The following is a 288,358-nucleotide window of genomic DNA, read 5'->3' on the forward strand; positions in this document are numbered from 1 at the left end:
TAAAGGGCTACAGTCATTCAAATAGTCAACACATGTTTATTAAATGCCTACCATATGCAGATTGTCCCAGGAGATAGAGAGGCAATGAGAGTAGACACGATCACAGTCTACCAGGGTAGACAGATTTGAATCGAATAATCAAATAAATAACTGTGAACCTGCAACAGTGACCATCGCTAAGAAGCAGAGGGGTTGATGCTCACAGTCCTGGACCAGCAGGCAGGGAGCTGTCAACAAGCAGCAGTGAGGGCCAAGACCCAGAGCTGCTGGCAGACCAAAGCGCTGCCTGGCGGGGAAAAGGCAGCGGTGGCAGCACTGGTGGAAGGCAGCCCCGAGGCCGGGGGGTGGGGCTGGAAGAGGACAGTCCAGGTCAACGGCTGATGCCCAGGGAGCTGGGTGTGGGCGACTGTTCAGGTGTCTGGATTTTCACATGTTGCACTTTGTCATCTGTGTGACATCCCTGACGCTGGTCCCCCTGATTATCTTCCCCTCCTCAATCTACCAAAGCCCTTCCCACTGTATACTCATAGGTCTATGTGCCTCACTCTCAGGACTTGTATAAGGCGACAACATGGCAAGAGGTCAGAGTGTCGGCTCTGGATGTTGCCTGCGTGACCTTGGGCAAGATGTTTCATCTCCCTCAGCCTCAGTTTCCTCTTCTGTGAAATGAGGAAAGACTGCTACTTATCTCACAGGACCAGTATAATTAACTAATACATGCCAAAGTTCTAGAACAGTACCTGGCACATAGTGAGTGGGGAATAAATATTAGCTATTAATATTACTGGCATTCTAAACACTTGGAGCATAAAAGCTCATTTACTTTGTGCAAAACCCTATGACAGTTACTATTGTTACTGACAGTTTATAGATGAGAGTTCTATCGTTCATTTAAAACTATATTAAGTACTGTGCTAGGATCTAGGGTTGACGATGAGCAAAACAAACACAGGCCCTGCTCTTAGAAGCAGGAAGAATAATTAAAATGCTACTGGGCTCCTGCTGACCAAGTCTGGGACAATTTGAGCCTCCATATAAATAATGAGAGTAACAATCACAAGGTGTTGAATGAGACAGGAATTCATGGTTCCATACTGATCTAAATAAATGAATGCACAAATGAGTAAACAGGGGGATTCTTTGTTTTGTTAGAATGGCAACTAAGGAATGTCGAGAAAATGGTGGAGTTTTAAAAACATCACCAATTGGCGAATATCATGGTAGTGACTGATTCATACAAGAATTGTCAAGGGATGCTAAAACCACAGGGTAAAACCACAGGCGAGCAGATGACGACCGGTGGGGGTCGGGTAGGGGCAGAGGGATAGAACAAAAAGGAAGAAGGGCTCACGGACATGGGCCACAGTGGGGTGACTGCTGGGGGTGGGAGTGGTGTCAGGGGACTAACGGGTAATGAAAAAAAATACAATAAAGATTAAATTTTAAAAAATAAAATTAAAAAGGCGCCTCCAAAAAAAAGTTTGATGAGGAAAGGGATATTTACATACTCTCAAAATACTTATTAATTCCAATGAGGAAAATCACATCTTTATAGTAGAAAAACCTGGCCGACACCACCTTAATCAAGCGATTAAAATGAATACCACCAGCGATGGGACAAACTGAGTCGCATGCTCCTGATATGACGACTGGGCAGGACCCAGCAGTGCTTCTGTGGTGTTCCTGCCAAAGAGGCAAAACCCGAATGTAATCGTGGAGAAAGAGCAGACAAACGCAAATTTAGCTTCTACTCTTCAAAGATACTAAGATCTGCAAGACAAAGGCAGACCGAGGGTCTGTTCTAGATTAGAAACCTGGCAACTAAGTGCAACATGTGATGCTGGATAGGATCCTGGATCAGAAAAACAAAAGGAATATATACACATTTTTCCAGTTGTCCCAGTAATGTCAATATGACGTTATTGGGACAACTGAAAAAATATAAATGTCTACAGGCTATATCATCATATTATGTTTATATTAATTTCCTGAATTTGATAACTGCACTGTGGATATGAATGGCAATGTCTTTTCTTTTTAGGAATATGCTCTGAAGGGTACTGAGGGGTAAAGGAGTTTCATATTTGCGAGTATGTCTCAGACGGTCCAGACAATAATAATAATGAGTCATGTACGTGTGTATATGGACAGATAGATAAATCAACAGAGAAAAACGGTAAAGCAAATGATGTAAATGTAAACAGGGAATCTGGGTTAAGGACATACAGACGCTCTTTGTACTATTTTTGCACCTTTTTTCCCTAAATCTGAAGTTGTTTAAAAATTATAAACGATCCAAAAAATCAAGAGAAACTCAAGCCCTCCCCCCATGCCTGTTTGGAGGGGGAAGGGAGGGAGAGAGAGAGCTCTGATATCTGATCTGTACTGATCCGTACACCCGCCCCCACGGCTGAGTCTCTCTGCAGACCAAGCTGCTTCCGGCTGCCGGGAAAGGGTGCTGACAGCGAGAAACATTATTTCTGGCCCTTTCCCAGAGCAGGAGGAAACAGTGAAAGCTCTGTAAGGCTGCGGAGCTGGCCCCCAAGGACGGGCGTCAGGAAGCAGAGGTGTGGGAGGCAGGTGGGGTCCTGGCAGGATCTGTGGGTCCGCAGAGCTTGCTGGGGACCAGGGATTCACAGCCTCGGGGCTCTCCCCCACTGCAGGGAAAGGGGAAGGAGGGGCTGGGAGGGACTGGAGAGGAGGGAAAGGGAAAAGGAACATTTGCTAGCACTTATGATCTGCCAAGCACTGTTCTGGGTTTTGAGACAACTTCTATTATTATTCCCATTTTAGAGGTGAGAATATAGAGGTTTAATGTGGCAAGGGCAGAGATTCTGTTTGGGGCAGTGCAGTGGAGTAGATACGCTAACTGACTTTCATGCTTAAAGCAACGTTAAAAAGCCAGTTAAAATAAGCATTTTTTTTAGAAATTAGTCAATGACCTGGCAAAAAAGTATGGAACACCCAGAAGCCCCAAAATAAGAGAAATCAGGGACCCAGAGAAGTGGTCAGGGCAGGGGGCTGCCTTTCACCCTGAGGGCATTGCAAAATCATGTGAACCTTGACTTTGGTCCTCATGGGCTGATAGAGATGAGAAACATAGGGGTCAACCCCCAGAGCCCGTCCCACATGGGCGATTAATGGCAAACCCAGCCCTGCACAAAGCTGGGTCTCCGGTGCGCCCCCTCCCCCACCCCATCAGGTTACGAGGAAACTAGGAGCAAAATCCACCTCTCACCACCCCGACTAAAACCTACGAAGAAATCTCAGCACTGAGTTGAGGGGGAAAGCATTTTCCCTGAGGATCCATAATCCCAAATGGGTTGTCAGTGGTTTCTGAAGCCTGAATTCACATTCCTGGTTAAACTAAAACATCTCAGACTGAAGTTTTAAAGCATTCCCTCAGAGATTTTGTTAGGAATGCAAAAACAGGAAGCAGCAAATTCCCTCTTTTTCTCCTGGATGTTCAAATAATACAGACTCCATTATACAAGCCACAGGCTCAAAAATACAGAAAGATGGGCCAAAGCAAAAATTTCACACAAAAGCCATGAGTTTTGTGAAGTACAAGAAGAACTGCTTGATGGGGTTGGGGAAGAACTGAAGAGCAAGCCAGCCCAGGAATGGCCATTTTCAAAACTCTCCAGCAAAAATACTCCTCCTTTAGCTGAGGGCTCACGCTAAAAATAGAGTTTCCATGTCCCGGCATTACTGACATTTTGGGCACCTAATTCTTTGTTGTAGGGGCTGAGGCACTATGGGGTGTTTAGCAGCATCCCTGGGTTCTACCCACGGGACACCAGGAGCATGAAACCCCATCCCAAACCGTAGCAACCAAAAATGTCTCCAACCATTGCTAAATATCCTCTGAGGATAAAACTGCCTCAGCTGAGAACTGCCGCCAATAGAGAGTAAACTTAGATGGGCTACAGGTCTGAGAAGCACAGGGTGGAGACGGAGAAGCCTCAGCGGGGTGGTGGGCCGTGGGGTGAGGTGATGCAGGTGCAGAGAAAGTAGCACAACAGGCCAGTGGTAGCAAATCTCAGAGAGAGCCAACTAAACTCTACTATGGTATAATAATAGATACTGCCTATTAAGCAGGGAGCTAAGGGTTCAATATAATGTTATGAAGGTAAACACTAGAGAAAAGAAAAAGAAGGCTTCATATATGAGAATCTTAATTGCTTTGGTGAGCCCTTCCAGTGCAATGTTGAATGATGGCGACAGAAGTAGGCATCCTGGCCTTGCGTCTGCCCCCAGGCAAAGCCTTCAGCCTTTGCCATGGGGATGAGGTTTGCTATGGGTTTTCCATCAATGTCCTTTCTCATGCTGAAGGAGTTCCCTTTTATTCCTAGTTGTTGAGTGTTGTCATGAAAAATGTGTTGGTTTTGTTGAACTACCCTTTGCTTTTCTGGAATACATCTCAGTTGGTCCTGGTATATAATGCTTTTACTACGCAGCAGGAATCAGCTTGCTAGTATTTTGAGGATTTTTGCATCTATTCACCTCAGGGATATCAGTTCTCTTTTCTTGTGCTGTCTTTGGCTGACTTTGGTATCAGGGTAATACCAGCCTTTATTGAATGAGTTGGGAAGTGTTCCCTCCTCTTTTAATTTTTTTGGAAGATTTTGAGAAGTATTGGCATTAGTTCTTTAAATGCTTAGTAAAATTCATCAGGGAAACCATCCTGTCCTAGACGTCTCCTCGTCGGGAGGTTTTTGATTACTGATTCAATCTTTTTACTTGCTATAGGTCTGTATTTAATTAATTTAAAAAAAATATTTTCAGATTCAGCCTCAAAATAAAACCCAGCCCTTCACTGTATGAAAGCGACATATCTTATACAAACTCAAGACCAAAACAAAAGCAAAGACTTACAAAGCAAAATTTTTTTAAAAAACTAATGCTGATTAGCAGGAGTCTTGATTTAAGTATAAAACTAAGTACCACTTAGGCTAAAGAGCATTACACAAAATGAAGAGGAGCCACGTCACTTCAGGGTGACACGCAGATGCAGCGGTAATGATTATGAACATCTGTGTAGCAGCTAAGCCGGCCGCTACACTCACCCGGTAAATAAGAGCACGCAAGCAGGACAATCTCTCATGGTGGCTCTCAGGGACAGAAAAGCAAGGACAGTGTGTAAGGTGAGGTTCCCCTGCTATACAGCACAACAGACCTACACCGCAGTACCTGAAAGAGGAAACGACTTTCTTTTTCTTTCCTGTAATAGTCCAGGATGGTAAACAGCTCTGCTCACTTCATAGTTCAGGGTCCCAAGTTCCCTCCAAGTTCAGCCTTTATCATCTGCTAAGATCACACCATCTACCTGGTAGAAGCCAACTTACCACCATTTCCAGGGTGCTCCTGGTCGGAGGAAGGAGACATTGTGGAGCTGGCCTACCCTATTCTCAGGTCCAGCTCCGGCAGACGCACATGGTACTTGTGCTCACATTTTGTGGGAGAAAACTCGGCACTGGACAAACCCTAATCCAAAGAGTGAGGTAGGCTGGGACTAGCATGGCTTCATGCCTAGGAAAATAGATAGGACAGATCTTAAAGACTCACTACCAACCTGTGCCGCAACCCACCTCTCTGGCCACTAAATACGTGTGTGTGTACATGAGTAGGACACGCTCACCTCTTCTCCACGGGGGACACACCAAAGTCCATCCAGTTATAGCACCATGATCTCTGAGTGCTGACCAGACCTCGCCACCTGGTTCAGATGCAGGTCCTTGTGGCCAGATGACTGGTAAGCTAGAAGACAATTTGTCCCACCCACTGACCAGTAGACAATGGTGAAACAGAGAAAGTGAGACCACAACAAACGTGCCCATTCAGAAGAGGGAGAATGGCCACCCCACGGAAGCCCCGGGACAGGGACTGTGCGGACCCCTGCCCTGGCTGCGGAGGTTCTGGCTGCTCCGGTCTTGCCCTCTGGAAGATTCTCCTTTGTCTACTGTCCTCATCTGAAGTGGGCATCACAAAATGTCTTGCTTGGGGGCTATTTAGGGACTGTTACGAATTTCTTTGGAAAAACAATTCCTTGGAAGATTCATTAGGGATCAAAATCTATTTGTTTACGGTCATCTCATGAACCAGTAATCACACTTCCTGCCATTTCCTCAGAATTCTCAAGTCTGCTTCTTGTCTTCCTTCCTCAATCTGGCCACACCTCTCCCCTGACATTAATGGCAGCAATCTGAGACTTACTGAAACAACAGGCTTAAAAGAGAAGCAACACCCTTAGTCTGATCCTTGCCGTGAGGCTGGCTTCTTTTAAAGAATGTTTTGCTTGATGGATAGTCTTTGAGAAAGGCTCTGAGTCACAACCGTCTGACAACCTGGGTTTGGGTGACAGAAGCAGATGGTTGGTTCAAACTTGTAAAGCCTCTGCCTTTCTGCATACTCACGATTGCCTTTCATCTCTGCTTGAGACCTGGCTAATGCTTGCAGAGGCCCGCTCTTGTCTTTGCATATCACTAAAACTAACAAGGAGCAGCCACTGCTCGCCAACCTTCCAGCTCTTCCCAACTTCTCTTTGAGTGTTAGCCTTAGAGGGCACATGATGTGCCTTTCAGTCTAGGGCAGGAGACAAGTTCACCTGTTCCTTGGCCCAGAGTCCCCACATGTCCAGCCTACAGGGAAGGAGCTCCTGCCCACCAGGTTTCATCTATGGCAGTGCCCACTCTTGGTGGGGTAAAGATGGTTGACCGTGTGTGTGTGTGTATCCGTCAGGCTTCCTTAGGGCCTGCAAACCCTGTCCCCCACAGGGCCCAGAGAAGGGCTCAGCAGGTCCTGGGCCTTCACACCAGCTACTCATCCATGGTCCCAAGCAGAGTTCATGCACTCTGTAGCTTTTTAGGGGTTGCACTCTACAGCAGACCACAGCACAGCTAATTGAAAAACCTCAGAACATATGTAACAGCCAGTAAGATGGGTCTCATGAGGCACAGATCAGAGGGTAGCAGCTTATAGGATCTGGGCCCGCTTGGAATATCTCACATGTTCTGGAAAATGAGGGATGAGGGAAGCTCTTTCAGAGTCCTCCCCAGAAGATCAGAGGCAGGGTCAGAGGCTACCTAAAGGCCAGCCGGCTGGTCCAGAAGGGGCGAGAGCCAGACTGTGGGCCATGACACATTGGCAGGGGTCCCAAGCCTGCAGGAGGGTGGCACTCAGGCGGTTATTTTGGGTTTGGAAGGAATTGTTCAGTCAGAACAGCCCAGCCCAGAGTTTCTGGGACTCTCCCCAAGGCTGGGAAAGAGGGGTGGGGTGAAGATGCTGCTGTCGCGGAGAAGGCTCTGCCTGTTTCTGTGCCCCCATCCCTCTGTCTGTACAGGAAGGGGCTGGATGCCTGCTCTCTATGAACGCTGCCTCTCTGCAAGCCCCAAAGGCCAGGATCCTAAGGCTCTAAGGTCTCTAAAGTATCCCAGGTCTTTTATAAACTTCGGAACAAAAAGGTAGGCAAAGCCATCAGGGAAAGAGAGGGGAAGTGATTTGCTCAAGTCTCCACACAAGGGAGGCGCAGAGCCGGGGCTAGAGTCTCGCATGTCCTGGTTCCTGCTAAGATCTCTCACAACACCCCTTCTGTCCTTCCCCTGTCCCCACCGCTGGAGCACATCTGGGACCTGGGATGGGAGTCCTATGCCCCTATCCCAGTCAGGAGAATGGGATACTCTCCTGTCATGAGAAAACCTGCTCTGGGTCAGACTGGTAGAAAACGTGCTCCCGCTCTGCTGCAGGTGGAGAGAAAGCAGGTAAGCTATACAAAGAGACCCAGCAGGAGTGCAGTGGGTTAGGGAAGACAGGCGTCCACATTCCACAGCTGTCCACAGGCAGCTCCATGTCATCAGATCCCCAGGTATGGCCACCATGCTGGGTCAATGGCAGTCCACAGGTGCGCCCCTGGTCTGTCTTTGGGAAGAACAAGAGCAACCTGCCACGGTGTTAAAGGCCTCGGCCCAGCATGGCATGCACGCTTTCTTGCTCATTCCTTTGCAGAGAGCTTCGGATTGTCGCCATGCTCGCCACAGAGGAGCCTGAGAAATAGGCCTGACCCTGTGCCCAGGAAGATGTGGAAAACAGGTATGAGTCTTCTCTGTGGGCTGCCTGGTGGGCTACCAGATACCTGAGTCATCCCCCTTCCCACAACAGAACACACTCTGCCCCTCTCCGACGAAGCTGGTCCTAAACCCCGTCTAGTTACACTTCCAGATCTAAGTGCAGGGTGTCTGGAGAAAAGGACGCCCCCTTCAGAGCCACAGATGGTTACTCACGGCCCAGTGCCACATAAACTGCGAGACCAGTCACCTCCCCCCGCCAGCACCACCACACCAACTGCATCCCTGCACAATGCTGGAGGGGGGTGGGAAAACCACAATTCTGCCGTGTGCAAAGGGAAGAAGGGACACACTCGGAAGTCCCTGGTGCACAGCAACAGGCCAATCGCGCTGGCCTCGAGGGTACAGACTTGCTCTGGCAGAGGAGCATGTGTGTTCCGCGGCTGGCTAACCCAGACAGCCTGGTTCTGGAAGATTCTCCTTCCACCATCATCTCTGTGGCTACATCTGAAGCAGATGTTGAAGGCCTGGGCTCCCTGGGGGCTGCCTTGGGGCTCAAACAATCTAATCACCGGCCAATTCCTACTTTCCTTGGCAATTTCTGGTCTAGGTGCTTCTAGCTAGTTCCAGATGCCAATAACCATACCCAAAATGTTTCCCCGCGGAGTTCTGAAGCTGTTTTGTTTTTGTTTCCTGTTCTGGTCCAGCCCTCTCTTGGTCATTTCGGCTTCCTTGGGGCGAACCCTAAAGCTGTAACCTGAGCGGGAGGTCAACACCCTTACTAACCTTGCTCGGGAGCCGGGTCCTGTGCTGGGCTTCCTGGGTGGCCTTCCACAGAGGCTCTGACCCACAACAGCTGATCTCCTTCTGTGTGGCTTACAAAGCGGGGCCCCACATTTCTAGATATTCTCTATTCCTTTCCATCTCTCCTGTCTTTCCTGTAATAATTTGCTAAAAGCTACAAAGAGCGGCAGCCACGTACACTAATATTCTGGCCACTTCTCCTAGAGCTATGGGCTCCGTCAATATGTGACCAGCCTTCCCAAGTGTCATAAACATGGTTTTACTAAATGCTTTTCCCAGGTGTAACGAGGACCTCCAACTTCCCAGCATGCAATCTCTGTACCCTCCCAACATGAAGCAAAATCACTAAGTCGGTGACTCGTACTGAAGGGGTTTTTTAGGACAGCGCCCCACCACCAGTGCTAATTTTTGTTTATTTACAGTAACGAAAGACTGCTGTAGTAAAGACATCCAATAACAAGTCAGTGGCCTGAAGAAGACAGAAGTGTGTTTCTTTCACGTGTAAAAATCCCTGGGGCTTATTTCCGATTGTCAGGCTGTTCAGTTCCTCAAGGTCATTCAGGAGCCTGGGGTCCTTCCATCTGGTTTCTCTGCCATCGCTGAAGCCAGTGGCCTTGTCAGCTTGATCGCCCTGGGCTGCAGGCACATCCATGCTCCCACTTGTGGGAAGAAGAACTAGAGCGTGGGGTAGGGGGCGGCTATACCTTAAGGCCAAGGCCTGGGAGAAACATGCTCTTCTTCACAATATATGCTACTGGCAGAAATTTAATCACATCCACAGACCTACATACAAGAGCGTCTGGGGAAAATCAATGTCAGTGAACAATTAGTCCCTACCTTGGGCCTTGAAGCTGAACGGGCAGGTGGTCGCTATGAGTCATATGGCCTTGAGCATAGGCCTAGAGGATAGCTGTCCACAAGGGGGACCCTCGCCCTCACCCCACATGGGCCATGACATGCTAATTCCCCATCCAGAACACGGGACCAGCAGACCAACATGACACATATTTGTTCGGAAGCTTTGCCATGCCCCCACCCGTCCTCTCTAAAATGATGCCCACCGCCCTCCTACTGTGCCAGCGGGGGCCTGAGAGAGCCTGCCGGGAGGGAGGAGTGTGCCAGCCCTTGTTCTCCAAGAGGCAGGTGCCATGATGGGATTAAGCACGCAAGGATTATATTAGGAGACACGCCTGTGTGAAATGAAACAGAGAGCGAGCCAGCAGGCTGCAGCGCACAAGACGCTGACAGGAGAGAGGGGGAGGTGTCCACAGACTGCCCTATAGTCCAAGGAAGCTTCAGCAGAGCCATCGCGACATCCGTGAGCCAAAGTCCTCAAACAAAGAAATCTTACGTCACCCAGGAAGAGTTCGACCTTAGTTACCCAGCCACGCACACACGGCCACGACGGGGGGCAGCCCATGGCGGGGCACGGGATGGATTTCAAAGCCAGAGCTGCTCTGCGCTGGTCAGCTGCACCCCCTGCCACAGGAGGTCTTCCAAGGCCCATTCTCACAGCTGTCACAGGGGGTTACAGTGAAAAGTTGGAGTTCGTATCCTAGAAAGAACACAGGCTTTGGAAAAAAACAAACAACAACAAAAAAAACACTAGCTGCAACCCAGCTCACCACTGACTAGCTGTGTGGCGTTGAGCAAGAAACTAAACCCCTCTGATCCTCAGTTTTCTCATCTGTAAAACACCTGAAAAGGGTCATCAGGATGAAAGTAGAAAACCTGCAGGAGGTACTCAGTGGTGGTCTTTTTCCCCTCCCCATTTTGTCAGAGGCCAGTGGACCTAGGGTCCCCCAAAATGCACCCCTGAGGGAGGATGCTCAAGTACACCGCCGACCCCGTTTCCTTGGAGCACCCTTCCCTCTCCACCCCACACCAAGCAGGCCCAGAACTGGCACACAGTGGGCCACAGAGGTCAAGCTGACTCAAAACAGTCCCAGAAACACCCTGATAAATATCTCCGCCTGGGCCAAAGAGAAACATTTAGAAGAGGCTGCCAGCCAGAGCTGGGACGGCCACTTGTTACCTCCTCTGGGATCCAGCTTATTTGAAAACCGGTCACCCAGGCTAGGACTATGGGCTGAAGCCCAGGTGGAAAAGGGAAGGAAGGAGGCCGTCTCCTGAGCCAAGCATGTAAATCCCAGGGGCTGTAAATCCAGACAGCTGGGCAGGCTCCCGCCCACCCCCAGCACATGCCAGCCCTGCCGCTGCTGGAGAGGTGCCCTCGCTCTGAGATTCTCTCTCCTCCAATGCCCACTCTCCAGAGCACTTTCCATCTTGCCTCCCCTCCCTCCTACTCTCTATGGGCCCCCTTCTCTCTCTCTCCAAAGGTAGCCCCTATTTATTTATGCCTGTCTCTTGACATTTTCTGGCTCCTGACTCTGTCTTTCCCCATCTCTCCATGTCTCCATGTTTCCCTCTTCCCCACCCCGACTGAGGGCCTCAGTCCTCCCCGATCTTTCTGGTTCTCATGCTCTCTTGCTCCCTCAGCTCATGCCTCTCCCTCTCTTCCCTCCTCTCCCACCATTTGGCCTCCAAGGCCCAGCCGAGCCGCCTCCTTGGAGCTGTGTTCTGCCTTGGAATGTCTTCAGGCCACAGGGAGGCATTGAGCCCTAGCAGTTCCATAGGGACCTCAGAGGAGGCCCTGCCTGTCTCCCCTCATCTTCTGTGCAGGGCAGAGATGCTCAGAAGCAGAGGGCACCCCAGACCTGCCTGCCGCCTCTAACACTGAGGCACCCCAACGTTTTTGCCTCCCTCGCCCAGCCCGTCTGTCCATGTCGCTGCCTCTTCCAAACTTCTTTCTATATCCAACCCTGAGAGGTAACTGTCGGTTAGAGGCAAAACTAAGAAACTGGGACAAATCAGATGCTGCTTTTATACCAAAGAGTGGGGAATTAGCTTGATTAAATGTGGAACATCTATTCAACAGAATAATTTAAAGAAAAACCAGGAAGTAAGCAAGATGAGTATCGATCTTCCTCACTGGCCCCTTTGCTCATTTTAACCCAAAAAAACACTTGAGAAGCACTGGCTCCGTGGTGGGCGCTTCCAGCAGCTGAGCAGGGACTAGAGTGGTAGGGTGTGCGCCCCACAGCAACCCCCGGATATTGGCCAGGGCAACCCCAGGGGGCCTGCAGCTCAGGAAGGGGCCGAAGGTGGACGGGAGGAGGGTCTCCCGCAGGACGAAGGGCACTGTGGTGCCCAGAGGGGAGACGCCCATGCCAGGGTCTCAGGCCTGTGGGGTGTGGCATCCACCAGGACGGTCTGGGGCACCCTCTCCTGAAGAGGAGAAACAGGAGCTACTGCCAAAGATATAAGATAAGATGGGGTGGGGAGCAGGTGGAGGGAAGAGAACGGGCGCACAAATTCAGAGCTTCAGCCACCCTCCTTCCACCTCCAGGTGCTCAAAGCAGCCGAGCCATGGCAGCTGCAGACCCTGGGATCAACACAGCACCCACAGCTGCCTCGCCAGGCCAGGCCGAGGCTTTTGCAAGTAAGGGCCTTCTGTCATGAAGCGGCACCACAATGGAACTAACTGTCGCTGGGGACAGCAGTTACCAGTGTGCTCCCTGGAGCTAGGACTATGCCAAAGGCCCCAGTATCCGACACCCTGTGCCTGTCCTCCCCTCTCTGCGCCAGTGAGGACACTCTTTCAGGCCCTGTGTTTTTTTCTCTTTTTCTTTTTTCTTTTTGTTTTGTTTTTTTGTTTTTTAAAGATCTAATGGCTTTATTCAACAATTTATGGCTCGGAAAGCATCCCATGTAATAGAAAGGTGCTCCTATTTTTGTTTCTTTGTTTCATTTCCTCTGCTCTCTAGTTTCCTGAAAGCGCGGAAGAGTACGGCTCGGCTCCGAGAGGTGCTAACCGAAGATAGAAGTCCGTTCGGATTCCCTGCCAGGACTGAGCTGAGCACCAGCCCCACCACCAGAGGGCAGCCAAACACGGAAACAAGGCAACCTGGGGAGAGGAGCAGGAAAAGCCCCCCCAGCTCTCTACGTCTCTCTTATCTACTCAGCCTGACACGGTGGGTCAACTCTGAAGCAATCCTGGAGGGGTGGGTTGATAGGGGCTCCAACCGGGGGTCCTGCCCATCAGCCCGGGCTGCCAAGTGGCGCCCTTACACTGCTAACCCTGAGGGTTTAGGGCGGAGACTGGGATGCCAGGCAGCGGCTCTAAAGCACTGGAAAAACAGGCTCCTTGTGATGTTAGAGCCAGGAGAGCTGTCCGCGAGTCCTACACTACTCTCCGCGTGACCTTTGCTTCCCTGATTGCTAAATTCGTTTTCTCATCTGTAAACAAAAGGGGTGGGGAAATTGGTGGTACCCAAACGCCCTTCAGGCACTGACATGCCCCACGCTTCTCGCGGAACCCTGACAGACGGCGAAGTGCAGGGCTGCTGCACAGAGGGGCCAAAGACCTGAAAACCACCGCTGTGTGCTCCCGCGGCGCAGGGTCTCCAGCACTCCCCCCGAGTCGGCGCACCGCACGGAGGCCCACAACCTCCTCTCTCGCCTAGCTCAGGCGGGCTTCCAGCCCCCCGCGGGTCCCACTACCCAAATACCCCGGCCTGAGTCTCCCACTGCTGGCTCGGGCATCTCCCCACCCCGGAAAGGGCGAGGAGTGAATAGGGTCTTCTGCGGTGGGTAGGGGGCAATGACTTGACCCCAGGCTCCCAGAGAGGTCGATGGCACCGAGCTGGGCTCTCTCCACCCTCACAGTGCCCTCCTTCGGCTCGCCAGCGGCTTCAACTCCAACCTGGACGCTCGCGATGGGGAACAGACCAGGGAGGCAGGCGCGCTCTGGGCCAGGTGTGGATCCACTTGGGGAGGCGGACAAAGGACCGGGCACCGGGGGCGCGACCTCGGTCCAGTGACTGAAGCGTGCGAAGTATCTCCACTCGGGATCCCTGTACTCCTATTGCAGCTACATCTTTTCCCCCACCTCCCGCAGCCTTGGAAGCCTGGGCCCCGAAGGTTCAAGAAGTCAAGAGCCAGGAGAAATGCACTGTGCAAATATACCGACTTTATTTGTCTCCGTTCAGGAGCCTTACAGACATATCCAGGTAAAAAGATCGTTAAATAAACGTCAGCCATCTCAATGGAAAAATAAATATCAATCCTCTGGCCGCAGCAGCAGCAGCAGCATCCGCTGCGCTGCGCCCCAAGTCCCGTCCGCCGCGCCTAACAATTATAAAAGTGTTCAGCGAGAGTGTGTCAGCGTGAGTGTGAACGAGCGCGCGCTGTGGGGCACGGCAGTGGGGCGGTGCGCAGTATCGGAGTTGCAAACCCCGGGACAAGGGCATGGAGCGGCTCTCCGGGAAGCCCCAGCGACACGGGCGATTCTGCGCGGGCGCGAGTCCCCGCACACACTCACAGCAGAGTTCGCACTGGGCAGAGTTAAAAAATAAACATTTACAAGGGCAAAGAAAGCGGCCCCCTTCTAGGCGTCCCCTGTCTCAGGGCGAGCGCAGCGCGGGGCGCATCGACCAGTTCGCAGCCTGGCAGGAGTCCAGGCGCGCGAGGGGCGATCGTCCAGGTCCGCAGGGGTCCCCGCGGCGTGGGCCCTGCTGAGGTTCACACGCGGAGGAGTGCGAGTCCCCACTGCTGGCGGCGCCCCTCACAGGGCTGAGTCGGAGTCGCTCGAGTCCAGGCTGTTCCTCAGTTTGCAGCTGCTGAGCTGCTCCCTCTGCAGCGACAGGCTCTGCGTGCTGCGGCGCAGGCACTCCAGGCTCTGCAGGAAGGACTTCTTGGCCTTCTCCTCCTCCATGGGAGACACCCCCTCCTCCTCCACCTCCTGGATCTCGTCGAAGGTCACCGGCTGCGTCTTGAAGCGGGACTGGCGCGGCCGCCGGAGCCGGCCCTTGCCCTTGGTCAGCTTGGCGGGCCGAACAGGCTGCGGGAACTCGTCGGCCAGGCACACGAAGTGCGGCATTACCGCTTGGTAGCTGGAGCAGATGCCCATCAGCTCGCTGGGCTTGGCGGCCGCCATGGCGCTGCCGGCGTCTTCGGGGCCGGGCGGCGGGGCGGCGGGGCTGTCCGGGGACGGCCGCTGCGCCGGGGCTCCCCGGGGGGCAGCAGCCTGGGGCTCGCTGGGTGGGGGATCCAAATCTGCTGCGGGGTGGCGGCGGCCCTCGCGGGCCAGGTCGGCGCTCCTCAGGACGGCGGACCGAGGCGGATGGAGGGCCCGTCTGGGGGCGCGGGGCTCCGGGGTCGCTGCTCCGCCGCGATCCGAGGCGCTCGCCGCCGCCGCTGCCGCCGTCTGCCCCGCGGCGCCCGGCCCGCCGCTTATATAGCCTGCTCCTACCCACACGGCTGAGAGCTCGGATGACAGCGAATGCCTTTTAAAGCGTGCGCGCCCCGCGCCCTTCCGCCTGACGTCGCCCTGCCACTCTGGGAAAGTAACGGCCCTTTTCCCGGCGCCGCCCGCCCCCCACCAACCCCGTTCCGGAAGGCCGGCCCCGCCCGCCCGGGGTTCGAGAGCACCCGAAGCCCCAGGGGCGCGCGGCTCAGTCAGGGAGGCTGGGGAGCAGGGGTCCTGGGATGTTACTGTCCATTCTGGGTTCCCCAAGTCTGTAGGAGCCGTGGTGGCCACGGGACGCAGGTCCCCCTTCCCCCGTCCCTAATCTCAGATGCATACACTCAAGGCGCCGGGCATTGTGCCTCGGGTTCTGCGCTGGGCGCGAGAGGCGGTGGCGGCTCCTGGCTGTCCTTACAGCGGGACGAGCCAGGGCGCTCGGCTCCCCAGAACTGAGTTCAGGGGGCTCGTTGGGTTTCTTTTCTTCATCCTTGTTGTCAACCCCCACCCCATCCCCCCTACCCCATAAATACACACACAGAGACAAGCTTGAGTACAAACACAACCGATTATTCCATTCTGGTTCTTCTCTTCCCTGTGTGCCTGCTTTATGTTGGTCTCCTCACTACCTCAGCCCCTCATGTACCTTGGGCACCCCGTTCACTCTCAGAACGACACTTGGATATGCCACTTGCAACAACAACAACAACAGCAATAATAACAACTACCATCTGGCGAGTTGTACTCCAAGCCAGTCAGTGAGCTCTGTTACATATATTATCCTACTTAATCTTCACAACAGCCCTGTGAGGTCACTGGTATTCTCCACATTTTACATCCAAGAAAATGGAGGCGCAGAGAGAACGCAGAACTGATGGGCAAGGAGGGGCCCGCCCCCTAGCCCATGCTCAGCAGTCCCCTGCTGAGGGCTGGTACCCGCGAGTGCCGCTGGGTCTCCCAACTCCCAGGCGGAAACTGCAAGCACTGCCCTGAGGGGCTGAGGGCCTCAGGGGCTACGCAGAGCGAAAGCCCTGCCGGCTCCCAGCAGGGCCCCCTGGGGAAGGAGAGAATCAATGGGATTTGGCCTCTATTCCTTCCATAGCCATTCAGCAAAGATTTATTGAGTCTACTGTGTTCCAGCTCAGGAATGTCCCTGCCCTTGTGGAAGATACATTCTTGGGGAGGCTGGGAGACACAGCCAATAAACAAGAAACAAGGACATGCGCAGCAGGTGATGTGATGGGGATGCAGATCAAGCAATGGATGTGCGAAGGGGTAGCCAGGGACGGTTTCTTAGAGTGGGTAACACTTAGGGTGACACACGGAGGACAACAATAACACTACAAATTGCTTAATACATGCCATGAACTGAATTACTTTTCATGCGTTAACTTGTAACTACGCTATTTAATCTTCTCAGCAACTCTGGGTAACAACTACTTTTATCATCACCATTTACAGATAGGAAAACCAGGGCACAGAGAAGCTATTGTAAGCACCTTGCCCCAAGGTCACACAGCTAGTAACCAGAGCTGAGTCACACCCAGGCATCTTGGCTCCGAAGCCCTCTTATCAACCACACTGAATCCCCCGGGGGAGGACAAAGAGGGATCCAGTTGTGCCCAAGCCAGGAGAGAGTGTTTTGGGCGGAGGGAACCAACCCTAATGCAAAGGCCCTAAGGCAGGAACGGGCTCGGCTTCTTCGGGAAAAGCAAGCAAGCCTGTGCGGCCAGAGCAGAGGGCGAGAGGCCTTGCCGGCCCTGTCAAGGAGACAGCATTGTATTCTAAGGGCAATGGTAAGGCAGTGGAGTTTTGGGCAGGGGCACTGCACACTCCAGCTTATGGTTTTAAAAGCTCCCTCTGGCCGCCTGCTGGGGAGTAGACTGGGGAGGGGCAGGAGGAAAGCAGGAGTCCGCTGAGAAGGTCGTTCCCTGACTTCAGATCCAGGACACTGAAAACCTGGATTAGGGCAAGGACAATGGAGGCACCGGGAAAGGGTGAAATCTGGGATTCGTCTGAAGATGGAATTGAAAGGATTTGCTGATGGGCTGATTAGGTTGGAAGTGTGTAGAATCAAGGCTGACTTTTATGTGTTCTGCTTTTGCACGTGTTAGATGGTGGTGCCACTGACTGAAGGGGGAACGCTGTGGGGAAGAAAAGGTTGGGAAAGGGAGAGCCATTGTGGAGTCTGCAGGCGATCCCTCAAAACCCACTACCCACCGGGGTGAGGCCTGAACCGCTTGTATCAGAACTAGATTATGTGAGGGGAAAAATGTATTGCTATGATCTTAAGGCCACTGTATTTTGGGGGTTCTTTTTAACAGCAGCTTAGAAATACAGTCACGCACAATGTTTCTTCACTGTACAAACACTGTAGAAGGCACTTACACAAACCCAGATGGTGCAGCCCACTGCATACTCAGGCTACTGTCCCTAGGCTACACGTCTGCACAGCATGTTACTGACGAAACAACATGCGATCAAATCAAGCACAAGAGAAGATGATGCAATCAAGGGACGTGGTAAACACAAGATGGACGTGGCTGCTGACCGCATAACACGGCACACTGTTGCACAGCAAACCTTTTTTGTAAGTGAAAGAGTATACTAAAATAATGACAAAAAGTATAGTATAAATACTATACAGTATAGTATAAATACAGTACAGTATTTATACAGTACAGTATAGTATAAATAGTAAATACATAAAGCAGTAATGTAGTCATTTATTATCAAGTATCATGTACTGTACGTGGGTGTCGATGCTGTACTTTTACACCACTGGCAGCGCAGTAGGTCTACACCAGCAGCGCCACAAACACAGGAGGGGTGTGTTGTGCTATGTTGTTCCTGTGGCTACACCATCACTATGCAATTGGAATTTTCCAGGTCTGTTACAATGTCATGGGACCACTGTTGTATATGTGGTACCCTGTTGACAGAAATGTTGTTATGTGGTACAGGACTGCCCTCTAACACAGAAATTGGTTCCAGGAATGGGAGGCTGCCGTGTATAAACACCCTAATTTACGTGGCATTGGCTTAGGTGGTAAGCAATACGGAAACAAATGTTGCAGGATGGAAAGCTGGTGATACTCGCTACACTGTGAGCAGGCATTCCTAAACACATTGACCTGTGGCAATTTGGAAGACAGACCACATGCTTACTGAGCCTATAATTCTAGAAAAAATGGTTGGAAGAGCCAAAACATTTGCATGTGTTGGCTGCTCAATGATGCTTTTAGTAAGATATTATAAGAAAGAGGTTGGCTAGTTTGCAAAAAGAGATGGGCAGAAAAAGAGAGTCCAGAAAACTGATGTCCACAAGGTTGGAAAAACCAACTGGTCTTGTCCAAAGAGCAGGGGATCAGACTGCCAAGGCTCAGAGCCTTTCTCAAAGCCTGTCTATTAGGCCAACACAAAGCCAAATAAAGGGGTCATATTAAGTGTGTTGTCTTGTCACTCAACTGAATATTTTTAAACTACTCTAATTTCAGGCCTTTATTACATTGACTTAGCATTGTCTGAACCAAGAGAAGTGTGTGCATCCAAGCAGAGAGGTCAAGCGAGACACTGGAACTCGCGGGAGAGGTGCGGGATGGAGGTGGCGGTCTGGGGGTTACGGGGGTGTGTCCCACCTTCCAGGCAGAGAAGAACTGGGACCAGCCAACACTGGGAGAAAGTGGGCCGGCCAAGGACTCAGAGAATCCATGTCCAACGGGGAGCATGACATAACCCAAGAGAAGGGTGTTTGCAGAAGGAGGGAGATGACGAGAATGGGGGTCCGGAGATGGGCCCTAGCGTGGCTCTACCTGATGTGCCGTGTGGCTTGGGGCAGGCCACTTGTCTCTCTGCACCACCGAGGTTTCCGCTCAGATGCTACCTCCTTGGGGCAGCCTCCCCTGGCCATGCTATTTTAGGTTGCCCTCAGTCACCCTTTCCCCCTTTCCTTCCTAGCATACTCGCCACAATCTAAAAGGCCTTCTTTCTAGTTTGTTCCCATCAGTGATGTCTGACTTCCCCACAGCCTTCCCCTCTTCCCGAGTGTCAGGCTCTGCCTTTCCCCAGCAGCCAGGCCGGCGTGGCAGCCAGCAGGAGCTCATGGTTCCTGTGGAGTGTTCTACCACCGCCCTGCTCCCCGAGTTCCCAGCTCCAGCAGAGCTTCCTTTCCAACACATATAGCTCCTCTGGACCCCAAACTCCCAGTATGGGGGCTGTGGTACCCTAAGCCACTCCTGTGGTCCCCTAAGCCTTCCCTGCCTAAATACGTGGGCCCACTGCTGACCCTTCCCGCCCACGGCTTCCTCCCACTCACGATGTCTCACGGGCAGCCCCAACACAAGGTAGACTATTCACACTGCCATGCGCCCTCTGGAAGGAGTCAGCCAAGGGCTTCCATAGGGAAGGATGACACCTAGATTCTAGCACTTCTCTGCTGCAGGCTCATTCTGTGACTTGGGGCAGGTCATACCTTCTGAGACTCAAGTTTCTGCCCCTCAGAGCATACGTCATGCCCCTGGGAGCCATTGACCGCTGCGTGGGAAGCACCTAGCACAGTGCCCAGCATGTCTTTAGCCTGAAATGTGCATCACTTTTGTCATCGGTGTCTCATACCCAAACCTATCCAGTGTCCAGCGTGGTGGAGAGGATGTCAGGGAAAGGTGCCAAGAAGCTCCTGCCGCAGTGCACGAGAGGGAGCCAGGCCAAGCCACCTCTCCAGGCATAGTTTCAGGGGAACCACTGTGGGGTGTTACACCAGTGCCCAAAGTTGATGCCAGGGGGCTTTAGAGAATATCAGCCTCTTTCAGTAGGCCCTCCCCCCACAATACACACACTTACTTTGCCCCAAACGCTGAAGGATCAAGGCCTTCCCCTCTGCAGGGTTCATGGGGCAAGGGAGCCGGTGAGAACCACACCTGCAAGCAGGGCTGGGTAGGTTTGGGGGGTGGGCCCTGTGGCCCGCCCAGGCATCAGGGACTGGTTCCTGTTGGCCTGTGGCCTTGGTGAGTTCGCAGGGTAAATGCTGGGTTTCCCAGGACAGGCTAGATGGCCTCTGTTGGCCATCCCGGCACAGGGGGTGGCTATGAAAGCAGATGTAGGACAGTCCCTCTTCTCAGCAGGCCTGTATCCCTGGGATGAGAGAGGAGGGATATAGAAATGGCACCTGTTAAACACCTACTATATGCCTGGCACTGTGCTAATGGTGCATGGCACATGTCTCACCTAACTCGTCCTCATGGCATCCTCTGAGGGGGACCCTAGTATCACCCCTATTTTAGAAATGCGGACTCAGGGTGCTTTGTGACTTCCTAGGGTCACCTCAGTGCCAGGCACTGAAGCTGGCGCTCGTGGGCTGGTCTGCCTGACTCAGAAATCAGAGCTCAGCTGGCACCGCCCAGCTCGCTGTCCCTCCGAAGTGGCGGGAACAGCCTTGGAGCAGATAGAAGTCAGACCCAGGCTCCATCGCCCACAGACTCTGTAGCCTTGAACAGGTGCTTCCCATCTCTGAGCCTCAGTTTCTGTATCTGTGAAGGAGGTTAGGCTCTAATTTACTAGGGGCCTCTTCAGCTCTAACATTCTAGAATCCTCAGGAGGATGTGGGGATGAGCAGACCCATTCACAGGAAGCAGACGCTTCCTCTTGGACCCGAGAGTGGCAAGCAGCCTGGGCTGAGGCTGCGGGGGAGGCTCAACTCCACGGAGGGGCTGCTGGGGGAGCAGATGGGGCAGGAAGATGGCAGCAGACCAGGGAGGGGCTTGTGCCTCCACCTCCTCCACCATTCCCACCCACACTTTGGCTTTTGGGCAGAGCCATGTTTTAAAAAAAGCAACTCCAGTTCTTCAGCTATTAGCAGGGCTTTGTTTCCAAGGGAGCCGCTGGTACCCGGGCGGGGTCAGGCCAGAGCAGGGATGCCCAGTCCGTTCTGGGATGCAGACGGGCAGTGAGCCACCAAAGCCGCAGAGCCAGGTGGGAAGAACCAGCCAGGCAGTTCTGTTCACAGGTGCTCCCCTGCTTCCTGGAGGCGGTGGAGGGTGAGGAAACAAGAGGGTGAGGCTCCTTCCTGTGGCTGCTCTGCCACCCTGGCACAGACCCACTGTCGGCTAGACGCCCTGGTCAGCTGGCTGTCCCTCACACGCACCCAGGAGTCTCTCCAGAGGGCATCTCAGGCCTCCAAGTGCTGATGAGGTGGCGGTTATTCTACATGTTGCTGTTCGAGTTTACATGCGCTTTGGGTGTACGTCGCCCAGCCACCGTGTGTGCGCACATTCAGGTGTGTGAAGAGTGGAATAAGAATGAGAATGGGGTGTAAGGGGTAGGGAATGGTCAGCAGCACACCATGTCCATGGCAGGCAAATGACAGGGCCTTTCTGGGCAGTCCTGCCTCCTGGCCGCAGCCTCACCTCCTGCTGGAGCCCACTCTACCCCTCAGCGGGCCCTCCACACAAAGCCAGTGATTTCAGCATCCTACCAACTGCTTCTGCCTCACTCAGAATTAGCACTTCGTCTGGTACGACTGTGAGCAAAAGTGTTTTGATAATTTTGCTGGAGGGTTGCCATGACAATCTCCAGCAAGCTCCAAGAGGGGGTGTCAGTGTGTGCACAGGAGGGAGAGAGACAGAGGAAGAGAGTCCAAGAGCCTCAGAGTGGGGGAGACAGAGGAAGGGAGAGGATCCAGGGAGAACCCCAGTGATATTCTCAAATCAGACCTTCAGCCTTCGTTGGCCCTACCCCAGTGGCGCCATTCATGCCGCGATGAGCTCACTGTCTAATCTGGGCCTCACTGTAGCCATGTAATGGGACACCAGCTGCTGGCTGGCAGGGCTGGTCCCACTGGGGGAGGGACCCTGGTGCCCCCTACTCCCAGGATGAGCCCCCAGGACACCAGGCTGGAGTGGGGGCAGGGAGATTCTTGGGGACTCAGAGGGAGTCAGAGCCCAGGGAAACCACCTAGAATCACGTCCCGCCTGAGGGCCTGGCTGTGCTGGGGGAATGATGGCAACACGCTCCCCAGCCACGACCTGCGTCCTGGCACAGCTCCAGCAGCCTGGGGTCTGTGGCTCGGTCCTTCCTGTGGGCTTTCTCACAGGCCTGGGGGTCCCTCTCCTGGGACTGCTGGTCTGAGAATCACTACGGATAAGGACAAAATCTGGCACAATCTGTGGCCCAGAGCTTGGCAATGGAGTTTCCCCTCCGTGGCTTCAGCAAAGCTGGAATATCTCTGCTGTCTGTTGAGATGAGGACAGAAAGGCCCAGGGAAGGGAGGGAACTAGATCAAGGTCACAGAGCAAGCAGCCAGGCAGGGGCAGGGCAGGGATGGAACCCAGTCCTGGACTCTACCCCGGTCACAGCCGCAGGGAGGACATGCTCTGTGGAAGGGGTCCATCTGGCATGCCTGCATATATGGCCAGGGAGACTGTGGCCTAGAGCCATGCCCCGGCTGCTAAACATAAAGCCAGAACTTGCAGCCTCAGATCCTGAGATGTTTGACTGCCTCTGCGGAACCACGGGCCAGCTCTACGTGTTCCATAAACAAGCCCCAGGGACTTATTTATGTCCTGATGTAAAGCGTCAGCCTCTGCCTTGGAAGGAGAGCCTCCTGGTTATTGGCAGAACAGAACAGAGGGCGGCTGGAGCTGGCCAGGAACACAAGGGCAAGGTCAGGGGCTTGCCAACGTCCAGCTGCAGAAAGCAGCCTGGCAGCGGCCCGCCCAGCCTCTGCTGCTGGACCTGTGTGGCCTTGGGCAAGTCGCTGTGGCTGTCAAAGCCCCAGTTTCTGTAGTGATGGAGGGCCAATGTGCGCAGGAGCCCTTGGAGAAACTGCGTTCCAAGTTCTGGGAAGCAGCTGCCCCAGAACAGCAGTCCCTGATGACAGAGGAGCCCTCAAGCCTGTCTCCAGCTTGGCTCAGATCCGCCTTTCGGTTACATACCACCGTGGCAGGGGAGGGAGAACCAAAGAGAAAGTGCTGTGGGCTCTGAAGACAGATGCAAAGACGACTTTCATGCAGCCTTGGTAATGGGCAACAGTACGAGAATAAACAAATGGCATCCCTGCTCGACTGCCCTGGTTCTGGTGTTTGCTAGAAAGTTCTTCTCACTAGCCTGTGATCGTGGAAACTTTGTGTCAGTCTCAGGGGGGTGGTTATAAGGATCAGCCAGATGATTTATAAGAACATTATGAAGGAAAACCCTGTGGGAGGATGGATTTTTAAATGGATTCCAAAAAATTAGGGTTAAAAGATGCCGTGTCACTGTGTTCTGAGCCCCACCTCAGGAGAGGACATACCGTCAGCTTTGGACACGGCTACCGGCCCATTTTGGGGGTCCAGAGAGTCTCTTCTCCCTAAGACCTGCCTGTCTTCCTCCTCAGACATGGCCTCAGCCTGCCCCATAGACACGAGGGCCTGCTGTGCCCCAGTGTCTTTGCCCATTTTGGACATGTTGGGGTGGGTTGGGGGTTACTTAAGGCAGCCTCTCTCTGATGTTGCCCTACCAGTCACCAGCTGCCATTCCTTCAGCCGTTCCCTCACAGGGACAATAGCAAGATGGGATTTAACAGAGAATGAGTTTATCCGGAGCACCTATGTCATGCCAGTCGCCAACACACGGCACTTTGTACCTATTGTCGCACCCTAAGTTTATGCTCTGAGACAGGTGTTATTATCGTCAAGCTTCAGTTGAGGCAGTTGGCTCAGAGATGTTAGGGAATGTCCCCAAGACGACGCAGCTGGGCAGAGATGGAGCTGGGATTGGATCCCAGGCCCATCAGTTGCCAAAGCTCCTCTCACCCATCAGCAGCTCCCACAATGGTGACTCCTGGAGCTGCCCAGGGAGGGGTTCCGTGGCAGGAAGTTACAGGGCACAGAGTCTGGACGTCCAACTGGGAGCCAGGCTCCACTTCCGACAACTTTTGCAGACAGAAGACTGGTGTCTGCAGCCCACACAGCAGCCAGGGTATGGCGGGGAGGGGAGTGTGGGTGACATCCAAACCCACGCCTTTTTCCAAGGTGGTGGCAGGAGGTGCCCCAGCCTTTGAGACGCAGCAGCCAGCCCCCAGACAGTGGCTGAGCCTGGGCCTCACACCTGGAGCTGAACGGGGCGGGAGCAGCTCACGCCAGCAACCGGACCCCACCTTCAGCCGAGAGTCCCCAGCTTTGGAGACTGGAGACCACTGCTTGCAGATACAAAGAACAAAACCACAGAGGCTCGGCAGGTGGGATGAAAAACCACAGGCAGGATGAGAACCCAGACGGTCCTGGGACATGACGTGCCTCAGCACCCAATTCTCTTCCAGAGACCCAATTTCTCACGCATCTTTTCATCTTAGACGCCATCAGCCTTGCCATCTTATCTGCTGTGCCCAGGCGAGGGCAGGAAAAACCCAGTGCTTCGTACGGGGTGGGGGGTGATGGGGGTGTGGTGACAGAACACTCTCAGGTCCTACTTCTTCTTGGCTCTTGCTCTTCTGGCTCTCTCCTGCCCCTCCCCTCTGTGGGAACACCCCATAACTGCTCCCTTACACACTCCCGTCTGCCTCAACAGCCCTGTGCAGCCGCCGCCTCCCAGTCTCTCTTGGCCACGCTGGGCCCTCTCTCCCCCAAGGCCTTGTCCTAGACCCGCCTACACACAAGCCACTCCACCTCCATCACAGGGAGATCTGCCCTTGTGAGCCTTGCCCCACCCTGACCCCAGGTGGGAGGACTTCCTGTCACAACTGCACACTATTTGATAATAACAACTACAGTACTAAGACAGATAGACACGGTCACATTCAGTTCTTAAAACTCTGGTTTTTTTCTCAGCCTAAGAAATTTGCCAAAGCCCTCGCAACAGCAAATGGAGGAGCCGGCTCTAGACCCAGGTCTGTAGGGCACCAAAATTCACACCTCGGCACTACCCTGCCTGGCTGATTCCTGGCAGCCTTTCCTCCAAAGCCTCCTGGTTTCAGGGGTGGCGGACGACAGTATGGGGAGGGGGCAAGTATCTCCTCCTTGAAGTTTCGATAAGGACAGGAACGCTCCAACCCCAGGAGGGAAGAATATAGGAATGACAACACCCACCCTTCTCCCAACCTTCCCTACTCTTTCCCAGGAGGGGAGGGCTAACTTCTCGGATAAAGAGGCCGAGGAGAAGGAACTGGGCTGCGGGATGGGGGATCCCTCTCCTGCCCCCTTCAGCTCTGCTGGCCCGGCCTGCACAGAGTGTGCTTGCTGCTCAGCTCCCGAGTCCCCCGCCTGGGAGGGGGCCACCTGGGAAGGGCTGCTGTCCACCCGCTGAGCAGGCCTAGGCACCCGCCTCCTCCGCTCCCCGCTGGCAGGCTCAGTGGGCTCACAGTGATGCTCCTGGCAGCTGGCAGGACAGGGCCTACCGACTTGTTCCCTTGAACACGGTGTCCCACAGCCTGCACGTGGTGAGCAAGGATCAAGGAGTCTGGCTGTGGTCGTGGACATAAGCCAAGGTCTCTTGTCCAGCATTGTCAGTAATAACACCGATATTTTGACCTCATAGCTGAGTCTGGTGTTTGTTTTCCTTTTGCTTCAGTGCTTGTGGGAAGAAGGGGAGTTATCAGCACCAGGAAACCCAGGCCACACGCACAGGTATCTCTGCTTGGGTCCCTGTCATGGTCTCCACAGGTCTTCTCACCTCCACTCCCATCCCCTCACCCCCTCCTAATAAATAAATTTTCCTAAAAGTCGCCCTCTCAGCCCTCGGGGGCCCCCCGCAACCACAGCCCTCTGCCTGAGAGGTCTCCAGGAACTGATCTGGGCCCGGCTTCCCCTCTCACTGTCTCTCTTCCAGCTCAACACCCCTACCCAAGCCCTGGACACAAGCCACCTGAGTGCCCTCCTGTTCATAAGCCTTCGTGATGCCACTGTGCAAGATCCTCCTCCCCATTCTCCAGGTGCTTCCTCCACCATGCAGCCTTCCCTGGCTACCACCCTAAATTACAGCTCATGTTCCTCCAACTCCCGTAGCACTCATTGCCAGGACCCCTCATTTCACATTCCCTTTATCGAGGTTTTTCAAATGTGTGTCTTGTTTTCTCAACAAATGACTCAAAATAGAACAACAGTGCTAATGCTGGCTAAGATGTACTGAGCGCTTGCTTACTCTATGCAGGGCACGGGACAGCTTCTCCTTCAAGGAGAGGAGCTTTGCAGAATACTGAGCGCAGGGCCTGCCACATTATTGGTGCTCACAGCACGGCATGAGTTTTTCAGATGTGCTCAAACACTGTTGGTAGGAGAATAGGTTGGCGCAACCTTTGTGGAAAGCCATTTACATTACAAATTCAAGGCCTGAAATAATACGCATAGCCTTCTGAAGCTGGGCCAGGACCCCACTTTTAGAAATGTGCTCTAAGAAACAATAATAGATGTGCACAAAGGTTTAGGGATAGGACGGCTGCAGAGGTAGAGAGGCTGTGCTTCCGTTTCTTCAATTGTAAAACAGGGAGAGAGATTGTACCTGGTCCATGGACTGCTTGGGTTAATAAACCATGAGTTAAGACATGTAAAGTATTTAGCACAGTGCCTGGCACCATATTCAGACTCCATAAATATGTTACTTCTTTTAAAAAAAAACTTATTTATCTATTTATTCTAGAGAGAGGGGAAGGGAGGGAGAAAGAGAGGAGGGAAACATTATTGCTGAGAAACATCCATCAGTTGCCCCCTGCATGCACCCCAGCTGGGGACGGAACCTGAAAACCAGGCATGTGCCTTGAACCCAGCCAGCAACCTCTTGCTTTATGGGATGACACCCAACCAACTGAGCCATGCTGGCAGGGCTGTTGCAGCTTTTCACTATTTAAATTGAGGTCTGAATGAGGCCAAATCCTTGGCTTTTAGCTGTAACACCACCCTGCCTCCCACCATCCACTCTCATGATTTCCAAAATCAACAGAACCATTGCTAATAACAAAAACACCGACATCAACAATGGTCAAAAGATCCAACACAAGGGAACTGGTTACGTAACAACATATACAACACGATGCTGCCACTCAAAACCACGTTATGGTACAATAATTACTGTCACGCACCAATGTACAAAGTACGTAGAGAAAGGCTACAAGAGGATGAATGCAGTATGAAGTTACTTTCAAGTATACAAATGTTTAGAAAAAAAATATATACCTCAAAAGCTAAAGACTTGTCATCTCTGGGTTGTAAAGTTACAAATGACTTTCTGTTTTCTTTTTATCTTTCTTTTTAACTTCTTGCGAAGGACACACAACTCCTTTTGTGGCCAGGAATAAAAATGAATTTCAAGAAAGAAAAATAAAAGCCATGCTAGTTTACTTCCATCTGTAAACGCAGGGATCGTGCCTTCCTTTCAAATATCCTCCAGTGCACCTAACACACAATCTGTGGACACAAAGGCCCTGGTCTGCAACAGAATTCCAGCCTGGCAATCTTGTTTCATCTTCCATGCCAAGGCGTTCTGTTCAGAATTTAGAAATGGCCTGCAAGGACAAGAAAACAATGTGACCTGAAGGGATGCCTCTCAGCCTGACTGGTGATCCGCTTGCTGGGAGCCATCAAGATCTGACCCGAGGGGGAAGAGGGGGTGGCATCAGGCCAGGGCGGTGCATTTGGGAGACCAATTACCTGGGGAGCATGTGGTGGGGCTGCTGAGAGGGAGCTGAGCCTTGACTCGAGGCCACTTTGGCATCTGGGAGCTCTCTTCGGATTGTTTTAAAGAACTTCCCAGGAGACGCTTAAGTGCAACTGGATCTTAATATGATCAGCCTCACTTGTGAACAGTTTTCATTTTGACCAAAGCCTCTGGGCCTATGCTTGCTAAATGCCACAGAGGTATGGGCACCAGGGGAGCCTGCCAAGGGGAAGGGCAGGGTCACAAGGCCATCGGTCAGCCACAGAGGGATCACCCACCCAGCATGAGCATTAGAGTTGGGGGTAACAGGGCAGGTGGAATGTTCTACTTAAAACAATTACATCACTAAGGGCATTACTGTCAGGCATGTTATAGTCATGCTCTTGACCCTTCTAAGATCTTGGAGAGATGGCTGCTTCTGTGTCCATTTCACAGCTAAGGAGACTGAGACTTGGGGGCTGACGGATCGGTCCCGGGGGGCTCAGCGAGGAAGGGTAGAGTGGGAGTGGAGCCCAGGTCTGCCTGACTCAAGCTGAGGCTCTTTCCACGAGGGTCCAGGCAGTAATTCTGACAGGCGTGGAGGCTGAGGCGGGGATGGGGGTGTCATGGCTGCTCCCTGATTTCACCCTTGCAGGCAGCATTGTGACCGTAAGAGAGGCCTGCCGCCCCCGCCCCTGCCTCTGGGACAAAGGCAAATCTGGGCCAGGCCTGCCTGAAGTTGTCCAAGTTGTCCAGCTAAGTCCCCTCATCAGCCGGTGCGAGCTCGGCTGGCACTATTTCTGGTGGGGACTGCAACCTAAGGCTGCTACCCCAGGCTGCAGCAGAGATCTCTGCCACATATCGAACTGGCAGGAAGACCGTCCCTGCCACTCCTTGGGAGGGCTGCCCCGGTAGGCAGTGACCTTCTGGGGCTGTCTGTGCCCATTTCTCCTTGTGTTACCAGGTTCTGCTTTTAGCCGGGGACCTCAGAGGAGGTCACAGAACCCCAGAAGGGTGGGAAGCACACTGGGCTGGCACCTGGCTTGGCTCTTCATGCCTTTGGTGGCCCCCAGGTGAGCCCTTAACTCTCCCAGGCCTCAGCCTTCTCATCTGTCCAATGGGGAGGGTAGTCCCTAACCTACACCCAGACATGACTTTGGGGCAACAAAAGGCAAGGTGTGCACAAGAATTCACCATGTCCTCTCTGGCCCACCCTTCCCAGCACAGGGAAACTTGGGGGAGGGCAGAGGACCCTGGGAGGAGAGCTGCACACTCAGGCTCCCCCCAGGATTTTCACCCCCGGACTAGCTGTCTTCTTTTCCCCTTCACTCCAGGGGAATAGAGGCTAAAGGCTAATGCCAGATGGGGGAGGGGTGGGGCTGTAGGGAAGAAATGGGTGGCTAATCCCTTGATATATTTTCAGAAGAAATATTCCAGAAAAGATTTCTCTAACTAATGAGAGATGAGGGAGATACTTCGGTGGGGCTCCCCTCCTCTCCCGCCTGGGTGGTCCCTACGACCTGAACACCCCTGGGCTAGAGCTTGGGAAGCATCCCGCCCTCACCCCCACCCCGCCAAACCCCCCTCCCCCACCCCTGGCATCCTTCATCCACCCATCCCACCAAGATTCTTCAGAAAGGGAGGATACAGCCCCCAAGCAGAGTTGCTTTGGTGGGCGGGTAGAGTCCCTTCTTAGATGGTCTTACCCACGCCCATTCTCCAATCACCAATCAGGAGGGCAGGGGTTCAGACTCCGCCTTTGGAAGGCCCACAGAGAGGCCTGGGCTGCCTTCCTGTTTTAGCCTCTTGGAAGGACGGGGCAGGCAGCCCTTCTGTCTCCACCACTAGCTGCAGCAGGAAAGGTTTTGGCCAGATCCAGTGGTGAGGCATCTGGATTGTCACAGGCTCTGCACGGCAGGTGCTTTTCACCACACGCTCGCCCAAGCCCTTTCTGCAGTGGGAGGAAAACTGCGACCTGCTCACGTGGCCCTCGGCCCTCTAGAGCCCTGGCTGGCCCACGCTTTCCTCCAGGCTTTCTCCCCATGAAGAGAGGCTTCCAGGCTCCCATGCAAGGACCGGAGTCTCTCCCACTGCTTCCCAGCAAATGAGCTAAGAAGACAGAGCCCTTCCAGCCCCAGGAGACTCCAGCTGCTGCTGCTGCTGGGGGAGGAGGCCGGACATCACAGAATGCCTGCCGGCCTGCAGCCAGGCAGGGCCTGCCCGATCCGGCCAATCCTCTAGGGACCTCAGTGTCATCATCTGCTAAAAAATACACCACAACCAACAACCTCATCGGGCCACCTTTAGGAATAAATCAGACTATAGATGTAACAGGTCTAACAGAGTAAACTCTACACCCCCTCCTGGCTTTCACCCTTCCTTCCCTTTCCGAAACGTGGAATTTGCGTCCAGAGATAAAAGCTAGCTGAGTCAGAGGCCAGGACGCTGCCTGAGTAGGCCCATGCTCCTGGAGGCCACATGAGAAAGGGACTTTCCCTGGAGTCCAGGGAATGTGATGTCACATTACCATGGGGGGGGGGGGCGGCGGGGGTGACAGCACAGAAATAAGTAAAATGACAATGCTGTCACACATACCTTGGTCAGCTTCAAGTTTGCTCATTTGACAAAATAATCTTTTAGGTAATGCTGGCTACAATGGCACTGCCTAACTTACCCTGTTTTTCTACACTGCGCTTAGATACCGGCCCCCATGCCCAGCTTTAACACTGAAAAACAGCCCAGCCCAGCCCAGCTTTTGTAATTCAGCACAGCGGTAAAAAGCACCAGCTGGAAAAAGCACCATTAGTCTGTTCCACTCTAATAAATAAACACGTCCCTGTTGACCCCCAGACACAGAAATCATATCTAAGAATGGATTCCAGCAGCACAAAACTGACAGGCGCCTCCTGTGGTGTTCCTTCCAAAAAGAAAATGAGGAGGGGGCAAGGGGACCGCTGTCGACTAGGCCCCTCTGAGCAGAGCATGTGGGTGGAAGCATGTATAAGTAAGGATTTAAACAAACAGAAGGCATTACTATGGAAACATTTGGCTTTTTCAAAGGCATTGTTAAGAAAAATTATCAAGAATTCAGATTCAACACAACAAGTGTTTATGACCAGAAAAGGCAAAGTGGGTCTCAGATATTCTGCCGCCAAGTAAAAGCTGCCAGAACTCAAGGAAGAAATACTTCCGGCAGGGTAGGGACCCATCGCGGTCAGAGCCTTCTCGAAGCCCTCTGACGGGGGCATTCTGCCCATCGCGGCACCCGCCTAACTCTTGACACAAGTCAAAAGAAGGTGCCACGCGCTGATCAGATCCAGGGAGACCAGCCATTCACTAGGGCAGGGTTGCTTCAGCCATGGATGGAGCAAGGAGTGGTTGCCACTGGGAAATGGCAGGTTTCTGAGCTGTGACCCTAACTTACTAGGAATCGCCAGTGCCACCTGTGTCAGTAGTCCAGCAGACAATGTGGATCCTCATTTCCATACGGGGATGCAGTCTGATGCCAGGTGCAGTTGCTCCAAAGACCTGCACTCTGAGGCACATTGCCCGTATGCGACCTGAGCCACTCTCTTGGGCTGTCTGCCGATTGGTGGTGTGAAGTGTTGTGAAGAAGCCTGATGCTGAGTGTGGACATCATTCACAGTCCCCAAATATACTCACAGGTAAGAGTGAAGGGAGGAGGGGACCACTCATCCACCTCTGGAAGCTTCTTAGATGTGGTCAAGAAGCACTGTTATTTGCCAGGAAGGTTGGATAAGAACTTGTCTAACTCACCAGAGACTGGATTCTGCCCCTGTCGCCCCCACCCTCCCCAACCCCTGCCATGAACTTCCCAGGTAAAATGACTAATTTGGCAGCACGGTTTCCGACTAGGAGATGCTAAGTTGAATACGAGAGAGGAGGTATGGATGTCTGCCCTGATGCAAAGGAAAGCCGGGGAACAAACAAGGTGGCTGGGTCCTCAGTTCTGCCAGCAGGTACCAGGTGGGTGGGAGGCTCACCAGCTTTGCAAGAGCAAACACTGAGGCTCAGGGTCCCAGAGATGCTGAGTAGGCTACTCTGCCTAAAATCATTACGGCAGAGGCAAAAACCACAGTTTAGGGATTAGCCTGTCATTTGAAGCCTGGTCCTGCCATTTGTAAGTCCTACTAGATTTCTTAAGCTCTTGAAGACTCAGTTGCCTGGGCTCTACAATGGAAACAGTATCCTTCTTGCAGAGCTGTGGAGAAGGTTAGGGACTATGCATAAAAAGGTCCTAGGACAGTGTGCGGCAGGTTATTAAAGCTCAAAAAAAGGGCAGCTGAAAAACTAAGCCTGTTTTGGTTTTTTTCCCCTCGTGTTACAGCCATCGTATTTGTTTCCTCTGCTCTACAAGTCATGGTGGTGAACACAGCTCCCCCCTAGTTCCTAGTGAAGACCTACCACCAATGAGCTCCAGCAGCAGGGCGCTGCAGTCACCGAGCATGGCCACCCTTCGCCAGCACCTGCAATTCCTGTCTGGTCCTAAACCCAGTACTATTACTCTGTGGCAACCATCTACTTCACATTTCAGAAGGGACATTATTTTAGTGGTGGGAAAATGGCAGTTCTGGCATGTGACAGCAAGGAAAAAAACCTAAGACTGCCCTCTCGGAGGAAGGAACCCGAGTGGCAGCCCCAGGCGTCTGCTGTCGAGTCGGAATTTGTCTCCCTGACAGACGTGGCCGTGATGAGTGAAGAGATCCAATCTGCAGCTGACGCAGCGGGGTCAGGACCCTACACTAGGAAGGCTGCTGTAAGACTTGGCACCATCTGCCAGCTCTTGCATGTCTGGGAATGGAAGAGGAATTTCCCAGTGTCATGTATCCAACTCAGAACCAAAACTGGCTGTACCACCCTCACCAGGTTTTGTTTGTTTTAATAGAAGAGCAAGGAAGTAAATGGAGGTTTTATTTTTATGGCGATTTGTACCTCCCTCACAGGACGACTTAGGAGTGTGATGCTCGGATTTTATAAAGCATTGAGGATTTCTTAGAGAAAGGAGCTGTACCCATGCAACAACATTTAAAAAAAAAAAAAAAAAAGGTGGAGGGACTCCAATACAAGAAGCCAGCAAGCCTGCTGGAGAGCCTGTCAGAGAACAGAGCCTGGCCAGCCATGGCGTTACATCTCCGTTCTGGGGCAGTGCCTGCCTTGCCTCTGGCGCTCTGCCATGGTCACGGGATCATCGATCTTACAGCATAGATCGGAAACAAGATCAAAAGCAAGGCGGCTCTGTAAATTTTCCCCACAGGCAGCTAGGGAAACTCTAACTTCTTGCCCTATTTTCACCCATTTTCTTTTTCTCAGGTTTTCCTTATCTTGGTTTGGAATTAATCTGGCACAGTGCCCTGAAGTCAGAGGTCAAGACAACACGCGCTTTTATGATGCAATTAGGGGCAGCCACTTTGTTCTGTTTTGGGAGCTTCAGTGACATCAGGGACTCAACCTTGAATCTTGGGAACTTGTGTCTAGGAGGAAACTGAGTCAGAAGAAAGCCTTAGTCACAGGGCTGCTGAAATCTAAAGCAAGGAGAACTATTAGGTCACTGAGTCTATCCCCTGCAGAACTGCTCTGGCTTCTATCCGGTTTGGGTTTAAATGACTCCAGTCATTCTCTAGGGGAAACGAATTTATGTGGAACAGCTGTCACTAGCAGGGCATTTGCTGCTCTGAGCCTAAATTTCTCATGACATCAGTCAAGTATTCCTCCCTTTAAGGGGACAGTTTTCTCTTGGATTACAAGTAGGTTCAGGTGGTGGCTTGAAGATGGCCGGCCTAGAGAACATGGCCTTCGCTCTTTATCCCCAGGCCTGTAGCCTGCCTGAGTGTCCTGAGGGAAGACTGTCAGGCAAGGACACAGTTAAATACAGTGCTTCCAGAACATGAAGCTTTCCATTACAATAGTGCACTAGCTGAAACGTTAAGGAGTCAGGGTGAGGCTGACTCCAACAAAGCTCTGTGAAACCACCTCTGTTTGGGTTTCAGCAGCTGTCTGTCTACCAAAGGCTCCAGCGTCACTGACGCATATTTACATCTCCACTTCACTGAAGTCACAAGGAACAAACACGTGTGGATTTATACCAGGGGCAGAGGCCATTCATTTTTCTTCAAACAAAGCAGGGGACAGCAGGAGAAAAACTGCTTATGGACAGAATCATCTGTGAGCACAGCCACAGTAATTTGCCTAAACAAAATATGTGATTTCAAGATGTGATTAGGGACTACTGTTTCTGCAGTAAACATATTATGAAGATGAACTGCGGGCTGGCACTTAATAGGACTCTAAGCTGGGTAGTCAATTCCACCCTCATCTTCCAAACAGCCGAGCCAGAAGATCGGCTGGACCAGCCTTTTGAAGTCTTTTCACGGTGGACGGTTTGCTCAGTCTCAGCACAGCTTCTCTCTCAAAGGCTTCCTTCCCATCACCAGTGCGCCCCTCCAGGGTCTGGGTAGACTGTCCGAAAGGTCAGGTTTATTCTTGGCTCTCTAGAGTGGTACTCTTTGGGCACCCGATGCTAAATGGAAATAGAAATAACTTTCACGTAAACGCACACACATTTTTATTGCAAAGCCATTTGAAACTTATATTCATGAGTACATGTGTTTTGATTTTATCCTCCCTTAAATGAGCAGCGATAAGATCTTTACCGTCTTGTGGAGAAAGGCCTTCCTCTCTTCTTCTCTGAAACAAATCCCACCCCCACTCTCACTAGGAGACACCAGCAAAAGACACGGGATCTGCTCTCATACTAAGTGTTTTTGCATTAATTTGCATACCTTAAAAAGGACCTGCCTTGCCCTGGCCGGTGGGTGGGCCTCCGTTGGCTGGAGCTTTGTCCCATAACCAAAGGCTGTGGGTTTGATTCCTGGTCAGAGCACCTACCCAGGCTGCACGTTTAATCCCCGATTCCCAGTCTGGGTGTAAGTGGGAGGCAACCAGTTGGTGCTTCCCTCTTACATCGATGTTTCTCGCTCTCTCTTCCTATCTCTCTAAAAGCAATGAAAAATTGTCCTCAGGTGAGGATAAAGAAAAAGAAATTGACCTGCCTTTAAAACGACCTGGCCTAAGCTGTGGAGCTATGCAGCTCAATATGCCAGTCGCTAGCTCTCTGAAGCTAGTGTGTTTAAATTCCACTCCCCAGCTTGCCAGCCGCATTTCAAGAGACCCACAGTCGAATGTGCCTAGTGGCCCCCTGCGCTGGGCTGCACAGGCACTGGACATTTCCATAACTTGCAGCAAGTTCTCTGGGACACACCGCTGCTGTAGAGGTCCAGTCTGACTGTCAGTGGTATCGAAACTCCTTGACAATAATGTCACTTTATTGCCTCTTGCTCATTATAAAAGCCACTTGCTTTGTGCCATGTTTACTATAGAAATTAACTGTCAGTCAGGAAGCTGCCTCCACATAGAGCAAATCCACATTACTTGCATGTTCTCACCTGCCAGTCAGCTTGCGTAGCTCCTTCCATGATTAACAAGGTCCCATGATCCAAAGGTATCTTCACTTGTTCCACATATGTGTAGTCTCCATTCTCTTCCTAGAAAACAGCATTCGCTGCACTGAATTGTGTGATCAAGATGCAAAAGAACATGGTTCTGGTCAAAGAGATGGCCGCCTCTCTTCTGCAGGGGTCACTGACTGGCTCTGTCGCTTGGCAGGTGTTTGGCCTTAGGCCAGTTATTTCTCCTCTCTGTACCTTAATTTGGTCCTTTGTAAAGTGGGGGTGATGACAGCACCTGCCACGCAGGGCTGTTGTAAGCCTCGAGCGATATAGTGCGTGGCAATCACCTGGAGACTGGCACACAGTACGTTGCCGTAAGTGCCAGCTATTATTATTATCAGGATCCAAAATGCCCAAAAAAAAAGCCCATTCTGGTCTACGAAAGAATTAAAATTCACTTATAGAAGAACGCTTTACATCTGCTTTATGCTGCACTGTGTTCTGACACAGTGTGGGAAAACGGGCTTTCAAACCAGACATGGGATGACAATTTCTGATCACCTTTCACAATTTATGTTAATTCACTAATCAGTACCTAGGTTAAAACTAGTCACAACTATTCCTATTGTCCTTTGGTGATTTGGAGATCTGTTCCTGTTCTAGAACAGTCACCAGAAAGGTCTTCTGAGAGAAGTGAGCTCTGGCTCGACCAGAACAGTGTTGCCGTTTAAGCCTTGGAAAATGGATCACAATTCCTGAACACCTAGGATACAAATGCCTGGTGTTTTACACTGCCCCTTTCTTCCAGGGAGCTCAAGGTCAAGTCACGTCCAATACTGTACAAAGCTCTATAGCACAGCCTGCAAAACAGCCAACAGGTGGTGTTATTCCTCCTTCACAGCTGACGGGTGCATTACACAACTTCCGTGCTTACAGCAACAAAGAGCATGTCGCGAGCTGAGACTGGGACAGAGCCGAGCCTCCTGATTTCTTCACCTCAATTCTGGGCAGTCTATCCATTCATCTGCTTCACTTCCAATGCACGGGATTACATCTGGGTGAGCACAGAATTTATTTCATTGCAATACTATGTTTATGTTTATTATTGTAGGGTGCTTCTGAGAACATAACTGTTTATAATAACTTCCCCCAGGAAAATGAAAATCAAAACAATAATGAACTTGCATAAACAGTCTAAGGTCCAGGCCCTAACCTTTGGCAGTGACTTTGTAAGCAAACTCATAATTTTTACAGGCAAATGATAAGAGACAATGTTTGAAATAACTTCGTTTCAGTGATTGATTTTAATTGTGTCTGCCACCTTTCTCTTCCAGTCGTGGGAGTAAATCAAAAGCATTTACCCCTGACCCCTCCACCAACCAGACAGCAGTGGGAAGGTGACCCTGTCCTTCTCAGAAAAGCTCCATCTAAGAAAAGCAAAAGATCGCTTTCTGAAATAAGTACTTCAGACAGAGGAGATGTATGTTCCACTGGAGAGAAGACGCGGAAAGGAGTACACTATCCGTGACAGCAGACGGCCCAAGGCTGCAGGGCTTAGGCTGTGAAGTCATTTGCCAGATCAAGGTTTGCACAGCTGGATGCAGACCTGCTGCCCTCTACCTAATCAGGGAGTACAACGGGGTCTTAATCTATCAAGCACAGACACTAGGACAGGAAAGGGAAATGCAGTAGAGAGGGAAGACACTTAACCACAACATGAAGACAATCCTGAGATGAAGATCTCATAGAACATTAAAAACAATATTGCGGGGGTGGGGGGAGTTGCTAAGGCCAGTGGAAGAGAAAAGGCAAGCACTGTAATTCTACCTGGAAACATGATGCAGGGAACAGACCCAGCAAGTGAAAGAGAATTCCAAATACAAGAGGGAAATATCAGCACTGATGGAAAGTGATGTTCAATAAGTCTATATTTCACTTAATGCTCCCAAGATCTGAGTTTTTCAAATGAGAGAAAGCCTCAGGCTGGGTTAAATAAATTCCATTCCATATAACCATGAGTTGGACCAAAAAGTAGAAGAGTGTGAGCCTTCACTTGGGCGAGAGCTACTCTAATCCAGTCCCCAAAGGAAAGAGCAACACTCTGTGGAACCACTGTGAAAGGCGATTCCATTGCTTTGAGGCTTGTTATTTGTTCCTTCCAACACCCTGGGCTTAGAAAATGCTTTCCTGATTTGCAGGAGATAAAAAAAGAGGGCAAGGGAACACCAAGCTCACAAAGGTTTCCTTCTCCTGAGGCTAGAGAGGCAACAGACTGCAGTGCCACCAGCTGAACCTAACCGAGAGGCACAGAGACTTTTTCCACTCAAGAAGCAGAAAAAATGCCAGAGGAGCTCACAAGGCTGCGCATAAAGCCTCCAGCTGATAACGGAGATAAGCAGCAGTGGCGGCACAAGTGTGACTGTTTGGAGGAGTGCTCGCAGCCATCTGCATGGCTAAGGTACCAAACGGCGTCTTCGTAATCCTTTGGATTTACTCGGGTCTTTCTTCAAAACAAAACAAAACAAAAAATAAAACACGTCCATGTAAAACCCATGGCTTAGGATAAAATTTTCCATCCCTGATCCCAGTTAAAAGAAGCTTTTAGGATCACAGTCAGTCTACAGGGGAGGCTTTATTTGTTGCTGTACTTGTTTTTCCACACATTGGAAATCTCACACGTGAAAAAAGGAAAAAATATGTATTTTTATATTTGTGCTGATCATTCTCACTTCCTCCCAGCCAAACCCAGTTCATTTGAGGACTTAATCACCATTTCCAAGGAATGACAGGGCTTCCCCAAAGTTCCACAACTCTCATGTCCGCTTCACCAAGATATGAGCAGTTCCCTTTAGAAAAATGTTATTTACGAAGAAACGTCTGGGTCTATATATTTTATTTTAAAATTTTTACTTATTGAGTTTGGGGGGCCGGAGAGAAAGAGAGAGAGGAAGGAAGAGAGGAAAACAATGATTTGTTGTTCCACTTATTTATGCATTCATTGATTCTTGTATGCGCCCTGACAGGGGATTGAACCCACAGCCTTGGCATATTAGGACGATGCTCTAACCAACTCCTAGCCATTTGCCTAGCCATGGCCTCTAAGTCTATTTATTATGTCATTATTAACCACCCAACAGAGAGGAAATTTAAACATTCTTTTCATTGAAAAGATAATGCCACACTTTATGTACATAGATTTTTCACGTAATTACTCCTTCCTTGTCCTAAAAAAGTGTCTTAGAAATTAAGAATAACCATCAGTGCTTGAAAATCTTCATTGGCATAGTGTTTCTTTCTGTTATAACATTAACATAATTTTATTAAAATATGTAATGCTCTTATAATTACTTGTTCAATGTCTACCTTCCTATTTCCTGACGAAACACACAAGGGGAGGACTATGCGGTATTGCCCTTTCAAAATATGCTCCGTGCCAGTTATCACATATCAAGAAATATGTGCCAAATGGCTGAGGGAGAGCACGAAGAAAATATAAGAATCACCTTTAATCCTACCACCTAGAATTCATACAGCACACATACAGGAATAGTCTATTGATATAACCATGTACTCTACATTTTAACACTATATTGTGAGCATTTTTCTATGTCTTAAATATACAGTATTTCAAAAATATGGCTATATGATGCTCCTGGGTCTGAACACATCCTTCTTTCTTTAATCTCAAAAATATTTTTTGACCACCTGTTTACATTAGGCACTGTGCTAGCAGTAAGGGTACAGCAGGGGCACATGTTCGGAGAGTGAAATTTTCCTATGCAGGTACTACTTAAAAAAAAAAAAAAGAAAGAAAGAAAATGCTATTGCACACAGATCTTGGACAAAATATTTCTGAGTCTCTTTCTAGGATGTATTCTTAAAAATGGAATTACAGGATCTAAGGGCACGAACTTTAAGGCACTTTGAGTTATACCACCAGACTGCCTTCTTTACAAGGTTGTGGCAATTAATGATTCCATCATGAAAAATGATAGTGTCTATCTTGCCGCATCACCCATACTGAACATATTCAACTCACAATGACAAAAAAATTTAGGGAGAAATGGCAACTTATTCTTCAAACAGAGTTCTTTAATTAACCCAGTCAACAAATTTTCACATGCCTATTTGCTGTTTGTATTTCTTCTGCTGTGAACTCTCTGTTCATACTTTTGTCCACTGTTTTATGAAATGTTAACATTTTTTTATTATTCTGTAACCACAGAAAGATGTTTTGCCTTTGTCTGCCATACTTTCTCATTTTCTATTTGCCTTCTGTTTATAATAGCAAATATTTTTTTTATTTGCTATTTGCCTTCTATCTGTGTTTTTGACGGAGAGTAGCCCCAATTTTTTAGAGTCTACTCTACTGACCTTTCTTTGGCTTTCTGCCACAGTATTTTGTTATTTTTAATCCTCACCTGAGGACATACTTATTGATTTTAGAGGGATGGGTGGGTGGGGGGAGAAAGAGAGATACATTGATTTTTGCCTCCTGTACTCACTCTGACCAGGGATTGGACCTGCAACACTTTGGCGTGTGGGGCCGATGCCCCAACTAACTGAGCCACCTGGCCAGAGCTTTCCTCCCCAGTTTTTAGGCTTAGAAAGTCTTTTCCCACCCTGAGGAAAGTTAAATATACAACTGCATTTCTTTTTAGTTAAAAAAAATTAAAAGTTTACATTTTTTTAGATTTAATTCTTTAATCCACCTAGAGTTGTTTCTTTTTTCTTTTTTTCCCAGTCTTCTTTTATATAACAATTTCCAAGTACTTAAACCAAGGAACTTGCTGGACTTTTTGAACAGGATCAACCAACGGTGTGTTGCTCAGGTGCCAGGCTTATTAGGTACTATTAATAACATTACTGCTAATCTTCATTACAATCCTGTAAGGGAGGTTATATTATTCATTTTTCTTAAACCAGGGAGCTGGAAGGAAAGTACATTTCCAAGGCAAAAGCTGGCTGGTGCAGGTTGGGCTAGAACTTGACCTTGGCTCTAAAGTCTATATAATTTCCACTATGCTGTGCCCTCTAAAATGATCTCTATTCCTTCTGAAATCCCGTAATGTTTCCTGTCCTAATTATAAGACATCCTGACTACACTGTAAGGGTCATAAACCCCAGTAAGGAGCATAAACAAGGGGTGTGGGCAAGTGCCACACAGCGGGGAATGGGGGCCACGGAGGGTCTGAGAGCCCGGGCCTGGGTACGCGGGCAGCTGCTCTGCAGCCCCAACTCCCGGTGCCTGCCGGTGTTGCTCGATCTGCGTTTTCCAGGGAAGCTGATAAGTGGATTTCTCATGTTAAATCTCCTGAGTTATAAATTTTGGCAAATAACTCAGTTTCTTTAAAAATACTGGATAGTATAAACAAAACTCTGAAGACCAGATTCAGCTCAAGAGCTGCTCAGCTGTGCTGCCAATGGACCTATCAGATGACTCCTCCTTTTATGCCCATGTCTTGTCATCCTTTGTCTTGACATCCTGCCTGGCCTCTAAGCCCCTAAGCAAGGCCTGTCATCTGCTGGGCTTCTTTGATGCTCCCTTGGCCATTCCATATGGTACTGCCTGATAGAGAGGTCAGGACACACATGCTACTTCATCTTCAATAATCACAGTCTTAATCTCAGTGACCCCCAACTCAACCAGAGGACCGTTGAAAGAAAAATATGTTCCTGAATGAGTAATCTCAGTCACCAAGGAAACATCTGGTTTTCCACGTCATCTCTGATCCCACAGATAAGCTACTTACCTAAAAAATTTTCCATCTTTTTACTACAAAGACGCTTATAAAAACAAAACACACATGAGCAAAGTAGAAGCCTGCTACTCATTTCCCAAGCTCACAGGAAGCTGTTGACATATGGTTGCTATTATTAGTTTCTGCATTGGAGGCACCAAGAAAGGCTTCAAGGCTACTGTGGGCCCTTGAAGCCTGGAAGGGCTTAAGTTAATGAGAAGGTGGAGAGCATGCTGAGGAGCACAGAGACACTTCAGCAGAATGGTGCAATCATACAGGGAACAATGAGAGACCAAAGCGAGTTGAGCAAAGATTATGTGACAATTTGACAGTCTGGATAAGGAGCTTACATTTTACCCTTTTGTCCAGGAGGAGCAAATAAAGATGTCTGAGTTGGAAAACAAGGTGATGAAAGCAGGGAGCTCAATCTTGGCTCTCTGTTCCTCTTTCTCTATTCCCTTGCACTGAATAATAATGCTTTACATATTATCTGTATTATTAGTTTCAGTTCATTTCAACAAATAGTTTCTGAGCCATGTTGGGCAGGCAAGCCAGTTAACATCGCCTCAGCCTCCTCTTCTGTACAATGGGGGTAAATAATAGCAGCATCAACTTCATATGATTATTGGAGGATTACGTGTAAAGAACTTAGAACAGAGCCGGACACGGGGTCAGCACTCTACACCTGTAATTGATCATTATCATTTTTCTATTGTTGTTACTCTGACAATTCCCAAGTGATGTTTCTAGTACAAGCCTGTAACCTGACCTCCACACTCACCCAGCGGCCTACTTTACATCTGAAAGTCTCAAGGATCTCAAACCTAGCACAGAGAAGAAGGAACTCTTGATTCACTCTACAAATTCTCCTTAAGGTGGAGATCAAATGCAAAAATACCTACTCTTCCTTCATCTGGCAAAATAGCACCTACATCCACCAACTGTTCAAGCCAGAAACCCGGGAGTCTTTCCTGATTCTTGCCCTCACCTCTCAATTACCATTGGCAAGTTCTGTTGGTTCTCCCTCAAAAACATACATCAAATTCATTCATTTCTCTTCAACTCCACTGCCACCGTAAGCCAAACCAGCAGTCTCTCACTGAGAATACTGGAGCCACATTTTACTTAAGTCTCCTGCTCTTGTCTCTCCCCCAACTCCTCTTCACACTGCAGCCAGAATGACCGTTTACAATGGAAACCAGGCCATGTCACCACCTCATTTATTCCCATTGCACTTAGAATAAAATCCAAACTCAGAGCTCAGGATCATCATTTCTCTCGGTTCATTTGACAACTGTCTAGCTCCTGTGACCCCCATGAGGGCAGGGTCCTTATTTGTCACGTTCACTGCTGTTGCTCCAGAGTTGAGCACAATCCCTCACACATGGTAGGCACTCAATTTATGTCTGTGGGGGGAAGGAGAGGAGAAAGAGAGAGAAAATGGACTATTCTGAAAGTATCTGGCATCTGGGTACCAGATAAAACTGAGGGAAAAAAGACTGGAATTATGGACACCGGGGTGGAAAAGGGTCATTGTTAGAACTCTGGACACATGGTAGGAAGAGCCTGGGATGAAGATGGCCACTCTGAGAGGGATGAGTTCTTCCAGCACTCCAAGGATTAAGACAATTTGGGAATTGAAATACTTAAAATAAGAGAGCAATAAAGAACTGAAAATAACTCATGTTTTTAACCTGACCAAGAGAACAGTGAGATCATGAACATAAGTGGACTTATCAGCAGGTAGAATTATGGTTTTTCTGAAAGAACAATAACGTGATTTTATAATTGCAAGTTAGAAGTTACAAGTGCTGCCATAACAGAACATGTCTTATGAACATGCACAAAGTGATGACTGGAACTTGAGATAAAAGTCAAAGCTGGACATCAGAGATTCAGAACTCATCCCACCAAAGAAGGACTGGTTGAAGCCATAAGAACAAATGAGATCTTACTTATTTACTCATTCATTCCAAATACACTTACCAACATTCTCATTCTCTCTCTCTCTCTCACACACACACACACACACACACACACACACACACACACACACGAGTGTGCACACGCGCGCACACACATTGTTAAATGCTAGGGACATAATATTGGACATAATATTAAGACAGAAATGGACGTTGGCCAATTGCCATTATAATCCATTGCCGGTTTATCATTTCCTGAAAAACAATATACTCAAAGATAACAAAATCAAAGATCACCTTGAACATCCATATTTAAGGGGCTGACGGCAAAAGAAAAAAAACCTCAGAGGAGGCAGAGAAGTGGCAATAAGAAAAGTATGAGAATAATAAAGATAATACAGTATTTCAGAAGCCAAAAGGAGAAAGAAAAAGCAGCTAATAGGAGGCTGAGTTTCAAGCAGTGAGGTGGTGGGTATTGGCATCTAATGGTTCATCCAAGAAAGAAGAGAATAAGGAGTGAGAAAAGGCCAATGTATTTGCTCTTCATGTCTATGCTACAACGCGTTAGCCGAGTGGTGGCAAAGCATCTAGACAGCAGGTGCTTCAAGAGTGCATTAAGCCGCGAGGAAAGGGAAACTGCAGATGTGGAAAACGTATTCCAGAATCTGCTTCAAAAGCAGGAAATAAAGCACGATGTTACTCAGACTGTCTGCAGGGTCAAGCAATGGGTTTCCTCAAGGCGGTGAGAGGCACAACAGAGGCTGCCCGAGCCCTGTGGTCCAGGAGTCAGATACATGCGGAGTCCCTGGAGAATTATGGTCAAGGCTTTTATGGCAGACTGGAATTCTTCAAAATCTAAATGTTAGCCTGTGCTCCATCTACTTGACCCGCTGAGGGCCAACTAACTGTCCCTTTATCTGCCCTAGCTGCCAGCAATGCCAACAATGTCCTCCCTTTTTAAAGTCATTTTTCAGTTTTTTCCTCCCAAATTGCGGTGTTGCCTTGCCTTTGAGAACCTGGTTCATCTCAGCTTGTAGCTATATTTGGACTGCAAAGGTGTTTCTATAGCACAAACACAAGAGCAAAGCTGGACTTCTTGTCCACAGTAATAACATATTTTGAAAATCTGACCTAAACAAATATATTAGTTATAGAAATTACGGAAAGACAACAGAGCTAAGACCCCACAAAATCATCTCCACAGTTGTTCTGCTGACTCAACCACACTTTAAATGATATCATCAGCATCGATCTGAAATACATTACTTTAAAAACAGAAGCAGCTGTTTCTGAAATAAGATCTGCTACAGTACACAGGCTGGCTGAAAAAACAGATTTGAAATCATGGAGGTTATCTGTTCAAAATCGTTTTAAACTCACTTGCCAAAATAAATCTTTGGGTTTTTATTTAACCCTTTCCTGGTTTTTGGCACCGATGAGCACGGAAGGCTCTGGTAGGTGAGTGGGAATACTAAGCACACGGGACTAGCACGTGCAGTCAGGCACCCCACACGGGCGCAGCCAGTGCCTCCCTCACTTACAGAAGAGGCCTTGGGAGGCCGGGGCGCTGGTTCTCTGCAGCAGAGGCTCTCTCCGCAGGCGTCTGAAACTCGGTGCTGCAGACAAGGCTAGTACGGGGCTCCCACCTTTCCTTCTGGACTGGCCACATTAAAGGCAAATGCAGTTTCGTGTGACATACCTGGTGAGTGTTTGCTGGGGGCAGGACAGGAACGAGGAATTACTAAACTTAGGCAAAACCAAACTTGGCTTTACACTCACTGTCATGGTCATTTCAGCTCCACTCAACGTGCATTTGAAATCAGAAGAGTTTGTGTGATGCAGACTCCATTTTTGGTCATACAATATTTCTAATAAGTACAACTTAAAGGAGCTGTCATCTCAAAAGATAACCTTTTGTTCACCTAAGACTGTAGCGCCGAAAACAAACACTCTCCTTCCTCTAAGAGTTTATGAGAACATATTCCACCATTCTGACATCTAGCTGATTCCAGGCACCGGCAAAGGGGCAAACTTCTGCAGTCATCTGTTAACAGCAGACCGCTCACTCCCCAATCCTCCCGGGACATAGCCTGACCAAACATCGCTCCTCCCCACTCCTTCCTTCCTGCACGTCTACTGAGTCTTTTGAAATCCTTACTCGGTGACAAGCAGATACACCTACATCCTCTCAGCCTCACGTGCTCTGAAGGCTCCTTCTACACTTCCTATCCTAAAACGTCGCTATCCCCAGAAGATTCCAAATTCCTGAGACTTTCTCAAGCGATGCCCCGCTGTAACTCTTTCAGACCATTATCCCCATACCGCTCTTAAAAACCCTGCTCCTTTAAGCTCCATCCACCTCTCTCCTCCTCTGCCCTGATCCCAGGTATATACAAGGTATAACAACCTCCTAACTGGTCTACTGACTGCAACTCTTGCTCCTCTTTAGTCCAGGCTCCACAGGGTAGCGTGTGCTACCTTGTAAAGGACCTTGTAAAATCATCAATCAGAGCATGTGACTCTTCTGCTTAATACACTTCCGTGGCTTTTTGATGTGCTTAAAATAAAACCCACTCCTTCCCGAGGTTTGCAGGTGTCTGCATGGCCTGGGCCTGGCCTACTCCCACGTCCCACCGCCCGGTACCCCCCTCACTTGCTAGCTTGCCCCCAGCACGGGGCATCCTTCTTTTTCTCCAGACTCACTAAGCTCTTTCTGGCATCAGCTAAGCGGTCATCCACCAGGAAAATGCGACTTGTGAAGAAAGCTAAGAAAATCACCAGAAAGCTTAGGGTTAGTTCTTGTGAGTACAGCAAAGTGGAAGGAAAAAACCCTGCCATTTGGGACAAGGTCTAAAAAAGTCAAGCTTGTAGGCAGGCCCTGAACCCAGTCACAAACAAACATAACAAATCACTTTGGAAAAGGTTGTTCTCCTAAGACTAAAAGTGCTGTTACGGACCGTACAAAACTGGAGGGCTCTTTGCAAAAATTAGTTATACCCAGTGGCAGTCAGAGCATGGATTCTAGCCTGACTAAGGCCCCCAGGAGGCAAAGGATGATCCCAGCCCACAAAGGATGTCAAGTTTGAAGATAATTCAAGTCCTACCAGGACTATCTGCTTAAACACGCACACATTCATTTCCGCATTCACTCACTCCACTCCTGACCCGTAGGCCACTTTACGCTCCCCAAGTCTCCCTCTCCTCCCCAAACGGATGCCGTTCCACAGGCCAAGGGAATCCTGGAGTTGAACTTCACTGCTTCTCATTTCCTTTTTCAATGTCCACATCTAAAAAGTCACCACGGCAGCTACCATTTATAACAGCTTACAAATTCGGGGATTATTGCAACAACTTGCACAGTGCCTTTCCTGGGAAAAGTTTTCTATTACTCTCACCAAGTGTCTACCAATTATCATCCCCATTTACAAAAGGGAGTAAGTATAACTGAGGCAGATAAGTGCTTTTTACCAATATCAGTGAAAGAAACAGGAAACAAAACTTGATTTTCTCAATTTCATTAAGGTATGTATTAAAAAGAGGATGGTTATCAATGATTTCTTTCAAACATTTCTTGTAATTTCTCAGGACAGACGCTGTAATCGGGACAGAGCAGTCAGTATGGGTGACAGGACCGGCAGCAGGGGTTGGGGGGCTGAGGTGGAGGTTGTCACTATGCCACGAAATTCTGCACATGGTTTGTCCAGTCTTCGAAGTTAAGCTAGCCAGTTATCTATTATTTTGGATTCCAGTATCCTCATTTCTTCTAATGTTCTGGAAAAATATCAGTATTTATGATCGAGCTGACCTTTTCATACTCCACTCTTCCCAGTAGCGTATATAAAAGCAATTAGCAAGGGAGGCACTAGGAACTCCAATTCTCTGGGCGCTCTGGAGCCTCTACTGTTACACATGGTTTTACAACCAGGTCTCCTGGTGACGCGAACAGGGTTCATATCCTTCAGGAGGTGCTGGAGGGAGGGGTGGTGAGAGAAATGCCTGCCTTACCTCAACTCTATCACCCCGAGGAAGACAGAAGCCCCCCATCTTTTCAGAATCCAGCTGGTAAAAGCAGAACTTATCCATGAGCAATATGCTAGAAAAACAAGGCCTCTGGCATCTAAATCTCCAGTGCATCACAAACTTCCTGCTATTATCTAATAACCCCCCCCCCCAACTCAGCCATCCCTGTTTCCAGGGAAACCGACAGAGAAATAGCAGCCTGCCAAATGGCTTTTGTAGTTCCCCTTCCAGCTTGTTTTTCAGAATAGAATTAAAGCTAGCTGGAAAAAGAACCAGACTAATCTTTACAATAGGGACACAATGTAGTCTGAAAAGTACAACTGTGTTTGGGACAAGGAGTATAGAAAAGCTTGAACAAACTCACGTTGGTTGAATAAAAAAGATTCTTAATTTCTAGGATATGCCTACTGAAATCGGCATATGCGGTAAGCTTTACTTCTGCCTTAAGATAGTGTATCCTGACATTGGCTAGAAGATGGACACGGTGCTCTTCACTCAGTCTTTTAACTGAATTAACAAAAGCAGGGGTGGTGTCAGCGGAAGAGCAAGATCAGGCCAGTTTACTATGCCCCTGAGCACCTTATTATCATTAAAGGAAAAAATAACTTACTCTAAGATCAAAATAAATGAGCAGGAGTTGACAGCCTTGGACTACAGGGCACGGAAGAAGGCCCAGCATCTGGAGGAGTGAAATGTTTAATCCGAGGGATGATGCATGCATGCGGCTGACTGAGCCAAGTGCATGAATCAGAGGGGCACTGACGCCGCGGGAACAAAGATCGCCTCAGCATCTCAGCACAGGGAGAAATTGTTAGGAATGCGATGTGTGGAACTGGGGCGGCTTTCAGCTCAGCAGCTACAGGGATCTGCTCAAGGTGCCAGACCAAAACAAACAGCTGCGGCAGGGGCTGGCAGGGGCGGAGGAGTCTGAATGTAAAAAAGAAAGAAAGAAAGACTATTTCTCTTTGAAAGGGCCCCCAAACAGGTGCTTTTCTGTCTCAATAGTGCCTGTTTGAATGAAGCGCAGGAAATCTCCTGAGTCTTCTATGTCAGTTTCAGACGAAAAACGGACTCAAGTCAACAGATATTAGCTCCTCTTCTGTCAGGTTAGAACTAACTGGATTTTGAAAGAGACTCCCTCTGATAACCTCTAGCACACTCTAAATGTCTTCAAAACAGAAAAATTACAGTCCATAGTGGCACTGAGATAGGTGCCTGGGAATCACAGAAAGTCAGACTCCCACAAAGTCCGCACAGAAGACGAGCCAAATTTATGCTTTTTAATTTATGTTTTACCTTGGGTTGTATGGATCATGAGTCATGTTCTCAGAGCCATCACCAGAGTTCAGAAATAAAAGTCGACAAAGACTTGCAATGACCGTTTCCTCTCAATCCCTGAGAAAGGGATCACCGCAGCGAGGTGAATCGGTGCACTCCAGGCCCGCTTCCGCGGCTGTCAGCTCAAAGGAGGGCTTTTGCACTGCTCACTTAGCTAGCCTGGCAGAGTCCCAGATTTTTACCTGTTAAAGCAACTTGAAGGAGTCTTTCCAAAAGTCTACACTTGGGTCCTTTTTACCCAAGAATGGGACTTACAGGTTCTGGGGGAAAAAATCAGTTTTCAACTGTATTCACTTACGCATGATTATAATTCAAATATACTAACATTCAATTTCCCCATCTTAAACAAAAGCCATAATTGAAGGAATATACAATTGCATCAAATTCAGTCACAGCTAAGACTATGTAAGAAGCCAAAGCTTACTAGAGCCAAATAACCCGAGGTACTGACACATTTATATTCCTTCCCCAATCCCTTTCCTCAGCCAACACTGCTTCAAGATCTCAGACAAATTTTCTTACTCATTAGATCTGTATTTATCTAATCAGCTACTGTAGTTGTAGTGAAGATTCTCTTGCTGCTGGGAGACAATTAAGGGGCCTTTATCACATTTTGTGTTTCATGGCCTGTGCTTTCACTTAAGTTCATCAAAATAGACTCCAAGAAGCCCTGAGAAGATAAAGCTGCAGTATGAGCAGTCGCCCTCATAAACAGAGATTCTGTTCCAAGTGCTTGCCCTGAGAAACAACACTATGTGGCGGTGGCATTCTCTGTCCATGCAGTAACCTACAACATAACTGAAGCGTATTACCAAGAAACATCTCTTGATCACCATAAATGTTTTATTTCAGTAAATGAAGACCTTCAACTTCCTGGAGGTGACAAGGAAAGGAGGTGTTCTGGGCACCACAACATTGTTCATGCTTAACACTAGTTAGAAACTACTTATACTGTAAAACTAATTATCCAGAAAGTAGGCTTTGAAAATTCTTAAACTTCAATCTATAAGTAGGCCAAAAAAACTTTTTTAAAAAGGGGATGGTGGTAAATGTACGTGTGTAAAGAAACAGTAAATGATATAAGTGGAACCTAACGAACAAAACAAACAAGTAAGGAAAATAAAAAAAAAAAAGAAACAGTAAATGAATACTTAAACACTTGGCAACAGAGAAAATAACTGTGAAGAACTAGAGATGACGGCTATAGGAAAGATCACACTGGATATACTCTCGGAAAACCGAGAGTATACCCAGTTGGATGGGAGAAAGGATGACTCCAGGAGGAAGGCCCAGCACACAGGTGCGCTGGAGCAGGAGCCCCGGGAGGGAAAGGAGGGCTCCACCTTACCGCTGCGACGGCAGCTTGCAGGCCCACGCCTAGAAAACGGCTGGTGGTCAATATGTCTGGCATGAGAAGAGGTTTGAACTTAAAAGTGAGACATGGTGTTTCTCTGCTGTTCATATACCAGGAATCTTGCTAAAAGCAGGATGAATTCTTTGAGAGGAAGCCTATGCATAAAAGCATAACCAGATCTAAAAGGAATATGGCAGAAGTCGCGCAGTCTGCTCCTTGAGTGGTATTCCCTGGTACACGAGAAGGCTGTCTGCTAATGGAACCTGAGGGCTACTCAAAGTGCTCAAGGAGCAGAGTCACTCAGTAACTAACTCACTGGCCACCGACAATCCCTGCTAACACAGATCGACGTTACTGTGTAAACAAAGCAAAGAAAACCCCAATCACTGGAAATTATACCAGCAAAATGCACTTAATGGCATAAATGCAAAATAACACATGATGCTTCAAAATACTATGTGTGGAAACCCAAACACATGTCAGAAAAACAGCTCAGTCCATTAACTGTAGTCTCAGAGATGGCTATTTGATGAAGGACAGACATGAGCATGGCCCAATAATAATGATGAGGTCTGGATCAAGTCATATTCAAGACACAGCCTGGCAAGCCTTCCACACTGACTGGGTCTGGTAAAACGTTACAAAATGAATGACTGGGAACCTTGGTTAGAAAAAGACACAAACTCTAGAGAGAAGATAATTTGCTAGAGATTTGCTCTTTTTCTTAAGAGTTTCTACTATCTTTCTATCCATCTTAGTCCTAAGGTTCTATGCTTTTTGATTTAAAAAATTAACAGCTTTGTATTTCTCAAATGCCACATAATATAAAGTTGGGATGGAAAAGTGAAGTTATTATACAGTCAGATTAGTCGCTGCTTCTCCACCTGCACTTGGACAGACCACAACCTCTGATGATCTGGCTTGACTTTCCTCTCTGAAAGCATTACAGGTTCACCAGTATTTCAGGAGAAGGCTAAGAAGGCATGAGAATGCATGGTATGCTCCCTCACAGGGACGGGGCAACAGAACACTTACTTAAAAGTCAGGATTCTTCAGGAACATCTTCCTTGAGGCTCCTTCCTTTCATTTCTTGCCCTGCCTAGCTAGGGCCATTCCTTTATAAGTCCTCCTTTAGAGCATTCATCATAGTTATAGTTATTTGAGTAATTAATAGTATCTGTCTACCCCCATCTCCATGAGAACAGGGACTGTGTCTGTCCTGCCCATCAATGACAGTGAGCCCCTGGTTCTTGCCGCATGGCAGGCGACATCTGTTATATAAGTAAATGAACTAATGGTCACTTTGGGGCAAGCAATTGGTTCAAAGTGTTTCATCAACAAACCACATACTCCTATCCTCTTAACCTGAAAACAGAAGCTCTACTTTCTTCACAGAATAACAGGAGGGAGAAAGAACATTAAAGGAAAAAGAAAAAGAGCACTCACTGGCAGGGGCTTCTTTCTCATCTCAAAAGTGCGTGTGGCACCAAAACTGAGCGAAGCAATGACAGGGCAGCTCCCCAGCGAGGGCTCGTCATCGCTGTGCCAGTCCACACTGTCCTTCTCGTTTCGGTAAAGGTTGCAGAGCAAGGAGTTGAAGGTGTGGCCCGTGTTCTCTTCAATTCGGCTCTTCAGTGTGCGCAGCACAGGATGCCACTGCAACCGACAGGCCAGGAAAAGGGGCAGAGACACAGGGGGCAGCCGCGTGGAAAAACAGAAACAAAGTGCAAAATCAGTCACATTACAAACAGGAGCAAGGAATAAGCAAACCACTTGGACTGCAACAAACAGCAGGCAAGAAGTGTAGTTTACCCACCCATTATTTCTATTTTGAATCAAACTGACCTCTGCAATTTTATTAAAGAACTAAATTTAGTATAACAACATCGTGAGGACCAGGCCTATCTGCCCACCTCATCTTTTCCATGTTAAATATATGACCCTCAAAAAGAAGCAACTGTCAACATACTCAGGGCAGGCGCCGTGGAAGGACCATAAGGAGGTGTAAGTGCAGCAGTGAGCCTGGTTTGCCACCACAGCTGATGGGTTGCCAGGTCGTTCGCAAACACAGACGAAAGTCTGAGGAGGCAAACAACTTTCTTGCTGGATGGCCTTCTGTTCATTTGATCCCTATTTTCTTGTGAGTGGCAGCACTGCTTTTTGAAAAAAGACATTTAATATTTCCACGGTGGCTGGCTTCCTAAAAGCAACCCAATATGGGAAAAATACTCCTTTCTAGAGAATGGAATCATGACACGGCCTTGAAGAGTGAAGTCCAGGAGATTTAAACAGACCCGCGGCCCTGCCTCCTGAGCACCAAGTTCACTTACGTAGTTTACCCTTTAGAAATCACTGTCTTTACTATGACCCCTGACCTTAGGTTGTACTTTGGCGCTACAAGCAGCATAGCTTGTACCGACCCTTGTTAGAATTCTATGTTTTTCCCCCAACAAGTCTAAAGTGCTTTATAGAGCTTCCTTTAGGGCAGTGGTCCTCAAACTTCACACTATCAAAACCTATAAGGACCCCACAGAACTCGGTTTATATGGGTTACAGCTACGATATTTACCATATTAAAAATTAAAGCTGAAAAAATGTAAGCCATTCGTTAATTCATTTAAAAAATAACAAGCCCATTACATGTTAACAAAATATTATTTTATAAAAAATAACTATATTTTCTGATACAAAAAACTGGTGAGAAGAACGGCACTGCTTTGCAAATCTCTTTAATGTCTGGCTTAACTGAACACAGTTGACTAGCATATCTTCTTTTGCATTCTATCTGTTACAGTACGTTCTTCTGCGGAAGTATATGGAGAAAAGTGGCTTCACACAGATATGCAGTTAGAAAAGAGAGGAGTCTTTTATAGCCTTTTCAAATAATTACAGACATTATTTGATATCACGCCAAAACTCAACAAGCACTGATTTCTTTTTTTTAGATTTCAGTTATTTATTTTTAGAGAGAGGGGATGGGAGAGAGAGAAAGAGGGAGAGAAACATCGATGTGCGAGAGATACATAGATCGGTTGCCTCTCATACACCCCCAGCTGGGGACCTGGCCCGCAACCCAGGCATGTGCCTTCACTGGGAATCAAACTGGAGACCTTTTGGTTCGCAGGCCCTCACTCATTCCACTGAGCCACAGCAGCCAGGGCAACAACAAGTACTGATTTCTTAAAAGTCAGTTGCAATGTGGAATCTGAAACTCTATGAACAAACTTTTCATATTGTTATATTTAAATCCACTGGTCCATCTTACACTTTGAATGGTTCTTTTAATCCTGTATGACTCTGTAACATCAAGCATTGGTCCTCTGGAAAATATTGGTTCACTGAGTTATGCAGATCTTCTAACTATTGACACATTTCATTATACAATATCAAAAAAATCATATCCATTAACATTGCCATGGATCTCATCAGAAAAGGCAGAGTAATGGGAAGAGGTCAGGCTCAAGGTGGTGCTTATGAGTTTTTCCAAAATTCTAATTTTTGCTTGAAAACTCAATCTTTATTATTAGTAATAAATCTTGCTCATTGTTTTCTTTGAAGTGACACTCACTTCACTCATTTATGAGAATATGCCTGCCAAATGCTCAAGTATGAATGTGTTTGCCAGTTGTTCTTCCAAAAAAAAAAAGGCCCATGAAAAAGTAGCCAGTTCAGCTTACAGCTTACAAGCTTACACAATCACAGAAGTGTTTTCTCTTGTTAATCGTCGTACTTGACTTATAACAGGAATGCTTTGCACATACTTCCCATTTCCTCAAACTGTGAAAAAGACATGTACTAAAAGGTTGAGATTTAATAAAACTAATGTTACTGCTTCATCGAGGGACGCTCTTGAAGGAAACCAGCATTTTTAAAAATTGCAAGGGCACAAATGCGAAGAATACAATGGTTTCTAGTAGAGTTTGATGACAACGCCTGATTCAAACTAAGTTTCATCCACCATTACTTTTTTATTCACCATCAGCGCAAATTCAACACAGAAAAAAATATCATCCAGTCTTAATATTATTTTAAAAATAGTTTAACCTTGTGGCCTTCCAAAAAAGATTGTACTTTAAGAGCTGATGCATTAGAGAATCCTTCCAAAGTCCATGCATTAAGTCTGGCAGTAAAGGAACGACTGCTCAGCTGCGGAAGGCGCAACATAATTAGTAAGTATATCCCATGGCCACCGGCGGGGAGAACGGCCAGGGAGGGATATGCCGGAACCCTCCACTTTGCTGTGACAGGGCAACCATGATAAAAGCTGGGATTCCTTGTCACGGGGTATTAGCGTTACATTCTAACCAGAGGATTTAAAACAATAAAGAGCAATGAGAACAAACATGAACTTAGGTTAGTAAAACAGAAACATTAGTAATCTAACCAATGTTCAAGAGAATAAATTTCAAAGTGAAATTCCTTAATGTTAGCGAGCTGTATTTCCTATTTATTTTATGGCTTCAAGCTTAACTTCATGGAGATAAAGATCAGACACTAGAATTTATACTCAACAAGAAATACAAGAATGTAAAGGAGGAAGACAGCTTTTCTGCAATGTGACTGAGAAACTAATTAGCGCTTCCCTGACTTGCTTAAGGACTGAGCATTGTGATAACACGAAGTTTGCATTATGTTTCTAAATGGCTACATATTTTTTCTTGGTTATTTTTGGTGGTGAAGTAAGGAGAAAAGGGAGAAAAAAGAGGATAATGAACTAGAGAATTAATTTAGACTTCCAACCAATACTCTACATGCAGATACCTCAAAACTGAATGTCTAAATTAAAATTCAGCATCATCTCACTGCTCAGCAAAGACATTCTATCCTTAAAAGACATTTGAGGAAAAGACTCTTGAGAAAATATGAATCACAGAAATAAAAGGACCCATCCAGTGGATTTCAAAGAGTGTTTTGTAGAGTCCGGGGTACCGCAGAGGTGCCTCTAGAATTACCACAGGAGAAGGGAGAGATCAAGCTGGGGGGACTTGCAGCTGGCCATGACACTCTTCCATTCTTATATGTTGGGTTCAGGTAAGACTTAGCCTGAACAAAGACAAAAGGAAGTTTAATAACCTATGAATGAATCTGCTCCTGTGCTATGGAATATTGAGTTCTAGGTAATAATTTTAAAATCAAACAAGCATCCCCAACACACACATATATTCAAATTAGTGAATTCCCCTTAAAAAATCTGAGAAAGGGGCATGTCTTTTGCTTTTGTTCAAAGTGGTATATAAATAAACAAAATCTATTAGCAATAAAGACAAAATTATGAGCAGACCAAAATAAATCAAAGAATTCTAATTTGACAACCTTCATATCCAACCTTAGAAGTTTTCTTGAGTATACATTGATTATAGAATACTATGTAGCTATTAAATATGATGCTTTAAAGCAATATTTAATGATACTAAAACATGTTAGTGATATAGTTAAAAGAAATGTAGTATACATTGGGGTAAAGACAGTGTATTCAATAAATGAGGCTGGTGACTCCACTCCATGTAGACAAACAATCCACTTAATAAATGGGCAAGGGGCCTAAACAGACAATTCTCCAAGGAGGACATACAGATGGTCCAGAGACATATGAAAGGATGCTCAGCATCACTAGCCATCAGAGAAATGCAAATTAAACCCACCATGAGATACCACTTTACATCGGGTCAGAATGGCCATCATAAACAAATCAACAAACAAGTACTAGCGAGATTGTGGAGAAAAGTTGTGTACGCTGTTGGTGGGAATGCAGACTGATGCAGCCACTGTGGAAAACAGCTGGGAATTCCCTCAAAAAGCTAAAAATGGAGCTGCCTTTTGACCCAGCAATTCCACTGCCAGCATTATACCCTAAGAATCCCGAAACGCCAATTCAGGATGATGCTCTAACCAACTGAGCAACCTGGCCAAGGGCTTTGGAAACACCAAGTCAAAGGAACTTACGCACCCTAATGCTCATAGCGGCACAATTTACAATAGCCAAGTGCTGGAAGCAACCTAAGTGCCCATCAAGTAAATGAGTGGATCAAAAAACTATGATACATTTACACAATGGAATACTATGCAGCAGAAAGAAAAAAAGAGCTACTACTTTTATGACAGCATGGATGGAACTGGAGAGCATTATGCTCAGCGAAATAAGCCAGGCGGTAAAAGACAAATACCATATGATCTCACCTATAAGTTGAACCTAATCAACAAAACAAACAAGCAAGAAAAATATAACCAGCAACATTGAAAGAAAAAAACAAACCAACAGTAACCAGAGGGAAGGAGGGAGTGGAGTAATGGGGAAGAGAAGGGGAAGGGTCAAGTCAAGGCACGTGTATAAAGGACCCATGGACAAAGCCAAAGTGGGGAAGGATTGAGGGTAGGAGGTGGGGGTGGGTGGGGCAGGGGAAAGTGATGGCGGGAAAATGGAGACAAATGTATTTGAAAAATAAAAAAAATTTTTTAAAAAGCAACAAAAAAAATGGTGTTGGGAAAGTTGTCCAGATACGTTCAAAAAATGAAACTAGACCATCTTTTTACACTAATACAAGAATAAACTCAAAATGGATTAAAGACTTAAATGTGAAACCTGAAACCATAAAATTCCTGAAAGAAAACAAAGGCAGTAAAATCTCTGACATTTCTCTTAGCAATATTTTTTTCTGATATATCTCCAAGGGCAAGAGAAACAAAAAAAAAAGTAAACAAATGAGAGTACATCAAACTAAAAAGCTTCTGCACAAAAAAAGAAACCATTAACAAAATGAAAAGACAATCTATTGAATGAAGGAAGATATTAACCAATGATACATCTGATGAGGGGTTAATATCCAAAATTTATAAAGAACTCCTATAACTCAACACCAAAAAAATAAACAATCCAATTAAAAAATGGGCAGAAGACCTGAACAGACACTTTCCCAAAGACATACAGAGGGTCAACAGACACAAGAAAATATGCTCAATGTCACTAATCATCAGAGAAATGCAAATGAAGACCACAGTGAGTTACTAAGTATTACCTCACACCTGTCAGAATGGCTCCAATAAATCAGCAAACAACAAACACTGGCAAGGATGTGGAGGAAGGGGAGCTCTCATGCACTGTTAGTTGAATTGCAGATTAATGCAGCCATTAGGAAAATGGTATGGAGGTTCCTAAAAATAAAACTGGCTTATGAGCCAGTGATTCCACTTCAGGGTACATATCCAAACAAAGCCCAAACACTAACTCAAAAGAATATATACACCTCTATGTCCATTTCAGCATTATTTATAATAGCCAAGATATGGAAGTAACCCAAGTGCCCATCAGTAGGCAAATGGATAAAAAGTGGTGATACATATATATAATGAAATATTACTCAGCCATAAAGAAGAACAAAATCTTACCATTAGCAAGAGTTTGGATGGACCTAGAGACTATTATGCTCAGTGAAGTAAGTCGGTCAGAGAAAAATACCATATGATTTCACTTATATGTGGAATCTAAAGAATAAAATAAACAACAAACAAAATAAAAACAGACTTACAGATACAGAGAACAGATACATGGTTTCCAGAGGGAAGAGGGGTTGGGAGATTGGGTAAAAAAAGTGAAGGGATTAAGACGTCGAAATTGGTAGTCAAAAAATAGTCACCAGGATGTAAAGTACAACACAGGGTCCATAATCATTAACTTTGTAATAACTATGTATGGTGCCAGCAGGTACTTGAAATATGAGGGCAAACCTTTGTAAAATACAAGACTGTTTAACCACTATGCTGTATACCTGAAACTAATAAAAAATAAATAAGGTTAAATGTAAATTGTAACTGAAAAATGAAATTTAAATTTTCAAAATGTAGTATACATATTTTATTTTATTCTCTACACATATTTACCTAAAAAAAAAACCACCCTAGAACCAAAATATCAGGTGGAATAATAATCTAATGTTTTAGTACTTTTGATGCTTACCTGCAGTTTCTAAATTTTCAGTAATAAATATTATTTACATTATAATAAAAGATTGTCATTAAAAGGAATCCCTTTAAGAGTTGTCAAAATGTTCTCTAAGCATAAAAGGCCACTCTACTTAGCAGATCTTATGTGCCCTATGTTTACTATAAAGCAGTGGTTCTAACCAGGGGCAGTTTTCTGCTCACTCAGCAGATGTTTGGCAATGTCTGGAGTTATTTTCGGTTGTCACGACTCGGTGAGAGGTGTTTTGGGTATCGAGTAGGTAAAATTCAGATTAACTGCCAAACATCCTACAATGCACACAACAGCTCTAACAACAAAGAATTATCCAGCCCAAAATCAGAAATACTAAGGTTGAAAAATCCTATTCTGAAAGATTAACTAGAACGATGAGAAAAAACTTCTTCCCCACAGCCTGTTTAATCCTCAACTCCTCTGCTATGACTGTTGACAAAAGGGTATATTAATTCTGACAGAAACACATCCAGCAGTCTGCCTTGGATTGACCTAATTCAATTCTCTTCATGTTTCCAAATCAACCTCCGACATAAAGGTCTCAACACTTCTCTGGATCACACTCTAAATGCCGCCCTAGAAACCAAAGCAGAGAGCTATCTTCTTATATAAAAAAGCCACGTACCACTAGCCAATATTTTACCCATGAACATTTTAGTAAAGTGGTAGTTTATGATTATAAATTATTAGAAGCTCTGAAATGTGTCATGTCATATTTCTGTTTATCCCATTGCTGTAAGCAAAACTCCATTTTCTTGCAAGTCTTTTTCCATAAAGCATATTATTTGCCAAAGGCAAGGTTCCAGGGACTAAACAGGGAGATATTTCTTGGATCTTAACTCTATCCTCTGGACAAGTTCAATTTATATACTAGAATCTCTTTGTTTACTGTCATGGAAATTTTTAAAAATAAAAGAAGCAGGAGAAACAAGCCAAAGCACGTTAAGTTGGAAGTCTAAGAAGTAAAGCCATAGAAGAAATAAAAAGTCAACAAGAAAAACACCATTTTTCCCCCACAAATGGCAAAAGGGCCTGAAAAATGAAAAGAGACGTCCTGACCTCACTGGCCAGTCTTTAGGACATTAGCCCCACAGCCAGTGTGCACCAGGGTAGACACAGAAGGGCTAGAGCCAGAAATGCTGGGAGGAGCGGAGGCTAGGAGAAGAAATGGTTCGTTTTCCTGAAGTCCTGGAGTCTGACTCCAGTTGACTCTCGTTCCAGTTTTCTCTCATCTACAGATCAAAAGCACACTGATGGTGGTGAGCACAAAGGATCAGGGTTTGAGCCCCGAGGGCTTTCTGAGCTAGGAACCATCACGCAGCTCTGTACAGTGTTTTATTATTACTTTATAGAACTTTACATTTATAGTTAAAAGTCTATAAACCCATATAATACAAGAACAACGTTCCAACATACGTGCGGATTTGGTTCCATAGTGATTCTGGAGTAAGTGTAAGGAAGTTCGCCATACCATGCTGTAAGTCTTGGTTGCTGGTAAGTCACATCTAAGAAAGAAAATATAGCGCCTTTGAAATGGTTTAATGCTATTTACAGTGTACCTAGTGAGTGCCAACTACTATGCCTCACATTCTGCAAAAAGCTTTGAGAAATACAAAGGCAGAGCAAGGATGGGCTTTGACCCGAGGCTCCGTCTTCACGGGGGACATGGGATTTCAAGAGGAGAATAGGTAAGAGCTTAAAAGGAAGAAGACAAGAAGATACGTTGGCACGAACAGAATGAGCGAAGGCTCTGCGGTGAGAATGTGCGACTTGAGTCGGTTATGACATAAACCAGAGTGAGGGAGCCAACAAGAGACGAGGAGGGTCTGAAGAGCAGGGTACAGAATCTTGCAGGTAAGACCCTGCGGCACTCACACGCATACAAGGAACACGCATACAAGGAACACGACAAACAGTTTACCCGGGGGCCCCTACTGTATAGGCTGCTTTGATGCTGAATGAAGGGAAGGTGCTGACCAACCACAGGAGGTGGCTCATTTTAGTCAGAAGTCTTTTATGTCCAGCTTTGTTAGAGAAGGAGCTATCCACAGAACTGCTACTTTCCCCTACAACTGGTATCAACCACTACAACAATCAGTACAATAATAAACGCAGCTAACATTCGTTGAAGGCTTCCTAGGTATAAGGCATTCTGGTAAGTACTTACCATGCATTGCTTCACTTAATTATCAGAACAACCTTATAAGGTAGGTATTATTATTAACTCCATTTTACAGATCAGAAAACCAAAGACTAGAAAATTACTGTAATTTCCTTAAAATTAACAACTAATTTGAATAAGATAGCAATTAAAGCCAAGTCTGTCACCAAAAGCCCTGCTACAGAAACTGCTGGGAGTGCGGAGAAAAAGCTGATTCTTATTCTGATGTCTGATTCACAAATGAAGCCAGTATACTTTGCCTCTCCTCACAGAAAATTTAAATTCACTTAATAGGCCGGAAACGAATTGAATGCTAGAGCACGGACTCCCTCCAGTGGCCACCTCTGGTATAACAGGTGCCGTTGTCTGCGGATAATCAAGAGCAGCAGGTTCAAAATGAGGTTGTCTTTACAAGCTCAGGAGAGTACGAACACTGAAGCTACAGGAGACTGGACTCCTCCACTGAAACTAAAAAGAGACTAAAAAGCCAGTAGGAAGGCTTTTGCAAAACAACGTGTGCCAAGTAGAATCAGAAAAGAAAAAGAAAAAGAGAAAGCTCTGGAAGTTTCTTGAAGAAAGAGGAAAGCTGGCACCATTCGAAGTGATAAAGGTAGTGAACAAACACAAAGGCACATAAGTATGTCGATCACAGCTCAGCCAACCCGATCTCTCTTTGGTTCCTTGGATCCCCACCCCATTCTCCTGCCATGCTCTCTCCAAGTACTGCTGTGATTTCTTGTGCCCCCTTTGACTGGCTGATTGCTACTCATCCTTGGGGCCTCCGCCAGGTTTTGAACCTCTGTGTAACCTGGCTGCGGTGAAAGAGGCAACGGTATTAGAAAACACTGCAGACACTGGGAGACCAGGGAGCAACTACTGCAGTCTCCGTGATCGACTTACCCTCTCTGATGCCGGTCCTCTGCTTCCAGGGAACATCTTGACAAAGCTGTTCCAATATCTGGTCGGCTTCTTCTGAGTCAACAAAGCCACGATACAAACGTACCCTTGAAGCAGAAAGAACTGTTATTAACTAAAGAACACAGAAAAGATCGGCTATAGACTCTGTTAGAAGAGTAAATTAGTCTGGACGCTTCCTCCTTTCGTGGGTCCCACCCCTCCCATAGTAAGCAGAGCCTAGCATCACCCAGGTCATGATGCTCTGGACGGAAAATAAAATCCTTCAGTGTTGATACAAATAGAACAAGCATGAGGGAGAAGGGGATTCATGAGAGCTCTTACAGACATAGTTCAAGTATTGCTCCAGCATTGCTTCGCTGTGAAACTTTGCGCAAATTACTTAACCTCCGAACCTTCGTTTTTGTCATCTCAGCATGAAGTTGAGATCCGCCTCATAGGGTCACTGTGCAAAGTAAAATAAATAATGCCTGGCCCTGTGATATTTTAACAATCGACAGCCTTCTGAGACTTTGCCAATTGTGGGGAAAACAATCATTTATAATTGTATTACAATTAAAATATCCAAGTAAGGGTTCTTTCTCTCATTGAATATATACATTTTAACAGTGCCAAGTCAGTTCAAAATCATTTTGGAGATCCTTCTTACTAAATGTTCTGAAAGCCCTTGGAACATTCTCTTCAATGTTACTCTTTGAAGATGCATTTGGTGTTTGAAAGAGCCAAAGCTCACCTTAAGCCACGCCTGGTTCACAATAACATGTGACCAAAATAATGCGACTGGTTTCCTTGTGTGACTGTTAAACTTGTTCTAAAAGGGAGGTTCCAAAAGGGTTGTAACAATAGCAACACCTCTGGGCTAAGTACTGAGACATCTTCTAAGCAATTCATCTAAATATGTAAGTTCTGATAGATTCGTTTTAAATGCCTCATTATTTTATAGTGACAATTAGTATACTCATGCATAAGGCAATGTTTTCAAAATTTGTTTTAAACAATGATTAATGTCACTTACCTAGATACACCTGTGGGTAACAGGCTGAGTTCATGTACACCCTCTCTGCTAAAGGAACAAAGAATACAGGCTTGTTAATGTCAAACAAAGGAACACAGTCCACGGAGCGGAAGCGCTATCCTTTGGGATACCCAAAGCCCTGGCTCACCAAAGTCATTTAACAGTGAGGGTGCAGTGAGGGTGAGGCAAGCATAGCGCCACCTCTTCTACCACTGAGGCAAGCGGCAAGATGGCAGCACATCATTAATGGCACCGGTCGTAGAATCCTGGCAGGATCAGACCACAGGGATGAAGACTACAATAAAATAAATTCTGATCCTACCCCTTTCTATTTCATCCACAACTTAGGCTCATAGAGTCCAGCAATCTATCACACGAAGGGGTGCCAAACAGAGCACCCCTTTGGAGACCCTGGAATAGGGATACAATGAACAGGGAGCAGGGGCTCTGAGTGTCTGTTGCTTTCAGATACATGTCTAATGAGGCTCCACCTCTGATTAAAGTCCTTCAAAGGCTCCCCACCAACTTCTCAGCGTTGCATTAAGGTTCGCGTAATCTAGCCCCACCCCCCGACAGCTCCCACCTCCAGCAACAGTGACTGCTTGGAATCTCCTGAGTACACCGCCATGTTCTAATCTGGTGTTTTTCTACATGCGGGGATGTCTCCCCTCCACCCAGCACCCCCAGATCAGCCCAAGCCAGCTGTGGTTCTGTGGAAAATTCTAATTCATCCATCAAAATCTCAGCTCAGCATCCACTTCCTGACCTTTAGTTCACCCCAAGGTTGACGTCTCCTCCTCTGTGCTACGTCTCATCCTCTGTGCTACGATAAGACCTTACGTACAAATCTGCTATTCCATGATACACAGGATTCCAATTTACCTGATTACATGTCCATTTCATTTACTAGACCGTGGGCTACTGAGGGGCAAGAAATGGGTTGTTATTGCGCTTCCCATACCTGGCACATAGTAGTTGGGCAATAAAAGCTAAGCGAATCTAATTAAGCGTGCAAAAGTACAAAACTCTTGCAGATGTGCGGGGTGGCGAGGTCCATGAAAGGGAAGTGACCCTGCCTGGACAGGTGCCTCTGAGAAGAGAACTCTGTCAGACCCTTCTCAGAAAGAGAGAAGTTACAGAAGATGCTGTAAAGGAATGGTTTTCATTATCACCCTCTGCTATGTGAGGCAGTAGTTTACGATCTCTGAGCTGGCTCTTAAGTAGATGTGCCAGCCCCTCTGTAGGCAGAACTAGGGTCATATGTATCGTATGTATCACATTTCCAAAGTGCTGCCTTCGAAGTTTCCGGGAGCATGAATACAATGTTTCAATGTGATAAATGTTGTGCTACATTGTGAAGCTGGCTCATTTCAACTGTGAGCCACTTTTCTAGCTATTCAAAAACAAATCTGGCATAGCTAACTTTAGATAACCAAAATTAACAAACCCTAGGGTCAAGCAAGGAATGAGTTCTGCCATTTAGCTTCTGACTTACAAACTCACAATTGCCCATTTGTTCAGCCTGAATGTCCCATCTGTGCCTTATAATGGGTCTCATGGTTTTGTTTATTCTCTTTATCGCCAATGGAGGCAATATCACGTTGGTATTTCTGGGCCTTAAGTGATTAAGTAGTACAAACCCTTAATATTAGGGACAAGGTAACTAAAGATGGTACTGAGAGATGGCAATAAATTACCTAAAGACTAGTTACATGGCTAACTAGTGGCAAGGCCACAACATACTGTTTCTGAAAGTATGATGACACCTCTGTTAGTTTCAAATATTCCTAAGATATACAAGTCAACCATTAAAAGCCAACAGCTTAACAGGCTGCTCATATGCAATAACATAAGCCTAATGCTAAACTGCTAAAATAAAGAGATGCTTTCTACTAACAATTTATGTACATCAGATGGAAATTGAAAAGCAGAGGAATTAAAGCATCTTTCAATAATTAAAAACAAATTTCAGACACAGATTAATGTAAGAGGAATGGAATATTTACTATCATTTACTTGCTCTGGAAAAATTAGGTGGTTTTAAGAAATAGACTGTAAGGTTATCTAGATTTCTAGCAGCTTTCATAAGCACTGGTAGTAACACTGTACCTAAAGTCTTCTCAAAGAGCCACGTTTCAATGACTCAGGAAAAATACCACTCAGTCTTAACCTAGGAGATAATTTAGCTTATAGTCTGCAGGTACCTTAGTGAAATAGGGTCAGGAAATCTACACCAGAGTCGTAGTGTAATGTACAGATATCTTCTTGCATTTTCCACATCATTAGTAAATTCAGAAATTGGCTTCTCAAAAGACTAAGGTTAAATACATCTGAGATAAGAATATCTCAGTCTACAATTAAGAAACTAATTGAGCTGTTATCTCTTCCAGACTTTGGAAAAACCAGGCTGAGGGAAAGATTCTGGGCTCTCCATTTCAGTGTGGGCAACAGTTTCAGAAAGGCAGCACATTACTTACTCGATCACTCGTGGCTCGGGGGCATTGCGTACGACCTGCAAGGAAACAGGCAGACCTTACTCTGGAATGGCTCCTCATCCTCGGGGAGGCCGACTTGCAGGACTACCAGATCCTCTCATTTCTCGTCAAAATAAATGAGGTTTAACACTATCCTTTTCTTACTTCCAAGCTCTTACTATCCCACCAGAAACCCTTGTTCCTGCTCTTCTTAGGACTACTTTATAGTTACTCACGAGTGTTAAAAGATGATGCAATTGGAATTAATCCATTTTCTGAGAGTCAGCAGCTCTGGAAAAACTTTTCCAGGAGCTTTTTAAAAATAGAAGATATTCTACGAAGGGGTTTGAATCATTGTTTATGAAATCATTATTATAGCATAGCAATTTTCAACCAGTGTGTTGCAATTTTTTTAAACATGCAAACATTGACCTCCTTTCCCTTAGACTGTCAAATTAAAAAAGTGACAACAGCCAGCACAGTAATACCTGTCAGAGTGAATGTTGTCTTGAACCATAAACATACATCTTATTGGTCACGTCGCATAAGGTTGCATCTGATTGGCTAATTCTTGGTACCAGAAATCCTTATATACAAATATAGGCACCTGATTCTTTAAAAAGTCACTTTGGAGCAAAAAGGGTACGTAATTACTATTACTATTTTTTGTAACTCAATCAAAATTATACCCTTTTTTGTCACATTGACAAAAAATATGTTTTTTGCTGTATTGCAGAATTTTAGTAGTTTATATGTGCCATGAGATGAAAAAGGTTCAAAAATAGCTGCTACAGCATGACGGCTGATTTTTAACTCTTTTTTACACTTTATTAAAAACAGTGAATCTTCACTGCTTCTTACATTTTTCCCCATGGAAGAAAAGCCCTCTAATCATGGTATAGCTTCTGTGCCAAAAAAAAAAAAAAAAGGGGGAATAATATATGCCTATAATTTGGGGGCAGACTACAAAGAATCCTCAGACATACTAAGAAATTGATACTCTGCATTTCATTATTATAGGCCTTTAACTTACCTTTTATTAGTGAATTCATTCAGTCACTATGTGTCTACTATGTGAATATAACTTTTATAAATAAATCTTTGTTACTGTTGAAGGATAAACCAGAATTTACCTGCTCGGGTTCTTTGAATACAAACTGTTTGTCTGACAGATGATGCTCCTTGTTTATCCAGGTCTGACCAGGCCTCTGGTGGAGATGGCTCTTAGCAGTGGTAGCTGAAGCAAGAGAGAGAAAACAGCTCAAACCAGAGGAAAATCTGCTCTCATCGCCTTCTACTGAGCAAGGACCAATGAAATCCACTCAGAGATGACCTCCACAACATCTACAAATTAATTAGTAAGGTTACCAAACAACCAAACACAAGTGTGTTTGATACCACAAACACATCTACCAAACACGCTCAACACACATACTGAAAGGTCTGAGTGTAGTGAGTAACTATGAGGAACACTAAAGGTCAACCCTTAGCTCACAGTCAACAAATTCACAAAAAAAATATGAGCCACATTTTAAATAATTCCTAAACATTGAAATAGGAGTCCATTATAAACCAAAGGGATATAAGTAAAAGAGGGTGATAGCTGTCCACATCCACAAGCACGGGATCCCCATGGGTTCTTGCCTGGCTGAGCAACAGCATGGCTCTTAGCAGAGCCAGCCCAAGCTCCCTGCACGCGGGCTCGCCGTCTCTTGTCCTCCATGTTGACCAGAAGGGCTTCTGCTCTTAGCTTTCAGATTTCATTCCTGATATGAACCCACAGTGGTTATCTGTTTAAAGAAAAAAAAATATGCTTTTAGTTGGAGTTGTGAGAACTTGCACTACTAAGGGGCAATTAAATCCTTTCAGACAGAGACTGCTCAATAGCAATCAGAGCTTCTATATAGAACCACCATCTGTCATCACATCTCAATGGAGAGGCCTACTAAGACTTAGGGCTGCTGGCTTTAAGGTTAACCTTTTGCAATCTTCTTACAGTGCTTTCAGTTCATTCACAAAAAAGTGCACGTTAAGAAATTCTAAAACCAGGATTATAAACCACAGTACTCTTATTAGTCCCCAAGAGCAGAACATAAGGAAACTAATACTCCACCTACGTGGAAAATGAGAAATAGGCTAAGACTCAGTTTCCAAGAAGATTTCCATAGCCCATTATCACTGGCTGAATCAAACTTCCCTGGAAACTTGTTAACAACATCCAAGGGCTGTCTCAGAATATCTGATGCAGGATCAATACAGGTCTAACAAGCATTGTAGGAGATGGTGATAAGCAGATATGTATGAGGACCACAAGGTTAAGTGCCTCACCCAAAGTCACTCGTGAAATCAACAGCAGATGTATTACCATTCAAATTTAAGTTACAGTCTTCAGCTAATTGAAAAATCCATTTCATAATGGTCAGTAATGTAATACTAATTTGACATTTTTATCAATAAAATTTTAGTTCACAGCAAATACAGGAGCACGCAGAGCTACAAAAACAGACAGACAAAAAACAAATCAGGGAGGTTTAGGCCATGTTTTGAAACTCTGATCCATTCTTTATAGGTCTCCCTAAGAAAGTTTCCCATCTCAGGTTTTCAAAGACAACGAGCTTATTTTATGGCTTGTTTAGCGTACCAATTACCAGGGCCCACCCCCCGACACCTTCTGACTCAGTAGAGCTGGGCTGGGCCCAGAAATCTGTGGTTTAACAAATTCCCCAGGTAGTAAGTATGTAATTCTTCTCATTTAATAAGTGGGGAGATGATAGAGGCTGCCCCCTGTCCCGAAGAGTTAATGGCTACCGTGGCCCACGTGGTTCAGTTGGTTGCGCATGCCCGGCAAAGGGTTGCGGGTTCCATACCTAATAAGGGCACATGCTTGGGTTGGGGATTCTGTCCCGTCAGGGCGCATGTGAGAAGCAATCAACTGATGTTTCTCTCTCACACATGTATCTCTCCCTTTCTCCCTCCCCGCTTCAATCATTCAACCAACCAACCAACCAACCAACCAATCAATCCACCAAGAGTTAATGGCAGAATCAAATGTCAACTCTCCAATCCCACAAGACGTATAAAGCAGCCCTTCTTTGACTTTCTCTCTCGATTGAGGCCTTAAAAGCTTAACACGACAATTAGCTATACTTCTTGCTCTGTTCACGGGTCAGCGATATGTTATGTCCAGGGACAGTTGTTGAAAATACAGATTGCAGAGCCCCACCCCAGACCTACCGAATTCGTGGGGCCCCAGGAACTAACTCCAGCCTCTACTCCCGGATTTTTTACCCAGATAAAGCTTGACAACCCCGCAGCAGGGCAAAGAACAAGGGCTCTGGCGTCAGCCAAGCCTCGCTTTGAATCCAGATCTGTCACTTCCCAGCTGTATGATCTGTGGCAAATGACTTCACCTTTTGGGGCCTCAGTTTCCTTCTCTGTAAACAGGAAACCAATCTCTCTCTCACGGTTAAATGGCAGATTAAACGAGCCTGACAGGTGAAAGAGGCTGGTCCTCAACAAGGGTTAACAACTTTCCCTATTTTAGACCCTTCTCTTCCAGGAGGCTCAAACGAGGTCTCGGAGGCCACGTGGGGAAGGACCTCAGGGCGGTCCCCACACCGCCGACCCCAAGCACCCACCGGTAAACCGGCGAGCCGCACCTGCCCGCGGAGCTGGGCGCGCAGATCCACAAAGCGCCCGCTCCGGTGGGCGAACTCTAGCCGCGGACCTGTTCCGCCGCCAGCGGTCCGGGGAACCTTAAGAGGGCAGCACAGACTCCAGCAGCTCCCAGTCATAGACCGCGGCAGCGGGCACTTCCTCTTACATCACGCACAGCCACCTCAGACGCTTCCGGCTCCATCTTCTGGAGTCCGGGCAGCCCCGCGTTCCCGGCTCTCGGAGGGCCGCTTCGCTGAAGGTGTCAGGGTGGGAGGGGAGCGCAGGGTTTGAGGGTTACGTGGGGCACCGCGAGGAGCCAGCATACAGCGAACGTGGGAATGGAGACGTGTTCCCTAGGCCAAGGTCCCTCCGGATTTCACCCCCCTACCCCTGCCAACTGAAGACTTCCCAGCATCTTTTCCCTCCCAGCTAGTGGAAGGGGGAGGGAGTTGGGGAACCAGGCGCCAAGCGAAAGGATTTGAATTTTATCCTGAAAGCCGTGGAGAGAATAAGATGTACCTCCTGTGTGTTCCCAATGCAGGCTGTGCATACCTCAGTCAGTAGCACTTACAAAAGGACGGGGAACCACGCCTTACTCTTCATTGCTCTCCAGGGCTAAGCAAATTACGCTTGAGTGAACCGACCTAAGTTTCAGTCCAGACGCCAGCATTCACTATGTGTATAATCTAGGGCAAGTATTCCCCTTCTATATAAAATTGGCATAGCCCCTGTTGCGAGTATTAAGTGAGATAGTGTATTTAAATAATTTAGCACGATATCTGGTACACAGAAACTCAGATGTTAAGAGTGCCTTCCCCTCATCTGAGTTCTTGAGAAACATCTTTGAAGTGGCCATGTTAAACCATGTATCTTACAGTGTGAAAATAGCAAAAGGAGCACCGAATTAACTATTTTGTGCAAGTTATTCTTTAAGATTTACTAAAGCATAGTCACTGTAAAAGTCTTTAAAATTAGACTCATTATTTATACTGCGTACCTGCAGGAAGCTCAGTGTACTCCATCAATGTACCTGTATTGTTGCTACTATCAAATCTCATTTTCACAGCATCCATTATTCTTTGTTATGTCTTGTGACATTGAAGGAAAAATTATTTATCCTGCAACTGAGAGAAAAGTGCTAAAGCCGGACTACAATTTTTATCCCCCATCCCCATCAACTAGTATATAATTTGCCAGTGTCTGCTTTTGGCTCAGGAACCTTGGCTGTATCTTCCAAAGGATATTTCTTTCTTTCTCAGTGGTTATAGTTTTGGAACAGGAACAAAGAAGTCTGGATTGAGGAATCCCTAGTAGCATTTGCCAAGTAAAAATTTCAAAAATCAATACATAGCCCGCTTGCATCCAAAATTGCTGCATCTTTAACAGAATCACTTGTATTTTTACCAAGTGCCTAAGGTGATTCTCATACATAGAACATTTGAAAACCTTCTGGACACATGTAGGATGACAAATTGTTCTCATTTGTCTGGGGTGGAGGGGTTTCCCAGGACGCAGGACTTTGTAAGTGCTAAAGCCAAGACAATCCTGGGCAAACTGTTGAACATCCTAGATATGTGTGAGTAGGTAATATTAGAAAGATAACCTTGATGCATCTTGGCATCCTGGGTTTCCTTGTTTCTATTTGCAGGACTTGTTTTTATTAGGGGGTGGTGTCAGAGACCATGGAGAGAGAATGAAGGTGCGGTGTGTTGCCAAATATTACTCACTGATTCTCGGCTCCAAACCCATCCTTCACCACCCTGCTCGAAGTACTGGAGCATTTCTGCTTTTCTATTTGGCCTGGTGTTGAGTTTTCATCAGTAGAGGGTGTTGGAGGAAAAGAAGAGGAAAGGGCTCTCTTCTCCCTGATTCCAGGGTGTGCCTCTCAGCTAGCTCTTCAATGATGGGCAGCATGTTTGGCAACTCTCTGTGGGCTAAATTGCTATGTTAGTTGAATTTACAGTCTTGTTAAATTTTTCTTGTGAAGTTAAGGCATTAATTGGGAAGGAATGGGATACCAAAACTTGAAATAGGGACATCTGCTTGGGCCCAGATGAAAGTGACAATCTTGAACACCTCTATCACCCTGAGCCTCCCTTGGCAGTGGAAGGAGCTTGCTCTCCGATGTCTGGTGAGACCAGTCATCCTTTGCTTGAAAGCCCTGTGAAACTCTCACCTGGAGCAGAGGACTTGGAAAGTACAGCACAGGTCTGCACTTCCTGACAGGTGAAAATGCTTCCAGATTTGTGCCTGCCTTTGTGTTCTGCCTTGATCAACCTAGAAGTACTTTGGAGGGGCTGCTCCCTGCCTATTATTTCAGCATTTTTAGAGTCTTCCCTTTGCCCTGTAGGTAATTATTATGGTTAATAGTTCTTTATTTTATTCCTGTTCAAATTACTACACAGTTCATCTACTTCAGTCCTGACTGTTACAGATGGTTATGATATCAGGGATTGAGAGCAATGGCTAGCAAGTGACTGGCCCCACGGTTGACATTAAACTGTAAGTAATTGGTTTGCGTCTGATTTGGACCCTTTTCTCTCGTGCTCCTCTTCTTTGTTTACCTGAGACAGTCCTCCTAAAATCCCAGCAGGTTTTGCTGGTTCAGTTGACTTGCCTCTCCTCTGAAATCAGTGTCTCTCATCACACAGATGGAAGACCATTGCATCAGTCACTAGGGGAATGCTTATAAAAACTGAGGATTCCAGGCCACCTATCAAGATTCAGAGTTAGCAAGTCTGGGACAGGGCCCAGCATTTTGCATTTTTTAAAAATTTTATTTATATTTAGAGAGAGGGGGAAGGGAGGGAGAAAGACAGGGAGAGAAACATCGATTGGCTGCCCCTTGCACCCCACCCCCCAACTGGGGACCTGGCCTGAAACCCAGGCATGTGCCCTGACTGGGAATCAAACCAGTGACCTTTCAGTTTGCAGTCCAGCACTCAATCCACTGAGCCACACCAGCCAGGGCACATTTTGCATTTTTAACAGTGCCTGTTTGGGTTTCACAAAAACCTTCAGGAATTCTCTCTGCCTTTTCCAGCTGCCTTCTTTCTCCGGGTGATCACTTTTCCACTCAACAGTTATTTCATCCCCTGGATGGCAAAACTGATCAATGGTTTAAGTGCTGGTAGCTCTTAGAACTGATTCTAGGTGACTCACACACTGCAGCCTATTTTCAGTTGCTGATTTTCACACCAGACTCTTGCCCAACATTCTGTTTCAATCATGGGCCACTTGGGGAGCGCCTGCTGCTGAATCCTTGAGAAAATCCAATCCAAGGAGAATAATGGCACATCATGCTAATAGCTCTCAGCGAAGGTGTTGCAGAGAGAAATTCCCGGCGTACATCTCACTGCCCAAGCCTCAGCAGCGCCCAGCTTGAGGAAGGAGGGTGGGACAGGAGCCTGCCAACTCTGCAGCATGGCCGTGTGGAGGCTTTCAAGTCTTGGCCAACTTTAAACAATGCTGAGGGAGAGAGGATGCTTCTGCAGGCTCCAGACAGGAACACCTCCTATTGAATGCCCAGCACGATTGCAGATGCTGCCAGAGATAAAACCTGCCAGCAACCATGGCGTAAACTGTGCAGTGTACGATTAAAGAACACTGTGGACAGCAGACAAAAATCTGGGACAGGAGAGATCACTAGAGGTTATAGTCATCAGTGAAGGTTTTATGGTGAACAGGGAATTATGTCAACGTCCCAAAGTGTGTTGCATTCAGAGGACCCAAAGGTATTCTGATGGTTACATCACACCTAAAAAGAGCTGGCAACATTTACACATTCTTATTTCTAAGTCAGAGCTAATAAAAATACTATTTAACATTTATCGAGAGTGTCTTAATGCCAAGTGCCATTCTAATTACTTACATGCTGATCTAATTTTCAGAGCAACCTTATGATTCCGTAGTATAATTATTAGTCCCATTTACAAAGGCATAAACAACCAAAATGTGACATGATGCCACTACTCCATTACAAATACATGGCAGAATGAAAGCGAACTTAGGAAAGACAGGGCTATTCCTGAAATGACACACAGAGCCATCCCCTGGGACCTGGTAGCTGGGTATTTTGTTTTCAATTACTTCAAAAGTGAAGGGTTGGTAGCAAAATAGTACAGTATAGAATATGGAAATTCTCTACTTTCTGTTCAATTTTCCTGTAAACCTAAAATTAAAATTAAATCTACAGTCTATTAATTTTAAAATAAGCCCTGGCTGGTGAGGCTCACTTGGTTGGAGCATCATCCCATCGCTGAAAAGTTACAGGTTCAATCCCCAGTCCTGGAGCATGCAAATCCCCTGTCCAGGCATGTATGGGAGGCAACCAATAGATGTTCCTCACATTACTGTTTCTCTCCCTCTCTTCCCCTCTCTCTAAAAGCAATGCAAAAAAAAAATGTCCTTGGGTGAGGATTAAAAACAGACAATTAATAGAAAATATCCCAACTAAGGCATAGAGAGAAAAGACGGAAAACTCAATGGAGGCTTCTGCAGTACAGCTAAATAATGCAATCAAAATCTGGCTAAATTAGAACCACTACAAAGAGTGGCCACAAAGTCCCTGTGGATGCTGGTTTGAAGTTGTGTGTATGGATTCCCTATTCTCTGCAGAAATTTAAAGTTTTCCCTTTGTTGTTCTATCATATGTCTGTTAGCTTACACCATACTGAACCCCTACCTAGAAGAAATGTAAAATAATTACGCAAAATCCTGCTAAATGAATCGGTTATTACTCCATACAATTTACTGCAAGACTGGAATCGCAAAAAAAAAAAAAAAAAGTGCTATCTCCAAGGACAAGAAAACAAGCCAAACTAAAAGGGAAAAAAAGTGTAAGAAACTGAAATCAGAGCTAGAAGCAGTTGGCAATAAGAAAATAAGACATCAGTGGTTGCCCCTTGGGGGAAACAGCAGAGCCAGCAGTAGGAGAAGGAGAGTAACTCTTGGGATCATTTCAAGGTGAGAGGCCTAAGCCTGAGACTCCCGCACTGAGTCAGGCACCTCCAATACAGCGAGAGTAGTGCCTGGCGGGGGAGTTCCCAGGCTCCTGACAGAGGCAAAAAACTGATCTCTGAGGAAGATCGCCCCAGTGTAGCCCTCAGGGCTCTTCTCTCCGTTAAAATCGGCCAAATAGGATTTCAAAATAAAAATAACAAAAAGAAAAAAGCAAACCACTTTGTGTGAGAGGAGACATACAAACAGTAGACTTAGACTCTAAGAATTTCAAATGTAAGAATCCACCAGATAGAGAATATAAAATGCCAATGTATGAAATACTTCCATAAAATTTTAAAAGTATCTTTGAAAAATGAGCAAGCATTACAAAACAACCAAGACTGACGAGGCAGATTGGAACTAGACCAACTAGAACTTTTAAAAAGAAAAAATAAGAATAGCGGTAACTAGATTTAACAGCAGATAAAACACATCAAGAAAGAATTATAGAGCTGGAATATATACGTAAATAACTTATGCAGTATGCAGCTCAGGGAGACAAGAAAGATGGAAAATGTGACAAAGGTCATGAGACAATGAAGATAATGACATTTATAACTAGAAACTTGAAGACAATGAGGATTTTTCAGAAAAGAACAAAGATATGAATTCTTAGATACAGGAAGCACAATATGAAACAAGTAGGGTAAATTTTTTAAATTCCACACTTAAATACAGTCAGGGTACTGGAGAACATCAAGCTAAAGATATCTTAGATGTGGCAAGAGATATGTCACCTATGAAAGAATGCCAAAGAGACACTCACTTCTGAAGAACAATGGAAGCCAGAAGTCAGCAGAATGGTGAGGTATTTCATTAACCTTAAGATGCCATCCATTCTAAAGCACACCTTTATTCATTCAATATAGCACCAACAAAGGGAAAAAAAGGTCCCAATTAAACTCTGACATGAACCAGAAGGAAGGTCTGAGATGCAAAACAGGTGTGCAAACAAATAGATAAACATGTAATTTATTTTATACCAACATGTTTGTATAAAATAATGATGAAAACATCTAATTTATGGGATTTGGGATCAAATTAAAATCCTAGTCCACAAAAACATCTAAGTCAGGAAAGGGTTGATCAGAATAATAATGTTCTAAAAGACATGTATTCTTAAAGATGGGTTTATGGTTCCAGATAACTTAGATTGTACTTTGTATGAAGTGAAAAGATTCAGGACTAAAACAAGAAAAATATAGAGTGTAAACTTTCAAAATAATAAGGGGCAGAGACAGAATTAAAAAACAAAAAACCCAGTCAATCAAGAAGGAAGAAAAAAAGCATAAAAGACAGAAACACTAGGGTTACTATAAACTTGGATTTGTTTGGTTTTTTTTTTTTTTTTTGGCAACCTCTGCCTTTTATAAGCAGCTCGATTCCAATTACATTCATTACAGTTCCTAATGTAATTTATTACATGAAGGCCTTCATGTAAGACAGAGGTCTTCATGTTTTAGGAATTGTAATAAATGTACAATTCCTGTACATTAGTTGTAAACATATGGACAAAAAGTTAGTAAACATATGGAAGATTTGAATACAATTAGCAAGCTTGATTCAATGGATATATATCAAGAATAACCAGTATTCTTCTAATAGAGAGAAATAAAAAGCTTTACATGTGTATTATTTTTCTAAGGCTGCTGTAACATTACCACAAACTCAGAGGCATAAATCAAGACTATTCTTTCACAGTTCAGAGGTCAGAAGTCCAAAATCAGTTTCTAGATCAAAATCAAGATATCGGCAGGGACTTACCTTCCAGAACCCCTAGGAGTAGAGTCCATTCCTTGCCTTTCCAGCTTCTGGTGGCTGGTGGAATTCCTTAGCTGGTGGCTGCACCATTCCAATTTCTGCCTCCCTGGTCACATTGCCTTAGCCTTCTGTGTGCAATATTTCTCTGCTTCTCTCTTACTAAGGATACTCATGATTGCATTTAGGGCCCATCTGGATAATCTAAGATGATCTTGGGATCCCTAAATTAATCACATCTGCAAACACCCTTTTAAAAATATAAGGTGACATTTATGAGGTACAGGGATTAGGACCCAATGTTTTTGGTGGCCATTTTACACACACACACACACACACACACACACACACACTCTCTCTCTCTCTCTCTCTCTCTCTCTCTCTCTCTTCCAAACTGGATTCTGAGCACTTTAACATTAGTATTTGTTTTTCAGGTGGCAAAAGCTGGGGCAAAGAAAGACTGTAACTTGCCCAAGCTATATCATACTCACATGTTTTCTAATCAGAATGCAATTATTTAGAAATCAATAACAAAATATTTTTTAAAACATTTTATTTTGAAATAATTTAAGATTTACAGGACATTTGTAAAAACAGGATAAAGAATTCCCATATATCCTTCACCTAGACTCTTCAAATATTAATATTTTGCCACATTTGCTCGATCATTTTCTATACACATAATTTTCTCTAACCTTTTGAGATTAGGTTGCATATGCAATGTCTTATTATCCCTAAATACTGTACTATGTATGCATTTCCTAAAAAGGACTTTTTCTTAAGTAACCACAGTACAATGATCAAACTCTGGAAATTAACATTGATATGATGCTATTATCTAACCTACAGCTCTTACTCAGTTTCACCAATTGTCTCAAAAATATCCTGTATAGCAAAAAAAAAAAAAAAAAAAAAATCCCACATTTTTTTCTCCACTACGATACAATCCAAATCATCTGTTACTTTTCAGATTTACTTTTCAGATTTCTTTAATCTGAAATGTTTGACAAGTATAGGCTGTTTTGTTGTTGAATATTCCCAAATAAGGTTTTTCTGATATTTATTCTTGATTAGATTCAGGTTATGCGTTTGTGGCAGGAATGCCACATAAATTATGTATCTTTAGCCCATTATATCACAATGCACATAATGTAAAATTCTTATTAATGGTGATACTAATACAAGTTTTTTTTTAAAAAAAGAAAATACATTTATAAAAACCTAAATTCATGCTTTTAAAAACTTAAGATTGTTCATTTAAAAAACATTTCTAAATAACCCATAGGTCAAGGAAATCATAGTGTAAATTTTTAAATATTAGCCCTGAAAAAGAAATAGTGAGTATATGTACGTTTGTGTACACACACACACAAATTATACAATGTAGCAAAAGATAATAAAAACAATTAGAGCCTTAGATGTTAGCGTAAAAGTAGAAAATATATGAAACATGAATTACATGCCCAAATTATGAAGAAGAGAAAGAGCAGGCCTGGCTGGGTGGCTCAGTTGGTTGGCGCATCAGCCCACACACCAAAATGTTGTATAGAGTATAGAGTTGCGTATGGGAGACAACAGATCAATGTCTCTCACTCTAAAAATCAATAAACCTATACTGAGGTGAGGATTTAAAAAAAAGAGGAAGAAAAAATATTATGACGCTTTGGGTCAAGGTGGAGGCGTAGGTAAACACGCCTAGCCTCCTTGCACAACTACAGCAAAAATTACAACTACACTACAAAACAAGTATCACCCAGAATCATCAGAAAATCAAGCTGCATGGAAGACCTACAACCAAAGATTTAAAGAAGCCACATTCATCCAGGCAGGAGGGGTGGAGACACGGAGACACACGCAGAGGCGCAAAGAGATGGAGAAGTACAGAAAGGTGCAGAGTGGTGCAGAGTGGTGCAGAGAGGCACAGAGATGTGAAATGAGTGGTACCACATCCATGTGTGGTGGATAAAAATCAGGAGGGATACCTCAAGAGTGAGAGATCCCAGCCCTAGACCAGACTACGCAGCTCAGGGCTCCAGCACCAGGAAGATAAGTCCCCATAATTTCTGGCTGTAAAAACCAGTGTGGTTTGAGGCAGCAGAGGAAACTGCAGGATTCTCAGGAGACTCCTCTTAAAGGACCTACAACAGACTGAGGACTTATACAGACTTAATCCCTCTGGGACTCTCCACCAGTGAAACAGCTGGAAGGGCACCAGTGGCATATGGGAAGAAACTGAAGTGACTGGCATCAGGGCAAGTGCAGGGGGACAGCTTCCTCCTGGCAAAACTCCAGAGGCCAGGCAGTGGCATTGTTCCCTCTCTGAGCGCCCCCCCCACCCCCCCACAGAGCCACAGAGCAGTAAAAAGGATCGCCCTGCTCTGGTGACTACCTAAAACTCCACCTCATACAACCTACAGGTGCCTTTCCTACAATGGGCCATGCTACCAAGGCAGGGAGTCAAAGCAGCTCCACTAAAAACAAACACAGGGAGGCTACCAAAATGAGAAGACAAAGAAGTGTGGCCCAAATGAAAGAACAAAACTCCAGAAAGAGAACTAAACGAAATGGAGATAAGCAACCTATCAGATACTGAGTTCAAAACACTGGTTATAAGGATGCTGAAAGAATGCTTTGTGTACTTCAACAGCATAAAAAAAGATCCAAGCAGAAATGAAGGAGACATTGAGTGAAATAAACAATAATCTACAGGGAACCATCAGAGGATGAAGGTAAGAGTCAAATCAATGATTTGGAAATTAAGGAAGAAAAAAGAAAGCCAGTCAGTCAGAACAGCAAGAAAAAAAGAATTCAAAAAAACGAGGATACGGTAAGGTGCCTCCAGGATACCTTCAAATGTACCAATATCCGAATCATAGAGGTGCCAGAAGGAGAAGAGAAAGAACAAGAAATTGAAAACTTACTTGGAAAAAATAATAAAAGAAAACTTCCCTAATTTGGTGAAGGAAATAGACATATAAATCCAGGAAGCACAGAGAGTCCCAAACAAGATGGACCCAAAGAGGATCACACCAAGATACATTATAATTAAAATGCTAAAGGTTAAAGATAAAGAGGTCTTAAAAGCAGCAAGAGGAAAGCAGATAGTTACCTATAAAGGAATTCCCAAAAGACTGTCAGCTGATTTCTCAAAAGAAACTTTGCAGGCTAGAAGGGATGGGCAAGAAGTATTCAAAGTGATGAAAAGCAAGTACCTACAACCTAGATTACTCTATCCAGCAAAGCTATCATTTAGAATGGAAGAGCAGATAAAGTGCTTCTCAAATAAGGTAAAGCTAAGGTAGTTCATCATCACCAAGCCATTATAATATGAAATGTTAAAGGGAATTAAATAAGAAAAAGATAAAAACTATGAACAATGAAATGGCAACAGATTCATAACTATCAACAATTGAATCTAAAAAAAAAACAACAAAACAACACCTAAGCAAACAAACAGAACAGAAACAGAATCACAGATATGGAGATCATTTGGAGGGTTACCAGTTGGGAGGGGGAAGGGAGAGAATGGGGGCAAGGTGCAGGGACTAAGAAGTACAAATTAGTAGGTACAGAATAGATGGGGATGTTAAGAACAGTATAGGAAATGGATTTGCCAAACAACTTATATGAATGACCCATGGACATGAACTCAAGGGTGGTATTGCTGGAGGGAATGGGGGTACCGGGTGGAGGGGGGGCAAAGGGGAAAAACTGGGACAACTTTAATAGCATAATCAATAAAACACATTTAAAAAAAGAAAAATAATAGAATAAACCCTCCAGAAAGCAGACCATAAAAAGAAAAGAGAAGATCAATAAAGCCAAAAGTTTGGTTCTTTAAAAAAACTAATAGACATACTTCTGACAAAATGGTAAGGAAAAGAAAGCAAGAAGATACAAACAATATTAGAAAAAGAAATTAAGTACATATCTAGCAGTGGTTTAAAGACTAAGAAAATTCCTTGAATTACTTTATGCTAATACATTTGGAAAGAAATGAGTAAATGCTTAGAATGTAATTTTTTTCCCAAAATTGACTCAAGAAAAAAGAGCAACCTTAAGTGGTCATTAAATTTACCATTAAAACAATTAATAGTAAAAATCTTTCCATGAATAAATACTAGGGCCAGATAGTTTTTATAAACTTTCAAGGAAAAGATTGTTCCGATCTTTTATAGATTCTTCTACAGAATAGTAAAATAGGGCAACACTTCCCAGCTCATTAATGAAATTATAATCTTGATATGAAAACCCAATTTCCTAAGTATAGATGTAAAATTTCCAAATAAAATACCAGCAAACTGAATTCACTAGTGTATAAAGATTGTGAAATATGCCCAAGACTGTGAAGGTCATTTAATACTAGAAAGTCATAACTAAAGCAAGATCTCTGAAATCTTCAGGAAATACATCACTTAGAGTCTGCTTCACTATGTAAACACTCCTAGCTGTTCATGGAGCATACCAGTTATGCTTTCTCCCTGGGCTCTTTGCACGGGCTGTCTGCCTGAAATGCCCTTCCTTCAGGTAACTGAAAGGCCTGCCCCCGACTGTTCAAGGCCACCCCTCACTAAAGCGTGCTCTCAATACCTTATTGGTAATCACAAGCCTCCCACCCTGACACACTATTCTCCATCCTCCTAACCTTGCTTCAATTTTTCCCATAGCATATGGTACTCATACTGCATTATTATTACTCCTTTTGCTTATTATCTGTTCCCTTCCTCCCACCTCAAATGTAAGCAGTACCTGGGCAAGAATTTTTGTCTGCTCTGTTCACTGCAGTTTCTCCAGCACCCAGAAGAGTAAGTAGCACATGATTGCTTGTGCCAACCCATCAGCACACCCAATGGTATTTCTAGAACCTTCGTAAAAAGGAAGACAAGCTTATTTATATCCTTTCAGGATTACTTTTTGTAGGACCACGTTTGCTTATTTTTCAATGACATATACCAAGAGAGTGGACAAAGCTGCAACATGCTGTTCATCACATTACAATTTTTTCATCTGATATGTCTGTGTTCACGTTAGACAGGTGTTCCATTTCTAGATCTCAACAGAAAGAAGATCTACATTTCCACGAGGGAATTCAAAGCCTGTCCACGTGTATATGTTCTGCATCATGAGATGAGTGACACAAACATGCTAATCTAAAAACATTAGAATGTCACAAAGTAGTGAGTCCTTAACATTTTTAAAAATTAACTTTATTTCCAACATATTCAATAAAAAGCTTTGACAATTTGTTTTGACACTGGTAAACTATGCAGCAGAATAGCAGACTCTACTAGCATCTAAATCTCAGGTAATTTTTTATGTCAGTAGACCAAGGAACTTACAATACTACTTAAGCCCATTTTATTCTCATAAGATATTATCACAATAAATCTTTTCTTCCACATTGAATCAGCACCATTTGTACTGGTATTGGCATTGTTGTTCATTACATATAAAGTTCAGTTCTACTGTATTTTGATGCAATAAATATCAAATTAGAAATCAGAATTCGTTTCTTGAGGACAGGACCACTTCTGAAGAAATGGAGACCAACAATATCCCCATTAGCACTTATTTATTTATCTATCTATCCCCAGTGTATGTGAGACTGACACAATGACAAATAAGAACAGCACACGTCGTCATGTGAGCAGGATAATTCCTCCCATGTTCCCCCCAAGCTGTTTCACTGAAAGGGCAATGAAAGAACAACATATTAAAATATGCTTTCTGTGTCGTGAGGTGAGCTGATTCTACATCAATAATCGATACTATCTTCTACTCTATGATTTTTGGGTTCAAATCTTATCTAGCACATTTCAGACAATTAAGTCAATACAGAATTAAGTCTAAAAAATTATGTTTCACTATGTTGAAGGTTTTGAGAATATCGGTTGCTCTTTTAGTACAATTTTTCTTCCATGTGCCTGGAAACATGGATTTTCATTTCATCATCTTCAACACTGAGTGTCAAATACACAATGATATTTGCTAAGTTGAAGCAGTCAAAGCCATAGCTCAGAAGTTTTAAGATTGCTAAGGGATTTCCTAGCCAGAATAGAACTTTTCAAACTGGGATGAAAGGAAAAGTCTTCTGTATACTTGTAAGCCAATCCCTCCCCCTCTCTGCCAACTTCCTACCAATAACCACCACCACAATCATCAGCCAGCCAGCCAACCAACAGTGTGTGAAAGCAAATGAAATACTGCCCAGGTCGTTGTGGATTCAATAAAATGACAGAGAGAAGAAGGCAATGTTTCTCATCAAGCAATTTACTACACTTAAATGACTATTTCTTATTCTGAGAGTATGTTCTTCCTACTTTTTGTATGCCAAAATGCCTTTTATATAATGAGGGTAGTTTGGTTTTCTGTTTTTATGCCCTGAGCTGACAAAAGTTAAAGCTAGAAACACTTAAATACCCCAATAAAAAAATTTTTTTTTTTCCTAATTTGCTTGTGCTTAAAACTCAGAGCCTTGGAACCACAGCCTAGGGAAAGATCCCCCTTTTCGGTTGCACATTTCACAATATGGGTTATTGCCTGGCAATCTTCCCAAACAAGTATGTAGCAGAATAAAAGTAAGCCTTAATTTATATTAAACCAGTGTAAAAATGGCCCTCATTTCAACCACGAAAGAAATATATTTTCCCTCAATGCCATGGTCATATCGTCTTTCATTAAAATGAATTATATCAATTATCTATAGGCCACCATTTTAAAAATGTAACGCCACTTCTCTGAAATCACTGCTCTAGGAGTAGCCTCTTGTCCCACAGGTAAGCAGTGTTATTGCAGTGTAGAAACCAAAGCAGCTGGTCCATGCATGCCGCTTTCCTGGGTCAGGGTTTTAGCGATACCCCATGTGGCTGCCAGGCTCAATGTACATTTTGGCCCGTATACCTTTGTAAATCATATCCTATAGCATTTCGTAATTACATACATTTAAACTGAGAACAAAAATATATTAGACAAAAGTATATTTTCATGGGCTTCATGTGTAAGAAAATCTCCAAATTTCGTGAATTATTTTTATGTCATTAGCTACTTCGGGTAAAAAAAAGTTCCATATAAACATACCAACTAGGACAGGCCTTTAGAAAAGCTTACAAAGAACTATGCAAATGGCTGTATGTCCTCCCATAAATTAATCCATTAATCTCTGGTCTCTCAAATTGTTAAAAACAAGAATGCGTAGCTGGCCATGACTTTAGAAGTTTATTTCAGAGAAAATACAAGAATCATCATTGGCATTTTGGGTCAGATGAAACTGTTGGGCATTATGCCCAACTCGATCATTCTGTGATTTGCTATGATTGTGTTCCTTCCTATTAAGTTGTTCTTGTTAATATTAGTTCTATATCCAACTGATATGAGCATTTACATTACCCTACAAAATAACTGCTGGTAGCAACCAGAATACATATCAGGAACACGTGCTTTTTTCCCCGATTATGACCACATTTAGCTTTATTAGTAACTATTAAAATGACAACTGGGGGTTTTGGAGCTGGGTGGGTGACCTGCAATGGCGGGCATGAGCTGGAGCATACGGCCAAGTTACTTGATGCTGTTGTCAATGCTTAGTTCTTCTTGGCTTTCCTCAGATAGCGAGCCCGTATGGACAGGTTAGCACTCAGCACTATTTTCCAATATAACCAAGAAGGCAGGGTTGACAAGACTGAGCCCTAGGAAAAGAAATGGGGAAATATGTAATTATAGCCTACAATTTGAGCTAAATTAAAATACATGACCTTATGTTTTACTATAATGTTTTTTATTTATAGGTAGATATTAGAGTTCTTGGGTGTTTAAAACGACACATAGATGACTCGTTAGTAAGTCTAGATGATATATATGTTAATATATCACATACTATTTTGCGACTCATTGAGGAAAAAAGCCCATGAAACTCAAGTGCTAATTTGGAACTTAAAAATCTACCTACCACAAGACAATGCATCAGGGATCCATTGGTTCGGGATTTCAACCCCACTGTTTTCAGCGCCGACTTCACAAATGTCTCTGGAAAGGGTACCATCAAACTCGCCCTTTGGATTTTAGCCAATTTTGTAGCCACAAAGTAAGGCAGGACACTCTGAAAGGGCAACACCCCACCGCCCCAGAAAAAACATGTCATTGATTAGGAAGGCCACAAACTCAGGACTCACTGTAATACCTGATTGCTCTGAGTGGCAGAAACATTCTGATGAACTACGAAGTTTGTATCTTTAGAGAGAGAGACAGAGAAAGAGAGGTGGCTATCTAAGACCAGGTTGACAGAACACATGACAGCATAAAACAAACTGCAATAAATCAATCTCTCAACAAAACAGAATTTGAGACTAGAGAAAGGTTTAAAAATAAGCAGAAATACACTTTTTTGAACCTTTAAAAAGAAGGCATTAGAGAAGTCTAAAGCGTAGAGATTCAGGATAGGATACTACTTTGAACATTTGCAGAACCACCAAAGAAGAGATTTTCGACATGTTCCTCCTCCTAAAGAAATGAAACTACATTTTCCCATAATTTATAGTCAATTAAGCTTATTCTTTCAGCTTTGTTCCTTCTACAACGAACATTTCACTCTCTCAGCCTTTTGCCTACCTCCAGTTTTCTTCCTTAGTTTCTGAGTTTGTTCGTGTTTTTAAAAAATTTACTGGGGTAACACTGATTTATAACATTATATAAATTTCAGGTGTACAACTGATTCTGAGTTTTATAAACTTTGCTATTAATAAGATAGGACCGCCTCCCTTTTCTCCTCTTTTTCTTTGTGGGGGAGACAGTGTAACAATACAGAAGCAGCTTGAACAACTACGAGACACTCGGCATGACTGGAGGGGGATGGCAAATCTGAACACTGCCTTTTAGACGGACTCACCTAGTGTTAGGTTCTTCATTGCTTATGCGTATGACATCTGGATGTGCTTCAACGAAGAGTGTCAGGGAACACTATTATGACAAGTCCTGAGTCATGATACAAGAGATTCCTACTACATTTTGAAACTACTTGGGTATGGTTGCTCACCAAAGTGTAAATATACTCTTTATCTCACATGTGTGAAGGGACACAGTATCAATTACAATGATATTTCTATTAAAGATCTGTTCTAACAATTGGTGGTCAACATTTAAAATGTCAGTACTAGAAGTAGACATAAAATTGAGATGTGTTCTACACTACGGATTTCCTTCCTACTGAGAGCTGGAAGGAGTGTTCCCATGTCTCCTTTAGTTTTTTGCTTCTTTGCATTGTGTTTTCCCACTTCCAAGAATGACTGGAATTTATCTCTGGATGACAAGGATGATTTAACGCACAAAAATCAATCAACATGATGCACCACATTAACAGAATAAAAGAAAAAGTAACATTTCCTGCACCTCATTTGATGCAAAAAGAAAAGAAAAAAACCTTTGACAAAATTCTACATCAGCTTTTGGTTTTGGAGAATTTGTTTACTGCAATTATCACTATCTACTTATCCCTCACTGGGCAGAAGTAGTTTGTCAAACAGGTCTTTAATTTTAAAATCCTGCTGCTGCAAGGATACAATGTGAGAGCACAAGTCAAAAAGAGATCTCAGAATATCACATAGCAGGAAATGCAGAGTTCAACGCCACCCTCAGAATGAGTGAGAAAAGAAGTTTATTCACCAGCCTGAGGAGCAAACAAAGCAAAATGGAATGTATACATGTACTCTGTCTCAAATAACGAGGAACATAAGCAAACGATGTCACATTGCTATGCTTCAGGTTTCCTGATTACAAAAAAAAAAAAGTGAAGATTTAAAAACTGTTCACATATGTAGACCACAAACCTGTACAGTTCGGAACTTCTCTTGCCCTGGCCAGTGTGGCTCAGCTGGTTGGGCATCATCCCATAAACTGAAAGTTTGCAGGTTTGATTCCTGGTCAGGGCACATGCCTAGGCTGTGGGTTCGGGCCCCAGCTGGGGCACGTACAGGAGGCAACCAATTAATGTTTCTTTCTCATATCAATGTTTCTCTCCCTCTCTTTCTTCCTCCCATCCCATCTCTTGAAAATCAGTAAGCATGTTCTTGGGCGAGGATTAAAAAAAGTTCTGAGCTTCTAAAGACGAAGATGGGCTCATAGCTCCCAATTACTTAATTACATCATAATCCCCCTCTATACATCTGTATAGGCTGGACTATTTTGATCTGGCAGAAGACCAGAGTCGCACTGCCTGGCTGAACCACTTGATGGTGCCACAAGTTAACTCCTCGTTCAGCGAACCATCCAGACAGACCGTGGAGAGAACCTCATGGCTCTGGAGGTGGGGACAAGAGAAGCGCACCCAGGACTTCCAAGTCACATTTTCCCAACTAAGAAATATTAATTCTATTCTGGAAAGGGTATTCACTTATTTCCACAATGGTTTAAAATCAAAGCAGTTAACACAGCCTCATAGCAGATGGAAAGGATTCAGAAATGAAATAACTTTTGCGCTGAGCCTGCAATGAAGTGGAGGAGTTTGCCAGGTAAACAAACAAGGGAGGGACATTTTGGGAACTGGGAACAGCAAGAGCAAGGAAAGCATGATGTTCTCAGGGAGCTGTAAATAGTTCAGTATGGTTCATACATCAGACATGTGTGAAGCAGTGGCCGGAGGAAGGCTAAGCAGTACAGAAAACTAAATTCAACCACTGGATAGTACTGACTACTAGAATGTAAACCCTATGAAGACATGGTCTTATTCACCACTGCTCAGAACAGTACCTCAAATGTAGTAGAAGCACAGAGAAGAGCTACTAAATGAATTAGCAACAGAACACTTCGTTATGGACAGCAGTGAGGACTAGCATTAGGGTCCCTTTCCACTGCTGAAGTCCAGAAAATTATTCATACCAGGAAGCTGACAATGCAATGTGAGAGTTTAAACCAAAATTTCAGATATCCCTGAGCTTAAGCAGGATCATCTATCTAAATGAAGGCAAGACTTACATGTCTGGCTCCTTGTCCAGAATTTAAAAAGGAACATTTCAAATTATGTAAAAGTAAATAACCTTATATGTCAAAATGTCACCTATGTACATCCTTTAACAGTTTAACAAAAACTCAATAGGCAACAATTAATCTATCTTTGTTGCTTACTCAGGGAAATATTACACCGACCAAGTGAAGGAGATACTTACACTTTCATAGGAAGTATTTCAGGGAGAGCAAATTTTAAAAGTTGCTTATGCTCAACAGTTTGCCATTATACGTATTGCCATCTTGAAGCAACCCGGACCTGGACAGCTACAGATGTGGACAAGAGTCCTGGTCTTCAAATTTATAATCCCAAAATAATAATAATTAACTAAGCCACAAAGGAGAGCTGATGTTTTGCTGTGCTCAGCCTATTTTTAAAAAATCCCTGGGGACAACTTGGTATCTTTTTTTCTCACCCATTGGACTAGCCTGTGTAGGTGTCTGGTCTTCACAGAACAATTCAGGGGACCTTGATGCAGAACAGAGGCCGCTGCAACTGATGCCACGGAGCAGTGGAGAGATGGAGGCCCAGTGCTGCACGGTGGGCATTCAAGAATCGAACACCAAACCTTGTGACTGTGAAACTTCACATGGCAGAGCATCTTCCATGCAGCCATCCACGTACTAAACCTGCCTTCATGCATATAAAAATGGCCAGAACTATTCACAACCCTGCTTTGGAAAACATGGATCTGGAGGACACCAGGCTCATCTATTTGCACAGGATGGAATTCCAGACCTGGTGTTTCCCTGCCTTTTATGAGCATTAAATGCACACATTCTTAAGGCAGAGGCTGCAGCTTTTATGAGGCAGCTGAGGAAGGCTTTTCGTCCTTAAATCTGTATATTCATTTTCCATTTCAGGATTTGTTCAATTAAAAGGAGCAGGAAGGAGTACTATACTCTTCAAAAATATCAATGTCCTAAAAGACAAAGGCTGAGGATATATCCCAGATTAAAGGAAACTGAAGAGGCAGGAAAACTATATAATACCTGGTCCTAGACTGACTTCTTTACTGCAAGATAAAGGATGCAATAAAAAATATTACAGGGATTACAAATTGGAGTATAAAGGGCAAATGAGATGAAAATATTATGTCAGTATTAACTCTAAAGGTGGTAACTGCATTGTGGTTATATAAGAGAATCTCCCTATTCCTTAGAAATACACACTGAAGTATTTAGAGGTAAAGAACCATGATGTAGGCAACTCACTTACCAATGACAAAATAAGTGGAATAAAATGTTCACAATGACTGAATCTGAGTAGGAGGCATTAGAGTATTCTTAGTACTGTTCTTATTCCTGCATTTTTTTGGTAGATTTCAAATTATTTCTAAATAAAAAGGTTTTAAAAGACAAGAAGTCTTGTGAAAGTTGCAGAGAATGAGTTCAAGAAGTGAAGTTTTAGGACGTCATCTTAGTGTTAGCTATTTCTTACATGCTCAGCATTAACAACTAGTCAGTCCAGGACACAGAGAAAGGGCCCAGCACTGGGGCTCACCAACTAGCCAGTCAGACTACTTCTGACTGTGTTCGTGCAAAGAGCGAAGCCTCATTTTGACTGTGCTTAATAATGAGAACAGAGAGTTCTTACCAACAGAGCATACTTTTGATAAGGTTTACCACAAGGCACTTCTTAATCCTCTGTTCAAAAGTCAGGCCCAAAAGTCACCTCCACAGCCTTTATATCACTTGTTGTCATGACTGTTTACTTGCATTTCCGGAAAAATGCTTGTGTAATGGCAAATCTGAATGCATCAAGAAAATTTCAAATGCTCTTACAAAACCATAGGAAGGAAGTTGAGGGAAAAGAAAAGGAAAAATATTAATAAGGAGTTAAAAATAAAACTGCCTAGAACTTGAAAACATACTCTCTTACTCTCCCAAAAGAGCAATCTGATATACATGGAGGCAGACCTAAAAAAAGTAGCTTCCCTTCCAAAGATTCAAACAAACTGAAATTCGGCAACAGAGCATTAGCCTGGAAGCCCTCTAGATCTAGAGGATGAAAAGTCAAGACCAGAGGCATATGGAAGCAGCAGAAGAAGCCCACAGGGCCTTCAAAACGGAAGTCTGTGTCCTGCAAAGCATGGCCACACATACTCAGAGTCCTCCAGAGATAACAGGCAAAAGGCAGGTCTCTACTGAGCCCCAAATCATCACGTGTTGGTACACGGAGACAAGATAAAAAGCGCAGTTCTAATGACTACACTGAAGTAGGAGAGGGGGAAGGGAGGGAAGGGCCAGAGAGTATCAGGCAGGGGTGCTCAATAAGAAATATGAAAGCAGGAGGAGAGGCGTAACCACAGGTGCCAGGTGGTGAGATAAGATTTCCCTGAGCAGGTGAAGTGCGGCCTGGGCCTGGAAAGGTGGAGGGGGTGACAGGTTTAGGTGTGAACGGGCAGCGGGGATGGGGGTGGGAGCTGGAGAGAGGGTATGCCGGCAGAGGAGCCAGCCACTGGCACAAGAGAGTGCAGGCCGTGCAACGGACGCCACAGTGCCCACTCTGGCCGAACACAGGCCGGGACGATGGAGTGGTGAGAGAGGCCGTGGCTTGTGGAGTTTCAATTCAATCCCAAACATGCTGGGTAGCCACTGGGAGGCTACGAAGGAGAGCAGCATTATCTGGGTTGTATTTTAACAAGATCACCCAGGAAACAGCACATGGGGTGCAGTGGACAGGGTAATGGGCTGGTAAAGGCTCCTAGTCCAAAAAATGTGTAGACATAAAATACTGCCAAAGAAAACCAATCATTTTGAACTCTGAGCCTTATCTATATAGACCAGCTATTTTTGCCCCTCTGGTCAGAACTGACATGAGACTTCAGCATTCCGATATGTCTACATAAAATGTCAACCGTACTTTCCCTAACAAACATTTTAATTTTTATATTCACCAAATTCATTTTAAGTTTAAACCTTGAATGACTTCATATGAAGGAAGACAATGATCAATGAAATTATATAATTCATAACATTATTGGGGAAAAATAAAAATAATCAGAGTACCATATTTTGGAAAACAAATGCTAATGTGTTTTTGTAGCAGCTTCTAGTCACATCAAATTAATAGGCAGCAAATGAGGAGAAAAGATCTTTGAGGGAAACAAGGTGTCAGAAAGAGGGAAGAGATAGTTTTGTATATTCACAGAATTTTAGAAATCACTTATCTGTGCCCACAAAGTCTAATATTCCCTTTTGTCATCAAAACGCTTATAGTTCTTGTCACACTGCCAATGAACCTTTAGCATTTCTGCCTAGTTGCAGAAGGTATTTAAAAATTATTACATTAATAGCTTGATTATAATTTTATCAGGATGGGAAAATAGCACAACATTGTGTGGCCTTGATGTTTTACCTCCAATGAATGTTTTATTGGTTCCCACGTTAGCAAAATGTAACACGCTATACGTAGCAGATTCAAGATACTAACACTAGAATGACTGGTGTCAAGGATGGGAGAAAAAGGTAGTAAGGTAGTTGGCATAAAATTCCTAATTCTCGAAACCCTGTTCTTCCCAATGTATTTATGTTCTTCCCCTCTATTTATGGGATGTTGCAGGTCAGAATAATACCAAAAGGCTATGGTATCTTAGGGTCCATTGAGCAAGATTTCAGGTGGGGGTTTAGAGGAAACAAGCTCTAAGCTGACCCTGGAAGATGAGAGAACATTGACCCCACTCTTTATCTATCAGCCCTCTCACTGTGCGTGATTTAGCACCAGTACCGACTCATAAAATGAAAAGGTTTACAAGCTCCATTTAGGTAACGCTTAGGCCCCTCTTGAATGTCTAAAGATATAAGGGAAGAAATGGAGCTAAGCAGGCGAACTCCTCCTGGTTCCGTAACTGCCTGAGCACAGGGGAACCCAATAGGTGCCGGTGCTGTCCCAAAGGCCTGGAGCAGTAGCACCGTGGTTCAGAACAAAGGCTCTGGTGCCAAATAGACTCAGACTTGAGTTGTGATTCAACATGGCCAAGTGGCTTAACCTCTCTAAACCCTCATTTCCATGAATTTAAAGACGATGACGATCACACTGTCTTAGATTATTATGAGATGCAATGAAATAAATGGATGAATATGAAATGCTTAGCACTGTGCCTGAAAAGTATCCCCTCAAATAATAGCTGCTATTACAATGGTTGATCATTTGGGGGTTCAGGGTACAAAAAGCAAAACGCTAGACCCACAGTAAGAAAAGCCATAATGAAGACTGGGTGCATGAAGAGGTGGGGCAAGTCATGGGCAGGAGCAGAAAAAGCATACGAAAGTCAACTGCTCCCAAGACACTGCTAAAAATGTGCCTAAGCATGAAAATGCTGAGAGCCATTATTTCTGAACAATAGCTGATTTGAGATAGACACCTTAAAACTCCTAAATTTGTGTCCTTTTATATTTTGTATTATATTTGCAACCGCATTTTATCTGTTTGCTACATAATAAAATCAAAGCTCTCTATAAAAATTAAGTCAAAAATGGACCAAAGGCCTAATGTAAAACTTAAAACTACAAAGGGTTGCTGATTCGACTCCCAGTCTAGAACACACGCCTGGGTTGTGGGCCAGGTCCCCAGTAGGGGGCACATGATTGGCAACCACACATTGATGTTTCTCTCCCTTTCTCCCTCCCTTCCGCTCTCTAAAAATAAATAAATAAAATCTTTAAAAAACCCCCAAACAAACCAAAGGTGTTAAGTTTCATGATCCTGACACTAGCAGTGGCAGTATTTGTTGGCTGTGACACCAAAAGCATAAGCAATAAAATAAAAAATAAATGAATCGGACCACATCAAAATGAAAAACTGTTGTTAAGTCAAAGGACACTATCCATAAACTGAAAAGGCAACCCACAGAGTGGGTGAAAATATTTGCAAACTATGTATCAATTCCTACAATTCAACAATAAACAGCAAACAACCCAATTTAAAAATGTGCAAAGGACTTGAATTGACATCTCTCTAAAGAGATACACAAATGGTCAATAAGCACTTGAAAAAGTGCTCAGCATCACTCATCATTAGGGAAATGCAAATCAAATTCACAATGAGCTATTGCTTCATACTCATTAGGATGGCTATTATTTAAAAATTAAAAAAGAACAAACGGGAACTAAGTATTGGTGAGGATGTGAACAAGTATTAGAATACCTGTGCACTACTGGTGGGAATGTAAAACAGGGCAACTACTATGGAAAACAATAAGGCAATTCCCTTTTTTCCCCCAAAAGTAAAATGACCATATGATCCAGCAGTTCCACTTCTAGGTACATATATGAAAGAACTGAAAGCAAGGTTTTGAAAAAATAGGTGTACACCCAAGTTCAGAGCAGCATTACTCACAGCGGCCAAGAGATGGAAGCAACCCAAAGGTCTACCGACGGGGGAATGGATAAGCACAATGTGGCATACCCGAACAAGAAATATGACTCGGCCTTTAAAAAGGGAGGAAATTCTGACACGTGCTACAGCACAGATGGACCTGGAAGACATTATGCTAAGTGAAAAAAGTCAGTCACAAAAGGATAAATCTGTATGATTCCACTCACATGAAGTACCCCGAGCAGTCAAATTCAGAGAGACAGAAAGTAGAATGGTGGCTGCCAGGGGCCAGGGGAGGAGGGAACGGGGAGCTACTGTTTAATGGGCACACAGTTTCAGTTTTGGAAGATGAAAAAAATTCTGGAAACCTGGCTGGTGTGGCTCAGTGGATTGGGTGCCAGCCTTCGAACCAAAGGGTCACCGTTTGTTCCCAGCCCGGGTGCATGCCTGGGGTGTGGGTCAGGTCCCCAGTGGGGGGTGCATGAGAGAGGCAGCCACACATTGATGTTTCTCTCCCTCTCTTTACCCCTCCCTTCCCCTCTCTCTAAAAATAAAACAAATGAAGTTTTTAAAAAAAATTTACACTCTAGGAAAAAATCCTGGAGATGGATGGTGGTGATGGGTGCACAACAATACGGACGTGCTTAACAGCACTGAACTGAGCACTTAGGGATGTTTAAATGGTGTTTTCTGTTATGTGCATATTATATATTTTACCGTACTTTTTAAACTATTAAAAATCACTACCTTCTCTGTGTCATCCTGGTGTTTGCTGTCATCCTTGCTCTCTCTCCGCTCTAGTGGTTATCACACAGTGGCTTTGGAACAGTCACGGCCCACCTCACACACCTGGCAGCTAACGGATATTAAGAGTCTAATGCTCTCAAAATAAAGCCTAAGAACTTTCAATAATTATGCTTCAACTGTTTACACTACATTCAGTTCTACTCTAGGTATCCTGACTTAAAAATTCTAAGGAAGAATTTTTAAAAATGCAGACTTAAAGTGCATAAAGAAAAAAGAAACCATAATGGCGTGCTAACGTCACAGTCACTTACTTAGGAATGTGATTTTCTTTTGTTACCAAGATGGCAACAGTTGCTGTGGAAACCACACAAAAACAGGAATACTTTACTGAAACAAACTCTACTCACCTGCACGAAGATGCCCTTACTCTTATATTCCTCATGGATGCACTGAGAGAAGAAGTCGACAAAAGCCTGGGAGGGGGTGGGAGTGAGAAGAAAACACACACACACACACACACACACAATCACATCAATCTGTCTGATTTGTAGCCATGGAAACAAAAAACAACAAACTAACCATTTAACACTGTAGCTTCTAATCATTTTTTTAATTTCAAATGCAGAAGGGACCTTCAAAAAATACCTCAAGCCCTTAAGTCATTTTTATCTGCTGCTAAATTAGGTATTCTCTTACCAAATATAATATCCAGATCAAATTTTGATTTAACTGAAAAAGGCCCTTCTTTTCTTTTTTTCAGAAAATTACTCTCTACGAAGAAATGTCTGATTATACAACAAAGGGTGCATTTCTCCTCCCTACTTGCCATTCAAACAGAAACACAATATAAATTCTGTTCAACTCTGTTCTATGAAAATTTTGTTGTCAATAAAGAGAAGAAAAGAGCAGGTATCCTCTTAGTCCTAAGGGATCCAAAAAGTATAGAGGTGAACCAGACAGCCCATCTTCTTCTGAGAGCACAACTTTAAATCTATTTGTGAAATATAATGTACCATTTTCAAATGTGGACTTAACCTCAGTCTTGAAATGAAAAGTATCAATAATGACTCTGCTAGGGTCCCAGTAATTACTCTGTGTCCATGGAGCAGAACAGGTAAACAGTTGGTGTTCACCGACCACTTCAAGAAGCCCAGTGTTCATTGTAAACCTGCCCACTGCATGTTTCAGAGCTAGAGAAAGTAAGCAGATTGCAGGGGTAGGGGGCGGTGCTAAGCTTTTCCAAAAGACAGTGGTCACTGTTTACATTTTTCCAGTGGACAAAAAACAGGTGAAAAAGAAGGCAGGCATTTTGCTCTTTTCTTTCCCTGACCTATTGCACATTCTTATTATGTATTATATTTTGCTCATTTTCCCCTAAAAGCTTATTTAATTTCAGCACCTCAGTGGTCATTTCCATTTCAGAGATGAATCCTGTGCCTCAACAATGTATATGCAGATGATGCTATTGACCTGCAGGCAGTAGGAAATGCATTCTAAATTATTTTTCTAGTAGTAATATGAGAGGTGAATGGTGATATATAAAATTACATCTCACAGAGAGTTCTGGAAAATTCTTGTCTCACTCTAGAAATGACAGTGACTGTCTGTGAATTCTCAATAATGTGGCAAAACACTCACCCTCTCACCCAGTCTATCCTGTGCCTACTATGTGTATGTAAGTGCTGACTGGCTGCAATCCTTCTACTCAGCTAGCTCTGTTTGCTTGAGCTGATGCTATATGAAGGTAATGTCAATGAACTAAATCCCCGATCTTAACTTCATTAACTTGATGTTCCGATCAATTGAGCCTGCTTTCTCTGGGAAGTTCGAATATCAATTTAAACACCAGTAAACTAGTGGGAGAGGAAAAAAACAACCATCTGTGGGTCTGCGATCTTGAAGTCCCATTTATAAAGTTTATACCAATCAGTTCTCACTCGCTCTGACTCCCATGAAACTAGTGTAGGGTATTTTCCTTTTCTTCTCATTCCATTTGAAAACTGCTAAGAACACAAAGAAAGTTCTAGGCTTGTTACTGACATTCAAAATTAATTCTTATACTAAAAAATTGTTCACCTTGGATGCAGAGTAGATGGTTATCAGTGGAACCGGACGCATGCCACTCACAGAGGAGAGGTTCAGAATCACCCCTTTAGATCTAAAAAGGAAAATGCACCATAAACAGAATGAAATTATATACACAACTGTTTGTAAATTACAAATGGAGATACAGATTTGAAACAGAATGACCAGCTGTTTTTCAAACACACATCTTTCCTTGCCTTTCATCAGCATGTGATGTGCTTGGTCAGTGAATGAGGCATAACTCAATCAACTAAAAATAGCTCTTGCCTGCAGTTAGCTCATTTCTCAGTCTTAGTACTCTCGGGCATGGCCAGATCAGATCTACAGTCTCCTCGAGTTGATATCCACCCTGTGAGGTCTTCTCTGGCCACAGCACCAAGAATGCTCACTTTTAGAAACACTCTTACACTCCTTGCCAGCTTTCATTTTGGCATACCATCACATTCATACCTTGCTGTACTATTTAATCATTTTATGTGCATATGCATTTCCCCCATGACAAAACCATATGCTTCTGGACATGGTGGCCTTTGTCCTCACTTCTCCTCAAAACACTGAGCACAGTCCTGAGCATGTAACCAGGACTTAATAAAACCTTCTGGAAATGAGTGAAGGTTAGGTCCTGCCCTCCTACCTTCCTTGGGTTGTAGATATTCAGGTGTTAAATGGAGAGTTGACTCTAACGTGCAATGCTATAGCTCATCAAACCATATTCTTTAGCCAAGAGACAAAGCTCACAAGTTTCTACTGTAACTTTTAGAGACCATCGAAAGTTAAAAGTCAGGAAGTTATCAGGAGTTACTAATGCAATCCATAAATTAAAATTAGTTTGAGGGAAGCAATGCTGTAGACATACAAGTTGTTAGCATGCATGTGGGTTACGCAGAGTGTGGAATTAGGGTTTTAGGAATTTTAGAATCAACAACCAGCACTTCCCCCTCGAATCCATTCTTCTCATAGGGGTTGGTCCGCTCCATCCGCTAAAGCAGCCTGCCCTCACCAGCTCCTGTCCTCCATATCAGGCTCTCACTCTTTCTTTTTAAAGATTTTATTTATTTTTAGCGGGGGGAAGGGAGGGAGAAAAGGAGGGAGAAACATTAGTGTGTGGTTGCCTTTCACGCGCCCCCTACTGGGGACCTGGCCCACAACCCAAGCATGTGCCCTGACTGGGAATCAAACCGGTGACCCTTTGGTTCGCAGGTCGGCACTCAATCCACTGAGCCACACCAGCCAGGGTAGGCTCCCTTTCTTAACCCACTTTCTCATTATTTTCTGTCTGAATCTACTTCCCCCAAAGCCTATTTTTTCAATATTGAAAACGGGGACTATATAAACCCTTCTATGCAAAATAGTAAGAGAAACATGATTAAATGGCATCTAAGTTATTCTAGACATAGATCTGAAAAGAAAGAATCCCCAAAGGTCACCCAGTCCATCTGCCAGCCTCCAGGCGAGATGCCACCTCAACCATCAAATGGAAGTCTGGAGCCTCAGTCTCATGTGTCACAGGAAACAAGTTGTTTTTTGTTTTTTAAGTGAAGTCCTTATTTGTAATACACACTTTCTTAAACAGTGAAATCCATTAACATTTTGGTCACAGAAATCAACTTCTCAAATTAAAAAATGTTATATTAGGGTTTTGAAGAAAGTTGGAATTTAGTCAGTATATGAATTACATCATTTTTGTACTTTTTAAAATTCAACATTATTTTGTATTAGTTTCAGGTATACAGCATAGTGGTGAGACAATCACATACTTTACAAATGGTCCCTCTGATATTTCCCGTAGCTAACTGGCACCATACATAGTTATTAAAATATTACTGACTATATTTTCATTTTTGTATTTTTTTGCCTGTGTTTCTTATGGAGATAGAAAAGCCTTCCTTTTTAAACTTTTAAGGTAAGAGTGTAAGAGTCTCTCTCAGGGGTTAGAACCTGATCAATTTTAGCAATGACTATCTAGTAATTTCATATTTGTGAAAAATTCCTTTAATCAAAGTGAATGAAACTACCGGAGATGCTTAATATAGCATTAATTTATGATGTTTAAAATATCTTTATCTATTTAGGGTGTTGCAAATATCACAAAATCAGATTGTGGTGCTGGCTACAACCCACCAAACTATGTACTTTATGAATGAGTGGATTTCATGGTATGTGAAATATATCACAACAAATCTGCAAAAGGCAGTGAGAAAAACATATATTTATGATATACTGGAATGTGCCACCTTTATGCTCAGAGCTAGTCCCAATGAAGTAGAAGCTACAAGATCAATTAGTTCTCACCAAAATAGACTCTTAGAGCTTCATTCACCAAAGCAATGATTTCCATACAGGAAAATCCACTTAGAGATGACAAAACTTCTTTCCTGGTTTCAAATATAACAGACCAATAATCAAATATGTCATAATTATGCAGTTATGCTTCTTTAATTGTTTACTCTTTGAGTCCACTGGGATTTTTGTGTCTCAAATATTCTACCCTAATTAAAATTCCTAGGAGGTAGTTTGAATTAGTGGTAAGTCAGTATTTGAGGGTATTTTCTTCAAAACAATTTCAAAATATTCAAGATATTCTTCAAAATATTTGCACTCTACAATAGATGAAAACAAGCCTAACACCAACAAAGTATAAAGCGAGAATGCACTAGGCCTAAGTAAATAAAAGGCAGGCATTTCTAACTGTACTGAAATGGCAGCAGAGAAAACACCCCTTCTATGAAAACCCTGTGCTACCAAGAAGCACACGTATTTGCACTTGTCTAGCAAAAGCCTTCCTCCCACACCCACACACAAGACAGCAGAGAATTCTCCTCTCTTCCTCTCCAAGGATAATCACATTCACCTTAGTTTTGTCTGAATCATAAATAACACACTGGTATAGCTGCCTTAATCCTGGTACTGTATACAGGATCTATTCTTTATGCAGAGACGGGGACAAACATTTCAGAGCGTGAAGCCCAAAGGACTCGTCTTTAAAACCAACTACTTTGTTAAGCTCTAATCCTCTATCTCAGCAGAGTTAGTGACGTCAAACCAGTTTCCATGGCACAGCCAGACTCATGACAACTCTGTTATATCAAGCAGAAGGACAAAATGGGCTGCGCTTAATTGCACACAGAAACAAAAATAAAACCAAACCCTGGTTAATCTCTCATTTTCCGGGGACTTGGGGAACAATTCTAAGATTGGAAGATACATTAAGAATAATTGCTGAAGTTCCATAATGAAGACTCACATTGCTTCAGCACATTTCCAGTTTGTTATGACAAATAATCCAAATAAACGAGTCAAGTGATATTTTGTGTGATACAACATTCTTAATTCATCATGCTTCTTACTTGCTAAAAGCCACATGATGGTGTCTCAGTGGTGCACATCACTGAGACTCTACCAGAACTAAAATACTGCATAAACAAAGCAGAGAGCACCACTGCTGCTAAGGAAGCAGCTTTTCACATGAGCATGCTCCCTTCAATCACTAGCCCTTTTCACTCGTGAAATGCTCCACTCACACAACCCTGTGAAACTCGATATTGTGCCTTTATAGCTTCCTAAGGTTAGCATTCCCTCAGACCTGTGAAATTCCCATTCATGACACTCTCCTTCATCGTCACGTGGATAAAACAACATAATGCCAAGCCTTTCTTCTTCTATGCATGCCCCACTATTCTGTCGGACTGTCGTAGTAACCTCGTCCACGCTCTAGAAGAATCATTGTCATAGAGGAAGTGAGAGGTCTCCTTTGAAGTCAGACACTGATTTCTGCCTTCCTCACCCCTGCCTCACACTGCAGGTGAGGAGAGAGAGGCGGGCAGACGTACATTCTGCTGTGAAGAAACGGAACACAGGGTCAACCCTAACGTGGGCGGCTAACTGCAAATAGCTTGATGCCAGTCAAGGGAGACTGTATAAATAAGACTGTCACAACTCTTCATGTTTTCATTCCTGAGCAGGGAGAGCAAAAGTATGCTCTTGGAGGGTCACTGCTTTTATTTTTAAGCTTAAACATAATACTGAAAATGGTACAGACAGTTCTCCAACAGATTCTCAAGAACACTGAGAAACATATCAAAACAGTTCTATGGTCAGGTAGATAATTAGAACCAGCAATCCAAGTACATTATACAAATATTGCTTTGTTGAAGAAAGTTTGCAAACATTTGCCACATGAAAGAGAATTGCCTGCCCTAAAACACCGTAACATGTCATAATTCCACCTTAAGCAATACAGTATGAAAGAGCTATTTTTAGCTTTTCCATGGTTGTTATGGCAACCACCTCCTGGCTCCAGCTGTACACAATGTTTATAATTCCAGGGAAGTGGAAAGAGCAAGTTTCCTCTAAAATGTAATTATGCACTTTCTACCTCTATGGTAATAATACCTTAGTTTGATTGCAGATACTTGTTTAGTGATGGTCAGTTGGCCCTCGGCTATAGTTCTAAAGGATTTGGAAAATCTCATACATCAGAGATAGAATCGTGAAAGGGAGAAAAAAAACAACAGCCAAGGATCTTTATGTAGGACTCTTACTACGTGGAGACACGAATCCTGTGGGAAATGAAGCATAGGAAATACACAATTTGGGGACAGTGAAAAGGGGCAGGCTATAATATAATCACTTATAATATATGAGGCTTACCGGACAATCCATTAAATTGGAGTTTTTCTTTCCTCTTAGGCACACAATTAACAGTTCTGGCCTCCCGTGCAGTTAGCTGTAGCCTCTGCCTGAGTGCTGGGCCATGGACCACAGGCAGAAGTGATCTACATCACTTCTGGGCCTGGCCCAGGAATACTCCCGTAAAATCACCCTTATTCTCTCACTTCATCTGCTCCCTGCATCCAGAGGACTCAGCAGAGAACTGCAAGGCCCGAGGGAAGATGAACAGAGGCCCTGAATGAAGGCCCTAGATGGAAGGAGCCTGAGACCCTGAAATACTGCGTAGAGCAGAGCCCTGACCACTGACTCATCAGCTGTGATGCAAAGGGAAAAGCAACTGTTCCAGCCGCTGAGCTCTGGGAGGGGTCTGTTAGAGCAGTTAGCTCTACTTGACTAACACCACTAGAAGCTCCTTTAATTCAAAGTGAATATAGCTGCTGCTTCTCCGAATCAAAAGAACCGACTCATAAAATCCGCTTCCGTTTCTTATTAGTTCTTAACCAGTGCCACAATCACCCCCATGATGCCAGTTTCAGTCCCGCCTATGATGGCTTTTTGCCAGATCATTTCTCAACCTCAGTTTAAAATCAACTTGAGTTCTTCAAGGCAAGGATCCAATGCCTCTTCTGTGAATGCCATGATAAAATTTAGTCAGTGAATGCGTGTTAAGTGGCTGGGTCCTTTTCTTTGCATTCTTTGTTTTTATCTAATGCTCCAACTACAACTGTGATCATGACTACAAGGTCTACAGAGATAGGAGTGAAGTTCCTAGTACCTAGAGCATTTACTAAATATGTAGCTTCATAACCCTCATTTAAAGTACTGAAATTCTATGACTCTGAATCCAATCCTTTGTGATCTACAAAAGATGCCACAACTACTCTCTTTTGATTTAGTTTTTTTACCAACACACTTAAAAATTCCTTTTACAATATCTCTGTGATTTTTAAGTATTTCTTTTTTAATGGATGGACTTCCTATTCTGAACTATAATACTGTCACTGTAGCTGTCAAAGCAGGATTAAGACAATGGTTCAAATTTCATCCCTCCTGAACTCTATTCTGTCTGCCCTAATTCTCAGCAGTTTTCGAGGGTTCTGGTCTGATTTGACCACCGCTACTTCCATGTCTGACCATCAGGGGGTCGCACTCCCATGGTCAACCGACAACATCAGTCTGAAGATTTCAAAGGTAAATTTGTACTAAAATCAAGCTATTAAAATACACAAAACTACATATAAAATGAAATTACAAGCAAAGAGCTTTGCAAAGAAGCAGTTTCTCAACCAGTCCCTGTAGAGGCCAAACAAAATAGATTCCTAACTCAATTTCCTCATCTGCACAATGATGGGAGGCTATCAAAGTTCAATGAGTTAACACATATCGCCTTCCTGGTATAATACCTGGTACATAATATGTACTGACAAACATTAGCTGCAACCCTTCCCTGAGACTGGCCACAGAGCTTTCATCACAGAAGTAGGGTCCTGGGTTTTCCCTTTTCAGAGCTGTGATTCCGTTGGGTGTCTTCCAAACTCAAAGCTATTTTGCAGAGGATGGATGACCGTGAAGCCCTAAATTTAGCAAATGACCAAGCTAGCTCAAGATGCAAGCCCAGCTCTTTCGAACAGGTTTTCTGTGAAGGTCTAGCCACCATTCAGGCTTTTCCAAGGGAAGAACAGAGTTTAATCACAATTTTACACTTCACGCTAGCTCAACTGTAAGAACTCAACAACACGTTTCTCAATAAAAATGGAAGACATCCAGCATGTCCTAGTGGAACCCAAAATCATGTGGAACAATGAGGCCAGTGGACGTAGTCTTTTCCTCCAAAGGTGGGTTTGACATCTTACAATCACTCTCTAAGCCCCAATTTCCTCACATATCCATGCTCCCAGTAAGAACTGGAAAACCAGAGGATGGGGCCTTTGGTCATGAAACTTCCCTGACTTGGGCTTGGAGAGCATACAGCTTTAAGAAGGTATTCCCGGGGATATCCCAGGAACTCCATCCGCCCCCTCGGAATGGCAGGCAATTGAGTTAGTGATGGTGACTCAGGCAGACTTTTTATCCAGATCTAAAGGAACCACCACAACTCTGGAGAGGGAACTAAAAAGGGAATCGGGTGGAAAAAGCCTCCACCACCAGATGACTCACGCTTCACCCTGTGACTCACCGGGCACATTACTCTGTCACTAAGACGTGGAGGACAGGTTCATTAGTCACTTCAGTGAATTTCATAGAGAAAGGGTTCTCCCTATAAATAATCATGAGCTCTGTCTCTCCAGTGTTTGTGGGTGAGCTCGTGACTCACCTTTCTACCATGCCGGGCAGCACCAATCTTGTCATCTGTAAGAGAAAAACAAAACATTTGTGACGGCTGAGGGCTCAAGAGATAAAAAGTGAAGGGAACCCACCCATACAAACAAGATGGGAATCACAAAACCACTTACCACCTCCACAGTCAGCAGTTTATTTTATACAGTCTATATAGTTTGTCCGTGCCAAGAAAAGGAAGCAGATGAAATGGCTAGAGAGAACACTGGGAATACTTTCAGTCAACTTGGCTAAAATTACTCTTGCCTGATATGTAATACCGGCACAAGGATCTTCAAATAATTAAGGATTTACAGTGAAATCTAAGTATCCCAATACGCATTCTCAGGGAAGTACATAGGCTACCACAAGAAATACCATGCCCACAAGATTACCTAACCTTTCTAGTCTCAAGAGCTCCAATGACCTTCTATCACAAAAGCCTTTAGAAGATGCTATAAAGCGGCATGTTGGCAAATATTAAGAATATCTTCACATTCACTTCTCTTGCTGTTCTAGCCAGTTGAGAATGAAACTCATCCTTAGCGTAAGTTAAGGCTAATCTGTGATCTCAAGTAACCCATCACGAAAAAACAACATGCATTATTAAAGGACCTCACAATTGTTGGCTACATACATATGAGATGATGACGGGGACTGTTTGTAAACTCTGTTTTAAGACATAATTAACTAGGAAAAGTTACACTATCCACTGGCTTAGTCAAGGCCACACCAGAAAGTACCGAGGTTAAATTAAAACATGAATTCTTGACTACCGGATATCATCAGTTCTCTAAGAAACAAATGGTGTTTTGCTACAGAAAAGTTTGCCTGCATGCTAACTATAGGAATTTCAAGCTTTCTATCTTGATTTAATTAAAATATTATTCTGAGAAGAAGAGAATTTATTTTTCCTAGAAATGTCGCTCCCCATCAACAGGCTGTATTTCTTTTCTTTTTTTTTTTTTAATTGAGGTAACATTAGTTAATAATATTATGTTTTATGTTTCAGGTGCAAACCATTATAATATGATATCTGTATACACTGTAGCTCACTTAGTACCAAAAGCCTAATTTCCATCTGTCACAATATATCTGACCCCCTTGACCCATTCTGCCCTCCCCCTCCCCCCTCTCCTCTTTCGGTAACCACCAATTGTTGTCTGTATCTCTGAGTTTGTTTTTGTTTTTGTTCGTTTGTTTCCTTTTTGTTTTATACTCTACATATGGATGAAATCATATAGCTTTTGTCCTTTTCCGTCTGACTTCACTTAGCATAATAACCTCAAGAGTCATTCATGTTGTGGCAAACAGTAATATTTCATCTTTTAGAGTCATTATTATAAAATAGACAAGAAATAACAAGTGTTGGCGAGGATGTGGAGAAAAAGGGAGACATCCTCCACTGTTGATGGGACTATGAATGGGTGCAGCAACTATGGAAAACAGTATGAAGGCTCCTCAAAAAATTAAGAACAGAGTTACCATATGATCAAGCAAGTCCTCTTCTGGGTATTTATCCAAAGACCATGAAAACACTAATTCAAAAAGATACGTACATTCCTATGTTCATTGCAGCGTTACTTACAACAGCCAAGATGTGGAAACAACCTAAGTATCCATCAACATGAATGGATAAAGAAGATGTGGTATATACATATACAATAGAAATATTTTAAAGAAAATGCATCTAGCTAGAAACATGTTAAAGAAGATGCATCTTCAGACTTTACCCAGGTAAAATCTGCTATGCAGCTCTCTGAACCCAGTTACCAACCTTGAAACTGTTGCATACACTTTTCTAGTAAAAACATGAGTTCAAACTGATACTGTGTCATAAGAGAGATGGACACACTGCCAACTTCAAAATAGTCAAAGGAGGATAGTGTAAAGCATTCTGTATCTCCCTCCTTTTTACATGCAAACCTACAGTTTCATATTAATCTCATCTTCAGAGAACAATGGGGCAGAGATTGCCAATTGTCTTCCAACATTCTCTTTCCATAATACATAATAATTGAATTTTCAGTTGGATATATGGCCTCTTTCCCACCCTCACTGCACCCCATAAAACCACATTTTCTACTTCCTCTCTCATCATGTGGTCCTATGACTGCGTTCTGTCTAACAGATATGAACATAAGTTAAATATACAACTTCTTGATCATGGCCCTAAAGAAGAAAAATATGTACGTCCTCCCCTTCACCTATTCCTCCTCTTTAAGGCTAGAATGTAGATGTGATGGAAGGAGGTACAACAGCCAAGAAGAAAGCCACATGCTCAGCCAGGGCAATGAGATAAAAAGAGGCAGGATCCCCAATGATTACAAAGCTACTATGCTAAACCTTGATTACTTACACAGCTTTTAATCTGAGAAATAAATTTCTATTTTAAGCCATTCCTAGATCTCTGTAACGGCAACCAAATCAATATTCTAACATAATTCACCATTTACATTACTAAAGACCAACCAGTATTAATATTTTAATACTCAATCCCCAAAGCAAACTCAATCAGAAATTATGCTGACAGCCCAAATGGCCTTAGTATTTTACAGTTTTTAAAATACAATTCTGTTTCCTCTCTTTTTTAGGTTCCCTCGGCCCAATTCAGAATGTGCCCACTGGGCCTCAAAGTAAACTATATGGAACCAAATCAAAGAAAAAGTTGATTTCAGAGTTTATCCTTTAAATACAGTCATCTCTCTTCTTTTCAGATTAGATCATAACTCTTCAAATTAAATAGTAACTCTTACAAGTTTCCTAAGATTTGTCTTTTTATAGGAGCATAGGAATAGCTCAATATATAGCTACTGAATGCTTAAGGCAAGTGTGGTATGTAGTCAGGCCAAAGTTCTAATCCCGGCCCTTCCACTTACAGCAGTGCGACCTTGAGTTAGTTCCTTATCCTCCCCTGCAGAGTCCTTATGCATTAAAGGTAGAAGGAATCTATATTACAGGTTATCATATTCTTAATCTCAAATAAGGTCATGTACATAAAGACCCTAACACAGGGCACATCACAGAGCAGGTCCCTGAAAGGGAACCAGTGTCCATTACTGCCAGCATGCACTATTCCTTTAGGTTACAGCACCCGTTAAGTATGCAGGCTTCCTTTGAGCATGTTGTACCCTACACAGTTTAGAGTCAAAAATAATGGCACATTTTGAGGTCATCCAGCTTAACTCTGCACGCAGAAGTTTCTGGACAGTTCCATCAATATTTAAACATATCTCAGTTGGGATCTTCTTGGGGTAATATAATTGTTCTACAGTTGGATTGTAGAGATGATTGCACAACTCTAAGTTTACTAAAAACCATTCAATTGCACAATTAAAATAAATGAATTTTATGGTATAAGAGTTCTCTCTCAATAAAACTGTTTTTGAAAAAAAATCTAAGAATTAAAGAACTGGGTTCACAAAATACATTTGATGTTACTCTATCATACACAGGACATAAAATGAGCTCTAAAAATGCTCTATACATATCAACCTATGGCCTGGCGCAACATGAAGAATAAAGAGGCATTCTTCTGTCCAAGGGACGCCATGTTGTAATTGATGACATGCACACCCCCACGTGGGTGATGAGAACTCGCTCGCTATCTAGCAGAACAGATTTTTATAAAAATAAATCATTACACGACAATGCTATGAGTGGTACCATAGAGGTGGGGGCAGAGGGCACCAATGCTTGGGAGGGCTAGTTACGTCTGGGGAATCAGGTGGAGCTTCACAGATTACACTTAAAAGAATAAATAGGCGTTCACTAGGCAGGAAAAAAAATTCTAATCGAAGGAGTAAAACGCAAAAATGAAAACACCTACAAGAAACAATAATGGATGCCATGGAATTGATGCATAGAAAAAAACTTCTTTGTTGAGTGGATGAAATAAGAAAGAAGTAAAAGTATGTGCATCCTAAAAGGTGCCATGCAGTTGCACACGGCACTGCAACATGGGCAGCTTCCCATGCTGGTGTGGACAGAGTACAGCAGGCGTATTAACAGCTGTGGAGCATTTTATTGCAAGGATAGATTACACACATTCTTAGCAGTATCTCAAACATTTTTTATTTAGCATGTTTCATCAGGGGACCACAATGCTTGGCTAATAATGTATTATAAAGAGGTCTCTAAGCGTTTTGTGAAGGTATTATTCAGCTCCCCCAAGTCCTGAGATCACCAGACACAGAATGAAGATAGACAAGACTGATAACAAAAAGGTCTCACCCAGGGGCAAGGGTGTGTGGGTGTGTGAAATGAGGAAATGAGATGTTACGTGCAAAGCACTAAGTGGCATCCTCAAGGGTGTCCACCAACGTTTAGCTTCCTGCAGAAAGGGGAGGAGAAGGGAAAGGCTTTGAGAGCAGCAATCAATCTGCAGAACTACCAGGTAAGTCTGATGATGGATTCTTTTATTCTGACCAGGGATCTCAGCACCGTAAGAACATTTACTAAGTGGCTGTGCAGAATTTTAAAGTTCAATTCAGATTTTTTTCCAAGACATCAACTTACACATTTAGATACAGTCCAATAAGAAACATTACTTTAACCTGGGATATTGAGGCAATACAAATGCGTATACACTAGAAGCTATATATTTCTTTACACTGTGTGCATGGCATATATTCAATGTCCCCTTTCTGCATGGCAAAAATTATCCAGAAAATGATCAGACAAAATAAGACTCCACAAGATATAATCTTACTCACAAAATTTCATCAACAGCATGCTAAACATTAAATATGTTTGTGATGGTCTTCAATGTCTGGACATATTTCCCCCCAGTTTAATGAGATATAATTGACATGTAACTTTGTATTAGTTTAAGATGTTCAAGATAATGATTTGATATATGCAAACAGAAATGATTGTTACAGTAAGTTCAGTTAACATCAAAAAATATGGTACGTTTCGCATATTTGTGTGTCATCCTTGTGCAGGGCCATGCTCATCTTCTCTGTATCATTTCGAGTTTAGGACATGCTGCCGAAGCAAGCACCAAAATATATTCTTCATACATGTGAATTAAAACTCAAGACATTTTAGTATCGTAACACAAAGAGCAGTGTTTTCAATGCCTGAATATTAAGGAGCCGGAAATACTTAATGAATGCTCAGTGATCAAAAGATTCATCAAGTCCTCTCACGAAAAAGTTAAATTCTTTTGTGTCATTTATTGGTTTATCCTTTTAAATTCTGACTCTAAATTATTTCTCCTTGCCAAAAATGTAAGATCTTTTTTTTTCATCTGTCGTATAGCAACAACACTGAAAAGCCTGAGAAAAGTTAACCTGAAAGCTGTGTGCTTTATAAAATTAGTGCCTTCACCTATACTTAAATTATCTTTCCTCCTAATCAGATTATAAATCATAAATTCAATTTCAAGCCTTCTTTGTTTGCATATGTGTATACAAATAATTCTTAATATGCTATGTATAAACTGAGAGGCTTTACTATGTCCATTTAGGATATTTTAACTAAGCTAACAGTGATCTCATTTTACTTTATATGTATTAATTGGTAGCATGATATCTTGATATATTTAAATCACATACCAAGCATTTCTGTGAAACTTCACTATCTATCTGAACTCCATTTCACAACTCATGAGCTGTCTCTAGAGTTAACTCAATGTGCTAATTTTAGGCCATTTGTAGGTGATAACTGCTGTACCAGGAAATTTTTGGTTCCTCTCAAGATTTTGCTAAAATAAGGCTACCATAACTTGTACGTTTAATGGTTTCTTAACTTGTTTTCTATAGTAATCAATTAAACATGATTTCTATACTTGCTTCCAAAAGTATTCAGCAAATGATTTTTCTTTCTTTCCTGAAAAGTGCTACAATAATACCTCTACACTAATGAGAGCACCAAATCCTTTCAGAATAAAACAAATGTTTCCTATTTATATACATATATTTTTAGTGACAGTTTCATTCATCCTTACCACAAAAACAAAGTCCTACAGGCCTAAAATCAAAAAGGGAAAGGCCAATATTTGTTATATCACACCTAGATACTGCATCACTTTGTATGCAAGGTGGCCATAGACTGTACAAATATAGCTGTATTTTGCCAGGTGTAACACACTCCCATGTATAATGAGCACCAATGTTTTAATGTGTGTCATTACACCCATGTATAATGCACATCCTTATTTTTCCCTCAAAAATTTGGGCAAAAAAATTGCATTATACATGGCAAAATGCAGTACAAGGGTAAAGGGAAGTCTTTATCAATGACAGCTCAACTTAGAATTACTTTGGGGGACACTACATATTCACTTTCAAGAGTGAAATATTTACTGGATAGGAAATAAACAGGAGGCTCATGTAGTTCATACAAAATCAAAATTAGTATTATTAGATCATTTAGTTGAGATAACTAAAAAAGGTAATGGCTAGCCTAGAAAATCCTTGAAAATGATATATTAAAATATAACAAACATCTTAGTATTCCTAAATATTTCTCATATTTTTGGCAATTGCTTGTATTGTTTTGTAATTAGGAAAGCGCCGACAATTAATGTTATTTCTCAAAGAAATTAACATGAATAATTTTTTTTCTTCTTTACTTCTCCAGCATCATAATCAAGAGTTTGTAGAAGGAACTTTACTTTATACTCAAAGGGCAACTAGGCTGCCCATTTTTTTAGTTTAATATGAAACTGATGACACAAGCAAATTATGCAAATTATTTTTACAAGCAAGTGATTTATTTTTACAAGCAAGCAATTTAGGTATCATGTAACCTCTAGTATTTGGGCATTTTAGGGAAAGAACAGTACAAAGAAAACACTACTTCATAATGCTTAAAAAGACAACTAAAAATCCAAATTGAAAGATTAAAATTCAAGGTACTTTAGTAAAATAAGAAAACAGATATTGTCACCTGTATCGCCATTATATGTGAATAAGGTGTAACAACTTGCCCTAGAATCCAAGCAAAGCCCCAAGCATCCAGGCTACTCATGCAACAATCAGGACACCACAAACAGCCACTTTGTCCACTTCTCTGCCCTACCCTCTACCCCAGAGCCACCCGCCTGGAGTAAACAGGATCTGATGTCCAGCAACTGAAAAATGAATCCACTCTAATTAAAAGAAAATAGATGCAAATGCCTTTAATAAGTTTTCAATTGAAATCATTAGCAATGATTTTAAAAATCATAGCATAATAGTGAAAAGAATTACATAAAGTAGCAATGCTATTACACAATGCCCATTTTGAAGAAATTCGAAGATAACTCTATTGGAAGTCATACCAGAATGATGCTGCACACGTTTCCTTGGGCAAACTGTATAATTTAAGCTCTGTGTTACCAAGAATACAACTCAATTAGAAATTCTTACAATTTTACCTATAGGGCTAACTGAATATTTACTGTGCAGGGGATGAAAGCTTAATTAGATGAACTTTATAGAGTGCTCTGGGATCTCTGAGTACTATTTGATTTGCCTCTTTATTAATGTTTAAGTCTTCACGGAAGTTAAGTGTCCTCCTCGCCATTTCCGTCCTCCCCCGCCCCTGCCTTGTATTACTTAACCTGATATTCAACCCTATGCCATAAAAAACGAACACTTTGTAGGAAATTGTAGTTTGATATATGTTAAAATAACTTAACAAAAGAAAAAGAACTTTCCAAAACAGAGGGCTGCATGCATATTAATAATAGTAAATATAAAGCCATAAATTATACACGCTAAAACAAATTAAAATAAAAAGAACATGTATACCATCATAAACTGTTTTACCAAGAATAGCATACTATAATATGCTAAGAGTTTCCATTACTTAAATTTTCCCAAAATAAGCTGACTTCTTAAAAAGTGACAGATCTTAGGAGAAAAAAAATCCCTAAAGTTCTCAAAGAGACGTTTATATTTTTACTCACGTTTAAGAAATTTTTCCTAGCTTCACTCTGAGCTAGAAAGAACCTTAGAACCAATCTACAACTACTCCATTTTTTTTTTTTTTTTTTAAGATGCAACTATTAAAAGAGTGGCTCTCATTCAATTTGGCACACCCACCACTTTGGGATAGCTCATTACTATGAGGCCCTAAGGGCTAATGTACCAACAATTCAGAAATTTTTAGGAGCATGATGGCTGCTTTCAAACAGATTAAAAGATTCTGGATATCAACGTGGAATGCCTTCATCTAGAAAAGCCCTGGGCGGGGCTCAGTTATGAAGGCCATACTCTCCTTCCTGTAATTTATTAATTTCCTAATGTTGTGAACTTGAATTGCTGGGGCAGCGTGGATAATAAATTCTTAGCATAATTCCGAAATTAAATACAATTAGACTGCTGAACAGATTCTTCTCAGAGATTTCCAAATCAATAGAGGGCTCCCCCTACTGGTACTGCATCACACACTGGGGCAAATCCATGTAAGTAAAAGGAGACAGACGCTTCACCTGTGCTTTTTCCATCCATCCGTCTACCCACCCAAACATTTATCATCCATGGGGCAGGACACAGCATTACCTACTTCTGGCTGAGAACACAATGAGTACGTAAGTGGTACCAGAAGGAAAAAGTTAGCTTTTCAAAAGCATGCAAAGGGTCTCATATCCCAAGTGGTTTAATTTCAGATAATGATAGGGATGGAAGAGGTTTATTTAGTCAAAGCCATTCTAATTCCCCAACATCGCTAAGAAGTTAATTCAGTTTGAGGAGAGTGAATATTTGGTTACCCAAACAGGGAAAGCAAACTCATATACCTAAAGAGCCAGGTAGGTAACATACTCTAGCACAACAGATCAGATAATAGGGACTAGTGGGAACTGTGGTAATCTGGAGATTGCAAGCCTAACTATTTAGCATATTTAGCTGCTACCCAGCTAATTACGTATTGTCACTCAGCAGTTCAGCTTTGTGTTGCCTGATTTCCCAAGAGAAGCCAAAAGTTTGGGTGTGAAATGTCCTAGTTTTGAAAACACTGCTTGAGCCAACTGAAGTATGTTGGTAGGGCACATTCAGCCCACAGCCTATTGGTTTGCAACCTCTCAGCTAGAGTCAGAAAAGGAACTTACCTTCCATCGTTCCCCTCTGGCAGATTCAAAGATGAGGAAGTTCTTACTTTCTACTTCAGTGTAAATACCAACAACTGATCTAAGTTCAGCCTTCTAGGGCCACATACAAAAGTGTGGTCCTTATTCCCAAAGAACAAGAATTTTCCGATTTTTAATTTACTCGTATTTTTTATTCAAAAAGCATTCAATGTGTACCCGCCATACGTGAGGCCTGGGGCTAGGAAATGGCAAGAAACGAGAGGACACCTACCAGCCCCTGCACGATTTATAACCTGTGGAGACACTAAACTTAAAATGAAAAGCCGAGCGAAGGGAAGATACGCAGTCTGCACTGAAACTGTCCGAGGGAGGTTCCCCACCCCTCCTCCACCCTCTGAGTACACAAGACTTTAATTGAGAACTGAAGGTCCAGTAGAACTAGTAGAGTGGGAGATGAGCGGGCCTTCTTCCCTGAAGGGAAACCAGCCTGAGGGGACATTAGGTGCAGGAGGCTGGATGAAGGTGCTTGACCTGAGCACGGAGAGTTAGAGGGGGAGAGACCTGAAGTGAAACTGGGGAGGGGGAGCAGGGGCCCAATCAAGAGGGTCCTTCCCAAAGGTCACTTTAAAGATTCTGGACTTGAGGAAAAGGAGAAGTCACTGAAGGACTTAACAGGGGTGTACTACGACCTGATGGAAAATAACACTTTGGCTGGAGTATGGAGATTAGAGGAAGACAAGGTGGATGATAAAGACTGATCAGGCCATTCTAAGTAGTTCCAATAGAGAAATTTCGGGGCTTGAAATTTGGAAAGTATCACCAGGGATGAAGAGTGAAGAGATGTGTAGAATAATTAGGAGGTAGCATAAATGGCCTTGGTCAGCTATGCGTATGTGATGGCATGTTTCCCTTTTTCACATTAGACACCTCTAGTTCTTTCAACCATTCCTAACAAGACATAGCTTCAACTATGGTTGAATATCTGATGAAGAAAGAACTAAATTGCGTTCCCCTGCTTAGGATTCTCTCTCCCCATCCCCAAATAAAGCAAACCAAACTCAGTGGTACTTCACTGTAACTGGAGGTTGTTAATACATTTTACCTTGGGCCACACCTACACCCACTCCTCTGCTCTAAGAAAGGTGAGAAAGAAAGTTGGAACACTCCCTCCCTTTGTCAGAACGGTAGCCTGGAAATTTCCTGAGGGATTCAGGTACAGGCAGGGCCACTGCCTATGATCCACCTTATTCACCAAGCCCAGCAGTAGCTTCTGGGTCCAGTATCATGGTAAGGAATGGTTTCCCTGCACTTCAGGCTGCAAGCAAGTTCAGGTGATATTATTTGGGCAGTGTCTATCTGAAAAGAAATGAAGAGTCTACGGAGTCTTGAGACTCTAAAACTATTATTTAAAAGAAGTTAAAAAACAGGCCGGAAGAAGGAAGGCAACTCCTAATGGCAAATGCTAAAACAACTGACCTCAAATCAGAAAGAAACAAAACAAGAACTGTTTTAGAACGTGTCTTTGGACTGGCGTGAAGCTCAGTACCTGCCTCTGGAGTTGTGGCACTTGTTCCTTTCCATGATTTTTCCTCTAATAATCAATAACAGCACAACAATTTCGTCTCTCAATATTTTGAGGTAAAAAGCCCTCCAGGTATGAAACCAGAACTATTTTAGAAGAATGTGGTTCATATCTGGAGGTTTAATTACCTCTAAACTACACAATTTCTGCTCTGCAGGTCATTATCTTAGATTTTAGTCACAGGACATACGAAATCACAAGGAAAAAACCCTAGCTAGTAGGGTTCTCTTCCAGGTTAAGGCCAAAGTACCTGCCATACTGATACAGGTAGACCTGGCATGGCTGCCCAGCCAGACCCCAGAGTGACCATGCTTCTTCCTCTGGGACCTACAGCATGGACATGCGGGTGGAAGCACTTGCAGGACTGGTGGGCCTTGAAAGCCCTGTGACCGGGCACTGGGCCTTGTGGTCGGCACAGTGGACCCATGCATGGCCAGCCGCAGAGGTTGGCAACGGCCCCAGCCCCCAGCACAGGAAGCGGTGGAGATTGTGTGGTGGGCCGGCAGCATGCGCAGACTCCAGGGAGAAGCCTGAAGTCAGGCGGCAACCGGGAACAAGCTAAGCCGTGTGGGTGGTCAAGCTGTAGCAGCCTGCAGTTCCCAAAAGATGGGAGAAGGAACTCCAGGTGCAGCCTTGGCCAGTCTGGCAGAGGGTGGAGGGGTTTTTCTCTGGGTGTTCTGGGGGGATGGGCTATGAGGCAGAAGCCTGCCATTCTCCAAATTGTGTAGCTTTTGAATAAAAGATCTCTTTCCTTCTTCACCAAACTTCTGCCTCTGGATTTGCCTATCCTATGGGTGGTAGCAGGCAGTGAGCCCCACTTTCTCTTCGGTAATATTGGTTGCCTATATAGAATTTGCACACCACTGCTCTTCTCACCTTGGCATTTATCTGCTCTGCAGGGAACAAGACTAAACCCTGAAAGATTTGAAAGCAAAACTGGAAAAGCAGACAACAAGGCCTTTAAATACCTCTTAGGTTGCCTCAGCTAACACTGTTGTGCCTGGTAAAGAGAAAGCCTGGTTAAGTAAGTCACTAAGAGGGCAAAAAGGGAATAAACCTAAATTAGTGAATAAGATGAAAACAATCAGATGAAACTGGAGAGCTCAGTGACCTAGGAGAAAGAGCTAAACTGGACTCTATGATTAACCATCAGGGATTTATGGCAAAAATATTCGGTTAATATTTCTTCCCCAGCATTGTTCTGCACCATTCACCACCACTTTGGTGACGGTCAAGATGCTTCACTTTTATTATTCAGGAAGTTGGACTATGAAACTTATGTGATATTTACGATCATCTGACCTATTGATACAGGACAGAAGCTCATGGACCATGCAATAATCTTGGCCCTGCAGGAGTATAAAGCAGGTAGTTCAATGCTTATGGCATAACACAGAACTTAAAAGATGCTGGGGCCCTCCCAGCAAACATCTCCCAATTCCTGGCATACCTTGCAGCCAGGCAGCCCCTACTGTGGTTTGGTAAGGAGGTAATACTTTGACTAGCACTGATGGTGAGAAGAGGTGCTCTCTTTCTTACATAAACCCTTTTGATGCATTTATTGTGGCTTTAGGCTGCAGACACCCACGTCCTAGTTCTCCTGATGTTCAGCCACCATGAAACCTTGTAAGATTCTACAGCCAGACCAATTTCCATCTTCCTTTCAGCTACCCCAAGGCTCCAAACCACCACTGCTACTGACAGTGCAGCCCTGGCCCTGGCAACATGACAGAGTCAACAAAAGGACAACGGGCTCGGCTCATCAAACTATACCACAGGGCAAATAACAGGAGCATGAAAGAGCACTAAACCTGGGGCACCACACACAAAACTTCATCACGGTGAACACCCTTTTGTCAGTACAAATAAGACGAACACATATACTGTAACATACATATTGCCATGTCCCTCTGCCACTAGACCTTGCGTTTCCAGACTGTGGATCAGATTCCACCTCATTCCTACTTTAAATCTTCCTGTGTATGGCTCTCCCTCCTTTTGAGCACAGCACTCAGGTTCCTGCACAATCATACCTTTAACTTCCTTTTCTGGCCTTCAGGTTAACCACTGCACACCACTCGCCTCCCATGGTGAGTCAAACCATTCCAGAGCTGAACTGCTCAGCTTCTACGGAGATGGTAACTACACTAATCCTGCCTATAATCCAATGAAAACTGGTTGTCCTCCAGATGTTATCAACTCCATGATGACTAAATCAAGAGATTTAAATTGTTTTTCCAATAAAGAGCATATCACAAAGCTACAGGGATATTCATATTTATACTAAAGATAAAGAATGATTATTTGGCTTAATGAGGAAGTGTTTTAATAGCAAACTCACTGAGTGCTCTGTGAGATTTGATTTGCCAAAAAAAAAAAAATAATAAAGTTTACATACAAAAATCTTAATCATATATCCAATTCTGCTTGTGATACTTCTCATCAATATGGTTCACAATATATAGTATGTTTAATAATTTAGCATTTGTCTCCACTAACTCATCTCATGGGAGGAAGCACACATGCCAATGTTAAAAAAAAAAAAAGTAGAAGAGGAAGAATGAAGAGATGGGAGAAGTGTTTTATAATTTGTCAAGATACTAGGACTGGTGGCTCATTTTTATTTCATCGTTATAATTAACAGACTGAAAGGTACTCTGCAACGCTATTGCCTTTGAGCTGCTCTAGCCACATGTGCCCCCTGCACGACTCATCTTTAAGCAGGGACACAAGGGGCTCACCACAGGCACACACTGATCTGTGCTCAGGTGCTGCTTGAAGGATGCAGCTGGGGCCGTGGAGCACAGCAAGCTGAATGTTTCTCACAGATCGACAACGTCAGGGCCCTGGCCTTCTATCATTCGTGTTCTGTGTACTGCCAACCAAAGCTGTGTGCTCTGGGAGACAGAGGAGGCCAGTTACGTTCTGAAAAGCAAGAGAAAAACTAACATGTCTAGTGTGAAACTTTACAGTTTATATGACAGAGGAAGTAAAATCATCAGGAGACTAATTTGACTAATTTGTAGCTAGTAATAATTCTATAAAATAAAATGTAAACACTTGAACATATTTTTCATCATTAATTCATTACAATGTATTATAAAACACATGTATATAATTTTAACACTCATTGGTTTTAAGCACTGGGCCAAATGTACTAGAAAAGATTATGAAAACAGTAGTATGCCCCCATCATTTCAAAAGGTAAAACCAGAAAACATAGAAATTATAGAGTAGAAATAATTTTCATAAAAAAAACTTTGTTAAAAATAAAGTTATAGTGACACATATTTATTAGAAATCTTAATCAGCCCTGAGTTCAACTAAATAATAGTAACATTGTTTTAGAACCCTTGCTATGGTTTGGGCACTATTCTAATAATACCACCTTGTTTACTTTTCCACACAATTCTGTGAGGTAAAAAGAATTACCATGCGCAATTTACAGATGGAAGGACAGAGTAAGTAATCTGCTCAGGGTCATATAACCAGTAAATGGGGGAGGTATTTAATTGACCTGACATTTCATACAGATTACTGAAGGATGACTGTATGGATACAAATATGCTAAGGGAAATGGCTTTAAAACTATATAGATATATCCATACTACCTATGTTTTAAAAGCATCAATTTTGTGCTATTTTCCTTGCTCCAAGCCTACTCACAGGTCTACTTGTTAGTAGTGGACGTCACTTAAGCGGAATCTTACATGAGAAAAATCCTTGATTAATAACAATGGAAAAGATAGTGATTGTTTGTTTTATAAAATTACCATTTGTCATATATAATTCATTTGATGTGCCTTTAAATAGCAAACTATCAATGCCAGGTGGAACGCATACATTAAGGATGTAGCTTTCCTTATGGTAGAGCTGGTTGACCTAAATCAACCATATTGATAAAATCATATAATAACTAAATTAACTAAACACTTTAAAATTTAAAGTACCTGCCATTGCCCATGGGAATTCTGCCTCAGGTATGGCCTGGTATGTATAATCAAGGTATGATATCTTATTGTAGTTACTGTTAAACACGAGGAGGAGTGGTACCATATACTCCTAATTGCTAGCTAGTCTTCCTTTTAGATATATTAGCTGGTGTCACATGTCTAGCAACTAGAAACTAGAGTAGTTTTTATGTGTGGCTAATAAAAATCATTCTCCTTATTTTAGAGTCCCATACCTCCCATACAATACTTTATCACAATATTTAACTCACCGACTTACATGTTTCACAAGAAATACAAAATTGAAACAATTTACCAGTGATGACCTGCACACAGATGAAAACTTCATAAAAATCAATTTTCGGCCTAAGTGAGTTTGTGTAGTCCCTCGTCTACCACTGTGTTTGCAAATAATGGAGGCATTTAATAAATACTCAGTTGTTTAAAAGCAAAATTACACAGATACCCGTTTGGTATTCAGTTCTTTCTACTTCCTGAAGACATAAGGAAATAGACCACTTTCATATGAAATATGTACTTACATCAAAAGAAGAGTTGACTGAAATGAACAAACTGATTATGTTGGTGTTCTTAAAGAGAAAGAACCAGAAAGGATTATGTGTTTATAAAGAAGCTGCTTACCTTACAAACAGAGAGAATATTAACAGTTATCAGTTTCTTGATGATCTGCAAAAAAATATTGATTATTTTATATAGATTTGATCATGGAAATGACCGTGTTATATATTTATTTATATGAATGACCTGGAGATGCATCGAAAATTTCCCCAGATACAGGAGAGACCTTGGGAAATAACAGGAACTGGGATGGAGAGACAGATTTTATTATTAAACTCTCAGCATTATAGTACTTTTCTACCAAAAGTAGCAATTTATGCTAATGTGCAAAATCCAAGGTATATGTGCAAGTAAAATTTGAAAGCAAAAGACACACATAATCTAAAATAAATATGAACCCTCGTAATTTCTTCTCTGCTAGTACAGGAAAGGAGAAATGATTGAAACTAAGATTTTCAACAATTTAAAAAAATGTTTGCATGTTCCTTCTTCCATGACATGTTTTTCTAGTCTTTATTAAATAATTATGCATGTATCAAGGATATAGCTTTCATTTTGGTAGAGCTAGTTTACCTGAATCAACTAGTATATTGCTCTATACTAACAACTTTATGATTTTTAAATTGATGTTTAGAATCTTAATACTTAAAACAGAACTGTTTTGATATAATAAAAATAAGAATAAAACTAGAGCTATTATTGATCCTGGTACTATACAAATGAGGTCATAAACATTTTCTCATTCAGTCCTTCTAACATCCCTATGACATCTATGTTATGGGCAAGGGAATGGAAACTAAGTATGGTTGAGATCACCTTCAGAGTGACTCAATTAGCAAGGAGCAGAGCCAGGGCATGACTCTCAGGCAGCTCGACTCCAGGGCTCACAGTCTGAGCCGTTATACCACATTGCCTCCCCAATACCGGTATGCATTCCTTTTGTTACCATGATATACAAAGAATTACTTACATTGTCCAAGTCAGGAACTTCCAAAAAGTATTCAGGATACTCATATGATATTCCCACGTTGTTCACTGTAATAAGACAAGATCATTAGCCTGCTAATATATGTATTTTACAGATTTTCTTTGAAATGCTGGGATTAAAGATTTCAATACTAAAATTACACATACAATGACATAAAATACAGTATGGCTGGAGTGAGCTTTCCCACACCTTTCTAACCCAAATCTATCCATGTATGTGCAGTTCAAATGTCTCCTCTGTCATTAAGCCTTTTTGTACCTGCTACCCAAACAAATGAACTTATATTCACCTTCCAATTTCCATAGCCCCTTGGTGTATGTCTATTCTGCCTCTGTAATAACTATTTGTAGATATTGCTTAGCCTGTCTCTAGATCTTAACTTTACATAGTATAGTAGAAAGGGCAGAGAGTTCTGTAGTATAGGAGACCGGAAACCTGAGTTCTACTTATAACTTTCAGAAAACATGTGACTTGGGTTATGTCACACAGAACATGCATGTTCCTTCATCTCTAAAATGAAAGCTCAATCATCCAACAAAACCAGAGAGAAATGTCAGTTTCTGGCGTCATGGAACATACAATCAAGTAGGAAGAGAAAGGCACTAAACTAAAAGAATTAAAACCATTATTTCATAACAAAGTACAGGATGCCATGGAAGCTGATGCCTGAAGAGTCTGAGTTTGTCTGGAAAGTGAGAAAAGACTTCCCTGTGGAGGGCAAGAGAGCAGGCTTAATGTCTCTAGTAAACCATCCTTCCCTACCAGCCCATAAGGTCTTGAAAGTCCAAGCCATGTTTTCCTGTATTCCTACTCCTCAATCACTAATCTAAGATTGGGGCTATAAGATAATAGAGAAGCTACAAATAAACATATTAATATAATTGGGTTCATGATTAATATTCAGATATCCTACGGTTTCCTCAGCCCTGTAAAGACAAAGACAAACCCAGAATAAGGAATATTTGCAGGAATCGTATAAATAAAATATCTTTGAACTTGTTTTAACCAAATAAATAATAAAATAGATTCTCTCTTTCTCTCTCTCTCTGTATTTAATCATCACAACAACTACATTATCTCCCTTTTACATGTGAGGAAACTGAAGTTCACAGCAGTTAAATAACTCACCCAAGGTCACAGAGAAGGAATTCACACTCAGGAAATTTGACTTCAGAGGCCAGGCTCTTAACCACTACATTAGAGCCATCATCTGCCTTCATCCAGTATTCAGTTCAGAAAAAAATATCAGTAATAATTGGATGATAAACAGAAATCTGATAGCAATGTTTAATAAAACTGTGAAGTATTAGAAAAGAAAGGTTTCAGTAGCAAGAAGATAATGAAATTATGATCAGCCTGCTAAAGCTCATAAGGAATTGTGCCAGATAAACCTGATAGTAGTAATAGTAACTTTTTCAATAGACTAACAAAATTAGTAGCTCGAAGGAACTCAATAAGGGTTCTATATTTAGCAGTAAGCCAGTCAGTCACTTGAGGCTGTGTGTCTCAAGATGTTACTTGCACAGTTTGGCCAGGATGGCCTGAATAAGACCAGTGAAACTTGTCTGAAAATCTGTAAGCAAAGGATAATGGCAAAGTAAACTGCATTTAATTAGGATTCATGCCCATCTGAAAAGAAACAGTATCTAAACATAATTAATAATGGCAGGTCCAAATCTATTTTTATTTTATTCAATAGGTTCTCTACTCATCAAGGATTCTGGGAATCAATTCTATAAAAGCTCTGTTAACAACTAAGCCAAAAATAGTTGAAGGTGAGGCTTTATATTCACTTGACTTTGGTTTAACTATCTTCAGAATTATAAAGGATGAATAACATTTACAGTATGACTGAGAGAAAAAGCAACACCCAAAATATCTGTTAAAATATTCTTATTTTACAAAATATTCTTTACAGAGTCAGTTTAAGATAACAGAATCCTTCAAGAAAAGTTTGCCAAATTATAATATTCATCAGGATTTTTAAAAAACTTCCTTGACATAGCAAATTCCATCTCCCATCGCTTTCCCGTATCTAGAGAAATTTTTATCTTCAGAGTCCTTTCTAGCACATGGAAAAATTAATCATCTATTTCAAAATACTGAAGAAAATTGGATAGTGTAATTATAAATCTTTTAAAACTCACATTTGGGCTTAAAAAAAAAAAATCTGGGAACTTTGCACGCAGTATAGTACACTTTGCAATGTGCAACACATACTACAAGTACCAAGTCCAGCTAAGGAAGCACACGAATAACTGAATAACTAAGCAAGCAGGAAGTTTTATTGTGGTTAAGGCTGCTTTAATGATAGAAAGTTTTCAGATCTGTCTCTGCTAATTGAGCAAAGGAAAGCTATCAAAGCTATCTACTCCCACAATGAGAACACATGAACAGCTATTTAACACAGCTCTGAAAGAAAACCTGGTCAACGCTGAAAACTTCTACCCAAATAAATTAATAGTATCATGTATAAGGACTACACTTTAATAATAACAACCGCCACCAAAGAACCACACACACAGAGAAAAATGTTAAAGCTGAAACAGATCTTTCAAGAATACTGAGCCCAACTTTATGAGGGAAGTACATGCCAATGTCACCCTGGCAAAATGTCCTATCACAGCGATTTTCAACTGGTGCACGGCAAGAATTTTTAAAACGTGCAATACTTGACTATTTATTCAGGGGCACTGACCTCTTTTCCCTTAGATTGTCCAAAAAAAGAAAAAAAGAAAAAAGTGCTAACAGCCAACACAACAATAGCCGTGCAGGGTGAATGAATCGAAATTATATCTATTTTTGGTCAGATTGGCAAAAAATGTGTTTGTGGTGTGTCTCAGAATTTTAGCAATTAGTTTATGTGCACCACGAGATGAAAGAGCTTGAAAAATCGCTGTCCTAGAGTAGGGATTAGGACTCTTCAATCCCTTCCTGCTTTATTAGTTGCACCTTCTGCTAGTGGAATATATACTGCCATAATCTCGCAACAAGTAACCACTTCGGGGTGCTATTATTTAAGGATATAGAGGAAAAACAACTGTTGCTCTCAAATAGTTATTTCCCAGAAAAGGCACAATAGAGTGTGCAAATCTTTTGGAAAGGGCAAACCCACTGCAATTTTATTTTAAAACATTAGGTGGCAGCAATAACCAAATGCCAGGACAGCTTTCAGGGAACTGGAAAAGGAAGAAAACAGGCTTAGGGTAGGAGTTAAGAATGGAAATATTTCCATTATAATTTAATCTCATTAAGAATGGTTGCATGCAATGCCATCTTTATGTATTACAGGATTCATTACAGAATCCACCAAACCAAATGGCACAAGTTATTCCTACATTATTCAGATAGTTGAAACCCCTCCTAAATGGAAGCATTTTAAATTGGCATCAAATAGCTTTTCATTAGAGTTGTTTTTTTTTTCTAATTCTGCAAGTGAGGCACCAGAGACAGAGTTAACATTTTTTTATGCAATGACCTGCAAAACACTTTTACTAGCGGAACATACCATGTCTTTCAGAAAACAAAGGATGCCTGCGTAACTCAGAATTTCAACCACTACCCCAGTAATCATCACAGAACTGTGAACAGATATAAAATCTCTCCCATCAGTTTCATCATTGGCGTTCTAAGATTGTGAAGAGCTCAACAGAAGAGACGAGACAGACAGAGAACAGAGGTGAAGAGAGACTAAGAACAAGGACAAGGTAAGTGGAAAGAGGAGGAGGGGGCAGGCAAAGGCGCAATCCTAATGGTGGTAGTTCTCACAGAGAACTGCCAGCACACCGGCTCTGCGGGGCTCTCCGTGGCCCCATCCAAACTTTTGAAAACACTAACAGGCAAGTGTTGTATTTTAAAGACTCAGGAGATCCACCACGTAATTCTGCATGTTATATAAATACTCTAATTACATGTTACTACACTTTAAAAATCACCTCCACATCTCATACCTAAAAGGAAAAGAACATACTGAAGACTTCTATTTCTTCTAAACTCATTTAGTGCTGCTTCTGATCTACTGGACTTTTAGAACTCTTTATCAAAACCAGCTGCTACTGAGGTAATGATGTCATTAGAAAATTATTAGATTTTCAGTAACTGAGTGGGTATGAGGGAGGAAAAGCAACAATAAGGACTAGAAAATAAAAATCCTTTTTTTATTTTCAAACACAATAATAGATACAAGCATCCACACGCACATCACTCTGAACCTATTGCTTTTTCCAGGCTAATTAGAGACATAAGAAATTAAGGTGATTTAAAAAATACATTGTCTAATTGTTGGGCTTCCCAAAATATATCGAATAATGCAAAGTACTATTTCCTTCTCATCAAATCAAAGTGGAAAATGTTAAGTCTACATTTCAGGCACATTTGTAGTTATATGTACTAATCCAGTTCTAGCACTCAAATTAAAGGCTAGAGAAATGGAAAACCTATTAGATTTCATTAATAAAAATGGATTAGAAAAAGTGCTTCCACTTCAGTATATTTCAAAATAAACTAATTTTTTAAAATGTAGGACTCAGTAACAATGCATGTACCAAAAGTGGGGGGAAATGTTCTATTTTAACCTTTTGTACTGAAAGGGTGTAGATCTCAGAGTTCAATAGATGCAGGTTTTAGTCCTGGCTCTACTACTACTAGCTTCTAACAAAAGGCAAGTGATTTTACCTCAAAAATCTGTTTCCTCATTGTCCATATACAGGTAGAATAGGACTAACCATTAAAGAATTAAAGAATAATATGCAAAAATCTTTCACTCAACCCTGACACATATTAGTAAGTTAGTAAACAGAGGAAGAGTTGTCATTGTTGCATGGTCATTCAGTCAACACGTGCTACTGAACTCCTATTTTGCACCCAACAATATTCTAGGTGCTGGGGATGCAGCCAGACAGCCAAGGTCCCTGCTTCGACTATACTATGACCAGCATCCAGGTGGGAAGGTCCTTCTGAAAGAGAGCTCTGGGCAACAGTTCGCCAGAGTCACTGTTTATACTAAGTTTATCCCAATTGCCTCGCCACCCTCTTTATTTCACTCAAGGAGATCTAGCCTTCCTGTCTACAGAGAGTGTGGAAAGCGATGCAAAGAAAATTCCTTTTTTGCCTTATTTAACATATTGCGGTAGCTAGCACATGTTCATACTCTGACAGATGATATTTGGAACACCACGTAAAACATTTTGCAAACTTCACAGTTTTCATACACTGTGAGTAGCAATTTCTAAATAAAAGAGAGTTTATGAGGCTTCAAATTTGCAGTGCCTTTAATCAGAAATTGAAAATTTGAGACTGAGTCAGAAGCAACACAACAGAATGTTTCATTCCCACTGTTTAATTATAAATTGCTATGTGATCCTCATTACAAAACTAAGCAAGATTTGCCATCTGTGAACTTAGAAGTGGGGGGGAGGAAAGAAGGATGACCATGAGGTTGGTAGTTAAATCTCAGCTAACAGGAGAAACCCTTATCAATTTCATGAATTACAATTTTACTTATTACAGTTCTGAAATCACAGCTAATTACCCAGTTCTAAGTTAAAGGTTCTGCTCTAATTAATACCATTAGTGGGTTTCTAGTAAAAGGAGATACATTTGAACTCTAAGTCTTACTCTCCCTTTAGATATGCAATCTCATTCAACACATCTAATGGAACTATACTCAGTCTGATATTGTCCTGATGACTCTCCTAGTATTAAAAAAAGAAAAATAATTCCATGTGCCTCTTCTGCTTGCCATGATGGGTTACACCAGGCTGCTGCCTTACCCAACACAAGGGAAGGCATTTATGCCACAGATCCAACTGCCTCCTTGCATCTCCCACTGGGATTTCTCAGAGCCCTCTCAAGTGTAACATATTCCCAAAGTGAAATAATCATTTTTCTCTAAAGAAGTTGCTCCTGATCTAGGGTTTCCTGTTGTAGGGAAATAGCACCCAGTTGCCCAAGTCAGAACGTGGAAGTTGCTTAATTACTAACTGTATCACCCTGCACAAGGCATTTGAATTCTGGAAGTCTATTTCTCGTCTGTAAAATAGGCATAGAAATATCAATATCTCATAGGACTATTGAGGATTAAATGAGATTCATTAGAACGGTGCATGGTATATTTTGAAAGATGTTTAATGACTGTTGGTAATAATAATTCAAAACAACTATTATTGTTACTCTTCACTCCTATCAGGCAAGACCTGTGATGAAGACCTTCATCAAAAACTGGCCCTGTTTCTATTTCCTAAACATCTCTCTATCCATTCCCACTACCATAATCCTAATATAAACTATCATCATATTACGTTTCCTTGCTGAAATAGACTTACTGGTCTCTATCAGTTCTTGCCCTCTTCACCTTGGGAGTCAGAATGATCTCTCCAAATTTCTAGTATGATGTCAATTAACTGCTCAAAACTCTACAATGTCTACAGTGTCTTTCCAATAAAGTCGAAAAGTTAATAAGCCTGGTTTTCTAAGCCTTTGCTATCTAGCCCTGCTTAATCTCCAGACTCTAGCCACTTCCTCTAGCACTCCGTGCCTACCACGGCTTCTGCATAGACTGTCTTTCTACCTAGAAACCCTTCCCACAGCTCCCTCCAGGGTTCATCAGCCTTCAGTTCTCAATTTTAATATCACTTTCTCAGAGAGAACATCTCTAACATGCTTAACTTTCTCAATAACATACTCTTTCATGGCAAGCAGCAGATTCCCAATTACTTGTTCAATGGCTGTCTTCCATGCAAGCGGAAACAATTATCAGTTTTATTTACTGCTGTCTCTCTGTAATTTTCCTTGTTGATACTCTGGTTTCTCTTTAGATTCGATAAATCTTTTGCCTTTTATTTGTTGAATAAATCAGCATATGATTGATTGAATCAGTCAATCAACAAAGAGGGAAAGAGAGGTGCTGTATAATAATTTGTCTGGTCTTTGTCTCAGATTCCTAGGCTGGAGGTTCTAAGCCTTTGGCGTTCCCAGGGTAATAGGGGTGTTTTTGTTATTCATGGTGGGCTTGACAAGCACACCTGAGTTTATACTACCAAGATGATTCAGAATGGGGGTTGGTCACCAGACAGACTAACTATGTAACGACAAGTTGGGGGCTCTGCGCCAGCCCAACCTCTGGAAAAGAGAGGGAGCTGCAAGCTGGGATCAGTAACTCGAGAAAGATTCCTGCCTACATTTGAAAACCCAGTAAAAACTGGAACTGAAGCTCAGTGCAGCTGTCTGGTTGGTGAACACGTCAGTGCGTGGGGCATGTGATGAGTCTTGACTCCACAAGGAGAGGACATGGGGGCTCTGTGTTCGAACCCTCTCAGATCTTGCTGTGTGTGTCTCTGCATTGGACTGGCCTTGATCCGTATCTTTCGTACTACAACTGTTTTTCTAAGTTCTGTAAAAATTTCCAGCAAATATCAAACCCGAATTTGTAGTCAGTGGGCCAGCAGTGCAGGTGGCCTGGGGAGCCCCAAACTTGCAGCCAGCACCTGAAGTTAGAGCAGTATTGTTGGCGGCTGTGCCCCTGAAGCCCTGAACGGATGGAGCTCACACCAGCTCGGGGTGGTTAGGGTCAGAATTTAATTACATTACAAAAGGCAAGTTTTAGAAGTTTCCTAAACCCTTGGAAAGCACAAAAATCACATCTCAGTATAATAGAGATGCTCCACCATTTCAGGAAACTATCATCGTAGCATGCTTCTGTAACCCTTTCCTATGTAACTCGGCCAATAGCCTCTGCCCTTTCATGGGCCTGAGCCATTTTATATCTGGGCTACAGGAAGGAAAAAAACAAAAGCAGGTAGGGTGGAGAAGTGGACTACTTCCGCAAGTATGAAGTTCGTCTTCGGTGCTCTTTTAACTAACTTTTTTTCCCCTTCTATTCTTCGTCCCCTTAGCACCTCCCCCTATAGTGAGCCTCTCCTTTTCTATTTCAAAATGATTTCTCCGTGTCTTTCTCTAACTAAAATAGTCATTTCCTCAGGCTGACTGATCCAGCAAGTAGACAGGTAATAAACTGAATGTACTAATCCCAATAAGATATAAATGAAGATGTCATTGGTTCTTTCAGAGCTACTGACATTTCAAAAGAAGCAATTTAAAACTAATTTCTGATTAGTCAAGTTCCTAAGAATGGCAAGAAGATAATCTGTAGCTTTATATATTTCTAAACCTTCTAAAGGAGAAGCAACACTCCCCTACTTTTAACTTCCTTCACCCACTGAGCCTGGGAAGCTGCATGACTTGCTGGTCCGTTCCAGCTTCCTTCCTTCCCAGCAACCCTGGGAAAGCCTTCCTCAACCCAGCTCCCGCATCGCGGTGGCTCCCTCTCCTAGACCTACATCTATTTCGTCTCCCTTTGATACGTTAGGGACTGAACTATAAGGAAGCCATCGCTGGATCCCAACCCTATTAATTACCTAGGAGTTTGCCATTTGGAAGCTAACCAGTCCTTTTCCTCAAGAAGCTAATTTACTCTTGGGTTTTGTTAAGAAGCTTGGAAAACTTAAGTATAAACAGAGATACAAAGCTTTCTTTTCTTTTGTTATTAGCTACCTTGCTCCACACTCCCTCCTAAAAAAACTTCCACTTTGTACAGCACTTCAGACTGCCCTTCTAGTTGCTAGATGGGATGCTGCCTAATTCATGAACCACTTAACAGGGCCAGTTAGAGCTTCATATTTACTTTTTGTTTTTAAACAGTAATAAATAGGCCTGAATACACTAAGCCAGCACAGCATCACAAGTCACCCTTTCTGCGCCGACTGACTGTCTTGTTCCTACGACTTATGTAAACCATGACAATACAGCATGCAAAAGACCTTGGTGGCTTTTGGCATGAAAATTCTTGGTCTAAGATAGGATGTGTTAAAAGTTTGAATAAAGCTAGGGTTGATTCTGTTTTTTAAGTGAATCTCAAACTAAGTTACTATATTTTTCCAGGAGGATCCTTCTAGTTTTAATTCTAGAATACAGAATGTCACTTTTTAAAAGTTGAAAAGTTACAGTGGTGGAATTTGAGAAAAGTGTTATCTGTGTCATCCTGGAATCCAAGCCCACTCTTCTGGCCTCGGGGAACTGCACCCTCTGGGACGCACTGTGTGAAGTCCTCCAAGCCAATGTGGAGCACACAGGAAAGTCTCCCGAGAAACCAAGTAAGCATTACAGTCAGCACATTTTGTTAACCAATTGTTTGCTTATTCAAAGCAATTCTAATGTCATTTTGTCTGAAGAGCTGAAGTTTTTTTAAGCGTTCTCCACTCTGTGCTTCTTGGCATTCACCTGAGAGAAAACAGCAGATGCTTACTTATTTTACATAACACAGTTAAGAATCCAACTTCTCAAACTTAGGCATTTAGAGTCTGACCAAGTTAAGGTGACCTTTCAGTATAAATTCACACACTTCATGGCTGTTTTCTTTCCACTTATCTTATTGAAAACTTAATGTTTCTCTCATGACAAAGGGCTTTAGCATTTTCCTAGGTAGTTCACAAAGTATTAATTTTCTTTATTAAGCACTGACTATACTTTGGTGGCTAATGCTATTCAAACAAATGCAATATACCTTGGTGATTTATTTTTCTTTTTATCATTACAGGTTTTGTTAATACTTCATAGGGAAAAAAAATGCCTTCCTGTGACTTAATCAGGAATGCTAGATCTTACCAGAAATCAACCCATACACGTATTATTTTAGGGACTGTTATAAGGGGAAGGCTAACATTAAGCAGAAGAGGTAGGAAAATAAGATTATTTTCGCTTTACTAGAACGAGGTGGGAGTATGTGTGATCTGGATGCAGATGAGAGAGGGAAGAAGGTGCTAAAGGGGGTGCAGACCCAGGTAATCATAAGAAAAAGAAAATATAAACATCAGATCCTCCCACCCAAGTACTATACCCACACTAGAGAAAGAACTGCGAGTTAAAGTATGACCTAGCAATAAGATAAAATTAGCTCATAAAAATATTTTAATAATTCCCTCGAAAATCTTGACAAACTAAAATTATAACGTGATATAAGTATAAGATATCTGCTAACTGTCAATAATAATTATACAAAGCTTATAATTAAGGAGATAGGTGTAGTAGAGTAGGAAGAAAACCAAACGGATAGCCAGTTAATAAGATAATATATGCAAAAGTGCTGTTCTAAACTTTAAAGAATTATGTAAATATTCAATATTACCTATAATTATTTTTATTATTAATCCGTAAGCAACTAGAAATTAAAGTTGTACATGTGTATGTATCTCAATAAGTATTCAATCGGAACTGTTTAATTATGGTATAACTTTAAAATGTTATCTTTCCTATTAGGATATTACAAAAAGCATAAAATCATGTGCTTTTTCATTCAGTGTTGTATCTCCAGTCCATTGATGAATGAATGAATGAATGAATGAATGAATGACCTGCTAACTCCCAGGTTGTAATTTACTAAAGAGCTGGACTACAAAATCAATGGTTACATTAGCAGGTGTGGCCTTGGAAAATATCAGTCCTTAGTCTAAATATCACTGTTTAAGTATTGACACAAGTCCTAGAATTCTAGAAGTGGGGGCAACATGCTTGGAAACCGTGCGCCCTGTGCTCTCATCCTTAACAGATCTAGCTCGTGTGCCTAAACTCACACTTTCTGTACACTGAGTCAGGAAAGAATCCTGCAGTCTATAGCAACCAAATGCCCAATTATTTTCCATCCTCAGTGGCATTCTCCCTATGCATCTACAGTTTCAAGCGACCCAGTAAAAAGCAACTAAAATATATATAAAGCTAAAAACAATTGTGATTAACTAAACTACTCCTGAAAGGAAGTTTTTCCTCCAAGAACACAAGCTGAAGGTCAGCCTCCTATCAGCAGGGCTCCTCAATCCATGTCTCTGCTGAAGCCAGCCTTCGCTCTCCAGGGCTGGCCTGCTGGAAAGGGGTTAGGCTGGGCTATGACACTGTCTATCCTGGCTAACAAGTTATAGCTGCTGCTGATCTGGAAGTTTAAAAAAGCCAAGAATTTTACAGACATTAGTGGTGCTGCAGGTATTCCTGATCTAAGCTAAGGTCTAAAGAGGAACTGTGAAAGACTCCAGGCAATACTGTAAGTATTAAAAAAGAACATGTAAACACAAGGCAAAAACTAGTCCTGAGTCTTCATTCGCATTTTTGCTACTGGCTTTCCTGTAAGTGGGGGAGCAGCACTGTGTGCGGGGGCGGGGGGGGGCACGGTGATGTGTGATATGGACCAGGCAGGAGGTGAAAAAGATGGCATGTCTAAGCCAGGGTTAACCTCAGGTCTGAGGGTACTATGTAGGACTATATATGTTTACTTGTTTTTAAATTGGCTTATCAAGAAATTATATAAAAGAGCATTCTTTTACAGTATGACTGAAGGAGGTGAGTCTTAAAGAAATGTTAGAAGGCATTTTTTAAATCTTTCCTCTTTGTTTTTCCTCCTTTTATAGCTCAATAGAGAAAACAATGGCAATTACCAGATTCATACCAATTTAGGCAGAGAGATAAAGAGGTTTAGTGAAGGAAAGTTTTTTGGAACTACATACCCTGTTTCTTCCTAGAAGTGGCTCAAACAATGTTGGATAACTTTTCCAAGCCCTTTCCCTTTCCTTCAAATCTGGTGAATCTTTTTCATAACAAGGTACAATACTTCCATATCTAAGAAAATCGCTGGTTTTTGGTGACTAAGAACAAGGTAGCCGAGGTGTAACAAAAGGGAGCAGTAGACTTAGATTAGAAAAAGAATATAGAGGGCTGAATACCAGTTGCACTATTCAGCCTTTATGTGACCTTAGGCAAGTCCCTAAATTCTCTAAGCCTCGCCTTCAGCTGGGGTGGTATCTCCCCTAAAAGGGAAAGGATTTGGTTTGGGGGTAGGGAGTATGAGATCTTTTTATTTTAATGTACCAAGTACAGATATACATACCTAAATGAGATATACAGCGTATCTGTGGTATTAAAATTTCATGGAAAAAGATCAGGGGGAAAAAATGCCTTAAAAGCTCCTGTAGAGGAGGGTGTGATGAGGAACAAAAGGCTGAGAACCACTTTTCTAAGCATTCATTTCTCACCTGTAAATACGCATCAGCATCCTCCACCTTAAAGGATTATTATGCTACAACTATAAATATATACAGAGAATGAGAGACTGGAAATAAAGCAGGCAGGGAAAACAACCAAAAGCAGAATAACCATTAAAATAGAATTAAAAACACAAAGATTCAAGTACATATAGATTAATATCACCTAATAATAAATATTAAGACAATTTTCATCTCACTAGTCTTTTTATCAATTGAACACCAAACCTCCAAAAAGAAAATGTACAGTCATAGTAAAAGTCAAACAATAATGCAAGAAAAAACTATAAATGTGGCGAAGATACAAACCTAAAACACCAATTTTAAGACCTGCCAAGTTTGCTTTAATTTTATCATAAACATCTTCTGATGTGAAGTCAGCAGAAATGGTCCTCGTCTCCACTTTGAATTTTTCTCCTAAGGGAAAAAACACAAGTGGAGAGAGAGAGGAAGAAAATTAATACATGGCAATAAAGCATTTGGTGACATTATACTTTCAAACTCTTTTCCCCCCACAATTTGATAGAAAGTTTAGAGCAGGATAATTGTAAGCACTCATGAGACCATCTAAGAGATGACACAGAGTCAACACAATAGTTGAGCAATAAAAATTCCAGTGTTGTCACGAAGTTGGCGGAAGGTCCCTCAATCAGTTCTCCTTCCAAAAATCAACAGCTACTTTTAGATCCTTAGAGACAAGTGGTAAAACATGATTCATATCATAATGTTATATACTCTTTATATATCACTCTTTTGTGATTTTCATGACAAATTAATGCTTCATAACCTCAGGAATATGTCTTTATGTTATAAAATATTTTCAAGTGTAAAATCTGAAAGCAAAAGTCCATCTAATTAAAATGAGCACAAAATCAGTATGATCATATTGGAAGTTAGGAGCTTGGTTAATAATCAATCGTCACTACACTTACAAAATCCACACAAAACAGTAATAGAGCTACAAAGTGACACAAGAAAGACTTCGGGGTTGTACTTTGCACAAGACTGTTCAAGTCCAAACAGAGCCCATGGAAATAGCAGATTGACGAATGAGACCCCAGAGAGACACAACTCATCTGAGGCAACGACAATGTTTCCATCTGCTCTCACTGGTAAGTCCCTCTGAGAAGATGGCATGGACTGTGAGCCACCTAGACATGGGTACCACTTTCATTTACACACTTATTTGCTAAATGAATTTGCGCAAGTCACATTATCCTCTTTGAGTCTGTCACATCTCCATCCTCTATGAGGTTCAGCATCCTCTTGCAAAAATGAAGGTGACACTGCCCAGCTTGGTGTGAGGCTCAGGTGCCATCTACAGGCGTCCAGGAGGCGATCCACAAAAGTAAGTCTCCCCTTTCTCTCTCCAACTGCCCCCACTCTCACATCACTCAGTGGAGTCCGGTGGGCCACAAATGCTTACATTTGGAACTTGATGAGAATTCAAAAGAATTAATTTAAAAATCCAGCTTCCAAAAATAACTTTTTCTCCATTCGCAGTCTATGTTGGCTCATCACAGAGTATGCTGTGTTAATCTACAAAGGAGGTTTCCACTCTTGATACAAAAGGGTTTATATTTAAAACTAAAGAGCTGGTGGTTCACAAGAGACATGGTGTTTAGTTAGACTCAATGAAAAGTACTGACCCTAAGTAGGAATCAATGAATAAACCAGAGAGGATAATAACTGACATGGAAAATACCTTATCTGGTGTTTAAGTTATACCGACTATTGCAATATAAGGGAGTTATTATATGTGTTCGTGTAACAGGGAGCCAGACAGATAACAGAGCTGCCATTTCACAACAGCTGGTCCAACATGTCTTACTATAAACGATTCACAGAATTTACCACAAGTAAGCAAAGAGCCTGCCTTTGTTAGAGCCACAAATTTACAAGGGGGGAAAAATCAAGAGGCTGAGGGGTATCTTTTATTAAATGTAAAATTTTAATCAAGAATAAAATAAGACAAATTTATCTCTTTATTTTGAGAAAAGCAAATATGTTGCCATATTGCACCATATACTGGCATTTAGGAAAATTTCTCTCTAGTAATAAAAACCATTTCACAACCCCTGACTCAAGTTTATTCTTCTAAATCTCACAGGATTTGGTGAATTTACTTACATTACAGAGTCTGGTATAGATATGCTGTTAAAAAAAAAAAAATCAGAGACCCTTTTGGAAAGAATGTTATTTAATAAGAACCCTCAAGTAAGCTCTTTCTTTGTGTTCACATTAGAATAAGCAAAATGGCTTCTGATGCAAGTTTTTCAAGATAAATAAAATTTTGAACTTCACCTGGATTACTATGAATCATGTTCCGGTTCAGCTAACACTGCCATTTTCCCCTTAACTTACCTTTGTTGCCTCTACTGCGGGCTCTCTCTCCTTTAACCCGGGTCAGGTCACGTGCCTCCCCTCCTCACAAGCCTCCAAGGGTCCCACCTCACTGACAGCATGAGCCAAAGTCTTGGGCAGAAGAAACCTAGTGTTTCTCTGAACTCATGTCCACCCTCTCACTCCCCTGGTGTTCCCCAGCTCTAGGCACAGAGGCCCCTAGCAGTTCTTTAAAGCCAGAATGTTCTCCAAATGCACTCAAAGCTTCTGCTCTTGCTGTTCCCTCGGCTTGGAATGCTCTTCCATGTCCCTTGTCTCTGTCAGGTCTTTAAGCAAATGCTACCTTCTCAGGTAACCGATGTTTCCTTGACCACCCTTTAAAAAATGTGAGCACTGCTCCCTCCTGTGATCTTTGTCCCCTCCCTTGCTTTGTTTTACCCTGTCACACCGACTCCCCTCTGATACACTATATATTTTCGTAACGCATGTGTTTGTTGTCATCTCTTCCCACTAGAAATAAGCTTTGTGATGACAAGGACTTTGGCTGTTTTGTCTAGTTGTTCAGCAATGCCACGAAGGACAATGTTCCACCTTCCTCTTTTATTCTGTTAGGCTGGTTCCCCTCCTGGTTTCAAGAGGGTCACTGCCATTTAAAGTGTCCCATACAGATGGCAATGGTCAAAGGGAGAAATGGGGTGTCCCTGTTATATGTCCCTTTTATGGTAAGGAAAACACCCCCAGAAGAATCCAGCAGATTCCTTTCCCAGGAGAATGGGGCACATGCTCTTGACCAGGCCTATGGAGGGGCTTTGCAGATCCATGAATGGCCCCTGATGCCACCCCCAAGTTGTGTGAGTCAAAAATAGCAACACACATATAAAAATAGGGGCGGGGGAGGCACAAACAACCCAGAGAGGACTGTGATGGGTGCTGGAAAAGGCTGGGGTGGGAGGTAGCTGGCTCCCCTGGGACCTGAGAGAGTAAATTTAGGCATCTTCCCTCTTCTCACAGCGCCTCAGCCCTCAGCTGACCCTGCCAAAGGCAGTCAAACCAGATGAGCAAGAACCCTCTAATTTTAAACATCAACACAAGGATATACTAAGCACCTGGAACAGCAGTGAACACGATATACACATAATACACCACAGTACCATACGCACACACATAATTTCCACCTTCACACCTCCCAAAGCCAAGGCTCTTCGTGACACACCAGTCCACAGCTCAGGAACAGCCTGTTGCTGGGGGAGAAGAACTTTACCAGAACCCCTGGAGAGGTCCTTCTGAGCATTCTGGTCCTTGCCCACCACAAAGCGCCGAGGGACACCAGCCTCTGTCAAGTGTCTCCTCCAGGGTAAGAGCTGTGACAGTTAAAATCAACACCCTACAAGTGGGTAGGATAAAGATACAAGTGAATTTGGAGGTTGCAATGGGAAGAGATGAGCCACTCTTTTGTCCCTTTAAGAAAACTCTGGTTGCCCCAGCCAGCAGAGTAACTTCAGCCTTCAGGGTGTGCGTGGGTTCAGAGAGCCACCTGTACAAGGTCACTCCTGTTTGACGACATCCACATCCAACGACTGATCGAGGTAGAAGTATAAAGCCATTGGACGGCTTGTACTTACCACATTCTGATTTCAAAATTACAATCTGTTTATTATACTATTTTTCTATTCTTTCATAATGCCCTAGTTTTAATTACTCTAGCTTTGAGGTACGTTGTAATATTTCTGGCAATACAAGCCTCCCTTATTATTACTGTTTTTCAAAAGTTTATTAGTTATCCATACTTGCACAGTCTCAATTTTTATTGGGGCTTCATGAAACACTTCAATTAGATTTATAAAGAATGACGATGTAGCATTCCCTCCAGGCCCTCCATTTATTCAACATCTCACAGTAAAAATCTTGTGGTTATAAGTTCATAAAAGAAACTAAAGAACCAAAGAATTCCTTATTAGAATACAACACACCAAAGATACTCAATGCTGTTGATTATTCCTACTGATTTAAACCATTCAGTATTTGAAATCGGATGGGCTGGTGTCCTCCTACTTACAGTTGCGGCCAAATACAATCATGCCCCCCTCCCACTTTTCAGGTTGAAATGGTTCTGAGATGAGCCCACTATCTCTCAGCCTAGTGACTAAACCAAAACTTGAGAAGCAAAAAATGCTGATAATTGACATAAGCTGTTCAAGGCAGTCAACTCACTAGAAATGAAGGGGAAAAAAATCAATTCTGGCTTAAATAGTAGGGAATGAAGCTAAGAAAGAGCTAGGTTGATGACACTGTTTTTTTTCTGCCATTCCACTGAAAACCATATAATCGCAATTGTGGAATCGGAGAAAACAAATATCCGTAACCGCAGAACAACAAATGTCCTCACTGTCCCCAGCCACTCTGTCACCGGCCAGCACGGCTGCCCCACTCCCACATCACATTGCTGTTTTCGCTGAGAGGATCCTGAATTAGTTCCACGCCAAGTCTGCAAGTGACAGAAAAGGAACTGTACCTGTAAGTCATCTCAAGATGCTGACGAAACACTCCTCAGTATTAAAACTAAGACGTTTTAAGGTTCAAACCTAAAAAAAGTCTAGTACATGTTCCAAAAAGCCTTGTGTTTAACATACTTCTGGCCTGGCTCTCATTATTTTCATTTTGCTCAACAAATTGATGTATCTTAAATCTAGGTCTTTCTCCAAGAATATACTTATATGTGTTAAAATGACTTTCTTCATCTTCCCCCCAGGTGCCTGGGGATGTTAGGTCTGAGAATGCTAGAAAAAAGGTCTAATCTACATAAACTCCTGCATTATTTACAAATTTTCTATTAATAAAAATCAGCAACAATATATTAATTCATTTGTCCCTATATCTGCTCCAAATAAACAATCCCCCCTGCCGATTTTAAGTTGTTATCCATCATGAAGGTTTGTTAAATGTACCCTTCCCCATCTTTTCCATATTATAACTTCTGTCATTTAAGATTCAAATTGCGTCACCACCTGTGTGGACTGACTTTTTCATGATTCCCATTTTCTCCAAGGTTAAGCTATTGATACTTCCTCTCTTGGCTGTCTTCCTGGAGACAAAGCTTCCATATAATCCTATTAAATACTTATCACACCATATTATTCAGAGTCTCTATTTCCTAACAAACATAGATCATTCTATGTTATCTCTGTATTCCCAGCCCCTCGTGCCATGCTTTGCATACAGTAGAGGCCACTCAAATGTTTGTTGACTGGGTTAAATACCTCTAGGCCAACATGGCAGACTTACTAAAATCATCATCTCAATACTTCTTGAACTCTTCCCTACAAAAACAAAGCTACATGATGGTAAGAGATTATGAGACATAATATAACATAAGGTACTTACTATAAGCACTTTTAAGCATTAAGATAAATTGAGAAACAACTCAGTTCTTGCATCTGTCCTACATGGACACAATCAGTCTCATAAAAATAGACACATTTTAGAGTTTTAAGAAACCTTAGAAACCATCCAGGAGATTAACTCAGGGGAATGAAGATGACAGTTGAAGACATGTTAGTCATGGACCCTCTCCCTTTACGCAGTCCTGAAAAAGGTAACCAGGGAGAGAGGAGAAACTCTTGGAAAAAATAGTACTATATCCAGTGCCTACCAATTTTATCTTCTTAAATCTAAATTCATTAAAATCCATTTATAACTATAAAAATGTACTGCATGTTTTTAAAAACCCCTCCATTTTCATATAAAATGTTTTACAATATTCAGATGTAAAGAGTATGAGTCTTTTGTACTTCCTCTAATTTTGAGGAAAAAAAGTAAAAAAATTCTTTCCATTTCCCTCTTTTTCTTATTTTAATTATTCCACCCAGGCCTTACCCCCTAACCCCACTCCCTGCCCCTTGGGCTGAGGCACCCTCCTAGAGAGAAAGCACCCCTCATGTAGCTCTGGGAAAAAAGGTGATTGTGCCCTAGAAGGGAATCATTTATCTGACTCCATTTTTAAAGGCCTGTTTACATTTAGATTGGCAGATATGCTAACCAAATAATACTACATTTCTTTTTACATTGCCCTTGAAAAAATATATTCATGATCATTTTATTCTCATGAAGAGACCAATGTTCAGTCAAATCGAAAAATTCATCATAGCATTATCAAGATTCCATCCCAAACTAAGTATCAAGGCTATTATATTTTATTCATTAAAACCTACTTACCTAAAACAACCATCTGTAATAAATAAAAACCTTATACTATGTGAACTTGTTCTATTGATAGGACCTGAATAGGGCCTCCTCCTTTTTTTTTTTGAAAGCACTGAGTTCTACCCCTGGTTCAGGTATTGTAGAGCCTTGGGCAAGGCATTTTTGAAGAAATTTTCAAATAAGGACGTATATTTTCTACACTTGGGGCAGGGGGAGGGAAAAGCCTGCCAATTGAAACAACTAAATTTTATTTTTGAGGTGAGGAAAATGCAAAAAAATTCCTAACATTACTACAATTAAGATAAGATGATGTTGCTAATACTATGGAAGCAGAGTGTTATGGACTAATGTCTGTGTCTCCCTAAAACTGGTGTGTTGAGGGCCTAACCCCGAATGTGATAGTATTTGGAGGTGGAGCCTTTGGAAGGTAATTAAGTTTAGATGAGTTCATGAGGGTGAGGCCCTCATAATGGAATTAGAGTCCTCATAATAAGAGGACGATAAAGAGCTCTCTGTGCCCAGCGCTCACATGCACCAAGGAAGGCTGTGTGAGCACAGTGAGAAGGTAGCCATCTACAAGCCAGAAAGTGGGCCCTCTCAGCCTTTAGAACTGTGAGAAATAAATGCCTGTTGTTTATGATACCCAGACTATGATTTTGTTATCACAGCTTGAGTTGACCAAGACAAAAAGTTTGTTTGAAAATGCACGGCATGCGGTTAGAAACCCTGGACTTGAGTAGCAACTCAGTTACTTGTTGGCTGAGGGCACTTCACTCAAGTCTTTTAACCTTCAGGAATTCTATTACCACAAGAAATAACACCTACCCTCCACAGCTCTTGTGAGGATTACATGTCATAGCACAGGAGAATGTATTTTAAGAAACTATAGACTCTTATAGATATTTTCTTTTCTTATATCTGCCAATGTCTACAAAGATGACTGCATAACATACAGTTGTTTATTCCTAAGTAGCACAGGCATTATCTGGACCATTTAATCTTTTCCCTTTGCATCAGATACATATCCTTTTTCAAGTTGACCATGCACATCCAACTCTGCTTTAAAAAGTGACTTATTTATTACTCTCTCATCCATGGAATCAATGGTCATGAAATGTTATTTTTAGCCATACCTTTAGTGTCCAAGTATTTCTTTGACTCAATTTGCTTGTGATTAACCTTTGAATTACTACAATTTATCTACTCGAAGATGCACATTTTTAATTTACTTTTTAGCTTTGAAATCGGGATGTCTTATAATTGATGGCATGCCAGTCTCATTGGCGATTTTTATATCTTAATGCCGATAAGCTGCATCATTGTTTCCTGATCCGTGGGGTCTCAGGTTTGCTGAAAGAAGCATGGAACCCTGCTGACATCCACCCTTCTCTTTAGTGACACAAAATGAACTGAGGAGACCTTCCAAATTCAAGAATCTCTGGTATTCCAGTGCTTATGATATTCCACTGCCACCACTGGCTAAGAAGGCAGCATATCGCCCTCCAAACCTTAGCGTACACTCATTCACTTACTCAGTGGCACAGACACTGGCCACCAGGCAAAGCACCTTGCTTCCTCACTTCTCAGCGGCATGAGGGCAGGCCCAACTCTGTTCTTTTTCTTTACCACTACGCACTCAGAGTTCAGCACTACCTGGTACACTGCGGAAGCTCAATAACTATGTTTCAATGGAATGAATTCAAGAAGTGCACACTGAGGAGGGCCCACACGTCAAACTTTACCCTGAGGATAATAGCAGATACCCTGAAATAGGTCATCTTTTGGTGAAGGAGTTAGGTGTGAACCCAAATGTTACTTTAATAAATATGAACAAAGCATGCAAAGAGAAAGCAGTTCAAGCTGGCAGAGTGGGGTTTTAAATAGGTGGTGACATTTGCATTGAGTCCTTGATGGGGAATCAGCCACGCGGAGAAGGAGGAGGAGGAGGAGGAGGCACAGACAGAAAGTGGGGGAAAGGACCGGCATGTTATAAGAATCCCTGCGGAGACAGTATGTGGTATGCAGAGAGGAGTGGAAAGGAAAAATTCTGTAGAAGGAAGCTGGTAGAGGTTGCGTGTGCCAAAATAACAAACAGGGCCAGCTACATAATGGTGGCGCCCAGTGCAAAATAAAAAGGCAGGTCCCCTGCTCAAAAAGTCTGAAGAATTTTAAGCTCTGGCCGGGTAGCTCAGTTGGTTACAGCATCATCCCTCTATGCAAAGGTTGCAGCTTTGTTCCCTGGGTAGGGCACATACAAGAAGCAACCAATGAATGCATAAATAATAAGTGGAACAACAAATCACTCTCTCTCTCTCTCTCTCTCTCTCTCTCTCTCTCTCTCACAAAATCAATCAATAAAAAAAAGAAAGAATTTCAAGATGGCAACAGCAGAACATTAAACCAAGTCCGGCCCTTCTAAGCACAGAATCCTGTGTAAATGAACAGGCCATATGCCAATGAAAGTGACCTGTAACAGGTTTACATTTCATCCTGTGTGTTATGAATACATAGCAGAGGCCTTAAGCCAGGTAGGAATTGACAAGATCACACTTGCTTTTTAGGAAAGAAATGCTAGTGGCAGAGGGGAGGGCACGCGGCCTGTTACAAAAAGTGACGGTGGCAGGGAGAGCAGAGTGGCGCCTGAGTCCCATGAGAGAAGAGAGCCCGGAAGACAGAGGCAGCAGTGGAAGTGGGAGGCAGGCTGGTGCAGGGAGGTGCCGGAGTTAGAGTCCAACGTTTTTTCCCCACTGATTAGACACATGGCTTTAGGGAGAGAGAGGACACAGTGGTTTCATCCACTTGCTTTTGAAATCTGGTTGATAAACAAACCATCATATCTTAGAGCTAAAACAGTCTTCATAGTTCCACATATAAGGCAATATTCCTATAATTACAGCTCAGCATATTTTTTATCATACAAAATGTTTCTCTGTTATTTTAGTAAAGCAAGTTTTGTTTTTTTTCCCCTTGAAGTAGCTCACTTCTCTCCTTTGTTGGCCTGAAAAATGAAATTACTACCAATGAGGCTTGGGCCAGAGTTGACCAATTTTCCATGCAAGATAACCATGAACTAAAATCAAACTGGAAAACTAAAGAGATATTTTTGTAACCCTCTATAAAATTCCTCTCTTCTCCTTTCAAAGAGAAAGATAGCTAAAATTAATTAGAAGTCAAATATCACATAGTACATTTCTTCTAAATATGCTGATTGAGCTCTTGTTTTTTGCTTTTTTTTTTAAAGTCACTTTTTTAATTTTAACCTGTCACTTTGTTCTTACAAGATTCTGTTCTGGTTTTGTGAGATCCTGCCACTGGAAAAAAAGTATTCTTTTCAAGCTATGAGTCTTTCACTTTGATATTTAGAAGAAGGAAGCTTAACAGTTTAAGAAACAAAAGAAAATAAGGAACTTTGGAAAAATTTACCATAAAATTTAAAATATCAGCTACTGAAATGAGAATTTACAGTAAATAACACTTTGAAGATGAATATAGTTCAACACAAAAAACACCCCTTTTCATTTAAATTGTTAAAAGAACATAGTTTTCATATATTAAACCAAAATAAAGCAAAAATTCTTGATTTTGAGTCTCCTTTTCCTGTACTGTTAGAACTAAGGATAAGAACTTGACACAAATCATCCCAATCTAGGATGTCCTAAAGAACCCAGAGGTACCATGTGAAAGGCACAGGGATACAGTTAACATTCTACCAACTAAAGAAGATTAATAACTATTATAATTCCCAATTAGTGAGCATCAATTAGATGCCAAGAACTCTGCTAAATGGCATTACATCATTTAATCTGCGTAAGAGCTTCCTGGTATACTGCTGAAACTTACAAATGATTATTCTCATAAATTTCAGTTTCCAACATTTGTAAGCCCATCATTTATTTGTGTTTTTTTACATTTTGAAACAATCTGAAGGAAAAAAAAGTTGCAAATTCTGTACAAGTTACTTTTTTTCCGGAACCGTGTCCAATTCAGTTGCTAACAAGATGTCCATATATATTTCGGTGCAGTGACTCTCAGAATAGGGTCCATGACCCTGAGGGTCCATGAGAGTGAAAAAAAAATACCCCAAAACATTAACAAACTAAGACATTATTTGCCTGCTTCAGCGTGTTGACATTGCACTGACGGAGCAGTGCTAGAACTGCAACACCAATCGAAGCAGTCACACCTAACTATACTGGAAGTCACTGTGCTCCTCACTGGCAGCAAAAAAAGAAAAACTCAGGAAAAAACATCAGTCGGTCTTGCTTAAGAATGTCCCTTGAAGAAGCAGTAAAATTATTAATTTTATTAAATCTTGACCTTGAGGACACATCGTTTGAATGTTCTTTGTGACAAAATGGTAAGTCTGCATGAAGCACTTTTTCTGTGTACCTAATACAATGGCTGTCGTGAAGGAAACATTTGCACAACTGAGTCATGAGCTGAATTAGCACTTTTTTCATGCAGCACCATTTTACATGATACAACAACTGACAGAAAAACTATGACTATTCAGATCTGGCAGACATTTTCTAAAAAATGAACGAAGTAAATCTGTCACTTCAAGAAAAACAAGCAACAATATTTGTTATCCACAATAAAAGCTGAACTTTTAAGAGAAAATTGGGATTTTGGAAAACTTTTAACTACCATCATGAGCTTAAGAAAAAAAGGCTTTTCTGATGAGATTGGGGGTGACTGTTAATAACTGTGTCAACATTTTTAAGATTTACAAAAGTCAGGAACCAATATTTCCCACTGACTGATATATAAAGTTACAAAATCATGGTGGATAAAAGAACTATTCAAAGTACAAGGTAGGCAAATGGATTTTAATGGCACCGAGCGTGAAAATTTTATTGATGTGTTTTCAGATTTCATACGGCAATGAACCTTAAGAAATCTGCCGTTAAGGAGTTTTGATGTAGTACCAAAGAATATCTACAATGACTTGTGGGGACCATTGAAATTACTTTCTCTTTTCCAACTATATAACCATGTAAAAGCAGATTCTGTTCTTATACTTCAACCAAATAATGTATCACAGCAGGCTGAATGCAAATCTGTCTTCAGATATTAAAGAGATTTGCAAAAATGTAAAACAATGTACTCTTCTCAACGAATTTTGTTTTGTTTCAGAATATATAGTTGTATTTCCTACTAAAAAATGTTGACATGTAATGGGTTTATTGCTATTACTCTTACAAGAATTAAATATTTTTTAGTTAGTCAGTTTAAGTTTCTAATACTATAAACATTAATAGCAGTATCCCACTAAACAAAAGCTCTCTGGGGCTCTTAATAATTTTTATAAATATAAAAGGGTCCTAACACTAAGAAGTTTAAGAATGTTGCTTTAGTATGTATTTTCTACAAAGACAGTCTCCTAAGTAATATAACGATCAAGAAATGGATACATTCCTGCCTCTAATCCTCAGAGGCTGTTGGAATTTGACCAATTGTTCCAACAACGTCCTTTACAGCAAAAGGATCCAAATCAGAATCACCAGTCGTATTTAGCTGCTATGTCTGTTTAGCCTCTTTGAACCTGGAACAGTTTTTCAGACTTTTCTTGGCCTTTATGACGACACCTTGAAGATTACAGGCCAATTACTTCGTAGAATGTCCTCATGATTAGACTCACATTATGCCTCCTTGGAAAGAATTGCACAGAAGTGAAGCAGTGGTTCTCATTGCATCTCTGCAAATGTCCCATTACTGATGAAAATAACTTATTAAGATCTCTTACTAAGGTGGTGTCTTCCCAGCTTCTCCACTGTGAAATTACTATTTTTGCCTTTGTAATTAACAAGTATTTTTGGAAGGCACCTGTGCTCACCATTACACGAACACTGCACATACAACAAATATTTTAGTATTTTGTGGGGAGATCTTTTGAGACTACATAAAACCCCACTCCTCATCAAAAGTCTTATTATGCATTTATTTATCAGTATGAGCTCGTAGTTTCCTATTTTATTCAACAGATTATAATCTATTTCTATCCCTTTAATTTTAATGCTGAATTTGTTCCGATTTGGCTCACGGCACAGAGTTCCTTCAAGCTGACGTCTGTGTCTTTCTGACATGTCCCCGTTTTTCTTTGGCTACTTTCTTGCATTCTGGCAAGACACAGCCCAGGCTCGTCTTCACCTCTCCCTGTCCCAGCCCCGAAACTAGCCCTGGGTCCTTTCTTAGAAAACAGAATTGAGAAACCAAGACCTGGGTGCTAAGTCTGCTCATTGTAACTGGGAGTTGCTGTTCCCAGGAAAGGCCGTGAGCGTTAACAACCAACCTCTGCAGTGTCACAGGCAGAGTACAGGTACCGACAGCGTTGGCCCACAGGGGAACCAGCTGCCAGCTGAGAGCCATTGTCTGAGCAGCTTTGACAGAAGAGCCAAAGACGCAGGAAGTGGGCCTTGGGGTTCTCTTCCAGAGCTTATATCACTGTAAATCATTTTTGAAATTAAACACACAAATGTCTTTGATACATATTGCATAATAAAGGCTAATAAAATACTGTAATTTAAGTCTTAGTTTAAGAAAGGATAGATATACTTGTAGACTTCACTTAGTAGATAAAAGTCTAAATAAACATTTGAGCTTTTTAGGGGGCAAAACAAGCTCTTGGTTAGTTATTGAGTTTCATATTAAAGATCTATAAGCAACTCTATTCTTTGCTCAAAGCATTTCTAGAAAGTGTACCAAACAGATACTGAAAAGTAGATCCCATTTGCCCACAAAAACAATTTTATAATTGGAATTTCTGCTACTAGTATCAATCATTGCTAAGCCCAATAACATAATATAAATACGCAAGCATATAATACCATTAGCCTCTATAATAATTTAAAATAGTAAAAGTATGCTCCCAGTACTGATTGTCTTGAGGGCCCAGTTTACTATAAAATATATATATATAGCATACAAAAAATGTAACTATCATATCATAAATTTGGCTTTAAAACATATTTGTTAGTCCAACTTAATATACAATAAAACTGCCTTCTTAGAATTTATTTGGACAGTATGTGCCTTTACACTTGCCTCAAAGCAATATCCTAGAATCTCCCTAGATATTATTAGAATGTTGGTATCATGAAGGCAGAAATGAGAATTTTCCTTAGTATGTAAAAATAGCTGAAATAAGATTGATACTAGACCAATATACAAAAAGACTGTATGGATATTAGTCCAATACCAATACACATTGGTTGGGTCAAAGCAGTTATTACATTAGTCCCTGAACTTCCTAAAATTTAGACAAAATATCCTGTATACATAAATCCTCACTTAATGTTATCAATAGGTTCTGAGACGTTAAGTGAAATGATGTATAATGAAACCAGCTTTATCCTAGGCTAGCTGATATAAACAAGGATTAAGCTACAGCCTTGCCCAGGTAGCGCAGTTGCTTAGAACTTCAACCCAATACACCAAGGTTTCGAGTTTGATCCTCAGTCAGGGCGCATACAAGAAGTAACCAATGAATGCATAAATAAGTGGAACAACAAACTGATGTTTCTCCCTCTCTCTTCTTCCCTCTCTTTCTCTAAAACCAATAAAACAATAAAATAATTTAAATAAACAAGTTAAGTTCATACGATGTCTCATCAACGTCCTAACAAAATGACACTGAATGAAACAATGTTATCTGAGGTCCTGCTGTATATACATATTTTTATTAGAATTGTTTTTTCTTTTATTATTAAGAATCACAAAAAGATCCATGACCCTCAAAAGGGGAACTATTTTTGGTTTAACTGTTCCCCAGAAATAACCATTGTGAATGGTCCAGGCTGTAATCTTACAGACCTTTTTCGATGCCTCTCTTTTTTTGATGTGATAACATATACATACCAAATTGGTTCATGAGTTTACTATTTGTGGTATGTGGGATGTTCTTTAAAAAAGACTGGACTTTTTCTAAATATGCCATGCTGCAACTTGCTTTTTTCACTAAAGATGGCCTTCTATGTCAGTATATACAGATGGACATTTTAAATTACATAAAATAGCTGGGCCATAATTTATTTAAACAGTCATTCAAGTTTGAGTAGGCACAGATCAAGGGAAACATTCATTGTATTGGAGAAGGGGAATATATCTTAGCAAGTTAGAAACAGAATGTCAATGAATTCAGAGGAACTTTTATAAGTCATCAAACATTGTATTTTTAAAAAACAAAGTGAGGCTGGGGAAAGGACAGCATGTTTATATTTGTTACCATCAAAGCAAAAGTTGTTTGTCCAGAAGAAGTTATGGATACAACTAAGGTTGTCCCCCTGCTTCCAGAGCCCCTCCGCATACCAAAGACACTATAATAAAAGGGGAAAACACCACACATATTAATAAAGTCCATAAAAGAAGTCATAACCCACATGTAGTCTAGTGAAACCCATCTTGGGAAAAGGAGTTGGGAAGAATTTGGGAAAGGCTGTACCACAGACAACAGAGGCATGAACTCATAAAGAACAGAATCTGAGTGACCTATTAAAGAGCCATATGGAGCCAAAGCACTCAAGAGCATTTGTGGACCCTGGTCATGAATTTTACCTGATAATAATGGTCCAGACAGAGGCTAAATCATGTGACTATAGTTTTAATCATTCCTTTCAAGGTCTGGAAGGAAGCACTGATCAAGAAGAGGTAGAAGCTTACATTCCCACTGCCCTGTGTAGAACCTTATGTCCCCACGGCCCTGTATAGAAGCTGCTGTTCCCGCTACCCTGTGTGCAAGCTGGTCTGATTAACACAGAGCAATCTAGCTCTATCTGCAGGGAGAGTTGGGCCCTGTCTCTAACCAAAGAGAAGAATGGACTAGGGACTTGCTGACAAATTACACAGTTTCTCATTTTTCACTACTATAAACAATGTTGCTATATGAGTTATTCTGGGATAACTTTCTAGAAGAATAGTCAGATCAAAGGGTATATGTGTTTACAGACTGGATAGAGGCAAAAAGAGAATCATTTTATAGTTTTGTACAATTTAATTCATTAGTTGGCTAACTTCAGAAAACAAGTTACACTTCTGTCATTTTAAAAGAAAAAAGACTCCCTTTGGTCAAGACTGGCTCCCAGACCTACAAGAACTATAAAGAGAGCTGGGCTGCAAGTAGTAAAATATACAAAAAAACACAGTGCCGATCAGAAGACAGAGGAGTGCTGGAGAGATCTGGATGCAGGAAAAAACGAGTCACTGGGGCAGGTCTTGGAAACGTTGATCCAAGCACTGACTGGTGGAAATTGCCCAGAGGCATCAAGCAGCTGGTCTCCTGGCAAGGTTGCTCCTATCACGGAAATGGAGATGCCAGTCTCTCTTTGCTTGATGCCCTTAAACATACAACCTCTCTGGGCAAGGGATGGCACAGTCCTGAAGGGATCCTCTGGTTTTATTCTGACTTCCTCAGTACATCTGCCTTCAGGGAGTCATTACACTGTAAGTGTATTGGTAAGTTATGCTGTAAGTATACTGATAAGTTATACTGTGAGTATACTGATAAGCAGCCACCACAGTCATATTTCCTTTAAAAAAATAAAAACAAAACTGGGCCTTTGATTTTATCAGCCTATTAATCGTGGTTTCATGCAAGTTTCCCCTTGAAAGGCATATTCACTGAGGATCCTGACAAAAGCAGGTTTCAGGACCTACAAATTCACAGACCAGTTTCCTAAATCTTGGCCATTGCTCCAGGAGTCCGCTTTTGAACCCAGGAGCGTGGAAGTGAGGCTCTCTGTGTTAGAGGCGCAGGGACTGCCTGGACCCCCCGCCCGGGGTCAGAGGTCTCGGATGGCCATCATTAATGAACTCCAGGTACACGGCTCCTCGGCCGCGGCTGCCTGCCCACAGGCCATACTCCACACTGGGTGATGGAGGTGAGTATGTTCCTCTTACAGTTTAGAACGTTGTTGCGCTATTTCTGACTTAAATATCTCCCTCATCTCACAGAGGTGCTAAATCACAGTAGCAACTTTTGAGTGCCAGCCACTATGCTAAGTGTTTTACTTACATGAATTACCTCATTTAACTCTCACAGCAATCCTAGAACACAGAAGAAGAATCATCTCCATTTTCACATGAGGAAATGGAAGTGAAATCGCTTGCCCAATGCCAGAAAGCTCTGTTAGAGACAAGAAGGAAACTAGGTACCCCGTGCTTAAGAAGGCACCCTACTGGCAGCTATGCTTATCTCTTAATGATGTCAGATGCTGCTTCCTTATCATCGGAGGCTGGCAGCTTTACACTTAGATTCAAATTTCTGTGAGAAACAAACTAAGAAAATTTTCAGTAATTGTAATTACTCTCGCTTTGCTGAATACTATCACTACATTTAACCTACAAATTTACTTTTGAAATTCTCAGTGTATGAATATCTGAAAACATGGTCCGGAACACTCTGAGTTTGACTAATCCTGTTAAGAAAATTAATTCTGATCTGGAGAGTTTCAAGATGGTAAAAAGCTTATCTTCCCAAGTCTTTATAAGGCAGCTGATATTATGGACATTCATTCACTCTTCCAATAAATATTTACCGAGTGCCTACTATGGGTCAGGCACTCTTATGTGTACTGAAATATTAGCTGTGACCCTAACCAAGCAGCTCACCTTGAAGCTTAGAATACATTAGGGGGAAACGGGAAAGAAACAGGTGAAAATGTAATGTATCAGATTTGGTAATAAATGCCATTAAGAAAAAAATAAAGCAAGGAGAGAAGAATAGAGAGTGAGAGATCAATTCTTTAAAAATGAGAATATTTTTTGGAAGCTAAGAAACTGCCGAGTTCAGATTTGTTAAATTGGTACAATATTCTAAACAAATTTCTATGTCAAATCCTAGTGTGCAATAAATTTGTACTGTCACAAGTAATGAATGGATCCAATTATACAACTGATTGAATGCTGAATCCTTAAAAAGTGAATCCTTATTTACTTTTTTCTATACCTTTCAATTATTTCTAAGCCAAAAAAAAAAAAAAAAAAAAAGGTTGCTTGAAGGTTTTTCAATGGGTAAATGTCACACAATTTAATGTAAAATATAAAACACAATGTGTCTATCATTAATAAATTCCGTAACTCCACATATGTATTTTTGGTCAGATTTTTAAGAAGTCTAACTGGTAGTTTTGAGGAAACCGATCCACAGATCCTGTAGGTAATAAACCTATCCGATATCTTGGTAGTCACGGAACTGGTCTGAATCTTACTTTTATCATCGCTTAAATAGGGATGATAAAAGTGCCCATCTCAGAGCACTGTTCAATGACTCAATGAGCTGATTTCTATAAGTTCTTAGGACAGTCCCCAGCACATTTAATCACCACAGAACTAACGGCTTGGTAAAAAGAAATAAATGAAAATAGTGGCCTATAGACTGTTGGTCCCTCAATGTTGCTTGGCCCCAATTAGGGCTAAATTTGTGTAAAATCGTAAAGTTTTACTTAAGACACCTTGGTTTCCTCTATAAATTCTTTAAAACCACCTAGAAGTGTAGCACCTCGGGCTTGCACCATCACGCAGGTAGCAGCTGGCCAGGGCGGGCATCTCCATGCGGGGCCAGGGCTCCTGGGCTCTCCATCCCTCTGGCCTCGCCCTAGCTCACTGCGTCCACCTCCACTGCATGAATGGTCTCTATGAGCATATCCCTTTCTGATCTGGGATCTCAGCCGATCCCTTTCAGCCTGTGTCCAGTGTGTAATATAAAAACAGAAAAGACATGGATGTAGTAAAATATATTTTTGAAAACATTCAATGTTAAACTTAAAAAAATAGAAGAATTAGAAGCAAAATATATACTTTCCATGTCATTTTTTAAGTCTAAGGAGGGTAAGCTAAGGAGAAGTCAAATGCAGACACTGAAGAAAAACATTTTGTAAGCAGGCAACCAAGTTATTTAAAGTTATTCCTTCCAAGAATATGAAAAACTTACACTGACTGCAATATGGATTTGGAGTGATAATAATATATATCAACGCAAGTTTATCAATTGTAGCAAAAATACCACTCTGATGTGGAATTTTGATAATAGGAAAGGATGTGTACACATGGAAAATCTCTACTTCCATTCAATTTTGCTATGAACTAAACACTGCTTTAAAAAATAAAGTCTATTTTAAAAAGTACAAGATTTTTTTAAAATCTAGTAACACCTTCTGCATAAAATATTCTTTAATTTTTTAAAACATCTTCAAATAGGTTGGAAGTATTTTTTTCCCCTCCAAACCATTCATAAAAACCTGACAACTTAAAACACATTCACAAAAAATGATGAGAAACAGCCTACATCCCATGATGCTCCATTCTACTCAAAAAAAAGCAACCATTTCTATGGGCTTATTCTCCATTCATACAGGCTCACAAGCTAGGACACAGGATATTCTCTTGTTTCTAAAAATATACTGATATTCCTAAAAGTCTGTTTAGTAGTACTTGATTTTCTTTATCTACCACAAGTACCTGCACTGTTTAAACCCCCAGAGGTAATCTGCTGTGTAAAATGATGATTTAAGTGACATTAAGCCTTCCTTGGAGAAATCCTTGTAGTTGTTCCAGGAAAAAATTCAATTAATAACATTTGAACAATGTGTGTGAAAGGGTGATGGAAAGAAGGCAAAGCCATAAAAATAACAAAAATATGTTAATTCATGATTTGATGAAAATGGTACATGTTAACATATGAATATACATATCTGTTCTATAACATTTTCAAGAATAAACTTTTAAAGCAAAACAAGGGTAGATAGTGAGGGTTTATGCCTGCTTATTTTCCATTTAATCTAGTGATTTACAGCATATTTAGTCTCCATGATCCTTAACGTGATCATTAAAATGTCCATTAAATAGCCTCACTGCTTGGAACCATGCCAAATGAAAACAAACTGCCAGGTGAACCCACTTAGAAAATTGTTGTAGGCTGAAAAATTCTAAAGCAGTTAAGGGAGAAGGTTAGATGTTCAGCTTTCAAAATACGTTCAGTGTTTTTTGTTTGTTTAGGTTTTAAAAACTCATAAAAAGTACCAAAAGTTAAGACATAAAAATAGTTACTCTGCACTCATTACATATTTTTTGTTTTGTTTCTGTTTTATGCGCAGTGCACAGAAGGGATGAGGTTTAGGTGCTGATTTCAAGTCTGGTACTATGTTTGCAACATGATCTTAAGAAAGGTATTTGATATCTCTTTAAGAAAGACCCTGAAAGAAACAGTGATGCCTTATATATGACAAAGAGCCTATCAGTGTGTCTCAAGAATAAGCTCACTTGTAGGTATAGATCGAACAGAAATGCACGCACACGTCCCCGAAAGACACGCATAGGATCGTTCATAGTAACAGTACTGGTAATAACCCAAACTGCAAACAACGAAATCATCACATATTCACAAAAGGATAAAAATAAAGGCAATAAAGCTGCATCTAAAAATATAGATGAAGCTCATAAAGTCAAGATTCAAAGGAATATATATTGTGTTATGCAATGTATATAAGTCCAAAGAAGTCTCAATTAAGTGACAAGATTAGAAATTAAAATAATGGTTACTTCTGGTGATGAAAGTAGTAATTGGGAGGGAATATGATTCCCTCAACTTTGTGAGTATTCTATAGTTTTCCTACATTTATATTGTTTTTAATATTAGCCTTTATAGGTGTGTTTCTGGTAAGGGACAAGAGCTAAATTAATGAAGAATGTGTTATAAACATATCACACTAGAAGAAATATATTTCATTGATGACCAGGCATATCCAAGTGATAACATGTTCTACACTCCTTGCAAATGAAATAGAATTTCTCTCTAGATGTGCTGCTTAGAAAGACTATAAAGGGTAATAGTGGATTCAATCTCAATTGTCCTCAGGGACCATGCACATTTTACTCAAGGGAGTGACGAGAGCTTAATAGGAACATGCATGCGCACCATGTGTGTGGGGAGGGGCTGTGTCGCCCTGGGCAGGGCGGGCCCACCTCAATGGCATCTGGGTCACCACCCCAGCTGATTGCTGCCCTACTGGAAGATTGGGCCCAGAGTTAATAGATCATTCGGATTTTCAAAAGAAGACAAATTAAGATTTATGTGATTAAGTGCCGTTTGCTGGCTTTTAAAACAAAAAGTGGGACAAACAAAACTTGTCTAAAAAGCACTTGCTTGAGATAGCAGAAGAGAAGATTGCTATGGCAACAAGTCCCTAAGGAACCAGGAGGAGATTTGGGATCAAGATACCAGCAAAAGGTTGGCTTTTAGAGGTGACATTTCTTCCTCTAAGGAGTATAAAAGAGTAAGAATATAGAGACACACGTTGAATAAAACAGGTCCTTTGTTAGAAGGAAAACAGAAAGAAATGGCAGAGAAGGTGTGCAGAGATCTCCACAGCAGTGGTTTTCAAACTTCATTGCAGTAAGTCCTTTTATCAAGAGAACGCAAAGCTCAACATACAAAACCAGTCAGAGCAGTGACTAACGCTGAAGCATCGCGAAAGCCGAAAGCCGGAGTCCCACCCTGACCTGGCTCGTGGTCCAACATTCAGCCACACAAACCACTGCTAAAAAACACACAAGGGATGAATAAAGGCTCTGTAGAATTGGGTAGTAACAGCAGCATTCTCCATGTAATTCAGATATGGGATTATGAAATACGGATTCTATGCCATTCGAGATTAGAAAACAAGGCACGCATCCAAGGCAGTGGGGGTTTCTGGGTTAATACCGTAAAGGGTAAGTTGAAGGAGGCAGGTGAGTATAAACATCACTAGGAGGAGAAGGAAAACTGGACCTGCAGTTAGCTTGGGTGACCTTGCCTTTTCAAAAGGCCCTCATAAAGGTTCAAAGGGTCAACTATGGATGTTCACTTCATTACTTATTCAGGAAACTTCTCAAATGTGAATGAAATACCATTTGTTTTTAATCAAAGCTTGTTTTAATATCAATACACAGTTTTACTTAGTATTGTTAGGGTTTTACTAATTCATAGTCATCCTTAAATACACAGTTAACATGGCTGTGTTTTAAAAACTGAAAGGAAACAAATACACCTATTTTACTTTTTAAAAATATTTTATTTATTGATTTTTAGAGAGGGGAAGGGAAGAGAAAGACAGGGAGAGTAATATCAATGTGTAAGAGATACATCGGTTGGTTGCCTCTTGCACACCCCCAACTGAGGACCTGGCCTGCAAGCCATCCATGTGCCCTGACCAGGAATCAAACCAGTGTGTTTTCCGTTTGCAGGCTGGTGCTTAATCCACTGAGCCATACCAGCCAGGGCGCAAATACATCTACTTTAATGAAAGTGTTCACATGTCCTTTAAATGATCCAATGATAATAACTGTAATAGGCAACCATGTTCAAACACTATCATGATGCAACAGTTTAGTTTGTTCTCTTATTCACTTGATGTTGTATTACTCCAACATTATGCTTTTGAGATGTATCTCCAAAGTTACCATGTGGGTACCTAGCTATAATGTTTAAAGTATATTTAAGAGTATGGCGATAATAGAGGACACAGTCGTGGAGAAGCTGAAGATCTGAACTCTACAATTCTGCCATTAATTAGGTATGACTTGATTTCTGAGACATAGTTTCCATACTTACAAAGTGAGGGCTTTAGTCCATCAGTAGTTTCTAAACAGTGCGGCCCTTTAAAATCATGTGGAGTATGTTTTCCAAACTATATATGCCTAAACATGATTCTATGTATTCCACAAAAGTGAATATATTTACGTTTGTGACTTAATATTTTTATCAGTTATTGAAGAGTGATTACATTTTAGACATTAAACATCTCTATTGCATTCAACAGAAGCACAATTAAAGCTAATTCTATATCAACATTTTTTCTATTACTGGTATAGGCTGCTGTCATTAAATATTAACCACATTTTTTTAACAGCAAAGGAATAAAATAATTTAAAATTTATGAAATTCACTGCCAGTTTTAATCTCATCGTCTCTTCAATTCCAGTATTAAATACAGCACTAAGTCATTTAAATTAGTTGATGTGTAGTTATTTTAAAAATCAGCATAAAACAAATTATGCACTTAATAAGTAATGGTATAATGACATTATCAAAACAATGAATAATTGACAAGAAAATATATAACTTCACTTGATGGGAAAGTCCAATTAAAATGACCCTTTTCCATAAAACTTTCAAAGTACTTTCTCGCTAAAATAAAAAAGGAAGAAATCCCTATATAAAACTACTAAGCTTTATAAATGTTTCAAAGAATAGGCCTTTCTGCAGATTCTTTTATAACTGAAGGCTGTACTCCAAATTACAATTACCCCCTTAGAACAACAACAAACAATTTAATAGTGGGAGGAGGAGAAACATTAATCATCTGCTTAACTGGAACTCATTTCAGAAAGAACACCTTGGTCCCGTACTTCCCCCACCACAAAGTTTTTTTTACACAAAAGTCACTGAATCATTGATAATCCGATTGGAAAAAACCACTTGCTGTTTTAAAGAAACCACACAAACATAAGAAAATATTTTAATCAAGAGGTATAGCTACCGTCTGGCCGCGGTGCAGCGCACTCCCACGTGCCTCACGCCAGCTGTAGAACAGCAGCATTCAAGCAGCTGCCTTAATTGGAACTGCAGACCAACACATGCTAATCTGGCTGGGCCAACTAATTAGTAGGTATGGTACATTCCTAACTAAATATCCACCCATATTACAGATGTTGTTCTCTATTACAGTAAACGATTGGTAACAAACAGTAATGAAGTTGAAATAAGCTACACTCAGTGAAATTTAATTGAACAGCTTTACAACAGGATCCCACATTCGCTTAGAAAACCACTTGTGACAAAATAGGAACATAAACCAAATTTCAAAAGTATCTTTCTGTATAAGATTAAGAATAATACGAAGTTTCAAAATGGCTCTTCAGACACCAAAAGAATACTTGTTAAGTAGGTGTACCCCCTTAAACCATGCCAGGCCCCATGCAAACATTTGCAAAAGGACTGAGTCCTTTTCTCTTTAAAGTCTAATGCAGGAAATCAATAATAGTAAAAAAAGGGGAGTTGGAGGAGTCCTTCTGCTTCCAGTCATGATGGTGTAACAGAGATCAGAATTATTCCATCATCTTAAACTAGAAACACTGGACAAAATACATGAAACATGGTTCAAAGACCTTGGACAATAGACAATTCAGGACAGCAATACCTAAGACAAGGTAGACAAATGAGGTGAACCCTATGGTTGTTCTAGCTTATTGCCCTGAGATACCTGCTAGGCCAAGGTGAAGAGCAACTCATGTAGAGACCCGCATTCACCCTTGAGTTGAAGAAACAGACTTGAGCATTTGAGGAAGACAGAGCCCCTATAATAAACAGGCAGAGTATACAGGGTCTGTCGGAAAAAGTCGAGCCATTATTAATATAATAAGAACAGTTTGCGCAACATTGATGCAACCTGGCAGCCAAGGAGAATGGACTAGAATGCGCATGCATGAACAATGACAACTTCACTGTATTAGTCAGTGGGGGCAGTAGATGCCGCTGGGTGAGCATGTGTACAGTGTGTCCATCACGTTCAAAATGACTGAGCTAGTAGAGCACTGACTCTGCATCTAATTTTGCTTTGAAAAGAAAGCTTAAACATTCCTCTATGGAAATTATTTGGATTGAGAAGGTTGCAGCTATGGGCAACTGGTGATTGGCAGCTTTATCACAACAACATGCCTGCTCATGCATCATGTCTCATGCAGAGTTTTTGGCAAAACATCCAATCACTCAGGTGACTCAGCCCTCCTACAGCCCAGATTTGGTGCCCTGTGACTTCTGGCTATTCTGAAAACTAAAATCACCTTTGAAAGGGAAAAGATTTCAGGTCATTGATTAGATTCAGGAAAATACAATGGGGTAGCTGATGGTGATTAGAACTGTGTGAGGTCCCAAGGTGCCTACTTTAAAGGAGACTGAGGCATCATTGTCTTATGTACAATGTTTCTTGTACCTTGTATCTTCTTCAACAAACGTCTCTATTTTTCATATTGCATGGCTGGATACCTTCTGAACAGACCATATAGAGAGTGAGAGAGAGAAAGAGAAAGAGAGAGAGAACAAGAGGGGGAAAAAAAGGCAGACAAGAGATAGAGGTGGAGAAAAAGAGTATGCTATATTCTTCATGTTCAAGAAAGTAGAGGGTAAACATTTTAACAAAAGATGAGGAAAATATAAAAATGGCCTAAAAATTTATATGGAGAGGAAAAAAAAATACAATGTCTATATTAAAAAAAAGGGCAGGTCATAGAAAAAATATTTGGTAAACTAATAGCCATAGGTTTTCAAATACAATGAAAACTTTACGTATATAAATTTAAGCTAAACAAACTCCAAGTAGGAGAAACATTAAGAAAACTATACAACCAGTGACAAAAAGAAAAATCTTAAAAGTAACCAGAAGAAAAAAAGAAACATGAACGGTAGTAAAAAAGAAAAGAATGACAGCAGATTTCTTGTCAGAAATACTACAACCCAGAAGGCAATGTTCAAAGAAGTTAAAATACCAAAAGAAAAAAAAAATAATGTGTCAACATAAAATTTGATACCCAGAGAAAATACATTTCAAAAATAAAGCTTTTTTTCCCCAGACGCTGGTCGGGCAGCTCAGTTGGCTAGAGTGTTGTCCTGATACTCTGAGGTTGTAGGTTTGATCCCAGGTCAGGCACACACAGAAACCAACCAAGGAATGCATAAATATGTGGCACAATGAATTAATGTTTGTCTTTCTTCTTCTCTCCCTCTCTTTCTCCCTTCTTTTCTCTCTCTAAAATCAATAAATAAAAATAAATTTTAAAATTAATGTTTTTTTTTTTTCAGACATACAAAAATAATTCATCCCCAGCAGACTGGCACTACAAGGGATGTTAAAAAGTCTTACAGACAGGGGGAAAAAAAAAAAAAAGATTCCTGATTGAAATCTTTATCTACACAGAGCAATGAAGAGTATAAAAAATGATACATGTATAAAAAGAACTTTTAGAAATGAACTTAATTTTCTTTAAAATAAAGTTGACTAAAGCAAAAATAATGTTATACAGTTCATAACATAAAGAGAAGTAAAATGCATGGGGAATGAAAACACAGTGTTGTCAGGTTTGTATGCTATACATGAAGCAGTACACTATACAAGTATATGAAGTAGTACAGATATGGTAAGTTAAAAATGTACACTGCAAGAATCTAAAGCAATCACTAAAAACAAAAACACAAGTTGTATATCCAATAAGCTTAGGAAGGAAAGAATATGGAATAATTTTTTAAACATGCTATTAATCCAAAAGAAGGCAGGAAAAAAAAACAACCCAAAAAGGAAACAGTTATAAAACTCAATACCAAAAAATCAAATAAAATAATTAAAAATTGGGCAAATGACCTGAATAGACATTTCTCCAAAGATATACATGTGGCCAAGAAAAATCTGAAAAGATGCCCCATGTCACTAATTATCAGAGAAATGCAAATTAAAACCACAAGGAGATGATATCACCTCACACCTGTCAGAATGGCTATCATCAGTAAGTCCACAAACAGCAAGTCTTGGCAAGGACGGGAGAAAAAGGGAATCCCAGTGCACTATTGTTGGAAATGCAGATTGGCACTGGCAGTGTGGAAAGTAGTATGGAGTTACCTCAAAAAATTAAAAATGGAACTGCCTTATGAGCCAGGGTTTCCAGGTCTGAGAATATATCCAAAGAAACCCAAAACACTAATTCAGAACAATATATGCACTCCAATGTTCACTACAGTGTTATTTACAAGAGCCAAGATTTGGAAGCAGACCAAGTGCTCATCAGTAGACGAGTAAATAAAAAAAAAAAAAAAAAGGTGGTACATCTACACAATGGACTACTACTCAGCTGTAAAAAGGAAATCTTACCTTGTGCAACAACATGGATGGACCTGGAGAGTATTATTCTAAGTGAAATAAGTGACCCAGAGAAAGACAAGTGCCATATAATTTCACTTACATGTGGAATCTAATGAGCAAAATAAACAAACAAAATAGAAACATACTCATAGATACAGAGAACAGACTGACAGTTCTCAGAGGGGAGGGCTGTTGGGGGTCTGGGTGAAAAAGGTGAAGGGAATAAGGAAAAAAAAAAACAAACCTCACAGATCCAGTCGTCAGTATGGCAATATTTACCAGAGGGAAAAGGAGGTGAGAGGAGGTAGAAGAAGGTAAAGGGGATAAATGGTGATGACTTGGGGTGGTGAGCACACAATACAATATCCAGATGATGTATTATAGAACCATTAAAAAAGTCACCCCAATAAATTCAATAAAAATTTTAAAAATGCACTAATATATACTCTTGAGCTATTTTAATACTTAGTAAATGAACAAAGAATTATATAAGAATCCAAGTTGTACAGAAATTAATTAAGGTAAATCTTTGGGCTGATCAGATTTGTTTTGATCATTTTCATTTAAAAACAAATACATGTCTTCTTTCTGTATAAAATATAACACCGCTGTTAGATTTCATTCTTTGAACTTTTAAATTTTCTACATATGTTTTACCAGTCAGATTGTATTATTGCTATCAAAAACTATTTAAACTTTTAAAAATGGATGTCTTTATAAAAGGACTGGTTCTTCTAAACTTCAGAAAAATCTGCAAGTCATTTAATCTTTTTTACTCTTCCTGTCAACTGTATAAAACTTCCAAATGTCATCTGACAAACTTGCTATCAATAATGATTGCATTGTTCTGCAATGTCAATGTAAATATAACTTCTATGATTCTTGATTGACTTAAGATTAACTGTATTAATATCAGAGTGAGTTAAATAATGAGGAGTCTTTGGTTACCTAAACAATTTCTAAAAACTAAATTCCTAAAGAAAACTCCATTTAGGATGGCAGGCTGAATCTGGTATGCACATTATCTTAGGACGTAAAGAAAACAAATTTAACATATTTTAAGCTACAGGTAAAAGTGTTAACGTCATCGTGTGTGTATGTGTGTACCTATTTTAATATTTTAAAATCAATAAAAAAAGCTAATGAATTAAATAGCTTGAAATCAGTTATTCAGACGGAAACTGATCTTTGATAACCTTAATGAGAAAGCTATAAAAAATTGTTCTGCACCTTCAGCATCCAGCTTGGCCGGCAATGTCCCGTTATCTCCCCAGAACACTTTCACTTCCTAACAGCCTGTTAGCTTTTTGGGCTTTTGTGTTGACTTTTGTTATGCCCTTGAGTCATTTTTAACAAAAGTTTCTTGTTTCTCAAAAGCTTGATTTCCTAATAATTATTGTTTCGTACAGCTATACTTTATTTTAATTAGTGTCACTCTAAACCAAGCCTGTAATCATTCCCCATCTTGGGCACTTATGATTTATGCACTTATATTTTCCTGTAATCACTAGTCACCTGGCATCTCTTTATAATACAGCCTTTGCAAACTTGGGCCCCAAATTAAGAATAATAAAGTTGTTAAGATACAGTTTACACCCAGCCTCTGATATTTCCAAAATAGCCACTAGGTAGCACTATTGAGCAAGGAGGATATTAGGAAGAACTAGATTTGCAGCATGTATTCTCTATATTTTTAATTAGCTCAACTCTCTTATGAGATCTGCCCTAATATAAGAAAAGCCAAAGTATAACTATTAATGAATATGGTTCAACATCTGTATATTTTTCAGGGTCAACAGAAACATATTCATGATTCATGATTTCATGAGCAAAGACTGGCACAACAATGTGAACAAAATGATTTCTAAGATTATGTTTCTAAGTATAAAATACTCCTATTAATTGATGGCAATTTTAGAACACACTCTATAGAAGTCCCTGGAGATTTATCAATGCCTTTAGTGTCCATCATAATGCTCATGCCCTCAAGATAATCATTGACTAAATCATTAATTAGCTCTATATTATATCCCAACAGGGGATTCCATTTTGACACTGTTAATTACTGTAATAAATTAACCAGAGACCATCAGTCCTATTAACAGGTGGTTTCTACGTTTCCTTCAAGCTTGCCAAAAGCCTTCAGTCATAAATCAGAAAATTAAGTCTTTAGGGAGAAACATCTAAAGAATAATAGCCTGAATGTAGGCCTGCACCAGTACTTGTGGCTATTGCTGATGCTGCAGACAATCAACTCATGTGCCAGGCTTCCTTCATCCCAGTGTAACCCAACACTGCCACCAAAAGCGGACCATCAGACAATTACAACAGGAAACAGACTGAATTTACAGGACTCCTTATTTGAAAATCAGACACTGTAAAAGCATGCTGCTGACACAAGATCCAATGGAACAAGAATTAATTTTCCAAGACTAAATGGGACCAACGAGGAAAATTTAATAGTGGTTTTGAGAAAACATCTTTCTTTCTCCTTAATTTTTTACTAATCCTCACTGTGTCTGGCTATGTTTGAACAAATGAAAATAGTACTCTTTGAATGGTATGTTGTTCCTACGGATCCCTCTGAATTCAGGAAAAATATTCTCAGGGAAACCTTAATATAGCTTATAAACTATGACAGATAGTATTTTTCAAATCCAGATTTTATTTTAAAAAAATATTTCCTTTCCTACATATTCTACACAATTACCAAGTCACTCCCCATCAAGAGGTGGAGCTTTGTCCTCTCCCCTTGGATCTGGGCAGGCTCAGGACTGCTTGCACCGACAAAGTATGGCCAAAAAGTAACATTACATGAATTCTGAGGGTCGGCCACAAAAACGAATCAGCTTCTGCCTGGTTCTCTTGGAACATTCACTCTGAGGAAAGACAGTTACCATTTGGGAAGTCCAACTACCCTGAGATGGCCAGAGAGGCCACACATGGGTACCCTAGCCACCAAACCGTTCCGGCTTCCCACTCATTCCCGCCATTGCACAGGCCTGTGAGAGAAGCCACCTCAGATCTTCCAGACCAGGCTACTCCATCCGCTGAGTATCAGCGAGTGACCTCAGTAATGCCAGGAGGAGCACATGAGCTGTCCCCTGGCCCTGACAAAATTCCTGCCCAGCAGAATTTATGAGCATCTAAAATCGTTGTTATTTTACATGAACAAATTTGGGGTAGTTTGTTATGCAGCAAAAATAATTGCAACAGAAACTAGTAAATCATAAGGTGAATTTAAAGACAGTAATTGTGTAGAAAAGAGAACACACTGATGGGCCTTTTTTGCAAAACTAATCAGAATGATCAAATATTACACAACATCTTTACAGAGTTCTTTCACTTTACATGGCAATGTAATTATTTGCATAGGCTGAATAAGAATCTATCCTTCTCCCTACCAGGATATAATTAGAGAAAACAAATTTGTAACCATGACCATGCCAGAAATGTTTCATTTACCAGTAAATCTCATTAATTAGGCATGACAAACCCAGTAGGAAGGAACAAGGATTGCGCTCATTTTGTAAAAGCTGCTTCAAAAGTCTCCCAGGAAACTCTACCAGTACCGCTATAGCTTGTGGAGTCTCACTGTTACAGGTGGTAAAAAATGTCACTTTCTGGAAAGCCTGGAACATTAACAAATTTGGGGATCTTGGAGTAAAAGGATACCCTATAGTCCTAAATACAACAGGCAGTGCCAGTAGAGGCAAAACTGGATGGTTTCTGGTTCCTCACCCCGGACTATGTGAACTCTGAGGGCAATAAAAATATTTCTGATATTACAGAAGTGGTAGAAAAATATGTGACTAAGGCCACATGAGATTAACTCTCTAATCCTAACGTCATGTTGTTCTAAACATATGTTTTACCAAACATAAAATAAAAAGGTCTTTATGTGTCCACTAATGCCTCATTGCCCTTATGCAAATGAAACAGGCTAAACATAACAAAGCATTATATTAATGATACTTCATTGGAAAACTGCAAACAAACTTATTTGGTAAAATCCATATCGTAACTGCACAGATCTGATCATAGGTAAAAACTGAAAAAGTGAAACTGTTATTTCTTACCTTACCCTATTCCTCTGTGGTCTATAAATCACTAAACTTTACATTTCTAAATGCTTTGCATTTCAAGAGAGAAAGTCCCGGAATTACAAGGCCACCCTAAAGGTTTACACTTGAGATAAGTTACAAAAAAGAGAAACATCATGTTTGTTTGTTTTTAAATAAAAGACAGAAATGTGTTTTTTTAAATCATAGCCATTTGAACTGTATGTAATCATATTTACCACATAATAACTGTAAGTATCACCATCTCTATACATATTTTGCAAATCAATTAGTTCTTCTGAAAGCTAATCTTCTTTACATTGTTGCTTTATTGCAAGTAAAAATTTAGCTCAAAGTTCAGATCAAAATTGACAAAAATAATATATTAATAATCTTGGCTAATAATGATAATAAAATAAGTTTATTATATGTGTGATGACTTTCAACTTGTCTTAACTCAATGGGAGACAGGTGCACTTACAAAGACCTATAATTTCGCCAGAGTCAATACTGAAAAAGCACTTATGCATTGCTGGCAAAACATTTAGTTCCCTACTAAATTAAATATAATCCTTCTAACTTTTTTCTGAAGAACTCTGACTGATGAGTAGGCTGTCCCCTGCACTCACAAGGAATTGCTCCTGAAGGCACAGAATCCCCAAGTCTGCATAAAGACAGTGGAGAACCAGAAGGGAGAGGAGCAAGGAGGAGTCCCCTATTTTCTTCAGTGAGCCCGTGGTTTCCTTTTCAATCTCCTCCTTTCTTCCTTCAGTCAGATAGGGAAGAAGGAGGAATGAGTTTAACCCACTGGAGTGAGTTTAATTGCTGGACCAGAGACAAGGTAGCCTTAGTCAAACCAATTTGCTAGACTTGTTATACCTGACTGAACTCTGACTGGTACACAAAATGGTATCGGGAGTGGGATCCCCCAAAGCATACGTTGGAGGGCTTTTGTATTGCTTTGATTTGATCCTTGATGCAGTAGCATCACCATTAATCAAATAAATGCTGGTTGCTGGTTATATGAGTTGTCTGCTGAAAAAGTTAATGACTTAAGAAACCAAAGGCCCGCCACATCTGAGTTTGGCAGAAATAAGCACGCAGACTGTGGTATGGCAGGGCTGCTTCTGAGTGCATGGGAGCACTTACCAAAGGAAAATGGTAAGCTCAGGCATCTAAACTTTCAGCTCACGTTTATGATCAGAGAAACAGAGAATTTCTATGGTAGCCCTAATAAAAATTTTTATGTCTAATAGCTACAGGGCTCACCTCGCTAACATCAGATTTAACTGTGCCCATTGCAGAACGACAATGTAAGCTGAATTCCACAGTCTCACCCTGTTTCGGGCAGGAACGTGAAAGTGTGGAATGAGAAAGAGTGAGACCTGGGAACTCAGGACAGGGATCTTTGGGTGGGCTCAGCTGAAGCTGAGAATCCCGACCCCGCAACCTCCTCTGGGCCTCCCTTGCCAGTGGAAATAGAAATAGCCTGCTCTCCTGTGCCTAAAGAGGTTAGCTCTCCCTGGCTTCAGGTCCTGTAATAACCTCACCATAACCCCAACGGTGGTTTTCTTGCAAGAGAATGCCACTTCTTCTCAAGGCCCACCTGCACCATGCCTTACTGTCACCCAGAACACGGTTGTATCACAGAATCTGCCAGGAAAAATTAAAAGTCAGGTCCACAAAAATGAAAAAAAAAACCATACACATAAAAGTAATTGCAAAATGCTGCTATTTCGTATGGGTAGAAACCTGGGACATCTGTGTGAGAATGGACTCTAAGAGTGTTAGACCAAGGAAAACAACATAACACCAGACTGGGCCACTGTTTTTATGAGTCACATACAGAGATTTAGGATTTAACAGTTAGCTTCCATAACTGGAAGGGACTCGATGAGTTAACTTGGTTGGCTGACTAAAACTTGGACCCAAGAAGAGCCTACATTTAATACAGCTGAGAGGTCAGAACCTGCCTGGCATAATGTAGAGGCAGGGATCTATGTGTTTAAGGAAGAGGAAATGTCGGCGTGGGTACATCACCACTGTACTCCAGAGGGCCTAGTGGACACTTCCCACACCAAGGCTCCAGCTTCATAGCTAGAGTACAGTTGTATGGGCAAGAGGTGTTAGCCTGGCCCTTTAATACCCTGCCAGTCATAAAATCTGTCACGTTGCTACAAAATAAGAACCTCTCTACTTTCTCTCTCTAGCTCCTTCTTTGCTTCAGGGCACTTACTACAAATGGCAATTATTTATGTGCCTGCTTCTTTGGTTTTGGACCTATTTGTTTGCTCGGTCTCCTCCACGGGCATACGTCCTCCACAAGACAAGGACTGCATCGACCTCGTTCAGCACTGTACCCTGACTGCCCAGCACAGTCCCTGGTACGCAGGCATTCACTACAGCTGTGTTGAGTACATGAACAGAGTTAGTCTGTCCTTGTCAACATTCAGTTCTGGTCCTTTCTTCTCCTGGAAGAGATATGTTCAGGAAAACATTATCCTCCCAAAGAGATGACTTACACATGAGTTGAAAACTTGAACAAGTTTATAAATCTCCTCAGTGTATTTCCTCAGCTTAGAGCGAATGACCTGGTCTGCTGATATCACCTCTTCCATTAAATACACAGTATTCACAGAAAAAATATTTTTCAAAATTTTCAAAAAGGAGGAGAAAACTTTCCTTATAATAAAGGTCAATTCAGTGCCTTTACCATCTGTTCTCTCATGAAAATGTTTGAACAGGATCCTGTCTTACCCCAGAACTGCAGTTCTGCCCACAGTCACATGTCACCTCCTATCGTAAGTTAACCAAATTCTCAAGTATTATTAAAGTATATCTTCTGACTCGTTAGGCAATTTTTATACAGCCTGGAGCACTAGTTGAAAGAGCGGCATGAGGTAGCTTTTCTTGTTTCTGTATCAAGCAGATGGTGAATTCATTCATATCCTAGCATTTCAAAACACAATGTTTTATTTAACCAAAAGCTTCTATTTTCTGCACATGAACCTTACTTTTGGCAACTAGTAGATGCTTTCATTAACAGCCAATTTTACACACGCATACGTACAATACACTTTGTCGCTGTAAGGCTTATACACGCGACTACAAGTAATTAAGAAAGAAACAGTACTAAGATCCAGGTAGTGTGCTCAGTTCACCTGCTATCTGAGTAACTACACCTCAGGCTCATTAGTGTCACAGCTTAATTCAAATTCACACCTCAGCAAAACTGCAAAACACTGTTGTCTTGGACCTTCAGGGCGGCATTTACATATTCGAACCGTGAAAGTTAAAATCCTTAAATGCCAAAGATTTCTTGTGTATCTGTATACCACAAGCTCACCTTTGTAAAGATCTGTGCTCTTAGCAGGGTTAAAAATAATTTAAAAAACTTAATATTAGAAATCCATAAAGATCATTTTCACATAAAAATTAAGCGCATCTATGTACAATCTGTCCAGTAGGATGAGCTATGGTCTGGAAAGAAATAACAAAAATATATACCTTACAAGGATGCTTGAAGCATCAAAGGCAATAATAAACATGAAGAAATAAATAAATAAGAATGCACTATATGAATGTTAGTAGTGGGTGGTAGTATTAATAAAAATATAATACACTGTATACCTTAAATTTACATAACTTGATAGTCAAATATGTCTCAATAAATGTGGGAGGAAATAATAATAAAATACAGTAGAAATGCCCTCTTAAAGAATGGGGGGAGTTGTTAGTTGGCTACTTAGAGAAATCAGTTAAAGCACGGAATCCTACAAAATGATAAATGTAAGCATTTTATTTTAATTTAAACCACATACAAGCACAGTTCACCAGTCCTGTGTGTGGGGCCCAGGCCTCGTCTTTGAGTTCAGATCTGCGGAGTGGAATTCCAGTCTTTTTTGCATAAACCACACTCATATTGTATCGTTTAATATATGGCAGTTCCAGTTGTTTTAAAATGCAGCAGAAGCTTCCAAACAAATGAAATAACCAGCAGACCAAATTTCTTCTTACTTTTTAAAATGTTTTCCAATATGTTACACTTGTCTTGTTAGCCCCTAATCCTACAGCCAATTTTCAAAAGAACTGCTTTTCTTACTCTTTTTCAGAGCAATTCAACTTAGTTTTTGTAGAAACAACTCCCCTTTTAACACCAAGACTGCATCAGTTTACAGAATAAGTAAGTTTGGGAACAAACACAACTGAGTCTTACTAAGAAAATAACTTGACTTGCAGGTGTCAAAGTGCACGAGCATCACTGTGAGAAGCCTACCGGCCACAGTCCCCATACTGGGAATATCAGGAAGTTTTACCAAGCATATGAACAGCATTGGGTTAGCTATCTGATTGGTTATTTAGATGTCAGTTTAAAAGGTCTTTGCCATAATATAATTCCAGTCTCAAGTACAGCTAACTATGAAGAAATTTCAAAATAGTTTCCTTGTCACATGTATATAGCTACCTTTTGTATTTTTCCTCAGTCATATATGATACATACTTTAGAGACAATAAAACCACAGAGTGAAAAAACACACAAGGGTATTAAAATGAAGCAACAGAAAGTGTGTAAGTAGAACAAGCATGATAAAATAAATGAGTCAGTAAAAGACATTTTAAGCAAATTGCAATAGCCCTATATTAATCTGAAAAAACTCATGATCCATCATTAAAATAGCTTGTAAACAGAATAAAAAAGAAGGTTTTGTGTTCATTTTCTAATCATAAGGGGAGGGGAAGGTGATGTGGGAACTTACTTATTTCACTGGAAACCTGGTTCAGTTTATCCTGCGACCTGCTGATGAGGACAATCTTCATTCCACACTTTGCTAACTGAGACAGGAAAAGAGACACCAAACAATTAAATCATACCTGGGCATTTCATTTGGGAATAGTAATTATATATACTCTCATTATAAGAAAACCTGACCATATGATAATCCAAATTAAAAAAATAAAATAAAATAAACCCCATGAGTGTAATGAATGGACACTCCAAAATGAAGCCTTTACAAGAAGATTCCCTGAAGGGTTAACTTTATAAATCAAGCTCGTATATAAATGTCAGAGGATTTTCGAAGAAATAAGACTGTTACTTTTCATTTTGTATCTTTCTATACAGTTTGAGTTTTTTTAAATCATAATTATCACTTCTATAATTTAAAAATTAATTTAAAAGGTTTTTATTCAGACTGTATACATAAAAACTGGAGGAATGGCAAAGAGAACTATAGTTAAGATGTTAGGAACTCCTAAGAACAGAATCAATTTTAAAATTTTTAGTTAAGCATTATACTTTGTGGACAACAAAGATAGTTAATTGGGTAAATTAATGAAGAATTTCCTGAGGAGCATCTTCGATGTACCTACCTAGCACTGTATAAGTGCTGCATAGAATGAATTAAGATTTGCAGGAATGTGATTTCTACTCCAGAGATATATAAATATAGGGGCAAAGGAAAACACTAATATACACAAAACTTTTTAGTGAACTATTCCAGACAGTATATAGACGAGCGATAAATTAGCTGCTATGAACTATTGGTAATGTACTAAACTAATATTCCAGTCTTAAATCCTAAAGTTGGTTTTTATTAAGTAAAAAGTGGTATTGCACATGAGAAGATATATAACTTTTATTTATTTATTTCTTAGAGAGAGAGAGAGAGAGAGGGAGGGAAGGAGAAAGAGAGGGAGAGAACACCTGTGTGCGAGAGAAACATCAACCAGTTGCGTCTTGCATGTCCCCAACTGGGAACCTGGCCGGCAACCCAGGCATGTGCCCTGACCAGAATTGAACCAGGAACCTTTTGATTTCTGGAATGATGCCCAACCCACTGAGCCACACCAGTCAGAGATAGAATTTTTTTTTAAAATAATAATAACAAAGGTTGGTAATAATTTGTTAAGGTACTCTGCTGTAAAATCAGTAAAGAACCTACGAGATTAAGCTGATAGGTTGTTTTTTTATAACAGAGGAGGAAGGATAAAGAAAAGCTTTTATTTAAAGAAAAAAAGCATCTAATCAGTGTAGAAGGAAAGATATCATAAGAAAATCACCATTTTAAGCCATCATGGCAATAACTAATTTAGGCAAAAATTATCAATGGACGCTAGAATCATTGGGTGAAAAATTATTGGTAAATGGTATATTCACAGTCTCAAAGTACCACCCCACATATTCCTTATTAATTACAAAGGGGAAGAGATACTTTTATAATGAAGAATCATGGTGGGCAGCATTTTCATAAATGACTTATCTTAACATAGTCAATAATGAAACAAGTGTACTTCTTGTCCCTCATGATAAGATAAAGCCAGGATACAAGAGCATCCATTTAACCTGGATCTAATCATAAGGAAATAATCAGACAAATCCAAACTGAGAAACCTTTTACAAAACAACTAACCTGGATTTTTCAAAAATGCAGCTGTTATACACACACATACACAAAGGCCAGGGAACTCTTCCAGTCAAGAGACACATCACCGATAGCAATATATTAATTTTAACTGGATGTGGAACCACATCTAAAAGAGCTATGAGAAAGCTTCTGGGGACAACTGGAAAATCTGCATATTGGCTGCATATTATATAAATAATATTGCATCAAGTTAAACTTTCTAGGTATGATCACAGTGTTATAATTATAAGGGTGAACATCCTGGGTGTTAGAAGATCTGGGCTAAAATATTTAGGAACTGTTATGGTGTCTATAATTTATAAACAGTCCAACTAAATTATCATTATGATAAAGTTAAACGTGGCAAATGTTAGTAACAGGTGAGTCCTGGTGAGAGGTATATGGGTGTTCATTATATTCTTGCAACTTTTCTGTAGTTTTGATATTCAAAATAGACAACGGGGAAAACAAAGGAGAATTTTTTTTTTAAAGAAATCTGTGGGAATGTCAAATGGGAGATTCAGCAGATCTTCATCATAACTGGGCAACATCATAGGCTGCGGGTGCCTTCGTGGAACTGCGAGGCAGGGCAGCGTGCCTGGGCAGCACTGCCAAGGTCCCTTCTTCGTATGATGGTCTTCATACTAGTATGGTTTCCTATACTATCATCACATTACCAATAACTTGAATCCTTTGTCTGCGTCTGCCAATACCTTTCTGTCAATCACAGCCCTTCTTGTGAAAACGATCCCCTAAACTAGCCTGGAAATATAACCTATATGATAATATATCCACGTTTTGGAAAACAGTTCAAAACTGAGGTCTGCCCAAAACATGCCAAAGAAGGGGAACCAAACCACCTTCTTACATAATATACTCCAAATACAGCATATGTACCATAAACTCAAAATAGATTAAAGACTTAAATGTAAGACTCAAAAAAATAAAACTGTTAGAAGGAAACATAGGCAGTAAACTCTGACAATTCTCTTAGTAATACTTCTGATAAATCTACTCAGGCAAGGGAAACATAGGAAAAAATAAACAAATGGGGCTACATCAAACTAAAAAGTTCTTACATCAACAAAACAAAAGACGACATACTGAATGGGAGAAGATATTGGTCAGTGATACATCCGGTAAGAGGTTAATACCTAAATTTATAAAGAACTCATATAACTCAAATGCAAAAAAAAAAAAAAAAAAAATCCAATTAAAATACGGACAGAAAACCTGAACAGACACTTCTCCAAAGAGAGCACACAAATGGACACTAAACATGAAAAGATGTTCAACATCACCAATCATCAGAGAGACGTAAATTAAAACCACAATGGGATACCACCTCACACCTGTCAGAATGGCCAAAATCATTATATCAACAAACAAGTGCTGGCGAGGGTGTGGAGAAAAGAACCCTCATACACTGTGGGTGGGAATGCAGACTGGTGCAGCCACCGTGGAAAGCAGTGTGGAGTTACCTCAAATACTAAAAATAGAACTACCATATGATCCAGCAAGTCCATTGCTGGGTATGTATCTGAAAAATCCAAAACACTAATTCAAAAGATATATATGTGCATTACAGTGTAATATTTACAACAGCCAAGATACGGAAGCAATCCAAGTGCCCGATACACCAGTGGATAAACAAAAGTGGAAATATTCATATATACAATGAAATAGTACTTGGGCGTAAAAGAAGAATGAAATCTTACTGTTCACAATAACTTGGATGGACCTGGTGGGTGTTATGCTACGTAAAATAAGTCTGACAGAGAACAACAGATAACATATGACTTTACTTACTGTGCAACCTAAAATCCAAAATAAATGAACAAAACAGAACACACTCACAGATAACAGAGAACAAACTGAGGTGCCAGATGGGAGGGGGGTTAGGGGCTGGGTAAAAAAGTTGAAGGAATTAAGAAGTATAAATGGGTAATTACAAAATAGTCACAGGGATATAAACTGCAACAAAGGGAATATGTCAATAATATTGTATTAACTGTGCATGGTGTTTCAGGTAGGTATTGGAATTATCAGAAAAATCACTTTGCAAATTATATAATTATACACCTGAAACTAGTATAAAATAATTTTAAATGTCAACTGTAATTGAAAACTGAAATAAAAAAATAGAAACCAAGGACTGCTTATACTTAAACAATATAAAATAAAGTTATACTAAAATTTTACGATTCCAACTTACCAGGGTAGAAAGTTTTATACTCATTTTGTATTAAAGAAAGGTCTTGAAAATGACCTACCTCTTCTGCATATGATTTTCCAATTCCATCAGTACTACCTGTGACAACTGAGAAAGAGAAAAAGTAAGTTTAGTTTAAAAATTAAAATAAAGAACTGATCATACATAGTTAGGACCCAACAATTAGGCACACAAGGACCTGTGTGATACTTCAATGTAAATTTGAACCACTTGGAAAAATACCAGCGCTTCAAATTTAAACCTAAAGCCTACCACATCGGCTAAAATTAAACAGACTGCAATACCAAGTGATGCCAAGGAAATGAAGCAACTGGAACTCTCAAACACTGCTGGTGGCACTGTACTTCCAAAGTGCAATCATTCTGGAAAAACTATTTGGCATTATGTCCAGAATTAAACGTAGATCTACCCTATGACCCAGCAATTCCCAAGAGGTAAGAATGGCCATGGTAGCTTTATTCATGCATAGTGGGTAAACCTGTCTGACTGTTAAGCTACAGGAGAGTAAGTATTGATAAACTGAAATATATTCATACAATGGAATATTAAGTAGCAATAAAAAGAACTACTGATATATGCAAAACATGTACAAATCTCACAGACATTATGTTGACTGAAAAAAGCCTGACATAACAGTGTACAACCTGTTATGATTCCATTTATATAAGTCAAAAAAACAAAGGCAAAACTAATCTGTGATGATAGACCTCAGAATAATGGTTACCTCTGGGTAAGGGGTAGAGGACAGAAAAAGGGCATTAAGAGAAGTTTCAGGGTACAGGAAATATTTTCTGTCTTGATTTGTGTGTGTGTGTGTGTGTGTGTGTGTGTGTATACACAAAAATTCATTGAGTTGTATACACTTAAGTATGCACTATATGTTATACTTCAATAAACTAATTTTTAAAAATTATAGTTAAAAAATTGAATAACATCTACTCCTTCTGTGGAAAAGCATATTCCTCTTAAAAGCTCAAACCATGTAGGCAGCAGAAACACTTGATAATCATAATGGGTCAGGCTACACCATAGTACCTTATCTCTGAAATACTGAAATCATGTTTGTTACAAATTCAGAGCCCAGCTCTCTGCCCCAAAAGGTTAGGGATCCTCCCCAAAGTCCTCTATGAGTTTTTCCAAGCCATTTACACATTATGGATGAGTCATGGTGTAAAGTAGGATATTCTTCTATTTGTCTTAAAACTACTATCTATCCCATCTACCTATATATATTTATTATCTATTTAACATCCATGTCTCACTCTGCCCCCACACGCTCCTTTTTCACCCTCCCTTTGTCCTCTCCTTATCTGTTGAAGATATTGGATCATATGTTTATAGTTTCCTAACCTAGCATTTGCTGACTGCATTCCTCTGATGTCATTTAACAAGTCTTCCTGTCCCCTAGTGGCTGGCTACAGATGCTTGATCAAATTTAGGTTTGATTTTGGATAAGAATTCTTTATACGTAATATTGCATATCTGCACCAGGAAACATATTTCCAGTTATCTTTCTTTTGCTTTACCAGCAGTCATTGATGGCATATTATTTCATTAGATATTGCAAAATGGTGATATTTAATATTTAAATTCTATCATTCCATCCTCACTTATTAGCTGGAATATTTCCATGGAGAAATGACTCATTATTAGTTATTTGGTAATAATGATACAGAGTTTATATGGGAACACAAGATAAATGTTTGGGTTTTTTCTCTTGTTTACCAGTTTTCAAAAGAAATTGGTCCCCTAGCATCTTCCAAAGGTAATCCATGTGTTTTTATCATCATGGTTTTATTTAGAAGACACATTATTAATTTATGGATTTAAACATTTATGGTAGAGCCCATACAAAATTAAGCATTATATGAAAGTTCCTCCAACCTCATGATTAATTCAGTTGCACACTTCTGTAACTTTACATCTCCTGAGTATTTTGTAGGAGGCAAGGAGTACAGAGGGACCCAAATTTTATACTCCACTCCTGTTACTGATTCACTAATATTTCACACATGAAGGATAAACATTTTCTAATGTTTCCAACTGTCTCCTTTTCCTTCCATCTGTGACAAACGTTTTGCTCTCTCCAAGATCCCCAGAACCTCACCTCCTCTCCTCTTCCTTCAAAGCCTGTTCAAGGGCCACCAACTCCACTCTCCCAAATCGCCTCAAACGAACGAAAACCTCTCTCTCCTCTCAACTCCCAGAGCTCCTTCCATGGACTTCTCTGCTGGCACTTACAATTCTCTACTTTGAATTGCGTTTCCTTATGTGTATATATCTTAATTCTTCTTCCAGGCTCCTTGTTATGTGACATGCACAGCGTAGGTGCTCAGGAGACTTTTGCTGAATGCATGAACAATGCTCAGCACTTAGTGTTACAAACTACTAAACACATAATGCTTAGACTGTTTCTCTGGGAACCTCGTTTCTCAAAGTTCTTCACTTTACAACCACAGTAATTTACGCTCTCCTAAACTACCGGCCACTCATCTATCTGTTAACAGAGCCTTTCGTACCTAGATTATTTTACTCATTCTCTACAACGGTGGAGCAAGCAAATCCTGTATGAATACAGCAGTGAATTGATGGCAGTATCAGACTTCTCAGATTAGGGTCTTAAAAATCCCTTACTAAGGAAATGCTCAAGAATTAAACCTCAAAAAAAAAGTCACTCCATATAATATATCCAGAATTTTTGGCTAGAATATACATATTTCAAAAGAATACAGATAACTCGAGTGTGTGTGTGTGTATATGTCTATTCTCAAAGCCACATGGCAGGTAGTATGTTTGCAATAATATACAAACATAACCAAGTCAGTTGCTAGACTTCAGGTAATTATAAAAGTGTATTAAGACATATAGAATGAGAATAAGGATTGTCCAGCTTTTGCTTTTAAAAATATATCCTTTATTTAAAACTACGTATCTGCCAACAATAATAGCGGAGATAGCTTATTGTTGGACAAAAAATCCTTTAAGGTCAATAACTTTTCATTTTTATAATACACTAGTGTAATTCACACTATTAAGATGATACCATATTGCCTGTGGAGTCAACCTTTCATTATTAATTTTAGGAATCTAACCAAATCGCACCATATTAAATCAAGAGTCTTTTGTGGTTGCGTTTGGGGTGCTGGGGAAAGACAGAAAAGTGATTACTAGTTTTTATTCTTCTTACTGTTAACCATGTGCATGTACCGCCTTTCTGAAAAAGTCTTTTCCTTCTTTTGAAGAACCCTTCATCTATTCCGGTTTCCCAAAAATCAGTGTAGCATTGCTTAAACCAGCATTTCTCTAGTCACTTACTATTTTCTTAAAAAATGATTTTTAAAATAAAATTTAATAGGTAACAATGATTTGATTACTACTGACTTATCCGATTATTATAAAAGGCTGCCAGTTTCAATTAATGTAAGTAGAGTCTTAGTGTAAAATATGTGTATATATAACTATTATATTTTAAAAACATTCATCAATGCAGTACCTAAGATCATCTCTTAGTTTGTATGTTGGGAAACAATGATCTAATCATGATCACCCTAATATACCTACAACCTTGCAATGAAAACCTAATGAAACAAAGACCAGCTCCCAAATCACCCAAATTAGAAGCAGTGCCTGTTGGAGTTGTGTGTGTGTGTGTGTGTGTGATTTCTTAAAATGAAAAAACTAAGCACTCACAGCTACACTGATAAAAAATGAAATGTCCAAAACAACCCAAAGGACAATCCTTTGTGTGTTACATGTACATCTGTGCTAGAGCCCACTGTCTTCCGAAACATCCCTTCTTCCCTCCCTTCTTTGCAGCAATCTTGGCCTGGAATACAGACTCTTTTCCAGCCTCCCCTAGCAGCGAGGTATGGCCATCTGATTAAATTCTAGAACCAATGTGCAAGCAGTGTTGTGAGGGACTTTGAGCTTAAAGGAAGCGGACTCAGGTGGGAGAGGCCCTTTTTTTCTCTTTATCTAGCCAATTCAAACGCGATGGCTATAGTTTAGCAGTCTTGAACAATGAAGTAACCTGAGGGTAAAAGCCTTGGGCTAAGATGAAAGAACACACTCACAGGAATCAAGGTTCCTGATGACTCTGTGGAATTACTATGCCACTTTTTAAAAACTAATCATTTTGGTTTTCACTGCTTACCATGGAGAATCAGATATATACAAAAATTCTAGTCCTCTTTAAATTATGTGAAAAATAAACTTCTGTATAGTTAAAGTCACTATTATAGAGTCAGAAAAGCAAGAGAAAGCTGTCAATAAATTATTAAAACAAAATATTTAGTATTCACATCGTTATAAGAATATTTGTCCAAGGTATTTCACTGTTATTAACCAGCTCATTATCACAACACCCCAGTCAAAGCTTCCAACATCCAGGGGCCTGCGCAGTGAATCTTTCAGTTTGTCCTCACTTAATTCATGCTATACACAGTTAAGAACTGTCCTACTGGAACACCATTTTTATGATCTCAGTCTCATCAAGAAGTGACAATGTTTCCCTACGGCCAATTATATAAAACCTAAAACTTCTCACCACTCAATTCTCCCCATTGCCAGCGCCTGGGGCTGCCACCCTTCCTCTCCCATGAAACCCACTGCAACCGCCTTCTACCTCATTCACCTGTTCCCATTCTTATTCCTCTCCGACTCATTCTCCACACTCAGCCAAAGTGACCACTCCGAAGGGAAAATATGGCATCACCTCCCTGCCTAAAACCTGTCAATGGCCTCCCACTGCCCTTATTCTTTACAAGGCCTCCCACGAGCTGACCTTTACTCCCATCATTTTCCTCCAACCTCTCAATGCCCTGGTCATGCTGACATTTTTCCAGTTCCTCTGAGATATAATATGCTCTCTCTTTACAAATGCTGTTTCCTCCACTCCCAATTCCACGCCAACCAGTGTCTCTCCCAATCTTGAGGTCTTCAGTTGAATTTCTCCTCTCCCATTAAGCCTTTCTTAACCTCTAGACTAATAGGATCTCAAAACTCTCTGTCCCCAGTGTACTTTGTACTCCCTCTTAATTGCATTCATCATATAGGTTTCCATAAGGGTCTGAGTCACCGCTGTCAGCCGTTCAAAAAAAAAGTTATTTTTACCAGCAAAAATGTGCAAAAATGGGCTTATTCAAGAACAGCAGAGAATTGCAATTTGGGACAATCATACTACAGCAAAAACTGCAGGCAAGCCCAGCAAACGAAGGATAGGGAAGTTATTTTATAGAGAAAAAGGAGGACGTTGGTAGGGGTGTTGAATCAAAGTCCATGGAGGAAAGAGAGTGCAGGGTGCTAAAGGCTTCCCATTGGCCCACTTGCAAGGGTTCCCACTGTCTGGGCTTTGTGCTAGGCAAGGAGAAAATCTTCCATCCACTGGAGTAACAGGGGCACACTTTCTTGAAAATACAAGGTACATCTCCTCTCTTTGGGTCTGTAATTATTGCTTTTTCCTGTTGGGGTATGTAATTAAGGTAGAGTGGTAGGGCCTGACAGCTCCCCCCTCAGGCCTCCTTACTCCATCTAAAATGAGGTTTCCTCTATTCATTTTCACACCACAGTCTAACTGCTAGCACAGTGCCTGGCAAAAGCAGGTGACTAATCAGGTTTTGCCGGATGAACATGAGTGAATGAATAAAAGGTGATTATGAATGGAACACTAGCCTCTTAGAAAACTACCCACTGCTTTATCCACTTGGTATTTTTTAAGAAATAATGCCCAGTCACCTACTGTACTCAACCCAATATGCTCTTCAACCCCTCTCAACATCAAAAATCAGTGAGCTAAAATAAAATTTAAAAAAATTTAACAGAGCAAAGTTTTCACTTTGTGATAAACCTATAAATATACATTTTTAAAGGATACTGAGGCTATCCTTAAAAAGAGATGATTTTGAATGTTAGAGAGAACTACCTCACTCATAATGTGCCAGGGTGGATATGAAGTGACTAAATCCAAAGTAGAATCAGGGGAGGGTAAGATGAACCATCTTGGTTTAGTAAAGCATATGCCAAATTACCAAAGTAGTGACAGTTCACCGTTCTTATTAAGATGTGCTCCTTCAATGAACGCTGGGTGCTCTCAGATTTCATTTTGCTATGAAGTAAGTAGATAAGGTAGTTTTCACCAATACACAGAAAAAAAGCTACAGGTATCACCCATAACCAATGGCCTCAGGTATTACCCACAATCCTATGGGTTGCGGGAGTACCCATATTATGGCCAGGGGCAGAACTGAGATTGAGGAAAAAAGAAAGGGGGAGAGGAAATAAAAAAGGCTATGGCTTCATATATAAATATAACACCAGAACCCAAATTTGCAAGCCTTTGAGAAGATAGAAACTGACAACTAGAAAGAATATCCCAACTTGGCATCCAAAGTGTCTAGCTTGTTTCAGATTATATAAAACACTGGCAACTGACCAGGGCTCAGCTCCCAGATTTTATATAGTCAACAAAAATACATTAGCTTGTGTAGGTTAAAAATATTCTACTCTTTTTGTCCTCACTTTGCTAGGAACAGGTATTTTTAGTAAGTACCAAATCAACCTTATCAAAATCAAACATCAAAAATAGACTAGAGAAACACTGGAAGCAAACATGTTATTTTTAGCTCTTCTGTCTACCCACCACATTCTGACAGCAGAGCCCATGCATAAGAGCTTAGTTATTCCAGGCAGGTTCCTTCTCCTGACCCTTTCTTCCCCCCTCTGAACACCTGAATGCAGAAAACACTCGATTGATTAAAGATTAATACCGCCGCAAACTATGACAGCTGCCTTTCCTCCGAGGGCTTTTGGGGGGCGGGGAGAACAGAAAATGACAGAGAGCTTGCATCAGTATTCCACTGGGGATCTATTACATGGGAAGAAAATTGCTATTTCAATTCCCTTTTGTTACTAAAAATAGCAGTCTGGATTGATTCAAGCAAACAGGGAACAGGACTTAGCAGTGCTGAATTTAGAAACCAGTGAAGTCCCAAAGAGCAAATGCTAACGTAGTGTAACACATGCCAGCTCCTATCTAACAAAGAACAAAGAGAAGTATGCAGGCTGCAAGTTAATAAAACAGCAGCAACTTCCTGCATTTTTATTAAAGATAATGAGTGAAAGTGATGCAAAATAAAGAAAAGACTACTATAATTTGTTCTTCTAATCTTATTTTAATAAAAAATAATTTTACAGGAAAAAATAGATTACGCATAAACCCAGATATTGTGGGCATTTCCCACCACCTCATGGTATAGGAAAGTGACACATTTGTTTATTTTCAAGCACAGTATATTACTATAGAAAGAAAATGCCCAGTATGCGAATATGCTCTCCCATGATGGAGGCCCCTTCTCCCACACAGGCCTCTCAGGTTCTCTAATGATCAGCTCTCTCAGCCTTCCCTCCTCTTCTCTTGACCCAACCAATTACTGCAGATAGTTACAGCATGCAACTTAAAAAACTAACAAAAAACAACAACAATAAAAAGGAAAACATAACAACATTCAAAACCAACCTATAGGTTCAGAGCAGAGAAAAGGAAGAAACTATGAAAAGCAGGATCTGCTGAAGGCAGCTAATCCCCTGGACTGACTGACTTCCCAGCAAGGACTTGTAATTCCTTCTAATGGAACTAAAACCCCAAAATATCTTCTGCCTGATTTTTTCACTTTACTTTGTTAACTGAAAACCTTTCCAGATGAGTCATTTCGGTTAGTATCACATCCCCTTTAAAAATACAAACCCCTATATAAGAATTAAAAAGCTATCCATCCCATGCCTTAGTGTGATTTAGTGAATTCAAACTGCTATGTGGCTTTCTCTGGGAACACCCACCCAGGATGTGAGCGTAACATGGAAGGGGCTTCGCAAGAGGAGAAATTCTGGCTGGGAACAAAGAAGTTACTACTTCTGGACCACAGGCCTAGTAAAACCGTAATGGAAAGATGCTAGGCTTTTGTTATTTTAGTACAAAGAAAGTATACGAAGTGGTTAAGAACATGGGCCCTAAAATGAGACCAGCAAGGTTCAAGTGTTAGGTTCAAATGCCAACTGTGCCACCTATCAGAAGCCAGTTCACCTCTACTGTCTCTGCTGCTTTATTTGTAAAGTGAAGACAATGCTATCTGTCCCGTTAAGTTATTGTAAAGATTCGATTTAAAAATGTTAATAATAGTACCCACCATATAGGATTGTTTGAAAATTAAATGGGACAATGTATATAATGCACTTAATATGGGACTTGGCACATAGTAAAGGCTCAATAAACATTAGCAGTAGACAACAAGTATTAGAAAGTAGAAGGGGAATAGAAAGGAAAAATTTTGAAGCTACTAAGGTTATTATATATGACACCAAAACTATAAGCAAGAAAAGAAAAAATAAGTTGGACTTCAACATTAATTTTTTTATACATCAAAGGACAGTATCAAGAAATTAAAAAGAAAACCCAAAGAATGGGAGAAAATATTTGAAAATCATATATCTAATAAGAGTCCAGTATCCAGAATAAAGAACTCCTGCAACTCAATAACGAAAGAACAACTCAGGTTAAAATGGGTGAAAGATTTGCATACATATTCACCTAAAGAAGATATAAAAATGGCCAACAGGCACGTGACAAAATGTTCAACATCTTTAAGAAAATGAAAATCAAAACTACAATGACAAAACAGTTTGGTCATAGTTTTTAAAAAACGAAAATGGAAAATAAGAAGTGTTAGTAAAAATGTAAATAAATTGGAATGCTTGTACATTGCTGGTGGGAATTCTAATGATGCAGCTGCTGAGGAAAATAGCTTGATGGTTCCCCAAAAAGATAAACAAAGACCTACTAATTCTGTATACATAAAAGAACTGAAAACAGGTATTCAACCAGAAACTTGCACAGGAATGTTTGTAGCAGCACTATTCTCAAATGCCAAAAGGTAGAAAAAACCCAAATGCCCATCAACTGGTGAATAGACTTTTTTATATGTTGTATATCCATACAATGGAATATTATCAGCCATAAAAAAGAATGAAGTACTGACACATGTTACAATGTGGATGAACCTTATATATGAACATTATGCTATGTGAAAGCCATATGCAAAAGATCACAGACTGTATGATTCCATTTCCATGAAACATCTAGAATGTGTCAATCAACAGAGAAAGATTAGTGGTTGTCAGGGGCTAGGAAATGAGGCTTGAGGAGGAAATGACTGCTTAATGGGTATGGTGTCTCCTTCTGAGATGATAAAAAAAGGTCTTGGAGCTAGACAGAAGTGATAGCTGTAAACCACAGTGAATATACGGAACTGTACTGATAAATTGCTAATTTCATGTAGAGAATTTTACCTCTATTTTTTAATCCCTTTAAAAAAACAATGAGTAAATATTAGTTTTTTAACCAAAAGCTAGATCAAGAAAGGAAAAGAAATTTCTATTTCTCTTGCTGTGTCATCCCTTAAATTCAGCACATAAAATTTCTATCAATAACATCATTCAATTTACACAACAGAATACAAAGGAACCTAAGTTTCGATCATTCCTATGAGTCAAACAGCACTTTACATGTATCTAAATTTATTGAGTACCTAATATGTGCCAAACACAGTAGGAAACATGCTGTTTTAATTTTCCCAACACTGTATTAGGTATAAATAGTAACTGCCCCAGGAGCTATATGAGTGAAGGTTATGCATAATAAGATCTTTTTAAAGTCTACGGGACTGGCTGGGGAAGCTGGACCCTTCCAGAGGGCAGGGAATTTGGGGCCCAAAGATTTAAACGAAGGGAGGACAGACACTTGGCCCTTCTCCTTCCCCTTGCTCACCCTGTCAGGGGCTGGAGCACTTGTGATCGCAGTTTAGCAGGCCCTGGAAACTGCATGGTCTGGCAGCGGCCCCGAGCCCCATGTCCCAGGCACGGGAAGCAGCAGTGGTGGTGGCAAGGCTGTGTGAGCTACACATACGCAGACTCCAGAAAGATGCCTGAAGCTAGACTGCAACAGGGAACAATCAAAGCCACTTGGATGGTTGTGCTGCAGCTATAAGCATTTCCCAAAGGACGGTATTTTAAACGGGAGAGGGAACTCCAAGTGTAGCTTTGAACCAATCTGGCAAAAGGTAGTGGAGTTTTTCTTTGGGTATTTTAGAGGGGATGAGTTCTGAGGCAGAAGCCTGCCATTCTTCCAAAATTGTGCAATTTTTGAATAAAAGACTCCTTTCCTTTCCATCAAACATCTGTCCCCAGAATTTGCCTAGAGGGTGACAGCAGGCAGCAGAACCCCACGTTATTGTTCAGTTTTTGTTCAACAAAACCACCTCATAGAGGTCAAGTGACTTGCCAATGACCACATCTAGATTCACCTTAAATCTAATCACCAGAATGTGAACCCAGTACACAATGGAACACTAACTTATAAACATGGAACTATCTGCAGCAGTCCCATTTAGCAATACAGCATGGTACATATACATACTGTAAGGAGTTCATTGCTCATTAATCTAACAATGCAGAATCCAACTTTATTTTTCACTATTATATAGCCAGCCTCTTAACCCCAGCCAGTCTGTCTGGTGTTACCCAAATATAACATGCCAGGAATCTGCCCCATGTTGTACCCAAATCACTCATATTGAGAATGACATTTTTCTTTATTTCCCATCCCCATCAGCCACCGTTCAGTAACCTAAACTTGTACACTTTACAGACCACAACAGTCATTAAGTCTGGCTTACTATATGGCCTCTTGGATGTCGAAGCCCCCCATTAGTAGAAGCTAAATAATGTATACAAGTTCAAAACAACTGGAAGCAAAAAAAAGAACCAAAGTTCCTTGACTTGTTATCTGGCTCTTAATCATAATGATTAATTAGATTGTAAAATATGGCAAGGAAAAAGAGTTAATGGAATAGTTATGAGAGTCTTATCCTGATGTACAATATAATTATTTTCTTCTTAATGTGAAGTAGTTAACATTCAAATGAGACTTGTCCAGCCTAGGCAATTGTTTTATGTTCAACATGAACCATAACATTGCCTCTACTCCAATGTAAGAAATTCACATCTCGTAAATGCCTATGTCTGAAGTTGCTTCAACAAGTTGGTACAGTCCTACAGCTCAAAATAAAATATATTAGCTTTTGGCATACATTATGATTGTACACATTTAAGTGGTAGAGTAATATCTATTCCCTTAGCTTATTAACAGTATGCACACGCACTAATAGGACAACAGTGTCTACTACATGAGTGTCCTTGAAATATGTAACTCCAGCCTCGAAAAAGCGAGACTTGTAATGGGAGCTAATTGCTGATTCCAATAATTAATTTCTTTTGAATGGTCTGAATTTATAAACACTAAGGTAGATAGATAGGGAGGGTATATTGTAGGTTACTTGGCTTGTTTCAATCTAATTCATCCAGTTTAAGCTGTTAGCAATAATATTCAGTTTGAGGTGGGTAAATTCCTCCAAAACAGAGACCTTGAATATCAGTCACTCTGATAAGTCCATCCCTACTAAGAAATTATTCTGCTTTTAAGCTACTAGTTTCGTGCAGTAACACTACAATAAAGTCCTATTTTGACCCAAAGTTTCTTAGTGAATAGATTAAAGATTAAACACTTCCCTAAAGGTCTAAGTGTTCATGTTTCAGTCAGAGAGGCTCACTACATCCCTAGGTACTTTACCCCTAGGAAAAGTCAAGTTCATCTACTTGTCATGCCTGATGCAGACCTGTCGAGAACTTCAAAATAGCCCCTCCAAAAGATAACTTGATAAACAATGAAGATATATATCTTGAAGACTGACTACTATTAAAAATTAACTTAGGAAAGAATAAAGAATGCTTATCTAGTCTCACTGTTTTTCGTTTTTCTTAACTTATCCGTGAAGAGCCAAAGCCATGGAAGCACAGTCCCCTCCTGTCAGATAGCATCTGGTTGGATCCTCTTTCTACTTTTTAGGAAAACCCAAGACTGCCAATGCAATTATGCTAAACGACTCAACAACTATCACACTTTTCAAAATGAACATTCATTGAGATACATTTCCAACTGAATCTTTCCAAAGGTGCTTCCCGTAATCCAGAACTATTTTTCTCAGTTGCAAAGATTGTGTTCCACATAAAATAGTGGTGAGTTGACCAGCAGTAAGCAAGCCAATATTCTAGTCCTGGCTCTGCTAGCTAAATGAACCTGGACCAGTAATTAGTATTTCTGAGCCTGACTTTCAGCATCTTGTTTACAGACTTTTTTTTTTTATCCTCACCTGAGGACATGCTTATTGATTTTTAGAGAGAAGGGAAGGGAGGAGGGGGGGAGAGAGAGAGAGAGAGAGAAACGCGCGCGAGTGCATCTATGCATGAGAGAAACACTGATGTGTTGCCTTCTGGTACGCACCATGACCAGGGACCAAACAAACCTGCAACCTAAGTATGTGCCCTAGCTGTGTGCCCTGACTCAGATTCAAATTTGTGATCTTTCAGTTTACAGGACGACGCTCCACTCAACTCAGCAATGCCAGCCAGGGCTTTTCAACATCTTTTTTTTTTTTTTTTTTAAAGATTTTATTTATTTTTAGATAGGGGAAGGGAGAGAGAGGGAGAGAAACACCATGTGAGAGAGAAACACCATGTGAGAGAAAAACACCATGTGAGAGAGAAACATCGATCAGTTACCTCTCATATTCACCCCGATGGGGGACTGAACCCACAACCCAGTCATGTGCTCTGACTCGGAATTGAACTGGTGACCTCTTGCCTTGAAGAACGACGCCTAGCCAACGAGTTAGGATGGCTTTTCAGCATCTTTTAACTGTAGTCATATATAAAAGGCATGGCCAAGACCCTATGAATCCACGACTATGATGAATATATAGTCATGGCAATGACGCCTCTCTCATCTTTAATTTCTAAAAATACACACACATCCACAAGTTTAGAAACAGTACCAAGTCAAGTCAGAACTGTGATTTAAAATAACGAACTTACAGCTAGCTCATCTTTAAAGACTCAAGACAAAGAGCATGAGTAACTGAAGCAAAAAAAACCTTTTATTTTCAACTTTTCTTCCACAGCCAAGAAAGGTAGAAAACTTGAGGCTTATTTTTATAACTTTTACTTCACCTGTGAATCACTGTCAGGGAAGTGGTAAAGAGCAGTGAAATAATTTTCTGCTGTCATTGAAGCTTGCCTTATTCAAGCGCATGGATAAGCCACTGTCCCAGTGGCAGTGATTAGGTGGCAAGTACAGCTGTCTGGGAGCAACATGGAATCAAAGGAAGTACATTCTCCCTTCAGGAAACTACCACTTACACACAGAAATTCTAACAAAAGGCTGATCTAAAGTGCATTCGTAGGTATTTTTTCAGTGGTCCTCTTTATTTACTTATAACTCTTTTTATTCTGCAAAGGTATTGTAGACACTCTAGTGAAAGTTTCCACAACTTTTTTGAATGTTAATTATTAAACAAAGTCTCACTATATGAACTAGCGCTGGAAGAGAACAAAACTAAAGTCTCTGATGCCTAAAGTTAAAGTTATGTTATTTACTGACCTACTCACCTACCCTGCAAGTATGCTGGGAGGATTAATAGCATCTGCTATTTAACATTTTGAAAACACCTTCAATCCCTCACAAGATTAGGATTCCTAACTGCTAAACTTATAAATTTCAGTATTCTGCTAGATTCTATTAGAGGTACAATAGCCTTTTTTTTTTTTAAATTGTCACTGATCCTTATGATGCAAGGCCATCTGAACCCATTCATTAAATGTTACACCTTTCCATGCCATCTGCTGGCCATAACCTAATGCTCTACTGCCTTTTTAGATTTTCAGGATGGACATGACCTTTAAGATGCTGGTATACTGCCATTGTTGGCAGTAGCAAAACTAAAACCCTTCAACAATAGGGGCCATTAAAGAAATTATAACATATAACTGAAGAATATATATAGCAATGAAGAGTACATCCACATATAATCTATACGTTATATATATAAGATATCTATATTATATATCATAGTATATCAATACAATGGAAACACAATGCAGCTATCAAAAATGATAGCACCAGCCCTAACTGGTGTGGCTCAGTTTGTTGGGCATCATCCCTCAAAGAAGGCTGCTGACGTGACCCCGGTCAGGGCACATGCCTGGGTTTCAGGTTCTGTCCTCAGTCGGGGCACATGCAGGAAGCAACCAATTTATGTTTCTCATATCAATGATTCTCTCCCTCTCTTTCTCCCTCCCTTCCCCTCTCTCTAAAAATAAATAAAATCATTTTTTTAAAAATGATAGCACCAAGGAAAAGCCAATGACAGTGAAAGGTGTCTAGGGTATACTGCCAAGTGAAGACAAATTAGAGCAAAACTGTTGTGGAGCCAAAGTGACTATATTTGGGGTTTCTTTTTCTTTTAACTTTAAAAGTTTTAATTTATTTTTGTAAATTCTCGAGCATCCTTTAATGAAGCATACTTTTTTTACTGTCATTCTATTACCGCTGTCCCAATTTTCCCCCCTTTGCCGTCCGCCGTCCAGCCCAGCCCCCGCTCCCTCAGTCAGTCCCCACACAGTTGTCCATGTCCATGGGTCATTCACACATGTTCTTTGACTAGTCCCTTCCCCTTGTTTCTACCATTACCTCCCTCCCACTCTCCTCTGGCTGCTGTCACTCTATTCCATGTTTTCATGCCTCTGGTTCTATTTTGCTCGTTAGTTTCCTTTGTTCATTAGATTTCTCTTATAAGTGAGATCATATGGTATTTGTCTTTCACCAACTGGCTTATTTCACTTAGTATAATATTCTCCAGTTCCATCCATGCCATCGCAAAAGGTAGGAGGTCTTTCTTCTTTCTTTCTGTTGCATGGTATTCCACTGTGTAAATGGTTCCAGTTTTTTGACCCACTCATCTACTGATGGGCACTTAGGCTGTTTCCAGCACTTGGCTATTGTAAATAGTGCTGTTATGAACATAGGGGTGCATAAGTTCTTTGGAACTGGTGTTTTCGGGATTCTTAGGGTATATGCTTAGCAGTGGAATCTCTGGGTCAAACAGCAGTTCCATTTTTAATTTTCTGAGTAAATTCCATAGTGTTTTTCACAGTACCTGCATCCTCCTGCATTCCCACAAACAGTGCCAAAGTGACCATACTTCTTTTAACAATGTTTATTTTCCCTGAAGACTCTTAGCTGCAAGTTGTAATGACCATTACTTAATGATGAGCCCAATGAAGCTTATTAAAAACTTTAAGACAATTAATTGCCAGATGCAATAGTAGAAATAGCAAACACAGCTGCCATGTTTTGTATAAAAAAATCTACATATACATATGCATGTGCATGTTTATGTGTATGCTGGAAAAAGTGTAGTCTAAAAGGTTATACACAAACCAAGTTGATGGTAGAGGACTGTAAATAATTTTTAAAATTAGAACATGCAGCTTTTTACTTAGCTGAATTTTTTAGTTTTTCTGCAATAATTACATACTTTTTTAATATAATTTTTCATGATGTTTAAAATTCCAATGAAAGCATATTCCATAAATGCTAAAAACAGAATTATACTATAAGCCCCCATTGGGTTATTGCCACAGTAGATGGTCTGTTTAATTCAGTTAGCATGTAAAACCTAAGGGAGAAAAGCACTTGGTAAACTCAGGCCTTCCATAAATGAAACAAAATAAAGAACTGCCCACTATACACTTGCTACTTCAATCCACCTTTCCCAACCTTAGGCCTAAAGAGGTATTTTGCAGAAAATAGAGAGCCAGGACTGATCAAAAACTAAAAAGGATAAAAGGGTGGAGAGAAGGGGATTATCCTGGGTTTTCTACTGTTTCACCATAATACCAAGTACTTAGACAAAGAGAGCTGTACAGCTCAGCATTAAGAGACGGTGGTTTGTTCTCTGAGGGTAATTTTGTATCAACAAAGTGCCTCATAATCATGAGTTACTCCTGTAGCATCCTAAATATACAAAAGGACTCAACGTTTTCATGAACTTCCCTCTGACCTAGGTCTTCCCTGGAGAACTTCCACTCAGATTTTATTTAAATATAACAAGGCTACTTTTCGGGACACCATATAGCATATGGATAATTAAGGAAACATCTACTGAAAATAATAAGGACTGCTTTAACATTTTACATTAAATTTGTTATCTGATGAAATCTACTTATTCCTTCTGACAAGGGCTGTTCAATCTACCAGGACCAGCAAGGCCATCCTCAGCACCAGGCTTCTTTGCCTTTACCATGTCGCAGTCTTCTCTGTCATATGTTACCTGACTACACAATTGTCCCCATCAATAAGGATGAGCACGACATTGTAACATGACTGAATCCTCCATATAAAGTATATGTGAGTTTACCCTTTAAATAATAACTGTGGTCTCACATTTATATACTGTATAAATAAAAATCTGTTCTCCGAGTAATCACGTAAAGCAAACTCCTCCAATTAACTTAATAGAAGCCTTAACAATATTTTTAGAATGAAAACTCTTCCCCCGCCACACACACATTAGCTATTTTCATAAAGATACATTTTCTTACACCAAGTTTTTTTAAGAATGGACTACACCTGTATTCTGATAGACTGGCAGCTTCTAATTAGGGACAGAATGTGTGCCAAAAATCATATGGGAAATTTTAAGACAGGCACTGTCATTAAGATTTGTTCTATAAGAGCTATTCAGATATTACCTCAACGTACTTAATCTTGGAAACTTGGTCCATTAGAAGGCCAGCGTTGAAGCTGGGAAATTCCCCTTTCATTTAATTCAAGAGATAACCAAGTGAAGAAACAAACAAAGACACTAAGAGCAATGGATTCTAATGGTATCTGTTGAGCAAGGTACAGGCTTGGGGTTTAGCAATGGGAAGACTATCTCTGAAATATGACAGAGCTCTGGACGTAATCACATCTAATGGTGAGGCTTAGTTGCAGAAGTCAGGGGTAACTGTTTATATGAGCCACTCTGAGCCCAACTCATACCCTCAATTTCTCCTTTGTTCCTTTGCTCAGGCTTTAGGGATTCAACCTATTTCCACCCCGTGAGCATTACTCTCACCAACTCTGTCTGCTGGACTATGGAATGGTATGCACACTCTCTCTTGTTACCTCTCTTCTCTGTTGTCCTTAAAGACAAATACCCTGGTTCAATTAATTACCTCAATTCACTCATCTATAAAATAGCAATAGTAATGGTACTTAACTCAGAGATTAGGAAATGAATATGATATCAAATCCTTACAAAAGTTCCTGGCACATAATTAGCATCATATAAGCATCAGCCATTACGTTTTATTATTGTTGTTGTTTAAAACACTGTTTAGATTTATATATTAGTATCACTGTTATTTCTTTTAAGTATCTGACTGCCAATTGTTACGTAAAGTAAGGATAATAACCATAACATGGGAAATTTTTTAAATTTAGAAATCTTAAAAAAATCTTACATTCAAGGTTCTTGGCTGCTTGATACCTAACTTGGCACTGTCACCAGGAGTCCATTTAGAGGATGGCACCACCATCCTTTCTTATGCCTGTTCCTCTGCTGTGCCTTCCTCTTAGTTAGCCTTCACTTACTAAGACTGTGTTGTTCTCTCATAACCTCATTTAAATAGGTCTTCCTTTATGAACTTTTTCTGAAACCCACCTTCTATTTTCCATAATTTGCATTTTTATTTTGTTTATTTCACCTCTCCCCCTAATTAGAATGTAAGCTTTATGAGGTTACGGATTGTTATATTTTATTTATGGATGAATCCAGGTCACTAGAATAAGCACCTGACATATGGATTTTCCATAAATAACTATTGAATGATGACTATTTCAGTCTGGCTTACCCCATACTTCTTTTTGTTGTTGTTAAGATTTTTATTTATTTATTTTTAGAGAGAGGGGAAGGGAGGGTGAAAGAAAGGGAGAGAAACATAAATGTAGTAGAGAAACATTAATAGGTTGCCTCTCACACGCCCTGACCAGGTACCAGGCCCACAATCCAGATATGTGCCCTGACTGGGAGTCAAACTGGTGGCCTTTTGGCTGGCAGGAGGACATCCAAACCACTGAGCCACCCACTGAGCTACCCTAGTCAGGGCTACTGCAGGCTTCTCGATAAACAAATCCTTACTTGTTTAAGCTACCATAGTCAGTTGTACTGTTACTTAAAGCTGAATACATGCCTGACTGTTAGATTTTACAATACTGGTAGAATATTTGGTATTACTATTATTGTTATCTGTTAATATAAATTAGCTAGCATTTATTATGTGCTTACAATGTTCTACGCATGATGCTCCATATTTTTGTAATATTGCTAAACAAGCATCACATTTTTTAAACTTCACAGTAACTTCTGAGATATATACTAACTGTATAGATGAAACTATGGCTCAGAGAAGCTAAACAACTTGCCCAAGGTAACACAACTAGGAAACGATCAGCACAAGCTATAAACCCAAGTGTCTGGCCCCCGTGCCTATACTCTTACCTAATGTACCGGACCACGGACCAATAGTGGTCCATGGCCTATTAGGAACCAGGCTGTACAGTGGGAGGTGAGCAGCTGGCAAGTAAGCAAAGCTTCACCTGTATTTATAGCCACTCCCCATGGCTCACATTACCGCCTGAGCTCCACCTCCTGTCAGGTTAGCAGAAGCATTAGATTCTAGTAAGAGAGTAAACCCTACTGTGAACTGCACACAGGAGGGATCTAGGTTTTGTGCCCCTTATGAGAATCTAATGCCTGATGATCTGAGGTAGAGCTGAGGAGGTGATGTTAGCACTGAGGAGTGGTTGCAAACACAGACTATAATTGGCAGAGGATCGACTGCACAGGGACCATAATAAACCGATTACTTGCAGATTTATAACAAAACCCTATCCATAACTGGCAAGTGACAATAAAGCTGCATCTGGTGGCAGGCTTTACAGTGGCCGGTGAGTTGATATACTTCAATTGTATAGCTGCACCTGGAGCAGGCTTTAACTCAAAATGCGACACTCATATTAGTCTGCACATTGCCCACCCATTATTTTATTTACCACTTCTGTACGCGCCTCTTTCCCATACTGCACACTTGTCTCAGTCACGGTTTTGGTAAGCCCACATGCTAAACCTAGCATGTGGTTGAGTTGTATAGTTATTTCATTTTATATTACAATGTAATAATAATAGAAATAAAGTACAAGATAAATCTAATGTGCTTGAGTCATCCTGAAACCACCCCACCCCCATTCGTGGAAAAACTGTCTTCCACGAAACTGGTTCCTGGTGCCAAAAAGGTTGGGGACCGCTGTGGTATACTACGGTACCACGTCCGTAAAATACCCATACGTAAGTCTCCTCTCCTTAAAATATGTACTCATAAGCTCTACAAGTCAGGAACCCTGTTTTCTAACCTGTGATATCCACCAATACTATTAACATGTTGGGTCCTTAAGTACCTATTCAGTAAATATTTATTGGAGAGATGGACAAGTGAATACCAAACCTACCTTGGAAATCTGAACTTTTATAAAAGTAAAACATGAGTACGCATTGTTAAAAAATTAATTTACTATGAGTTTCCCCTTGTTTTCTTTTAATTGCAGGGATTCTCCTTCTGTTGTGGTTGTATCTGCCACTCAAGCATCTATAATGAAAAAAGAGTCTCATAAAAATTAAATGGTTGGTGTTGTATGTATTTAGAGAGAATGATGGATTTATTTTCAACGCAAATTGGTAGGTTTTCTGCCACATGGTGTAACCCCTAGTCTGAGGCAGCTTTTGCTCATGCAAAACGATGTCAGTCCTTAGGTAAAGATAAGGAATGAAAGACACACACACACACATAGTGCATACAAATGTAAGCATATATTTGAAGAAGGCAGCCAAAAACTGAATGGACCCAGAAAGAGAGCTTCCAATGGATGTGTCTCTTTTCCTTGCCTTCAGCTCATAACAGTTTCCCACAATAGACAAGTAGAGAGCAGAAGCAGCTGCAGACAGGTGAATGAACTGTGTGATGCTGACAATCTGTGAATTAAAGTACCTAATACATGATATAAAAACATTCTCCTCCAAACAGCTGTACGAACAAATCAAAGGGAAAAGAAAAGAGTTGGAGGGAAAGCGAGACAAAGAACAAAATCTGGTCTATGCGACACATTTATAAAACTGATGGTCTGTCAGCAAGACACTGATGAATATTTTTTCGGGATAAAAATGGCAACCCAGAGTCTAAAAATAAACCGCTGTGCTGCAGACCTGTCTGGTTCAGCTACACCACTGGAATATAAACACATTCACTCACTAGTACATTTTGACTCAAGGTTTCACAAAGACAGAAAAAGAATGTTTTGTTGCAAGGAAAGATATTTTACATGGTTTTAAATCTGTTATGTTCTCTATATAATATACATTTGAATTTAAGTTTAAATGATTTTTGTTTACTAAAAAAGGTAAATGGTAATAGTAATAAACTATTAACTCACCTTATATAAAAGATTACTTTCTCCCAGCCAAATTATAGTAAAAGAGTGCCATTATGACCATCTTGTGATAAAATCCTAAAATCACAATTTAAAAATAAAATTATAAATTATTTCTAAGCCATGTTGACTTCAATGGCAGATCTTGTCAATTATCTCCAAATGACTCTAGAGATGAGGTGAAAAACCTATGATCTCATTTTGCATCTGAACTCTTCAATAAAAAGTTATTAGCTAAAATGCCAAAGTGAATATACTATTCTTCACAAGCAGCACTTTAATTCATCAAATTCATTCACCTTACTCAATCCAGCCTTATGTAGTTATGTTTCTCCTCTTAGCTAAATGATAATTTCAACTCTGGAAGGCTCTCCCAGAACATTTTGAATATTGTCACGCCACCATTGTTAATAGTAAAAATAAGTTAAGTCTCTATAATAATAAAATGTGAATAAATTACATTTAGTTCATTCTGACCATTCTGACCCATTTGGAATAAATAGGGGGGAAAAAGATTAACACTTCAGGAACCAATGAGATTTTCACAACACAGTACAACACTCCCTGCCTAATTCTTGATGGTATTCAGCTGTGCCGATCACCTCACAGTAAATAACTACGCATTATAAAAATATATTCCCCAATACACATCCGTAAACTTCCTTCATTGCAGGTTGGGTCTCAATCTAAATAATGGGAAAGTTTCTTAATGAGAAAAAAAAAACATAAAAGCCGTAAGATAAAAATAATTTCATTTTTAGGAGTTTTTTTTATTACTACCGATCTTATTTTTATAGTAGGCATCACAAACTTAATTATAGTCGAAATAAAACTCTTAATTCCCACTTCATGCTTGCCCCTCTGTCAGAATTCCTCAGGGGACCAGCCACTCATTCAGTTGATCAAGCCAAAAGCCTGGAAGCCAGCTTTGATTCCTCTCTTTCCCACGTATCTAACCCAGCACAAGACCTGTCTACTCTCTCCCCCAGACACATCCCATTGACAAACACGCCCCATCCCCTAGAGCGCCGTACCCCAGTCCTCATCACTCTTATCTCTTATACGTGACTGCAAGGCTCCCTAATGTCCTCCCAACTCCCAGCCCTGGCCTCTATAGTATATTTACCATAGAGCAGCCAGAGTAATCTCTACAAAAAGTAAATGACATCACATCACTACACTTCTTTAATTCCTCCGATGACTTCCCATTACTCGAATTTTCCCCATTTGAGTGAAATACAAAGTGCTTCCCATGTCCCAGGCGGTCTTTCGTCATCTCATCAATGCCTACCGCTTCTACGACCACTTTCCCCTCTTACACTCTTCACCTCGTCACGCAGCTCAGCCACAGGCCTTGGCTTTTCTCCAACCACCCAAGCCCAGTCCCACGCATGGGTCTTTTTACTTCCTTCTTCCCCATCTAGAAAGCTCTCACTCCAGAGCTTCAAAAGATTGGCTCCTTCTCATCATGAAGGTCTCCACTCAACAACATAGGTTCGGAGAGCCCTCTCTGACCACCCTATCTAGCATATCCCTTCCACTCCACTACTCACATACCAGTTACTTTCTTTTTTCTTTTTAAGTGTTTACACTACCAGTTACTTTCTATTCTCCTTGTCATCATTTAATTTCATCAGAGCACTTATCACTATCTACCAACAATATTACTTATGGGTCTAGTTGATTACTGTCCATCTTTCCCTACTAGAATATAAGCTCTATGTCTGTCTTGCACATCGCTGTGTCCCCTAAAACATAAAATCATATACAGCAACAGAGTATAAACTCAAATACCTACAGAAGCCAGACAGGTAACACTAAGCAAGTAAAGCAGGCAATTTCCAGCTCATGTGAAGATGCAGACCCAGTATAACAGCTTACTACTTTTCAGGAGAGGCCAGGTATATAACCTTCCCGATGAAATCTTCCAATTGTTTAATGTCAGCAATTTCTGCTTTTCTTTTGTAATTAAAACTCTGTATAAGACAAATAAACCATGTCGGAGCCAGATACATACATAAGTCACCATTTGTTAACTTCTCATCTATTGTAAATCTTCTAAACTTACTAGGTGTGACAGGTTATTCTAAAGATGACCACAGTGGCCCCCGCTTTGCTGCCCACTTCTGCATGCCCTTCTACAATGTGCATTTGCCATTCCTTCTATTGAGAGATGGAATCCCCTTTCCCTCCCTTTGGATATATGACTTGCTTTGCTCAATACTTACTTCTGTCATCTGACCTAGGCGTTAGGAGGCCTGGCAGTCACATAAGAAAGTCACTGAATACTGACAGGATGTGTGGAGAAGATCCAAGAAACCAGAGGAGTGAGGCCATCTTAGACCCTCTGGTTCGATCAATACAACTAAAGCAGCACTAGGCCCCAGACATGTAAGGACATCGGGAATCCTCCTACCCAGCAAAGCTGTCTTAGCTGACTCCATATGGTATGCGGGGGGAGCCATGCCAGCCAGTGCTGCCCAAATTCCTGCCCCAAAATTGTGAGTAATGAAATGACTTTCTTAAAATAAGAAGCCCTTGTATTTTCTGGTGGTTTGTTTCTCAACAATAGATAAATGGAGACAGAAACCGATTCCTAAAATGAGGTGTAAAAAAACCAACAAAACCTAAAACATGCAGCACTGGTTTTGGAACCAAATGGCAGGCAGAGACTGGAAAAGTGGCAAGTAAATTAATTATTAGCAAAGGCCAGAAGAGCCATGAGAAAATTGCTATTAGAGGCAGGAGAAAGAGCAAGATGTTATATACTGGTAAAATATTTGGAAAGAATGTTACCTGCAATAATGTGAAAAATAGTGTATTCATCTAACAAACTGGTGGATCTGGCTAAAGATATTTTCATGTAGAATATTAAAAGTGCCAACTGGCTTCTTTTAACTGCATATGATAAAGTATAGGAAGAGAGAACTAAATTAAAGGAGGACCTGTTTAATTTTCAAGCAGAATTTAAAGATATAGAGGGCATATGACAGTCTCTCCAACTGGCAAAAGATGTTCGAATTAAGAAACAGCCTCAGACTAAATATCAAATGAAGGGTTTGTCAAACAAATCTTTTGCTGAGACATTAGAGAAGTCTGTCTGGCAAAGGAATTACAGATGTGGCTTTTGAGACATGGAATTGACCCTCCCCGAAATTCACAGAAAACCCTCAAAATTGTAGGGCAAAAGTACCACCAGGTTGGACTAAAAAAAGACAGTCATATAAGAAAGTCACTGAATACTGAAAGAAAGAGTTCAAAATGAAAAAAAAAAGTACCTCTGAGTCCTAACTTCATATAGATAGGAAGCAGGTTGAAAAAACTACACACATGCAAACATGACTCATTTCTTATGAGAAAGAAGAGCAGCAGAGGAAAGAGCCAAGACCCCACAGGGTGAGGCTAAGCCTCGGAAAACAAAGTATCAGGAAACAACTCCCAAGCACCAGAACTGGGCACCAACCAAGGAACATTTTTAATATGTGCGGAAAAGAACTGGTGGCATGTACCTAGCTGAATTTCAAAATTGTCAAGGACCAGTGACAGCTATGTTCCACCCATTCTTCCTTTTGAATGGGAGTATCTATTGCAGTTTTCCTGTCCCTGTCTCACCACTGTATGCTGGGTGAGGGCAGATTAGGTGATAGAGGTGGACAACTTGTCTTCTTCGTTAACAGAGCCCTAAATCATAAGCTGCACCAAAGCAGACGTGCCTGAGAAACTTCATGTGCATCGTAATGTTGTTAAGATCCTAGACTTCAAGTTGATGCCATAATGGGGTAAAACTTCGGGGAGAAGGGTAAGTATATTTTGCATGTGGAAGAGATGTGAACTGTGATGCTCAGAGAGCTGACTATAGTAGATCATTTCCTAAGACGGCTGCAACAATATCTCCCCATCTTATGCTACTTTGCTGTTGGAATTTGTCATTCTTGCATCAAAAGGTAAAATCCTTTCTCTTCCACTTGATTCTGGGATGGTCCTGTGACTTGCTTGGGTTCAAAAAAACGTGGCAAAAATGACACTGTCTTCCAGGTCAAGGCTTTAAGATACCTTGCAACTTCTATTTTTACCCTCTTGGAACAATCTTAGTGCCATGTAAGGAAGCTCAACCTAGTATAGTGAGTGAACAGAGACTATCTGGAGAGGCCACGTGGGGAACTGAGACTCCCTCCTGCCCCAGTGGAGATGCCCCAGCCAATACCATGGAGAATACAGAAAAGTGGTCTCCACTGAACCGTGCTCAAATTCCAGATCCACAAATCATTAACAATAATATGCCTGGCCGTTTTCTTAAGCCACTGAGTTTTGGCATATTTTGTTACATAGCAATAGGTAACTGAGCCATTCAGGAAAAGGTCAGTCTAAATAGCGGAAATGTGTGAAGTTTTCAATTAAAAAAAAACAAACACATTTTTAATACTTTTAAACGTTCACAATAATTTTTAGGATAATAACCTAGGATTCATATCTTCATTCATCAAATATTTTCTGAGCACCCAATAGTGCCAGGCACTATTCTAGGCCCTAGGAAAGCATCAGGGAATTAAAACCCTATTATATATTATAGTGAGGTGTACAAGAAGAGGCTTTTAGGAATCTGCTTTAATAAACAAAATGGTTTCTAACTAATACATCAATATTGCAAGTTAGTGTTTGCCAAATACTGTAACTAAATGTAGTTTTAACTTTCTCCTTGAAATTGTTACTTGAATGCTTTATCATTGCATCAGGAGCTATTTTTAGCTCAGCTCTTCTTCAGACTTGAGCCAGAAGAAAAAACAAGGTCAAGATGATATAAGACCAAATTTTGTGCACCTGAAATTTTCAGGTGTCTTCAGTGTACCGAATCCATTCCCTGAGTTAGAACATTAGCGCTGTCACACCTTTGCTCCTGCTGTCTCCCCTTCCTGAAACGTCCCCCTCCACCTTCCTCACCTGGCAGGCTCCAGATTCCCTTATCAATCACCTCACTCCAGGTGCGTCGCCTGCTTTTCCACTGCATCCTCTGCATACATACAGCATAATATTGGGTATGTCATATTATAACTTCTTACTTGTTTAAGTGCCCCCGCTAGATTGTTAGTTCTTCCAGGAGAGGAATTGTTCTTCCATTCCTGACATAGAAATCGACACATAATAGTAAAGGAACAATAAATGTCTGTTGAATGAATGAACCTTAAAACTTTGATTAAATCATGGTTCCCTCACCTGTAAAATGGAGGTAATAATCCAAGAAAATGGAATTGCAACTGCCTGGGAAACTATAAAGCATTATTCAAACTTCTTATCATTATTTATCAGAGAGGAACACAATACTCAAGTTTACTCTCAAAGTAGGAAGACTTGTTATACTTAAGGGCATTCAGAAAAGCATACCAACTCCCAAATAAAGTTCCTACGCAGGTACATGTGAGTTCTAGTTTGCTGTTTCTTTAGTGTTTTAATCTGTCATTCTGTTTTGTAGTCACCTGTCATATCCTGTATATCTGTATTTTATCTCAAAAAAGCGAAAGAAAACCTTCATGGTTTGAGACACACCCAAAGGGAAAACAAAATTTAATCTGTGGGTTTTAAAAGTCACAGGAGTCCAGACCTAAACAGATTTTAAACCTTGTCAACTTAGTTTTCAGGACACAATTCCTCTTCTTATCACATAAATGTGGTTAGTTGAAAAGAAGATGTTTACCTATGATACAGTACCTCAGGAAAGATTACAAAACTTTAGAAGACTGAATGGATGAGCATACACACCATGAGGTCATAATTCAATCCCTGATGCATCTACCATCTCACAGAAGCACTTGAAACCTATGCTGAACAACCCAGTAGTCACTAGCCACATGTGGTTGTTGATTTACTTTTAAATGAAAATTAGGTAAAACTTTTAAGTTCCTCGGTCACATGAGCCACATTTTAAGTGCTCAATAGCCTCATGTAGCTGGTGGCAAACAAACTATACAGAGAAGATGCAGAATATTTCCATCACCAGGGGACATTCTATTGGAGAACACTGCCTTAAATGAAATGAAACAGTTTCATATCAAGTTAGTAGAGAATTTTTACACTACAGCGTCTGGCCTTCAATAATGAAAACAGTGTGATATTTTAGAATAAATGTTAAATAGTGGGGTAGTCAAGAAAAAAAAACACAAAACATTTTTTTCATAGGTTGATAGGATGAAAAGGTTTGTGTTAAAATTTATTTACTGAAGTGACTAATATTCTCATAAATGACAATTCATTTTATTTAACAAACTTTTCTTCCTGTAACATCAACTTTTTTCTAAATGGACATCTTCAAAACCATCATGTTCTGAGTTTGGGTAAAACTAGTAGTTTTCTAAAAGCCTTCTCATCTTAAAACTAATAATTTTCTTCCAATTTTCACACTATAGTTTCAAAGTATTTTATCTGTTAAAATATATAAAGCATGTGTTATTTGGAACTCTAATAGCTAAATGTTAATTCTATAAAATACAACTTTAGAATACACTTTTTAAAAAGCTTCTTTCTAATGATAAAACAAATATCTCTCCAAACTTACCTGAATTTAAAAGATGAAAAATTTATCCATTTTTAAGATTTATATTTTATATCCACGAAATAGGTTCTTTTCTTTTGAAATATTAAACAAACTTTCAAAAGTGGGATTCAAAGGCGGTTTATAGAAATTGCACAAATTCAATGGAATGTTCAAAGAATTTCGAAGTACAATGGTAAATAACTTGTCCAATTAAAAAAATCTCGTAAATATATTTGCTTTCAGCTCTCTTGGGAGGCAAAATATGTATTTATGTTCAAGTACTAGATTAAAACCCAAAGGAAACATCATTTTAAGAAAAATCATCAATATAAAATTTTAGGAAGTGTTTGGTACTCCTCAGCACCCTCTAGAGTCAGTTATTACAGCCCCTAATAAGCCAGATCTTAAAACATAGTAATTCATTATTTAAAATAAGAGTGAGAAAAATAAAGAAATCTTAAGAAATTTAAGTCATACTCATATTATAATTTTCCCTCAAAAATGTTAAAATTCCCCTCTGAAAGTCTACATTTGCTTTTTTTTTCTTTTTTTCCCCTCTCTGTGGGATGGTTGATCTTGAGCCTGCAGGGAACAAGCTGGCCCCACACTTCTCCAGGTCCACATTTCTTTGCCTCCAATTCTTACGTGTCCAAAGACTGGGAACCAAAGACACGCCTTCGTAGGAGGATCACACTTGCTTTTTCTAAGTGAGTTCAGTTTAGCAGTGTCTCTATAAGATGTTTATGTTGTTTTATGAAAGATGAATGCAACTGAAAGACACTATGCCTTTTAAAGTTTACTATGCAAAGGTCTTTGCTTAATAACCTGGGTTTTTAAGTTTTTTAAGTCACTTATTTTTATTTCTAATTGTCCTCCATATGCCTAAATTTTAAAAATTACTCTAAATGTAAAAAAGTTTATATAATATATACTCCATTAAAGTAAAATATAAAAAGCTTGTATTTCTTGAATATGCAGCAAATTTCAAATGACAATTTATTGTAAGGACAGCTGGGCCAGGTTTTTGAACAGTCCAGAAAAAGGAAGCCTGTGTGTATCATTTCTCAGATACCACCCACTGAATTCCTTTAGTGAAACTATCTCCAAATTTCCACCTACACAAAAAGTACTACAAATCTCCTTTTATGTTCCCCCTTCTCCTGGGTAATCCACTTCGCTCTCCCGGGAAGGACAGAGACACAAGGGATGCCCGCAGGCACAATGTGCCTAGCACCGCGCAGCAAAATTCAGCACCCTGGACCCCGGCTCCATTCCCCAGCCCACGCTGCGCCTGCACCAGCACGCCCTGAGCATGCGCCGCTGCAATGCTCTCAGGGGCTCAGGCACATTCAGTCACCATTCCCACAGATGAAGCTCTCATGTTCACCAAGAGACCACAGTCAAACAAGCAGTCAATGCACAAGGCAGCGGCCATTTCTATCCAGAAAAGAAGGGAGGAGTGGTCAACTCAATTTTCTGAGTGCTTTAAATATACCTAAGTGTAGCAGCAAAATGTTTCCTGTTTACACTCACTAAATTAATTTGGGGCTTTCTTTTGTCTCTTCAAAAATTAAAAATGATCAGTCATCATCTGAGTTCACTCTAGGGGAAAAAATTCAATTACTCCCTACTCTCCTCTTACTAGATTTGCCTAATGTTTCATAACTGAATACGTCATTTTTTAGGGGACAAACGCAGCACAGCTCTGCATCAACTACTTTGTTAAAGGCAATTAAGTCAAAGTACTGCTAATAATCCCTCATCGGGTCTCCAACAAACTCATAAAGAGGAGGGCTTATGCCTAGTATTCTTTGCTTATGAGGGGTGAAAACAAGCTCTTTCTTTTACGTAGAAAATAGTTCTGCAGCTCAGATCTTACCTGGATGAGTTATATCCTCTCTGCTGCTTACTACCTGGGCTATTTCACTGCCCTGGTTTTTCTCCACTGGAGGGCACAGTTAGCTAAAAGAAAATTTGGTGAAACCTAATTTGGTCTGTTCCACAGTTCCAGAAAAAGGATGAGTGAGAAAGGAGATGAAGCTGCTATCATAAAGGATGTTTCAGTACTATTTCTCAATTTCCCTTATAGCTGTTCTCCTTGAAAACCATTACAAAAGGTAATCACTACTTGGCTAAGACAAAAAAAAAAAAAAAAAAATCCTGTTCCAAATAACGTTATCTATAAAGTATAAATAAAAGATGAGGTGGAAAGCAAAGAATGATTTTTTTTAATTGGTGGAAATGACCCACTTCATGTAGACAAGAATCTAAAGTGTAAATGCAAACAGAAATTCTCCTTTACTACAGCCCCCACAAGGCATTTCTACAAGAATGTGGTGTTGAATAACTCAGTTCTTTTGCAATGACATAAATCATGCTGAGCAAAAAGTTTATTTTTATTTTCTATTTTTTGCATTATCATTTTAGTGATAAGCTAACAGGGGATGCTATTCAGCAATTCATTCAAAGCTGCCTTTTCTTTATAAACCTAATCAATCCTAAGGGTGTAGTGCAACATGTTTTCAGTATGTTTAGAGAAAAGATTGGTAAAGAGACACATAAATACTGCATTTCGAGATAAAGCCAATAAATGTAGTATTCAGGGAAGGTTCCAAAACAATAGTCTCTTGTTTGAAAACTTCCTTTTGAGTAAAACTGTCAAGTTTCAACTTGCCAGTAAGCTTTCTAAACTTTTATTGTATTGAAAGTAATGTGGTGAAGGACATCTCTCTATGGATATTACCCAGGGCATCACGTTTTATTAGGTCAACTGACAAAATATGATAACTTGGTTTCCTGTTACAAATAAGTCAAGTTAATTTTTTCAAGTAGCAAATGGGGCAAAATAACTTGGGTGGGATTATATCTTCAAAAAGATCACCTAAACATGTATATTTAAACAAACTATTCATGTTATTTTAAAGTGATTCACCAAAGAAACCCAAAAGTCCCAGCTAGGGTCTTCTACATATTCAGTGGCAGCTGGACCATCTGCTGCTGTCCTAAGAGATGAAATAATTCCATTTGCCTAGTAACACAACTGGTCGCTCCCTATCGTTTTTTCTATTTATTTAAATCATAGCCGTCCATAAGAAGAGTATTCTAGGCAGAAGGGTAAGGTAGTACAAATCTGTGCTATAGATGCATAAGAAGAGCAAGGAGGACAGTGTGGTTTGATTGGAGAATGGAAATTCCTGTTCAGGTCTGAGTTCAAATGTCACCTAAAGAGAAAATCTTGCCTAACCACTCTGTGTAAAATAACAGGAATAAGACTTCCTCTCCCTCTTCCTGTGTTATTCTCTATCATCTACCTTGCTTTATTTGTCTTCTTACTACATCTCACCATCAGACTTATCAAATGTCTGCTTACTGTCCATCCTTCCCTATTAAAATGAAACTCTGTGAGAGCCAAACTGGCCCATTGTGTTCACCGCTATACCTCCAGCACATTACAAAGTATCCGCCACACTAAAGGCAATGAAATGCTTGTTGAATTGATTAAATGAGAGAAAAGTTATGGGAGCATGGAGAGCAAGCTAACATCTCTGGGTGGGAGTGGCGGCGATTGCAGGGGGGAGGGTGTGGGTCCAGGCGGAAGAGGGTATGGAGTGATAAAGGGTAATGGGAAAAGAGCAATAAAAAATTATTCTTTTTCTTAAAGAAGTTTTGGGTAATCTAGGCTAATTGAGGTAGTAATTGGAAATCCTCGAAATAAAGGCATGAAGGAACTAAGAAAAAAAAGAATGATACAACCTCCCTGATATTATACATTGTCCTTGATCTATCCAAGATATGGCATATGCCTGGTATGAGGGTACAAATACCAAATAAGGACCAAATAAGGGTCAGAAATGGCAGTGATATAAACATCTCACAAAAAAAGAAGAAGAAGAAGAGGCATAAAAATTCCAAAATTAAAACTGGTAATAATAGTTGCCCTAGTCTTCTTGACCTTGCCTTTGGCCCATCATCAAAGAATCAGATTCTTTTACTAAATCAGCAGAAATACCTTACCTTAAATAATACCTGCTCCTTATACACAGGAATAATTATCCTTCCAAAACTAAAGAGCATTTCATCTATAATAGAGGAAGGCAGGAAAAGAATGTACACAAAACACACATACAAAGTATACACACACCCTCCTTCGCTCGGAGGGCAAAATCTGACTAAATCACTGAATCTCTCTTATTAGGAGGGACACATTCCCACATAAAGGATCACAGCTTCCCTTGAGGTCCAGTGATAGGACACAATGAATCAGTCTTGACAGACCTGAGAAGCTTAATTTCTATTGCACCACAGTCCTTTTATACTTGGGCCTTATATTATTGCTATTCAATATAAACAATCTCTATCTTCTTTTTAAAACAATATTTATACACACACACATCAGGCTCACCGGGTAGTTAAAACAAACTCAGCATTGGGTAGGCCATATTAGCTGGGGCACAAAGAGTCCATGTCCCCAAGTCCATCTTTTCAATGACTCAGATGCACATTTCCATACCATTTGGACTTTGAAAATATAGGAATTTAAATAATACTGAATCTCTAACCTTATACTTATTTTCCCAAACCAGGAATATCTGAAATAGGTTTCATCATTTTTATACTTAATAATACATTAATATGCAGACAAGGCAGAGCTAAGAATATACCAGCAGGATTATGAATACTACTGACTTCTTACTGACATTGGAATGGACTTAGAACTATGACCTAAGGAGAGTAAAGGGCCCATACATACATAACCTACCCCACCTTTATTTCTTCATACCCAGTCCTGATCCTTTTCTAATTCAGCTGAACTACACTGGACCAAGATCCCCCAGATTACCAGGTACTCCTTACAAATAAATAGCTACTTAGATTAAGATGAAGTAGACCATCTTAAGAAATGTATTTCAAGTTAATTAACTTGTATTTCAAGTTAAATGTATTTCAATATTCCTGAATCATTTGCCAATAATTCTCAAAGAATATTGGCAATGAAACAATTCTCATGAATCTGATCTCTTTGGCTTTATAAACTGTAGACCTGGTCACTAAAATGATTTAATGGCCTAATACAGACAAGAACTGAATGACCAGCATCTTCAGGAAGGAGACTTTATTTAGTGAGACTTGAAGTCATATCCCATACCAAATTTGGCCTCCTTTCTTCTTTTTCAGTATTCAAATTAACAGCAATCTATTAAGTTGACCCAAATCTATGGGACTTTATATAACTATTAAATTTTATTCAAAACAAGAAAATTTCCCATCTTTTCTATGAATCCGTAGGCTGGGAAGCCTTCAGCTACAAACAACAAATAGTTTTAAGAAAAATGGGGTTCATTATCTCAAAATAACAGGAAGTGAGAGGCACCTGCAGAGTGGGTGAATTCAGCAGCTCTGTGACAGCATCAAAGACCCAGGCGCTCTCTACCTTTCTGTGCTGCAATCCTGGTGTGTCTGTCCTTTCCTCAGTCTGTTCTCTCTGGTCCCAAGGACAGCTGCAGGCAATACATCCTCACATGACAGTACCCTTCCTTCTGCTCCTTTTTAAGGGGAAGCAAAGCCGCCTAAGAAACCCTCCTTCCAGCAGATCACCTCATATCTCATTGGTCAGAACTGATACATGCTCAGTCCTAAACCAACTCTAATAAGGGGCAAGATAAGCTTAAACTGCTCCAGACTTGGCCACTGGAGCTGAAGAGGGAACCAACCTCCCCTGGAGTATATAATTATCTAATACCTACACAACTATGGCAATCTGTCAGCAAGCAAGGAAGCAACCAACCAACCACATCTGCCTCGTCTTCCCCAATCATTGTACTTACCCTGACTGTGAAAACCATCTCCCATTCAGTAGGTCAGAATTAAATTATGGAGAGGAAGAGATTAATTTATATGTTTAATACAAACATAGCCTATAACGTCCATTTACTAGTCATCTGTAGTTATTAAAAAAAAAAAGTTAAAATACTTAGAATTAGGCCAATCCACCCTAAGAAGTGGCAAAACTGCTATGAATAATGAAATATTGTAACATACATCAATTTATGTCTCGAATCTACTATACATCTTGGATTATCTCCAGAAATTGACTCCTTCTCTACCTTTTCCTTGATCTTATTTTGTTGTTTTCTTTAAAGAAAATGAAACAAAGGTAGATGTTGTGACGGGAATTACAGTTAAGCCGGTGGTTCCGGGTCCACAGCCCCTCTGGCCATACCATCCACTGGAGAGCACATTCTGACTGCATTTCTTGGCCCAAGGATTTTCTCTAGTAGCTGAAGTCAGCAATACCCAAGCACACAGTGGATAGAAAGGCTATCAGATAATATTCCTCCCCAGCAACAGCCCTCAGCCAGTGACTAATGACCGCTGGCGTATAAATTCCAAGCATCCTGACCCCTCAGGTGAAATAACTCTGAAACATAAATTCTGTGTGGCTCCAGGGCTTTGCAGTGGGATCAGACTCCAGGTGACTACAGTGCTTGATAATGGCCCCCTATTGGCCGGGTTCCCTTCCCGGTCTCCCTTCCTATGTCTCCCTCTGTTATGTCAAGCTTGAAAGTCTTCCAATCATATCACAGTTGAAATGACACTTCACTACTAATAATTTAACTATATCTTTACTATTATTCCTACCATAGTTTCTGTATATGTTAAAAATAAAATTGAAACTAAATTCAGAAACCCAGCTTATATTAACAAAGATGTAAAAAAGAAAAAAAATCTGTTTCACAGTCTAAAATTGACATATTAGATAATCACATCAAAAGAGACTTAGGTGTTAACGAGAAAAAAGTTGCAACAGATCCCAGAATAAGTCTCTGAAGCAATTTGAACCTTGCACAAAGGATTTGATCAACTCATAGGGCAATTCTATTTCTAGGCTGCTAACTGAGCATGGCAGGGGGAAAAGGCCCAATATCTTGTTTGTGTATAATGCTTTGTACTTTCTGCAGTGCTTCCAAAGACTAGTCAGAGACTCTTAACATCTCTGAAGACAAAGTGAGTATTTTTAGACATATTTGATAGATCAAATAAACAAAAGGGCAGACCACAGATTTCACAGCTAATAAATGTCAGAAGTAGGAAAGTGGAATATGAACTCAGGTCTTCTAATAGTCCACTATACCTCCCTGCTCTTCTGCCTAAAAAGGAAATAGTAAACATGTGCCAAACTAAGGCACAAAGTGCTACAAGGGATATATTCAAACCATTCAAAAATCATGCTCTCCCTTTCCTAAAATAGTACATGGTGAGGCTCCAAACTTCTCTACAGACCATACGATATAGCACATAATTTATGACTACTATACAAATGATAGCTGAACCAAAGGACTCTGGTAAGGAAGTTAGAACATTAGGCTCAGCCTTGTGTTAGTCTATGGGAAGGGTGCCCAATGTTCACACAGAACCTGTCACAAATCAACCTCATTATTTTCCTCCCAAAGCCTGCTTCTTCTCTTTGTGTTTTTCCAACGTCAGTGACCAGTGCCAGCACCTACCCAGGCCCCACAGCCCTTGACTTTGAAACTCCATCACACCCACAACCTATTTATGATGAGGGCCTAGTACTTCCACCCCCTAACTCTCTCATCTGACCCCCTCACTCAGTCCCCACCCCCATTACCTTAATTAATCCAACATCACCCCATGCCTGGCTTACCACCACAGGTCTCCTGCTGGTCTCCCTGTCTCCTGGGTTGCTCCCTCTACATGCATCCTCCAAATGCCAGACTAAACTGTCCAAACTATAAATTTGATCATAACATCTACTGCTTAAAAATCTTGCATTGAATTCCCACCGCCTTAACCAGATACTCAAGGTCTAGGCCACTGCCCATTTCTCTATCTGATCTTATTTCTTGCCTCATTCCTCTCGAGGACTCTCAGCCCAAAGTTCCTGAATGTTCTCAGTTGCCTCAAAGCCTTTACCCAAAGTGTTCCCTCTGCTGGGAATATTCTCCTGCCCTTCAAGACCCCTTGCTTACCCATCTCTAATTCATCAAAGCAGTTTGCAGAGTGTTACGGGAGTTCAAATTCCAGATGTTGCTCCATTTACTAGTATGTGAGTTTAGGCAAATAGCCTTCTTTCGGCAAAGCAGGGATATTAACAGGACCTACCTTACTGGATTATGTGAAGAATAAATGAATTTATTCAGGTAATTAGAAAAGAATCTTGTACATGGTAACCAGTTTAGTGAACACCATATCATATTACCAATATGAGCATCATCATCATCTTCTTGTTTCCACTTCTTTTCTTCCACACCTTGGATTAAATGTTACTTCTTTCAGAAAACCTACTCTAAGCCTCTGGACTAGGTTAGTGCCCCCATAGCTGGCTCCTGTTACACATTTTGGCACTGCCTATGTAATGATCTGTGTCCTCTGTTAGATCAGTAGAGGAAGAGACCATGGTTTTCTTGCTCAGCACTATATACACACACTCAGTACTGCCTCTGGAACATGGTCGGCACACATTTACCTACTGAATGAATGACAATTTACTGTTTCATCACTACAAAGATCATCAAGGTAGCCAACTAAAATCTAAATTCCTTCTGGTTAAACTTATGCCCATTTCCTTCTTCTTCATCATTTGGAGGACTTCAAAAAAAAAAAAAAAACCTTCAGAAAAAAACCTAATTAGAACATCCTTTTTTAGTCTACAGGCTCTTTAAAAATCATTGTCAATAAGTATCACATTAATTTCACAATAAAGATTTTTTTAATCCACCTATAAAGAAAACAGACTTAAAATTTTCTTTTCTCTAAGTGTAAAAAAATAAAGTCTTCAGCTATCTTTCTATGGTCCTAGTTAAACCAAAAGCAAACTAAAACTTCTATTTGCACCTACCAAAAACCATTCTTATTCACTCCCCTACTCTCTCCTCCAATCTCTAATTAGTGAAGACTGGGAAATATTGGAAGTGGTACTTGTGGTTCTCATTGCATAAAACATGCTAAAATTCAAAGTTTTCTTTCTTTATCCCCTCTAATCTATTTCAAATGCACAAGCACAGAACTAGCCTAAAATAGAATATCTATGTAACTGTCAAAATCATAAGTAAATATTTAATACAGATATCATTGGAAGTTTTTACACTATTATAAAACAAGCTCTGGTACCAAGAATAGATATCCAGCTAAAAAGCCTACATGTATAGCTCTCTGACTTCTTCCGGGGCTAGCCTGACCTTAGTCCAATGTTTCCCATACCGTATGATCTTAAGAATTATCTTATTTGTTAAAAATATATGTTCTCATGTTCTTTTATTAGAGATTCTTATTTAATAGGTCTGTAGTGAAGCTCTAGATTTGTATTTTTAACAAGCACATCCAGTTGATTCTTATGATCCATCTGAGTTTGGGTATCACCAAGATATAAATAGACCTTTCACTTTCAGACAACATTTGAGGAACTCTTCCATTTATAAGCTCTTGTACAGGTATTCCAAATTGCCTCAAAATCATCCTTATTGGGTACTTCCACAGAAAACTGGAAAGAACATGGAGCCTGGAGTCGGAAAACCTAAATTCAATTTCTTCTGCCATTTACTAGCTGTGTAACTTTCATACCAGTCACTGGTCCTGGTACATTATGTGGAAATAACAAAATCAGCTCTAACCTGCTTTACCAGGTGGTTGTGGCAATCATTTGAGAGTACTGGCAAAATCACTTTGTCAATTAACATTTCATCATTACAGTAAAATTTCACTAATTCAGCCTCCTCTAATTCAGAATGTGTTAACATCATTGTCTAACCTTCTGTGGGTTTGTTTGTTTGTTTTGTTCCCCACATTATCTGTAAAGCAATCTTCACCTCCTTTCACATGACAGGCAGCGACAGGTATTGGAACACACAGATAAGCAGCAGCTTCCTGTTCCACAGCAAAATTATTAGACTGAATGGGCAAGATTAGGGGAGCTTGTTTACTGTATGTATTAGCTCTGTTTATGGGACTAAGACTGGAGTTTCAGCTATCATTAAAGCAAGCTTGGCAATATTTCTACTGAAAGTTAGCTTGGTGGTGAGCCGTTACTGACAGTCATTACAGTAAAACCAATCTGGAGAATGAGTTTTCTACACACAAGGAATGTTAAGGGAACGTTAAAGCTGGCATCTAAACTACTAAAAAATACTGTCTTTTCCTGGCCTGCTTGACAAGCCTATGCTAAAAAAATACACTATTACCTTGGTAATTCAGAGTCATTAACATCATCAGTAGTTTGGGATACAGGCAAGGCTGAAACCATAGGTAAGAGATACTGGATCAACCCACTTGACTTAAAGCACTATATTCAGTGTAAGTTCCCATCTTAATGCCCATGTAGGAGCGTACCAATGGCATAATGATACCCTTGGGGGCTACAGAGGTACACATCATTTCTTCAAGATTTCAGGCTCTTGTACAAAGAGGGCTGTTTTTGCCCCATACCTGTTGCAGGAATGTGTGACGGAGCCCAGTTCTGCCAGCGTCCTCACTGTTGCCACAGATCAGCTCTACTCGTCCTCCTCACCAGCTTTCCACTGTTAATTCATCCCTGACGAATCTCTTCCACTCTGTTGTTGGAGCGTGCTGCTCCTCACTCCTCCCACCACTGTTAAATAATCCACCACAGGTGCATCCACCATTTTCTGCCTCTTGCAGTGGCCTATGTTGTCTAGCCATTACCTAACTGGATGCATGATCTTGAGCAAGTCATTACCTCTTCCAGCATATTTCCCTAACGGTTCATCTGAAGAGGCCACCAACAGCCCTCCCAGTTTTATGATCTTTTCATTATTCTCTTCGGCTTCCTAATCATTTTTGGATCTTTTCGTTTCTCACAAAGTGGCTAAGTTTTTGTAATGACTGTCAACCCATTGTAGTATTCTTTTTTTTTCCCATGAGGCAATTGAACTATACACTCAGTGCTCTGTGGTTAATTTTCTAGCACTTGTTAAATATATACATTTACCTTTCAATGCCTTTACTACCAAAGAGATTTTCCAGGGACTCTAGTTCAATGTCTCCAATGATTTGAAAAAGTCTAAAGGTTCTAGAAGGCTTGGGTCCATTTTATCAGGACTTCAAAATAAGAAAACTACATTTTGATCAACAATTCAAGAAAACTAGAATTTAATTTTCCACTAAATCATCTAAGCCTTATCAATTAGCAAGGTTCTACTTAAACTTTAAATTGGAAAAGTCTTTCTTACAAAATGAAAACCTATTTGCAACAATTTTGTAAAGATCTGGCCCTGAATAATAAATATAGTATCAAAATTCTATTAATATTGAAATGTGGCAGAGTAGTTGGTTTCCTATGACAATTTCATAAGCCTTAGACAGAGAAAGGTTAGCTTATTATCAATGCTACTCAAGGAAATCTTTTCTATCTCACTGCATTTCACACTTTCAAAAATGCTTTCCCAGCCCTGACAGAGTTATTTTGTAATCAGTCTTTATCTAACCAGCCTTAGTTTCATTGCAATCTAGCTTTCTAGGTGGTTCACTTGAGGTTTTAAAACAATGAGGGGAAAGGTGTACAAATTATTTTGCAACACAAAACCAAAGCAAAATATTCCTCTCCCAGCTGAACCTCAAGGAAAAAATATTCACTCACTAAATACTATTTATTGTGTACTCTCGAGGGGCTTAGAGTTTAGAAAAAACAGTAATGCCTGCATGCACATGTGCGCATATGCATGCGCGCGCACACACATACACACACAGCAAGGACTAAAAAGGTAAAGTGGGAAAAAGCCCACAAGAAAGAACAAAACAAGGACTATCAGAGTTCCAACAGTACATGATCACTTCCCTCTGTACAGCTGCAAGGACAAATTCAAAAGCTGGATTCAGGGAGTGGACAGAAATCCACAGACACACACACACACACACACACACACACAAAAAGAGTGGGGAAGAGTGTGCCTTTACAAGATAAAGCACTGCAGGCAGAGTGAAATAACCGTTCAACAACCACTGAAACTACTGAATGTCTCTGCACAAGCAAGAACGCATGGAACTGGAATGAAGTGGGAAAGTTACAGGCATGTCTGGGGCACAGTAAATCATTCAGGGATGCACCCAAGGGAGGGTGCATAAAGGGCCACATGAGGAAATGAGACCAGAAATAAACATAAGGACATGATCAGGAGGAACAAGGAGCTTGATTTGCAGACATTGGAAACTCTGGAATTTTTGTGTAAAGTGTAAGAGATAACTTAATTGGAGATTTTTTTCCCCCCAGAAGATGAAACTTGCACTGGAGTGTAAGATTTGGTAGGGAGGTGCTGTATCAGGTTAACTTAGAGAAAGATATGGATGGAAGAGAGACCATGATGATAGATGCAGTAAGCTATGGCAATAGCCTATCCAGATGTGGAAAGAAAAGCAAGATTCTAAAACACACAAGGGAGCAAACGGGCCACGTGCTGCCTTTGGCACAGTGGCATATTGTATTTGGCTCACAGAGTAAACTTGAGAAATGTGTATCAACCTTAAAAAATTAGGAAACTTTCCACAATGGGCCCATCTTACTGAGGGGCAAATACTGGCTGAGCAGTGGCCACACTGAGTCAACCACAATTGGTGATATGGACAGTGTCCAGATGTGCATTTACACCTGGTCCACTTCACTCGTTTACTTTATCTTCTGGAGACACTTGAATTTGCCATCCTGATGTAGAGGATGGGTGACTCGAATATTAGCAAAAATTAAAAGATCCAAGACAGATTGGGGAGAGTAGAAAAGATGAATTTTAGACATACTAGGATTGAGATCTTGAATACCCATCCAGAAGGGAATGTGCAGTAAGTTATTAAAATTTTGAGAAAAAGCTTGGAAAACAGAAGATGGATATAGCTAGAAATAAGAACCACCCCCAGAAATAAAAGTAATAGCAAATATAACAACAACATCGGATAGCACTTATATACCATTTACTACTTAAATGCCACATACTTAGGATAGTATCTGGTATCTCACACTCATTTAATTATTACTTTAAACCTATTATTATCCCAATATGATAGACAAGGAAACCAAGGCACACAGAAGTTAAGGTGATGTTGCTTATAACTGGCAGACCTGGGATTCAAAAGCAAGTAGTCTTGTTCCATAGTCTATACTATGCGGATTTCTTCCTGAAGTTATTGTCTGTATTTTGTTTTTAGACTAAGTAATTTCATTTTCAGAGGTGGGGAAACTGCTAATACTTCTTAGATTTTTTTAAAGATTTTATTTATTTTTGGAGAGGGAAAGGAGGGAGAGAGGGAGAGAAACATCAATGTGCGAGAAGATATACAGATCAGTTGCCTCTTGCATGCCACCAAACAGGGACCTGGCCCGCAAGCCCTGACTGGGAATTGAACTGGTGATCCTTTGGTTCACAGGCCGGCACTCAATCCACTGAGCCACACCAGCCAGGGCAAGATTTATAACCAATAACATAAGAGAATGTAGAAAGAAAAGATAATTCCCTCAAAATACATTATCCCTTAATCTCAAAAATACTGAAATATCTTACTTAACAGATACTTTCATTCACTCAACAACTATGTATTAACACTGTGCAGGTGCTGCTCTAGGTGCTTCAGATCATGAACAACAACAACAAAACAAAAAACCCAGATCTTTGTCTTCATGAGCTTCCATTCCAAAGGGCAGACAAATAAGAAACATAAATGGGCAAAGGGTACAGTACGGGAGGCGATGCCAAGTGTTATGACAAAAAGGACAAGGAGAACAGGGTAATGGAGATCAGAAGTGAGGATTATGAGTTTGAAGGTAGCGGGGAAGGTCTCAGTGAGAAGGTGATATCGGAGCAAAGAAAGACTTGAGGGAAATAAGGAGAGTGAGCCACCTGGATGTGGGGGAAGAACACTGAGGAAGGGTGACTAACCAGAGGCCCCAGGGCAGCCAAGCAGCCAACCCACCAAGCCAAGCATGTTCAAGGACGTGTGTTCAAGCAAGAAGTGAGTGTGCTAGCGGGGAGAATGAGAGGAAAAGTGGGCAGAGATGAGGTGAGAGGTTAAAGAAAGCAGCAGGAGGGTGGCTGAAAGCCTTGTCAACCACATGAAGCCTTTTGGGTTTTAATCTCAGCAGGGCAAAAAGCCATTAGAGGGGTCTGGGCAGAGGATCACATGATCTGACTTAAGGTTTTCAAGGATCACTCTGGCTACTGTGTAAGAATCGACTGCAGGGGGGCCATGGTGGAATCAGAGGACAGGAGGCCTTTGTTATTTAGAGGCAAGAGATTTCAGTGGCTAACTCCAGAGTGGTAGAAGGGATGGGATCGGATATTTTCAGGTTAGAGTCAAAAATCAAAGATCACTTGAAGCTTTTTAGAAATGTAACTGAAAAGTTGCACGTAACCAAATTTTCCTAAGTCCATCATTTCTTAGGTTCACTGGGGAGAACCATATTTCAAGGAACCACTTAGTAAATGTTTTCACAGAGCAAGGAATTCTCCTACCTGATCTGTTCACAACTCCAGGTTTGCAACAGTGTGTCTGCTGAGTAAACTATATTATTTCTTGGTTCCAACAATCCCTTTTCATCAGAGTAATTTGTATCAATAAGAGATGTTTTTAAATAGGTTACTTGTTACCCATAAAAATACTGAGCACTACACTAGAACCTCATTTACATTTCATTTCATTGTCAAAATAATCATGAAAAGAATCAGTTCCATTTAACAGAAGTCAAACTCAAGAGGCTAATGCTCTTTGCCCGAGGTCAAACAGCTTCGCAAGTAGCAAACTCTACCTTTGCCAAACTGCCTCCAATGCCAATCTTTCTGTTAGCACAAACTTTCCCCAATTTAATACCTTGAGAGGCAGAAACTGTTAAAAGTTAAACTCGCCTCCTTTTCCCCACTGACTAGATCATTTAAATAGAATTCTTAATGGTGGTAAAGATAACTCTTCAGAAACTAGATCTTCTCCCTGGAATTGCCAGTAGAGAGGACAAATGCATTGTTTCACTAGGCAAAATGAATAAATAAAACAAAGCGTTCTCTCTGATACGGATTTGTAGCAGCCTTCTCAATTATCACTCCAGTGACCTTAGTAAAGCAATAACCCAGTTTCAGGGTTCATCCAACAACGCTATCACCCAGTCAGTCCCTGGTAAGGCTAGAACTTCCCACACCACAGTGGTTGGATTTTCTCCCAGGGAGAAATGGCCTCTGAAAGATGATATAACAAACTCACTTTTCTTTAAAGGCCATTTTAATTGAGATTATCTGAATCACTTGCACTGGTCTGTTTTTGTGGCAATGCAACAACTTCAGGAGGACCACAAAAACAAGGAATTTTGTTTAAAGTAGCAATCGACATTATCCTTCTGCTTGAAATCCCCTCAACCGTTTCCCATGTTCTTAGGACACATTAAACAGCCCTGCTTGCTGGTGCCCTCTCCCCACTCACTCCCATCTTACATCATGTCCACCCTTTCTCAGCTCTGGTCACTGGCCTTGTGTTAGAAGGGCCTCAGGAGCCTAGTGCGTGCTGTTCCCTCTGCTCTTTCTGCTACTCTTCATTTCCCTTCAGATCTCCCAGCTCAGTCACTGCTTCCCCAGGAGAGCTCTCTCTGACCTTTCCTCACAAGCTCCCATAGAACAAAGTATGGCTTCTTTCCACCACTTAACACAGCCCAGTTTGTTCATTTGATTACTGTTTGCCATCCTAATGGTCTATTTTCAGGTCCATGGTCAGCATTCAACAGTATTTTTGGTGGCGGACGGACAAATGAACAGTGTTATATCATACTCTCCACCGAGCACAGTAAAGGCTTTTCACACCTTGCCTCCAAACCTTAAATTTAATCCATCCCAGAAGGCAAAAATACAAATTGCTATAATGTTTTTATTTTCACCAAAGATGAGAAGAGAAATAAAATAAAGGATCCACTATGTTATCAATTGAATTCATTTGCTATAGACAAAATTTATATGTTGAACTCTTAACTACCAATGTGATGGTTAAAAGGAGCCTTTAGGAGGTGATTAGGTCAGGAGCGTAGAACCCAAATGAATGGGATTAGTGCCCTTATAAAAGAGATCCCAGAAGTTCTCTGTCCCCATCTGACACTTGGACTGGTGAACCTGTCTGCATGGTTTCTGCCATGTGAGCCAACCCTTTTAAAGAAGTTCCTGGTATCATATTTCAACCAATAGGACTGAGACTTTCCCAGTCCAATCAGAGCTGCTATACTCCCATTAGCATTTTCACTAGCCAATTAGAGCAACTGCACTTCAACCAATCAGGACAGTCCTTTTTGAACCAATCAAAATGTGAAGATTTGGCGTCCTTATTTGCATAAGAAAGGACCAATCAGGACCCAAGTGTGGGGATCTCTCTCTCTCTATATAAGTCAGCTAGATCCCCTCTGGCTCATGGAGCACACTTTCTCTTTCCACCGAAGACTGAAGGTTGCATTTTCCCAATTGAACACCTCTCACCCCACCGAAGAGGAGCAGACAGGAGTAGAGCTGTCTAGCAGGAGAGGGCCATCACCATAGGGCTATCTCCCCACAGGGCCATCTCACAGCCTTGCTGTTTCCTAATCGAACTGTTAACACTATTGAGCTGTTTGCACTGAATGGTTTCCTTCTTCACTGCACCCCAAATTGGGGCTTTCTGTTGGTGTCGAATTGGTACCAATGACCACTGGTTGGCAATATAAATATATAAAATAGTAAGTTATTAAGCATTTATGTGCCAGGCACTGCACTGTTTCACAACAATCCTATGAAATAGGCACCAGTATCATCCCCATCTTGCAGATGAGGAAAGTAAGGCTTAGAGACGTTTACTAGCTAACTCAATATTAACTGCTAGTAAGTAGAGGGCCCAGAATTCAAGTCTAGGTTTGAGTATTCAAGTCCTCATATTTGACCTCGAAAGAGGAGACTTAAGATTGCACAGAAAAGGAGAAGAACAGAAATGGCGGGGCGGGGGCGGTGGGCGTGGCGAGAGACAAAGGGGATGGGAGAGAGGGTGTGTGTGCGGGGGAGATATTCTACAGAGTACAGAGGCTGAATTTCTAATTCCAGGAAAACTTCCTCTTCGGTTTTTCCTCCAAGTAAGATCAAGGCATGCTTTCAGGTCTGATTCTCCAGCTGTGTCTCCTGCTTCTTACACAGTTCTGGCGCCCATGCTCTCAAGCTGCCCTGCTAACTCCGATCTGGAGAGCTTGTTTCATTTAGGTCAGCGGACTCTCTTTTCAGAGATAAGTACAGAATGATAAATATCTCTCAGCATTTGTATGACTAAGTCCATTTGTTTTTCTGCCCTCCTCCACCTGTTGTGCTTTTTGGAATATAAAAAATAAAAACACACAAAGCACAGCACTACTTTGATCAGCATCAGCTCACCAACAATAACAGGTATACTAGAGTTTCCTGAATGTCAACAGGGAACACATTACTTTTACCAAGCTGGACCTCCAGACAATCACTAAATCCATTTGAGAATGCCAGAGAGATAAACAGAAAATAGCATTCAGGGTCAGGTCCAGACATATAGATGACAGTCAAACCTTTGCTTTCTGAAGCACCTGAGTGCCTTTCCAATGTTTTCTCAGGCAGCAACAAGATTCATGGTTGCAAATCTGAAGAAAATCCTGACCTACTTGATTCTAAAGCATGCAACCTATTTTGCAATGTTTCCAAAAACACCAAGCATGTGCAAACTTGAAAGTGTGCCTTCAGTCAAAAAGCAGTAAAGTTCCTAGGGTGTAAAGAAAGCCATCCGCTAGTACCATGTGATCGGTAAGCTCATCACCAACAAACACAGCATGAAGATGTTGCAAAATGGACAAGTTGGCTTCAAATGCTGATCCTGTAACTCACTAGCTAGAAAACTGCATACAAGGGTATCATTAACCTAAGCGTCCATTTCCTCCTCTGCACACTGGGGATATTCCAGCACAGCTCAAAGAGAGATTAAACATAATCTGTGTGTTCGCGCCTCACCTGGAGCACCAACACACTCGATGGTGAAAACCTGAAAGCTTTAACTATAAGATCAGGAACAAGACAAACATGCCCACTCTCACCACTGTTATTCAACTTAATACTGGAAGTCCTATCCAGAGCAATCAGTCAAGAGAAACAAGTAAAAGGCATCCACGTTGGGAATGAAGAAGTAAAATCGTCACTTTTTGCACATGACATGATTCTTCATATAGAAAACCCTAAAGACTCCACCAAAAAACTATTAGAAACAATAAACAAATACAGTAAAGTTGTAGGATACAAAAATCAATGTCTAAAAATCCACTGTGTTCCTACAGACTAACAATAAAATCTCAGAAAAAGAAATGGAAAAAAAATCCATTTTCTTTTGCAATTTCAACAAAAATAAAACATCCAGAAATAAACTTAACAAAGGATGTGAAGGACCTATATACACTGAAAACTATGAGACATTATTAAAAAAAATTAAAGAAGATACAAAGAAATGTAAAGCCATTCCATGTTCAGGATTAGAAGAATCAACAGAGTTAAAAATGGCCATATTACCCAAAGCAACATACAGATTTAATGCAATCCCCATCAAAATCGCAGTGGCATTTTTTAAAGAACAACAACAACAATAAAAATCATCAGTTTTGTGAACCATAAAAGACCCCAAATAGTCAAAGCAATCCTGAGAAAAAAGAACTAAGCCAGAGGTATCACACTCTCTGACTTCCAATTATACTACAAAGCAACAATAATAGAAACAGCATGGTACTGGCAGAAAAACATACACTAAACCAGTGGAACAGCATTGAGAGCCCACATGCACACGGGCAAATAATTTTTGACAAAAGAACCTAAAACATACAATGGAGAAAAGAAAGCCTCTTTATTAAATGGTGCTGGGGAAATTGGGAAGCTGCATGAAAAAAAAAATACAAGACTGCTATTTGTCACCATACACAAAAGTTAACACTAAATGGATCAAAGACCTAAATATAAAACTGAAACAATAAAATACATAAAAAATAGGTAGAAAACTTATGCACCGTAGTCTTAGAGAAAATTTTATGAATTTGACCTCAAAGGCAAGGGAAGTAAAAGCAAAAAATAAATAAAAATAAATAATATCAAACTAAAAAGCTTCTGCACAGCAAAAAAAAAAAAAAAAAAAAAAAAAAAAAAAATCAACAAAACAAAAAGACAACCAACCAAATGAGAGCAAATGTTTGCAAACAACACCTCCAATAAAAGGTTAATATACAAATATATAAGGAACTCCTACAACTCAACAACAATAAAAGAAACAATCCAATTTAAAAATGGGTAGAGGACCTGAACAGACACTTCTCCCAAGGAGAGATTCAAACAGCCAACAGATATATAAAAAGATGTTCAACTTCACTAGTTATTAGGAAAATGCAATCAAAACCACAATAAGATACCACCTCAAGCCTGTTAGAATGGCTATTATCAAAAATACAAGAAACAACAACTGTTGGAGAAGTTGTGGAGAAAAAGGAACCATTATATACTACTGTTGGGAATGTAAATTGGTACAGTCACTATGGAAAACAGTATGGATGTTTCTCAAAAAATTAAAAATAGAATTACCACATGAACCAGCAATCTCTCTTCTAGGTATCTACCTGAAAATCTTGAAAACATTTATTCATAAAGGTATATGTACTCCTACGTTCACTGCAGCATTACTCACGGTGGCCAAGATATGGAAACAACCAAAGTGTCCTTTGATAGATAATTGGATAAAGAAGAGTGGCGCATACATACAATGGAATACTACTAGGCCACAAGAAAAGATGAAATACTGCCATTGAAACAACATGGATGGATCTTAACGATATCATGCTAAGTGAAATAAGTCAGATGGAAAAAAGTCAAGAACCATGGTTTCACTTGTATGTGGGATATAAATCTGAAAGCAACGAACAAACAAGACAAATAAACAAAAAATCATAAACACAGACAACAGTATGGTGGTTACCAGAGGTAAGGGGGAAGGTAAAGGAGGGGAAAGGGAATCCAATATATGGACAAAAGGAGACTTGACTTTGGGTGGTGGACACACAAAGTGATACAGAGGGGCCACATTCCAGAATACAGCAGTACACTTGAAACCTATATAATTGTATTAACCAATGTTATTTCAATAAATTTAGTTGAAAAAATATTTGAAAGAATCTGTATCAAGTGCCTAGAATACTTCAAGCACTCAATAAATGGTAGTTACTAATACTTCTTCTCATTGTGCCAATTTAAATAATTAACATTTCATACATAACTCCGCAAATCACGTGATAGCCTCAAAGCCTGGTTCACAAAAGGAACCTACTGCCAATGGGCCCTGGTTACTCGAGTGGCCTTCAACCACCTAAGCTAATAATCCCGGGCAGTTATCCAGTGTAATAAGAGAAATTACACAGCACGTATGATTTCAAGAATTCGTCGATTTTTAGAGCTTGGCTAAGCACTGCTCGTTTTGATGAATGGCTCTTTATAGGGGAACCCCGTCAGCCCATGGCGTTTTTAAGCCCTCAGTGTCCCCTGAATTGGGAAAGCCTTGGAATGCTACAGGGCCAAATGAGTTCCAGCTGCCTCAAAGCTGTAAAATCTTAGGGATCTGCTAATGTAGATGGACAGAGGGTGAAATGCGGAGGTGAAGGTCCTTTGCAAAATCTAAACTCCCTCCACAAAATGGAGTATTATTCAGCAATAAAAATATAAATGAAGCACTGAAACATGCCACAATATATATGAACCTTGAAAAAGAACCAGCCACAAAACAGTAAATATTGTATGATTCCACTTATATGAAATGTCCAGAATAGGTAAATGTATAGAGAGAGTAGATTGGTGATTAACTAGAACCCAAAGAGATTGGGGTTAGGGAGTGACAGCTAATGGGTACAGGGTTTATTTTAAGGAAGATGAAAATATTCTAAAATTAAATTGTAATGATTGCACAACCCTGTGAGTATGATAAAATCCTGAATATCACACTTTAAATAGGTAAAGTGTATGGTATGTATATGACTTATATCTCAATAAAGCTATTTTAAAAATCTAACTCATTATCTGATTAATGAGTCCTTCAATTTTCCTGCCTGTAGGAATGTCCTCTCTGTGAAAAACTAAAAAGAAGAGCTCAGAGTGCTGTCTTGGGTTTAAAGCTATAAAATATCTTGGCTTTGGAAGTATGTTTACTTTGTGTGTTCATCTATCATCTCCACTTTATTTCAATAATCAATCATTTCAAATGAATTTCTGTGATGGCAAATATTTATGCAAGCATACATAAATGTAAAATTTATCTATCCTCAAACTAAATCCTACAGATGACAGTATTTATTGCTCACAGCAATGCTGGTCTCTATTTAGTACAAACAGACCCCCTTGTTAGCCATCTTCTTTTGGGTACCTGCTACAGTGACTTTCAAACAACTGAAGCTCCGCTTTCCCGGGATCCCTTTGTTCTCCTAAGAAATACAGGAAGAATGGCACCACAAGGACAGGCAAAAAGTCTTCCCTACTAAATTGGTTAACCCCCTCTGCTAGGGACCTAATGAAATCAGTGTTATTCACTTGAGTGGGGATGTTACTGGAGCAAACTAGAGAAGAGATGATCTCTCTCTTGATTAGGAGATGAAGGAGATAAATTAGAGTATGGGCCAAGTAATGGATAATACTTTGAAAAACATAACTAGACTAAGGAGTCTGTAGTCTGGAATATTTTTACTGATTGCAAAGCAAACCTGTATTTCAGGGTTTTTCCAAGCTTTTGTTTTTAAGTTTAGAAGAGCTTGTATCTAATTAATGTGCCAGTTACTGTGGGAAAAGACAAAAAATTGTGGACCTACAGTCCTGGCCTCTCTTTCCAAAAATCTGAGGAGAAATTAAACACATTCATGGGAAGAGACTTAAAAATAACAAGAATAAAAAATATACTATCAACATAACACATATTACTATGTAATACTTAAAATATTTAATTGGTTATGGAGAGGAAGATGTTAAATGGACATTAATTAGTACTACAAAGTAGGCAATGCCTCCCGAATACTGCCTGCTACTTTCTTTTACTCAAAGAAAGGTGCACAGGTCTCAGTAAGCAATTCTACAGGGGAGAAAACTTACTAGTACTATTCCTATATAAAAATTAGTTCTAAACTCCTAACTTTGGTTGAACAAATTATCTACCTATTTTTAATCACAATTTAATCCTGTTTATTCAAGTGTCATCTCTGCTGGTGTATTTTTCAAATTATTATGTTCACCCCTCCAACTGATACAAAGAGCCTGTTTGAGATGAGCTACTCTTAACATTCTTTGTTTTCCAGAGTCCTTGAATTTGGACAGATAAAGGAAGTATTTTAAGATTTAGGCCACCACATATAAGTAATGTTACAAATAACTTGATCATTTCTTCTGCTTAAGTACTTAAAAAAAGAGATTCTAAACTCAACAATATTTCACTTAATGATACTATGATCCTCTCTACTACATTCCAGTATTCTAGTTCAAATTTCATTTCTAACTCTTTTAGACATTTCCCTTAATGTATCAAAAATCCTTCCTCTGGGATCAAATCTTTTCAATGCAAATATTACTTACGAAATAACAATGTTGCATCTCTTGACATTTACTATGGACTGATATAGATGACTTTAGATATTTGAATTATTAGCCACTACGGTCAATTTTAGATATTTTTATAAAGCTATTAACATTAGTCTTTGCTTACAAATTACAAAACTTCATCTGACTGCTTAAACATGGAGTCTTACATAACTACTTCAAAAGTTCACAGTTAAGTTTCCCAAACCTCACAACCAATAACTTGGGCAATAAATTTCACAAGACAGCTGTGATATTATAATCTTGATTATATCAAGTTGAGCACTTGTTTTTCAAAGGCTATTTTTTAAAAAAAGCAAGTGATTTTTAAAAATGAGTACTATAATGTTAATAGCTGCTTCACATAGTGGACAGAGCTCTTAACATCCACTCCTACTTGAGATGTTTTCTTTATGTTGCTGCCCCAAAGGTCTACTTAAATATATTTGAATGAATAAAGAATATGTAGTAACATTATTTGTGTACCTTACTTGAGCCTAGTCTGAAAGGAACACACCAGAATTTAAAAAGAAAAAAACAAAAAAAAAGTACACTTGCTTAAGTGAACATTCAATTACGAAACGACAGACTAGTCACACCAGACAATGACCACAGCATATCACTTGGTTTGGAGAAAAAAAACCAAAAAAAAAAAAAAAAACCCAAACCTAAAAGAAATGAAAATAAAGGAAAGGAAACAAAAAAACAAGTGCAAAACTTTCCCGCAGATAATTTTCTAAGCTTCTCCAATCTGACCTTTCCCTTCCATTTTTAAAATCCTCTGCCTGGATGGAATAGCTTAGCTCACTCTTTGTGGGAATACTTTTTCCTACAAATGTCAATCTGCAAAAAGTATTTCTGATTTCTAATGAAGAGTTAACGTTTTGCAGAAGCAATAGTTCTTACTACTTTTTAGACTCCAGAACAGTTCAGCGAGGATTTTTAAAATGCAAATTACATGAAATTGGCCAAATCCAAGAGTGGCTCGTTCCAAGGAGGAGAAAGATTTCGTAAATTCTTTGTCCTCTTCCTCCAGCCCTCATCCCCGCAAAAAGTCAAGAGAATGCTTTTGCATCCTTAACACAGTGCCAGTGTCCAAATACAACGAAAAACTTTATTTTTAAAACACTCAGAAGGGGCGAACCAAGGTGGGTAGAGTGTAACTGAAAAGATGGCACGGAGACTGACTCTGGGCCATTAACCGGGAATGGCTTAAATGACACAAGTCCACAATTCAGATTTCTTCCGCCCCTACCAAGTGGCACTCTAGAGTCCCTAAGTTACGCCAGGATTGTATTTGGCACTTCGAAACTCTGCAAGTATAGGCACGCCGCCGACGGCTAAGAAACCAGGTGGGTACGCGAAACGCAGAAATTTAGATAGGAGAAGAAGAGAGCTGGAGAAGGGAAGGCCATGTGGTGGGCCCGGAACTCGTCGGCGCCGACCAGGCCGGGCCGCAAGCCGCGCGGAGCGTTAGAGGAGCGAGGGAGCGGGCGGCGCTCGATCTGACTCACCTGCCCATTCACCGAGCCCTGGTCCGACCCCAAGCTCGTGACCCAAACCCCAGACCTGAAGGGCTGTGAAGAGTGAGTACAAGATGCGAAGGGCCAGGTAGGCCACCGTGCCGGCGCCCACCCAGTACAAGAAGCCAGCGGCAGGGAGAGAGCTTTCCATGGCTTTCAACCAGGCCTCACTACCCTCGTGAATGAGGGGAAAAAATAATCAATGAATCCTGGAAGGGGCGCCGGCCGTGACGGTGAGGACAACTCATAGGCGCTGCTCCGATATCGTTTTACCTAAAATCCGCCCACGGCGCTATATACGTGCCGCCATTGGTGATCGAGTATTTCCTCTGCGCGTAGTGCGTCAATCATTGGCTAATTCCAGTTTCACTGCCCCGCCCATGTCCCCCGCCCTCACTCGCACCCAGCCAATTTCCGTTCTAGGGAGACTGAGCACGCCAATCAAGATTCAGCTCAGTCCAAACGTCACCAGGACCCCCGTGCCTCTACGGAGAGCGGCGCGTCTCACCCCATCAAATAACCCAAGTCTCTCATTGACTGCCACGGTCCTCGCGATTGCGGAAGACTGCACATCTGTTGGCCAATCACACCGGGCTTTGTTTGAGCTCGGGTTTGAAGAGGGACTGGGATCAGCGGAGCCACTAGTGAATGGGAAGATTGTAGTAAGAAGTAGGCGTCGAGCCGTGGTTTTATTTTCACCTCTTTATCAAGTACTTTATCATTGTTAAATGTGCTGTTATTGTTCCCATAAACTTGTCCAGATGAAGTCTTGCATCTTTTGTTTCTATGCCTTCCCAACAGCACACCTTCGCTCTGGTGACGCTCACTTATTGAGGGCCTCCTAAATGCCAGGACCCCTCCTGCGCTGAGCATTAAAGAAATTCCCAAAGTCTTAGTTCCCAGAGTCTTAAAGTGCAAAGCAAATGGCTTCGTGGAGACAGATAACTAATACACTATGACATAGAGCTGTAAGATGAATGACAAATACAGGAATACAGCTTGATGAATACCATGTTTTAACTGGGCTTTAACGGATGATAGAGGTTTTTCTCTTACGTTTTAGTTTTCTTTTTGTTGTTGTTGGGGAAGGAGGAGGAGGGAAGTGAGATGTGAGGGGGCACAAAAGTGTACAGTCCAAGCAGAAGTATGGGAACTACCTCAGCAAAGTTCCAGAGGAGTATGCCTTAAGGTACGTTTAAGAAATTGTGTATTGCAATGAAATGCTTCACACTTATCCTTTTATCCTCCCATCGAGAATATAAGTTGCCCAAACTTTTTAATTTATCTCTTTCCACCTAACCCTCAATCTTTGTCCAGTCTCTTTTAAGGAATAGAGTGAAGAAAAAAATAGAGTCACAAAGGTCAAGATGCCAAATTACTAAAATCAAGTAGGTTAAGGTATGTGGAAACAATTCTATTCCCATTTTAGTTAGACTGAAAACTTATTTTTGAACTTTCCAGTCCTGTATCAATGTATGAATATATATTAAACCTTCAGCTAACCCTCTGATTACTCCCTGAAGGATTAAGGAAAGCGTGTTTGTGTATCCAGACTACCTGACAATCCATTTTTCGGATCATCAGTCATCTAGAGGATTTTCATCTTGGACGATTCCAGAGGTTAAGAATGCAAGACTGATTCTTCATAAGAATGTACTTTTTACTATAAGAATTCTTAGCTTTTCTTTCTTCTTTGGAACACTCTGTAGATTGGTCAGTTGTTTCCAGTTTGCAAACTCTTAAGTCCCTTGAATAAATCTGTAATTTATTTCTAGCCAAAGCCTCCAGAGTCCTTTTGAGTTCATTCTACACTTACCAGATTCATTAAGCATAACCCTAAGGCCGAACTGTTCTCCGTAAGCTGTCAATTGTCCATTTATGAATTCAGCAGAATTCAGCCATATAAGTTGAGCTGGCACCATATTTTAATTGAATTTGACACCTTTGGCTTGGACTACCTCTCCAATTCAGCTGAAGTCCCACCACTCCTTTGACATTCTCTCCTTCCTTCTCCCCTCTTTGCCTACAGTAGAACCCCAAATTCATATATCCCTACTTATAATAATTGCTCACCACCAAAGGGCACTCCAAGTAACCAGTCCCATTCTCCTTAGAAAAAATTGGGAGGAAGAGAAAGGAAATCTTATAAATTAAAAATACATAGTTTTGTTGCATTTGTATGCATGTCTATGGGAATAATACACTGTGAATCCGTAGGACCTAGAACAGTGCCTGGGACATGGAGACCCTCAATGAAAGTCTGACAAATAAGTAGAAATGAAGATTCATTCAACAAATATTATTGTGCTCTGATTATGTACCAGTACCTGAGCTAGGTACTGGGTATACAAGAGTGAGCAAATGGTCAGTTCCTAGTCCTCATCCTACTGTACAGTTCTATACTGGGTGGCCATTGGTTTTCTCAGCACCTGCTGCTTCTTCCTAGAGTTCTTTCCTGGCGCCTCCTTGTGCTGGCCTCTACATAATGCAGTGCCCCTGGGTTCAGACCCCAGCTCTCTTTACTTCTCTACACAGTCTTCCCTCATGATTTTATCCAGTCCCTTGGTTTTAAATATCAACTGTAAGCTGATGACTTCCAAATGTCTCTGGCCAGGCTCTCTTTCTGGTCAGGGATATGTGTATGTGTGTATATCCACCTGCCTACTCAACGTCTCCACTAGATGTAAAATAGAAATAAACACCCCAAACTTAACATGTTCAAAACAGAACTCTACTGCTACCACACAGATACCTCCCTTTTTCCCTTCTCTGTTAAAGGCACCACGATGCACCCCTTTTTAAAGATCTAAAACCTAGGGATCAAACTTGACTCTTTTCTTTCCATTACACTCTCATGTCCAATTCTTTAACAAATCTTTTTCACTCTACCTCTAAGATGTATCGGGACTGACCACTCCTGCCCACTCCTGTGGCTACTAACCAAATCCAAATCATAAGCATTTCTTTCTTGGAGCACGGCAATAGCCTCCTAAGCAGTATCGCTGAAGTCTGGTTTGGGGTTTGTTTTCCAAGAGAAAACTAGAGTGCTTAATTTTAAAATAAAGTTTCTCCCGCTCACATCCCTTAAGGATTTTATATCACATTAAGACCAATGTTCTCTAAGACTAGTTCATCTGCCCTGAACTCTCCAGCAGCATCTACTGCCCCCTCCTGTGCTCACTTGATTCCAGCCACCCTTCTTGCAGTTCCTCCAGTCAGTCAAATTCATTCCAGTCTCAAAGCAGTTCTACTCCCTGTTCCCTCTCCTTGGAACCCCTCGCCGTGTATCCCCAAGGCTCACTGCTTTATATCGTTTAGGCTTTTGCTCACACATCCTCCACCTCAGAGTGGTTTTCTCTGACTGCCCTACATAAATATCCCAAATAGCCTCCACTCCTTTGCCCTGTTACTACTTATCCTTTTACCCTGATCTATTTTTCTCGTAACACTTAATGGTTTTGAATTTTTTTTTTGTTTTTGTCCATCTTCCCAATAGAAGTTCTGAGAACAGTAACCTCTTGTTCACCATTGTATCTTCACTTAAATGTGCACCAAAGAGTACCTGAAACTTTCATAAATACGCAATAAATACCTTTTGAATAAATGAATGACGAGAGAATAAGTGAAAATAGCCTGATGGGAGACACAAACACCCAACTAATTATGTGATAAAAATTATAAGTACAAAGAAGAAAAGAATAGGGCCTAAGGAAAGAGGATAAAGGGAGAACCTAATTTAAATGGGGTGAGAAGACTACCCTGAAATGCCTTTCTAAGGAAGGGGCATTTGCGCTGGAATCTGAGGATAAGCAGAAATCACTCTTGCAAAAAATAGGGTAGGAAAGAGGAGAGAGCAATAAATACTCATTAACAATTTTGTTCTGGCTTTGAAAAATACGTATATGTGCCTCTAGCACCTACCACATCATCTGATATAAAGTTAAGAAGACATAAAAATAATTGTCGATTTTTAATTTTTTAATCAATAAGGACAGCCACCCTAGAAACGGACTTCTCATGGATGTTAGAATTCACATTGAGTATGTTATTTTAATTAAAGAAATACTAAAGATTGAAACCATCTCATTTTGCTTTACCTTCTTTTTCCATAAAGTTTGGGCACTACCCATGAAATTTACATGAACAATCTTTATTAAAAATGCATTATTTTATTCTGATCACCTCAGCCGCCTTTTAGCAATAACTATTCTGTTGACTCAGAGGAAATAAAATAGTGACTTCATAGAGTGAAGTGGTATGAGCCAGAGTTAAGCTTTCTGGATTCCAACGGTTACATGATTTTGGAATTGAATAACAATCCTTTGTCTCCAGCTAAATTTTATAAATCACTAAAAACTCTAATGCATACAAGAACCTATAATGATGCCCTGTTGCTATCTATCAATATTCTGTGCTAAAATTTAACAAAGAGACCAAGGTTCCTAGAAACTGACAAAGCCATACTAAACAAACGTATGAAACCATAAATAGCTTTCCAAAGAGAAAGCAATACCCAAAACCTTTTTCTTTTGATGTTAGGTAAATCTGGGACCAAATTCTGATTCTACCTCTCATTAACTGTATGATTTTGTTATGATTTAGCTACTTAAATGTTCAAATTCTACATTTGTAAGGTGAGCATTATTATTTAAGCATTTAGCAATGGTTGGCAGATAGATATTATGGTCAATGAGGTAGGTACTACTCTTATCTCCATTTTAAAGATGAGGAAGCTGAGGCTTATACCATTAGACAGTATGTAGCAGAATTGGGATTTCAACTAAAAAGGTGTGGTTATGAAATTTGTTTTAAGAACTGGCTCAAAGAAGGCAACATAAAAAATAGCTAAGGGAGAGAAGAGTTTCTAGAAATACTTGTTTCTTACACAAATAACACACTCAGACATAACCACATTGGATTCAGTCTCATTTATTTAAAATATGGTTCAGGGTAGTCTTTATATGGAAAAATGTGAATAAACAATATTCTATCATATTAGTATAGCAATATTCCTATTTAACTTTAAATTCATTTTCAATATTTCTGTAAGCTGACTTTCAGATGAGATTTTCATGATGAAATCAGGAATTAGTCAATGTAATGAAAGAAAATTCCAAAATTAGGGGATTTCACGGAAGTGAGAAATTTTTAAGAATACCAATACAACAGAGTTGAATCCCTCATTCAGCTGTACAATAAAACTTGGATATTTTTAATAGTCTGGTCTTCTAGCTCATGTTCATTTAAGCATAGCTCAAAATATTGCACTTGATCTCTTCTTTAAGTTCAGTTCAATCCTGGCTTAAATAAAAAATAATGCCTTGAGGAACAAATGAATTTTAAAGGAACAATTTTTTGACATTAGAAATTGTGTGCTTTCTAAAAGTTAATATTTAATTTGTTTAACAAGCAATATTACCATAGAAATAAATATTAACATTTATTATGCTTCAGTATTGCATTATCATTTTCAAAGTGACTTCACATACATTATCCCATTCTAACATCACAATAACACCCCCGTTTTCAAACACAGCAACTTTAAGATGAACTTCGTGCTTAAGAATCACTCTGGTGCAGTAGGCCTGGTCGTAAACCAGGCCCTCTGCGCTAAAAATCCAGGGCTCTTTTTATTCAATTACCTACTTTATATGGAGTTAAACTCCCATTTTATAGCCCCTCCTGTAAACATATAAAACTAAAACTGGTCACTTTGAAAAAACTATTTAAAAATATAATTTAATGTTTCGTTTTTTATTTTCAAAAGCTCACAGAAGTATTGGGTTGGCAAAAAAAGTCCTTTTAGTTTTTCTAACTAAAATAAAAAAGTAAAAGTAAAATAAAAGACACCTTTTTCATTTTCACCAATACCTTTATTGATCTGGATAATTTGAGTATGGTGGCTATCCCCTGCTTTTGGTTTCTAGTGGGCAGAGGCCAGGCATGCTACTAAACATATTCCAATGCATAAGACGGTCCCACAGCAAATAATTATTTGGCCAAAACGTCAACAGTACCAGGAAACTTTGCAAACCACTTTAACATGTTCGATCAATCACAGCACCTTCTCCATGCACTGCACAAATCCTGTTCTGTGTTTCAGTTGTATCTTTACCTTTCTTGCAATGAGAAAGCATAGTACACTGAAAATATTGCGTATCTTCTTCCATCTTCAATGTTAAAATGGCTGCACAAAAATTCACCAATTTTAGATATCCCACGTAGCAATATTTTTGCTGATATATCTCCTAGGGCAAGGGAAATAAAGGAAAAAATAAATGGGACTACATCAGACTAGAGGGTTTCGGAAGAGCTAAAGAAACCATCATCAAAATGAAAAGGGAACCTGACTGTATGGGAGAACATATTTGCCAATGATACAAGAACAAACAAGGGTTTGATCTTCAAAATATATAAAGAACTCATACAATTCAACACCAGGAAGACAAACAATCCAATCAAAAAATGAGCAAAGGACCTGAACAACACTTCTCCAAGGAAGACATGCAGAGGGCCCAGAGACATATGAAAAGATGCTCAGCATCACTAGCCATCAGAGAGATGCAAATTAAAACCACAATGAGATATCACATCACACCTGTCAGAATAGCCACCATTAATAAATCAACATATAACAAGTGCTGGCGAGGCTGTGGAGTAAAGGGAACCCTAGCGCACTGTTGGTGGGAAGGCAGACTGGTGCAGCCACTGTGGAAAAGAGTATGGAATTTCCTTAAAAAACTAAGAATTGAACTGCGTTTTCACCCAGTGATTCCACTGCTGGAAACGTACCCTAAGAATATTGAGTCACCAGTTCAAAAGAACTTATGCAGCCCTATGTTCATAGTGGTGTTAGTTACAATAATCAAGTGCTGGAAACCATCTAAATGTCCACCAGTAAATGAATGGGTCAAAAAACTGTGGCACATTTACACGATGGAATACTACACAGCAGAAAGAAAGAAGGAACTCCTACATTTTGCAACAGCATGGATATAACTAGAGAATATTATGTTAAGTGAAATAAGCCAGGCAGTAAAAGACAAATATCATATAATCTCATCTATAAGAGGAATCTAATTAACAAAGTAAACTAACTAACAAAATAGAACCACAGGCATGGAAATATGAAACAGACAGAAAGTGACCAGAAGGGAGGAGGAGGGGGACAATGGTGGAAACAAGGGGAAGGGACTAGACAAAGAACATGTATGAATGACCCACAAACATGGACAACAGTGTGGGAATTGACTGTGGGAGCAGGGGATGGGATGGGCAGAGGAGGGCAAAGGGGGAAAAATTGGGACAACTGTAATAGAATAACAATAAAAAATGACTTAAAAAATATATGCACTAAAAAAATTCACTAGTTTTATTAAGTTTTTTAAATGCATGTTGTTCTGATAGGTGTCACAATACAATCTAACAAAATCGTTCCGAATGAAGTTAAAGACAACTAAGCAGTACTAGAGCCATTGTACAGAAAAAACTAAATGAACTTTTTGTCTAACCCAATAAATACAATGAAAAAGTATCCCACCCCATTTTCTATTTTTGTACATTACAGTTGGCAATTTGGTATGCATTCTTCCATTCCTTTTTGTGTGTAAGCATAAAACTATATGATATACACAACATACACACTTGGTTTTAAAGTAAAACCTGTGATCATACAAACATAACCTGACAACTTTCTCTTGTCAACATACCATTAAAAACGCCACAGTGAAATCTTGACATTTCACTATTGTTTATTAACTGGATTTCTGTATTGCACCGGCCTATCTAATAATCATCCAATAATTCTATCCAAAATACTCTTCCACTTAAAAACAAATTGACTTATTGTCAACAAAACAGTTTAAAGCTAGGTGAACAGGAAAGTAAACTGATATTTGGGTAACATCATATTTCCAGCCAAAAAACATAACAAAACCTTAGGAATGTTATATAAAAAAACTTAAAGTAAATAATACAGGTGAATTTCCGAAGCTTTTCTTCACCTGAATGCTTACTTCAGCAATGGACTCAGGATTTGCTCTCTTTACTCTTACATTCTTCCTAAACTTTGTAGCCAGTTTAATTTCTATTGCTTTTGCTTGGTTATTTCCTCTTTTCCCTTTATTATATTTGTAAGTGTATTTGATACATACAAAAATTACATGAAAAACATTAGTTGTAAAGCATAACATAATGAATAACTGTCAACTTACCACCTAACTCAAGAACCAAAAACCAAGAACCCAACCTATCCCATCCTCCAGAGGTAAGCCAGTCCTAAATGCTGTTTATTATCCTACTGATTTAAAGGAAAAAGGTCTCATGGACGTGGACAACAGTGTGGTGATTGCTGCGGGGAGGGGAGTATAAGGGAACTAAATGGTGATGAAAAAAACAAAAAAGAAAAGAAAAAATAAAGTGATGCATTACATGCAAAAAATAACATGTATATACCTTTTCTATATACATGTATTAAACATGTAATCAGAAATTTATATGAAATAATATGTTGTTTAGTTTTGCCTATTCTTGAGTTCTGCTAATAACCATAACATAGTGGATGCTGAAATAAGCAACTCCTCCTCTTGTACCAAGACCTTCATAACCATTTACAGACAGTACCAGTTGCGAAGGGCTCAAGGCGGTGGACCTCAAAGGAAATTGTCCTTGGCAAAGGGAGGTGCTTTGCCCCTTCTGCACACACAGCCTGCCTCCAATGCCTGGTTGATATGGGAATACAGAAGCCTGCTCCATTTATCTCAGTTACGGATATCTCTGAAAGGCCACTCTAGCCCCAGAGCTCCTTGTGGGGTCCGCTGAGGCTTTCATTATAATTGCATAGCAGTTCAACTTGTCCCTCATCTTAGGCCTGCTTCCTTCATTCCCTTACTGATGTTCCCCAGAGCAGTTCATGAATAGTCCCCTCCAAGCAAATCTCAATCTCAAAGTCTGTTCCCTGGGAAATATGCCTGTTATGGTTTGAATCGTGTCCACTCCAAAAGTTATGTTGAACTCCTAACCCCGGGCCCCTATGAATGTGGCCTTATTTGGAAATGGGGTCTTTGCAGATGTAATCAAGTTAAGATGAGGGCATACTAGATGAGGGTGGGCTTTGAATCCAATTACTTTGTCCTTATAAAGAGAGGGAGTCACACATGGAGAAAGAAGAAAGACAGCCATAAGAGGGGGAAATGCAGTGATGCACCTACAAGCCAAAGAATGCTAAGTATAGCTGACAACGACCGGAACCTAGGAAGAAGCAAAGAAGGATTTTCCTAGATCCTTCGGAGGGGCATGGTCCTGTCACCACCTTGGTTTTGGACTTCTAACCTCCAGAACTGTTACAGCATCCCTAAGAAAACTCATGAAAGCCATACTTGGGTAGTCTTCTGGGACTTGCTCTTTTTATTCACCACATTTTAAGAATAAATCATGGTATTCACTGTAGCTGTTGTTCTCCATTTCTTTTTTTCTTCAATATCAATGGCAATATCTTATCAGAGATGTATTAATAATATATACATAAAAAACTTTATTCTTAAATTATATGTCTGTTTTTGGAATATAGTTTTATGTTTATTGATTTCATTTATTTCTAATGTTTTGAGAAAATAATCTATATAAATTTTAAAACTCATTACATATCTATCTTTGTGTGTGTATTTGTATGTGTATTTGTATGTTAAGCAGAATAATGACCCCCCCAAATATATTCACGACCTAACCGCTGGAACCTGTGAATGTTATATGACATATCATGATGATGTGTTACGATGGAGAGACAATCCAGGGGAGTCTAATCTAATCACTTGGGTGCTTAAAACTGGAGAACCTTTCCCAGCTCTGGTCAGAAAGGGAGATGGAACTGGGGAAGAATGGTCAGGAGATATAAGGTTGCTGACTTTGAAGATGGAAAAGGAGGTCTGTAAGCCAAAGAATGTGGGCAGCCTCTAGATGCTGAAAAAGGCAGAAACAAACTCTTTCCTTGAACCTTCGAAAGGAGTATTTTGATTAGTCCAGTGAGTCCCACATCATAATTATAACCTATAGAACTACCAAATAATAACTGTGTGTTGTTTTAAGCCACTAATGTGTGGTACCATGTAATAGCAACAGAACTAATACTGTATGTGCATGTGCCTGTGTGTGTCCTAAGGAAGCAGGAAAGCACCAAGGTCCATTCTACACCAACCGTACTTTGAAGCACCTTAAAGTTGTTTTTCTTATTCACGTAGTCTTAGTAAACATATAGTAGGATATCAATAAGTATTCAGTAAATGAATGAATGAATGAATGAATGAATGATTATTGTAGAAGGAAAGGGTAAAAATTAGCAGTAAGGAGAATAACTTTCAGTTGAAAAATAGTCATTCACAATTTTAAAGCTATATAGCTTATCTGTTGGCTCTACTTTTCTCTTTAATTATAACTCATAGATTTTTCCTCTATGGAACCAAGAATTGAAATTGTATAACAATGGAAAGAAACCGCACTTCATTATCTCTCCAAGCCCAAGTCAGTTTTTCCCACGGGAGAAAAAGCAAGCTGTTGAAAATAGTGTGTTAAAGCACAGTTAGTTGGTTACTCTTTGTCATGCTATTTGGGCTTGTCTGCTGGTTCTACCAACTTTATTTTCATCTCTTACTCAAGAGTAATTGAATTTTAGGAAAATTATCTCATGTTACCCAATTTATAGGGAACACTGAAAAATTGAAATACTGGTTATGTCTCTGTGAAACAGCATTAGTGAACCATGTTCGCGTGACCTACATAAGGGATCTCAGCATATTTTCATATCTCTAACCCACTTCTATTTTTATTTTGCATTAAAAGAATTTTAACAAAGCTCCTCAAATCTTCTCTGAAACAAGGTAGAGAATGGAGAAATATATAGCCTCCCTTTTTGGCCCCCAGGTACTGAGCAAAACAGGAAGAGCCTGCCGAAGGCTGTTTGAGTGAGGAGTTCAGGGAGGAAGAAAAAGAAGCATGACTAGAGTATAAGGGAAGTAGGGTAGAAAAAAGAATGAAGGAGATGAGGTCTCAGGTGACTACTGGCTGCATATAGCACAAAACCTCCTTGGCATACAATAAACTAAATTTACTTCTCGCTCCCCCTCCATGGGTTGGCCAGGGTTTGGCCCATAGAGGATGGCATCAGTTGAGCTTTCGTCCAGGCCATGGGCTAGGCTTGTCCGCTCTGTTTTTCAATCGTCTGGGATGATCCAGGTCAGAAAATAACTCTAGGAAACTCATTATCATATATATTGCAAAGAATTTCATCAATAGGATCTTCTTTTTCAGTAACCTAAGGAAAAGAACAAGCCCTAGGTTATAGGACAAGTCTGGTATTTAGTTCGTAAAATAAGGATGGCAAGGGAGACTTACCTTTCATAGAAGATAAACATGACAACCAAGGAACCCAAGAACTTCCTGGATTCACAATGGCAGTGGTGAACAGATTGTTTCACCTCACCCTCATCAATAGTAGTCATCATTAACCTTTTCTCTTTGTCAATCCTTCAGGTGTAAAAATATATATCATTTCCAGATGTGTGTTTTCCAAAACTATCAAGCAATTAAGTGAACACAATTCTGAAACTATCTACCTGGAGACAGCATCAAATCCCACAGCCTTAATCCCACAAGACTGCCCCCAATTCAGACGCCAATAGCAAGCCTGATTAGCTGGCTATAAGTTAGAGATTTCCACAACTTCCTTCCTAGGTTTTATTAATTTGCTCAAGTGGCTCAGAGAACTTGGGGAAAGTTTACATACTATCTTACCAGTTTATTATGGAAGGACATGTCAGGAACAGCCTGATGGAAGAGATACAAGAGTTCAGGGGCTGTGAGCCAGGAACAGTGGATAAAAACCAAATATGTGTTTCTCAGTAAAAAATCACAACATCAAGTATTGTTTTAATTTGCATTTTTTTGTGGCTGAAGTTTTCTTCATATGCTTATTTGCCATTTATACATTTTTTTGGCATTACTGTTCATTTATTTTGCTCAATGATACATTTATCTTTTTCCTAATCATCTGTAAAGGGTTACTGTGAAGTTATTTGTATAAAGTTATTATTCATATTCAAATGCATTTACTTTTTTATTATGGATAATTTCAAACATATAAAAAGGTAGACAGAATACTATCATGAACTGCCACATAGAATGAACTTCCATGAATATCATCTCATATCCATTCTTATCTCATCTATACCATTATCCACTTCCCCTTTCCTGAATTATTTTGAGGCAAATTCCAAAGAAACATATCATTTTATCTGTAAATATTGCTGCATGTATCTCTAAAACTATACTGACTTTTTTAAAACTATAATACCAATATCCTGCCTAAATATTTACTAATAGTTCCTTTAGACCATAATATATTCCCAAGTTTTTAATAGTCTTATTAAGGTCTTTTAAAATATGGTTCTTTTGACGCTGGCTGGATAGCTCAGTTAGTGAGAGTGTCATTCTCATATACCCATGTTGCAGGTTTGGTTCCTGGTCAGGATACACACAAGAATCAACCACTGAATGCATAAATAAGTGGAACAACAAAATCAATCCTTCTCTCTCTCTCTCAAAACCAATAAATAAATAAGTAAAAGAAAATACAGTCTGTTTGCAATTACTGATAAATAACTGACTAAAGTGCTTTCATTTGAAGCACCTGGAAATCACCCACCAACTATCTTTTTTTCTCTTTCAAAGTTTCAAAAATACATACGTGAATGATACATCAAATTGAAAACATTTTGATGAACTGGAAAACCAAACAAGAAAGTAGGATTATGTGGAAAAAAAAAATGTTCACTTTGATTAAGTCATCTGCAAAAAATGGCTAGCTTGCTAACAATACAAAGAGCTACTGTAGCTGAGTTGTGAAAAACAGATGTAAAATCAGTAAACGAAATTCACTACGAATAAAGAAATCATCAGGGACATCTACAAAACCAGTCTACTTAGGATACAACATTTCACCTTCTGAAAACCACAGGGAAAAGAAAAAGGATATGTGACTATCCTGAAAGTGAAATACATAGCTTCCTTCTAGGAGCACAAAGCGAGTGGCCTTGACTTATGATTGGACGAAATGGAGGAAGCTGCTCACGGTTCCAGCACAGCTGTATCAGATGAGATTCAAAGATAAAGAAAAAAGCTTGGGTGCAAATGCCCAAAGCTCTCTGACATCAATCATCTGGAAATAACATTGTGTAATTCTAGTTTTGGGAGAAATGACCCATATGGACATGAATAGTTTTAGGATTCTGTTTTCTTTTTCCAATCCACACTCTGTCTCAGACATTCTTCCCTTAGGGTTGTCTTATTTATAACTATTAATATATTCTACATTTTATTATATGTGTATATTTGTATGTCTAATGAGGATACTAATGAAAACTTTCTGCAAGTTCCTTAATACAGGTATCTTTTTGGTCAGGTTTTTAGAGAGAACAAAACGCCCAATTTTAGTATTTCCACAAGTTCTTCATAAATAAGCTGCTTATTCATCATTTCATGAATGAGACATTTTAATCATTTAAATGGGAGTGTTAAAAAGACTTCATACCAAAACTGAGAATATTTCTTATTCATACAAAATGTTTAATAAATGTGGCTTAACATAAAAGACCCAGTTTACAGAAATTTGTAATTGCAAATTTGTAGAGAAAACAACAAAAACAATTTGTGGACAAGATGATTTTTGAGTACAGATTTACAAGTGTATAGAAAACATGATCTAAAAATGTTTGAATATTTGTTTACTTTAAAAAAGTTAACTGATACTGAAAAATATATCCATTTATTTTAATAGTTCTCTTTCTGTTTAGATACTTCTTGATGTTCTAGGGTTTGTCGAAGTTGGACGTGTAAAGTTGGAGAACTCTGAATTAATCCATTCTTTCTTTTAATCATGAAGCGAAAATTTTAGGACACCAAGATAGACACTAATAAAAAAATTTCACAGGCCTAATGAATGCGTGTTCAAACACTATTCAAAGGGCTTATTTTTTACCTTCCCTGCATCAAAGTGGAACTATTCAATAGTCCAACTGATCCTGAACTCCTGCTGTTGGGCTGCTTGACCAGCAGATGGGAAATACAACCCGCGTGCCGTAGATGGAATGAGATACCTAACTCTTTCTACCCCCCTGGAAAGGTACTGTGGGTCCATGTTTGATTTTGATTTTGCCCATTGAAACTTCATTTCAACTTTCTTCTGACCTGAGATACAAACATGTAAGTGTCTTCTTAATCTAATTTAGGGAAATGTTTTATAAGTCTTCGCTAAGGGCATCAGCTTGGGAATTTGTCTAAAATTTCGATCTCTTCCACTTCTGATGAGAAGAGAAAGAACTTTATATGGAGGTAACAGATTTTCAAATTTCATTTGCATAATACCATAAAAATCCCACTTGCTCCTCATTTATCAATGAGGTAGTGAACAATTTTTTATTCTATTAACTGCCAGTTTTAAAATTTAAAAAAAGCAAGAAAAAAACCCCACTACAGTACATACTATATTATAACTTACTTTTTTACTTAAAACGGTAAACATTTTTCTAAGTCATATTTTCTACATAATGTTTAATGGCTTGACAGATTTCACGTATGAATGTATCATAGATTTAAACAATATTCTATTCCTGAGCATTTAGTTGTCTTACATATGTAGCTATTATAAAAAATAATTGAACATTCTCGTATACTTATACACATCTCTAATTATTTCTTTACATTAAATTCTTAGAAATGAGTTAAAAGGCATCAGTACTTTGTCTTTTTTCTTAGTTCATCTAATTGGGAATAACTTAAAAACAATTGACAAAATTTAATTTTAGTGTTTAATGACTTTTGATAAATGTTGACAACCAAAAAAGTTATTATGTGACATGAACCAAAAAAAAAGAGAGAAAGATTCAGGCTATAATAAAGAATAAAAAGCATTTATTTGAGCAAAAAGAGTTGGAACATGAGAGACAGAGATTCAAGTAGCAGCCCAAACTGTGATTTGGAGAGATCAAAGAAAAGACAAGGGTTCCAAAGGCAAAACCACAAAATGTAATTCTTTCACAAAAATGAGGGATTGTGGCATGGTTAGTTGCAATATGCAAAGGAGGGAGGGAAAAGCCACACTGAAGTTAAGTCCATGGTTGTCCACAAAGCAATTGTTTCATAATGTTTGTTCATGACTGAGCCTTGAGTTAAGTTCAGCAATTTGTTTGGCAAATTAATACTAACTCAGAGAACTGAGGCACAAGCTGTACATAAGATGCCTAGGTCCCACTACCCTAATAGCCTCCTGACTCTATTTTAAGTGACTCTCTTAGCAATGCTTATTCTGGTTTTTTTTTTTTTCATTATCAATATATACAGTTGCATAACCACCACAATCAAGGTATACATTCCATCATCTCCATGTTTCCTATGCTTCGTTATAGTCAATCCCCTCCCGAAACCTTCCCCCATTATAACCACTGATTCTGCTTACTATCACTATAGTTTTGCCTTTTCTAGAAATACATATAAATGGAACCACAGTATGCAGTTTTTTGTGTCTGGCTTCTTTATCCATGGTGTGTGTACTTGGTAGATTGTCCCTTTTTATTGCTTAGTGCTCCATTTGGCTATCCATTCTTCAGTTGATGAGCATTTGGGTTGTTTTCTAATTTTTTACTATTATAATTAAAGCAGCAATGAACATTCATATATGTCTTTGTGCAGACACGCTTTTATTTCCATTGAGTAAATAATACTGAGGAGTGGAATTATGGATTACATGATAAGTGTTTAACTTTATAAGAAATTGACAAACTGTTTTCCAAAGAGGCTGCATCATTTTGTTCCATATCTTCACCTTCACGTGGGAGCATCAGCCTTTTTAATTTAGTGGGTATGTTGTAGGATCTCGACTTGGCTTTAATTTGCATTTCCCCAAAGAGTAAAGATATGTACATCTTTTTATGTGCTTATTGGCAGTCAATTCTTATTTTGTGAAGCGTCTGTTAAAGCCTTGTAGGTAACTGGAGGGATTTGCAGGCTGATCAAGGAACAATATATAAATGCAAGAATCACTGAACGCACAAACTATCCAAGAGGGCCACACTTGGGCAGGATTGCATGAAGCCCCTGAAAGCATGAGACTGTCTGAAGGGTTATGGTGAAGGCATCACCATCAAGAAAGGGTGAAGGGCAACAGAACTCCCTGTGGAGAGGGGAATAAGACAAGTTCTTACATGTCTAGGTGATGTGCTCCAGCAGCATAGCAGGGAGTCTCAGCATCAGAGAGCTTTGAAGGGCAGCAAAGTCTTGGGAACTTAATGGGCCAGGGTTTATTTTCTCCATTGCCAATACAAGAATGATCAGGTTTCCTGGAATATGCAAAGCAGGCAAGTTCTAAATGGCTAAAAATCCACTTCCTCCATCTATTATAAAATGAATTGGATGTGTCTAAATTTGAATTTGGTGCTGATGAGCTTCTAAGCCAAAAGGTCTCAGCCCGTAAAGAAGAAATAAACCTGGAGTCAATAAAAGGGAGGACTTCCTGGGCTCATTTATTTACGCATAATTATATTTATTTATGTTGACTCCCTGCTTACTGTATTCCAAGGGTTCTTTATATATCCTGAAGAGGAGTCCTTCATCATATGTGCTGAAAATTTTTCCCCAATCTATGGCTTGCCTTTCATTTTCTTAAGTGTATTTTAATGAAGAAGGTTTAATTTTGAGGAAATCTGATTTATCAATTTTTTTCTTTTGAGAAAAAAGAAATTTTTTTTTTTCTTTGTGTGTTTTATCTGATAAATCTTAGCATTACCAAAGATCACAAAGGTCTTTCTCCTGTTTACTTCTAGAAGTTTTATCTTTTATGTTCAGGTTTGTGAGCCATTTCAGGTTAATATGTGTATGGAGCATGAGGCTAGGAAGAGGCTCATTATTATTTTTTGTTTATTCTATTACACAGTTGTTTCAATTTTTCCCCCTTTACCCCCTTCACCCAACCCACCCCACCCCTCACTCCCACAGTCAATTCCCACTCGGTTGTCCATGTCCATGGGTCATTCAAGCATGTTCTTTTTCTAGTCCTTTCCCCTTCTTTCCACCACTGTCCTCTTTCCCTTCCCCTCTGGTTACTTTCAGTCTGCTCTATGTTTCCATGCCTGTGGTTTATTTCGTTCGTTAGTTTATTTTGTTGAATAGATTCCACTTATAGGTGAGATCATATGGTATTTGTCTTTCACCGACTGGCTTATTTCCCTTAGCATAATATTCTCCAGTTCCATCCATGTTGTCGCAAAAGGTAGGAGTTCCTTCCTTCTTTCTTTCTTTTTTTAAATGGCAGATTGATTTTATTTATTTTTTTAAATATCAAAATCCATTATCAAATATTTAAAAATTTAAAGCTATTATAAAGTCTCAGCTATTAAAACATGACACCAGCACAGAAATAATCTAGTAGATCAATGAAATAAAATGAGCATTCTAGAAACAAAGGTATATATCTCACAATGTAATATATGATTAAATTGATATTTCAAATCGATGAGGAAAATAAGGCTTATTCAACAAATAAGGTGCATAAACCACTATTACCTGAAATAAAACAAATATAGAGACCTATTTCACACATTATACCAAAAATATTCAGATGACTTAAGAATATGTAAAATCTAAGGAGTTTTAGGAGAAAACACAAAATAATATTTTTCTTATCCTGAAGGAAAATATTCAAACCCAGAAGCTATAAAATATTGACAATATGACTATATTAAACACTTAAGACTATACAGTAATATACATATAAAAAAGTTAAAGAACATGTAATAGAATAGGAGAGTATTTGCAACACATCTAAAAAAGGGTTAATAGTTTTGGGGGGTTTTTTAGGAAAAAAATTCTACCTTTAGTTAAAAAATGGATAAAGAATACCAAACAGTCATTTAAAGCTTTTTAAAAATAATAGAAATAGGCAAGAAATATGCAAAAACAGGTTTAGTTTCAACAAATAATAAAGTAACAATTAAAACAACACATAATTGTCACAATCAGATTAATAAGTATTAAAAATATTGGTAATATCAAGTATTGGTGACTGTGAAAGGAACTGGGTATCCATAGACTCTTTTTCTTCATCTTCTTAAAGCAGTCCCTTTAGCATATTTTGCAGTGCTGTTTGGTGGAGGTGTATTTTTTTAGCTGTCTGTTGTCTGAAAGGCTCCTTATTTCACCTTCCATTTTAATTGAGAGCCTTGCTGGGTAGAGCAGCCTTGGTTGCAGGCCTTTGCTTTTCATTCCTTGGAATATATCCTGTCGTTCCCTTCTGGCTTGTAGTGATTCAGTTGAGAAGTCAGCTGCTAGCCATATCAGGGCTCCCTTATATGTTACTACCTCTTTCTCCCTTGCTGCCTTTAGGATTCTCTGTTTGTCTTTGATATTTGCCATTTTAATGATGATGTGTCTTGGAGTGGGCCTCATTGGATTCCTCTTGAATGGGATCCTCTGTGCTTCCTGGACTTGTGTGACTTTTTCTCTCCTCCATTTAGGGAATTTTTCCATAATGACCTTTTCAAACAGATTCTCTATCCCTTTCTTATCCTCTTCTCCCTCTGGTATCCCTATTATATGAATATTATTACATTTCAGGTTGTCCTGCATTTCCCTAAATGCCTTTTCATTCTTGTTGAGTCTTTTTTCATTTTCTTGCTCTTTCTGGGAGCTTTTTTCTACCTTGTCCTCCAGTTCGCTGATTTGATCCTCAGCTTCATCTAGCATGCTTTTGATTCCTTCTACTGTGTTCTTCAATTCAGAAATTGTATTCTTCATTTCCTCTTGTCTCTTATTGATAGTTTCTATGTCCTATTTCATGCTGATATAGTTTGCAGTAAGTTCCTCGTAGTTTCCCTCTAGTTTTTGTAATTCTCTCTGAGCTCACTGAGCTCATTGAGCTTCCTTAGACCTGCAGTTTTGAACTCAGTATCTGATAGTTTACTTGCCTCTATTTCATTTAGTTCTCTTTGTGGCGATTCCTCCTTTCCCTCTGATTGGGGGGCATTTCTTTGTCTTCCCATTATTTGTGAGACTCTTCTTTTTTGCTTCTGCTTCTTAAATTGATCTGTCTTGATTTCCTGACTTTGTGTTGTGAACAGTAGGTAGGAAACTGCTGTTTTTTTCTTTCTGGATCTGCCTCTGATGATGTCAGATGTTGACCCTGCCTAACCTTAGGCATTCTGTTCGAGATTTCCAGGAATCTACTGTCTGTGGCTTTCTCTTTCAGTTGTTAATCTCGAGGCTCATTATTTTGCATAAGGATATCCAACTGTTCTAGCACTATTTGTTGAAAAAATATTTTCCCCCTACTGACTAACATTGGCACTTCTGTTGAAGATTACTTGATATATGTATCCATCTCCATTTTGTCTTGTAAAATTGATTTATGCATCTATCATTGTTTAAATTACACTGTCTGGATTACTGTAGTTTTAAAGTAAGTCTTGATATGAGTTAGTGTAAATCCTCTTTGTTCTTCTTGTCTTGCATTTCCATGTAAGTTTTAGCATCCGCCTGTTTAATTTTACTTTAATAGCCTACTGGTATTTTGATAGAGATTTCTTTACATCTATAGATCAACTTGAGAAGAGGTGCAATCTTAACAATATTCAGTCTTCTAATCCATGAACATGGTATCCTTCTCATTATTTAGGTATTCTTTAGTTTCTCTTAGCAATGTTTTGTGCTTTCCACATACAGGTCTTACATATACTTGTTTACTATATCCCTAAATATTTCATATTTACTGGTGCTATTTATTTTCCAATGAGAGCAACTAAAGCTCAGTATTCTGGTGTATTCAAGTGTGTAGAAGTTGAAACTTGGAGGATACTTTTCAGTTTAATTTTTTTTTCACCCATATGCCCACCCCTTCCATTTGGCAGACATTAGTTGTTCTCTATATCTATGGGTCTGTTTCATTGTATATTCATTTTTTTAAGATTACATATATAAGTGAAATCATAAGGTATTTGTCTTTCTCTGACTTATTTGATTAGGATGATATCTTATAGGTCTATTGGTTCTATCACAATGATAGGATTTCACTCTTTTTAATTGCTAAGTATTATTCCACTATCACATACATATATATCACATGCATATATATCACATACATATATAGTGGAATAGGGGAATTATATATATAATTGTCTATTGGCCATCTGTATGTCCTCTTTGGAGAAGTATCTATTCAGGTTCTTTGCCTATTTTGGGGGGAATTGTTTGTTTTCTTGGTGTTGAGCTGTACAAACTCTTTATAAATTTTGGAGATTAACCTCTTATCAAATATATCATTGGTGGTTGTCTTTTTATTTTGTTGATGGTTTCCTTTTGCTGTGCAAAAGTTTTTTAGTTTGAGGTAGTCCCATTTATTTTTTTCTTTCATTTTCATTGCCTGAGGTGATATATGAGAAAAAAAGATTGCCACAAGAAATGTCCGAGATTTTACTACCTATATTTTCTTGTAGGATTGTTATGGTTTCAAGTCTAACATTTACGTCTGTATTTTGAGTTTATTCTTGTGTATGGTATAAGGAGGTGGTCTAGTTTCGTTTTTCTTTTTTTTTGCATGTATCTTTCCAATTTTCCCCAAACCATTTATAGAATAGACTATCTTTACCCCATTGTATGTTTTTTGCCTCCTTTGTCAAATAGAAATTGACCATAAAGGTATGGGGTTTGGGGAGGGAGGCTCTTTATTCTGTTCCATTGATCTATATGTCTTTTATGCCAGCACCATACTATTTTGATTGCTATGGCCTTGTAGTATGGTTTGATATAAAATAGTGTGATTCCTCTAATTTATTCTTCTATCCCAAGATTGCTGTGGCTATTCAGGGTTTTTGTGGTTCCATATAAACTTTTGGAATATTTGTTCTAGTTCTGTGAAATACACCACTGGTATATCAATAGTAAATGCATTTAATCTATAGATTACTTTGGATAGTATGGACATAAGGATGTTAGTTCTTCCTATCCATGAACATAGTATATGCTTCCACTTATTTGTATCTTCCTCAATTTCTTCAGGTTCTTACAATTTTTCAAGTACAAGTCTTTTATATCCTTGGTTAAATTTATTCCTAGGTATTTTATTTATTTACTTTTTTTTTACCTTACTGATGCAATTGTAAATGGAATTGTTCTCTCAGTTTCCCTTACTGATAGTTCATTATTAATGCATAAAAAATGCAACTGACCTGGATATTTATTTTGTATCCTGTTACTTTACTGAATTGATTTATCAGTTCTAGTAGCTTTTGGGTGGAGTCTTTAGGGCTTTTTCCATACAGTGTCATGTCATCTGCAAATAATGACAGTTTTATGTCTTCCTTTTCAATTTGGATGTTTTGGATGCCTTTATTTCTTCTTCATGTCTGATTGCTGTGAATAGAAGTCCAGTACTGTTGAATACTAGTGGTGAAAGTGGACACCCATGTCTCATTTCTGATCTTAAAGAAAATGCTTTTACTTTTTGCCCATTGAGTATAATATTGGCTGTCAGTTTGTCATATATGGCCTTTATTATGTCATAGTATATTCCTTATATTTCCACTCTGCTGAATGTTTATCATAAATAGGCGCTGAATTTTACCAAATGCCTTTTCTGCATCTATCGATATGATCGCGTGATTTTATCCTTTATTTTATTTGGCATTAAATACTTATTGATTTATGGATATTGTGCCAACCTGTCACCCTGAAATAAATCCCACTAGATAATGGCTTATGATCTTTTTAATGTATTGCTGGATCTGGTTTCCTAATATTTGTTGAGGATTTTAGCGTCCATATTCATCAGGGATAATAACCTATATTTTTTCTCTTTGTAGTGTCTTTATCTGGCTTTAGAATAAGGATAATGCTGGCCTTGTAAAAAGAGTGTGGGAGTCTTCTCTTCTGTCAAATTTTTTGAAATAGTGTGAGGATAGGTGTTGTTTTTTTAATGTTTGGTAAAATTAGCCTGTGAGGCCATCCAGTCCAGCATTTTTGCTTGCTTGGAGTTTTCTGACTACTACTTCAATTTCATTAGTTGTAATGGGTCTATTCAGGTTTTTCTGATTCTTCCTAATTTGGTTCTGAAAGATTGTATGTTTCTAGAAATTTATCCATTTCACCCAGGTTGTTCAACTTGTTGGCATATAGTTATTCATGATACTTTCTTACAATCCTTTGGATTACAATACAATCCTTTGTATTTCTGTGGTGTCAGTTGTTACTTCTCCTCTTTCATTTCTCATTTTATTTGGGTCCTCTCCTTTTTTTTTTAAGTATATTTTATTGATTATACTATTACAGTTGTCCAATTTTTTCTCCCCTTTATCCCCCTCTGCCCTGTACCTCAGCTCCCTTCAGCATTCCCCCCACCCTTAGTTCATGTACATGGGTCATACATGTAAGTTCTTTGGCTTCTCCATTTCCTATACTATTCTTAACCTCCCATTGCCTATTTTTTACCTACTATTTATGTTGCTTATTTCCTGTACCTTTTTCCCCCTTTCTCCCCACTCCTCCTCTCCTCTGATCTCCATTTCTATGATTCTGTTCCTGTTCTAGTTGTTTGCTTAGTTTGTTCCCAGCCCCCTTAGGTTCAATTATCGATAGTTGCAAGTTTGTCATTTTACTCTTCATAGCTTTGATCTTCTTCTTTTTCTTAGATAAGTCCTTTTAACATTTCATATAATAAGGGCCTGGTGATGATGAACTCCTTTAGCTTTACTTTATCTGGAAAACACTTATCTGCTCTTCCATTCTAAAAGATAGCTTTGCTGGATAGAGTAATCTAGGTTGTAGGTCCTTGCTTTTTATGACTTTGAATACTTCTTTCTAGCTCCTTCTTGTCTGTAAGGTTTCTTCTGAGAAATCAGCTGATAGTCTTATGGGAACTCCTTTATAGGTAATTGTCTCCTTTTCTCCTGCTGCTTTTAAGATTCTCTTTCTCTTTAACCTTTGGCATTTTAATGATGATGTGTCTTGTGGTGGTCCTCTTTGAGTTCAACTTATTTGAGACTCTGTGCTTCCTGGATTTATATATCTATTTCCTTTACCAAATTAGGGAAATTTTCTTTTGTTATTTTTTCAAATACATTTAACTTCTTGCTTTTCCTCTTCTCCTTCTGGTATCATTATTTGGAGGTTGGCACTTTTGGAAGTGTCCCAGAGTCTTACACTTTCCTTGTTTTTTGTTTGTTTGTTTTTGAATTCTTGTTTCTTCATTCTGTTCTGGTTGATTGTTTATTTCTTATGTTCCAAATCATTGATTTTAACCCTGGCTTCCTTCCCTTCACTGCTGGTTCCTTGTTGATTTTTCTTTATTTCACTTAGTGTAGCTTTAATTTCTTCCCTTATGTTTTGCCATACTCAGTGAGTTCTCTGAGCATCCTTATCATCAGTGTTCTGAACTCTGCATCTGATAGGTTGACTATCTCCATTTCACTTGGATCTTTTTCTGTTTTGTTTGTTTGTTTTTTCCTGTTCTTTCATTTGGGCCGTATTTGTCTCCTCGATTTGGCAACCTCTCTGGGCCTGTTTCTGTGTTATTAGGTAGAGTTGCTTTGACTCCCTGTCTTAGCACACCCGTTAAGATGTATGGGGTGGAGCCTTAGGTATTCACTGGGGCAGGGTGTGGGGCAACATGCTTCACTGCTTTGTGGCCTGTATGTGGGGGAGGAGTAAGAGGGGGCAGTGCTGGTACCTGGCTGCTAGAGACTTGCTTGGTACTCACCCCACTTCCAATCACTTCACCCCCTTCCAATATACAACTGGAACCCCTCTAGCTGTTGCCCCTGGGCTGTGTGGCCTGGCCTGGGGTTGGGATCGCTCACTCCCAAGACATCCCTCCCAATTTTATCCACCACACATGAATGTGGGACTGCCCATTCCTTGAGCTGCCGCTGCCTCACTGCCACCACACCGCATCCTCTCCACCCCAGTTCCCTGTCTCCACTCCTCCTGCCCATCTGGATGAATATGGCTTCTTTAAATCCTTGGTTGCCAGACTTCCATACAGGTTGATTTTCTGGCAGTTCTGGTTTTTCTTTTTTTGTTTTTTGTTTTGTTTTGAGGTTAATTGTGATCCTTCTTGTGGTTGTGCAAGGAGGTGAAGTGTGTCTACCTACGCCTGCATCTTGACTGGAAGTCTCTCTTCTTTTCTTGAATAGTCTGGTTAAAGGTTTGTCAATCTTGTTTATCTTGTCACAGAATGAGCTCATGGTTTCATTTATCTTTTGTATTGTTTTTTATACTCTATTTCTGCTCTAATCTTTATTATTTCCTCCTATTCACTTTGGGCTTTGTTTATTGTTCTTTTTCTAGATCCTTTAAGTGTAATGAAGTTGTTAACTTGATATTTTTCTTGTTCCTTGAGATAGGCCTGTAATGCTATGAATTTCCCTCTTATGATTGCCTTCACAGCATTCTACCTATTTTGAGTTGTGTACTCATTTTCATTTGCTTCAAGGAATCTTTTGATTTCTTTCTTGACTTCTTTTTTAACCCATTTATTGTTTAGAACATGTTATTTCACCTCCATGACTTTGTGTTCTTCTTTTTATTTTTCTTGTGAGAGATTTCTAGTTTCATACCATTATGGTCACAAAGATTCTTGATATGATTTCAATCTTCTCAAATTTATTGAGACTTGTATGTGTCCTAACATGTGGTCTATGCTAGAGAATGTTTCATGTACATTTGGGAAGAATGTATATTCTGCTGCTTTGAGTGAAATTTTCTATAAATATCAGTATCATCTGATCTAATATGTCATTTAAAGCCGGTTTACTTGCTGATTTTCTGTCTGGAAGAGCTATCCATTAATGTCAATGGGGTGTTAAAATCCCCTACTTTGACTGTATTACTGTCAATCTCTCCCTTTATGCCCATCAAGGTTTGATTTATATATTTAGGAGCTCCTGTATTGGGTGCATACACATTTACAAGGGCTATATCCTCTTGTTGGATTGATACCTTTAACATTATGTAATGTCCCACTTTGTCTCTTGTTATGACCTTTGTTTTGGTCTATTTTGTCTGATATAAGCATGACTACCCCAGCTTGTTTTTCATTTCTATTCAAATGGAATTTTTCCATTCCTTCACTTTCAGTGTGTGTGTATATTATGTTCTGAGATTATCAGATCCACTACCTCTACTGAGAGGTCTCTTGTAGACAGCATATATATATATATATATATATATATATATATATATATATATATATATAGGGCTTTAGTATTCATTCAAGCTACCCTATGTCTTTTGGTTGGAACATTTAAGCCATTTAAAGTTATTATTGACAGGTACATGTTTATTGCCAGGCTGTGTACAACAGTCATCTTCCTCCAGTTCTGAGCTGGGGATAGAGCAATAAAAGGCCCAAGACTTCCTGAGATCTGCCTCCACTTGTCTGCACTCTGCTACCTTGAAGTTATCTGGTCTTCCTCTAGAACCTTTCAAAGAAAGGCTGTAGAGTGAGCCCAGGGTGGTTGCAACCCACAGTCCCTTTCACAGGGCATGAAAATGGTAGGGCACAGTGACCAGGGTAAGAACAGAGCCAATGAGTCTCTTACTTGAGGGCAGTGCAGTCAGGCACTCACTAGGGGGAAAGCGGCCCCAGCTCCAGAGCCATACCACTCAGTCTTTGCCAGAGTCTCCAACTCTAGCTCCCCCAGGAGGAATGCACTGCAGGTTTGGGTTAAGTGCAGTCAACTATCCCCACTGTAAGATCAAACTCAGCAGGGCAGAGTCATCAGGACTCGGGTGAACAGATCAAAAGAGTCTACCATTTGGGGGTGGTGCTAGCCGAGCCTACAGAAGGAGGGCAAGCACTTCCCCTACCCCCAGGCCCACAGCTGCACAATCTAGCATTCATACATGTCCTGAACAAGTCTCTGAAGAATACATACCCCAAAGATCCCAGCTCTAAGCAGTACCACCTTTCCTCTATGGAAGTGAGCTCAGCAGGTCAGGGCCACTTGGACTTCAGAGGACAGATCAAAAGTCTCCCATTGAGGGTGGTACTGGCTGAGCCTGCAGGAGTTGGAGGCAAGGCTGGCCCTAATCCAAAGCCACACAGCTCAGTAACAGTCTGAATGCTGTGCCTACTGTTTCTCCAGAAAAAGAGCACACCAAAGTTCCCTGTTGGGTGCAGCCAACAGACCTTTCTGCAGGACCAGTACTTGGGAGGATAGTGTCACCAGTAGTGGAAGATTCGGGTTAGTGTGCTCCCCAGACTGGTTCTATAAAAATAGGAGTACTCAGTCCTGGGAAGATGGCACCTGATGGCATCCTAGGAAGAGTGGTGTAGGATAGGGACTCAGGACACGGGCCTCAGATGCTGACCTTCCAGATCTCTCCTTGGGACCACATGACCCAGATCTTTCCTTTATGACTCCTGTATGCCCTGAGTTGCCTTCCTTCTACCAGAGCTCCGAGTGTCTGAGAGCAAGATCCTTTATGTTGGCCCTTTAAGACAGGACCTGCCTGGGTTTCTAGTGGACTCCTTCCTGTATCAGGCAGTCAGTCCCCACGGATTTTCAGTGCCAGATGTTATGCAGGCTCCTCTTCCCAGCCCTGGTGCTCTGTGTTGGGGATTCTGGCATGGGCTGAGACCCCCACACTCCTCAGGAGGGACTTCTGCAGTCAAGATATCCATCTGGCCCTGACCGAGTAGCTCAGTTGGCCAAACATCATCCTGATGTGGCAAGATGGCAGTTTCAAACCCCCAAAGGGGCACCCATAAGAGTTAACCAATGAATGCATAAATGGGTGGAACAGCAAATCAATGTTTCCCTTTCTCCCACTTCCTCTAAATTTTTTTTTTTGTTTTTAAAGATATCTCTCTGACTTCTCAGCCACTACATGAAGGTACAGGGGCCAGCCCTCTCCAAGTCTCTTCTCTTCTTACTGGCTCCTATGGTGGCTTCTTCTATAAATCCTTGGTTGTAATGCTCCTGATCAGCTGTCCTTCAGTTGGTTATATAGGTTGATTACTCTGTAATTTAGCTGTAAATCCAGTCTGGTGCCAGGAGGAGGTAAGTGTAACTTCCACCTACTCTGCAGCTTTTCAAATCTCCATGAGGCTCAGTTTTTCTAAGAAGGCCTTCAACCTTCCCATTCTCACAAAATGCTTGGATATGTTGGATGCTTGGCCCAGATCCTGCCATTGCCTATGTTTCCTAAGAGTTTTATGGTTTCTTACACTTAATTCTTTAATCCATTGAATTTGTTTTATACATGGTGTCAGAAACTGGTCCAGTATCATTTTTTTTTTTTGCACGTATGTCCATTTTTTTCTCAACATCACTTATTGAAGAGACCGTCTTTAGCACATTGTGCATCCTTGCCTCCTTTGTCATATTGATCATATAAGTGAGGATTTATTCTTCACTCTGCATTCTATTCCATTTATCAATTATGTTTTAATGCCATATTGGTGCTACTTAAATGGTTTTGTTTCCTTAATTTCAACTTATAATTGTTTGCTGCTAGAACATGAGCATTTTTAAGGCTTTTGGTAAATAACATCCTTTTTAAAGGTCATACCAATTTACATATCCAACAAAATATGAGAATGCCTGTTTGACACTTTTGTAAGTACTGAACTTATTTAAACATTTTCCAAGTGTGGCAGATTTTAAAAATAGTTCTAGTCTTTCAATTTACTTTTTTGATTACTGGAGAATTAAAATTTTCTTGGGTTGAGGAAGTAGTGTTATAATTTAGGCACAGAAAATTTGATCATATGTCACAGATCATATGTGCTCTGTGTTGGGGATTCACAGTACACTATCATCATTGGCCCTTAAATTTAGTTTGTTTTACCTCATTCCCCACTCCTATTCTCTCCTTCTTCCCCTATGGGTAACTCTTTTCTTGTCCTTAGGAGACTGTTCCAATGTGTTTTGACATTTTTGAAATTTTCTTGCAAGACGTTTTTGTGTCCACGTGTTTTAAATTTATACAAATGGTATTGTTATAGATTTCATTGTTTATTACTTTCACTAAACATTTTAAAATATATACGTATGTGGTGGATATACATAATCTTTTGCTTCTATCTAATGTATAGTACTACATGAATACCTCCAACTAATTTTACCTCTCTCCTCACCCTGGTGATTAAGAACCCCAGGTTGGCACTAAGTTTCTGTCGCCAAAACAATATGATCAATGTCCTCATATTTGCTCCTAAACACTGCCCTGCATTTTCATCAAAACTTGACATTATTCATATTCCTAATTTTTGGTCTACTGGGTATAAAGAGATATTTTATTGTGGCTTTAACCTGAACCTCTCTGATTAACTAATGAGTTTGAGCATATCTTTCTATGCCATTAGGCTGTTCATAACCTTGACGCATTTTTCTATTGGGGCTCTTTCTCCTTTTTGACTGATGACATAAACATTCCTTGTACTGTAGAAACTAGATCCTTGTCAGATTTAGACATGCAAATATATTATCCTATACTGTCACCTATCATAAATTATAAAAGTTTTCCCAGTATTTTTTCCAGTCATCTATTAATGCAAAACAAAGCGCTCCAAACCTCAGAAGCTTCGAACAAACCCGTTTATTGTGCTTATAACTTTACTGGTCAGAAATTGGGAAGGGCTCCAGTGGCAGTTCATCTGATTTACACAGCAACAGCCAAGGCAGTTGGGGCTGGAGGAGTCACTTCCAAAATAGCTTTTTTCCTTACAGGTCTGGTTCCTTGGTGTTCCTAGCCCTCTCCACTTGATGTCTCATCCTCCATGGCCTCTTTAAATAACTTCGGGTTTCTCACAACATAGTGATTTCAGGGTAACTGCATAGTGGCTGGGTTCCTACATAGCAGCTGGCTTTCAAGAAACAGGTCAAAGTTATCAGGCCAGGTTAAGCATCACTGGCACATCGTCCCATTTACCACAGCAGTCAAAGGGCCTACGAAGATTCAAGGAAGTGTAAAGATGCCACCTTCCAATACCATGGTGACAACATCACATTGCAGAAGAGCATGTGAGCTGGGAGATACTGCTGTGGCCATCTTTGGAAAATATAATCTACCACATTATTTACTGACATTTTTATTTTTTATTTTTTTGTGAATTATCAAACCATGGTTAGCCCTTACATTTTTTCCAGATTTATAAAAAGTCTTTATGTCACATATTTCAAACCTTCTGTGTTTATAAAAATTATGTTTTTTCCAAGTCTGCCTCATCAGGTAGAAGAATATAAGTCATTTTCATTTACTTCATTGTTAGTTTCTTTTAAAATAAATTCGTTAGAATGAAAAAAAGTTACATAAATCTATGCATCTCAAAAAAAGTAATGCTATGTTATAGACCTTATTAAAGAGTAAGTCATTTCACAATTATATTAAAATTAAACCCTCTATATTAGAAATTCAAATTCTATAATAAAACAATTGTAACAAGATGTATGGAAAAGTTTAAAATCACTGATTCTTCATTTTTAACTCTCTAATACAATGGGCCTTTGCCACCTTATAAACTGCATATTCTATACCTTTGGTTAATACTAAAATAAAAAGAAACACACTGGCCATTCTTCTAATACAACTTCATTGAAATTATGGTTCCTGCCCCCCTCAAAGAAACTTCTTTAAAAACAATTTAAAATCCAGTAATGCATATTTATTTCAGAGTTTAAAAAAAACCAAACTGTACATTTTTTTTTTAAGTTAGTAAACACATAGAACTGCTTTCTACTTTTATGTGAATTCATGGATTTCTTCTTAGATTGTCTTAAATTTTTCACAAGTACATATTTCATGAGAATGTCAGGCAAGAAATAATAGTGTCTTCAAGTAAACCTTGTCTAAAAATTACAAGTTATTAACTGTTATTTATAGTCTTCATTAACTAAAGACCATAAATAACAGAAAAGGAATCTAAAGCCATATATCCTGGATTTTTTTGCAAGCCAAATTGTGGCACTTTGTACTGAAGTTTAAAGAAGTCATTAACTCATTGTTTCCCTGGAATAGAAATATAATATTTACATCATTTCTAATTATAAAAATGTAATGACAAGAATGCTTTACTACAATAATATTCTTAATAAGGATATTTTAAATGAAAAGTTTTTAAAGGTGGGAGTAAATAATTTGGAAAAAAATTCCAAAATTTTTTTACAAACCCTTTTATAATAAACAAAAATGTCATTTAAGTTCCAGAACCCTGGAAGCACACTGAGAAACTTGAACAAAAAAAGAAAAAGGAAGAAGCTAGGGGACAAAGCAAAATAATCTCTTAAGATATTTTGAAGCTTTAAAATAGAATCCTTTAAGTGACAGGATATATGAATATGATCTTATTTTCTTTCCAATGGAAATTATTATCTTTTCATCTAGATACCGTATTTTGGAGTAACCATTAGTTTGTTCCATCTTGCCCATAAAATTCATATGATTTATACTCTGACTTCAAAAAAATAGGGCCCAGCAGAGCAGAGATAATGTATTCTGCCCTGTATATATGTAGAAAGAATCAGAAAACAAAATTCATCGTTGGCAGGCTAGAAAAAATTTTAAATACTTCTCCTTTCTCCCAGAAACTTTCTTAACTTCCAAGAAGGTATAGGTGAGGGGGTAGAGATACACTTGATGTTTAAGAGTATTGCAACCTAAAAATAAATGTATTTAACTTAAGAAAACCAAACATACGAACAAATGCACAAAGTACAACCAACAATGCTTCTGCTTCAAAGAACACAAATGAAAGCTACGGGCCAAATTCTCAACGGGTAGTTTGTTGTCTTGTATATACAAAGTTAATGTTCACAAATGTTCACAGGTGCAGAACTGCATTCCTAAGAAATGCTTACTTTCAGCAATGTGAACAGTTATGTACAAGGAAACAATTAGAAAGGTCCTGAGTAAAGGCCTTGTATAGACATTCCTACCCAAACCCCCACCCTATGGGTTTCCAAATTTTGGCTAAATCTAAAAACCAAAACTTTAATTTTTCATTATCTTCCAAATTCATTTGGAAGTAAATTTGTGTTTCTTCTTTGAAAGAACACCAGAACCAAAGGCTTTCATTTACAACACCGAGGTCAACAAAGTTAACCTGTGGTGTTGTCTCCTTGAAAAGTTTCATCAAAACCATGCAAAGCCTAAGTTTCAAAAAGCTTTTGACATAACTATCAAATATGTATACCCAACTTTAGGAGTAATATTCTCCCAAAGTAGTGGATCTTACCATATTTTTCTGAAACTACCTTGGACTTTGTGTGTTCCAAAAAAGCACTTCATGCTAACAACAGAACTGAACTAATGGAGGTAGAAGGTGGAGTACAAAAAAGGCCTAAGGTATTAAATGTTAGACCCTCCTGGGTGTAAAACCTCTCTGCATCCTGAAGAGATGAGTTTACTCATAAATGCCAGAAGGGTTCTTTGCAAATGCACAGATAAGTTTATTTCTAAACTTACCAACTAAGTACCCATCCACTCTCAAAGCACCTTCTAATGAAGTCAGAGGTATCTTGGCAATTACAAAATTATGCATCTTCTTTTGAAGCAAACTGTGGTTGTGGTTCATTTTGAAAGATTCTGAATGATTCTACAAATCTACAAATTCTAGCCATCCAGTTTTCCTAAAACACAAAACCAATCTACAGTTTTACCACGTCACCAAACAATAATAAATAAGGACACATAGGTCATTTTAAGATGTTTCCCTATCTATTTTCAATTGGCAAGTTAGTTAATATTCTAAGACACACTGGGATCAGGTCAGAAGGAAGGCAATAGTTTCCTGAGACCCAACTAGGATGCCAACAATATCAGTCTATCAATCTATACCTGAAATAACATTCAGCAGAAACACACATACAAACCCATCCAGCTTTGCTCCTTTCTCTGCCATTACTACGTTCCCAAGTAGTCAAGTACTAAGCAAACGCAGACAAGAAGTGAATTATGAAAAACAGTTCACCATAAAAGATCAGAGCTTTTCATAATATATGAAAGGGGTCCAATGCAACGACACGCAAACAGGTTTCCTATGCTTTAAAATGCAGAGAAAAAAAGGAACACATTTTTTTTTTTCACTCTCTAAAATCAATTCTGTCATGTTGCCTGGCCCAAAACTAAAAATTGATAGCTGAGTTCCAAAATCACTCTTGTACCTTCTTTCAAATCCCCTACTTCACCAAATGAGTGAAACAGCTTTCTAGACAACAGTTTTACTCGTAGGAGAAAAAAGCTTTTAAGCAGCATTGTTCCAAGAAATGGCTCTTCATGACCAGATAGTCCTCAAGTTACACAGAAAACAACAATACTGTCAAAAATAAGGTGGGATTCAGAGTGCAGGGTGGCAGAAATAGTGAGGTCCAAATTTGTACAGGCAGGTAAGATAAGTAGTGGCCTGCCTGGCAATCTGGTGTTACCTGAGATTCTGATTCATGCAATTACATGCTAGTACAGTGTCACACTTAGCCTCATGCTGACAGAGCATCCAAGAACAAAGATCCAAGTGTGCCAAAATGCAAAGCACCCCTGTGAACTAAGACTAAGATGACACAGTTAAAAGCAAACCTGATTTCCATAAAAGTACCTAAAACAACCCCAGAGCACCTGAGAAGCCCAAGGGGCTTGCTCCCTAGAGCTAAAGGTGCTTGTGATGCTGGCATTTGTTTTATAGCCGCTTTTGCACACAATACCTTTCTACAAACAACTGTCAAACAGTCTTCTGGAGGCTACAAAGTTTTAAGAACACATCCAAGTCAACAGAAAAACATTTCACAAGTGGCTCACACTGCCTGACAGCATTGGGAAAAAGGGCAAGATCCACCACATGCAGGGAACGAGAACCACACATTCACTGTCACGCTCACAGCTTGTGCAACTACTTAAGCCTAAAACAAGACAGATCACAATCATACTATTACTGTCCACACCTTCCAAAGTCCCCTGTTCTTTCATAAACCCCACCAGACCCAAGAAAACGAGCCCCTTTAACCCCAAATGGTGTCGTGATCAACAACAGGGACAGAGTCGAACGCTGTTAAGGGGGAGGGGGTGCAGGACACAAACTACAACAAAATAAAGCACACCCTTAAACCCTTAGGTGCCGGCCACCCACAAATTTCAAAAGCAAAGGGCCAAACGGTCAGGGTCTCTCAGAATGGGGGTCCCTCTCGGGCCCGTAGCTGCCAGAGGTCCCCTGGCCAACCTAGCGACAACAGGCCCCACCGCTAACCCGCCAGGCCACTCGCCCACTTCCCTGGCACACACTTAAAAAGCCCTCGGGCAACCGGGGGGCTGTTGGTGGCCTTCTGACGGTACAGAGAGCCCCCAAACCGTCCGGAACAGAAGAAACCCTCAACTCTTGCCTCGGAGGCGGCCATCACAACTAGGAAGTGAACTTTTACGACAACTCCCACAATGCCTGCAGCCTACAACTCCCAGAGTGCACCGGGCAGCGCCGCGGTTAACTCTGTCGTGGCGTGGCAGCTGGCAGCCCTGCTGCCCTGTCCCTCCCAACACCCAGTTGCTGCACTTACTTTAACCCGCACAATCCGAAACTAACTTTGCAAATTCTGTCAAGCAGTTATAGTTCTGTTATCTCCACGCCTTCCTTTATCACACAAACAACCTCAGCTCCCCAGAATATTATCCCTGACAGAGTACTATTTGTTAGTTTTAGAGCACTCCTCCCAGTGCCACAGGTTTATCATTTCAAGGGTACATTTAACTTCAATCAATCTTCCCTTTCGCCTTTATAATTTTCTGGCATTTTTCTAAATTATTATAGTCCAGAGGTTTTGATACTCAATATTATTAATTTAAAATCTGTTTTCTAAGTTCTGGGACTCAATAAGAGAGAAAGGCTTTCCTATATCTGACTACAATGTCTTACATCTCTCCATTTTGTAAGACAGATTTCCTCAAACATATTGATTCATAAAATTCATGCGACTCCAAATAAGTCCTAATAGGACAAATTAGTTAGGGGCCACATATCTTTTTAATTTCAAGTTAATTTTTTAAGGGAAAACTCTACTGTGCCAACATATTGTGCTTTTTCTTTCTCCTTCTCTATTGATAGATGATTAGAAATAACATATACTACTGCTTTATTTCTTTATGGCTTTAAAATGTCAGCAAACAACAAGTAAAGAAACATTTAAATAAAATCTGAAAATTAAACTAAGTGTTCATTTTTGCAGAAAACTCCACAATTACATATTTTACTGACAGAAGAACTCCTTCAAAGTCTTTCTCATTATAATCTCTCAAATTAAAAATAAGTGTTAAAATGCATTTATTTTAAATATATTGCCCATAATTTCAGTAAAGATGGCAATCACATTTAGAAATTACTGTATCATCAATATAAGTTAAATATTTAAGATGTACTTACACAAACTGTAACTTGCTTAGGCGTGTAACTATCTGACAGACAAAATAATTGTTTGGTATTTGGTTTATGCACTAAAATAACAACTAGAATTCTCCCCAAGTATTTGCTATTTTTCTCGTACCCAAACACGAAACAAAACATACACAATGTCTGATTTTTCTACAGAAACACTTTGCTATTTGAAAGGGCACTCGAAATATATCATGAATTTTAAATCAGAAAACTCAGAAATCCTAATACACACACAAAACCCAAAACCTTGTTGGAAAGATACATCTTCTGCAAATTTTGTTTTAAATGTGTCCCTTAATGACACATTTAACTCATTAGGAAATTTTTTGATCTAGTAACCTGCAATGAGAAAATACTTCTCCATCATTTATTTTTTTCTCTTATGTTACATGTAATTTCATTAGCAATTAAGATAAATGCTACATACCAACACATAAAAAATTGTGCATACACATCTGTTTTGAAATTTTAATTCATTATATTATTTTAGCTTCTGTATTTTTCAAATTTTCACTTAACACTTTAGATAGAATTTGGCTAAGTAAAGTTGCATTTTTTCCCTACTTTTAGTAAACCACAACAATCAAATCCATGTTTTATATATTATTCTTCAAATGTTAAAATATGTGATTCATAAGAAAGGCTTAAAAACAAGTCAGAAGTGAAACTGATCTCCTCATATATTTATTACCTGCTTACAACTCTCTTCTCAGTGCTACGAGATTATATTTTCCATTAGGAGGTTAGTCATGATTTCTTTTACTTTATCCTTCAATATATAAAATTTAAAAACTGAGATATTAAAGAGCTTTATTTAAAAATTACATTAGAAATAATTTTATAATTTTTCAGATTATCATAGTTTTTCTTTTAAAATAACTTAGAAGTTTAGTATGTCCTAATTAAGTAATTTAGGTAAGTTTTAACCTATATGCTTCATATTAATATGAATGTCTTTATAAGAAGAAAATAAATGTATTCTAGAAATAAATTCTTTAAATTCATACAAAAAAATCAGTATTTTTCTCCCAAAGTTTTTAGATTCTATTTAACCACATGAATTCTCACATGTATTTCTTAAAACCTAAACCTCTATACTATGGTTTTTAAAAGTATTCATATGTACCTGTATCAATGTATTGAAAACTAGGAGAAATCTTGTTTACTCTTGAAAGTATATGTTAATGGAAGACAAACATTGCAATCTATTTCTTTTTCCAAATGTGGTATTGGTGACAAAGCTAGAATGTAGAAATTTGTATTATCTTACAACAGATTTTATGTATAATTTCTATAACTACTTCCTTCGTCCTTTCAACTGCATAAAATACTCCAAAGTATCTGCAAATGTTTGTTTAGACATTTAATTGCATTTATAGTTTATCTGCTGTAAAATGTCTGATTTTCATATATATAGTTTATACTGTTCATGTAAGTAAAATGTATTCATAGAATTACTGCCAAAAATTGAATGATTTGCTAATATTCTAATATGCTCAAAAAGTTAGTCTTTTTTTTCTATGTTGTTAGTATGACACAAACAAAAACTGAAAAACAAAAGACAGATTCTTGCCTGATTAAACAACTTGCTCATATTTACATTATGATCCTACAAAGCAGTGTTTTCCTAGCATGTGAGTTATCCCAGAGTTTAAGCTTCTCTGTCCCTGCCCAAATCGGAATTAACTTTAATTCACTGGCCTGTTATGAAGCAGTGACCAATCTTTCAAATGTTTACAATAGCCCATTATTTATTATCATACACACCCACATTTATGTTTAGGAATATTCTAAGTGTCTGAAAAATCTCTAGTTCCTGATTTTGCTAAATATAATTTTAATTTTGTGTTATCTTAAATACTTAGAAAAGACAGATGATGAGAATCCTATTATCATGTCAGTCTATTAGAAGGTGCAAAAAAAAAGGGTCAAGTTTTCTTTTTTGCCCGGGAGTTGATCTTTTTAAATGAAAATTTTCCAACTAATTTGTTTTATTTAATTTAAAAATTTGACTTTCTATAATCTTCATAATGCTTTACATCAGTTAGGATGAGCAAAGCTTAAGTACATGTTACTTCTTTCCTCTAATTGAAATGTTCTCTTTTCAACAGATATATAAATAATAGAAGATGTTTCCTTACCTAAAGATGAAAAGTTTCACCTTTAAAAGAATCTCCCCGATTCTTCAGGAGATAAAACTTTTGACTTTTTTCTACAAAAATGAAAAAGATACAGGTTAATTATTATGATCATTTTTTTTCTGTGAAAAATCATAATATAGGATGATGGATATTTGAATTTTTTGAGTCTTACTCTTAGAGAGCGAAGCTTAAATATAATTAAATTAAATCAAAACTGCCCATTAAAAAACCATCCTGTTTTAAATTTTAGCAGAGAGCCTCATATGAAGGTTTTAATACTCTTTCAATATATTCGTCATTAACTATTCTTCTATGTTTTAAGATGCTTTTTCCTACATAATAATGCCTGTTTTATACATAGTTTCTAAGGTCTAAATTTCTAATAAGCATGTAAAAGGAAAAAATATAACCCAAAACTTTCTAAATTTCAAAGGCTTTTCTAGCTTCAAATGAATTTCTCCAAAGAGAAATACTTAAAACACTAAATACTCTAAGATGGAAATACTAAATACCCTAAGACAGAGTAAGATTTAGGCTAAATATTTTAAAACAATTACTCTCTTTGTCCCTCTCCCCCTTTCTGCTCCAAATTTTCTCTCCGTTTCAATGCAGGTTTGCATTCATTAACTCACATGCCTTCTCGCCAAAGAAAAATTATCTTCTGCTTAGAAATATTTTAAATTCCTTACATTTTCCCTAATTTTACATAAGGATCTACTATTTCAAACTCTAGAAGGGGAAGTGAGAACTAATTATGATGTTTCTGCCCCAAATTTCTTTTCCTAGACATGTTTTCTAATTTTCCCTCTCTATAATTGTACCGTACCCCACTTAGCTTTTTTTTTTTAACAAACCCCCAAGATTTGCCTAATGCTACTCTCCCCAATATCTGAAGGCATATTCTAATTTTGTTTCTGTGGTTTGGTGCACACATTACAACCTGGCTAATGTTACCTCTCCATACTCCAAACACAAATATTTGCACTCTCCACCAGGAACCCATGAGCTTTCGTTCGGCAGACCCTAGTTGATTTCTGTTCTTCACCAGAACGTCCCATTTGGGATTCAAACGTGGACAAATAAAGTTGGAGAGCTTAGGCAAGTTAGAACCACATGGAAGGCTGCCAACCACAGATGTCACCATTCCCATCTTTGAAAGTATCTTGCTCATAACAAACCTCGAAACTTTTGAGCAATACAGAACCTATAAAATTCATATGTATAAGCACTAAAAAATTTCTCTCCCTTAGATCACTATTGCCTACTTTCCATTGCTAAAGCCATATTTTCAAAGGATGTGACCTTTCTGATACAGATGATTTTGTAAATGCAAAGGGGAGGCTTCCTTTGAGGGTAGGAGAGTTGGCCACTCGCAGGCCCAACCAATTTCTAAGACAGATGCAACGTGACCTACGAGGCCTCCACCCTGACTCCCAGTCTGAGTTCTGCTTCTCATTCCTCCTTATCATCTGCTCCTGAAGGACTGAAGGTAAGCATATCACTACGCTGTGCCTCAGTTTCTTTGTCTCTAGCTTGATTCCATCACCCAACAACAAAGCAGATGCTGAAGTGGGAGCAGCCAGGGGAGTTAGGATCAAAAGGCAAAGAGAAGAAAGACTTGAACTAACATGGCATCTAATCCCCAGCTGTACCCATTCTCCTGAAGCCTTTCTCCCCGCAAGGGAGGTGGCCTGCGATATTGGGGAAGGCTGAGGGGTGCAACGTGGAGAACCTCCAGTGTCCTCAAACCCTGAAACAGCGCAGACAGTCATATGGGCAGGAATAACAGCAATGTTTTTCTTTTTTAATAAAAAAAATGACAAACTAAAAGCCTCTTTCTAAAATACTGACATGGTAGGTAAATGCTTTTTATAAAGAATAATACACAAGTGGGTTCAGAGCCATAAAAACCTTATCTTTGCTTTAGCCTCTGTGCTGTTGGCTTCTTTTTCTCCATGTAAACAGACAATCTAGTCCTCATTCAGTAACGCAATGCTATTGTAACTGGGGAGCAAGCCCAGTGGGGAGCATTTCAACCCCTGGGAGAAACTCCCTCCAACCCAACTCTGGCTTGGAGAATTGTGCAGGGCACTCTGCAAAGTGATTTCAGTGTTCTGAAAAAGGACCCTGCCCTCTCCCCTGCTCAGAACTCTGCATCAAATTAACCTGACTCATTAATTCCTATTGAGACTCTTCATTATTTAAAAGAGTGCACTAAGCATAAACTTGGTTGAAAGTCATTTTTTTTAAAAAGCCAAGATACAGTCATCCTAAACAGTAACAGATTAACAGATGAATGTTAACTGCTTACTAGTTTCAACACCAGCTGCAAATGGATTGAGTCTTCATTTGCTGGAACCATCAACGCTGCCAAACTCTCCCCCAAACTTCCTTTCTGTTTTAGGAAACCAAGTTCCTAGAAATAATGAAAAAAAAATTTCTTTATCATGGGCTTTTTAAACATTAACTGCAAATCCAATCTAACTTTATTTAGCATAAAGTTAGTGTTCTCTCCCTGCTCTCTCACATTCTCTCTCTCCCCCCAGCCCCCCACCCCTTTTTCCCTCTCTCCCTCTTTTAATTAATTTGGGAAAATCCACTGCTGTATCTGCTTTCCTACCTGGGCATCACTCTAAAAGTTAAGGAACTTCATCTCTCTTTCCCTTCATCCTTACTTGAATTCCCTCTTTAAGCACCCCGCAGATTTTCCTGGTGTTGCTGTACTATAATACTGGCCAAGTTTCACCAAACGCTATCCTCATAGGAAATGTAAAGTGTAAAATTAGAGGGTTGTACAGAACAATCTCCAAGGTCCCATTTAGATCTAACACTATGGATGTGTCTGTGATGATCCAGAGAAACTCCAGTAACTCCATGACAGTACGCAAACTTTGGTCTCATTTCTATGTGTTACTGCTGTCGCTATGCTTCTATAAACTTTTCGCTGAATTACAATATAACACACATTTTTCTGCCTTTGTAGGCCAACAGTCCTCCTCTTCATTTTGCTTCTTCAACCTAATTCCTTTCTTTCTCTAAAAAACCGTTCTGTTTCATTAATACTAACTCCACTCTTTTCATCGAGACCACTGCTAGCACCAGCAGGCTTTTTCTGACCTAATCTCTTAGTACGGTCACCTGTTCTTCTAAGTAAAACAATAGTGGGTATTTACCCAGTCCCTACCCTCATCCTCATCCTTATCTTCATCTATAATATTTACTGAGAACTTCCATGTTGACAGACAGTGTTGTAAGCACTGCACATTGAATCCTAACAACCTTATAATGCAGATTCTATTATCAGCCCCATTTTACAGATGCAGAAATGGAGGCAAAGGTTAAGTCAGTTGCCCAACATGTAATCCTAACAAGTGAAAGATCCCAGTCTGAAAGCTACATATTTCGGGTATAGACTTTGCACCCTTAACCACTCTGGTGCACTGCCTCTCTGATTAAATGGTTTCCATGGGTCCTCCCACCTCTAAAATTCATTGATTATCCAGCACTTGATCATCCCAGAATGTCTAGTTTCCTAATTGATGAATTAGGAATAATCAGAATATGTACTTTATGGAGTGGAGAGAGTTAAAAAAATTTTAATGTAAGGCACCCAAAACAGTGCCTGGCACAGAGTAAAGAGTTTGAAGAAACGTTAGCAACTATTTAATGAGATCTCTTAATTTGCAGATGAAGACCCTGAGGTCGGTAATTAGTAGAAAAACTAAACCGAGAAGTAATGAACCCTATTCTTAAAAAAAAAAATTGTTAATGTAGTGCTGACTTCAGAGACACACTTAAATTTTAAGACTTTAAAATAGCCCTCATCTTGTGTTTCTTAGTCTAGGTTTTAGTCTAGGCTTAGTCTAGCAAACCACAGTCCTTCTCTGGCTAAAAAGCAAATTCCAAGGCCTCAAGGACTCTGAATTTGCTTGCCCGCTCCTCCTATAATGCAACTGGTCTTCGTACCAGTAAATCAACAACATCTGTTGTTTGAAATACCAAGTATACCAGAGGTTTCATATCTATTAAAAATCACCTCCATCTTAAGTATAGGTTTAAAGTCATTTCAAATGGTGATATTGATTTGGTGAAACATGCTCCTCACCAGGGGTGCCATATTTCAAATTGAGCCCATTTTATATTTATTAATTGAAAAATAAAATGGTGTTCAAAAGGAAAGATTTTCTTGCCCGTAAAAACAAAACTGGCCCTGAACAGTGTGTTTCACTCAGTTGGGTGCTGTCCCGGCAGAGCAAAGGGCTGCTAGTTAGGTTCCAGGCACATGCCTGGTTTGCAAGTTCAGTCCCTGGACAGGGTGAGTGCAGGAAGCAGTCCATCAGTGTTTCTCTCCCTCTCCTGCTCCCTCCCTTCCCCTCTCTCCACAATAAATAAATAAAATTTAACAAACTGGGAGCTCACAAGTGTTCCATGGGTAACATTTATATTTTTAAATCAATGTGATGTATGAAATGTGATTATAACACTAGATTTAGGCCTGCATTTGTGTACAGCAAGAATCAAAGGACCTGAAGTCAATCCATTTGAAGCTGGGCTCTCCCAGAATTTTATAATAGAAAGGATCCTTTTACTATTAGAAGTATATTTCCTTTCTGTGGCCTTATGGCAATAAATAAATAAACACACATATTTTGTGATAAACAGAGGCTATACTAACATATCAAAAAGTATTACATTACTTGGGGAGAACACAGCTACTGGAGTAATAACTATTCAAAAGACAAAATAAACATTTTTAAGAAACACATTAATCTCATAATTTTAAAGACTAAAATAAAATCATCTTGGTACAGTTTATATTTTCATAATTTATGCCATTACCTTCAGACTTTAAGCTATCTTATACCATGATTCTGGCTACTTTAACTTACTCCTATGTTCTTATCCAAGAATCTAAGTTTCTCAAACCTTTGTATTTCTGTGACTTTCTTCAAAGAACATTTACCTCACCCTGAGGTCAGAACCCAAACTTTTCAGCATTTAGCTCAGGTAAATAAAAATGAATATATCTTCATTTCTAAATGTCTATCATGCTTTTATTGTAGTTTCAATTCTACAACATCAAGTGCATTTTAAAAAATAAAATAAATAGCATTTTTGCACCGGATTTTCATTTTATACTGGTTTACAAGTTACTGACCATAGTCCAAAAACTCAAACCCCACTTCAGGACACTGAATTTGCCTATTGGTCCAGAGAAAATTTAATCCATGTTCTCCTCTTGTGCATGCACAAAACTATTTCAATTAGGTTGTATTTTTTACTATTCATTATGGAGATTTTCAAACAAAGAAAAGTAGAAAAAGTATAACAAATATCCATGCATACATTATCTCTATTTGACAGTTATTCACATTTAGTCATATTTGATAATCTTTTTTATTTTTGCTAAAGTACTCTAAAAAATACAGATATAACATTTCACTCCCAAATACTTCACTGTGCATGTCTAAAAAATAAGGACATTTTCCTACAAAACCAGAATGCCATTATCACTCCTACAAAAGGAACAATAATTTCCTACTACCCAGGCTATACTCTAATTTCTCCACTTGCAATCCAATTTTCTTGATAATATCCTTAAGTCTCTATTCTGTCATCAGTGACAGTACACATGTGTTCTTAGACAAAGCCACCTCTAAAGTGGCTAATTCTAACTGGTTCTGCTAAGGAAGCAATGCCCTCTCTGAACTGCTCCAAGCCCATTATCTGATGGATCATCAGACATCTTCTAATCTTACCCTTATGCCTATTGGAGATGCCACATTAAATCAAACACTGATGAGAACTGGATAAAATATCCTGTGGGATTTCAAACAGATATTTCCCCTCAATAATCAGTGTGCATTGGGGAGCAAAAAAGAACAAGGAACCACAAAACCTTAAATACAGTTTAAAATAAGGTTGTTTTGCCTAATCATCCAGTACAGGTCTACATAGCTCAACCTACACAAGATACAAAAGTTGTGATTTTTTATAGATTTTAAATTCACTGAAATTCACTTTTCCTTCCATTATTTAGTTAATTCAATAAAAGTGAAATTATAATAATCCATGGAATAACTGGATTATTTAGAGTTTTCTAGCAGTAAGAAATAAAGAGGTAGGGGATCCAAGATGGCAGTGGAGTATGTGGATATTACACGCACCTGCTTTCAGGATGAAACTGCAATTGCAACTAAAATATAGAACAGTGAACCTTAATAACTTACTGAAAAATAGGTGATCAGATGTCTTATAATGAAGGATTTATAGAAGTCACATCAAGACTGGTAGGAAGGGCAAAGATGCAAATAAAGGGAACATACCTCAACACAATAAAGACCTTATATGACAAACCCATAGCCAACATCATACTCAGTGGGCAAAAATTAAAAGTGTTTCCCTTAAGACCAGGAACAAGATAGGGGATGTCTGCTTTCGACACTCCTATTCAACATAGTTCTTGAAGTTCTAGCCACAGCAAATGGGCAAGAAGAAGTCATCCAAATTGGAAAAAAAAAAGTGAAACTGTCATTATTTTCTGATGACATGATATTGTATATAGAGAACACTATAGATTCCACCCAAAAAACAGCTAGAACTGATAAATTAATTTAGTAAAGTTGCAGAATAGAAAACAAATATCCAGAAATCAGTTGCGTTTTTAAACACCAAAAATGAACTATCAGAAATAGAAACTTTAAAAAAATCTATTTACAATTGCAACAAACAAACAAACAAACAAATAAATAAATAAAACACCTAGGAATAAATTTAATCAAGGATGTAAAAGACCTCTATTCAGAAAATTATAAGACACTGAAGAAAGAAACTGAAGAAGATGCAAATAAATAGAAGCATATACTATGTTTATTGACAGGAAAAAAAATCATTAAAATATTCATACTACCCAAAGCAATCAGTGCAATTTCTATCAACATACCAATGGTGTATTTCACAGAACTAGAACAAATATTCCATTCATTTATGTGGAACTACATAAGACCCTGAATAGCCATAGCAGTATTGAGAAAGGAGAGCAAAGGTGGAGGAATCATCCTACCTGATATGAAACTATACTATAAGGCCATAGTAATCAAAACAGCATGGTACTGGCATAAAAACAGACATATAAATCAATGCAACAGAACAGAGAGCCCAGAAATAAACTCTTGCCTTAATGGTCAATTAATATTTGATGAAGGAGGCAAACATATACAATGGGGTAAAGATAGTCTATTCTATAAATGGTGTTGGGAGAATTGGACAGATATATGCAAAAGAAATGCCACACACAAAAAGAAACTCAAAATGAATTAAAGACTTAAATGTAAGACTCAAAACCATAAAAATCCTACAAGAAAACATAGGTGGTAAAATCTTGGATGTTTCTCGTAATAACATTTTTTTCCCCTGACATATCTCTTTGGACAGAGGAAACAACAGCAACAAAAACAAATGGGACAACATTAATCTAAAAAGTTTTTTCATGGCAAAGGAAGCCATCAACAAAATGAAAAGACAACCCTTTGAATGGGAGAACATATTTGCCAAAGACACATCTGGTAAGAGGTTAATATCCAAAATTTATGAAGAACTTATAAAACTCAACACCAAAAAACCAAACAATCCAAATAAAAAATGGGCAAAGAACCTGAATACATACTTTTCCAAAGAGGGCATGCAGATGGCCAATAGACATATGAAAAGATGCTCAATGTCACTAATTATCAGAGAAATGCAAATTAAAACCAAAATGAGATATTACCTCACACCTTTCAGAATGGCTGTCATTAATAAATCAAGAAACAATTAGTGCTGGCAGGGAAGGAGAGAAAAGGGAACCTTCATGCACTATTAGTGGGAATGAAGTTGTTGCAACAACTGTGGAAAGCAGTATGGAGATACCTCAAAAAATTAAAAAATGGAACTGCCTTATGATCCAGCAATCCCACTTCTTGGAATATATACAAAAGGGACCCAAAACTTTAATTTGAAAGAATATATGCACCCTTATGTTCATTGCAGCACTATTTACAATAACCAAGATTTGAAAGCAGCCCAAGTGCCATAAGTAGATGAGTAGACAAAAGAGCTGTGGTACATTTACACAATGGAATACTACTCAGTCATAAAAAGTAAGGAAATCTTACCATTTGTGACAGCATGGAAGGGCCTATAGAGTATTATGCTAAATGAAATAAGCCAGTCAGAGAAACACAAGTACCATATGATTTCACTTATATGTGGAATCTAATGAACAAAATAAGCTAATGAATACAATAGGAACAGACTCATAGATACAGAGAACAGACTGATAGCCATCAGAGGGGAGGGTGCGAGGGGCTGAGTGAAAAATGTAAAGGGATTAAGCGAAAAAAAATCATAGACAAAGACAACGGTATGGTGATTACCAGAGGGAAAGGGGTGTGAGGGGAATTGGAAAGGGTAAAGGAGAGACAAATGGCGATAGAAGAAGATTTGACTTTGGGTGGTGAACACACAATACAGTATGCAGATGAAGTATTATAGAATTGTACACCTGAAAGCTATATTATTTTATTAATTAATGTCACCACAATACATCCAATAAAAATTAATACAAAACAAAAAATGAAGAGATATTTTGGGGGTGGAGAAGGAGACTGGATGTTGTTGCCCTGATATGTTTTAAATCATGCTCAGTCATAAAGACCAGAGTAAAAGATCTCTCTTGTCCTTTTAGAGGAAATAATCAGAAGAATAGAGAAAATAGGTAACCTAACTGAGATAATCCTTTCTCATTTATTTCATCTGTAAGCTACTTGGTTTTTCTAGAAATGACCAATTCTCCTTTTTATGTCTGTCAAAAACTGATGCAAACAAGGGAAGGTGGTCAAGTATTTCACAAACTACGACACTTGAAGCTGTCACAAGGGCTATTCTTCCATGCCATTTAGAGTGAGAATGTAGCTTAAAACAGCTAAACATTTTTTCTTAAACTTTACCTTTTTTATCTTCTCCTTCTTCACAAAGCGACCTTAAAAATATGTTATGTTATTATTTTTAATTGTTATTTTCATTGGTTTACATGTGACTAAACTAGGTAAGGAAATACAAATTTTGGTTTTTCATTGAGGTAAAACTGGATGAAGAAAAGATAAAGATACCTCCTCTTTCCATTGTAACCAAAACATGCCACATTATACTTTTCTATGTTTCCTTTTTCTTCTTTAATAAGGAAACAATAACAAAAATATGAAGTAGAAAATATATACAGGTACTGTCAGAATTGCATGAGGCATGCTCACCAACACTCAGCTAGATGCTACCCCCTTAAGACCCTTATTCTAAAAGACATTCCAAAATGCCTCCGTGTACATTTACAAAAATATATGTATAGAAATGTTTACATTTGATGTGATAACTTATGTAGAGAAAGGCAAAGTGAACTTCTATCAAAATGAGACCAAACAACAGCTTGGGAAAGCAGAATCCAACAACCTCAAAACACACACATGCGCACGTGCGCGCACGCACACATGCACACACGCACACACACACACACACACACACACACACACACTACAGAACTTTAAATGCCTCACAAGAAAGGGATTTTTTCCTCTAAAAGAGTTTTTTCTAAATGAAATTTAGGGTATAAGGAGTTCTGTATTCTGCCATCCTTTACAGGCATTTAACTGTCCAAGAGGAAGAACGTCAGCATCACTTACCTAATAAACACTCATTGGTTACCTCTACATGACTGGTAATAGAAACATTGGTCTTTAAAATTGGATAGTCCCCCAGGCATCGTCTAATTCAATTTATTTGCTCTACAGATGAGGACGAGAGAGGTAAAATGACTAATCAGGGCCACACGGCTTGCTGAACTGTTTACGTTTTCAAATAGATGGCAAAGAGCTCAGAAAAGGCACTGCTAAATAGAAAGCCACGGACATGGGAGAGAACAACTACCAAAACTAAAAGGTTATGAATTGTTCTTCCTGATAACTTTTCAGAACTAGAAAAAGGTTGTTTCCTGTAACATCCCATAGAATGGGAGCAGGAAGGCAACAACAGTGATGATCACGTGGGAAACAACGCATGCACAGCTTGTCTGTCCGTCTGCACACGTGCGGAGTGGCTCTGCAGCCAGTCATGGTCAGGGATGGATTTCCAAGTTTTTAGATCACCATAGCTCCTGTTCAGTCTTTAGGTCTTATATTTGCCATTTTTCTTGCTTTAAAGGCTTTATTCAGGAGAGTGGTAAGGGGAGGTGGCCAATAACTAAGTTATGCATTGATTTTTCTGGAAAATTTTGGTGACTAAAGGAAAACATTGAGGACTGTCTTTGTTTTAGAGGATGCTAAAAGGCAATCATTCAAAACAGAAAAGAAGCTGCCGTTACTAGAAATTCAAATGAAACCGGTTCTAAATTCCACTGAGCCTGTGGCTGAGGCAATATGTCCTTCCATATGGACCTAGAAAGAAGTGATACCTGCGGAGGGAAACCTCACCAGGCAGCTCAATAAACTCAATGAATGGGACCACCCGGGGTTTGAACCATCTACCATTGATCTCTTCTAGACTACAGACACTGTAACCTCTATTGGTTAGAATCACCCAATACATTTAAATATTAGAAACAGAGAAAATTGAACAAATACCAAGGACAAACAAAAACATAATAGTAACTCTCCCAAGGTACATTTGGAGATAATGAACTAGACAATCCTATTACCAACAAAAATACCACAGGTGACTACAACTTAAATACCAAGTTGTTAGGGGACCCCCGTAGAATCATCTGACACAGCTCATTTAAGAAATTGTAATATTATAAAAAATTATTTTATGTTAAGAAGTCTGGGTAATTTGTTCAACGCAAAGGGCTTGCAAATAGGCTTTGTGAGAACTGGCAGTTAACTGGATCTCCCCATTCACATTTCCCTAGAAAAATACCTTAGGGTAAATGAACTTCCAAATCCATCAAGATGGAAAAAAAATTGGTTGGGGATGGAGTTATATTTGGCCAAGTATCAATTATAAACATAGACTCAGACATTGGGTGAAATGTGGTTACAAGATTAATGGTATGTTTTATCCATAAAGCTGAGTGATGTTCTGAAATGATCATATTGTATAGCCCATAACACTTTTGATTAAGCCATTCAAATAATGTTGAAAAGTCAACACTACTTGCTTGAAAATTACTTAGATGAACCTCAGATCTTTATAAAAGAGGTTTGGGATACCTCTACCAACGTTATACTACATGCAGTATCACAGTTTAGTCAGAACCATAATTATGATAAATATATAAAACCAGGTCCCCTGGTCCCAGTAGCTCAGCTAGTTAAGAGCATTGTCCTGTTACACCCAAAGTTTTGGGTTTAATCGCTGGCCAGGGCACATAGAAGAAACACCCAATGGATGTATAAATAAGAGGAACAACAAATCGATGATTTCTTTTCTCTCTCTCAATAATGTGTATATGTATGTGTGTGTGTGTATCTCCAAAAGAACATAAGTGTATTCATTCATTCATTCCTCTGCCCACAGCTATAATGCAGGTTGGAAAAGTTTAGAAAGTTAACACAGCTCTGAAGCCAAGTTCTAACCCAGCCAAACTTGTTTTAGGACACAACGTTTTTAACTCAAAATAGCCTGAAAATTTGTTTGAGGGTAAAGTGGTCTTCTTGTCCATTTTTATTAACATTTATACAAGGTGGGGAAAAAGTAGGTTTCAGTTGCGAGGATGCAAAACCAAGAGTTTATTCTTCTATTATTATTTATTAAGTATCGTATCATTTTCTGTACAAACAACTGTAAACCTCTTTTTGCCCCACCCTGTATTTAAGCAACATCTTTTTGCGTAGCTGATTTTTATCTGTAACTTGTGAGTAGTGCTCATCTGAATACCTAACAACACTTGAGGATTAAAAATGCTTTTAAAATTCTAGTCAATAGTGACAGTGAAAAGTGGTCAAGGCCAGAAGGTTGGTTATGTTGTTTCTGTGTGTGGGCATTTTTTTTTTTTTTGTATAATTTGGATGGCAAAGGAGACATAGTTCACAGTTGCCAAGCAAGAGCAAATAATGATGTCATTGAGAATGCTTAAATATTTTTTATTTGGAGTAAATTTCAACAGAAAGTCCTTCAGCAAAATGGGATATCACTGTAAAAACAAGACATGAGAAGCTGACAAAAAAAAAGTTAAGGAAAAATTTTTGTTTATGAGAGAAAAGAAAGTTTCATTGAGATGGGATCCAATTTCCCTAGTAACTTTTAAAAAATCATTAATTTGTAATATTTATTTTATTTGGCATGTTGCAAACATTTTAAACTATCATTATATATTTCTTTTTATAAGCATTTTGTAAAAAAAAAATAATGTCATGGAGACAAAAACTTCTGGACCGATATTGAGAGTTTTAAAACATTACCACTTGCATTAAGTTAGCAAAATGAAAATTTATGAGTGCTTTTCATTCTTTTCTAATACTTTTAAAATACAGACTTAAAAATTTTAAACATTAGGCAAGATCAAAATCCTTTAAGATTTATTACTTATCATGATACAGATTGTAAAGATTAGCATTACATCAAAATAATTATATCAAAATCTGAAGAAAAGAATATCATTTAGAATATCTGAAAATATATTTTAGATATAAACACAATTTACTTGTTAAACTTTTAGTAATTCTGGCAACTACTTGAAAAGACCAGAATACAGATTTTTAATACTATGAAATTATAAAAAGTTAATGAAAAATTACATGCTTGCAGATATATTATCACTACTTTTAAATTTTTTAGTATCATGATGCATAATAGTAATAAAACAGTAACATGCCATTTTAGTTTTTATCTGTAGCTCTTATTTAATATCACTATAAAATTTTTTTGTTAAATTCTCATTTTATTTTAACTCAAATATAGATATATTTCCTTAAATGCAGTTTATTGTAATCAAGTTGATTTTTTTTTTTATTAAGGGCTAATACTTATATATTTAGACAGCAAATTCAGGAGATAATAGGGTTTATCCCTAAATTTCTCTTAATGTTGTTATAGTTCTATATAATCACTATGAACACAATTACTGTGCTTTTATAATGCCAATATATCTGCTTGAAAATGAAAAATCTGCACAGGGCTGTTTTCTTGGTGAGGCCTGACAGCTGAATGTTTGTAAACATCAGGTAGCTATAACTAAGTCATATTAATGTTTTGTACTTTTTAAAACCAAGCTATCCCTCTTTAACTGTCAAAACTGTGAGATTAATTAATTTATAAATCAAAGTAAATGTAACTGGTTAGCCATGGATGTCAAGGTTCTAAAACTGTATTAAAATTTCCCTCTTTATTGATTCTTTCTATTGTAGTTTCTATATTCTCTGTAATAGCTATTATTATCATTATCATTATCCATAGAACATATAACATTTATTCCTATGTCAATGTAAATATTTAGTTTAGTTAAGATATAATTATAGGCCATATTGAGTTACATTTTACATCAAAATTGCAATTTGCTGTAGCTTTTTCATTTAAGACTAAGAGCTGGTAAAATAGAAAATTTAGTGTTATTATCCTTTGAAAACGTTAGTTATGATACTACAGGTTTCGGATAAAATAAAAATAATCTCTTATTCTGAAATCATTGTTTTAGCAACTTCTAAAAAATAAAACGCAAGAAAATTTCAATATGCCATATGCTTTCTGTTTCTTGCTACTTTTTCATTTTTTGTATGTAAAACAAAAAGGCATGATTTTATATGCATTTAATAAGCCAATAAAGAAATATCTATTTCTAGAATGTATACTCTACCTTTAGAATTTACAAACAAATTGAAATAAATGGAAGGCTTATATTCTAACTAAAGGTTTATATTCTAACTCTATGCAAAAATCTGAGTAATAAAATACCAACTTATTTAAATGCCTGCCATTCAAGTAAAATTTTGTTGTTTGCTTTACAAATCTAGAAGGAGCTTAGCTAAAGTAATTTTTAAAATTTTATATTTAGTTAAGATTGCTTTGAGTTTTTAGGAAATATTTTAAAATAGAATTTCTATCCAGAATGTATACATTCCCATTGTTTTACAAATAGATATGAGTTTTTTAATTCAATGTTTCAAACATTTAAATTATAGAAATCTTAAGCAATTAATAATTTTAGTGATTCCTTGTTTTTCTTGGAAATAAAACTTCTAACTAATGAAATTAGCCCATCTTTTCTTCAGAATTTCAAATGCTAGTATTTAAAATATCAAGAATTTGAGCTGCTTTTAAAAGCATAAGAAGAGCTTTAAATATTTACAAAATTTTATTCCTAAGTAAACATATTTATAAATTAGAAATAATTCATATTAAAATTTAGAAATTGCCAATGATTCCTTATGAGAGAAAATAAAGAATTATATTGTTTTATACTATCATATGTTAATTATTAGTCCAAAATTGTTTTCTTTGTTCTTTTTAATACTTTTTGAATCATTAAACAGAGATTTCAGGTCTAAATTGACAATAAACTTCTATAGTTATCAATTTGCCTTCATCAGAATGTTCCTGCTTGACAAAATTTAAACATTATTTGTAGGGATAACATTTTCTTTTCCTAATTTGGTTGTTTCTTTTAAAATAAGGTTCACATAAACATGGGGTAAAATTTCTTGCATGCTTACAACATATTTATAAGATATGATTCCTACAGAAACATATTTTAGTCATATCTTCTTTTTTTCTGAACTACATATATCAACTGCCAAATTGATTATTTGGTAATAATCAAAATTTAGTTTTTCAGATTATTTTAGAATGATCTATTTTTACTTTAATTCTGAAAATACATTAAGTTAAAAAAGTACAATTACATCATCTTAAACAGTAACCATTAGCTTAGCATTTAGTGATTAAGGCTAGTATTCTGCCACCAGATTTATCAGAGCTTCATGTTAAGAGTTTACAATATTTAATTATGTCATCTTTGAAAAAATCTTCAAATATGGCAAAATTGTAATAAAAAAATTTAAAAGTCAAATTTGGAAAATTTTTAATTTTTGGTTTTGTTTTCTTTTTATATTTCGGCAATCTAGTTTCATAGAGTTTAGGCTCTTTGTAAACAGATAATAGCCATTTCATTTCTGTTACTTGGAAACACTGTTTTGATAAATTTTTATTTGTAGAATTGTCTTTTAAACTTTGTGTGTACCTGAACAGTTCTTTAAGGCAGTAATAAAATTAATGTGATTCTGTTGAATCTATCCCACAAGTCTATATTTGAAGGAATGAGATAAATTATAAGCTTCTTTTTTATATCCATTTAACTAATCCTGGTTTAAATATTGTGCTTCTAATATTCTAATGGGACATATGACTGACTTTGGCAGTAGTAATTTCTGGCATTAATGATTTTCAAATTTTGCTTTAATTTCAATACCTGCTATTATTCATGGACTATTAACCTACCTAATTTTTACCTTGATTTTACAGGTTAGTTTTATGTGAATATTTAGTTTAAATTTTACAAAATATATTCATAATGGGTTCAAATTTTTTTCAGTTTAAGCTTTAAAAAAAATTTTTTTATCGTTGTTCAAGCACAGTTGTCTCCATTTCCCCCCAGCCACTCCCTGCCGCCCCACCCACCCCCACCTCCCACCTCCCACCCCACCTCCTTTGTCTGTGTCCATGGGTCCTTTATACATGTTCCTTTAAAAATATTTTTAAAAGATCATGTATCTTTAGCTGACTGGATCAATGTAATTACTTTTGAATTTCTGAACCTTTATAATTTCATAGTCTGGCTGTTATTCTAGCATCTATCAATAACTACCTTAGTGTGTACTAGACACACTGGTAATAATTTCTTTTTTTAAATTGTGTAATTCACAAGAATATCCAAATACCACGTGAACAGAACCATAGGACATCGCATCCAACTGAGAACTTAATGAGTTTCTTTTGTCTTCTGTTAAATTTGTAATCTCATCTGAAAAAGAAAGGTACTTAGAAAGTTAGTCTTGAGAAAAACCTTTTGGGGGGCAGAGGGGAGTCATTACTGTATTTTTCTATGCCTCAGGGAAAAAAAATAACTTTAGATTTTCTTGAAAGAGGATTCTCCAAGGATCTTACTTTCTTTTCCTTTAAAGTAAAACTCATATACATTTTATTGAGGTTGAATGCATAGGAAAAAAAGAGAAGAAATGTTCATGAAATTTCTTCCTGATTCAAATCCTAGAGCACTCTTCAAACTCCTCGGGTGAAGTTGAATTATCTGGTGAACTGGTCAGTGAGGACAAACAATCCACGTACTTCAGCTCCTCCAAATCTCCATTTTTCAGTGAGGAAATTTTTTTCCCTTTGAATTATCTGAATAACTGCTTCAACTCTTCAGTTCAATTTGCATGTCTAGACAGGAAACTAGACTGAATAAGACTTGGGAGGACTGTGATTTCTAAAACTGCTTTTTTAAAAAAAACAACAAAACAGCATTTTGAATTATAATTCATACTATCTTCCATGTGTAACCTCCTGGACCACTTGCATCTGAGGCCTTCCAGAAACCTCATGTCATTTTAAGGAGTCGTTGTCTAGAAATATACACACGTTTTAAAACTTACCAGGGTCTGTTTTACTTTTTTTCTTTTAAAAGCTCACCACAGATCTTATTTCGGCACTTATATGTAGGTAAACATGACTTATTTCCCTCCAAAACCCAGTTTTTATGAACAAATTAAAAATGTTTTACCTCTTTATATGAAAAGAAAAGGGTATTTGTGTTTTTTTAAACACATTGCTGTTTAAAGGTAACTCTTTAAATGTAATTACTTAAAGGCAACTCTTTTTAGAGAAGAAAAGGATTGCAGGAATAGTTTCATTTGTTAAATATAAGATTTGTTCAACTACATTTTGCTAAAACCCTTTTTTAAAAAGTTATAGATTATTTCATAAGATTAAAAAACAGGCTACTTAAAAAAAACACTTTGTTTGAGGAATATGCAAAAAAAGAAATCTACAGCTATCTTTATCATTCTTTCAAATGGCTAATGGCAGACTGGAAAGAGTTAAAAACACGATTGAATGAAGGTGGTCAAAAGGTGCAAATTTCCCGGTATGCAATAAATAATTACTGAGGATGTAATGCGTAACATGACAACTGCAGTTAACATCACTCTATGTATGGGGTGCTTGACAGTTGCTAAGACAGTAAATCCTAGAAGTTCTCATCACAGGGGAAACATTTTTATTTTGTAACTATATGAGCTAGTGGATGTTAACTTACTGTGGTAATCATTTTGTTATATGTTATTTCAAGTGATTATGTTGCATCCCTCCACTCACATAGTGCTGTATGTCAATTATATCTCAATAAAACCGAAAAACAAACACAAAGGAAAGAGAAAAATATATGACTGAATCAAAAGCTCTAATAAATGTCAGTTTATTGCTCCAACAATTGCTATTGCTATATAGATAATGCAAGATCTTGTACGGAATCCTTCATTTTCAATGATTTTAAATAAATGACTCTCCCTCCAAATTAAAACATGGAAAGTAAAGCTTCAGTGACAAGATCCAAAAAACCATACACCTCCTTGAATTTTGTGAATCAACTGGGCTTAAAACATCACTCAAGCAGCATTATTTTCCCTTGTAGTTCTTGTCGGGACCCACAGAACAACTGCTGGAAAACACACCCTTTGGATCATGAATGGGACCCGTTCACCATTGGTCAAGTTGCGCTAACAGAAAGAAAAACGAAATCCAAACAAAAAAGGTTTTGGTTGTAAACCTTGTAGAATTGTTACACCCCAACTCAATGTCAAAATTCATGAGACTGCCTTTTGAAAACGGTCCTTTCTTAACCCATTTTGGTTTGGGTGCACATAGATAAATTCTTAGAGGCCTTCCTCCCTTCCCCCACCCCAACTGCCCTCCCCCCAAAATTTCCCAGAAGAATCGATTTTCTAATAGAGAGCAAAACAGTTAGAGTAAAACCCCCTGTTCCCCAAACATCATACAGTGCATTCATCCAGCTATCTCGTCCTTTATCTCTCTTCCTAAAATAACCCACCTCTCTCCAAGAACTGAGCTCATGCAACTTCATAAAACAGCATCAGATCATTCAGGGTGCAAACCCTTTCCTGTGTGAGGGCAAAGGGGGAAAGACTGGAGCACCAGCTGCCTAACTGGTTCCATGACTCAACCAGGAACAGCTTTTGTTTTCCAGAAGAGAAGCCTTTACAACGCAGCAGATGGAGATCCGCTAAGATTACCCGGAAGTATGGAGACCATTCAGTGTGGATTTTCTAGTGCAGTGCAGCCCCAACTTCAGAAAATGTTATTCTTTTCAATAAAAACAGATTATCAAACATGCACTAAATGTGATGCAAATTTCTAACTCCGAAAGACTTTTCCTATCAACAGACAAATAATTCAGGGAAAAAAGACATTCATCAGAAAACAAGGTCCCAATCTCCAGTTGCAAATCTGGTTGTCATCATCAAGTCTGAGAATTTTGAAAACATTTCTTTTTAAGGGATAGAAGCATGAATTCTAAATTTTCAGTCCTCAGGTTCCCCCAGGGGACAATATCTGGTAGCCAGAGTATGGGTTTACATTTTCATTTTGAGACATACTGGTGACCACAGCCCCTTTACTCTTGACCTAGTATTATATATTCCTATCTGTCTACATAACCCTGAAATAATCAATTGGTTTAATCAATACCATCAGTACTGTGATGACCAGAACAAGGAACGCCGGTTGTTTGACTTTGTTAAGAAGCTTGTTTGCACAAGAGGTTCCATCTGGCTGGTCCATGGAGCCATGGCCTTCCTGCTTGTGGACTCCCTGACGCAGCCAACAGAAGGAAGGGAAGTAATGACCTCAGCCTTCTCTACTTCAGGTACCACCTGCCAAGAGTTCCGATGGTAGAGACGGTCAGACAGCACAAACAGAGTGCTCATGGTGGATTTAGCAGACCTGAGGAACCTACAGATCCAGCTGAGGGGAGAAAGGATACTCTGGCTTTAGGGCCCAAACCCTTGGGTTTTATACATTTCAGAGAAAAACATATGGAACTGGAATAAAATTTTGAAAATCCTTGTAGGTTTTTTAGGGGGTTTTTTTGGTGGTGGTGTTTCGGTTGTTTTTAAACTGTAAATCTACAAAGCATTTTGATCACCATTTCTAAATTTACTGTCTGTAAGTGTATCTTTATATTTCTACTTGAAAATAGGAATAACTTGGAGTTGTGTGTATGTTTTATTGTGGTGGCAATTTAAGGAACATTATGTCTCCGTTTCATAGACTCTGGTCTTCTTTTGTCCTACCAGCAAACAAATAACACTTTCTAGATTATTGGTAACCTACATTATTGTTCCTGGGGCTTTTGAGCTGAATTCTGTGCAAATGTCTTCATAGCTTAAACAAATAAGCAAACCAATGCAGCTTGGCTCAGGGGTAACAAATAGACCAGAGTTGCTTCGCCTTGTCCTTTCTCTTTGTCCAGCCTTCTAAAAAACCGATACGATCTAAAGCGCAACATTCATCCATCATACCTGATTTAGTTAACATATCACATTTAATATTTTGATGGAGTACTGTCAAGAAAAATAACGTACTCAGGAAATGCTAAGTTGGTTTACATAGAGCAAGTGAGCTGTGGTGTGTCGGCATTTGAGGGCACTTTTCCATGCCCATGTCACGTAACTGTTTGTTACTCTTGCCTTTTCTTAAATGATCTCATAACAATTGCAACATCTTACATGCATATATCACTTTGATGTTTTTACAGACATCGTCTCTTGATGTATGCCAATGATGGTGTTATTATTAGTCGCATTTCAAGGAGATTAAAAGCTCAGTCTCTGAAATGACGAATGAGAATTTGAACCTTGGTTCCCTTCGTTTTCTACCTGTATAACCTTGCACATGCTTCAGAGTCTTTCTGAGTCTCAGTTTATTTATCTGTAAAGTGGGGATGTAATATGATTGTTGTGAGGTTTAATTGAAGAAAAGTGCTGAGTATAGTGGTTTGTACATAGTAAGTACTCAATAAATGTTGACGTTCAAAGAGGAAGGTACATGAAGCTTAGAAACATTGAGAGTTGTGTCCTTGATGCAATGAAAGCCACGACCCAGGTTAGCTGACTGCAGAGCCAAGGAGGAAGCCCTCTCACTTTGTTTGCGACGCAGCTGTTTTTAAAGTGTGACTCAGCATTGTTTCTAACTACCTTCTGCCTACATACTGATCGAACACAAAAGCGCTTTTTCCTCTTAACCAGTGGACTTCAAAACCTTCCACAGATGGCTTCATGAAAGTTAATGGACACCTGGGCCTTGTCCTGGTACAGGAAAATGCAACAAGGTTAACTTATAAAAGCAAATCACTAAGAAAAAATATTCCACAAAGGGAGCTTCAGTAGTAGCTCAGTGTCCCAATGGGAAGCTGTTCCAAGAAGCAAGCTGGTAAGTGAGACTGAGGAAAGTCTTGAGGTCTTTACATTAATGTATTTTTGTCTGTCTTTTTAAACATTCTGAGTACACACGATCTGGCTATTCTGTTGGTTTAAAAGGGAAAATGCCTTAGCTTTAATGTATGGTAAGTGCCCAGAACTTCCAAATATAGACACCAGTCCCCTTACATCATCATAAATATATTCTTATCCGTCTTTGTTAAGAAAGCTTATGAGTGAAACTCATTTTGGTCCTTCGGTTCTTCGCGTTTTCTAATGAGGCTCTCTCCCTTGAGTTCTAAGTGGGGCCATTCTCAAGAACCAAGTTCCTTGTTACTGCTGCACGTCTCAGCTCCCTAGGTGCTTTCTGAGTCACTTCAGTTTAATTTATTTACCCTTTGGCTGACTGGCTTCGATGCGTGTTTGAGCCCAACTGATGTTCTAGTACGTCATAATCACAGGCAACAAAACTGTGGTCCTCTGTTTTTAACCTCGGAGCCAGTGCCATTCCAACTCAGAAGTTAATGTTCTAGGCTCTTTAGCCCTAAATTTCTGGTGACACTCTAATCCTGGAATCCTCAGAAACTGATGGTGATGTTTCAAAATTTCAAGCTCAACATTTTCCTACATGGAACTTTGCCAGCAGTTTGCCAGAGGAGGGATGGTCTGTTTTGTTTCTGGAAGACTAAAAGACAAAGGAAGATGGTGTATAAATGTAGAGATAGAGCCAAAATTTAACTTACCCTTCAGTAGGACACTTTTTTAAGTCAGCTATTCTTACTAACGCAATACCTCTTAAATATTTAACCAAAAACGTATAGGGCAAAATGGCTCAATTTCTTTAGTGAAATGTCAGTTGGAAGATATCTTTAATATACACAATGTAAAAAAAATATTTCTTGGTTTTGAAGGAGGTATAAGTTGTCAAGTACCATCTGAAATTCTTCACGAAATAAAAACAGCACCAGGGTTTGAGATTCTTCTTCAACCAGCACAAGGAAAGCTAAACATTCTAACTCAGGATCTCTGAAGATGACATTTTTTCATGTGGAGAAAAATAATGAACATAAATAAATAAAATCAAAACTATCTTGATGTTATTAGTCTTAGAGAAAAATTCCCTGGAACTTAGGCATCTCTTTAGATTCCTTCTTCAGCAGGAGACTCCTTCCAAAAAGAAAAGAAAAATAACAATTATACAGAATAATTACAGAACTGTGGTTGACAAGAGAAAAAGAGATACTAGTTTTCTAGCTTTAAAATGGGCCCAGGTAAATCTGTCCACATTCAGGCCTTCCTAGTAAAAAAAGATGTTACCGTTCCAAATGCAAACTCCACCTCTTTTGTTTCATAATCTGTAATGTCTAATGCAGTTTCCTTAGACATTACAAATAAAATATGATCACCCCAGTACATTGCTCAACCCATGTAAAAAGATACTTAAGGAGCTGATTCACTAATGAGGAACCTTGCAAACGGCAGAGAGAATAGACAATGGTGCCTCCTGCCAGTGAAGACATGAGATTTTGTGACGTGGAAAGACGTATATGGAATGAGCACTTGAAGGTCCACACTAGCTGCAAGGCATGGGTCCTGGCACAGCTTCCAACCCTATTCATTGCTGTCTTCCTGCTGGGTGCTGGGTGACTCAGGGGCTTGGTTTTGGCACGCACAACTTTCTCTTCTGAATTTCAAAGGCAGTTTAGTTCGACAGTCACTGAACAGAGTGGTCCATGACTCAGGGAACAACTGTTTGGTGACCAAAGAGAAATGATCTTGCCATAATTACAGCCTGTAATCTGTTATCTCCTTCCTTCCTGAAATCTCCAAGATCACAGGAAGCACTCATCCCAGGGAGATGTCAACTCCCAGGAAGAGAAGTGGAAACACCACCCTAGAAAGGCCCAGTGCCTCCAGTCTGGACTGGGTCCCTTCCCACCCTCCCAACCTCACCACCCCTAAGTCTGAAGCAGAACTAGTCTGAAAGTCTCATAGTGTGAATTACCGATAGTTCAGGACAGTGATTTTTTTCCCCCCAACAACTTCCTATATCTCAGGGGATATGGGTCATCACAATCACCACCTGGTTTCTCAAGGAGTCCAGATTAGGTGCTGAAAATCTCCCTGAGTCACTCATCAAGTTTTGCCCATACTTGAAGGTCACTTGAATATAAAAGGAGATAACTGGTGACTGAAGTCAATGAAGTAGGAAACACTAACAGAGTCCAGTGTTAAAAATCCTGTGGACCAACGGTATATCCATTTCATAGATCTTGTCAAGCATCTCCCACCAGCACCGAATCCCAGTGAGGTTTTTATGGCTCACCAAAATTTAACATTGAAATTTTTTTTTAGTGGGCAGAGAAGTGAGGGGGGAAATAGAGAAGAGACTAACAAAGTCCTTCTCCAATATGAAAGCAGTGTAAATATTAAAAATGTAAGGTTTTAGATGCAGACTGCCTGGGATGAAATCCCAACTCCTACCTATTAACATTGCAACCTTGGACAAGTTATATCATCTCCTTATTTCACAGTTTTCTAATCTGTAAAATGGGGATAATGCAAGCACGTATCACAAAGAGGTGTTGTAAAGATTAAACAAGATTAAACAAGATTAAATATTAAAATATGTGAAACACTTATAACAACACCTGACACCTGATAGGCATTCAAAAAAATTATCTAATACGGCAAAAACAGTACAATTTTTCAAGTTTCAAATTACTTCCATGTTGAATATTATTTTTTGAAAATAAAGATTTTGACCCCTTCGGTGTGTCTTCCCTACTTTTATGTTTACTTGGCCTTTCTTTTTCCTCTTCTTGTACTCATTTGCTCTCACATGCAAATACACAAAAGCACATACCCACTCTTACAGGAAAAGCATTAAACCAGAGTTTACAAACAGCACCTTGAATTCTGCCTATCACCTTGGTCATGCTCTCTGTCTGTAAAAACAAAAAACAAAAAACATATTTCTCTCACATCTTTTCAGATATATTCCATTTCTCAAAGGTAACAGTATAGCCATCCAAAAGGGAGGGTTGTGAGCAACTGAATGTGAATTACTCAATTGTGCTAGAGACACACTTTCAGCCGTAATGGCATACTTAGTACCAGACTATTCCTCCTGTATAAACACATATAAAACTGAAACAGAAGATTCCACCCTTCAGACAACAATCAGAAAAGGGATGTGATCCTGAGAAAAGGAAAAAACATGATGTCAGCCCCATAGTCACCTTCAGCTTTCGGCCTAGAGGCACCTTCTACTCTGTGGTGCATAAAGGGGTAGCAGAGGCAAAACACAGTGATCACACTGAACTGACGGGGTAAAGAATGGAGTTCAGCGCTGCTTATGTGGCTGATATTTGTGCATTTGGTACCAGAGAGAAAGAAGCTGCACGCACACACACACACACACACACAGAGGAAGACAGAGAGAAAGAACTCCCAAAATATGCATAAAAGTCTCCTTGAACAATTCAGAGCACACTAAATTGCGCATACATAGGAAAAGACTCTGTGAGTCATGGAAAAGAATAATTACTGAGAAACTGTGAGCTAAACAAAGATTCCAAAGATTGCTGAGGGCTTGGAGACATTGGAGAACTGACCAGCCAGATCTGAGAGACCTCACTGTGCATACTGGACATTCAATTGAGATCTCAGAATAAAAAGTCTTAGACGTAGGGCCATTCTAGCTCCAGAGTAAGGGCTACTTTATATTCTCCCTAAAAACTTTTAAAACAAGCCTCAAGAGTATCAAGCTAGTCTGTGAGCAAATTCAACATCTGACAGAACAAAAGTCAAGACTATTCAAAGGAAGACAAATCTAGTTTTGCAACAATGTAAAATCCACAATGTCCAGTATACAGTGAAAAAAATCACTGGCTATGCAGGGAAACAGAAAAATGTGACCTATAACCAAGGGGGAAAAACAATTAAAAGAAAAAGACCCAGAGATAGCTCAGATGTTAAATTAGTAGACAGGGCTTTAAAACATATCAAGAATTTAAAGAAAACTAGATAGCCCTGACCAGCATGGCTCAGTTGGTTGAACATAGTCCCACAAAGCAAAAGGTTGCCAGTTTGATTCCCAGTCAGGGCACACGCTTGGGTTGTAGGCCCAGTCTCTGGTTGGGGCATGTACAAGAGGCCGTCAATCACTGTTTCTCTCATACATCAATGTTTCTCTCCCTCTCTAGAAATAAATAAATAAAATATTTAAAAAATAAAGCAAACTAGACATAATAGGTGAACCGATAAAGAATCAGAGCAAAAAAACCAGAAACTATAAAAAGGACCAAATAAAACTTATAAAATTAGAAAGTACTATATCTGAAATAAAACTTTACTCAGTGAGTTTACTAGCATATTGGACACTACAGAAGAAGAAATCAAAGAACTTGAAGCACAGTGTGAAAAAGACTAAAAAAAAAAAATTGAATAGGTCCCAGAGACAATATAAAATGTTCTAATATAGATATAACTGAAGTCCCAGAAGGCGAGGAAAGATATATTGAGTCAGGAAAAGTATTTGAAGACCCAATGACCAACCTTCCTTCCACATTTGATGAAAAATATTAACCTAGAGATATCAGAAAGTTACCAAAACTCGACAAGCAAAGATACAAACAAAACCACACCTAGATACATAGCTGAAACCAAAGGTAAATAGGAGAATCTCTAAAAATAGCTAGACAATAAAATTTAAAATACAGATGTCTCATCAGAAATAATTAAAGTCAAAATCCAACAGAATGACATTTTTTAAGGCTGAAATGAATAAAAGAAAAATTTGCCAACTGAGAATTCTATGTCCAGTAAAAATGTCTTTGAAAAAAAAGAAGGTAAAATAACAACTGTTTTTAGATACATAAAAATTAAGCTAATTGATAACTAGCAGACCTGTGCTATAAGAAATGTTAAAGGAAGTCCCTTGGGCTGAAGGAAAATTATTACGTACACCAAAGGCACCAAGAGCATCATACACATATGTGGGTAAATATAAGAATTTGTTTCCTAATTTCATAATTCCTTAAAAGTAATTGTGCAAAAGTGTGATTTATAAAATATATAAAAATGTCACCTTGTAAAATTCTCACAATATACATAAAATAGCATCATAATAATTCATGAATGTTATGGTAAGTTAAGAATGCAATTAATAATTTTTAGACCAACCAGAAAAAAAAAGGAAAGTGAAATATAGTTAAAAAGTAAAGCTCATAGAGAAGATAAAGCAGTAATAACAAACTCTAAATTATTATAAAAGAAGGCAGCAAAAAGGAACAAAGACAGAGGGACACATAGAAAACAAATTACAAGATGGTAGACTTAAATCCAACTCCATTAACAATTATGTTAAATGTAAATTGATTAAATACTCCAATAAAAAAGCAGTTATTGTCAGCCTGAAAACAAAAGCAAGCCTTAAACATATGCTAAAGAGTTTCACTTTAAATATAAACAAACAATTAGTTAAAAGAAAAAAGAATGGGAAAAGATATAATGCAGAGACACTAATCACAAAGCTGGAGTGTGATATTAAACTTAGATGATACTAATATCAGATGATATGAACGAAGATAAAAGAGACTATTTCATAATGATAAATTGATGCATTAAGAAAAATAATAATCTTAAATGAATATGCTTTTAATAAGAGTGCCTCAAAATACATGAAGCACAAACACACAGAACTAAAGGGAGAAATAGACATGTCCACAATCATTGTTGGATTTGAACTTTCCTCTCACATTTTCTGTCTCAGTAATTGATAGAACGAGTATACAGAAAATTAGTGAGATATAAAATTTGAAGAATACTATCAATCAACCTAGTCTAGTTAACACTTATTGAACACTAGACCCAAGAATTTCAGAATACACTTTTTTCCAAGTGCTCAGAGAATACTAATATAAAACACATATGGGCGCATAAAACAAGTTTCAATAAATTTCCAAAAATTAAAATCATGTATGGTATGTTATCTGATTACAAAAGAATTAAATTATAAATCATCAGCAAAAAGAGATCTAAAATATCCCCAAATTCATTCAATTTGTAATAAATAAAAATTTTTAAAATCATAGATGGAGAGCATATTTAAAAACATATGCAGGACCCAGCTAAAGCGGTGCTGAGAGGGAAGTTTAGAGGGAAGTTTATATTAGAAGAGAAAGAAGATTTAAAAAACACAATTTGAGAAGCTAGAAAAAGATGAGAAAATTAAAGCTAAAGTAAATGGGGATAAAAATAATATTAATAAAGGACATAAATTAATAAAATTAAAAAATATAAAATCAAGAAAATCGAATACCGGCTCTTTGGGAAAGATCAATAAAAATGAATATGTTCTTTGGTAGACTGATCAAGAAATAAACAGAAAAAACAAATTAACAATATAAAGAATGAAAGAGGGGCATCACTATAGATCTTTCCAACATTTAAAAAGATAATAAAAATTCTTATGAACTTTATGCCAATAAATTTGAAATTTAAGTTGAAGCAGAATGTGTCCTAGACACTGATATGAGAAGAAATTGAAAGTCCAAATAATCCTATACCCTTACTTATGTGGGAAGAATTAAAAACCTTCCCCAAAGAAAACTCCAGGCCGAGACAGGTTCACTGGTGAATTATACCCAACATTTAAAATATATAATAATGCCAATTTTATATACATTCTTTCAGGAAGTAGTGGAGGAGGGACTACTTCCCAGTTAACTTTATGAAGCTAGCATGACCCTTATAATAGCCAAGGATATTACAAGAAAAGAAAATTATAGTAGCTCTCTTAAAAACAGACAAAAAACATTTAATAAAATATTGGCAAACTAAATTCCACAATATATAAAAACAATAATATACTAGGACCAAAAAGAGCTTATTCCTGGAGTGTTATTTTGGTTTCATATTTGAAAATCAATGTAATTCCCTATGTTTACAAAATAAAGAAGAGTCACATGATCGTTTCAATATATGCAGAAAGAGTACTTAACGAAATGCAATGATTATTTATGAGAAAACAACAACAACCAGTTTCAGTAAACTAGAAAAGAAGGGAACTTCCCTAACTCAATAAATAGCATTTATGAATAATCTGCAACTAACTTCCCTAACTTCCAACTAAGTTCTGGAACAAGGCAAGAATGTCTGCTTTCACCATTTCTCAGCACTGTACTGAATGTCCTAGTCTGGGCAATAAAGAAAAAAAATAGAAGAATTAAAAAGAATCAAAAGAAGTTTAAGAATAAAAAGGGCAAACTGTTTTTATCTATGGATGAAAACTGTACTAGAAACAAGGGTCAGATCCAGTCACATTGTTTACCATGTCACCAGTCACCAAACCACATAACCATGTGGACAACTGCCAGGAAATCCCCCTAAAATTCTGAGCCCGACATTTTGGAATTTAGGCCAAAACAAGGGCAAAGAACGCTTCTCTGAAGGAATTGTTTTCTGCACTGGAAATGTCTTAATGCTGGGCTTGCCAGTAAGAAACTCGGTGACTTTGATCAGTCACTTAAGCTCATCTTTGCTTCTAGCACTTTATCTGTAAAATGGGAAAGAATCATTTCCAACCCTAGGATTCCAGTTTTGGTACTGAATAGGCAAATATTTGTTCATTAGGCATCTAGCCTTAGACAAAATTAGGGTGGCAAGAGTAATGCTCCATCATTCCCAGGGCCCTGAAAGCATAGAGAACATGGACCCCATGAGCTGTATCCCCAAAACATGTCGACGACATACCTCCTTCTCACCATCTCCCACTGCCATCTCTTACTTGCCTTTTAATTGGTCTCCCTCTTTACACTTTTGCTTTCTTCCCATCCATCCTCCACCATTAGCCAAAGAGATATTTTTTCTTTTATAATGATTTTTTATGTTTTCAATTACAATTGATGTATAATATTAGTGTCAGTGTACAACCCAGTGATTTTACATTTATAGAACTTATGAGGGGGTTGCCCTGATAAATCGAGTACCCTCTGGCACCATACAGTTATTACAGTATTAATAACTATACTCTCTGTGCGGTGTACTTTACATCTCTGTGACTATGCTCTAACTACCAATCTGTACTTCCTAATCTCTTCACCTTTTTCACCTGTTCCCTTAACCCCACTCCTAAAGCCAAAGAGATTTTTAAGACTAGGTCAGAGCATATCATTCTTCTGCTTAAAACCCTCCAATGGCTTGTTCATTGATTTTGGAATTAAAACCAAACTCTTCACCGAGGCTAATAAGGCCTAAAAATGTGGCTCTTCACCCAGGTTTCAGAGAGATCACTCTTAACCACCCTATCGAAAGTAGACACATACTCTACCCAATTTAACTCTCACTTTAGCCGTTTTCATTTTCTTTATTCCCCACTGCAATCAGTAATTTTCCTATTTATGCATTATCTACTTACTTTGTTAGACTTTATCACTCTATATCTTGCTTGACTTGCCACTGAACCAGGCTGCCTCTGGGTCAGCCCAGACCCAATGAAAACTTTTCCCAGTCTACCTCTTAAAGCAAGTAAATGCAATTGTGCTATGCATGATCTATTTATTAAACATCACCTGAGTACATGCTCTGTGGATGCAGAAAATAAGACAAGATTCTTATGCTGTTGGACTCTCAATCTACTGATGAAGATAGACCAATAATAATTATTGGTACAATATTATAATTCTAATAATTATTAGAGTAATAATTATAATTTTAATACCTAAAATTTTGTGAATATTTTCTAGTTGTCAAGGTACCTTTCTATGAACTATAACATTTGATATCAAGAAAGTGGCTGCCTTTTTGTGTCATTATTTTTAATCAGAAAGGAGTCAGACAAAGAAAAGATAGAGATCCCCTGACACAGAGGAAGGAACAAGGGGTTTGGAATTCCCTAAAAGACCTACACTCATCACTTTAAATAATAATAATAATAATAGTAATAGTATTAATAATGGGAATTTTTTATTAAGAACCTACTATGAGCCCAGGCAAGACTAAGTCATGCCATACAATTAACTCAGAGTCAGTACGTTATGGACCGCTCTGGGGAAGTAACCTAGCCCCTTTACATCTTAGTTTCTCAGCCCTAAAATGGTAAAGAAATGTACATGGTTGTTGTCAGAGTTGGAAATGATATACAATGGGTAGTTGGTCAATGAGAGGAACTGAAAATATGAATTACTGTTTTTAAATAATTATCCCAACTCAGATACCTTAGAGGAGCCTGCTGGCAGCAAGAGCCAGCGGTGGCCGCAGCCCAGCTGTCCCTTGCTCCTGGCCAGGGCTGCTTTGGTCCCTGGGGAGAGCTGTATCCTTGCTAGGCCAGAATCAGGGAGGCTCCACGCCCACTCTAGGAGTCTGCAGTTCTAAAGGATTAAAACAAAACAAAATAAAAACACTAACGACTCTGTTAAACATAAATTTTACACAGAAAGTTTTTAGTAATATTGTGTCCACTTGTTAGACAAATGGATGTTGCTGAGCTGCCACAAAGCGGGTCCTAAGCAAGAACGCATCAACCAGTGTGGAGCAGGGGGAAGGGAGGGCCTCAGAAGAGAAGTGTCATTTGAGCTGGCCTGGAAGGGCCGTGGAATTGGCCTGTGGGGTAATGAGATTACCCCTATGGGATGACTAATTCAAAAGCACAGGAAAACGCGAAATATTTGGGATCCCATCTACATATAAAGTGGATTTACTTTTCTGGCACTGTTTGTTGTTGCTGCTTTTTTTTTTTTTTTAATGATATTAAAATAACTTGTGCTCCTTGACCAAATCAATTAAAGATATCAAAGGTTTTTGTGGAGTGGTTTTATGTGTCAGGAAGAAGACAGGCTGGACGTCATGGTTTGACATATTACAGATCAAATAGGCCGTCAGCATGCAGATAACAGAAAATCAAATATACTGGGTTTTAGAAAGGACCAAATTTCAAACTCTTGGAACACGGACTTCCCTAATGAATTTCCAAGAAAATGTGCTCATTGTCTGCCTCGTGGCAGTCTCTACAGTGCTACAATTATGCCCACAGGGGCAAAAAGACCATGTTCCTCTAGAAGCCCTTATATATTCCCCTGGTATCATTTACCAATGAGTGATTAAGAGCGGGTGTATACATCATTGCATTCATGGAGGTCCATGTACACATTCCACTGATGGACTTAGCAAGCAGGAGAAAAATACCACTTTTTGGTAGCATTAACTTAAAAATGTCCAAGAACAAAATTTTCCAACGATCTCCCCTACTGCTCATGGTCCTCCAAAAGCACCTAATAATGTCTTACATGTCTTGTATCCTGAAGAGGAAGTCCTCTGTAATGAGCCCCTATCATATACTGGAATCACACACACACACACACACACACACACACACACACACACACACACACATGTGGATATGTATATCTATAGACAATAAGGTAGGCTTTATCATTTCCACTTTACATATGAGAAAACTGAGATAAAGGCCACTCAGCTACTAAGTGTCATAGCCAGAATTTCAGCCCATGTCTCTGTCTCCACGAGCCTTCCCCTCAAGTACTCTTTACCTCGTAAGTACTTCCTGAGACTCCTACTGAGCTAATTGTCTGAAACCGATAATTGACTAGACATCAAATAGATACCTTATACTCTGTGGACCCCTGTCTGCTTGCCACCTTGCCTTTAATAACAATAGTCATTAGTCACCAATTATGTGCCAAACATTATGTCGGATGCTGGAGATACGTAGATACATAAGACACACCTGGTTTCAAAGATCTGACCATGTAGGAAGGAACTCAGTTTTATGCTGGGTCTCTGTGACGACAAATTGTTTTTTTAATCCGTTTATATCTGAATCAACCTACCCAAACAAGAAGGGAGCAATCCAAGTGGCTACAAGAGAAAAACACATTGAGAAAGGAGTCTTTTAAAGGAAAAGGGGTGGGAAAACTATATTCAAAATTCTTCTTTCTAGTAACAATTAGGAAATACGAGCCTTGCTACCATGCGACTAGCCTTGCAGAAAGAAACAGATGAAAACATGTAACCACACACAGGTAATGGACTTAAAACTTTCCAGATCATTCCTGTTCTGAGTCTCTCTAAGGGTTGCTAATAAGGACCATATCAAAATCTTGATGATGGAAGTCATATGGTACAAGCCTCTCATTTTACAAGTGGGGAAATAATTCCAGAGAGAGAAAATGGCTTGCTTAAACTGTCAGGGATGGTTAGTAGCAGATCTGGGACTAGAATCTACGCCTCCTTGCCAAGTGGGGGCTGTCTTCCCCGACCGGGGTGCGAGGTCTGTAAGAGATTAAGAGTATACTGAATTATATTCATCAGAGCTTCCATGTGTAAAGGCTTTCACTGTTCTAAAAAGTTGTCGTACGTACGTTCTCTCTACTACTTTGAGAGTCTGAACCTCCGAGGGCTCCTGTGAGGCAGTACGGGGAGATACTATTGTCCCCATTTTAATGATGAGGAAAAGTGAGACTCAGAGGAGCCATAGGATTTTCCCAGTATCACTCAGCACGCAGCAGAGATAGAACATGGCTTTGGGTTTTTATCTCCAATCCACTGCTCTCAAAACTCCTACATGCTGAGCTGGGAATAGGCAGAAAGGAGAAAGGAAATAAAACGCAAAACCCAGCTCTTTGAGGCCTTCCTCAGTGAACTTGCACAACCTGGCTTCATTTGGAAACGAGGGATCCTTCAATAGAGGGACTTCGTCAGGTAGCTGACGCAGACCCACTTACACAGCCTCCCGATCCTCCAACCCCCTTGCTTTAACTCTAATTTCAACGGCATCTAATGTAAGGCCTTCCAAAGTGCTTCACTATTTGGAACAACTTTTCTGAAAAGCAATTTGGCAATAATTTAGTCTCAGAAATAATTAGGGATCTTCACAAAGATTTAGCTACAAATATTTTCATTGCTGCATTACCAACAATACCCAAAAATACTTTTTCTAAGTTGAAAATTTTCCAACAATAAGGGGTTGGTTAAATATATCATGAGGCATGCATGCTTTATAGCTCTGCTTAGCTTCTTAAAGTTATGTTGTAGTGAATACATATCACATGAAAAACTGTTCTCAATATGTTATGTGAAAAATGCATATTTGAACCTGTTTTTGTAAAACAAACAAACTATACACAGATGTACACACTAAAGTACTATCTCTGAGTGGTAAGATTCTG

General features: G+C 39.9%; 3 protein-coding genes and 2 non-coding genes across 8 annotated transcripts; all 5 read right to left on the reverse strand.

The window, feature by feature from the left end:
* Window positions 1-13,885: 13,885 nt before the first annotated feature.
* On the reverse strand, window positions 13,886-15,185 carry CUNH11orf96 (chromosome unknown C11orf96 homolog). Its single transcript, XM_054587200.1, has one exon. It carries the CDS (start codon window positions 14,863-14,865, stop codon window positions 14,494-14,496), a length of 372 nt encoding a protein of 123 aa, XP_054443175.1. The 5' UTR covers window positions 14,866-15,185; the 3' UTR covers window positions 13,886-14,493.
* A 17,533-nt stretch (window positions 15,186-32,718) lies between these two features.
* On the reverse strand, window positions 32,719-67,931 carry ALKBH3 (alkB homolog 3, alpha-ketoglutarate dependent dioxygenase). Of its 4 annotated transcripts, none has more exons than XM_054587125.1 (10): window positions 67,803-67,931; window positions 65,788-65,933; window positions 65,277-65,380; window positions 64,147-64,181; window positions 61,670-61,717; window positions 60,640-60,743; window positions 58,995-59,083; window positions 51,056-51,265; window positions 35,232-35,330; window positions 32,719-34,306 (listed from the first exon to the last, which is right to left on the reverse strand). In XM_054587125.1, the coding sequence occupies exons 2-10, from the start codon at window positions 65,864-65,866 to the stop codon at window positions 34,214-34,216; spliced, it is 861 nt and encodes a 286-aa protein (XP_054443100.1). In that variant the 5' UTR covers window positions 65,867-65,933; window positions 67,803-67,931; the 3' UTR covers window positions 32,719-34,213. The 4 variants fall into 4 exon arrangements, with proteins under 4 accessions (XP_054443100.1, XP_054443099.1, XP_054443101.1 ...); XM_054587124.1 differs by having other exon boundaries at window positions 67,782-67,931; XM_054587126.1 differs by lacking the exon at window positions 67,803-67,931 and adding an exon at window positions 67,378-67,774.
* Window positions 67,932-79,749: 11,818 nt separating this feature from the next.
* Window positions 79,750-219,402, reverse strand: HSD17B12 (hydroxysteroid 17-beta dehydrogenase 12). The gene is made up of 11 exons (XM_054587128.1): window positions 219,121-219,402; window positions 168,053-168,099; window positions 164,133-164,208; window positions 129,201-129,308; window positions 116,794-116,858; window positions 115,887-115,931; window positions 100,689-100,723; window positions 93,695-93,776; window positions 92,026-92,091; window positions 82,505-82,654; window positions 79,750-82,244 (listed from the first exon to the last, which is right to left on the reverse strand). The coding sequence occupies exons 1-11, from the start codon at window positions 219,278-219,280 to the stop codon at window positions 82,140-82,142; spliced, it is 939 nt and encodes a 312-aa protein (XP_054443103.1). The 5' UTR covers window positions 219,281-219,402; the 3' UTR covers window positions 79,750-82,139.
* On the reverse strand, window positions 105,592-105,693 carry LOC129081530 (U6 spliceosomal RNA). The gene has a single exon (XR_008530316.1). It is a non-coding gene; the product is annotated as a U6 spliceosomal RNA (small nuclear RNA).
* On the reverse strand, window positions 195,566-195,696 carry LOC129081531 (small nucleolar RNA SNORA38). Its single transcript, XR_008530317.1, has one exon. It is a non-coding gene; the product is annotated as a small nucleolar RNA SNORA38 (small nucleolar RNA).
* Window positions 219,403-288,358: the final 68,956 nt, after the last annotated feature.

Source organism: Pteronotus mesoamericanus, unplaced genomic scaffold, assembly GCF_021234165.1.
Source record: "Pteronotus mesoamericanus isolate MK-2021 breed Mesoamerican mustached bat unplaced genomic scaffold, CSHL_Meso_final scaffold_1066, whole genome shotgun sequence".
Taxonomy (NCBI): Eukaryota; Metazoa; Chordata; class Mammalia; order Chiroptera; family Mormoopidae; genus Pteronotus; species Pteronotus mesoamericanus.

Bases quoted from the DNA above. Each gene is read 5' to 3' on its own strand.
- ALKBH3 (XM_054587125.1), bottom strand. From the start codon at position 65,866: ATGGAGGACAAGAGACGGCGAGCCCGCGTGCAGGGAGCTTGGGCTGGC. The intron at 64,182-65,276 runs GTAAATTCTGGT...GTTTCCTTGCAG, and splicing joins TATTCAAAGAACCCGAGCAG to GTCGTACGCAATGCCCCCGA. The intron at 34,307-35,231 runs GTGAGAACATGC...ATTTCCATTTAG, and splicing joins CTACGCAAGCTGACTGGCAG to CATCGGGTGCCCAAAGAGTA.
- HSD17B12 (XM_054587128.1), bottom strand. From the start codon at position 219,280: ATGGAAAGCTCTCTCCCTGCCGCTGGCTTCTTGTACTGGGTGGGCGCC. The intron at 168,100-219,120 runs GTGAGTCAGATC...TCTCTTTCTCAG, and splicing joins AGGGCTCGGTGAATGGGCAG to TTGTCACAGGTAGTACTGAT. The intron at 129,309-164,132 runs GTAAGTTCCCAC...TTTTTCCCTTAG, and splicing joins CCAGGTTTCCAGTGAAATAA to GAGAAAAATTCAAAGTGGAG.
- CUNH11orf96 (XM_054587200.1), bottom strand. From the start codon at position 14,865: ATGGCGGCCGCCAAGCCCAGCGAGCTGATGGGCATCTGCTCCAGCTAC.